This window comes from Poecilia mexicana, unplaced genomic scaffold, assembly GCF_051168715.1.
Source record: "Poecilia mexicana isolate PSO_F unplaced genomic scaffold, ASM5116871v1 scaffold_5, whole genome shotgun sequence".
Taxonomy (NCBI): domain Eukaryota; kingdom Metazoa; phylum Chordata; class Actinopteri; order Cyprinodontiformes; family Poeciliidae; genus Poecilia; species Poecilia mexicana.
In genome coordinates this window covers 19,600,443-19,888,800 of record NW_028263374.1, presented here as the reverse complement: position 1 = coordinate 19,888,800, position 288,358 = coordinate 19,600,443, and the positions used below count along the sequence as shown (strand labels likewise).

The 288,358-nt window shown below is 38.7% G+C and overlaps 10 protein-coding genes and 2 long non-coding RNA genes across 18 annotated transcripts; 7 read left to right on the top strand and 5 right to left on the bottom strand.

Moving 5' to 3' along the window:
- Positions 1-897: 897 nt before the first annotated feature.
- pparg (peroxisome proliferator-activated receptor gamma) lies at positions 898-44,627 on the top strand. Of its 3 annotated transcripts, none has more exons than XM_014997023.2 (9): positions 898-1,043; positions 25,909-26,202; positions 26,336-26,502; positions 32,198-32,336; positions 37,064-37,263; positions 38,984-39,092; positions 40,143-40,330; positions 41,569-41,812; positions 43,364-44,627. In XM_014997023.2, the coding sequence occupies exons 2-9, from the start codon at positions 25,911-25,913 to the stop codon at positions 43,609-43,611; spliced, it is 1,587 nt and encodes a 528-aa protein (XP_014852509.2). In that variant the 5' UTR covers positions 898-1,043; positions 25,909-25,910; the 3' UTR covers positions 43,612-44,627. The 3 variants fall into 3 exon arrangements, with proteins under 3 accessions (XP_014852509.2, XP_014852508.2, XP_014852511.2); XM_014997022.2 differs by lacking the exon at positions 898-1,043 and adding an exon at positions 1,400-1,594; XM_014997025.2 differs by lacking the exon at positions 898-1,043 and adding an exon at positions 16,030-18,188.
- LOC106923767 (uncharacterized) lies at positions 26,087-28,435 on the bottom strand. The gene is made up of 3 exons (XR_001419486.2): positions 28,356-28,435; positions 26,363-26,508; positions 26,087-26,176 (listed from the first exon to the last, which is right to left on the bottom strand). It is a non-coding gene; the product is annotated as an uncharacterized LOC106923767 (long non-coding RNA).
- An 8,194-nt stretch (positions 44,628-52,821) lies between the features above and the next one.
- terf2ip (telomeric repeat binding factor 2, interacting protein) lies at positions 52,822-59,221 on the top strand. 2 transcript variants are annotated; one of them, XM_014997026.2, is made up of 9 exons: positions 52,822-53,257; positions 54,622-54,859; positions 54,994-55,139; positions 55,699-55,934; positions 56,769-56,858; positions 56,986-57,622; positions 57,732-57,832; positions 57,939-58,400; positions 58,480-59,221. In XM_014997026.2, the coding sequence occupies exons 2-9, from the start codon at positions 54,633-54,635 to the stop codon at positions 58,699-58,701; spliced, it is 2,121 nt and encodes a 706-aa protein (XP_014852512.2). In that variant the 5' UTR covers positions 52,822-53,257; positions 54,622-54,632; the 3' UTR covers positions 58,702-59,221. The 2 variants fall into 2 exon arrangements, with proteins under 2 accessions (XP_014852512.2, XP_087861838.1); XM_088005712.1 differs by lacking the exon at positions 52,822-53,257 and adding an exon at positions 53,811-54,103.
- A 135-nt stretch (positions 59,222-59,356) lies between these two features.
- On the bottom strand, positions 59,357-87,820 carry iffo2b (intermediate filament family orphan 2b). The gene is made up of 8 exons (XM_014997031.2): positions 86,989-87,820; positions 68,102-68,162; positions 66,851-66,946; positions 65,401-65,571; positions 64,192-64,337; positions 63,628-63,799; positions 63,388-63,486; positions 59,357-63,039 (listed from the first exon to the last, which is right to left on the bottom strand). The coding sequence occupies exons 1-8, from the start codon at positions 87,453-87,455 to the stop codon at positions 62,806-62,808; spliced, it is 1,446 nt and encodes a 481-aa protein (XP_014852517.2). The 5' UTR covers positions 87,456-87,820; the 3' UTR covers positions 59,357-62,805.
- On the top strand, positions 87,612-88,685 carry LOC148159697 (uncharacterized). Its single transcript, XR_015762873.1, has 2 exons — positions 87,612-87,729; positions 87,808-88,685. It is a non-coding gene; the product is annotated as an uncharacterized LOC148159697 (long non-coding RNA).
- A 1,820-nt stretch (positions 88,686-90,505) lies between these two features.
- On the top strand, positions 90,506-92,790 carry mrto4 (MRT4 homolog, ribosome maturation factor). The gene is made up of 8 exons (XM_014997034.2): positions 90,506-90,585; positions 90,811-90,869; positions 90,960-91,063; positions 91,694-91,775; positions 91,862-91,929; positions 92,016-92,167; positions 92,392-92,468; positions 92,554-92,790. The coding sequence occupies exons 1-8, from the start codon at positions 90,558-90,560 to the stop codon at positions 92,695-92,697; spliced, it is 714 nt and encodes a 237-aa protein (XP_014852520.1). The 5' UTR covers positions 90,506-90,557; the 3' UTR covers positions 92,698-92,790.
- On the bottom strand, positions 92,738-97,252 carry akr7a3 (aldo-keto reductase family 7, member A3 (aflatoxin aldehyde reductase)). Its single transcript, XM_014997033.2, has 7 exons — positions 96,757-97,252; positions 95,730-95,917; positions 95,460-95,564; positions 94,858-94,954; positions 94,143-94,242; positions 93,922-94,051; positions 92,738-93,220 (listed from the first exon to the last, which is right to left on the bottom strand). The coding sequence occupies exons 1-7, from the start codon at positions 97,049-97,051 to the stop codon at positions 93,059-93,061; spliced, it is 1,077 nt and encodes a 358-aa protein (XP_014852519.2). The 5' UTR covers positions 97,052-97,252; the 3' UTR covers positions 92,738-93,058.
- Positions 97,253-101,489: 4,237 nt separating this feature from the next.
- LOC148159696 (EGF-like and EMI domain-containing protein 1) lies at positions 101,490-128,669 on the top strand. The gene is made up of 4 exons (XM_088005711.1): positions 101,490-101,618; positions 102,727-102,836; positions 111,032-111,136; positions 128,320-128,669. Exons 1-4 carry the CDS (start codon positions 101,497-101,499, stop codon positions 128,349-128,351), a joined length of 369 nt encoding a protein of 122 aa, XP_087861837.1. The 5' UTR covers positions 101,490-101,496; the 3' UTR covers positions 128,352-128,669.
- A 4,744-nt stretch (positions 128,670-133,413) lies between these two features.
- On the top strand, positions 133,414-151,591 carry megf6b (multiple EGF-like-domains 6b). The gene is made up of 22 exons (XM_088005985.1): positions 133,414-133,576; positions 137,026-137,148; positions 138,242-138,367; positions 138,966-139,088; positions 139,536-139,658; positions 139,755-139,892; positions 141,015-141,137; positions 141,280-141,402; positions 143,545-143,715; positions 144,211-144,342; positions 144,446-144,574; positions 145,515-145,643; positions 145,796-145,930; positions 147,301-147,435; positions 147,530-147,655; positions 147,737-147,868; positions 148,207-148,335; positions 148,407-148,538; positions 149,007-149,135; positions 149,214-149,342; positions 151,051-151,179; positions 151,269-151,591. Exons 1-22 carry the CDS (start codon positions 133,414-133,416, stop codon positions 151,403-151,405), a joined length of 2,916 nt encoding a protein of 971 aa, XP_087862111.1. The 3' UTR covers positions 151,406-151,591.
- A 460-nt stretch (positions 151,592-152,051) lies between these two features.
- On the top strand, positions 152,052-163,792 carry LOC148159695 (uncharacterized). The gene is made up of 12 exons (XM_088005710.1): positions 152,052-152,682; positions 152,820-152,948; positions 154,455-154,583; positions 154,760-154,891; positions 154,967-155,095; positions 155,786-155,914; positions 156,059-156,187; positions 156,314-156,442; positions 156,952-157,080; positions 157,161-157,289; positions 162,642-162,770; positions 163,020-163,792. Exons 3-12 carry the CDS (start codon positions 154,487-154,489, stop codon positions 163,079-163,081), a joined length of 1,194 nt encoding a protein of 397 aa, XP_087861836.1. The 5' UTR covers positions 152,052-152,682; positions 152,820-152,948; positions 154,455-154,486; the 3' UTR covers positions 163,082-163,792.
- A 659-nt stretch (positions 163,793-164,451) lies between these two features.
- Positions 164,452-260,140, bottom strand: kcnab2a (potassium voltage-gated channel subfamily A regulatory beta subunit 2a). Of its 4 annotated transcripts, none has more exons than XM_088005708.1 (15): positions 259,902-260,140; positions 224,598-224,761; positions 184,792-184,835; positions 183,562-183,599; positions 183,220-183,299; positions 178,277-178,321; positions 177,738-177,782; positions 177,045-177,088; positions 176,760-176,846; positions 175,206-175,291; positions 174,977-175,097; positions 173,683-173,777; positions 172,618-172,738; positions 170,103-170,191; positions 164,452-168,682 (listed from the first exon to the last, which is right to left on the bottom strand). In XM_088005708.1, exons 2-15 carry the CDS (start codon positions 224,672-224,674, stop codon positions 168,593-168,595), a joined length of 1,062 nt encoding a protein of 353 aa, XP_087861834.1. In that variant the 5' UTR covers positions 224,675-224,761; positions 259,902-260,140; the 3' UTR covers positions 164,452-168,592. The 4 variants fall into 4 exon arrangements, 3 of the variants coding, with proteins under 3 accessions (XP_087861834.1, XP_087861835.1, XP_014852524.2); XM_088005709.1 differs by lacking the exon at positions 259,902-260,140 and adding an exon at positions 250,753-251,319; XM_014997038.2 differs by lacking the exons at positions 224,598-224,761; positions 259,902-260,140 and having other exon boundaries at positions 184,792-186,127.
- Positions 260,141-260,230: 90 nt separating this feature from the next.
- On the bottom strand, positions 260,231-266,980 carry park7 (parkinson protein 7). Its single transcript, XM_014975639.2, has 6 exons — positions 266,776-266,980; positions 265,645-265,746; positions 264,039-264,098; positions 263,054-263,123; positions 261,470-261,556; positions 260,231-260,616 (listed from the first exon to the last, which is right to left on the bottom strand). The coding sequence occupies exons 1-6, from the start codon at positions 266,863-266,865 to the stop codon at positions 260,456-260,458; spliced, it is 570 nt and encodes a 189-aa protein (XP_014831125.1). The 5' UTR covers positions 266,866-266,980; the 3' UTR covers positions 260,231-260,455.
- Positions 266,981-288,358: the final 21,378 nt, after the last annotated feature.

The following is a 288,358-nucleotide window of genomic DNA, read 5'->3' as shown; positions in this document are numbered from 1 at the left end:
AAATTGAGGATGTATGACCAGTGAGTCTGCTGTTTGGTTGTTGAACATGAGGTTCATTAAATAAAGGTTGATCTGAACTGTGATCGAGGAAAAATGATCATTCAAATGGTCTGAAATGCATCTCTGTGGAACTTTTCCAGAGGTCAGTATTAGTTAATTATCTTCATTAATTATGGGATATAATTATTAAGTAGATCAACAATAAAAAAAAATAAGCATTACTATTACTAAAATAATTTTGTAAGGTAATTAGCATTTAAATGTATCCAGAAATATTTTGTAGATTTTGCCTAATTTCTTTTGCTGTTTCAGAGCTTTTGACCTTAGATGCTCTTTACTAAAAGTGTTAGGCTACATACCCAGTTAAACTGAGTGCAGATTGTTACCTCGATTTTTTTAATGTAAATTCTATAGTTTGTTTTTCACATTGAACCCAGAACTTGAGAATTTAAACTTTGTTCCACTCAAAAATAAAGCGACAAAATGAACTGTTGTAAGTCTACTGATGCTTTAAAAAAATCTATTTAGTCAACTTGGTGTTAACAGCAAGTGTAACTATAAAAAAAAGTTTCATGAAGAAAATTGCGAATTACAATATATATAAAAAAAAACTTAATTAAATATCCAACAGTGAAATGACATTGTGTTTCCAGAAAATTAGGAGCCTTACATAAAACAGAAAAACAACTCCGAAAAATTGGTCTCTACATTACCAGTTTACGTTGATAAAATCCGTTTTAGCAGTTAGTTAAATAAGTCGGAGTTGCGGAGGGTAACTCGATGCCTCTGGATCCCAACAGACTACTCTGATCGGAGGGAGGAGAGAGAGAGGAAGGCGCACACCGACCGCAGCAGCAGCAGCAGCAGCATGAGCAAATAGGCAAGCGGTCCAGACCACCTTCTGCGCCGCCGCGCTTCTGTGCCTCTGTCCGCTCCTGGGCTCCGGAGTTTCATAGCTAATATAGAGCCGAGGAAAACCCCCGATCCAGCTTCGGCAACAGCGAGCCCGTCGTGTCTCCTCTGCGGTTCAGCGCGCTGATCAGGTCAGTCACCTTCGGCTCGGTTCAGAGTGTATGCTGGAGCTGTGAGTGTTGTGGCTGCACACTAGGTGATAAAACGCAAAAACCATCTGAAAACGTCAGCCGTATTCATAATGTCTGCGTGATAGTTTTAAAGAGTATTATGCTCTGAAATTTAATGTTTGATACAATTATTTTTCTCGTGATAGTTAACAAACAAAATAGTCATTATTTTTAGGTCACTCTAGAGGAATACAAATGTTAGGAACGATTTAACCCTAAATCCCTTTTTGTTGCACGCTCCTGTATAACAAACCACTTATTCTGACATTTATTAGACTGACCTGATGCAGCTAAGAGTGAAGGGTGGACACTTTTTGCAGTGCAACAAGTCTCCTAGCGGCGTGCAAATTGGGGGTGGTGATAGTAAGGAGGTGCGGCTAAAGCACTGACAACAGGCACACACTCAGGTGTCGGTCCAGAGTGTGTCTCTTGGCCACAGTGCGAGTCTGAGTTTGACATGCAAACTCCAGGCAGAGATTTTCACCATCTAAGTGGTCACAACTTCTCTTCAGGTGAGTGCAGTTAATATTTGGTTATTCTCGCTTCCTGTCTGAACTCTGCAGAGCTAAGCACATTTTTGTTTTTCTTAAATCAGGACATGTGCAAGTAAAAGAGATTTATGCTATATGCCTCACATCGTTATCATTTGTTTTTTTTTATCTACTGTGTCATGTGAGGAATTTGTACAGCATGATGAACATTCAGGGACTTCTGCTATCTGACCAGCCGCAAATATGACAGCTGTGACTCAGCAATAAGGCTCAGAGTCAGCCACGGATGTTTTGTTTTTTTTTTTCTTTCTTTTTATCCTTGGGGATTAGTACTCACCAGATGGTTTTAACTGTTAAATGCACACCTCTTATCTCACAGTATGCTGTTCAATTTTTTTTTCCAGCTGAAACCAATTTCCGCTCAGCTAAAGGCCTGATTTATTTTTTGATTTATTTTGATATATTTTATTTCTCAAAGCCAACGTAAAGAAATCACAAGATCACCCCTAGCAATATCTCTATATCTATGTTAATTATTTTTTTTTATCTAGATTTCTTAATCAGTTAAAAAAAGTTAATATAAGTATTTGCAGTTGGGTGCAGAGGCTCAATATTGTGATATGTTTCTGTATTGATGCATTTCGTGAATATGAAGAAATGAAACATAAAATATTTCAGTAATTGACTGCCTGATCACAGAACTGAGTATTATTACCTTTATAAAACTAGCCAATTTCAATGTCTGGCCAATTGATTGGTGCATCTTACATTATAACCATCTAATATTTATCCCACTTGAGGAGACGTCCCATTAGAATGCCAAACAACGTTTCCCTTTCTGATTGTTATTCACGTCTAATGGCAGTAAAAATTACAATTAGAGGCTAATAAATATAATATATCTGTTGTTCAGTATAACAAATATTGTGACAACAATAATATTTAAATTATTATTACAATGTCCGTGTAAACTCAAATAAAATAAAGCATAATTTCTAAATTTGGAGCAAAATATCCCTGTGTAATAAGTAAACGTAATGGTGTAACAGAAATGTGATCAATCTACTTTATCGTCCGTATTTGTAGAATTAAAGACTAATTCTTGTGTATTTCCTGTGAACTTGTATTTGTGGATTTCCACCAAGCAAGCGCAATGTTTAATATTTGCCATTTTTCACACCACAATATGTAAATAAAGATATATTTACTATAAATTTTTCACAGTATTCCAGTGCAGCATGAATAGTAGCAATCAGATATATGAACAGCTGCTAGATGTATAAGGTAGACATTGTTATATTTTGATTCTCTGGAAATCAAGAACACATTTATAATCAAATCAGGTTTTCACAGATAAAAATCATAGTAATGGAGTGACGCTGTGCTGGCAGAAGTTCATCAGAGGTTAAAGTGTCGTTACTAATGTAATAGGTTGAGAAGAGAAAACCCATGATAAACTTGTGGTTGAAAAATTGGAGAAGTTCCACTTCCTTGCTTCCATAGAACATTACATTAAATTGACATTTTGCTTAGCTTTCATTTAAGTTTGGTAACAAATTGTTTTGCAAGCATTTTTTTTTTTTAAAGAAATATCAGAAGTTTTTGTGTGCAAAGTCTGGAAGTGTGGCTACAATCCAGATGTGTCAGAAAGCTTTAATCAGCTCCTCCAAGAACTTTATCTCGGGCTAGCTTCTCTCATAATCTTTGCATGAGCGCCATGAAGTCTGACTACAGGTTGGATGCAGGTGCTGAAGCAACACCACGGCCTCATTTATTCACTTATCAAGTTATATCATTCTTTAAGCTGGGAGGTGTGTTCATGTGGGCGTCAGAGGCCGCGTATGCGAACAGCAAAGACAGATTTGGACTTTGTTCTATTGTCATAAATGAAGGAGTGCCTTACGACGCCGTATATTGTTTTTGTTGCCTCACGTGCTTAAAGCCGATTTTTCATCTTTATGGGTAACAAATTGTCAGACAGATTAAATCTCTGTCGAGGTAGGTGAGGCCACATTGGCATTCTGTGTTGGTGGGAAAATGTATTCTTTTTGTGATTCGTAGGAAGTGGCATAAATCTTGCATTTGAGAAGAGGTGGAAAAAAACTACTACAGTCTACGGCAGTCTAAACATCGACTTCTGCAAGAACATCCAGACAAAAACCAACACCTCCAAATCAACCCACAGATGATTAACCAATTAAATTAATCACAATCTTATTAATAAACAAAAAACAAGCTGAATTACATTTTATGAGATAACAGTGATGCTTTAAGGTCATCATTGTTTTTTTTTGTTTTAAATAAGTGTAATTATTAACTTCAAGGCCAATCGTTTCAACATCTCCTGTATACACACGGCAACATTTTGGCCTCAAAATGAGATTTCTATTGACATCAAACAATGTTTTGGAAACCAAAAGGTTGTTTGTAAACAGAAAATTCAAGCTGTACTAGTTAATCTTTTATTCCTGCATATCGCCCAATATCCTCCACTCTGCTGTGGAATCGAGATTTGTCGCAGAGTGATGTTGTGATTATATCAATTTTATAAAAGTCGTCATTTTTAAACGGTCGTCTTATTTTGCATCAGTCCACGCAAGTGTGTCTTTGACTCAGGAGCTGTGCAGGCTTGCTCGTGTTCGAAGGGCTTTGTTTTCTCTTAATAAAGCACAAACAGAGTCTACTACGTCTCTCCACTCGGTGCTTTGATCACAACATCTGCCATCTGAGACGTGACTCATGTTCAGGAGAGCTTCAAAGCAAATGATCAGTTTGCACCTTTTCGCACCTTGCATTGAAAGCAATTTACATTTTTACCAGCTACAACTGCAGTTATCGCTTTCTTTTTACTGTCAGACCTGTAGCATAACTGTGATGTGTGAACTTCGAGCAACGCGCGTTAACTGGTTGGCTTGTCTGATGAGTTCTCTAAGCATCGAACTTCTTTGACTTGTGAATGTGAAAATTAGGTCGGAGCAAGACGTTTCTATCGTTTCGTTGGACTGAATTTTGATCTCCCTGTAGCTTCTTTGTTTATAAGAATAATCATACAATGTTTTACTAGTTTATGAAGCTGTCACACAGATTGTCTTTGTCGTGGTAAATGCATTATAGTAAATGTTTCTTTTTATGTTATCCTGCTCTGTTTATTATCTTCAAAAAAGTTAATTGTTTAAACATTTTTTTTTGTTGCTGCAGGATCATCTAAACGCGACAGTTTGTTTTTCCTGTCAAGCTGCTGCGGTAATGTCACTGTGGTCTCTGACCTTGGTAATTACTGTGCGAGAACAATGATGTCAGAATGAAAGACACAATAGTATAGTTTATGCTAAAAAAGCATAGATGGGTATTACCAGGAATTGTGATTTACAGTCCCCGAGTCAGGAAATTGCATAAGTGAGCTTAAAGACGGGAGCGCCTCTAGAAAAGTTTCACACAAGTGGCCAAATATTGAGGTGGCACAGCAAAACAAAGAATTACAAGGCTTTAAATTTAGGTTCGTAGATTAGCAAATGAGTGATGGATTTAAAGGTTGGATTGGTCGAATGTGCAAAAATAACATTGGTATAAATGAATAAATTAATATAAATATATACATAAACTGAACTCAAAAATAAGCATGTCATTTTCTCTTTTTAAATTCAAATGCTGAAAACAAAATGCATATAAACCCCAGTCAACACTAAGAGATATTAAATATATATATATATATATATATATATATATATATATATATATATATATATATATATATATATATATATATATTAGCACCACCCATCACACCACTAGACCTGAGTTTAGCTAAATTAAAAAAGTTACATTTAGTTAAAAAAAAAAAAAAGACTGCTGAAATTAATAAAAAAAAATAAATGAATGAAAACCTTTGTGGTGTTTATTTACAGACTCAATATCTAAATATTTTAAAAATACAGCATTGACGCTCACTTTGCATCACGGCAACGGTGGAGCAGCTTGCAGGAACTATTTTACATCGAGCTTTTTTCATCCTGACTTTATTTCCAATAAGCTTTAAAGGTGAGCTGTAAAATGAAAAGGTTTGTGCAAAAAGAAAACAAACAAAAAAAAACAAGGTCAATCAGTTTTAAAAGAATCTTTAGTCCAAGACTTTTTCCGTCATATTCATAATTTTTTGGAAATTGAATGTAGTTAATATTGATTTTGAAAAACTTGCACAATCAACTCCTTCCCTTATCGATGCCATTTCTTAAAAGAAAAACTTTGAATGAAATTGCTATGTTTTATGTAGCAATAACACGCCTACGGATAGGCGTGATAGACGGTGAACTATTGCTATTAAGAAATACTAAAGCTGAATACAAAGACTCTGACATTTCAACCGCCCACCTTGGAAATCCCACCTCAACGGAAAACTGGTTGGACCTGTCAGCGTATTGAAAAGTGTCCGCATTAGTTGGTATTAAGACATTAGCAACAGATCCTTCGGTTTTGTGAGATTTGGGATTATTTCCTTGTTCATTTCATGTAATTGTCATCCATATTGAGATCACAGTTGCTTATTAATTTGACACTGTAGCAGAATTATTAACAATAAAATATAAGCATTTGCACTGTTTAATCTTATAGAATTTTTTTATTATATAATAAAGTTGTATTTATATCTATATGAAAGAAAAATATATCGCAATAAATTATTGGGTAACACTTTATTTGAAGGGGGTTGAATAAGACTGACATGACACTTTCATAAACATGACATAACACCTGTCATGAACATGAATTAATATTTATGACTGTTGTCATAAAGCGTCATTTGGTAAATTATGACACTTTTAATACAAAGTTGACATTATTCAAAATGTCTTTGTTATGACAACTTGACATTAACCAAGAAATCATTACTGTTTAAACTTTACCTTTAATAACATAAAGTTACCTGATTTTTAAAGTGCAATCAGTAATACTTTTATAACAAATTTATATCAGTAATGATTTCTTGATTAATGTCAAGTTGTCATAACAAAGACATTTTGAATAATGTCAACTTTGTATTAAAAGTGTCATAATTTACCAAATGACGCTTTATGACAACAGTCATAAATATTCATGAAGGCTCATTCATGTTCATGACAGGTGTTATGTCATGTTTATGACAGTGTCATGACAGTCTTAGTCACCCCCCTTCAAATAAAATGTTACCAATTATTGTAATCTAAAGCCACCCAGATCACCTGCAGGATGTTAAGTTTGTATGATTTGTTCAGTATTGATTAGTGATTATTTTTCACTCCGGTAGACAGCTGATAGCTCGCTGAAGACCAACCGTTTTGTTTTGGTTCACATGCAAAGATTTAAAAATTGTCGGCTAATTTTCAAAACCTTAGAGACCACACACAGGAGGATAAAAAAATCTTTTGTACAGCAGGTTTGGTCAGACAGTGTGTGGTGTCGAGCCACACGACAGGAGAAAGACACCACACACACACACACACACACACACACACACACACACACACACACTGACTTCACTCACCAACATTCTGATGTCAGACGGGAAATTTTGCAAAACCTCTCATGAACAAACCTAAGTTGGGGGTAAATAAACATGCCTGACTGGGAAGACGCAATGGTTGTGGTCTGTAGTTAACAGAGAATAAAACAAAAGCAGAGACGTCCCCGATGTCCACCGGTCTTTCTGGTGCGCCACGGCAGTTGTTTTGTGTTCTGTGTGTTTTGGATTCCTCTCTTGGGTTTCCGTCACTTTGCTCTCTGATTGGCGACGCGTCACATTCAACAAGCTCTGGAAACGCAACCAAAATTCACAATTTATTCTTCTCGCAACATCGCTAGTCTGACAGTGATTCAAGGAGCTTTTAACGTACTCGTGTTTCCTCCTCATAAGTTAATTGTCACAAGTAATTTCTTTTTTACATTGAAAAGTAGCAAGGTCTCCACCGTAGATCGGGTTTTATCTGGGCCGAGTCTACAATGGCCAAATTATTCACCCACTAGCAAGTCCAGTCTTTTTGTCAATGCACTTTAACACAGATATTGGTCAACCAATAGGACTATGGTTGACCAATATTCCTATTCAACTTTGCCCTAATTTCCCTTTTAGAATTATGTGGGAGTAAACAGCAGCTCCTTATGTCAGTTTCCTGGTCTCTTTTGGGAACTCACTAGTGACTCATACTCATTGCTTGTGGGTTTTGCTGTTGGTTCACTGGATGTGGCATCACCTGAGGCAACGGTAGTTCAAGTGTTGCTGGAAATGATGTAAGATGACAGTAATCCACCCCCTCAAATCAAACGTTGGATAATTAATGTAAAATGTCAAGCGATCATGGTGGCGAAACAGGAACAAGGTTTTCCAAATGACCGCGCTCTCTCTGGAAAACGTGTTGTCTTTTTATAGCTCGCTACGCATGTTGTCATCACCAGCAAGCTGGGTGGGATCCAACATCACCCAACTTAACTTTAACAATTACCAAATATTTTTAAGTTTAAAAAAAACAAAAAAAACAAGAAAGTGTGATGTTATATAAAGTATTTCACAATGTATTAAGGTATATTTTGGTTTCAGGTTCTAAGGTGTAAAAAATGCTTTTAAAAGGTCATTTGCAAAAAGAAGAAATATGCCTTTACTCTTCACTCCATTTGTTTAAACACTATCTGAGAATTTTTTTTTGTCGCTTTAAAAACAAAACATTTTTAAAAACTTGATCTATCTTGACACCAATAACTGGCTAACCTGCAGAGTCACACTAAAGTTCACTTGTCAGGCTCCTGATCTTATTAAACAAATCAGAGAACCGCAGAAAAGAACCAATTTTCTGCATACTACCGGAAATTTATGGTATAAATATATGTGGCTGGTTTCGTGCATTCGGTTTTGTTTAGATGATTCTCCGCTGGGCCTCTGGGTTTCAGGGGTTTTGCCAGACACTGTTGATTTGAAAGCTAGCACAACTTTCAACACACCCACCTGCGTATCCTTACGCTTTGCATAAGTGTGTCTGCGGAGCAATATCAAAATAATTTCAATATTGCTTTTCTCCAGTACTCAAAAGTAGTTTTGATCCATTTTACTATTTTGAAATACTGGTGTAATAGTGCTGTGACATCTGAGCTGCACATTGTTTTCATTGCTGAGTGTAGTTTTCAGAAACGATCAACGAGGTTGTTCTTTTTCTGTCACTGTTCTTACTTGAGTTAGCAGATTAACAGAAAGTTAACAGATTAAAAGCTATTCGTCTTTCCAAAAACATTCGCAAAAAGCGGTTATGTTGAAGCCAGTGCACACATAAATGTGATATACTATATATTCTACTATGGTGATTGACAGTATGAAATATTTTTCTTGAATTATCCGCAAATTGTCTCAAACAGCAGAAAACAATATTTAGATAAATTACATTGCGATGTTGTATTTATAAAGTATTGTGTTTTTAAACCGAACACCATTACCTTGCGACTCTTATTTCTTCCTTCAGCGAGGGGAGAAAGACTTTGTGCTGATTACAGAAAAGGTCAGCAGGGAGTTCAAAGTTAGGGTAACTCCTAAATCTTCCCCACAAGTAAATAGACAATTCCAAAATCTGTTTCCTGTATGCACACCTTTCCTGGCACTTAATTTCAAAGTATGTTCAGTAAATCAGAAAGACGTCATGTGTTGCTTTTGTTATTGTCCTGTAAAACAGCGGCAGAAGGCAGCACACTCCCGTCTTTTCCTCTTTGCTTCGAGTAACAGGGCATGACCCTTCCCCCTGTTGCACCGCTCTCCTTCCCTACCGTTTTGCCCTCCTCTATATGTGTCAAAACACAGATTTATCTAGCCAGGATAACAGCGTAGTTACTGTAGTGCTGTGGACAGCTGTATACACAGGAAAACTTCTTCATTCTCTCTGTTATCCTGTTTCACTTTTGCTTCATCCTTCTTTTTTTTTTTGACATGTGCCCTGTTAACTGTGCAACACCTCTGAAATGTGAATGTTAGTATGTCTGTGACTGTGTTTGCATGTGTGTGTGTGTGTGTGTGTGTGTGTGTGTGTTTGTGAGGCCTTGAAGCATGCACCACTCCTTCCCCTTATCCAGTGAGGAAGCGCTACAGTCTCAAGGGACTCATCATCCATTAACTCATAAGTATTTGAGGGAATTAGGTGAAGGTTCGTGTCCTCAGATAGTTGTGGAAATTGAGATTCCCAGAAAGTAGCCAGTGATGCAGACCTTAGCGCTAAAGACATCTCTGCTTTAACGGTGCCAGCTCGCTCCGATTCCATGAGACAAACATCAAGGAGTTTCGGAAAAAAAAAAAGAGAGAGAGAGAGAGAGAGAAGAGCTTTTCATCTCATGTGTTTACAAAACACCACGTCTGCATAAACATCAACACCAAAAGCATTTGCAGCAACTGGAAATGTTTTCCATTCTGAAGTCATACGAAGGAGAAAGCAGTGGTGGACTTTTCATCTGGGTAACGACGGAAACTAAAAAAAAATCTTGTGTCCCTGCGACAACAATGATGCCGTATTTTGAAACAGTAGTGCAAATAAAAAAATAAAAATGTGGGTTTTTTTTCCCTTCACCAGATTTCCTCTTCTTTTGCTGCCATAGTTAGTCAAATATTAATATTTCAAATTATCAAACACATTTTACTATCAGATAAGATAAAGAGTTCATGTCAGATGATTATGGTTTTTAGTAAGCTACAAAATAAATCCAAACTAACTTAAAAAAAGTAACCACCCTGTAAATCCAATACCTGGTTTAATAAGTGAGTATTTCACCTCGCTGTTGAGGAATTTATTTTGCTGAATTGTTTGCATTCAGCCACACTATAGGGTTACGTGGCAGTAATGGCATGTTTATGGACAGGCCGTTGCATAAAAATTGGATTTAAGTTCAGACTTTGTCTAGACCACTTTAAAACCATATATATATATATATATATATATATATATATATATATATATATATATATATATATATATATATATATAATTTTTAGAGGTGGGGGACTACATTTTATTGGCCCCCACCTGTAAAATGTGGGGGACTGTATGCACATTTTACAATCCCCCACTGTAAAATGTGTAAAATGAAAAAAACCTGTAAAATGCAGGTGGAGAACTGGTGTAGTCTGTATCATTCTAATGCTGCAGTACCAACGCTTAAAGTCACAAACTAATGGCTAGATCTTCTTCAGGGATTTTCAAACAGAGAGGAGAATTAGTGGTTCTGTAAATTTCATCAAGTTGTCTGATCCTAAAGCGATAAAGTGAGCCCAGATCTTCACTCTAGTGTATGAGTGATGCTTTAAGCGGCGTGTTAGTTTTACATCAGTCGTTTAGTCATTTTGGTCAGTAGAGGTTTTAGCCTTTAAACTCAAACCATGGATGCCAAGTTTTGCCTTGTCAATTTTTTTTATAGTTGAATCATGAACACTGACCTTAATTGAGGCAAGTCAGGGCTGCTGAGTTTTAGATGCTGTTTTGGGTTCTTATGTGATCTGCTCAATGGGTCGTCAATGAGTCTTCTGACTAAATTTGGTAGACCAGGCACTCCTGGGAAGGTTCTCCACTGTTCCACATTTTCTTCATTTGTTGGTAAAGTCCTAAACCCTTAAAAAAATAAAAAATATCTTTATAATCACTTCCAGATAAAATGTTTTGTGTTCTCACATTTTTAGCATATATATGTTAAAACTTTTGCGGCATATTTAGCTTTTTGTGTAACTCACATTAGCAGTGAAATAAAACATATTCCTGAGGATTCTGCACTCTGATATTTTTGTACATTGACAGATCATGCACAATACATTTGCTCAGTGGTTTACCACTTATTAAGATCCTACAAACATCCTTACAATTTTTTTTAACATATATAAATACCTTGTTTGATCACTCTTTTAGAGAATGAATATGTTCTGTTCACTGTCAGTCACATGGTACTGTCATGTTAAAGTTTCAAGGTTGTCAACTGTGTGGGGCCCTGGCTTTGCATGACACTATTTAGAGCAGGGGTCCTAGAAAGTCACGTTCAAAGGTTCAAATATGACTTCTAGATAAGATTAGATATCAGGAACTACTGGTGATCAGAAACGATATTTCATTGAATTCCCTTACGAATTTGAAGCAAACAAATATATATATATATATATATATATATATATATATATATATATTGTTTTTTCTTTTTGCTATGTATGTAGGCATAAACTTGAATCTTGAATTTAATTTCATTAGTAACTGATTGTTGTTAAATGAAATTGACAAATTACTGTAAGTACTCTTTAAATGTCCTATTAACAGAAATAACAGTTCCCTAAAGATAAGGAGTGGACGTTGTCCAGAGTGACTTTCCATTCGGTCCAGATAATGTTCGTGACTTTGAGAGTCACAGGTTTTGAGGTCCTGTTATGTAAGGGGTTATTATGACACACTACAGCTTCCACCATATCACAGACTGTGTGCATGTTTCTTTTCATGTACTCTTGCAGTTTCATGTTAATTTGCTCTCGCCTGGCTGATATTTGCATGTAGGTCAGCCATTCTTACCCCTACTTTTAATGTTTTAGGGTTACTGAGCTAAAGAATGATCTGAGGGGAAAAAGCAGATCACCTCATGTGTCATTATTGCACAAAAATAACTGAAATATATAAGTTAAAACAGTAAATAGGGCAACATGTTGATCATCCATTAACGAGGCTGATGGTTACCTGTGCAGAATTTAAAGATTTGTCAGATTACATACATTAGATTGAGGGACTAGGGATGAAAACTGGCCTTCATGACTAATTCTGGCAGATTCTTTTATGTCCATTGTCTCTTCTAAAAATAAATAAACAATAACAATTAATGGATAGCTGGAAGCCTCAGGAGTTAGAATCTCTCATAGTTGTCATCTTTGATTGTTTGTCCAAGCAAAATGTGTGCAAAATTTGATTACAGCATTTCAAATGTCAGGCAGTTTTGAGATGTAATTTATCTGTTTTTGCAGTGTGATCTGTTTGCTTTGTTCACTTGAAAGATCAACACTTTTCTGATTATGAACATGGATGAAAACCAAAACATGTTGAAATATGAATTCTGAGTCACTAGGATTAGCCTGACTCATCTCAATTTCATGCAATGCACTTGAAATGTAAAGGTTTGCTTACGAAGACAAACACTGTCTACGGGCAGATTGGAAAAACAACTGTAGTGTTTAGTCTGATCAGTCATCTTTGGCTGTTGTTCCCCTCACCTGAGACTTTCTTTTTTTTTTTTTTTAAGTCAGTTTCAACTTGCACATGTGGTTTATTCTGCTACTGTACCGTACATGTTTTCAAATGGTAGAAAAAAGTGGCAGATTCGCCAGGATGTGAGCAGTCACGTTGTGTGAGTTTTTATAGCTCAGGGCTTTTATAGCTAAGTGACAAAATGAGAAGTCATCTGGTCGTAGCAACTACATTTGCAAGTGAAAATGCAACATTTCAGTTTCTGGATTTCATCGCAGTTTTTTTATCTAAGCACCAACACATATTTATTTTAGTAGCTTTAATTTTGACTTCATGTTATGGTTTAGTTGTAGTTTGCATTCTCTTCAGTTGGGTCTGCATTGCTGTGAGGCCTCGTTGTTGGTGCATTTGGCCTGGTCTGGTAATTGAAAGTCAAAACATCTGTTATGTGAGACCATTTAAAATATCTATCAAGGTTTTACCCTCTTTTTTTTTTTTTTTTTTTTTTTTACAAAGTATCATTTTGAGTCGATATTTCATCATTCCAGAAAAGTTAGAAGACCAAATGTCATATTTGATTAACCCTTTTTGACCTTAATTTTGAATCTCCACCTGGATATTTTTGCTTATTTTAATTGCACGCAGTTCTTTAAATGTCCTGGGAATAAATATATTTTCATAACAACTGGAAATGTAAATATCTAGTAAGTTATTTTCCCAATTTACCCTCTATTAAAAGAGTGCCCCTCAGACTTCACTCCCTGCTACGGCGGAGGTAAAATTATCGTAATTATCCGATACTGGCTAGAAAGCGCAACGTCTCCCCTTTCAGAAACCTTTGGGATTTTTTTAGATCTTGCAAAGTGTGGTGGAATTACAGTACTGCAAATTTGGCTGGATCACAGGCGCTCTGTTCGGTCTGGAAGGGTTAATGTTTTAGCAAAAAGTCTATTTTTCTCTACACAATCCTTTTTGTGTGGAAATGTATGCTTTCTAACTTTTTGCACACTGTTTCATCAAGTAAATTTAATCCAAATTCAAAGAAAAAAAAAAGTTTGATATTACCGTACAGTAGAAAGAAACACCTGCCTGTTGCAAAGAAAAACAGATGAATAAATGACAATGTGCAAAGTGACACAATGCAAAACTGACAAACTGAACTTAATAGTGGATTTGTATTGCTTATTGGCATCTGAGACCAAATTCAAATATAAAAACAACAAGTCACTGTGATTAGTTTAACTCCACAGACTTTTTCGTCACATTAGCCCTCCTGCAGTCGTTAGAAGGGTTGAGTGAAGAAGGGCGTTAACATTTTACCCTGTGCGCAGTCCTGGCAGGATCGCACTGATTGAGGTTTGTTTGTTTTTTTTCTTTGCAATGTCGGGAACTAACGGACTGACGGGATACCCTCATCACTTCCTTGTTGTCTAACTGTAATATCTGCCTCACTTGAAGGATTAGAAAGACAATATCTACCAGAAAATCTAGTTATCCAACCTGAACCTGATTTTGCACGAGGAAACTTTAAGTCACCCCATATAGCATGTTATAACATGTAAACCATTTTACCTCCGGTGTCATCTAAGGTTTCTGGAAGAGACAAAACTTTACATGACACTGGATGTTGTTTTTAAGTAAGTCAAAACAGTTACTTCGGAAGTCGGGTTTGATGAGCTCATTGATCGACCAGAATCACGTTTTTACAAAATCAAGACAGAAATACATCAATCAACTTGGGACAAGTTCTGCGAATTAGCTGTTGCTATTGCACCATGATGCAAACATGGGACTGCTGTTTTATTCAGTTTGTCTATGTCGCTGTGTGTCTGTCCCTATCAAATAAGCTTTATAATAATCATATTTATTTCTGTCTGCTCTTTTAAATACAGCACTTATCCTGTTTCATATTTGGTTTTTGTTACAGTTTTTTTTTTTTACTTAGAAAAACTGTAATATTCTCAAATTTACTGACTTGTTTTATGCACAATGCATGACATTTCTAATAAAAAAAGAAGTAAAACATGCATGCATGATAAATTATTGCTATTAAATTCAGTACTTTATAACAAATATTTTTAATAAATGTGGCATAAACCAATAAAAAACAACTTTACTTACCATAGTGTTTCTACTTCTACACTCCTTTCATGTGAATTATTTTACAAATAGGTTATTCCTTTATTTATTTTCAAACAGATCCATTCCTGTCACATGAATATTTAAAAAAAAAAATTTCTTGAACCCATCCATGTCAAATGACTTTGTTCTTCTGTCTTTATTGCTAAGGACACTGATGTGGCTCGGTTTGTCATTAGACATAGTTATATACAAATGGCTCTTAATCACTTTAAGATATAAAGCTTCTCTCATGTGCTGCTGTCTAATGTTAAACAGAAACTGTAATGTGTAAGAAAGAGAAAAATTTCGACTATCAAATCTACTATTGTGGCTTTGGGAATACTCAAGGCAGGAATGCTGTTTGTACCAGTGGCTGTCAAAGCATCTTTCCTTGTCGCCTTGCAGGAAAAACTTTCTTCTGAGGCTGAGATGGAAACAGCTGCAATAAACCCCGAAAGAGCAGAAATTTGCACAAAATTGATATATTTACTATTTATACAAATAATATTCATTGCATGGGTGATCAGTACAATATATCATAAACACTGATTAAAAATAACTACCTTACCTGTTTATATGTAGAAAAGATGAGACGCAGGTGGTGCCGTGTGCCACCAGCATCAGGTATTGATAAAACCGCAGAATCATTCTCCTCACTAGACAGATGGCCTGACAATTATGACATTTATATATGTTGCCTTTTGTAAATTAATAGGCTACACCTTGCCTGCATACACCGGTTTTATCAATTGTTGACAAACTTAATAATAAGTCAAGCTTTGAGTGAGACAGACTGGTAAATGACAGAATTTCATTTGCCCCGATGAGCAGATAAGGGTTTGGATTCTGTTGACTGCTCCAGTGAAATTGATTTTCCTCCTACTCTAAAATGGCATCACGCTGGGAAAAAAAAGGTTGTTTTGAATCAACTTTTTAAAAAATCACTTTTTTTAGCTAATTGTATTAGATTTTTTTTCATGCTATAGTTCTGATTTCAGAATTATTCAAATCAGAATTATAGCTGTAGAAAAGCTAATAAAATTAGTTGTAACAGATCAGAGTATTTTTTTTAAAAAATTGGTTCAAAGAAACCTTTCTTCAGGGCAGTAAACATTTTGCTTTTGAAATGATTTTTGCATTTCTCTCACACTAATATTTTTGTTAAATTGTGTATATCTGAACTCTGGGACAAACAAACAAATTTAGTTTGTCTTAGACAGAGAAAAACTATGTAAGCATGACTTACCATGCTATTTAGAGCGTGGTAAGTCATGCTCGACTGTTCTTTACCACTACTACTGTCCTTCGAAAGCTGACTAGACTAACCTTTTTCACCGCTGCTGCTGACTCAATATGGCTGACTGTGACAGTTCGTTTCTAGAAGAAGCTTTCAACATCCTTTAGGGTTTTTTTTTTTGTTTGTTTTTTGTTAATTGTCCCTGGGGAAATAACAGTAATATATCTTAAGTGCATAACAATGGCTTTAGTTCTTAAAAGGCTCATTCTTATCTCAGTATCAATATTCAACATAACATTGGCAATGAGAGTAGAAAGTTGTTGGGTTTTTTTTCAGTTAGTTAAAATGTAAAAATAAGTTGTATATTTTATGTGGTGGTTTTTTATATATTCTACTTTTAAAAGCGTTAATTATAACTCCAATTATTTTCTTTTTTTTACATTTTGTAAGTGCCATCATTCTCAGCACTACAGATGTGTATTTTTTGTTGTAATGAACACACTTTATTACAATCTACCATTGCAAATATATCATGTATCACATCTGTATGTGTTTCATATCATAAATCAGTGATTTCCATAATAAGTGCAGGTATCTGTAAACATTAGTTTCTGTCAGTATTCCAGGAATGATAAATAGGCTAGACAGGTGAAGGTTGAGAGATCGATAAAACAAATAAAGAAACTTTGCTGTAATACATTTAGCCTTCCTGTTATCTGCTGAAGTTTCAGTCAATGTTTAAGAAGCTGCCTGTATGAGCAGCATTTGTGCCTCGGTGAAAAATAGAGTTTTCTTTATAGTAGTTTATTACACCTTTTGTGTTTTTCCTCTCACTTCATTTTTAAACTTCTCACTGATATCGGAGATAGCAAACTGAGTCTTTTTCCCACCACAACTTTTAGACAGAAGACTGCTGCTGCTGACTGCTTATCTGTGGTGCAGTCACACAGCCAAAAAAAAAAAATACAAGGTCAGGAGAGAAATGTATCATTTTTGTCCACCAGACGATTTTTTGTGCATTCCTACTTTAAGTTGTGTGAAGTTTTTCTTTTTTTTTTTAAGAAAAGAAAACGGAAGACGGAAGGAAGAGTCATTTTTTCTGTCTTTTCAACTGGATTTTCCTCAGCAGGTTTCATATTTTGTAGACATCACATTCCTTGTTGCTTTCGGGGAAAAATAAACCTTCTACTTGGCAGCAATGTGAAAGACTACGCTGCCTTCTGTCAGCTAAATCTGCAAAAGCAATATCTATTATATTATGAGGGCACAATAAGGGTCAAAGCATGTTTAAAGTGAAGGTGCTACTGCTGGAGTTCTGTTGGGACTTGTTGCCATGTAGGAGTTTTGGCATTTTGCACAGCTCACACAGTGAGCACAAAGTTTCTGGCAGCAGTTTTAGACATTTAAAAACTTTGACATTTGTGTGATAAAGTAACATTTATGCTTGTGCAAGTCCAATGAAAAAGCTATGTTTCAGTGTTTTCAGATGTTACATGAGGAAGAAAAAGGGAATGCGTCACCACTGTCACATTGCCTCTTAGTGACTGAGAGAGGAGGGAGAGAAGGGCAGCCAAAGAAGCATGATGAGGTTGTCAGAGTGAAGAAACAGGAAATCATCTGCATCTGATGTCTGCCACCTCATACACACACACACACACACACACACACACACGTGCACACATATACAAAACAATGGTCAGAAAAATTATTTTTGGACTGTACCACATGTAATACAAGCCTCTACCAATTCAACAATGTATGGTGTAGAAATAAAAAAAATAAAAATCAGTCAAGGATCAGACATGACACACTCTCAAACGCACACAACACACACGCACGCTCAGACCACATGATCGTTCGCTGTCTGAACTTTTGCTGAGCCCAGACTCTGTCAGAGAAAGATGTGTGTGTAGTTCCCTTTCTAATGGTCATCACTTCCTGAGGAAAAACATGACCACACGCACACAGAAGCGCACACGCAGACTGTCGTTCTGACACTGTCACTTAGACGTTCAGCAGTGAGGCTGAAACAGAAAAGTCACGGAAGCGGGAGAAAGGGGTGAGTGGACCAACCAGAACCCTGTGTGTTTATGAGTTTGTGTGCACGTTCTTTTTCACAACTGTTTCTGGTGTTAAAAAGATTCCTGCAATTAATGTATTTGTTTATAATGTCTGGCCGGCGGATTTGCGCTTTATTTCAGCTGAGACAAGATACTATCCTCATGAGGAAATGTTACCTTCTTATATAAAATTGATTGGTGACCATGAAAAGTTTACAAATAGTCTTAAAAAATCTATACTACATATTTAAATAATGTTAAATTTAATAGATGCTTTGATTGCATGTGGATAATGACGACTGTTACTATTTGCTTTTAATATTCTTTGAAATTGTTGTGGTTATTGACTTGTACTTGTGTTTTTGGTTTAGATTTGTGTGTTTTAGGTTTTCTACTTTTTGTTTTTTTTGTAATATACTTGTAATACTGTGCGTATGGTGTGCAGGCCAGGAAAAATAGTCTGTTATTATAGGGCCTAATGAAGATCGTTGAATAAACTATTTTAAACTGGACAAATTGGGGTTCATCTACTTTTTAAACATTTGTATAGCTTCTCATACACAGAGTGTCTCTTTCCAGGTTTATTTTAGCACAAGACTAAAATGATTTTTGGTATTATCAGTGAGCCCCGATCACCTGCTGACATAGAAAGCGGGTGATAGTATTAATACTTTATATATATATATATATATATATATATATATATATATATATATATATATATATATATATAACCGAACTGAAGAGGAGGAAACATGTTTAAATTGGTCATGTGAGACTTATGGGTCGAGATCTAATTTACTCATTCACTAAAATGTAGGATCACCGGGCAAAGAAAAAAATCATTGGGTACTTAAACAAAAGAGTATGAATTTATTTTTAGTTTTAAGTATTGACTAATGACATAAATTATACAAAAAAAAAAAACACTCAGAACTACCCAATCAAACTGCTTTTTGTTCTCTCATTGTAAAGTCCAGAAAGTCAAACTGGTATCACGTTCTGCACAGAAACTACTTTAAGTGACTTTAGTGGGTATTTATTCTATGTTTTTGCTCACATCTATTTAGAAAAATAACAGTATTGCAACACCAACAATCACTACATTTTTTGACCATTTCTTGCCATCACTTCTAAGGTAGATATGAAAATGTTGCCATAAAATGTAAAAACTATAAAATCCAGCCTATTAACTAGCATTAATGAACAGATGCGCTGAAAAGAATAAAGCTAGTTAATCAAAACAAAACCCTACCATATATTCTGCTAGTGATAAGGCAGATCCTTTACAAGATGGATTTGATTTTAGGTTTATCTAAAGTTGAAATGAGGAGATTTGACTGACAAAATCAAATAGAAATCAGAGACAGGTTGTCTGGCAGACGAACGTTGCGGTTTCTATCCTCCCACAATGCCAAGCTTTGACGGCTCCATATGAGTAAGTTTGGTACCAACGAACCAGGTGGGTTTTCAGACTCGGTCTAGACTTTCGGTCTTGTCAAGAGGGCAGTCCAGACCTCCACTTGACACTTGGTTTTCCAATACTCTCCTACTTGATCATTCATGTGTAGAAGGGGGAAGGCCCTTTCTGGTGAATCTGCCTCTAGTGGCTTCACACCAGCAGAATAAAAAAAAGTGCCAGTTTCCTGAAGAGTAACACAGACTTTTTGGTTATTTTTTATGTTTTTACCCTCCGGTGACACAAAAAAACACTTGACTTCAAAAACTAGGCGGCTTAGTCAGACAAACCGCAAAAAGAAATGTCTTACTGCACATGATGTTTCCAGAGTCCCACATATTCTTAACATGGGACTCATCAGGCAAAAATCAAGCTCTCTAATCTTTTCAAAGAAAATGTGGGGACTGCGAAGCAGACGAGCAGGCGGGCATATCTTTGTTTTAGTCACTGACTCTGAACCACATGCTGTTTTACATGAAGAGGTCAGGAAGTCACAGAACTCGGGCTGAGCGTTGCCTCTCTCGCTTTCATTCCCTGCCACACACACAGTCACACACAAATGAAAAACTTTCAAGAATAAACACCTTTGACAACATATGGTTTACTCGTTAAGGAAGAAAAGAGAAAAAAGCGTCCTCTCGTCAAGAGGTGTAATATTTTGCAACTTGTCACTGCTTTAATAACCTTGTGAAGACAGGTGTAGCTCTGAGCTAAATTTAACAAATATTTCATTTGACTGTAGTTAGCCTTCCTTTTTTTTCACCTTTGTTTTGCTTCTGTAGTTTTTAATATCATGTGAAGAGATATTTCCATATATTTCAAAGTGATTGATTGTGGTTGATAATAGCTGTTTAGTCCTCTCCCTGAAACAAGGTGGGTAGTTTTTTGTTCAAACAGAGCAAATAAAAGTGCAAAGGCCTTGAATGTGGCGGAGCAGGTTTTCCCTTTTGTCTCCCACATATTACAATAAGCCGGGCTGCTTTATGTCTTAGCATCTCTGCCGTTCAAAACTCACTTTGATAAGTGTAGTGTAGCTTGAAATAATCTCTGCCACTAATGATTGTGGTAGAAGGGTTTTAAACGGTTCTGTTGCTTCTTTACTGTTATTTTGGGGCTTATTCAACAAAATTCAACATTTACGTTGCATAACTTTCAAACAATCACCACTTTTCAGGGCTCCCAGATTGAATGTGTCTTTTAATATAAATATTTACATTTCCTCCTCCGTTATTCTTTTTCTATTGCACCTCATGCTGAGATGTTGGTGAAAAAGCTCAACTTTTTCACTCCTTGGACAGATCTTTAAGTTCAAGGAGAGACTTGTTGTTGCTACAGTTTTGTCTGTTCTGGATTATGGTGTTGTGCTTTATATCCACACTTATTCCCAAACCTAAATACTTTGGAGACAGTTTATCATAGGACTCTGAGATTTATTTGGAAACATTGCTGTTTGTTATGTGCATTGTTGGATGATCTCTCTTCGGTACAGAAGTTTCAAATGACTGTTTAGATCCGTAGAACTTCATATCAGAAAACAAAAAAAACAAAAACAGTCTTGGGTCCCAGGATGTCCTTTTGTACCTAAAGTTGGTACGGATTATGGAAATAGACAGTTGAAACCGTTTACCAAATGTGTATGTTTTCAAAAAGCTTGTCTATAAGAAGGGGGTGAAACATTTGAGTGACAAATTAAATGATTTTCAAATTAAGATAAATAATAAAGTTCACAAAAAACAATCATGAGATAAATAAGGACTCCAGCCACAGCGCCTGATAAGTGTTCACCTTGAACATTTCACATGTCATCAATTATAACCAGAATTATTTGGGAGGGTTTAACATAACACAGCAAAATAGCTGTAACTCATTTATATGGGATGCATTTCATTTGGGATTGATTGGTTTTAGGTCTGGACTTTGACTGGGCCTTTCCAACATATACTCCTAAGTGAAATGGATGTTGTCACTTCAAAGTCTCACAGCAAGTTTAGAGAGTTCAGTCAGGGTTGTGTTAGCGTTGCACACTCACATAGTGTGTCATGAGGGACAAAAACCTTAAAAGTTGTTTTCATTTGACCAGAGCTTTATACAAAATGTGGGTTTTGTATAAGGCCCATGTTTGTGGACTGATAGTCTTTTTGACAGGGTCTTTCATCTTGAGCTGTTAATCTTTGTATCTCCTCCTGAGTTACCATTAGCCTCTTGGCTTTTTCCTGTCAAATTTGATTTCTTGGTTTTGGTATTATGCTGATCTTTGACCAACTCTTTCCCTTCCATAAATGTTAAGGATGCCTTGATGACTGTAAAGATAATGTTGTAATCTTAAAACTGATCTAGTCTGCTTGGAAGGACGTTGGGACTGCTCTACCCTCAAATTGGGGATATTGAGCACGTTGAATTGTCTTGGCCAGAAATCCCAGGTGTTCCTCGAGGACAAATGAGTCTGTTGAATGTGACATGTAGCCAATCAGAAAGTAAGGTAAGGAAAAAACTGAGAAGCAACCCAAATACAGAAGACAAAACAACTGCCATGGTGCACCAGAAATAGAAGGATGGTGGACTTTGCAGACCTCTTTTTGTTTTGTTTTTTCTCTGTTATAAAGAGAAAAACTATCATATGACTGTCTTTGTCATATGGATATACACAACACACTGTAGGATCAAACTTGTTATTGTCTCTAAGGTTTTGAAAATCCACCAACAATTTTTTATTGTTGCCGTGTGAACAAACCATTAGAAGTTCAGAGTTTAGGGTATGGTTTTATTACCTAACCCTCCTTTGAACTTCTCCACAATTGTTTCCTTTATCTCCGACGTGTATGCTGGGTTCCTTGGTCTTCACAGCCGAAGCCAAACCTTTGAGGCCTTCGCAGAACAGCTGAGCTGTGCTCATACCGAGAACTATTTACATAGCAGACTCTACTAATTTTATAAATGCTAAAGTTATGTATTCCTATGTTTCATTTATACGTGTATTTGCACAAGTTACTATTACTCAGTGCTGGTCTTTTATAAACCAGAATAAAATACATTGGACATTTTAGTTTTAGCATTATGAAATGTAAAAAACAATTGGAAAGATTTGAACTGTTTTGAAAGGGACTATGCAGTCTGTTGAGTAATTTTATCCTGCTCCTTTGTGTCTGACCATTTTGGAAAAAGCCATATCTGTTGTGAAGAAATCTGAGCATCTTGAACATTACATTGGTTTTGCAACTTTGTTCCTTAGGGATGATTTCACATATTTCCCTTGATTTCACCTCTTTTTTCCAAAGTGGTTGCATTCCAGCTGTGTTGACAGTGGCACAGTCTCTCTTAAACAACTTGAAGAACAGCTTGTGTCTGCAAATTATTTACCTTAACTACTTCAGTAATTCTTTACAGTAAGAAAACCTGCGTTCTCCTTTTAAATATCTTTCTTGGAAAACTCACCCTTTAAGACAAACACAGAGTGAAAGGAGCTTGTGGCTGCCAGACTTGCTTGGCCTTTTTGGGTTTAAACACTATTAGTGTGTCACGACTGAAGTGCCAAATAATAGAAAGCATTTATCCAAACTGTACGTCTACCTCGAAGTCAAGCCTTGACACGTGGAAACCGAGAAGCGGCAGGAGACACCACTGCAGCTCCTGCACACGTGCTGACATGAACACACCTCTACTAAGGCAACACAAACCAAACACCCCTTACTAATAATTTGTCACCTTTTATCTAGCCTGACAACTTGTTTTCCTACACAATACTCATAGATTCAAACTTGAAAAGATTTTGCATGGCACTGTTTCGATGCACAACCTCCGAAGAGAAGTTTGAGCCCGAACTTGTTTTCACCCTCAGTTACGACATAATTGAAAAAGTTTTGTTTCACTGCAGTCGCCTTCCTTTTTCTTTTCCCATGTTGTGCTGAACACAGAGCATGAATTTCCTCAGATGAGAGTTTTCTTAAGAGTCTCCAGAGTGCAGTTCAAATCCTTAAATCCTTCCACCAGCCCAGGGACTTGCTTTCTGTCACCCATTGCTTTATCTCTCTTGCCTTTTGCCTCTGGAGCTCCTCTCTTTCCCACTGGATTTCTTTCTCCATCTAATAACTCGATGCCAAGCAGAGCACAAGTCACTCTCTTCAACAGTCTCTTCCTCAGTCTATTTTAATTCTGCATCAGCTGGCAACTCTCCAGCAAAAGGAAAAATAACCAGGTTTCTTCGGGGTATTAATAGTCATCAGTTTCACACACTTATGCACATACCATTCCTCTGCTTGTAGTCGAACAATACCTCAGCCCATGTGAATTTTAAGTGGACCCCACTGATTTTTTGCTGCCACATTCAAAACAAGTGAAAAGGAAACAATATGTGTTTGAGAGAAGAGGATGTTTGTTCCACAGGGTTGTTTTGCCAAGTATCTTTGGAGCCAGTGGAAGTCATTATCATACCGGGTGCTACTGTGCCATCTGAGCCTACTATTTTTGTTGTGTCCTGTTGCATAATTAGCATTCTTTGCTTTGTTTTCGTTCCAAATCAGTATCTGAATGGTTGATTGGGGGTTATTTTGAGAATCTGTACAGGTTATAAAGGTTACATTCACTGAACAGAGCTATGGATCCATTGATTATTTGTGAAAGTTGCTGATCTCTTTTCTGTTTTTTTTTATTTATTCGAAATAAAATCAGTGACTTTGTAAATAATTTTACAAAGTTTATTGCACTTTACCTTAAATAAAAACATTACATATAAGTATTCAAACACATATGGGATATTCTTGTGGCCCTTTTACAACAAATTATTTAATAAAAAAGAAAACATTCATTTTGTATTTCTAGTCATGTTTTTGTTAATTTTCTTTTGCATGAATTGCATAAAAACGCAAAGGAAAAAACACTTTTTAATGCATTTGTATTGATAAACATTAGTAAATTCTTGGTTTTTGGTTATTCAGGAACCACAGTTGTATTTGTATTTCCTCTAATTCATGTAAAACACTTTTAATCGCCTTGTTGCTGAAAATGTGCTATATAAATAAAATTACCTTACGGCACCACAGTCAAGGGCCTTAAGGACCATATGCAGCTCCAGAGTCAGTTTGAAGAACATAAGTCAATTATGTACATCCAAATAAAAATTGGAAAAAGGTTGCAAGGTTATGAATGCATTTGTCATACACTATACATTAGATCATGGAAGAACAAAACTTTATTGCTAATCAAATCCGTTATTAACATTTGACTGAAAATATTTTTTTTATCTAGCTGATATTTTGTATTTGGCCTGTGCTTGATTTAATGGTGCTTTACTTGCTGAGAGGATGACGAGAGCAAAAATCCCAATCTCCCAACATGCTGTAAATTGTTGCATTACACCACAGCCTTGGGCAAACTTACCCTCGGGGCGTAAAGCTTTCTATTTGGTTTGCTTTCATGTGGACGCTAGTACCCTCTGATGGTTGGTTGGACTTTGATAATCTCGGCTGACTTTTTTTCCGCCAATGTCTGTCCATTTTGGATGAAAACACCTTCAATGATCTGTGCCAACAAAAACAAATCTAGCTAAGTTGTAACTATGGTGAGCAGACCAGTGGTAATGAAAAGGGATGCTGATAAATTTAGTTATCTACTAGTTCTGAATCTAAATAAAGATAATAAATAGATACAGATGTTTACTAAGTACCTCCCATTTTTCACAGTGAAGGTATTCAGAAAATGAGAATATAGTAAGAAAAATTCTTAAGTCTTAATAAGTCCGTAGATGTTTTAGCGCTCAAAAAAGGCAGTTATTTTTTTGTGCCTTATATCAAGTCATGTATCCTTGGCCTCCTTTCCGTGTCCTTTAGTTGGGCAATCGCACCACTAGGCACCCAAACAGCATGAGAGGAAGACAGTGTTTTGAGCAGAGGAGACGTTCCTCAGTGCCAGAGTTCGTCTTGTTCTCCCCGTGACACAGTCTGCCTCCCTGTTTGCATGATAACAGACATACTTCAAGAGCAAGCGGGAGGACTGTGGGTACTCCTCATGGTGTTTGCATGGGAGTGTGCATGCACGCCCTAATGTTTTGAACTTTTCCGAGGAGACATTTTTAATGATTAACCTTCAGCAGAATTCTGTATGTGGACTTGTAGTTTACAGGCATGCTTAATCTTCTTCTTTGCTTCAGATTTCCACTGTCTTTATTCAACAGTTGTGTTTTAGAAAAGCCACAAACACTCACGTAATCAGGAGTAGTTTGTGTTGCATCTTTTAATGCTTTCTTATCTCTTCTGTTTGCGCCACAGACATGGTGGACACCCAGCAGCTCCTAGCGTGGCCGGTCGGTTTCAGCCTGAGCACAGTGGACCTGCCAGAGCTGGACGACAGCCCCCACTACCTCGACATGAAACATTTGTCCACGTCAGACTATGCCTCCGTTTCCTCCTCCTCCATCCCTTCCTCCTTGTCTCCCCCGCTTGTATCCTCCATCTCATCTGCCGGCTTGGCCTACGACATCAGTCCTCCGCTCAGTGAAGAACACCTGACGAACATGGACTACACAAACATGCACAGCTACAGGACAGAGATGGAGACGCACAGTAAGTTCAGCTTAATTTGCTCCGATTAAAAATTTTGTAGATTCGAAGAGTAGAATAGAAAGCTACTGCTGGTTGAAGCAACTAAATGATCAATAGTCATAAATTTGAAATGTGTTTTTTTTTCCTCTTTTAGACCCAATTAAGATGGAACCAGAGTCACCTCCACAGTACTCTGACAACCCTTTGTTCTCCAAGTTCCCAGACGATGCATCAGCTTCAGCGTTGAACATCGAGTGTCGCGTGTGCGGAGACAAAGCCTCGGGGTTTCACTATGGGGTCCATGCCTGTGAGGGCTGCAAGGTAGGCCTGAAAAGATACAGTAAATGGCAGGTATATTAATTAATCAAAGGTGTCTCTTTGAATAAAGATTTTTCTCAATAAATAAAAGAAAAAAATCATTGGCAGGGTAATTTAATTCAAAATGTGAATTAAATTCACAGACATAGCGATCCATTTTAATCAGATAAGTCTGGCACAAACTGATGAAAACTCAACTCATTTTGATTATCAGAAAAGTAGAGCATAACTCGGCACGAATAAAAACACTGATTCTATTTTATGGCCTATAGAAACCTGGAGGAGACCGCTGACTTGACAGTTCTCAGATAGTCAATGAGGGTAGCCATAAAAAACAATATTGCTAAAGAAGTTGCTGTTCACAGAGTTGTATTCAGGTATGTTTACACGAGATGAGAGTCACCAGAACCAGCAGCGTAGATGAGCTGAAGGCCACTATTATAGCTACCTTGGTTTCCTTCAAACCTCAGCAGAACCACTGGCTGATCGTCTCTGTGTCACTGACGCAGTAATTCATGCAAAAGGAACCCCGAGCAAGTACTGAGTGTTCATACTGTACAGTGCATGGATATGCTGTTCAGTAGGGGGATGATTTCTTATTGACAGTGTTCTAAAGGCTTTCTGTAACATTCAAATTTTTTAAAAATATAATTTTGGGTTTCAAAATAAACTGAAATGCATAACACTGTCTACATACGAGTATATTATTCCAAGGATGTGATCATTTTTTGAGATACACATGCCTTGTTATCTTCAATAATGAATTTAAGGGACTTTCTTTTCTTTAAAGAATCAGTTCAAGACCCCATAAAATATAAACTATTAGTATAAAATGACAGAAACTAAAATTATATATCCAGAAATTAGCAATGGACAAACACCACCTGAAATGATCCAAAAATTAATCAGCACTGACTCTTTGTAGTGGGTTTCCTGTCTCATGGTGCTCTACAGTTTCATAATCGCTTCTCTTCTGTCATGCAACTCTTTTCTATAACATGAGTGTTTTTTTTTTTTACTGAGAAAGAAATTCAGTTGTTGAATATTCCAGGTATGAAGTGTATCTGTACTAATATTTATAGCCATGATTGTGGTTAATTTTTTTATCAGTAAAATTCCAGGTAAGCATGTTTGAAGAATTTGGAATTGGCTTGTTGGGAAATACGTGGAAGTGCTGGTTGCATCCAACAGGAGCAGCTGGCAATAAAGTTGGTTAATGTAGCACGTCCTGCTGTGGGCTTCCTCCAGAGATTAATCTTAAAGCAGAGTGATAAACAGCATTGATAGGTTTGAAGGTGAATTATGCTTATCATGAATGACATAACCAGTCGAGAAACGAGAAAACTGATTCTAAAGATTATTTCTATCTTTCTTAAGTGAAAAACTTTACATGTTTCTAATAGGAAACCTCTAGTTAGTACCTAAGTTTCAATAACAAAGCATGCAAGTTGTTTCATGTCATTGTTACCAGCAGCATGATTTCGAATTGCAGGATCTATCAGTTCTTCCAAGTTGTCCAGGTCCTAATGCAATAAAGCAGCACCAGACTGTCACATGACCATCACCATGGTTAACTTTAGCTATGGCCTTCTGTTTAAAATGCAGCTAGTTTTATATTGAATGTAACAGACCGACACTTTTCAAAGAGTTAAACCACTGTCTTAATAGTTCAGGAAATATTTCGCCATATGTATGGGGAATTTTAAGATGAAATTTGGGCCTTAATGTTCTTTAGTCAGCAGTGATTTGGCCTTCAAACTCCCCCTTTGCAATAGATATCATTTTTCCAAGTCTTTGTTTTTCTGTAATTATGAACACCAATCTTAGCGGAGACGGGTAAGACCTGAATTACTTACTTTTTTCCAAAGTTCATTTCCTGACCTCCTGTGTGAGTCAGCAGTGAAACACTCGGAGTAGTTCTGGTAGGCCTTACTCTTCTGGAAAGGTTCTCCACTATTAAATATTTTCTTCCTTTTTACAGAATTGCTCTCACTTTTCTTTGCTGGGGTTCATATAAGAGCATGATGTGTTGCTTCTCAGGATCTTTTAGTCTACTTGCTTTAATCAGAGTGGTTCTACTTAAGTGATTTCTTGATTCTACAAGCCTGTCTGTAATCAGGGCTAATTTGTCTGGTTAAATTTAATTCAGCCTGTGTTTAATCACTGTTAATTCATGATTTAGTAAGGGGAGGGGGAGGCATATTTACACATAGAGCCAGTTTGTTTTGGATAGCTTATTTTCCATACTTTAATAAATCCTCTCTGTAACTCTGAAGTCAATTCAAGTCCACACCAGCAAACAAATTATTTATTGCTTGTTTCAAAAGGTAATGCCTCGGTTGAGAAAAAAAAAAAAAAAAAAAAAAACCCTGACAGTCAGAAAACCTCAGAATACTGCCAGGAAATGTTAACCAGTGTCACAGTTGTTGTCTCTGATTCTCTAAGCTGCTTCTGTGCTGGTCGCTTCCTTTTTCTGTGTCACCGTGTTATCTGCCATATGTCGGTGGAATAAATAATTGTATTATGCCCAGAGAGAAGTGGGCATTTTTCTATCTTTCTGATGTCTGTCACTCTAACCACAAGCCCCATGCATTTTTCCACTCAACACCGGCATCTGCCTCTGCGTACAACGAGCCAGCCCTTCAACTTTCTGTCGGTGTGTCTGTCTGTGCTGTCTGTAAGGAGTATAAATAACTGATAGAGTGTGGGTGAAGTGTCAGACATATTTCCATTTTCTTTGAAATATTTTGACATTATAGGAAGCTGAACTATAAATTGTGACACTATGTTCCAAGCATAAATGAGAAGGATTTTCAGTTTCAGCAGTAGTACTTGGTACTCACCTTATACTTTGGTTCCAAGAAGGTTTCACAGGTTTAAAGTGAAACTTACATGAAAGGCATGTAAGAGTGTACTAAAATCTATATGTACCTGTGAGCTAATTTTTATTTATTTTTTTTAATCCATCTTTACAAAAATCCCTTTTTATTGCTACACACCAATATATATTTCTTGTTCCTTGCTAAATGTCAGGATTTACTTTAAGGCAGAAAAATGTAAATCCCACAAAAGCAAAGCCATTAAGTCATCTAATATTAAGACAAAATACAAATTTTGACTAACAACATGAGAACGTTATTCATTTTTGTTTTAAATGGTGTTGTACTTTAACATTTAGTACAACAAACTGTTGTACTACAAATCCACTGCTTGCTCCGATTGATTTGAATGAAACTTTAAGGCGTTTGGTCGGTGTGTGGTACAGGTCATCATTATCAGCTACAAATTAAATTGGGATGTGTTTTAACATTAAAATAAAAATGATATATTTTAGTATGTATAAGTCAACAATTTGTATGTAAAAATGACATATCCAAACAATCAACTCAGCTACTTCTGTCAGTCGGAACGTCTTTGAGGGGGTTCCCTTCTTCAAAGATGGTCTTGAGCATCAGTCAGAGTGAGCAACAAAGACCCCACATCCTGTTTAATCTAAACACCTGCGTTTTCAAACAAACAACCAAGTTTCAACTAAGAACTCATTGTTTTAAAAACCATTTAATGGAGTTAGATTAACACTATCTGAAGGGGCTACTGAAAGAGCAGTCCACAGATGTCAAAACCTCATGTGGTTTAGATAAGTCTTATACTGTACTTTTGGCATGTGGGTTTTATGAAAGATGTTCTTTGTGAATTATTGTTATCTCTACATCTCCCCACATCAGCCATTGTTTGTGCGAGTGATGCCCTGTAGGAGGATTATGCTGTGATGCACTGAGTTGCAAAGACGTTGCTACTTTGAAACGTTGTGCCGTTACGTTTCACATTCTGGACAATTTTTAGAGGTTAAGCTCCCTTTTCATTTTTTTTGGATCTCATTCTTCAATCTCAAATAGTCTTTCTGTTTAATAACATTTGGAAAGCTTTGTTTTTTCACCAATCATTTTTTTGTTGGGCTCACTTTAACATTTAACAGTTTCTTCACCATTAACCCTTTTGCTTGATATTTGGCATTCCTATTATAATATATACATATTTTTTTAAATACTTAAAAGTTTGTGTTTTGTTAAGCTTCATAATACACAATGTACTCTGAGCTCGACAGACTTTGATTTTGATTTTTGTAGAAGCAAAAGATAAATAAATTTAGAGAGCAAACACGTTTTTGCTCCCCTATTTCTCCCTGCAGTCTCACAGTCAGACACATTTCCACTTAATTTGCATTATTTTTTTTAAACTACCCAGCAAAAAATAAAAATGACAAATACATTTTCAATTTTAATCCCACTGTCATGTCAATCATCTCTTCAGTCAGTTTACTGCCATGAAGGCGAAAGGTAACATCAACAGAATTTGTATCAGTGTTATAGCTGCACTTTTATCACTGCCACATTTATCACTCACCTTAAATCAGATAAAATACAGTAGAAAACCTTTTGCAGTATTGCAGGTGTGGGCTGAAAGCAGTTTAGGCCAGTTGATAATCTACAACAGAGTCACTTCTGCTCAGCGACATGCATTACCTGTTGATTATTGAAACAGTGTTTTACAACAATGCAATCTCTTTCTATTGGTGTAATTAGATTAGAACCAACAGAACAAAAATTTCAAAAAGGTTTTACGGAGGTTCAAACTCAGGATGTCTGCCACTGAGGAAAGACAGCCATGCTGCCAAATTAGACCAATTTGTCTCATGAGCTGTTCGATGAATATTTCATATCTGTGAGACACATATTAATCAACAGAAAACCGTATTTCTTTCTTCTGGTAGGATTTTTTTAGGCCCTCTGGGATTGAATGCTGTGATGTGGGGGTGGAGGATTGCTTAATACATTTCAATAACCAGGCGCCTATGTTTGCATTTGCTCGTTTTTGACACTGTTAGTTCTGTGGCTGCACAAGGGGGTTTGTGTCTTTCTGTCACTCCATCATGTCATAACTTTCTGGCCTGAATGAAAGTGAGTTACAGCAGTTATTGTTCTGCTGAAGTCTCAGGGGACACTCACCAGAAGAAGGGGGTCAGCCAAGCAGGCAATCCCTTAATTGTTTCAAAATAGAAAACATTCTTTATTGAGGCGGAGGCTTGACCCCCTTTAACTTCCTCCTTCTCTAAATAACCTGCGATTAAACAAGGAACATCTGGATCGTGGTGTAGATGTCAAAACGGACAAGCATTCCCAAAGAACTCAGCAGGGAGTTTCTAAACGCACATCACATTTTCAGTGCAGCTTTAAGGTTTTGTTGGGTTTATTGTTGATCCTACTCGACTTATCTGTTTGCTGAGTTCATATTAAGGAAACAAAAACTGTCTTCAGAATATGTTTGGCAATGTGTGTGCATTGGGAGTTTGACCGTGGCAGGAAACTTAATTGCTGAGATAAGAGCAGATCTTATGACTTTTCTGGTTCTAAGGTTAAACGTATAAAAGTACACCTTGGAATACAGTCTACTCTTTTTTTTACATAAAATTGTGGGCATTAAGATTTATTTTCCATCAGATCAAACAATAAAAGCATGTGTTTACTTTACATTGATGTATCTCAAGTTTAAACATGGTGTCAGAAAAGCTGACATTTTGGCTTGAGAAACAATATTTTTTTTACCTTTCTTATTGATAAATTTACTGCACTTTGGTCCTACAAGTTAACAAAGCGTGTCCACTGGATTTGCATTGACTGTCCTTTTTTTCGCCTCACAGGGTTTCTTCAGACGCACAATCAGGCTAAAGCTGGTGTACGATCACTGTGATCTCCACTGTCGCATTCACAAGAAGTCACGCAACAAATGTCAATACTGCCGTTTCCAGAAGTGCCTCAACGTTGGGATGTCACACAACGGTAAGATTGGGATATCTGTGCTTTTTTATTCTTAACTCTATCCGTTCATGGAAGAATAATGGTGCATGAAAGGAAAAGCTGAGTGCAAACTCTCTGTTTTCATAGGATTTGAAAGTAGCAACAGGTTCTGCTAATCAAATGCACTCAGTGCGCTGATTATCAGCAAGTGTCACCGTCTCTATAAAAGGAGAAGTTTGGGCAGTTTGCTGGTTCATAGTTTACAGGTGTGTAACAACATAATCTCAGAGAAGAAATATATCAGCAGTGATCTTAGAGAAGCAATTATAGCTGCTAATAATCAATCTGGAAAGGGCAAGAAGGCAATGTCCAAACAAATTGCAGTCCATCATTCTAAAGAGATTATTATGAAATATAAAGTAGAGATAAAGTATGAAGTAGAGATTATTATAAAATAGTAAATGTTTCTGCTAAAACATTTAGGAGAGAAACCAAATCTTCCCAGGAGTGAAGATACCAGCAAATTCACCCCAGCTTAGGCCGTTCAATAGGGCCCAAACTGAGCCATGCAACAGTAGCAGGCAACATGATATCAAACATAGCAGCTAATCTACAACACAATTATGGAAAGTAATTCTGAGAATTTGCAATTTAAAGCATGGACTGGGTCAAAATCCGGGTGGTCACCCTGTTGAAATATTGTGGTAGCATCTTAACAAAATGGTGCACAAACACATTTCCACAAAGATGGAAAGAAACTGAAGCAAAGTTTTGCAGAAGTAAAGGGCAAAATTCCTCCGCAGTAATAAGAGACTGAAGTCATACAGAAAATGGCAACTTTAAATTATTTCTGCTAACAATGGCTCTAAGGAACCAAACCCAGTTATGTGTTGACTGTAAAAAAAATTAACTTTTAGGTCGAAAAAGTCAGATCTTTGTTGATGTTGTGGTCTAGAAAGTGTCTCTACACAACTCCTCTTGCCCCAGATGCCCCCCTGAGAACAGAGTGCACACTGTTGGCCACACTGCTGCACATTTTAGTCTTCAAGGTCGGTAGCTTGTCACCCCACTGCCCTATATCTTGCCACTAGCTTCTTCTGTGGTCTCGGGTTTTCATCGCAGACTTTGCATCATGTCTTAGTTCGCGTTGCTGGTTCCGTGTACCTGATACCTTTTAAAGGTGATCAAAAATGAGGCTGTGGTCAACACCTAACTCCAAATACCTACCAGTGTGTTAAATTTTTCCTTTCTGGGTTTTCATGACCAAGTGGCAAGACTTTTTAAATAAACACAGGTAAGTCTCTTGAGGTGCCTGGTGCAGCTTTTATATTCGTGCTGCTTCAGCTGCAAATATGTGCTCCAGATTGTCATCACCTTCCTGGGGAGTTGTTTGTTTAAGGAAATCTCCCTGACACTCTATTTGTAAAAACAATGATGATGTGTCGAGAATGTAGGCAGAAAAGAGTGAACTGGTCCCTCTTTATCGGTGGTCGGTCTTAGTCTCCAGAAGAAAAGTTAAAGTGTCTTTAAGTATCAGATCATTCTGAAAGGAGCTCAAAATAGTGAGCAAAAATGAAATCTCATCTGAGAATTATTTTCTACAAAAACTGTAACAAGCATGTTCTGTATAGCCCAAAATCCTATTCTAACTTGTTCAATGAAGCATAGTAAATCCGCTCTGGCCATCTTGAGCGTTTTGATTGTTTAATGCATGTTATCTTTTTAGGTAAAAAAAAATAAAAGCCAAGCCGTGCATGCTTAATTTAACACAAGCTTATCAACAAGTTCACCAAAATCCTGATTATTCTTTCTGCTTCTTTCTGTTAACACATTTAGTTTTATTTTAACTACGTGAAATTATTGTTACAAAACTTGGATCCACAGCAAAAATGCAACGTGAAAACAGGGCTGAACGGTGTAATCTCGTCCCTCACCCACCACTGTTTAGTTGCTGCTTTTTATTTCAGAAGCCATTGTTGGTCACTGAGGCTTGACTGACTCCACCTCCTCACGTGTGTTTGGTGACTGTATGAGCTCACTCGGGTGTGCTCGAGTGTCATTTCCCCAATTCTCTTGTCCATTTTGTCGCACCTGTTAGGGTGGGCCAACCTCAACCGCTTGACTCTTTAACCTCTGGTGAGATCTAAGGATTATTAGCAACTCGTTTTACTATGAAACGACGACAACCTTTTGTAAACCTACCAGAGCAATACCTCATACTTTAGTTAAACCGCCTGTACACATTTGCACACCCTGCTGAATGTCTTGCATGCAGAATACATGAGCGTGCATGAAATCCCCTCTTAACTGTAGCTTGAGTTGTATGCATTCTTAAAGTCATGAAAGTTTCAAGAGTGAAAAAGTGAAATCCAGCCAGGCTTTTAATTAATTCTGAGAGTCCTTTGGTTTTGTATTTTTACTATAATTCAAAGAATGGAAGTAAAAATTTGACCTCTGCTGGCAGCTACAGGTGAGACGTGTTCACAAATGAACATTTATTGCTGCTCAACATAGCGTTGCAGATGCTGGTGAACTATGAACTCTATTAAAATGAGAATAATTACTCATTGACTAAAGACAAAATCATCAAATGTGAATGTTTTCATCCCATTCAAAAGTTTCTTTTATTCCTCTCCTGCTTTGTAAATAGTAAATGAGTTTTATTTACATGGTACCTTCAACATATATGCAATTCACAAAGAGAAAATATAAAATAAACATGATTAAAATAATAAATTATAAACTAAATGATGGAAATCATCAAAAGCCAATAATCTTTAATATTTAAAAGAACTTAAGGAAATCGCCTTTGAATTAGCATGGCTTTAGCTGCTCTTAAAATGAGTCCAGACAAACAACTCTTGTTCTAGAAAGAAGATAGAACAGTCAGGAAAAATTAAGCCCCTCAAGTTTTATATCTGCTCCCTCAGACTATGCGGGGATTTTGGTTTGACGACATTTTGAGCTTGACGCCTTCACTCAGTAGAAAGGAGCTTCATCCTCAAAGTGTCAATCAGGATTGTTTTTAATGAATTCTAAAAGGAATTTTGTTTGTGCAAGATATTGTTTTTCTCATGATCTATTCTTCCTGTTCCATGGAAGTGACTTTTTGAGAAAAAAAATGTCAGGCATTTACTGTAACAAACGTCAGGTGTCAAATGAAGCACTCATGGTTTCAGGATTTAACAGAAAACCTGCCAGACATTCTTCTATCACACCTTAATTACTTTGTTTGTTTTCATCCTACCAGTTGCTAGCACGTTTCTCTCTGCTTTTGTTCATATCCTCCGCGCATTACTTAACAACATATCAGCAGCTTTGAAAATGTGCCACAGCGTTGGCGTTTGTTTTATCAATGATTGACATCTCTGAGCCTGTAGTTTCAACTGGTTTCTCCAGTATGCTGTGTCACTGTCTCAGGCTCGTTGCACAGAGAGACGCAAGTCCGCTTTGGTTTCATGTTGATTTGCCCAAGGTGGGCATCAACCACACACTCGGCGTTTCACAATTGCATAAAGCTGCAGCAGAATGGTTCATGTCTAAATTGAGCCGAGGGATAATTAATGATTTCCAACTTTAATGGAACGTCTCGACTTTCTCACGGCATGGCATTAAATTTCACCTCCTTCTGATTAGGCTTTATGAAAAGTAAAACATCTTTTTAAACTTAAAAAAAAAAAACATTAACATAAATTTATACTACTGTTATTGTTGTTGAAGTTATTGTTGTTGTGACATTATAGATAATGGGGCATTTTTAATGGCTAATTCTGCAGACTCACCCATGATACAAAAGCTGGTTATCCGCAAAATAGGACTTATTTTGTGAATGAAACTCAATCAGGGCTCCTTTGTTCAGCTGTTTTGGTTTTAAATGTCGGTTGTAATGCCACCTGCAGTGGCAGAAGGAAAGGGGAGGGGAAATAAGATTAGATAAGTGTAGGTCTTTCAGTGAACTGTTTAAACCTAATCACCAATGCATTATCAAGGTGCAGAACATGTTGAAATGCATCACAAGACACACCTCATAAAAACTCAGCAGGATCATTTATCATGTGCTTTTAAACAGTCGATCTATCCCTTCTCTGGCATAGACAGTGAAACTTATTTATAGAAAATGTCTGAGCAGTTACCTCAGTCTGCTAACTCATGTCTGGATGCAGCCTGATAGTAATCACACATTGGTTTTCCTGTTTCTAGGTTTAATTAAATGCGTTGACATCAGGTCTGTTGTTATGTTTTGAAACTGGACAAGATTAGTTTTAACAGACAATCGATCCAGCAGTGCTCTTCCAACAAACCCATCAAACAAACCTGAACAGATCTGAGCAACAACACACTTGGATATTTATTTAGGAATCTAAGAACAGAAGCCAAATTTAAAGGAGAAGGCTTTTTAAAGTAAAGTTTCTGTGTTTCTGTATTTCTTAAATGGAAGAAATGAAATAAGGTCAGTATAGCATTTTTAGCACAAATGCAGTTCATTTCTGAATCATTTCAGACAGTTTTTTTTTTTTAAATCTGAAAGCACTGTTAGCACTTACTGAAAAAAATACAAATTTCAGTCTGCTAACAAAGGTAGGGGATCTGCAGCTTAAATGCAGAGTGCTCTTTTCGTATTCACTTTTTGCAGATATTTGCATTTGCACTCTCATAACTTGGATATTTCTTTCTATTTTCCTTTCAAATAAAATAGTGGACAGAGTGTTTAATGTTCTGAATACTTGTTTTCTACATGCGCTAACATACATTTCTGCTTTCTTTCCCAGCCATTCGTTTTGGCCGAATGCCTCAGGCGGAGAAGGAGAAGCTGTTGGCTGAGTTCTCGTCTGACATGGAGCACATGCACCCGGAGGCTGCAGATCTAAGGGCTCTGGCCCGGCATCTGTACGAAGCCTATCTGAAGTATTTCCCCCTTACCAAAGCCAAGGCCAGGGCAATCCTTTCTGGGAAGACGGGAGAAAAAGTGGTAAGAACGGCTGGCCGATTTCCGTTCTACTTTTATCTATCCGTAACATCAGTCACATTAAGACACCACTGCCAATTTGACAGCTTTATGAAATATGTAAAAAGAACAAACATGATGGAGAATAAATCTTTATTAGCTTCATTACCAAGTTCTGTCAAAAGTCTTTAAGTTATGAACTACTTGTATTTTTAAGTTTACGTCCAGTCGTTGTGCATTCCTGCTCTGTTCTAATCTGAGCTGCTGAACCAGTTTCTGTCACGTCTGCTCTGCCTTCTGGCAATTGTTGCACAAAATAAAAATGTGAAATTCTGCATTTAAAAACTTTGAATTAAGGAAATGTTCAACTTTCCAAGGTGCACATGCAAACATATCAAGCATTATTTTTGTTGTGTCACAATACCGCATTCATATGGACACTTTGCAGGGTTTTGTTGTTGTTTTGACAGGGGATGTGGTTCAACTGGTTTCTACATGCTCTGGCTGTCATAAAATCTCTGACAGGTGGTTGGACTGGGAAACAAACAGGTTTTTTTTTTTTGTTTTTTACTGTATGCCATGACAGTTTTAATGCTGACAATTTAATTTACTGAAACATTTATAAAATGGCACATCAAAATGTAAGAAATTTGTCAAAAAAATAATCTCAGATTTTATCTTTTTTATTTCTTACATTTTCTTCAGTTGTTTGTTATTTCTGGCACCTCATTGTCCAACATATGGTTGGTTGCCATATACTACTATTTGCAGCAACTCTAAGATTTTCTTCTGCTGGTAAATTCTGATGTCCTCAAGGTTGCTCGGCATCTTTTTGTTCAGCTTGTTATGACTGTTCGCCTCAGCCATAGCCGCCAAATGACACTGGCTCAGCATTTTGTTTGAAGCACGCCTTGCTCATTTACGAAATCATTGCGTACCTCCTAAAACAAATTATTAGTAAATGATTTTAGCTTTTGTGGAATATTTACATTTTTTTTAGCATCCAAGGTTGAGATATTAGTTGCTGTTTGATAATGTTTTTCTGCAGTAAGGAAACAAAGAGGGATTTTTTTCGGTGTTTCTTTTTTTTTTTTTTTTTTTGTAGAAAACCACAAAAGTAGACAGTATGAGAGGGTGGCTCAACATATCCGTGATAAGGTCATGCTGACGGCTAAGGATGGCTACCTCTTACCAGACAATTGTGTGTTTTGTTGAATCGCTTTCATTAGAACAATGATTGAATCCACCAAAAAATATATTAATATTAAAAAACATCAATGCAGGACTACAGGACTACTAAAATAAGAGACAAGAAAAAAGCTAAATTTCCTTTATCTAAATGTGTTTTGGTTCTGTTTAAATGACAAATGTGATATTTTTGCTTTTTTCATTTTGTTCAGGATTTCAGATTGCAATGATTATATTTACTTCCATGTGTGAAGTTATGAAAAACAAAAAAAATGACAAAGGGAACAGGAAAGCACAAGTCAGCAGAGAACACAGTTGAAGTGGTGTTGTTGCATCTGGAACATTACTGTTGTATCCCCTGATTCACCTGCTTTATGTCTCCAGGCTGAACATTATTAGGTTTTACATAACCACTGCAAACTGAAAGTAAAACATTGAACTGCTTTTAGTGAATGAAAACAGGTGGAATGCTCTTACAATTACAAAAATCTTCTGTGTGTGTGTGTGTGTGTGTGTGTGTGTGCGTGTGTGTGTGCGTGTGTGTGTGTGTGTGCAGCCTTTCATCATTCATGACATGAAGTCTCTAATAGAAGGGGAGCAGTTCATCAACTGTAGGCAGATTCCATCCCGGGAGCAACAGCAGATGTCCACCGTTACAGCTGGAGGTCAGTAAAGCCACAATCTAGATTTTTAGATGGTTGAATAAAAGTACAATTTTATATATATATATATATATATATATATATATATATATATATATATATATATATATATATATATATATATATATATATATATATATATATATATATATATATATATATATATATATATTAGTTTTGTAATTTAGAAAATATTTCTTTGGATTGAGTTTATTGTCTGCAAGCAATTTTAGTGAATCACAAGAACTTTTCTTATAAACATTAACTCTTTGCATTCAACAAGTCACATATTTCTTAAATATTTTGAGTTTAAAGTTAAATTTGAACGAGCTCTTTCAAGTCTTTTTCATGTTTATATTTAACTACCTAAAGCCTAAATAAATGCTTCATTGACTCGCAGCTAAGAATAGGCGTGGAAACCATAAGCTCATTTTCACATTGGTTAGAAAAGACAAGAGATCCAAAGATAGTCAGCTTTACAAACACAACAATAAAGAAACTAAAATTAGGCAGATTTTTGCCCTACATTAATGCCTACTATTATTCATAGACCAGGTAAATAAAGATTTTAAGTTGTTTTTAGTCACCCATGATGTTTGATTCTGATAGGAAATCACCCAAGAATGCCTCTAAAAGTAAAATAAAACAATTTATTTCAATTACCAATGGACAAATATTTATTTATTGACCATTTTTCTGTATGTTTCTACTGGTGTTGTAATGACTTAGCTCTGATATTGACCTTCAAGTTTTTTATTTTGACGGGTTTCCATGCCATCACCCTAATCTCCACAGATTATCTATTAGGCTCAAATCTGGATTTAAACTGGGCCAGTCCAAAATCTTGATAGTCATTATCAAACGAAAGATTTTGTTAGGAATAAAAGTTTATTTTAAATCTTCAAATTTGCCAGTAGTATTAATAATGTTGGGTGTACTTCATGCACTGTTATACATCTGAGACAAAGTCTGCTAGTTCTGGTTAATTTCTTAGTCATAGGATTGTGTTCTAGAGCTTTTTCAGATTTGTATTCCATATCCTCACGGTTTCAGGAATCCCAGGAGCCCACTCAGGGTCAGATTATGGAGCTCTGGGAACGGGAATCAACGGACTGACACCTGATGGGGCAGAGCTACGTTTCTTCAAAAGCTGTCAGTCACGCTCTGCAGAAGCAGTAAGAGAAGTGACAGAATTTGCAAAGAGCATTCCAGGATTCATCGATCTGGATCTCAATGATCAAGTAAGAGAAAAAAAACCTTTGGGTAAACTGGATGTTTTTGAGTTTTGGGTCATGTTATAATGTTATTCCTTTATCAGAAACATAACTTCCAATGAGCAGAACAGTTATAAATGGCATAATGGAGTGTTGGAAAGAGCAGGAGCTACTTAAAGAGACAGAATCTCAATTTAAATTTTTATAACAACTGAAGGTAACACTTGATTGTGCACTATGTGCATGGAAAATACATACCACCCCTTTAAGAGCCATTTTTGAGAGTCAAAAAAAAAACAAATAAAGTACAGAGTAGGAGAGCATGGAGCAAGCTGTACCACAGGGTTATTGTAACAAAGACCTCTTACATATTTGCTGAGGGTGGAGTGATGAGAGATCCAGAACCAAAAACCAAACAGTAAATGAAGGAATAAATGTAAAAAAATTGGGACAATACACACCCTCTTCGGGGTCTTTGAGGGTGCATGGGAGTTTGCTGGGATGAAAATCATCACCTCTAGTGTATAGTCTTGAGTCAGAAAAGGGTAAAGTGCCTTTTCAAGATGTCAGAGAAGACATCCTGCACAAGTTGAGGAGTTCAAGTGTCTAAGGTTCTCATTCAAGAATGAGGAAAAAACAGAGAGGAAGAGGGGAATTGGTGTGGTGGCAGCAGTGACGCGAGTACTTTACTGGCCCTTCGTGGTGAAGAGAGAGGCTGAGTCTGGTCACATGCGCTGGTTAGAAAGAACGAGATTACAGATACAAGTGTTTACAAGTGTGCATGAATCCCTTATCAATAGGGTGAAAAGTTCAGTCATGTAACGGGCACATCCCACTGGGAGGAGACTCAGAGAAATTATACAAATGTGATCACACACAATGCAGATAAAAAGCAATAATTACTACTAATCCCTGTATTGTCAAAGCACAACTCATGGTCAAAGGGTGGATAAGTGGATCTCTCTACTACAAGTGGATTCGTATTGAATGAAACACTTTATTGAATTAAAGCTTTTCAAATTACACCTTGGTTGATTAAACTGCTGCCAGTTTCAGCAACACTGTTAAAAATTCTGAAGGTTGCTGACGTTGAGAGTTTCTTTGTGAGAAATACGATTAAGATGTAGAAACTAATAAAAAGAATACTCTATTAGTCTATGGCTTCCATTAAAAAAAATCTATGATTTTGTTGCATCCTATACATGTTTTCAAATATCTCACCCATCTTCAGAGCTTCCTTTTAACCAGTAGATATTTTTGTCCAGGTGACGTTGCTGAAATACGGAGTGATTGAAGTTTTGATCATCATGATGTCGCCTCTGATGAACAAGGATGGCACCCTGATCTCCTACGGACAGATCTTCATGACGCGGGAGTTCCTCAAGAGTCTCAGGAAACCTTTCTGTCAGATGATGGAGCCAAAGTTTGAGTTCGGAGTCAAGTTCAACACGCTGGAGCTGGACGACAGCGACATGGCGCTGTTTTTGGCTGTTATTATCCTCAGTGGGGGTGAGTGTTCACTATTTGTCAGGGAATGTTATTATCTAATAGGATGTCTAATGATTTTTTTTTAAGTTGTGCAATTTTAGGGGGTTTTTTAGGGGGTTTTTTTGAGTCTGATGCAAATCGCGGAAGCAGGGGGCAATTTCTAAACTTGCTGCGCCCAAAACAAAACTATAAATCATCACACCACTGCCATTAAAACCACTAAAGCCAAATCTCTTTTACACCAAAGCGAAGCAAACCACTTCCTGTTAAAACAATATGTTTCAAAATTGTATGTAATACCCCAATTCATTTATTTCATCTCTATGCAAAAATGTCTTAAATGTAATATTTATCTTCCATTTACTGCCAGTGAAAATGTTTCTTTTTATTGAAAAAAAAGACGTTATGTCCACACAAAGACCTCAGGTATCTCCTGTCCACATCTTATCATCCGTTAGTGATAAACATGTTATCGTTGGACAGCCTTAACCCGTTTATTGAGGTACTTTTACCTTTCTTTTACTTTTAAAGGTAAAAGAATGTGTTTCAAGCCAGAATAAATAAAACACTGCATCACAAGAGTCAGGGATCAATAACTGCAAAAGTTGCACTTGTGATGAGGGAGAAACGTCAAGAGAGGTGAGGTTTCAGAGACGACCACAGGAGTGAACAACAATCACGCAGCTCCCACTTGTGCACGTTTCTGTACTAGCTGTGAAGATTTAGAGTAAAAGGAAAAGTATTGGTGGGAAAAGGCGTGAAACTTTTGGTCTTCCATCCTCACACTTATGAGTTGAGTTTCTTAGAAGCAAACATCAGGAAGTCAAAGCGTTTTACTCATGTGTAATTAGGCAATCTCTCATATCTGAACAGAGCCTTATGAGTTTGTCCAGTCTTGCTGATTATTATTGCAGATCTACTTGATAAAAGCCTGACTTTGAACATTATTAAGATTAAAATCCAACAATGAGCTAATTATTAACTTAAATGACTGATTATGGCTTAATAAGCAGATTTTTGTACAAAACAGAAAACCATCTCGCTAATAAGAACTGATTTCACTACATTTAGGACTCCATGTTTTATGTCTTCAATTCAGTTTATCTATATTGTGCCAACTCACAACACTCCACCTTAATTCACTTTACAAAAAAAAACAAAAAAAAAAAAAACAATTCAATCCAATCATACATACAATCCAATTTATCCGACTTATCAACAATGCAGCCAAGTTCAAATTGGTTAAAATTTTCTCTACCTAAGGAAACACAGCAAGGTGCATTAAATCATAAATTGGCAGCTAAATAGCCTAACTATGCAGAGCATTACACCATGGGATGCTTAAAATGTATTACCTCATATCCTAACCCTGCTTTAACTTTCCCTACAACATTTTTTCTAACCTGTCTGGTGTGTCCCTTGGTCTTTGTGAGGTTTTTTATGAATTAATGTTCTCCAAGAAACTTCTGAGACTTTCACATTACATAGGGATGAAATTACATGGAGGTGAACTCCATGTGTGAGGTCTGTTACTAATTGATCCCCTGTGTCTCTGCGCCCCGTCCCGTCCAGACCGGCCCGGCCTGCTGAACGTGAAGCCCATCGAGCAGCTTCAGGAGACGGTGCTCCATTCGCTGGAGCTGCAACTGAAGCTCAGCCATCCAGACTCCCTGCAGCTGTTTGCCAAGCTGCTCCAGAAGATGACGGACCTGCGTCAGATAGTCACTGACCACGTGCACCTCATCGAGCTGCTGAAGCAGACCGAGGTGGATATGCTCCTACACCCTTTGCTGCAAGAGATCATGAAGGACTTGTACTAGAGCTCAAAAGGAAAAGAGGACAAGCGCTGCAATGTGAAGAAAAACCGAGACGGTTAAATCATGAATTGAAATTAATCATTTAGCAGAAGGTGGAGAAGAACAGGAAGAGAAAATCAAGAAAAGAAATGAATTTTTTTTTTTATCTGTTTCTAGACAGTCTCAATGTGATTAATGTGTGGCGCACAGTCATTTGTCTACCACAGAGCCCGAACATTTCATTACGGGCTGTCTGCCAACTTCAGTACGAAACTACCACCTTTTGCAGCAAAGTGCCGATGACTAACAGAAAGAGAGGGAACCGTCATTTGGCAAACTTGACGCAAAAATTCTTCATGCTTCATCACTGTTAAAGCTTCACGTGCCTTAAAGGGAAACATTTTTCACGCCTTGCCGCATACAGCACTTGTCGTGCGGCTTGTTTCTTCACAGCCATCCACAGAGATCAGCAGTGCACGTACATACATCAGTCTCTCTGCGAACACGCACAAACGCATGAACGCTCACACGCGTAAAATTGCGCACAGTCGTTTTCTGTTTTGGCATCAGGGTGAAGGTGCTATCTCATTTTAATCAGCTGCATCCAAAAACAGAAATCAGATTAGTGCTTATAACTTATTCTGGTCCTGCACACCGCTTAGAAACTGTGAGAAAGTAAGTGTGAGCTAACAGAGGGCACACAGCAGGAATGTTGTTGGCTTTAAAATACGCCTTAATGATCGAATGTTTAGCTTTTTTAAAAAAAGATCCAATGTTGTTCTTAAGCATATTGTACATATTCAATGTATAATATATGTAATCTCTCTTTTTGTTTCCATTTGTATGAAATTCTTAAACCAAACTTGCTTTTGAGCCTTTAGATTCAGCAACTTGGTTGAGTTCTAATTTTTCAATGTGAAATTATTTTGTATCTATTTCAGTCCATTTTTTTGTGCAGGCAAAAAGACTGGATTCTTACCTACTAGGGAGATAAAGAGTGAGAAATTACCTGTAAATAAAATATTTTCTAACTTTTTTTACTTGGAGTCTGTTTCTTGCTTAAGGACAATCAACAGTGCATCAACGCTGTTTTCAACTATCTATAACCATCACTTTAGTATAATAAAGCTGGAAGATGAATATCTGGCCCGATCTCAAGTCTTTTGCGGTCACATTTGAACAATGTTTTTTTCTTTTCTTTTGCATTTAACGTCTGTACAAAGGCAAGAAAGTGTGCATCAGAATATTTGGCTCAGGTCATTGCAGTTCAAACTATTTCCAAATATCTTCCTTGGAGGCATTGCTCAGACACTTTCAAATCTAGTTTTACAGTCATGACATCAGCTGTCTTCCTTGCCTATTACCAAATACTTCTAAACACACACACACATGCACACGCACACACACACACACACACCCCCGCTGCTGCCATTGCAACATCTGAACTATGCTAGGCCGGAAGACCGGAGTCTGTGGGCTCTAATTTCATGTGCAGGAAGGGAAGTTGGTTTACTTTATGAAGGTTGTGTTTTTTAGATTTAATGCTTTCTTCTGGTTAGAGCTTAAAGCTTTTTCATGCCATTTTGTACTTTTCACAGCTTAGAGAGTTTGGGTAGAATAGCTTACAGGAGAGATAGCGTGCAAAGCAGAGGTCAGAGTAACATTCAAACTCCGGACATTAAACTTTAACCCAGCGAGACACCGGGTCACTTTCATAAACTTTCATTTGCACAAAGCTTCCTCAGCTGTCTGGTCAGGTTGTCATTGCATGTTGTTTTTCTGACTCATGCCAGGTGCTTGATGTCAGGGAAGTCAGCCAGGACTCTCAATTCCTATTTATGTCAAGTTCAATCTGAACTACATTAGACAATTCCCTCGGTGTACAGTACCGAAGCTCTTAAAAATATGTATATATCTCTAATCAATCAATGTTTCTTTTTTCTCTTGTATTGCATTGGTCTGTATTTCCAAACCTGGTCCTCATGCACTCCTGCCCCGCATGTTTTAGATGTGTCTCTGTTCAGGCACATCCGATTCAAATAATTGCATGACAGCCACCAAATGCTCCAGAAGCCATTCATTCAAGCCAGTTATTTGAAAGTAAAGAAACACCTGGGGCACTTGAGAATCAGGTTAGAGAACCACTGATATAGGCCTAGTGGTGCGTTCACACCAAACGCATTTTGCTAGGAGCGATTTGAAGCATTTTTCACGTTTAATCGCGTCAAGCGAGTCCAACAAATAGGCCGACAACTGAAAAGAACTTCTCAAGCTATTTTGACATGTCTGTTGTGCCCTCGACGCGCCTCCACATAGACTTGAATTTAAACCAGAAGTGCGAAGCGAGGTTGGTGTCGAGCAAAATGTCAAGCGACATGCGTCGAACCTGAAGCGTCGGACGTGTTTTTGACATGCATGACGTGTTTGGTGTGAACGCACCGTAGCACTGAGTCATGTAGATCATAAACAGTTTGGATTCTGGTGAACTTGTTAAAATTCTGTTGTGTTTGACGAGAATATTTGAAGTTAGTTAAACTTGTTTTGTGTCCTGTGGGCGACTGTTGATCAGTGGATACGGTAATTGTGTTGCAATCTGGAGGTTTTATTCAAGCTTCCTGCTTCGTGTTACATGTTGATGCTCCCCTCAACAAAACACTGAATGCATGAATGTGGGTGTGATTGAATGTGGATAGTATAATTAAAAGTTTGAAAGAAATTCAATTCATTATTAATTTGCACCACGTTTCCTCTTGCTCACAGCTTTCAAGCTCATTCTGCTTATTCAACGTGTCATGGGCAAAAGTTTCCCCAATAACTTTTATTTTACTTTCTCCAGCATTGAAATTAAATATTACTGAATAGAAAAAGATGTCTTTCATTCATTTTCTAGACAGTTAACCAGGACAACCATTCAGAAATGTGTTAATACTGTTTTAGTCTTATTTTTTTTATATTTATGTTGCAAAAACCTCCAAGAAGTTTTTCCATGTTTTGGTATGTTGCTGCTGAGGTCAGTGGCTTTAAAGGAGTATTTTCTCTTGAAGCAACTTAACATAAAACCTAGCATGAGAACTGTTAAGGTAAGCCAAAATGTACAACTGTGTTGCCAGAAAACCTGAGAAACATTTAAAAAAGGTTCAAGAAAAGTTGTTTGAATGGTTCAAAAAAGAGAATTGTTAGATTGCTGTGAGTTTGGAGAAACAGAAAATAGCACTCCAACGTATTTATTCAAATTAAAACTGTGAGTTAATTTTTGGTTAGTTTAGCTGTACAGTTTGGGAACATGTTTTATTGACTTTTTGATCAAGAACTCATCAGCAAAACAAGATAGTTTTGTTTGTTTTTTTCCCCCCAAGGACGAAAAACATTCATAGGAACCCTCAAAAAAGTCCTAATTGAACTTCTACTGAACCGATAAACAGCTACACCAGTTTTCAAACAAAAATGTAAAAAAAACAGTAACTGTATAACGTGTATGTCATAAAATAAAATGTAATAAACTCAAAATGAGACCAATAGATGTTTCATAAAATTTACATGAGAACTTAGACTTGAGGAACACTTGCATGTAATTTGTAATCACAAAATGATACAAAGTATTTCCACAATAACCTGGCCATTGCCTTCCTGTGCAGTTTCACTTGAAAAAACATTCTCATTTACAGCACAGTCTGGGCTTTCTCCCTTTGACTTGAATTGTCTCCGGCAGATTTCTACAGGGTCAGACAGTGAACAGAAGGAGAAGTTGTGAAGTGTGATGTTTATTTCCAGAATTGTAGTCTGCTTGTAGTTTTAGCAAAGACAGAGGAGAAACTAAAACGAAGCTGTTCAGTCCGTGTTGGTCAAGCTTAAAATATTGAATTAACATTAACAGCCGCTTCGTTCAGATTAGCACTTATCTCTTTGCAGTGGAAGATGTATGTTTACAGCACAGGCAATTTCCAGCAAGCTTCTTAGCATACTTCCACATTACATATGCCACAAAACACGTCACCAATCGGATAAAATGAAAAACCTAAACATATTCCATACCTCTAGGAAGCAATTGTTTCTCAACAGCCGAGAGCCGAGACCCTCTGTAGGAAGCAAATAGCTTAGGACAAGGGGCTTGTTTTTACCCGACTAGTTCCACAATGGCAGGTAGAGGATTTCAACCAATTTTGCGCATCAATAGAGAATCCTATCTGCTTTCCCAGTCTATTAATCAGTACTGAACATCATGATTACCATGTCAAATCCAAAGAAATTCACTCACTGCATTAGAATGTGCCACTTGTCCCTGTAAATTAATGTCTGGATAAGATATATTTGTATAATAAGACAAAAAGAAGAAAACTTGATCCTGATTAAGGGAAGTCACATGTTACTTTTCATAAAATCCTAATTGTTTTCTTTTTAGTGAGGGAGGAACAAGTTAAATTACAGTATGTTTCTTGGACTTTTCCCTCAGCGAGAATACAAAAATATTTCCATTAAAAATGCGAACCAGTATTTGTATTATTTAAAAAGAAAATAAAAAGAGAAATACTCTTTTAACCTTTTGTGAAAATAAATCATCCCTGGCCTCCTCAACCAGTGTTGATGTTTCCCAGGTTTTAATAGGAACATATCTATCTGTCCAGGATGAGTAAGTGAGCTGTTAGCAGGGGAAACTCAGCTGAACTGTTGGGAGAAGATCCTGTAGGACGTGAGAAACAGAAGGAAGGAGAAGTTTGGTTCTAAAAATAAGTCTTTGTATTGGCACAGTACAGTGGGGGGTTTCTGGCTCAGAGCTGGAGAATCTCCGTGGACGGCGGACGGTGACGGTAATTAACTGTGTTATTTATTTAATGTTGAGTCAGCATATCCTCATTTTGTTGGATCCAGTCTCTGCTGACTGAGCTCTGCCAAGATTCCTGCACAGATCCACTAAATAATATTCAGAAAGCATATTTCTGTTGACCAGACTAAGCTACGTCCAAAGAAAGCCTGTGTGATTTGTACAAGGAAGCTTTGTTTTTGTTTAAGATCCTTAAGAAATGCCAGTTTTTTTGTTTGTTTGTTTCTTTTATTATATGTTTTTGAGTATAAGAGACCTTTTACTCAAACCTTTGCCAGGTTTAAAATACATAATATCTGTTTCCTTATTCAGGCTTCAATATTTAATATTGAAGTGATACATCTGGCAGTGTGCTAATGAAAATATATTTGAAGATGTTAATTCATCAAATCTGATACTTGTATAGAAAACTCCCCACGAATTTATGTTAAGGTGTTAAACTCAAGAACTGATTTAAAATACTGCTTTATATGCGTCAAGTGTTTGATACATTACTTTCAAAAATTCAGTTTTACATAACCACCATACTTACAAGTGGAACAAAATAAGGCACGGATTGAGTGACTCATATGCACTTAAGCAAACTTTGCCTTTACAAGATCAAAATAACAGCTCAGTGACAGAAGTGGCTCTAACTATGATAGCTATCGTTGGATTCTCATTCACCTCCTTGGGGTAGGGCAACCTTTTCCGGTCTGTTATTGAGCAGAGACTCCAGCACTCTCTAGAATTTGGCTCTCATGAAAGAGCCTTTTCACTTTTAATTTTTTTCACATGAGCTGTACAGGGAAACAATATTGTTCCGGTAAATCAAGAATAACAAGGAAAAGCAGCACCATTATTCCACAGAAAATTGGGTTGCATCCGGTAGGACTTGCCTGTGCAAAATAAAAATGTTTAATTGTTTACCACATGCAACATTTTGAAGGAAAAAAAAGTGCTTTATGTTTTAATCGTTGCTTTCATAGATACTGGGATATTAGTATGTTCTCTTTTTTTTGTTCCAAACAGGTCTTCCATGTTTATGAATGATGACGTCAGAATCATAGTTTAAATTTACAGTCTGACATCAGTGACTAATCTTTTGTGCTGCAGCAAAATTATTCAGCTCAATGTATGTGACAATGTTTTGAAATTCCTAGACATGTGCAAGTCATGCCCTCAGGTAAAGCTGGAGTCAAATGCATTTCCATTCACTTTCTAATTGCAAGACACAGTTTCCTGAGGACACTGTCGTGGGTGCTTCCTGATTTCATTCATTGATCTAACAAGATTACTGAAGTTAATTCCTTAAAATATTCCAAATCTGATCAGTCATCTGGACCATTGATCTGAAAAAAGTTTCTGTTCTTTAGGAACCCTAACCCTAACCCTACAGTAAATCTGCTCTAACTGTTGTTGGCTTTCCCACCGACATGCATCATGTTAATCCGTGACCAGAAATTAGATGGCAAGATGACGTGAAAATTCGTAGGAAGCCAAACGACGGCACGTAGAACATGTAGAACATGTAGAACATGTAGAACATGTAGAACATTGTGTTTAACTGCCATGCTGCAGCCAAGAAAAAATGTTTGACACGTCACGTACAATGCAGTTCGTCAGGTACATTTCTCCCAACATGTTGCTTCACCACTAATTAAGTGAACGAAAGTGAGAAATATGTCATTTATAGTTTGTTCTTAAGTAGTTTCAACTGTGTCACGTCAACACTTTATCTAGTACTAAAGGCTTGGAGAGTCTAATATCATAACATCTAATATCTACAGCTTAGCTATTTTTACCTATTTCTTGAGATTTGTGGAAAATTGAGAGAAAAATAATTCTTTGAAGATTTTTCAAAAGTTAGTGATATAGAGAGTAAATTAACTAGAGTTCTACTAACTGACATCATCTATTGAAGATTCTTCATATAGAAAAAAATAATAATGAAAAACTTTTTTTATGCATAAACAGTATATATAAATGCTTCACTGTTCATGTAAATGATACAACACCTCCCTCTGCTGACACTCACTTTCAAGGCTCACAACAGAAGGAGTGTCCTGACCTTAACCAAACTGTCAGCTGTGTCAACTCCGCAGCTGCTGATCCTGTGGGAGATTAATGTTCACTCTTATCTGTACAGACGACCTAAACGTCGTTGGGATATTGGCTCAGGAATGGGTTGATTGTTTCAGGTCACAGATAGATTAAAATCAGCATGAAGAAATAAATATCTGCCCATTCATTTACTTGTTACAGATTGTGGGTAAACACGTCTTGATGCGGTGGAGTGGCTGTTGTATTGTTGCAGCTGGTTGGGCTGCTGAGAGAGAAGAGCAGTGGAGGCCAGAAACAATAATGCAGTGGACATGCAAGACTGAGAGGGAGGGAAGGTCAGGGGAACCGACCAACGCGATTCATTCCCATAACCTCGACATTTTCCTCACAAAGCGAAAGTAATATTTTGACTGTTTAGCACACTGCTTCGTAAGACTGGAAGATTGATCATGATACTGTTTATGTTAAAATGTTGTTTATTGACAGACTGGACCAGCAGCTAGAAGAATTAGTTTTCAAATTCATTTAGAGTTCATTTTCTTTTGCTTTAAAAATAAAAACAAAGGAAAAAGATGATTTTGACCCCTCTATTTTTGATATAAACAATGTTCTTAGTTCAGACTGACCTGTAAATAAGTTGTATTTTATTTTTCTACATGTGAGCTCTATTTATTATCTTCTTTCTCTTGTTCCTTTCTTTTTCTTTCTTTTTATATAATCATCTTATAAGATGGAGATGCACAGTGACACTGCCTTGCACCAAGAAGGACCTTGGTTCAAATTCTGACCTGGGGTCAGTTTGCATGGAGTTTGTCACATAAAAATGATCATAACATCATCAGCTACTACTGGGATCAAAGTATAAATCAAGCCCTGATTTACATATTTACATTACTATCTACAAATATAGGTAATGAGCTGAAATAACAAAAATATGGAGACTACCAAACTAGCTATTTTCACTATGAAAATGTTTTCACCTAATGTGGTTACTAATATGAAAGAATTACCAGGGAAGGGCCTTAATTTTTTTTTCTTCTAACACTTTTCACAGCAGCCATTACACAGGATTTCGCTCACCTGGAGTTATTGAGCTATATCTTTCTCTCACTCTTTGGATAGGACTCTCTCAACAACTAGAGAGGATGTCAGTCTGACTCCTTGTCTCTTTTTAAAGACGTTTCAGTCCATTGTCCTCACAAGTATAAAGTTAGATTTAATATTGATACATTTCTATAAAAAAAATACTAAACGTAAAATCTCATAAAACCAAACAAAAAAATCCTTTACTTTTATTTTTCTGCTCTGCACTGAGACAACGAAAAGGAAAGTTTTAGAAAGCTTAGCAAGTTTGTAAAACTGGAAGAAAAAAGGGGAAATGCACAATCAGAGGTCAAAGTTTTCCACTATGCTGCAGAAAAACCATGTGCATGTCATCAGATTGTTACAGCTTTAGTCTCCACAAACCAAAAATTACTCATGTCCCCACAACACTGACACTGGCTGGACTTAATCACATGAGATTCTATAAAAAGAGAACTGTGTTTGTGTTTTACACATCAGGTTTGGTTTTAAGCAACTGAAATGTGTTTATAATGAGGTGTTGAAATCAGTGGGGCAGTAATTCATCTCAGATAAAGCCTCTGGGGTCTGATCAGAAGGAGTGTCTCACACTGAACTAACAGAGTTCCTATTTTTTTTGTTCCAGAGGTGTCATTTTTCTTAGATGGAGCAAGTTTGCACCTAATTTGGATCATTTTTCTCTCCGGGTGGTTAACATGAATTCTCTAGAACTGTATTCTCTAGTCTGATGCATATTTATTTATCATTTACGCTCTCTGAAAAAATAAACTTTTTTGATGAAAGGGCTCCAATCTCAGCCAACGTGTAGCAATAAATCCTATAGACCCTTTATAATACTTATTTTCATTACATCTCTTAAAGGGCAGTGTTATGTAAAATTGACTTTTTTTGAGTTTTACATCATGTTACAATGTTAATTCCTCATAAAAACAATGTTGACATGATTCCTTCATGCATGTTTGAGAAATCCTTTAATCTTTCAAGACAACAATTCAGCTGTGCAAAACCCGTGGGTGGACCTAGCGCTGCCTTCTAGAATCAGCTCCTTCTTGGAGTTGCAGCTTCTAAGCTTCCGCCTCACAGAGCAGCTCTTCCCATGACTCCTTCACTCAGCTCCTTCAGACTAGCCAGTAGCAGTTATTGGTGGAACTGCACATCTGCTGAGTTCATTAGACAAGCTACTTTTCAGTGCAACACTGGTAAAAACATTGTTAAACGGTAAATACAGGAGCAATGTTGTGATAACTTCCTGAAAGCGGAGTTTTAGAAAGAGCAGGAGCTTTAAAAGAGACAGAGGACCAATTTCAAGGAGTCAAATTTATTTTAAGTTATAATTGATATAAAGCATTTTTATTTTTATTTTATAACAACTGAAGGTAACACAGATACTTGATTGTACTATAAAATGGCGCCATGTGGCCGGAAAATAAATTACTGCCCCATAATTACCTAACTTTATTTTTTCCACAACTTTCCCAAATATAATCAATGACGGATTTATTTATTTATTTATTTATTTATTTATTTATTTATTTATTTATTTATTTATTTATTTATTTATTTATTTATTTATTTATTTATTATCACATTTTAGTGTAATATAAATACAAACACTAGGGGCGGTAAGTTGTCGCTACTTTGTTGAAGTTCACCGAAAAAGAAAATAAACCGGAAGTAGGCTTTGTTTTGGTTTTATTCGGGGCGGGAAAGGCAACAAATTACATGGTAAGTTCGTACTGGAGTTGGTTTTAACTTAAAAAGTGTTTTCATGTACTGTTGACAACATGTAACAGTCGCTATATAAACTCGGTAACAGTTTGTATTCGGGTTACGTCAAGCACCAAGTAATTAGCCAGATTTAGCTGATGGTTGTTAACCGAAAACATTATCTACTGTGAACGCTTCAAACAAAACACGCTTCTGTCGCTTTTCTGTTTTCCTTGTGCTTTAAACGTGGATCGGCAAACAGCTGAGGAAGCTGATAAGCAGCTGTATTGTGCGCAGATTTAATATTTAGCAGGTGTTTAAACGGAAACGCATACAGAACCTCGGTTATGTGAAAACTGTATGTGAGCCTGAATTTGAAGTAGAAATAGAAATTAATTGTATTTTGTTTGTTTTTATTTTCATGTGTTCATATGTGTGTTGATTACAGTGCGATAATCTAAACTAATGCGTTATATATGCTTAAATTACGTAGTGACTTCTGTTAAAACAATAATGTCCCACTTGTTTGTTGCACGAGTTCCTCTATGGTTGTGTTGAATTTGTCCATGAAATCATTTTAGGCTGGTTTAAGGTCGATGTCTTTTTTTATACAGAAAATATTTTTATCAAATACACTAAAGTTATTGTCTAGCAAAGTATTTTGTGTTTAGCCAGTTTAAACTGAATTCAGATTATTTTTTACAGTGAATTTAAATGTTGTATCTCATTATCTAAGGGTCTTCAAAACGTTGTTGTATATGCTGAAGGTTGTCGGCAGGAAGCATCTGTAGCAGTCTGTCTGAAGAAGATCTCTTTCGACTGACAGCCCTTCTAATATGGAACTTGAAGATTTTTATTTTAAATGTGAGACACATTTATTGTGAAGATCACTAAAATCTGGAACTGTAATTTGGAAAATCACTGATGTTTATTGAAGGATATGTTTCCCTCAGCTTGAGTTCACATTTCCTGTTTTAAAGGGTTTTCAACTCTTTGCTTGTTGGGTACAAGAGAAATTAAAAAATGAAGAAAAGCTTTTGTGGATCTGTGGCAATTTTTTTTTTACTACTACTGCTTATGCTTGTATTAACAAAGTTCATATGCAAAACTAATATCTTGTTAATTTGTCCCCTGGTCTTAATGGAGAAAGAGAATCATAACTATCTCTCATCTGTTTATTTGAAATGTGAGATTGTTAGAAAAAAATAGATTAAAAATTAGAAATTTGAGAGCATAACTTGCACACATTATATTTTTGTTAAAGTCATATAGAAAAAATCATTTTTGCTAAAATATTTATGGTAAAAATGTGTCGGGAGCGGTAGCTACTTCAATTTGTTACTAACAGCATTTTTTAAATAAATTTTAATTTATTTCTCCAGGTTTCTTAAAAATGTCATCCAGACAGAAAGATCCAGCCCAGTCTATCTCTCCAGTCCTATTCCTGACTGTGGAGGGTGAACCCATGTCCTTCTTCCTGCGACCCGGTCCTCACAAACGGAAGCTACAGCCGCTCATCACAGCTGGAGGAGGGACGTTATGTAGAGTCCAGGTGCCTGGAGCCATCCTGCTGATTGATCCTGAGGAAAACAGCTCTGTTCTTGAATCCGATGCTCATCGGTGGGTGTTGGACTGTTGACATTACATATATAGTACAGTCAGTAAACAGTATGGAAGGACTTTTGTGGCTTTAAAGGAGAGTGATATGGTACATTTTTCTTATTTGTGTCACTGGTATTTATTTTTATTTTCAGGTATGTTTCCACCCAGTATATTCATGACTGCATTAAGAAGGAGGAGCAGCTGGATTTAGATGATTATAGACTGAATCCAAAAGCAATCCAGAGATCCTCTTCAAAATTAAACAACAGTGGGGGAAGCCGTGCTGGACTGTTAGGAGGTACAACAACAACACTTAACTATGGACTTTTTTTCATGAGGCTTTAGCTTCCCATCTGAAAGATTTTTCAGATTGAAATCTGTGATTCAGACTAGAAGTACTATAGTCTGAATCTCATTAGCTTATTGTCCCATGCCACACTGTTTCCCAGTTATCCATTTTCCACCATTTATATAATAAAAAAAAAACATTGTCAAAACAATTATACCCTATTTCCTACCTGCATAATCAAAATAAGAATATCATACTGTAAGATGGGCCAGCTACATTAGTAGTGCTAATCTCCAGGAAAAATATTTGCAACATACATAGTGAAATTCTTGCACAAGCTCTTAATTGTATGGCATCCAAGATCACTTCAGACAAATTCAGCAAATTCTTTTACCCCATCAACTCACTCAAACTAGGTGTGTACAAGATTCTAAATGAATACATTTTAAATCAACAAAAATGTCTCATTCTATTAGGTTAAACAGATTTTTATGTTTAGTTACTTTCTAAAATGATTTAGTTGTATCATGTTTTTTATTTATAATCCCCCTCTCTTAAATTTCATTAGGCAGAATTGCCTACACCCCTGAGGAGGATGCTGCCATTCTGAATTTCATCAGCAAGCGTAAGTCAGAGACTGGGGGCAACCGGCTTTGGCAGGAGATGGAGAAGCAGCGGGTGACCAGTCACAGCTGGCAGTCTATGAAGTCCAGATTCAAAGACCAGCTATCAAAGAACCAGTCTGCATCTGCAGAGGTGGAAACCAAGGAAGACAGCAACAAGCTGCCTGAGAACAAAACTGAGGTAATTACAGTGAAAAGTTGCATTAAAAGTCCATTAAAAATGCTAACTTTGCGTTCAATTATCATAATTTACAAAATTATGCAAAGTTGGCACTTTTAATGGACTTTTAATGCAACTTTTAGAGCAACTTTGCATTAAAAGTGTCATTATTTACCAAATGACACTTCTTGACAGCTGTCATAAACATTCATAAAGACTTATTTATGTTCATGACAGGTGTTATGTCATGTTTATGAGTGTCATGTCAGTCTTATGCACACCCTTTCAAATAAAGTGTTACCGAAAAATGTGTAGCTATTCAGCTGTACACATGGATTTTAACTATTGGCAACACAAACATTGGATGGAAATCTGAGTTGATGTAAAATGGAGTTTTTTGAAAATGAAGAGAGAAATGAGATAATTAAACTAGCCTGGCCCTTAGTGAAAAAAACAACTTTCCCTGAAATCTAGAATCAGGTTGTGTGTCCTGTGGCGTCAACAATAGTCATTAAACATTCCTGATTATTTCCAGTGAGTGTTTTAGATCTGCTAAGGCGGTTGACTCGCCTTTGCAGAATTGTCTCAATTCAGCCACATTGAAGGGCTTTCTAAGGATAAACATAATGTTTTAAATAATGCTGGAGTACTTCAGTTGGATTCTAGACTTCGACTAGGCCACTCAAAGTTCTGTTGATATTTATTTGATCTTAAAGCAAGACAAGAAGGCAAAAACAGAATAAATCTGTCAGAGCGCAAATGTATTTACCCCATAGTGTAGCTTTGTGTCAATAAACAAATCCAGCTGTGGGCTATTTTTAGATTATAAGTAGCTGTTCATATTTCTGCTTTCAGGCAAAGCTCAATCAGGAATCTAATGCTGAAAAATCTCCCTGTGAAGCAACTGCTGATCCTGCTCATTCAGCAGAATCAGATCTGACACAGGTACTGCTGCATGGGCAATCAGAACCTTGTTTAGACATTTCATGTCATGATTTGAAGACATGTCTTTATGTGATTAGCACATTGAGTTCAAAGCAAACCAAAGGAACTGTATTTCCTGTCCCTACAGATTGATGTCCAGTCAATACCAGCAGCAGTCACACCTGAACAGGTAGAAACTCCGATAACGATAACAGCCTCTGTTACCGTGGAAGAGAGCAACACATCAGAGGAACAACCAAATATAAACATTCAACCGGAGAGTTTTGAAGGTGAAACGTCTCGCTGTTGTCAAACTGAGGAACAGGCAGAGAACCAAGCCAGCACAGAGACAACAGAACCAGAAAAAGATGAACCTCTTACGCCTGCTTCCCCACGAAAACAGAATTTATCAAAAAACTCCCCTGCAGATCAGCTCAAACTCTCAACTATAACGAGTTCACCTCACAGAGCAAAGCAAAAGCTGGAGGCATCCCCGGTGCAGGAGGAACCACAGCGTCGATTAACGCGCAGGCAGCTGGAACTGGAGGCAGCATCTTCATCCCCTGAGCCGTACGGGAAGAAACTGAGATCAGCCTCCAGCGCGGCTGAGCGGTCCACAGCATCCCCACCAAACTGGAAAAAAACTAAAACTCCCATGAAGTTAACTATCCAAGTAGCAGAAGAGCCGCCTCATAAGAAAGCCAGAGGGAAGAAAACTGCAGCAGAGGTGGAGAGTCGGGTGGAGCATAGCAGCAGCGATGCTGAAACTAAAACTGTGCAGCCAGGTTGGACATGAATATATGATGGTTTGGTGAATGTAGAGTGTATTTCATCTCTTACTTTGCCTTTAGGATATTCTGTTTTGATAAGAAATCTGTTTTTTTGTTTTTCCAGATGAAGCCAGTTCAGCCCCGCAGAAAGCAGAAAAGAAAAAAGAGAAAAGGCAGCTGGGAATTCTTGAAATGGCAACAAAGGAGTTTGAAGATGATTTTGAAGTAGGATATATATGTCTGCATGTATGCATGTGTATAAGCACCATTAAAAGTACAATTGGCATTCCAAACATTCTAATAAATTTAAATACTTCTGGTTTTTTTATAGTCTGATGAAAATGAAGGTCCAGATCTCCTAAACAATGCTGAAACTACAGCTGAAACTACAGCTGAAACTACAGCTTCATCAGCAGACGCTCCACAGCCTTCAGACTCGTCTGCAGATCCACCGGGTGCTCAGCCCAACTCTGAAGCTGAACCCAGCACACAGGGGGCCGGACCACAGACTCAGAGCTCAAGCAGCAACTGCATCCCGAACACCGACACCCCCGATGCCGGGTCCGTCCAGCTGCCTGTTTCAGAGCTCATCAGCTCCCCTTCAAAGGCCCACCTGTTCATATTTGACAGCGAATCTCAGGTAGATGACTCTCAATCTGTGGTTGGCGAGGGCTCAGCAGCTCCACATCACCCTCAGCGCTCAGAGGACAAAGACGCAGCGTTTTCTTTAACTCAGACGGAGTTGGAAGAGGACAAGCAGCGAATCAGGGAGCTGATGGCCCAGACCAACCAGGTCAGCGTCGCAGGTTTTCACCTCCAGCCCTGCGCTGTTGCAAAAATTCAGTTTTAATTGAATTTGTTTGTCTTTCCAGGACCTGGTCAGTGTGACCAAAGCTTTGCTAAAGACCAGCGGAGACTTCGCTGCTGCCTCTGATTTGCTTTTGAACCCCTCATCTGTTTCTGAGCCATTTTGGAGTCGCAGTGATGACAGTTTGTTGCTTTCAGCCGATCCTGTCGGCCGTCGGAAGCTGCAGGAAAAATACGGGGAGGAGAATGTGGCCAAGAGGATTGTGTTTCTTGAAGTGAAAGGATAAAGACAGCATGGGATAACAAGATTGACGGTCTGGGCTGCTGAGATTTTGTGCTTGATTTAAAATTTAAACCAAGATTAACTATTAAAACAGGGATTGGAAAGATTTTATACATTACAACTAGTGTGTATAAATTTGGAGGTGATCCTTGTTTTGTTTTAAGAATAATATTTTTGATGCATTTTAGCATGAAAAGATGTCATTGAATTTGTTTTTAATGTTTTATTCATTAAATTCCCTAATAAATATGACGGTACCATTTAATAAGTTAGAATTTGTTTAATGTTATAACATAACAGGCAAACCAACTTTCTTCTGGACCTGTTCATGATGCTGTTTGTTCAATAATGCTCTGAACACCTGAAGCCTCTATTGAACACCTGGATTTATACTGAGTTTAAATTACCTTCAACTGGACAATATTTATTCATTGGTTGACCTCTGAAGATAATTTCTTTCATCTTTTTAAGGGTATAGTAATAGAAATACATCAAATTTGAAAAAATAAATGCATAAATTGAAATATCCCTGTATTATTTCCCTCTTTTTCATCATTATTTCCGATTAGGATCTAATTGATTTTCTGGTCTTATTCTTTAAATTGAAGAACGACAATTAGAAAAAAAACAGTTAAAAAAAAAAAAACACCATCAGATCATTTTTTTAACCAATCCACCGCTTTATTTAACTTTACCCCAATACTAACTGAGTACATTCATCATTTTGAAACTAAGACTGCCCAACACCCACATCAGTACACCGTATAAATAGTTTCAACAAAAATATTACAAATGATAAACTTACAAATGTAAGAGAAAAGAGTATGGAATATAAATAAATATAGACAAAAAGCCAATTAAACTGAAGATGTTACCTGCGAGGCAAAATAAACATCAAGACTGGAACCTGATAGAGTTCAGCAGCTTTTATCCAAATGTTGCTGCAGCTTGGACCTCCCAGTTACATTCATGGAACTGAAACAGCAAATATGTTTGCAAGCGAACATAAACTGTTAACCAAAGCATCCCCAAACTTTATGAATAAAAACTCCTTGTATAAAACCCCTTTTTTTTTTTTTAATATGAAACATTCACATCCAGCAAATGTACATACGCGTTGTTGGTGGTAAGCTTGAAAACTCGTTCAGTAAAGCAAAACTCACACCGAGGTTTTCAGCGGATAACCAAACGTCATGAGTCCCTGTGTTTTTAACAGCTACATTATTTTAAGGTCTTTAAAGGCTTCCAATCAAGCTACATTCAACAAATAAAAGAGTCGCTACGGCTTTTTTTGAACTAAAACGAGGGAAACCTGCTTTAAGTGGTGGCAAAGTGGAGATGTTTTACCTGACATCCAGTAGTTTACAGGAGATACGGATGTTGGGGGGTGGGGGGGGAACCCTGTGTGGTTGGCATGTGCACTGAGACTGAGTCTGCGCAACTTTCCAGAGTCAGAATCATTTCATCACGTTGCTGTACATGATTGCTTTGGTTGGCTGGTTAGTGTGATGATCAGATGAGCGAGAAAAATCTCAGACCTGCCGTTCGCGGATGCTGCGGCCATACAGTATTAAATAATGGTATCACACAGTCCAGTAGAAAAAACAGAATGACTCTTTGTTACTCATCAGGCTGGTTTCATATCGTCTGAAGACAACAGCGAGGCTGTTTTTTTCACTGTTTTCATGTGTTAATTTTGTATTGTTGTGTGTTAGTAATTGAGAAATAATTGCAACAAATATGTTTAAGTTATTAAAAGCTTAACATAGTTACACAGTCTAATGGTTAACACATTGGTTAAAGAACATACACCTTTCGCCACAAGTAGTTTCGTAACAAATATGACAGACAGTACGCAGTCTGTATTGCAGCTTTTTAGCTCAAAATATATATTAGAAAAGACACATAACTTCTTTTCTGCACATCAGCATGCTTCAGAATATTCTGCCCCCGAAAACTTCAAGATAGAAGTATCACTTAATCTTGGATCCAGTAAATCACACTCAAAATCTAAAATGAACAGATGATTCAAACAAACAAAAAAAAAAACATTCATTCTCTCTCCATCCATTGATTAGTTTCTGTGCTGAATTATTTCCTCAATCTGCAGCAAAATGAGTTAGCATAAACACAAAAGGCCTCCGGGGTATATACGATCACATGCTGGCAGAGCTCATGTACAGACCGATGTTTCTAGCCCTGTTCTAAAAAGAAAACGAAGCACTAACGAAGCCCTCCTGCAGACTGCTGTCCAGAACAGCAGGATATGAACAGCAATCACCTAAAGTAAAACGGCTGAAATGTATTTTATTTAGCTTAATGTGAAATATGCCCTTTGGTTTAGCATGAAAAGCTGAAAGGAGTTGTTTACCATTAATGATTTAGGTTCTTACAATCCAACTCCTCTGTCTTTCTCGTTTTCAAGCAACTAAGTGTTGACTTGTGCAAATTCACGGCACAACACGGGTGGCTTTTCCTTAACGAAGCACATCTGAATCAGAGCAGAGCGCTGCCTACTTCAGCAGCAAGCAACACCTGGCCTTACTCTGCCTTGCATAAGTAGTCGTACTTTCAAACTTTGTTCAGATTTTGTCAAAATACAGTCACCAACATCAATGTGTTTTATTGGGGTTTCATGTGATAAGCTAAAACAAAGTAGTTAAGTAGCAGTGAAATGAAAATGACGCTTGGTTTGCCAGTTATGAGAAAAATACAAATCTGAAGAGTTAAGGGTTTCAACTCCCTACACTCTTAATAAAATCTTTATTTTAGATTATAAAGTACAGATACTGTTAGAATGGCGGAGCTCTGTTCAGTCAATTATTCTCAAATGAATGGAGTATGATGCAACCACCAGATCTATGGTAACTCTAAGCAGCTGCAGAGAGACACAAACTTGGACAGATCAATTATTGGTTTTTCTCATTTGTGTACTCCACAAATCTGGCATTTATAGAAGATCAGATGAAAATGTAAGTTTTGTTTCTTAGGGGGGATATGAGCAATTGTAGTGTGGGAAACTACCACTATGAAAACATCTTCTATGCTCATGCTTCTGCACAGAAGCTGTTGAAAAAACATGTTAGAGGCTGAAGAACACTTGAGACTAGAGCAACAACCCTAGACATTGATGTCTATAGATACTCTCTGTGCAATCGTACCCAGTTTGTATTGTACCTCACTATTATGGGCCTCCTGTGTTAGTCTATCACATAAAATCCCAATGAAACAATAACATTTTTGGTTGGAGTGAGGCAAAACATAAAGAACCTCGAAGGTTATGAACACTTTAGCAAAGCAGCGTACTGTAGTATTTTAGGGGCTCTGTTCCAGTTGACGCCCCCAACAAAGACAATACAACAACAAAAATACCTGCTTTCCTTAAAAGAGGCAAATGGCTGTAAGAGAAGCTAAAACGGGTGACAGCCAGTCCAAAACAGAATAAGGCTCGCTAAGTTGCATAGAAATTCAGTAGTGCACCGGTGCATTTACAAAAAAGGCTGTGCTCCTTTCCTCTGTCGACTTTGGCAAGTCTGTAGAGTTCCCTCAGAAACAAGCAGAACTTCAACACCATTTGTCTCCTCTTTTCTTTGTCTTCCTGACAGAAGACAATAAAACTCCAAAACTTTAATTTGGACTCTCAATGCCACACCTGTGTCCCGATCACACAAAAACAAGGGGGTATTTCAGTCAGGGGGAACAAAACGTTTCTCAATCTAAGAGATGTATAGTAATCATTTTGGTGAATGGAGGAGTACAATATGTACTGTATTTAATTCCTTTAGAAAAAAAGGATCTTAACTGGATAGAAAATACTTTTCAGCTTGTTTAAAATATTTTTTTTTCTCCTCTGCAAAATGATTTGAAGCCCTGGAATCAGCAGCGAGAAAGAGAGCACAGCTTGGTGTCTGCATTTACGAAGCAAAGACACCCCCCACCAACACTTTCCAAACAGCAAAAACAGTATAAAAGCACCAGTTCAGAGCCTGCACCATGTTAAGCTTGTTCCACCTCCAGTCAGGATGACATTTTGCTCATATTTAAACTCCAATGATTAATTGAGATTAATCTCCAACAGGAGATGGAACAAATCCCAGCTGTGCAGCCATCAACTGAGCGGGACTTCGGCCTCTGCATCCTTATCCGAGATCTCGTCCTGGATCTCGTCTGTGTTCCCTGAGTCGCTGCTGGCCACCGAGCTGAAAGAAGGAGAGTTTCTGCCGCCTTTAATCATCCGCCGACAGGTCTCCATCTGCACGTCGAGGCCCCTTTTCATGCTGCACATCTCCATGTACTCATGCAGATGTCGGTTCATGTCGCTCTTTGCAGTGGCCAGCTCCATCTGAAGCAATATCGACACGATTAGGAGTTCAGATAATCAATTGAAACTCTACAGCAGACGTTGGAGGACGTTATTAAGTCTACACCGTCAGAGGTAAAAGCTGCGTTTTGTGTTGAAGTAACATTTTTGGATGAGAATACATCGTAACACTGATCAACGTCTGAGCTAAGTGTGGGATATATTTGGTCATGAAGTGCAAATTTATCTAAATCCAAATGAAAAGCAAGTGCTCGAGCTAGGATGGTAAAACTATTATCTGCATCAACGAACCTCCAACATTTTTTCTTTTCTAATGCACACAGGAACCACTTTTTCTTTCACTACAAAATCATATTCATATCAGTGTACCTCAATCTGTCCGATGGTCTCCTGGTACTCCTTCTCCCTGCTCTTAAATAGGGTCTCTGTTTCATCAATGAGGCTGCCAAGACTTCCATCCTGGGAATCCTTAGAGAGCACAGACATAACCCTCATTCATCATGCATGAGTTCGCGTCTTACGCTGCATCCATAGCGTTAATGCATGCCCTGACTTGCAGAAGTCAGATTTTTTATTTATTTTTTTTTTAATCATTCAGACTGAACTTACGGGATCAGCCGCTTCGGCGCTGCCTTCGCCGGGGCAGGCGGCCGCGCAGGTCGTTGCAGCGATGGTGCACGGCATGTTGTAGTTTGTGAAATCCTCCCAGAGCAAGAGGGTGTCCTCGTTTTCCTCCCAGGTCAGACTGTCGCAGTCGTCGTCGATTTCGAACGTCTCGCGCCTGGCAACAAACGAGTTATCTGAACAATGTCTGTGTGGGACAGAGACCGGAAAGGAAAAGGAAAGCATAGAAAGGTGTAACAGCCAGCAGGTTCAGCAAAGGTCGAAGGCAAAGAGCTAAATTAAAATGTCACAGATAAGACGAAGTTCAAAGAGAAGAATAGCAGTAAGGGAAGCAGCCACTGTAGCTCATCAGTTAATTGCCAATACAAAAAAAGCACATGAATGCCAACATAAAAGGCTACAGCTCTGCTAAGACAGCATGCAGCCCATTGGTTGCAATATTTTAAATCAACAGCAGAGGGAGATGAAAGAACACACACTCACACGATGTCCAGAAAGTCATTTGGATTTGGTGTGTGGTTGTTTATTAGGGAGGGAGATGTCACTCACAGCTGGTTGAGCATGCGTTTCATCTCGTCAGTGATGTTGAGCGATCCAGGAACCTCCTCAGAAGTGCTTGGCTCAGCGTCCATCTCCGAGTTCTCCTCGTCGGAGATGGTCTTACGTTCCTTTCTCCTGCAGCACGCTGCAGCACCCTACAGAACACGCAAACACACAAAATGGGCTTTAACAGATGAACATTGACATTGTTTAAACTATATTATTATAATTTTTAAAGAAGACCTTCTTTCTACTTGACTGCAGCCCTCAGTTGGCCTAAAACAACGGTTTAAACAATTAACCCATTGAGTTCCTTTCATTTTTTTTTGTCCCGCTTCTGTTCCGAAGACACAAAAACGACTCATATATGTACTTTGTTGCATTTTTTACAAGTGAGATGACTGACCACAATCTCCACTGTACATTATTAATTTTACATTTTTTTAACCCCATTATTACCAGTTTTAATAATTATAATTTGTTCTGTTTGGAGAAAACACTGAAAATGTAATATTTTTCATCCCTAGTTTGTAAACTTTGAATCCGATCAGTTTTTATTTTTTGCAAAAGGTGCGAGAAATTGCAGGCAGAAAACTGCTTTTCAGTTCTTTCCATACATGACGAATACTCTAATCATGTGTTTTCTCAATTTTTAAGCATTTTAATGCAAAGTTTAGCCAGCTAAGTATGTGTTATCGAAGTCCAAAACAGTCAGCGTTGATTCAGATACATTTTTAGCTTTTGAGCAGAATAGATACAATTTATTTGAACATAAATATATGCAAATTGATTGTAGGTCTACAGTGCAGCACATGAAAAAAAAAATAGAATGGAAGATTTCAACACCAGGAAATGAAAAAAACTAAAATAAAACTGAAATTTTGATGAGCAGAGATTACTTTAGCTTAAAAGGTATAGGGTATTTCAATATTCACCAAACTGACAAACTTTTATGCCATTTATTTTATCCAAAAAAAAAAAAAACACATTCAGACAGTTTTGAGTACATTAGTGAGCATGCACGCCTGCACCTCTCAGAGAGGTCAGTAAGTGCAGAATCAGCTTGAGGTATAAGGATCAGTTGCAACATTATGAGCGACTGGCAGCTCTGGTTTCATTTGAGCTGAATGTTTCCTCTGCAGAAGAATTCTATTTTTTTTCTTTTTGCTGCATTTGCTGTCAGCTTTTCTCACAGAACACAATCACACGGAGACTCGCCTTCTCTGGGAGCGACCTGGCGGGGCTGACGTTGAACATTTTCGACATGTCCTCCGAGTTGCGTTGCTGAGCCACGTCGCACAGCTTGGCTGTGATGTCAATACGCCTGCAGATGTCCATGTCCACCCGCCTGGCTTTCTCCTGGATCTTTGAGTCCAGGTCAGTCATTTCCTGCAAAAGGGTGGAGAGCATTTAGATGACAAGTGCAACATTTTTCTTTATACTTGTTTGACATTTTCTGGATGTATTAGACCTCCACTACATGATGCTGGATGTGGGGACAGGATGGGAGCATTCCAGCTCTTATTTTTAAAGGGTATTCACACCATTTACGCAGGAAATGTAGCTTCTTCTGAGTGATAGTTGGGCGTTTAAATGTTTGACAGGAAAAATAATTAACATTTAACTATTACATTTACTCTTTTATTTACCAATTCTGCAACTTCATTGAGGGTTTGTAATAAAGAAATAATGGATTCTTTTGAAAAAGGCACACATCAGCGTGAGTTTGTCGTAGCTGTCAATATTGATTTTTATTTCTGAAATATTGTTTTTGACATTTCGGAAAACTTGTGGTTAACGGATCAACACTGGAAGCTCGTCATCCTATTAATCCAAAAAACTTTCAGTGTTGCACAGTGATAATCGTTTTATTATTTTTAAAAAACCCAGCAATGTTTCAATAAATTCTTCCTAAAAAGTAGAAAACCATTAGATTTTAGGAGCAGACATCAAGCTGTAAAGGACAAACTCTGTTCTAATGCAGCCAATGTCGAATCACCAAAGTCAAAGTCACATCAACCACATACACACACGCACACACACACAAACACACTGACTAATTTCTAAAACACATTAAATAATCTAGCCCTCCTAGACAATCTTATGGCACTTACCAGTCTCTGCATTCACACATCAGGGATGAAGTAAAGAACAAAAAATAACATGGAAATTTAACAGAAAGCAAATGGCAATGTAAAGATAAGCAACATAAACAATAGAGATTTTCCAAAAATAACACAGCCTGGCTGTTTATTTGTGACCAAACAGCAGCTGTGAATGCTGTAGTGTGTTTTAACTGTACAATCGCACCAGGGCAGGCACACCTGTTTGGAAACAATACAGACTGGCAGGGGACAGGACGTGCTATAGATCTAAAGCCTCTCTTCAGTTCAACGAATGCTTATCTTAGGGGTTTTATGGCAATTCACATTTTCATGTTTCCAAATAAGGAAGGAAGGAAGGAAGGAAGGAAGGAAGGGTGTGTGTTACTATTCAAACCAATAAAAATGAGAACACTATTCTGATAATTCAGAAAACAGTTGTAAATGCTACTGTAATCAGTGCTTTGAGTTGAATGGCTACCACAGGTCTTTATGTATGAAAGGGAAGCTTTGTAACACTTAAGGGAAAGACGGTGACATCATCATAGCAGTGAGTAAATACTTACGTCGCTCATCAGGCTCTTGAAAACCACGAGTTCAGCCTTCAGTCTGTCCACCTTCTCGGTCAGCTCATCCTGGATCTCTGACGACTCCTGGGCGCTCTACATGGACGACACCAGAAGGAATTCAATACAAGGGGAAATATATATTTTGAGATATAAGACTTCAAAATAGTTGTAACTCGTGCTAAAATACATCTAGATTAGCTTGGCCATGATGAAGCTTTAATTTAGTTTAAAAAAAAAGTTAAATCAACTTTAAAAGTAGTTAACTTTATAACCCAGGGATAAAGTGTTACATGGTGATGTTCTCACAAGTTTACTGGCAGATAAACCTCTCTCTTGTCTTTTAAGTAATTATGTGGATACAACTAGCATCTGGTTAATGGAAATTTGGGTCAAACTTTCATGGAGTCTTTCAAAGGAACACAGGATGTACTTTGTTTTTCGCATTCCTGTATATAAGCAGCAAGGTTACGTGCCAAATTAAAGAAATTCTGCAAACATTCTGCACAGCCTCAAATTTAGCCTTTCTATAATTTCAAATCAAACAGGCATCTGAGTTTTAAGACATTCGTTAAATGAATACAGTTAAATATTGTTTAGCAAATGCCCGGTTATGCTCCTGTTTTTAGTTAGCACACTGATTCCTCTGGCTCTGCTCCCTGAACGAGAAATGGCCGTTTGCGCTGACTTTACTTCAAACCGATTCCCTCTACGTTTTTACATTGACGTGTCAGTGTGCACTGCAAGGTTAAAACCCTCAGGGGGCTTCGGCAGTCCACCTCTCTACCTGGCGTTTTGCTGATGCAGACCATAAGACAAACATGCGTGCAGCCACAGATCGATTGGTGCAGAAGCAGAAAAGGGAGATGATGCCAAAAAGATGAATGACTATTACCAGCTGGGTCGGCTCTTTGTGTTGTGTTACAGCTTTAAGGTGATACACTTTAAGTTCATTCCGCTTTGCATCTACTTCCTTTTTCCTGCTCCGAGCGGCAGCATACTGGCAGGTTGCTGGTGGTGTTTAACGTTTCTATCTCCTGTGCATCTCGGCCAGCAGCCTCTTCTGATGGCTTTGTAATGAGGTTACTCTGATCGGACACATGCTGCTGGCTTATCCTGCGCCATGTAGCCTCAGTTTCCCTATTCTGAGGCTGCTTGTTTTCCTATAATCTTATAATGGTGGAAAGATGTCAAATATCTGTTTGTGTGTGTGTGATCACAGAACATATTTCAATGTTTATGCTTCCAAACCTGCTGTAGGGATTCCACAGTGGATTCCAGCTGCTCTCGCTTGGATAGCTCCTCCTCCCATCTGCAACACACAGCACAGAAAACAGAGGTGGGTCACTTTTACTGCCGGATCCAGTCCCCCAGAGGCCCAACGTATGGCTTAATGGTACTTTTGCGGAATAACACTCCCGTCTCTGATTACAAAGCGCCCCTGACAGTGTGGCATCACACCCACTGCCCCCTCTGTTTCCACGCTTTTGTCCTCTTCCTCCTTTGTTGCCTTCGCTGGTTCAATAAAAACTCAAAAGGATGAATGGAAAGCTGGTCTTTCCTCAAACACAACAAACATTGCTCATGAATACTGCTGGGACTCTTGGGTGACTGGAGGGTGGAGTGTTTCTGCTGCAGCCTGAATTCCTTCATGCTAACACGCTCCATTTGTTCATCATCACGTCTGAGGAGTGGGAGATATGCGTCCCGTTTGCATCTGTTAAATTCCATCAGAGCGACTAAGATTTGTGCAAATTAAATTGACATAGACATGTACTTATTCATTACAGTATAATGGATGATTGCATTATAATTTTACCCAACTGTAACTTACATCTTCAGTTACAGGCTCAGAAATTTTATGAGAAAATACACTTAAAGAAGAAAGATGCTGGTGTCCGTGTGAGATTTAGGCTAAATGGTGATTATAAGGAGATCATCTAGTGGTAAAGTACTTAGGACGTTTTAAGTTAGAAAAGATTTTTGCTTTCCAAAAAAGACTTTGGAGGGTCAAGTCTTTAGTTCATGTTGGGCTCCATAACGAACCCCTACAAAAGTAATCATTCTCGTTTCACCATAAGTAAATTTAGAGGAACATCAGAGTATTAATATTCTGGATTCGAGTGAGGTTTAAAACCTTCTAAGATGATGTTATAGATCTGGGGATTGTTGTGAAATAAAAATCAAATCAAGAGAAGGACCTTTTATTCAGAAAATGTTCAGAAAAGTCAGTTTTATTATACTTTTAAAAGTAGCACACTGCATGCCAATATTTGACCTTGACAAAGGGGTTAAATGTTTTCAAAATAAAGTGCCATAGGTGCCGTGAAACCTTTATGATGTTTTTTCACTTTCTTGTAAAGTTAGATCTTCTGGTCTCGGTGCATTATGCAACACCATTGCAATATATCAAAGAGCTCATGTGCTTTGTATTCTTAGACTGCAATGAATTTTTACTATACAGAATAGCGTTTTATTGTGCTAAAATAGGCCTTAAATGTTGCACAGTTTAAGGCCTGTGGCATGAAATGAGTCCCTATCACCTCTCAACACAGTTTTCAAGTTTCCCTTGACTTCACTTTGAACACATCACTAATACTGACAGTAAGTAACTTTTATTCTTCTCCCCGAACAGTATCCAAACCTAAGAGTGCATTATCAGCAGTACAAACTGGAAAAAGATTGGATTTTTGAATTTCCAAACGACCTATTGTCTAATTATGGTCACCACCTGATTTCTTGTAAAGACCAAGTCTAAGTGTACATGATGGTGAAGCTAATGTCAATCATGTCTCTTATTTTGTGATTCCAGTTTCATATATGGAAACATACAACTGCAAGATGATGCCAGATTAAATTATATCACCTGTGAAAAAAAGGCCTGAGAGTCTGGCAATGGCGGCCATACTGCAGAAACATGTTATCAAAACACCAACAGCTTTTTAGATGAATAAAATCTGACAGTTGAAAATATCTGGTTATTTCATTTTGTCTTTCTTTAACTTACAAATAAACTGACTGAAATTAAATAATACTTTCACAACAGAGGCCAGTGCGAGGCCGTTATCAGGACTGTTGACTGATAACTGCATGAACTGATCTGCTCCTACAACAGACCCTTGAGGTACACCATTAAAAATAGGAAATGAAACCATCTGGCTTTGTTTACTGTGACAAAGATAATTAAAAGCCAACATATTTGTTGTTTATCATCAAATGTTCACTTAAAATTCGTGGTGTGAGGTGGTTATTATGGCATGTTTGCCATAATGATTTTTTGGTATAATGAAAACATTATGCCAATGTTCTCATTGGTATAATAGGATAGGATTCTTTTGCAGGAAAAACATAAATTTTTCTAACTGAGCTCCTGGCAATCAGTCCACAAGTGGGGAAAACATTCAACCAATGCTAATAATAAAGCACCAGAGCCTCCAATTAGCTGTAAGCTATAGTTAAATATGGAGTTCTGGTTTTCCCCTCTTGCTGTCCCTCTTGTCATATTGCTCCTCTTGACCACAGCAGCTGTACTTAAACAAAATTAGCAGCCAATTTCATTGTCTTGCTGTGTGCATTGCACACAAACCCCAGAGGGCTTAGCCTTCTGTATGGGGCATGGCCCCAATACACACTCATCTTGTGAGATATGAGACAGAAACAAAGCTGAGTCAAAAAGGCTTCCCGACAGAGTGCAGAGTTCAGAATGAAGGAAAAACTCATTATAGCGTGTGAAGTGAAAACACCGTATCAGAGCGCCATGTGAGGATGAGTCATTCTGCGCCATATTGAGGGGGATTAGAATAAAAATGGAGTTTCTGAGTGTGAGAGTTTAAAAAGACAAGGTGAGGCAGTGTACATGGCACAACTTATATGTTTACTACATGAGAGAGAGAGATTACATAGCATTACTTGCCCACAGCCTTTGCCATGGAGAAGCAAAAATATAGCCTGAAGGTGGAACATGTGTCACTAGAAATCCACTTTCCCAACAAAGCTCAGCTTTGTTTTCATTCAGAAGCCACTGAATGTGCTCTGCCTAATTAGAAAGAAGTACTCCTTAGCAGGCCGAGCCAGATCCCTCCAGATTGAAAGCCCTGTTCTAAACAAAATGCTGGCAGTGGTGCACTCGGTCAGTCTGCCGCAGACCTCCGGCTGAGGTCACCGGAGTTCACAGCTGCACCACAATCTCCACAGACGCATGCTTGTCACAGCATTTTCATCACTTGTGTTGTCACTTCCTTTGGCCTCTGCCACGGCCTTTTCAGTACTCACCCGAACTGGAGGTGATAACGGTACAATGCAATTAAACGCCCATCAGGAGGGAAACTTAATATGTGCGTCAAAGCTATTTATATTAACTGTCAAATGTATTAGAGTCTGCTTTGTTATTAAAGTGGCAGCTTTTTCCATGTTATTTAGAGTGGACAGTTAATAAAGCCCTAAAAGACAACCACCAGGCATGTCTAAGCATTAAAATAAAACGGTTTTCTCTGTGAGACATCTTCCTGTACCTTTGGCGTGACTGAGTCAAAACGCAAACACCAGGAGTCTCCTTACAAGGACAAAAACAGTGGGAGGGTTGGAGTCTGTGTCAGCTCAAAGACGTTTGTTTACTGCCAAACAAATTCTTTCAGATGTCTCCCAAAAGTAAATCAAAATCTAACGTGCAATGTTGTGAAAAAGTATTTCATTCACTTGTATATTTCTACTGTTTTCACTTATTTGTTTCTTTTCAACGTTTCTCTGTTAAACTTTAATTTCAAAGAAATATAACCCGAGTAAATGCAAAGTGCTGCTTTCAAATTATGACTTAAGTTCTTAAGGGGAAAAATCTTTCCAAACCCACATGGCCTAATATGAAAGCAAGTAATTGTGCCATAAATAGAGTTTAGATCTGGCCTAAAAAATCCAACCCGGTTCACTCCAAGCCAATAGACATTATGTCAGAGCCCAATCTGACTTACTAATTAACTCTAATTAGAGGCCCGAGCCCAAAGTAAACTCGTTTAAAATGCTTCCAGACTTCTGATTTTGAACTCTGCTAGCTTGGTCGTGTAACTTCTTTCCATTTTAAGCTTTTGTTTGACATCTTCCAGCTTTATTTTGTTGCTTGTTGTCTCTGCAGGTGAGTCAAGCGCAAATCTTCTGAAATGTGTGATTGATAGGAGCGGAATAAGGCAGGGCACCATGTGCATTAGTTGTACTGCACTTGTCACAGTCTAATTAACTTCTCTGACTGACTTTCTTTCTTCAACGGGGTACACTGCCTACTGCTCTTTATATTGTGCATTCTCGTTTAGTTTTCTCTGTGTTGTATATATTATAGGCTTAATAAAAACCCATCACAGAAGATCAACCCAACCATCAAGCATATGATTTTAACCCGACTGGCCAAAATTTTGGGTTGGGTTGTGGTCAGGCTCACTATCTATCTAAGCTCTACCCTTAAACCCAATAACATTTTGTGTCACCTTCAGCAGAATTGTTTTGGGTAAGTGGCAGTAGGTTTTTTTTTTTCCATTCCTGTTAAATAATTTTGGCTCACTCTTCTTTGCAGAATTATTTTTGATTTAGTCACATTAGAGGGTTTTTAAGCATGAATTGCCTATTTACGATCACGCCACAGCATCTCAGATGAATTTAGGTCTGGAGTTTGACTAGGTCGACCCAAAATCTTCATTTTGTCTCATGTTTTTTCTTTAAATCATTCATAGGTGGACTTCTGTGCACAGAAGTGCACAAAACAAAAAGTATCTACAAACATGCAACACTTCTACATCCGCGCTGAGGGAATAGTCTGAACACAGTCAATCCTGCTGAGCAAAGCCCAGTTTACTCAGATTGAAACTGAATTGTTTTGTCTTCTTAAAGCTGCAGTATGTAACTTTCTTTTTTTTTTTTTTTCTTTTTTTTCATATTTATCGGTACTGTCACCGTGTTGTGATGGCATTGTGTGAGACAATACCATCACAACACGGTGCATCAAGTGCCTTTCTGGCAGGGAAAGGCACTTGAGGTCAAGGTCATTTTCAATCATTTCTCCAACATGGTTGTCAAGATCGTGAAGCAGCAAGCCAGCCCCAGATCATCACAAAATGCTGCTCTTCTGACATGCTGTTATTTCTTGCCAGATGTAACAGAATGAACACCTACTAAAACGTGTCATTTTTGTGTCTAAAAATGTTTTAATTAAATTGAAAAATTAAATCACAAGTTGAACATTTATTTCTGTATTTGCTGTGGTTATATTGTTCTGACTTAACCATTTCAGTGTGATAAAAAGCAAAAACAGAAGATATCTGCAAGGTGACTAATACTTCTTCACAGCACCATAACTATGGTCTCACAGAAAGGCCTGGAGCTGCAGAAACCCGTGAAGTAATTTTGTTTCATTTTTCGCATCAGCTAGATAAAAAAAATAAATAAGTAAATAACAAAGACTGTTAAATATTTGGGAGTCATTGCACATGTTTTCAAGTATCTAATCTAATTCTCCATCTGGAATATTATACTTGTATGTAATTACAAGCCTGTTGCAAGTGCTTGAGACCCAACAGATAATTTCTCATATTTTTTTTTATCTGTTTAACAATAATGTTCCTCCCACTCCTTCCACTTTGGAGTGTGTCTGGGAGTTATGTTTGCACGCGAGCTGCCTGAGTTTTCCCATCGCTGCGCTGGAGGACCCACTTCAGCTCCAACACATCCTGTTAACATCCAAATTTGATAATCTTCTCCAGCTTGATTCTTTTTGGTCACCCTGTTGACCCTTTGTGGCATGCATGCTGATTTAATGATAACCTGTGATTCTTTTTCTTTCTGATGAAGCCAACAAACTAATAATTTTGAAGATCAAATATTTGTGAGTTGCTGGAATTCCAAAGGGTGGATAGTTATCTTATGCAACACACAGTAAATACCTAAAAGGCCCTGAGGAAAACACTGAGGTGTGGCTTTGTGTAATACTCCAAGGCCTATGTGGCTCATTGCAAATCAAATCTGCAGCCAGACAACACCCTGTTTAAATTATATGAAGCTGTGGAAAGTGTGAGTCTATGAATCAGATGTCAAATTAAAGGTTGAAACAAGGATCCTTTGTGTTAAGACAAGACTAAACCACTGCTGGCCCTCAGGCAATTATTTTAGCCCTGTTTAATTTAAAGTTTATTGTTTCAATTCTCGACTATTGGACATTTATGTTTACATTCGACACACTAAATTTGTAAAGGTAAAATAAGTCATTCTTGACCAAATATATCCATATGTGTGTTCATTTTGATGAGTAGGGTTTTCTTCCATAAATATTGAGTTTTTATGGTGTTCTTTCAACAACAACTTCCATGCCAATGACCAGATTTGTGAAAAATAGCTATGAGCTATGAATCTCTGGAGGCAAAAGATCAGTCACTCCAATTTATTTATTTATTGTGAAACATATTTGTATGAAAAATTAAAGCCATGAATCCCATTCAGTTTCACATAAAATCATACTGTACCTTCTTTTATAGCATATAATCACAATATGCTTTTCTTCTCATATATTTATGTTGAAAATTGGTCTACAATTAATGTAAAACCAGAAATAAACATATTTTCTCTCTCTCTCTACCACTTTAGACAACTAAAAATACATTTAGATTTTATTAGGACTATGGCAATCACTTCATCAGATTGCAAGCATTAGTGGAACAGGAAATTAAAAATGGGTGTGGCTGCATGCTGGACAAATACTTTACAAAGTTTATGTGGCCTGTATGAAATGATGTCATAGACAGCTTTGATAAATGCACAGAAAACATGTGATTTCTCTCAGGGAACTCCATAGGCGTGTCTGTAACGTCTTCTCGCTGACAGCAGCGGTTCAGTGACTTTAGCTTTCTATGTGGAGCTTTCAGGAAACGTACATCCGCTGCACAGAGACGTAAAATAGTGAACAAATTATTCTTCCCCTGAGCAGACCCACAGTAGGTCATCGATTGACTGTCAGGATCCTGCAATCTATAGCCTTCCCCCTGACTCCTCAGAGACACATGTGTAGCACGCTAATGAAGCAGTCATGTGAAATGGATCAGACGAGTATGTGAAGCAGCTCAGGAGCCTACCGTCTGGCTGCTCAGGGGCCTCTGCCAAGGAGACAAAATATCAAGGTCAAATCTCATTTCATTTCTCTGCTCTGCCTCCCTGAATGGTACTGATAAATACTCCCAACTCGACCACACACCATAATCCTTTGTCGCCACGTCTTCCGCCCATTGAAGGCAGCATTTGATATTCAAGCTGATGAATTCCTGACTCACTCAGTCACCTAAACGGTGCACAGAGGATGATAATTCACTGCTGGATGATTCTTCTGCTCTATGCCCTGCGAGGACAGACAGTTTTAAATATAACCCCCATAAAGCAGAAATGACACAGACATAATAACAGCAGGAGTTTTGGTGTTGCTATGTGACAGCAACATGTTGCCTCTAAGATGTCTGGCAGCTGTCACTGTTCGGCTGAAGGCTACAATTTGTAAAAAAAAAAAAAAAAAAAAAAAAAGACAGCCTGGTTTCCCCTTGTGATATATCACAGGTCATATTTCAATACATACACTGACTGATTATGAAAGGTTGAATGAGGTGAATTTAGATCCACGATGGAAAACGTTTATGAGAACCTTTGTTCCCACCAACGGAAAAATCCAACCTCTATTCTTCAAGCCTTCCTCTGAGTTCATCGGGACTTTTTAAATAAAATTTATGGCCCCATTACTTGTACGGTACAGCAGTTAGACAAGTGACAGATAAAAGATTTCTCCTTTTTAATTGATGTCGGGTTTTGCAACTGATCTTCCAATGAGTCACACTTTTGCTTTCTCTGATGCTTCGGTATAACATGTACGTACATGCCAGGTCAAAGTAAAACACACAACTCTTAATGTTCTTGATGGTTATATCATCCGGCCATCAAAAGGTTGGATGATATAATATATTTCTTATGTAATACACCATAATATGGAAAATTAGTATATTATTGTTTAGTGGAAGGGAAGAGAGTTTTTTTTTTATTATTGCCAAAAGTCTGTGTTGTGTACTTGAAGTCAGCCCATTATTTAGTCTTATGCTCATAAAACCATTGTGGCAGCTAACTGCTTAAACGGAGCCAAGTATAGAGAAATCCTCAGTGCAAAAGACTTGATATTAGAGAAGAGCTTCACCTTCCACCAGGACCACCACCCTGAACATACAGTCAGTGCTATAGCAACGGTAAAGCTCAATAGATTTAGATCAGTGCATGTACATGTGTTAGAATAGCCTAGTCAAAGCCCATATCCAATTGTATCTAAGCTTGAGTGGGCAGAAATGTTAGTATCAAGATGTGCAGAGTTGACAGAGAGACACCCCCAGGGATTGACTTGCATCTATTTGCAGGGAGAGGTGCTTTTACTACTCAGGTTGTATGCTACAAAGGCATGGCACATTTCTAGGAAATGAGAAAGCCATGTTTCCTTTTCTTTTCCCATTACAGCTACGCATATATTTGGGTTGGTCTGTCTCTTGAAATGACAATAAAAGACATTAAAGTGTGAAAAGGTTGTTTTATACTTTTTTGTTCTTTAATTTGTCTTTTACTCTTACTGTTTATTCAATGTCACATGCTGTTTTTATTTTGTTTTTTAATTATGTAAAGCACCTTGAAATGCCTTGCTGCTGAAATGTGCTACAAATAAAATTTGATTGATTTGATTGACTAAATTTTATATGCTTATTGGGTCCAGTCTTGTGACCCATGATACGTGGTGAAAGGAAGAATTGGATTCAGCCTTCTAATGAAAATGAAAACAAATTATTTTTCAATTTATTGTTAGATATAAAACAAATATATTTCACCTCAAATATGAATATATAACTCAAAATAAATAGCTGAGTTGGATTACGGCTGTATCTAGACAATTGCCTGTGTGATAAAAAAATGTTTTACGATTATGTAACATTTTCAATAGGGTAATAAAACTAACCTGAGATTACTGTGGACAGTATCTCCCAGTCATTTTAAATTAAGTAATTTATTTTTACAAATGTGGCATTCAGGTATGTCCTAAAACATACTTAAAGACGTGTTCACAGGCGCATGGTTTAACACATAAAGCTTCCATAAGCTTTGTTTGTGTCAGAGGATCTCAAGTCATCACATACCCTAAGCTGCTTTAAATCCTGACTCTATGAAAAGACTTCTCATGAATTTCCAGATAATAAGAGCTAAAAATACAGGTTCAGGCAAAACACCAGCACAGAGTGCATCACAACAAGCCACAGTTCATTTAGACTGGATGCAAATAAGGCTTCTGGCGTTCTTTGGAAAGCTGCGAAACCATGAAGAAGCATTTAATAATCAGATGGTTTGGTTGAACACCAGCAGATTCTCACTTCGCACGAACGGCCTGAGAGTGTTGCAACACGTTTAACTCCTATAGGTCTTGAAACATTACCAAACTGATTTTTTTCTTAAAAACAAAGGTGTGCTGATGGGTGTGTGAACGAGTTGTTATTGTTTTCACCGCAAGGATGAATTATTGCTCAGCTCGCACAGCCACCCCAATCCAGCTTTATTTTTTCTGGCCTGGGGGTTGATTAGCTAGAATCTCTTTCAAAGAAGCGACAAACATTTAAGTGCTTCCAAGTAATTACAGGCAGTTTAAACTATTAGATTCGACCTGGGAGTGGTGTCAGAAATTCAGATAATTACATTTGACTGTTAGTGAAGGCAGTTATTCCTCCAACTGCAAGGACATGCCAGAGTCAAAGCACCCTAACCTAATTGTTTTTTTAGTTATGATAGCTTGCAGTTACATGTTTTGTGGGAATACCTGACAGAGTTTCTGTCAACAGGAGTTGCATAATGAAATCAGAAAGTAAGACTTAACAGGATCAGTTTTTAATGCAACTTGTTCATTCTAGGCTGCTGTTTTTCTCCCATATGTCTGTTTAGCTGCTTGGACGTGGGGGACAGATTTTTTTCTTTTCTCCATCCAACACATCCCACCACTGCACTATTGAGTTGTGATGTCCACACTTTTGTAATTTATCCCAACCCGTGTTACAGAACAAGCATAATAGCTTTCAGTTTCTGGCTGACATGAGTCACACAATCCAGCTAACTTGGTGTCCTAAAAATCCCACCAAGTGGAACTTTGATGTTCAGGTTTCTGTGATTGGAAAAGGAGCACAGACAACAAGCTGCAAGCCTGGGCCACATCTGGGAGTGACACTTCACTATAATATAAAGGAGGATAAAAGGATGTTCGCTGCTGGCACGGATCCTCTCTGGTCAGGGTGTGTGCAGTGAAGCTATCTGACACATAATAGAGCCAATAGATATAACTACCACAATAAGTACTTTCAGGTGACTTTCATGTACACACACCTGTATCTTCATGTCTTAATAGAGCAAGTGCAACTGAATGGAAGGTCACTAAGGGTCAAATCCAGAGATGAGACGGTTTCATTCAGGGAATACAGAATAAAATGTTACGCATCTCAAGGCATGAATAGCAGCTTTTTTGGAGAACTTTTATCAATGAGTTCTTGTTTAATTGTCTGGTTTGCTAATTGTCTTTATGTTCAAAGACTGTGAACTGAATACATTCATATTTATTAATTATTTAAATACTGAAATCCTTATAACCTTTAGAGTGGCACCAATGAAGCATCTGATGAGTCAGTCAACTCTCCCTTAACCCCCCCCTGATTGGTGACAGGTTGGTCAAATAGGTATATTTAATGAAAGGAGACAATAAATGCAGCTTAGATATACTGCAGTTTTCTAAAAATATATATATCTATATATTTTTAAACATCACGAGTGCCAAGGTTAGAGGCAAAAAAAAAAAAAACATAACACTCATTTGTAATAAATACTTTATTTTGTTTGTTGATCACTGTTTTTAGAAGCTTTTATTTAGTAATCCATGATATTAAAACTTGCATATTCTTCCCATATCTCTAAAATAGGAGAGAGAACAGAACGCGGCATTCAAGGCAGGCAGTTGGACATTGATTTTCATGAACCAGAAAATGGCTACAAGAAAAACTGTTGCTCTCCTAAACCTGCCCATATTTACAGTTCAATCAATATTTCTGAAACAGTGTGAAGGAAATATTTGCCACAGACAGTTTATGAATTAAATCTGTTGCAACCTCAAAATTGGTAAATAGCTTCAAGGAAAGACTCGCCCAGTTGGTTGCATTTTAAGTCGAGTCAGATTTAACACCACTGTCAAGTCTCTCACATGCCACCTTCCCACCAGCACAAGTGCAACATTATATATGACCCTTGTAATGTGCATGTGATGGTGTGTTCAGTCCATGAGCCCGAGGTGCCTGGAAAACAGGCTTTTCCTCTGCTATAACAAGACTTTGAAAAACAGAGGCTATTGAGTGTGCATGCTGGATCAGCACACACAGGTCCTGAGAATGGGGGCAAGAGCTTCAAAGAGAGGATATACCTTTATTTAACAAAAGGTATTTGTTAAATTAGCAAATGTCTGCAATTAGAAAGACGCTAATGGGTTTTACTAACTTTCCTTACAAAGGCTGCAAGATTCACAATAAAAACCTCTTGTAGTATTTTTTCACTTCATAAGACAAGTGCCTTTCTGGACTTTTAAATATGGCAGCCAGCCATTGCTCCCAGTTGTATCAATACCCATGAATAATCAACCGCAGGTGCATAGCAGCAACTCCAAACATGGCAGGCGGAGTGAACTGAGAGGAAAACGGGAACAGAGGAGAAAATCCCAACAGATTGCATTTCCTTTCATTTGTTTTTCCCCAGAGATGTTAAAGTTGCTAACTTTTTCTAGGTTGCGCTCCTTCTGTAAAGTAACAGAACCGTCCCTTGATGCCTCAAAAACACATCTTTATATAATCTTTTTAGTCTTCTTTAAACTATCGGTGGCTCCCCGACCACTACGGATGGATTTAACTAATAAAATGTTGTTTGTAAATTTAAATAGTTTCCATGTTTTCCCCAGCTCTGACCAGCTTCCTTGTCCCTGCTGAGCAACCCCACCGCCCACAGCGTGATACTGCCACCACCATGTTAAACACTGGGGTTGGTTAATTCAGGGTTATGTGGATTGTTAGCTTGTTGTTGCCTCAGTAGCATTTTGAGAAATCAATAGCAAGAAAATCAGGGATGAAGTGATAGACAAGATACAAAAACTGTGAGACTATCACAACTAATACAATCAAAACACTCATCAGAAGAAGTATTTATACTACTCAATGCACTATTTGTAGTTAATAATACAGCATTGTTAAATTGTTTGAAGTGGAAAAGAGGATTAGGTGTGTTTGTAATGAAGAAATGTGTGCTTAGATCTCCTTCCTAATCTACAGAATAAGCTCAAATTCCCTCAAGGTTCCCTGTGGATTATGATTAATATGGGACTCATAAAGTGGGAGGGGGAACTCATGTTTGTGGTAATAAAGAAAAGATCACATACTGCAGCCGTGGTTAATTTTTTTATGGTACAGGTATAAGAACAGGTTTACTTTTTTAATAGATCCACCGAGAACTGTAAATATGTGTGAATATGATGATAGCATCAAAACGAACTCTGAATCCGTGTGATGAACAAGCCCTTTCTGTATAAACACAGCAGCTACAGGAGCAAAGCAGCACAAAACAACAAAACAAAACACACGGTCTCATCTGGAGCTCTCTGTCCCAGAGAACTGAGCTCCGATTCTTTCCGTCCCGCCATATTTCAGCAGCGGGAAGACGTACGCTTCAAGAGGCCCCATGTTGAATGCTGCAGCTGCATGCCAGGGCGCCATGCAGGCCTGGATGGATGTCGGTGCCTCGGTGCTAGGTGACGGCTTAGAGAAAATCCCTGTCCTGAATAGACGGCCTGGCTTATAAGAAGGGCAGCAAGGAAAGAGAAAGGCTGAACTGCATGTTTCTCTTCATCAGGGGACATAATATTTCTTGTCCAAAAATCTTGAGAACTGTTCACCTAAATTTATGTACACTTCTGTCCTTCTATTTAGAGAAACCTAAATGTTGTTGTGAAAGAAGAAACTCTGCTGATAAAGACATGAACCAGGATCAAAACCCGTAAAAACTGGCTTCGCTGAAATCTTATTGCATTGATCCAAAACACACACACACACACACACACACACACACACACACACACACACACACACACACACACTAAATTCAGCTGTATGTGAATTATTCATGCAGGAAGCAAAGGCCTGCAGACAGTTCTAGTTTGCTTTGTGTCCTGTAAGCTGCAGGCGGCGATCCAGCAGCACAACAGATTTTACAACCTTAAAAGCAGCAGAAGTCGGAACCCTCGCAGGTTTCTGTAATGTATAAAATATGACCATGGTGACATTATTAAATTTAATCTTTTTCTACATTGCAACGTGACAAATGTCACATGCAATATAACCGAAAAAGATCTGTTTGTAGGGGGAAAAAAGCGCAATAACCTGGTTGCATAGATTTTCACACCCTTACACTTTATTTAAGAAGCTTTTCATTCTATTTGAGCATTCATTATTATTTTGGTAGGAGTCTATCACATTATGATTTGCTAATACCTGCTCTCTTCGGGTGAGCTCAGAGTTTTAACTTCCATTTCAAACATTTTATTTTCCTAACATGAAATCCCTCTTTTGTCGATTTGGATGGATGCTTGAATCTGCTATAGAACTGAAAAATGAAATTAATCTCCAGGTTTGTAGAAGAACTGTCAAAACGGTCTAGCGTTAAAAAAAAGTAACCCCAGATCATGATGCTGCCGCCACCATGTTTCACTGTGGGACGTTTGTTCTTTCAGTAATGCTCCTTTAGAATTATCGCCCTAGGATGTGAGTTTGGTTTCATCTGACCATAACACACTCTCCCACAAGGTTCTAGCGCAGGGAGGGTGTCACTCAGGAGATTTTATTCAGGACCGGATTTTTTCTTCAGAAGAAAAGCCTTCTGCTTCAAAACCTTACTACTTATCCCGGACTTATGGCGAACACAGGGAACTGTTGTCACATGCAGAACACACCCAGCCTCTGTTATAAAGTACGGCAGCTCCTTTAGTTTTCCTGTTGGTTTCATGGCAGCCTCCCTGAACAGTTTCTACCTTGTCTTTTCAAAAACTGTACAAACATTTCCAGTTTTTGTAACGTCCATGTTGTCCCACATTTCCACTGTGCAAAGGAATATAAATCCTCATATGAACTTGTCTGTATTGCTCTCCTGACTGACACTTTATGGTGACTCTTAGTACCGTCTCGATGGGGTCAGCAAAAGGATGCAGCTGAACTTTACTTACAGTTACTTATATTGAATTTAGCTGGCAGACAGAGTTAGTTTAAGGATTTGACACTTATGTGTACACTGTTGAAAGGATTTATCATGGTATCATTTTCATACCATTATGAAAATCTAACAGGGGTGTACAGACTTTGAGAGCCACTTTATGTGTGTGTCTATCAGTAAACCTGATAGGTGCGTCCCACGCCTCTGTTCATCCGAAATTTATGCAAAAATGTACCACAAACTGTACACCATGCAGGGTGTATTCTTAGAACTGACCTAAGCTACCACTATCTACATCCATTCGGGCCTTTATTACATGCAAACTCGCCCTCTTTTTGTCTATATCTGTCTTCCAGTTCAGTGATCTACATAAAACGGTCCGAAACTCCTCTGTGCAAAAAATAAAACATGCAAACTCTAAACAAATCTGCGAATGAAGACAACTGTCCGCAAGAGCTTTTATCTGTTCCCCGTCTGCAGAGTGCTATCAGCTGTCAGACATGTTCATCAGCGCCAGCCGAAGTTTTGAAAGCCTTTTAAACACAATGCAGGCAATTACTTCCGAGCCTCACCGACCCAAGTGGTAAAGTTCATGTCGATGCCAGACCGTAGAATAAGGCAATAGATGAAGATGAAAAGTCCCAAGAAAGTGACCTTATTTATCCTCCTTTTCGCAGTTGTTTGTCAATGACAGAGTCGGTAAACCAAGTGTCCAGACACTGTGGCACTAAGGAGGCATGCAAAGTACCTCATGTTACATCTCATATAAGCAAAACATTACTGCACATACAAGCTGCTGTAAAAGTATGAATCCTTGTCTTGCCCATCATCTAAATGCTAACTAACTTTCAAAGAGTTTGGAAAGATAAAATAGCCCAAAAGCAAGATAAAATCCTCCAGTAAAATACTTCCGCCTCAACTCTCCTCTTTGTGGAGGGAAGGGAATGAAAGAAACACTGTTCTGAGGTTAAAAAGCGGATGGATTAGTTAAGGATGTGGGCAAACCTCTTAACGAAAGATTAAAGAGCTTTCTTTTATCCAGAAATACATCCTGTACACCTGGAGCAACAATAATCCCTCGGATCTGAAAACAGATTTGGCATATTTACTCATATTAGCGGCAGCTAATTGTAAGAAACAAAAAGCAAACACTATGCAGTAACACACATTTCTTCTACATATTACATGCCCAGCCTCAAAACTGCAAGTAATAAAATCCTTTTGGTTGTGTTAAATGCATTCTGCAAAAAGACTGAAGTGAAATTCTCCAAGGGTTCTCTAGTCTGTCCAAGCTGTATTGTAGGCTAGAAATAAAATTAAAGGCAGCAAAGGTGAAGACTCAGCACAGTTGATGGACTTTAAAATCAGATGCAAATAGACTGACAGATAATACACACCACCTATCAGAGTGAACGTGCCCATAAGCAGCTTTGTGGTTGTTCACATTAAACTGTTTCACTTTAATGTCACTCAAAGAACAGCTTAACTTGTAATTTAACACATGGAGTAAAAGCTTGTCTTTGTCCCCATGACATTTGCAGATCTAGCAGTTTTCTGTTTCAATTTAAAAAAGCCTTTTAAACGTCTTAATTCTCTCCACGGGTTACATAAACGAGTTATGAATTAAGGCATGACTGCAGCTGGCCATCGACCTTTTTGTGTGCGTCCGAACTTGTAATACTTTGATAAATCAACAGCGCTGCACCGGAGCACAGAGTTGGATGGGTTGGAGACCCTCTGGGAGCGAGGATGCCTTACAAAGCAGTCTGCATGTGGCACAGGGAGAATCAGAGGGCTAGGTGGGCTGATGGAGGGTGGAGTGAAGGAGTGACTGAACACAAAGAGCGCAGAACAGAGAGAGCACAGCAAGACAAAGCTGAGGGACTGAATCCTGAAACGTGACTGTAGTAAAGAGGATTTAGTCTGGGAGAGAGAAACAAAACAACCGGGAGGTGAGCACAGTGATGCAATTACTGAGCTTAGCGCAGGGAGGGGATTGATTACAATGTTTATCACTCCAGAAAAAGAACCAAAGAATGTGTGTTGTTTCTCACTTTTCCACATGAAAAAGAATTCAAGAATACTTTGTCATAAAAATTGATTCAAATAAAACTAATCCTCTGGAAAAGATATTTTACCTCATAATGTTGAGGGAATTTAAATTTAGATGCTTAAATGTAAAGCAGGGCAGCATCGTATCTGATAAATAAAACCCTGATTAGTTCAATTGGAAAGCTTTAATAATCTGTCAAGTCAAAAGCTTCTATTTCTGACTGACGGGAGGCAAATTTAGGATTTCAGGCAGGATGTTTTCTATTTGGATGCTTTCCCAGCTACTGTGGGTCATCTCCTCAAGCCGAAATGCACAAAAAAGGATATGCTAGTGTTACAGGGGAGGAGTGGGGGGGATATTCGGTTTCCCAGCAGAGTAGGAGAGCACACATGCTCAGGGCGACTGAGTCAGTGGCTGTCAGGGAAGTCAGTGGTCGTCAGAGTCGACCTCACCAAGCAGACAGGGGCTTGTAAAAATGCCTCTCTGCTTGAGTCATGATGCTGAACAGAAGCCGGAGCTTCTTGGCAACGGCTTCCTCCAGCAGTCTGCCTGCCGGTGGTGACGTCGGCCAGGACGGGGAGGCTGTGGTGAGTCTTCGAGGAAACAACAGTTCATATGACTCCCCAACTGAGCCATGCAAAGGAATTTCCTCCGGCTTTCACATCCTTTATATGGAGCAGCTCAAACGTAATTATGTCTGCCATCTCTTCACTGCAATTACAGAGGAGCTTTGTCCACGTCCGTCCAACCAAACGTCAACTCAGAAAACACTTCTGTCAACTGGTGTCCTTTTCTTTTCCTTTTTATTGTTTTTTAATGCTTTCAAGAAGCTGGATTCTAGTTATTAGTAGTTTTCAGACTAGTAGAAAACTTTAATGTATTTTTAAAAACATGTTTTTTTCAGCCAGTTCTTGTATCTGTCCAGGACTCACGTGGAAAAGGGTGGGAAGATAAAAGAATGAGGCTCATTGAGACAAATGCTACATCAGGCCCAACTAAGCCATAAAACATTAGTGGAAGTCATAACAGGCCACAAAGTACAATAAGCAATATGTTGACCAATTAGCAACATAGCCTATCTTAATGAGTAATAACTTCTGAGATCACCAAGTTCACAGAGGAATCTCTGCTAACATGAGTCACCTGAATGTCTTCATCACCAGACCATAGAAAGATCTCTACAAATCATGTCAAACCATATAATCTGCAGCAGATGAGCAGCTCCTGAAAGTCAAGCTGGATTGTTATGGACCAGTAACTTTGTCAAAGCACACCAACGCTCTTAAATAGCTAAAATTGTCCATTGTGTCATTCCTACTTCTAACTTGGAAGCCAAAAAGTGCTGGAGTGTCTGTTTTCTCTGTGTGTATGAACCAAAGAGCAGCACAGTGTTGTGCCCACCCACGCAGTCGCAAGTCTTTATCGGTCAGAAGACAGAATCGAGGCTCCTACACTTTTCCCTCACCTACAATAAAAATAAATTCAGCCATTTGGAAACAATTTTGGTCAGGAAAAACATTGGGTAGAAAATAAAGGACTGCCACCCGTCATTCTTTTGAAGGTAATGTTGTTTTAAAACTTCAGTTGTCAAGCTACAAGCTACAAGCTACAAGCCACAAGCTACAAGCAACATGCGTGTTAAGAAGACGACTGCAGGCTGGCTCAAGCAGATTAATTAACCTGCCAGTATCAGCCTATAAAACTCCCAGTGTTACGTTACAGTGAGCATAACAACAAAAGGTACAACATTTCACACAACAAATGCTTCAACTCTTACCTTTAGCATTTATCTGTTCTGTCTATGTACATTTATAGATGACATTATTATGAGTCAGTTAATACATTATTTGAGAAGCAGTCAAAAATAAATATTCTGTTTTCAATAAAGCACATTTTAAATTTTTAAATGTTAAAAATATTTTAGTTGCACTCCTCATCCTCTTCAGGACAAGCTGACAACCATAAGCTGCAAATAAATCTCTGGAAATCACCTTGCTCTGTCGTTCATGCTCTCTTAACACTGCTTCTTTTCACAGATTCAACTAAAGAAACAAGAACAAATGGTGTCATTGTGAAAGGCTATTATATTTTTCAGGAAGCTATTTAAATTTGTACATTTTCTAAGTCCTCCTTTATGTGTAAACACAACTCTGGTTCATGCATTGTGCTTTTAGGACCAATTTGTTTCTGAATGATTAATAGCTTAAAGCCAAACGGCTTAGCAAACAGCAAAACATCCCCTTGAAAATGCTCAAGCATTAGAATGAAATAAGTTATGAACGAAAAACCTGGATTGTCTGGATTTAAGCTTAAGATTGACTTATTCAGATGAACAGACTGACAGGCAATGTCTTAAAGCAACTTTGAGCCAAACCTTTCCTACACGGCTTAGCAACACAGCCAGGTGTTGTGGGATCCAGACTGGGTCAAGAGGCCACAAAGCAGCCTGGTCTGACCTAGAGTAGATTGAGGTTGCTGCCGCTGCTGGTTGGTGTTTGGCTTAGTTCAGAAAGCCAGAGTCACCCTGAGTCAGAGCAGTCATTCAGGGCCAAATGAGGACCATGAGAAAAGTGCAGGAGAGTGCAATTGTGAGCCAGATTTGGGCCAGTGTGTCGCTCTGAAGTCCATTCAAATAGGAACAATGTTTTAATAGGTTTTAATCTAAGAAAAAAAAAATCTGGGGTAAAATGAAGAAGCTATAAGTCTGACTCTGACAACCACATAAATAACATAAAGCAAAGACCCAATAAAGAAAATAAAGATGACTACTCACTTTCTCTTGTACTCGTCTCTTTCTCGCTTCACTTTGGCCAGCACGTTGTACAGAGCCCTCACTTCTGGGGTGATGGTGTCGATCTGCACCCCGACTCCGTCCGGGTGCGTCCACGTCACCCCGGGGCCGTGCAGGGTCTCGAAGCGCTCTCCTTGCCTCCGGATGTGGGTGAAACTCCAAATGGTACCCGGCAGCCTGGACTCGGGACCGTCCGTCTGCACGGCGACCTCCCGGCCGAACGGGTGTCGGCACTGCGGCCGCTGCAGAGCTTGCTGCAGCTGGCTCTCCAGCAGCTTGTTCCTCCGCTCCAACTCGTGGACTTTGGCGAGGAAGCACCGGAAGCGCAGGTTGAGGGTTTTCAGCACATGGATGTTGGAGCCCAGGTCGTTCCGCAGGGCGCTGGTCACCGCGCCGGAGCCGCTGCAGACCGGACCGGCGGGAGGTTCGCAAAAAAACAGGGAACTCATGATGAAAAATAACTAAAAAGTAATAACCTAGCAATGGATTTCTATGGTTTGACTGCAACAAAATAACCTGTTGTTAGCTATGTCTGCATTTTCCTTCTAATCCCCACTCCCACTGGACGTTTTCTCCTCACAATGCAGATGCTGAGAGCACGAAAGATGGGGGGACCATCACTGTCACCGCTGGAAGACTCTAACATGGGCTCCTGCAGCAAACACCAACCCCAAAAAGTCCTTTAGGAGCCACAGAGGGCTTCATCTCCTGACGGAACCGAAGGTTTGACGCAGACCGAAATAATAAGCCCCAGCCGCACTCCTCGTCACCCTCATGTTTCTTGTCTCCGTCTTTGTCCAGATCTGCTGATGCTGCCGGCCGACTGAGGAGGAGCCTTCTGTCCTTATCATCCCCCGGTTCACCGCGGCTCTATCCAGTCTCCATGCGGCGCGGAGGGGCAGGATGCAGCGCCGCAGAGCCCGGCCTCTCCGTGGATCATGTTGCAAAGTGCTAAACTCGGCACTATCACCTTATCAGCCCCTCCCACGTCCCTCCCCGAGCCTCTCACTCTGTCTCCATGACGAGACTCAGCCAAGGCTTATAGCTGGACGTCACTAAGGCCGTTTCATTTTGATTTGTTACACATTTTATGTTCAGCACATGTATTTCAGAAGTAATTCCAAGTCTGATTGCTTCTCATTACAAAAAAGTAAAACATTAAAAATAATTTAAAATCATATATTCATTCTAAAATGTGCTGTATGGTTATAATAAATGTAATAAATTGTTTTCTACATCCAAAGAAAGCAATAGCCCACAAAGATTATTATTATTTTTTATATTCCAATATTTTGTCCCATAATTGCATTCAAAGCCAAATCTGGGATGGAGAAGATAATTTTTATCCATCAAAGGTCACCATATGAACAAATACTAATATTTGCCATGTCAGTTGCATTAAATACAGTTTTATTAATAGTAGGATCCAGAATACCTTTCAATCCCGTGGTTCCCATAAAACTGACTGTTTTGAACTAGACTGAGCTGCGGTGCATGTGACTGGATTTGGCATTTAATCTGATCACAATAATAGGATTCAACGGGATTGCACTGAATTTACATGCAATGCGCAGAACTCGATATTGTATATTGGAATATGAATTAAATCAGTTTATTTTGACTATTAAGTGCTTTGTATCACTATGGTTTTCTTTTGAGAATAAACTCTACTGATCTCACTTTGCAACTCTCTTTGGTTGCATTATTAAATATCCTGTGGAAAATATAATAAAAGCATGCAACTTTGACAAAATAATGGAAATTTATATTAAGAAGCAATGAGTTTTCAAGGTGATGGCATCAATATATAAATTCAAAATAAAATACATTCACAAATGAGACTTTCCCTATTTCCCTATCATCTTATTTGTAAATGGACTTCCCTATTGTCTCGATATTTGTGAGCAGCTTCCCTGTTCCTGTTGAAGAAGAGTTTCCACACAGGAAGCTTTTCTTCAACAGGAACAGGGAAGCTTCCACACATGGACGTTCTTCTTCACCTCCTCTTCATAATAATGTAAATTATTCAAAATAATATACATTTAAAAATTAGACATTGCCTATCATTTTATGCCACCATTATGTTTCATGCCACCATTATGTTTCACCATTTGGATATTGTGGTTAGAGTGATGTTCATAATCTATTAATATTGATTTGAAGCACGTGAAAAATGTGATTTGACTTTATTATACTGAGAGTACAGGTGGATGCATCTGGATTGGGCTGAATTTGAATGAGCTGCACTGTGCTGGAGTGTGTGTGTATTTGCAAAAGTTGAATCCTTCAATTTTTGCTGTGTAGTTCCACTTCACAACTATTTCTGACTCATACTTCACTTTTTAAAATATATGTATGTTAGACGTAGATTCATCCAACTTCCATTTCTGTGTTGTCCCCACAATATAACACCACCACCATTATGTTCCACATGTAGCTCTTTGCATGTAGACCAAAAAAAAAAATAGCCAAAGCTGTAATTGTGCTTAACTTACACTAGCACATTTATTAAGTTTTTTTTTTTTATTGTCTTCTAATTCTGGTAACTATGCATAACATTTGTTGATCTATAATATCAATCCCAATAATGTCCCAAGATCTATTTGTCCAATTTAGAGAGTAAGAAACATTTATTTATTTCACTTAATATATATGTAAACACACACATACACCCACCCACACAAAAGTCCATTAATATTATTCAAAATATAAATGGAGTGTGATTTTCCAGTTGTTTAATTGTTATGCATTTTTTGATAATTACCAACTTTCCTATGCCTAATGTCTCCGTCATTAGGAGACATTACTGAAATACTGTATTTCTTTCCGTTTACCTCACAGTTTCATTTATCTTTCTTTTAAACGCTAATTTGTACAGTGATTTTTACTGGTACTGATTTTTATACTTTTTGAGTGTGGATAAATACAAAACTGAGAAAAATCATAAATCTACACAAGTGTTATTTTAATATGAAAATTACATCGATACAGATTGTTTTTTTCCACACAGCCATTTTTTGTCATAGATAAATAAATTATAAATAATCATAATCATAACAATTATAATCATTTATAATCATAAATTATTTAATAATAAATCTAAATGTATGTTTGTAGCTTGTATTAAATAATGCCACAGTACAAACTGTCTCCGAGCAATGGATTTGAGTAATTATGTTGTACACATCAAAAGACACCCACAAATAAAAAGTTAGTCCCAAAGTACACAATGTAGAACTAAGTTATTTGATAATGAACGTAATATTTTACACTTGCACCCTGATGATAGTGCCTCTCTTGTATCACACGGACTAGGTAAAACTCTTTCAAAAATAATCAGGGAAAATAACATATATAGCATAAATATTCTAGAATACTTTTTTTATTTTAAGTTTGTAAAATTAGAATATAAATTTACTCGTTTAAATACCCTAAAAATGCGTTTTAAGAAGTGAAGCTGTGGTATTTTTAGTCAGGCGCCAAATGGCCAGCCTTTCCAAACAGAAACATTTAGGGTCCATTTGCTTCACGTGTTCTGCTGTTCTGCCACCATGCCGAAGTCAAAGAGGGACAAGAAAAGTAAGGAAAACACATTTTATATGAAGATATTGTTTAAATAGCTGTAGTCGGTTTGTTTTTTAAACATATTACTGATATGTAAGATTAATTACCGCTGAGATTATGCGCCCTGAAGCGGGATAACCTAGCTTCTTAACATCTTCACGCAGCATGGTGGTACTGCAGCTGATACAGATGTAAAATCGGTTTAAAAGCTGATCTATTTCTCGTATTTTCCTCCATCAGTCTCATTAACAAAAACTGTCAAGAAGGGGCTGGAATCCAAACAGAAGTTAATCGAGGAGGTGGGTATTTTTCAAAACCACAAATGTTATTCTCGGGTATTAGCTTCTCCTCTATGTTAAATAAATCGTCTCTTGGTCCTTTTTCTTTAGCTACGGAAATGTGTGGACACCTATAGAAACTTGTTCATATTCTCTGTGGAAAATATGAGGAATAACAAGTTGAAAGACATCAGGACAGCATGGAAACATAGCAGGTAATAATGACACATATGACGGACGGACTTTACAAATTCAAGCAACAAAGTTTAGCATGCTGTGTAAAAATGCTCTCTGATCAGCTTTAGTCTGACATTTTAAAGATCTCTTTATTAACATTTCTTCAGAATTTACGTTTTGTTTTATGGAATTAAGCAGCTTTTCATCCATTATTTGTTTTTGCCCCAAAATTCACAGTAATATCTTCTTATGTAAGTCAGTTAATTCAAACCTTTAACATGTGCTTGAGATGCTTAGAAATGCCAAAACTTAGCATGTTTTTTCAGTTTTAAAGGTGCTTGAAATTTGAATAAAGTGTTTGGAACTATTGTACATAAAAATTCACTTAAGAATTTACTTTAAATTTGTTTTGTTTGGTACTATATTAATCTGCTTGCTCGTTGAAACAATGAAAAATATCAGAAATAGCAGTTTGACATAAAACAAGGTGATTATCAAAGAACTTTTAGCTGAAATCGGAACATGCAGTTAATTAGCTTAAGTGTATTGCATCTATATTGCATAACTTGGCATATAACAAACGTGATTGGTAATAATTGTTGCTACTGCCACAGACTTTTTTACGTTTATTAAAATTTAACCTGACAGCTTTTCTTGGTTTGTGTCAGATTCTTCTTTGGCAAAAATAAAGTGATGATTGTTGCTTTGGGAAAAGGACAAACGGATGAATACAAAGATAATTTGCACAAGGTAAGAATGAATGGCTTTACAGCTATTAATGCAATATTATTTTGACTCCTGCAGAGAATTAAACCCATTATGACTCCCTTGCTTAGGTCAGCAAGTATTTGCGTGGAGAGGTGGGAGTACTTTTCACTAACAAAACAAAGGATGAAGTACAAGAGTAAGTATGAGTCTCCTGAAGTCTTCATTGTTCCAGTTCTCTACAATCTGCTCATAGGATGGCTGCACGTTGGGCTTTGCTTGCAGATATTTTAACCATTTCAAAGAGACGGACTACGCTCGCGCAGGCAACCAGGCACAGATGGACGTAACGCTGGAAGAAGGTCCTCTTGAACAGTTTCCTCACTCAATGGAGCCTCAACTGAGGCAGCTGGGACTTCCCACTGCTTTAAAGAAAGGTGAGAACATGAACAGCGGGGTAAACTTGGGGCAAAAGGCAATAAAAAAATCTTCACATCTTTACTAGATGTGTCAATAACAGTGGAAGACCTTATAGGTCGGCTAATTTATAGTACATTTGTATTGTTGGTAGGCCAATGAACTTGGCACATTCATTCAAAGAGTTTCTGAAAACAGTACTTTCATGGACATATTTAATGCCAGTTTTTAATCTTTTTCACAGGAGTGGTAACGCTGCTCAAAGCCTACGATGTCTGTAAAGAAGGAGATGTTCTGACTCCTGAACAAGCTCGGCTTCTGGTGAGGTTTTTGACTTCAGGTGAATCTGAAACCTTTTCTTTTTTTCATAAGCTAAAACGGTTTTATCTTCCTCTTGTGTTCACAGAAACTGTTTGCCATCGAGATGGCAGAATTTAAAGTGCAGATCAAGTGTATGTGGAACTCGGAGACAGGCGAGTTTGAGAGTTTGGCTGGTGAGGAAGAGCCTGTGGAGGAAAAGGAAGATGATGATGAGGATGATGCAGAATAAAACTTCTGCAAAGATGGCTAACATTTAAAAGCAGATGGACTTATTTGGAAATTTATCACACTTTTTTATTATAAAATTACTTCAAAACAGGAACTTGTGGTTTGCTGAATTTAATGTTTGTACAGAGTTGTTCAGTAAACACTGGACTGGTATCAAATCTTGCCAATTTGTGAAAATGTTTTTCACATTTATACAGCAAAGTGTTTTTACATCAACAGATTTGTAGTTGATTAGGTTAAAAAACATGAACTTAAACTGATCTTTAGATTATTAAACCAGAATAAAAACATGGTTTTAATCAGTTTTCAATAAAAAAAAAATCATTTTATTGGTATAGGCAAGCTATTTGGTGCAAGTCTCTTCATCTGAAGTAGTTGGGACACTCATGGGCTACAAGGTCCCAGGCCTCCTTGAAGGCTTGGACCACTGTCTGGTCCAGAGGACCTTCCTCAGCTGCAGCCAGGTTCTGCTGAAGTTGCTCCATGTTTGACATTCCAATGATGACTCCGTCTCCAAGATCACCCTGGATACAGTGTTCAGAGAGAGCAGTCAGAGTAGTTTGGGTTTGTAGCAAAGCAAGGCTGCATACAGTCATGACAAGAGTTGTAACTTAGAGAATCAGCAGACATATTTTAGACAACTTTGTAAGTATAAACACCAGTTCACTTTAAATCTTGCCAAGAATTTCTACAGAACCTGCAAAAAACAGAACGAAAGAGGCGGACTGAAAATTGGCCAGTCTTAGAAGGTGAAATGATTAATAAAACAATGGATGGATAAATGGACACTATTTTAGAGAGTTCTATAGAGAATAACATTTGAAAGTACAAATCTTTCCATTATTATCTAAAAATTACTTCATACAGGCTGCATAGGACTCTGGTTTAGGGGGCAGATGTAAAACAGTGACATCTAGTGGTAGATTTCAAACAACCTGAATTTTTTGCCTTAAAATCTGATCTGTTGCAACAAATCAGATCTGGAGCTTAGGTTTCCCTTTTTCCTGCTTTTTCTTACAGTAAAGACTTTATCGCTGGAGTATCTGAGCCGTCTGATGATTGAAATAATATTTAAACCACAATTATATACTTAGCTGTCAAGTTTTAAAAACTGGAACTTATGGAATACGAAATGCATATACCACTGTGTTTACCAATCTTGTATAAGATAAAAACCATAATTTAGAAACCTATGTTGCAGTTGGTGTCCAAACTTGATATGTACCTTCAGTTGGGAGTGGTGGTACATCCAGCGCATAGCAGCAGAAGTCATGGTGGGTTTCTCAGAGCCGTACGCGCTCTCTAATGCCTTCAGAACCAACTCTATAGCCTGGAAATGGCTCAGCTTCCAGTATCTTAAACAGAGAACGGCAACTCTCATGGATGCAGATTACCACGGTTTTACATTAACATGCAATAGCAGGACATTAGTTGCTGGTCTTTCACCTGTCTCTGTATGCTGCTGCCCAGTTGTTGCCAAAGAATCGGCCAGAAGGCTGAGAGCCATCTTTGTCCTCATAGTGGTACTTCCCCGTCAGGAGACCGCCTGAAGACGAGGAGCCACATCAGCACTCAGACATGTCCAGGTGACAACAAAAATACAGAAAATGTCCTATATCAGTAAATTCCTAGATGTTTGCAATTTACTTGTGTCCAGAACTTCAGTAAATCTAGAAATATGCCAAAATGAAATGTCACAATGTTTTTAATATAGAAAATATGCACATGAAATTATTAGGTGATTCAAAAGTTGGATAAATTACACTGAAACAGATGTTTCAGTGTAAAAACATTGAAACACCCGTTTTCTTTTTGCAAACAAAATAAGGTTTCAAAGATCAGAAATTGTGCTTTAAATACAAAAACTCAATCTAGAGTTGACATGCTTAAATGTTCATGATTTTTAATGTAGCTCAAAGTTAGTCCAGAACCCCACAATGTTTCAGTTTCATAATTTGTGGAATTTCAGTGGAATATAAATGTTTTATATTCAAATGGTAAGAGTGCAATAGCTTTTTTCTTTTTTTTTTAAATCTAGAAATTGGAGTCTGGAAAAGTAGTTTTTAAACATTAAACTTGCAGGAATTCTTTGAAGAAGAGGGAAAATTTTAACTTTTTACATTCTTCAACTATTAATAAGATTAATCACAGAAGAAAGTACCTGCGAGAGGATTGTATGCATAAAACTTCATTCCATAGTATCTCAGGCATGGTAGCAGTTCTGTCTCCACCTGTCTTGTTGTAGCATTGTACATCCCCTGAGAAGTTGTGAGTTACAGTCACCAAACAAGCAACAAGCAGGTGGAATACTAAACTAGAAAAGGTTTCACTACTTTTTCTAGAGTTAGACGAGAATTTTGAATGACTACACTGTTTTATTGGGTTCTCATGTGATAGGAAGTAGCACATAGTTGCTAAATAGAAGGACAATTTTTTTGACAAAAATCCTAAGAATTCAGCTTGTCTTTTGGTTCAGCTCACTTTATTATGAAATCCTAGAATAAAATCCAGGTCAAGGAACTACCTTACCACTATGAAAGTTCCTTTTGATTTTTCATTTATTCACAGTCTTTAACTGACCACATCTTCAGATTTCTGTTCCTAACATTCAGCAAATTTGAGAAACATAACACATATTTGTGATTGGGGATAATTTTGGTGAAATAACTATATTCAAATCTTTCCTTACCTACAGATTCCTTAATTACTTGCTCAAAACTTACTTTGTTTTACAGCTGTTTAGGAATAAAAATGCTGAAATACCTGATAAACAGTGGGAATAATCCAGCTGTTGTGTTTGCAGATGCACGCAATTTCAGCAACTTCCCAAGACGCGTAGTTTGACAGTCCAAGCTCTTTGAATTTACCCTGTTGGTGATCATTTTTTATATTAAATCACACTTTAATGTTCTCTAAAATAAAATAAGAAAACAGCATCTAAAGTTTAAAGAAGCATCTTGTGAAGTGTTGCATTTGCACACCAAGCTATTACATAATTTTCAACTAAACACTGAAGTTCCCAAGTAAGCTCACCTCTTTGTGGAGCTCATTGCAAGCCCTGAGAGTTTCCACGATGGGGTTTTGATGATCAGGAGCATGAAGGTAAAAGAGGTCCACGCAGTCAGTCTTCAGTCTCTTCAGGGAGGTTTCAAGCTGTGAGCGGATGCTCTCCGGCTTCAGGGTTTTCCCATCCCACGGGTTTGCCTTGGTTGCTATGCTTACTGTGGGAAAATGAAATCATTTCTAGACTGAAATGTTATTTAATTATCTCAACACACTTCCAACATCGCATGATGATATAGACAACATAAGCTAGCTTGCTTATGTTAGTTATTAACCAAGATTGGTGCCAACATGCTTCTTTAGTTTGATCCTTTTGACTCAATGGGATTCACTGGACTGTCAAGGTCTCCATGACGGTCTCTCTTCACAGATAACTGAATTTGTCTCTTTTGAGGTTTGTGGTGATTCGATGTATGGTTAATGTTTGGTGCAATTAAGTAGCAACAAACATTCCTGTAACCACCTTTTGATACAGAGGGATGATGGCATCACATTTTCTTTAAAAGTAACCATGAGTGACAAAAGGAGGCATTTTAAGCATCCTAACCTTTAAAGCAAAAATTCAGCTATTCTATTTCAGTCAGAATAACTGAGAGGCTCCAGCTGCCATGCACTGTCAACTTAGTGAACTTAAGTAAACTTTAAACTTCACAGACTGAACAAGGCTAGAGGTTAAACAATGAACTCTGACCTTAGGGTCAACTAAGTGAGCACCTTTCATAGAATATGTTGCTGCCATCTTGTGGTCAAAAATAAAAACTGCAATTTTTTTCTGCAAACGTAAATAAAATAAAATAAAATAAAAATAAACAATTAAACTTTCACACTATACGTTTTACCTCTGAATGAGTACTTGACAAAATCCAGCATGCTGTATTCGTCGAACAGTGCTGGGAAAACTTACGAACCAACAACTTATTTTCTCACTCCAGGGGGAACTCTCTAGTTTCATTAGTTAAAAACTCAGTTTGAGCAGCTGTGGATGCTTTCAGTTCACCTGTTTTGGGAAGGTCCATGCCTCCTATGATGGCCTCCGACTTCCCATCCACGTACATGAAGGCTGTGTCCACATGCTTGTGCCCCCTGTCCAGAAAAGCCTTCACCATCTCCCGGCTCAGCTCGGCGTCCGCTCGTCCCCCGAACGCCATGGTTCCCAGTAAAGTAACTGGCCTTTTAACTGGGGACGAAGACATGTTTCTGCAGGATGCAAGCTGAGGCAAGTGTACGAGGACGGTTTTTATGTTGTTGGTGTGTCTGACTGTGCAGAGTCCGCCTCTTATTACCCACACCATGCTACAGTACAGCAGCTAGCGTGTGACTAAGGGCAAAGGTTGGATAAAAAGGGAGCGTCTTAAAGTTATTTAGTCCGTACAAAACGCAAAATATTCCGTGTGAGATTTTACCACCTGGCTACATCAAGGTTACAACTAAAGCGGAGCAAGGTTCATTTTATGACCACTTCCTGTGGTATAGACTCATGTAAATATTTGTTCGGCTCTCCCTTTTATCTGTGGTGGTCGCAGCGTTTAGATGTAGTTCATATTTTTGAACACAGGGCGGCAGCAAATCATCATCCAAACAAGGCGGCTCTTATCAGTTTAATCACTATAAAATAAATATTCTTAAAAAATGTTAAATAAAATTTGTATTTAAACTTTTAGATATACATGATACAATCCTAGGATGTTATTACAATACATTACCTAATTCATACATGCATATGCAGCTCAACTATGACAGCTCTGATATATAAAGAAATATGATTTATAGATAATAAAAACTTTTTTGTTGTTTCTCAAAGAATCTGAATATTGTAAAATACATCTATAAAAATTTAGATGTAAATGTTAGACTATTGCATCAATGTGCCATGGCTGCATGTATCTGTGATGCTTTTGCACCTTTTCATACAACATGTTTTCTGTCTACTAAACTTTCCATTAACATGCCTGAATATAGCATGCCTGAATATAGCATTCAGTCTCTGGTCAGCCTCTTTAGTATTGACCTTTTGTGGGCTATCCTTCTGGTGGGATGTCAATGACTTTCTGCTGAACATGTGTGAAGTCAGTAGTCATCTCCATGCTTGGGATTTTCAGTCTGATACTGATTTACTTAGATGTGCTGTATCCTGAAATAATTAGCCTTTTATTTGCAAGTTTGAGCCACGTGGGTCATGTGTGACTCATATCTTATTTGTCTATTTAAATTTTAAGCATTAATTTCTTGTTTGGCGACGGGTCGACCCTGATTCTTGTCTGGCAGAAGTAGTTCCAGAAATGAAAATAAACAAGTCCACCTGATTGTCATTAGTCTAGTTCAACTAACTGAAGCACATGTCTGAGATGAGCTGATATGTCTGGAAGCTAATTAAAACAGCATGCTGTGGTAAAGCACAGCATGCTGATTTAATGCTGCTCTGACCCGGGACTCTTCCGGGTCATGAACACATATGAGGGCAATGCAGACTTTGTTTGGAGAACAGCGGTGCTCAGATGGGGCTCCTGAACCTTTGGCTGCTCCATCAGCAGAGCGACCGCTTCAGACGCTTCCCTGCTGCAGCCGAATACATCCTCTCCTGCTTTGGGGTAATAGCAGCAGCATCCCACCCAACCAACCTGCTCGCCTTTATTTCAGAGGTTGTGCCAGTGCGCGCAACAACAACATTCTTGGTTAGTTTTACGCGCACAATATACGAGTGCTTTTTTAATTTTTTTTTTTTAACTAACTTCCCCGATGAGCAGGAAATATATGTTTTAAAATGAAGCAAAAAATCATACTGTAATAACTTCTCATTTTGCTTCCAATTACATCCTCAGTCTCCCACATGCGCGCTTCACCGGTGGCTTTCAGAAAGTTTGAATAAAATGTGGCTCTCACCGCCCTCTCCCAACAGCCCACCACACCTCAGCCATCACTACCAACTCAATGGGTGGAAAGTGCACAACCAGCCTGTGGGAGGTTTTTGTCCCTCATTTCCACATCTGCAGAGACGAGTCGTTGGCTCGAGCTGCAGTTTTCCAGTTTGTGCCAAACACCGGCCGCGAGAAGGAGGAGGACACACTTTGATGACTCATGGATTTCCTGCACGGACGAACATTTACGCACAGTTGAAGTTTTTCTAACTGGATATTTTTCATACATTAATGGGGCTCTTTTGGGTAATTTGAAGACCATGAAATATGTTTTTGAGTGAGATGTGAATTGTTTTTACATCTTAAGCTAAAAAAAAGAAACCCACGAAGAAGAAAATGGACATCTTCATTTTTTCTTTTTATTTAATATTTATTAAAGAGGCTCAATCACTCAGTTACGCTATTGCAAGCAATCTCCAACCTCACATGTGAGTAAATGGTGGTTTTATTTACATAACACGATGTTTTATTCGTCTCCAACAAAGTTAAGTAGTTAAGCAGATTAACCTAATTGCTTAAAATATTGTTGAGTTTGGAGGATAGGTTCACCTACCTGTTGCAAAACAGCAATAAAAGGTCCGTGTCTGTTTTAGTAACTAGATTTATGTCCACAAACTATTTGTAAGAAAGCATTTTTCTTTTTTTTTCTTTGTTTGTTTGTCTTAAAAATACTAAATTCTAAATTGAAATTCAAGCCTTTTTAATTTGGTCGTAAATGAATGATCATAAATTTTATTTGGTTTGATTTTACTTCTAAATATACTGAGGCATAAAATGACATAAACTAGCAAAGAGAAATTAGCTCATTTGAACATATTCAGACAAATTACCTGTCAGTGTTTCACCTCGTGATGTCACTGGCCATAAATGGTGAGAATCGGACTCCCACACCATAAGATATGCGGAAAGAAAAACAATACTTATCTTTCTGAGAGGTGAACAGAAGAATCAGCGCCTCCTACAGTCATTATGCAGAAGTCAGAATTATTAGCTTGTCAGAAAAATATTTTATAACATTATCGCTATAGTGGCACAGACTAGCTTATTATTTTAAACGTGAAAAGAAAAAAATAATTCTACAGAATTTCTTTCTTATTGAAAAAAAAATGTTTCAGTTTACAAAATTGCATTTTAAACCAAAAATCAAATAATGAAACTAACATTTAAGTTCTTTGGAGCTCTTTCATCTACCAACCTGTGCTATTTGCATGCATTTCCTCTTTAATATTTATGACTTACAGTATTCACACCACAATCTTCATGCAATCTAAAACTAGAATCGGTTTATTTTTAAGAGCGTCAAATAAAGGCAGTCTGTTGTAACAGGTAGTTTCAACCACATAATAATAAACACGTGCTTCAGTTATGGCAGAACAATAAGATTTTTCATTATGGTTTCATATATGCAGCTGCAGGTGATGGTGATTATGTTGCCTTTGAGATGAACAGCTGGTTGCTATCTCTGGATTCCTGTTGTTCTCCAAACATGCCAGTCCTTCTAGCTTCATGTAGAGGTTTTTTTTTTCTTTTTCTTTTTTTTTTTTTTTAATAGAGTTTTAAAGATCACATTTCAGTTTTTTATGACTGAACTACCCTTACAGCTGATCCAGACAGGCCATGTGTTGGAAAAATGCAACATCAAACTAGAAGGCTCACTGGAAGGAGAATATGTTGCCTAACTTATCTGTCTGATGATGATATTTAGCCTCACAACCACAAGTAAAAACATCTAGGTATTACATTAATCAATGCAACAGACTGACATAAACTGATGCATAATAGTGAAACCAAAAGTTAAGATAAAGTTGCAGTAAAACAAATTTAAATCAATAAAAGAAATCTAAAAATTGTGGTGTTTAAATCATATTCAGCTCTGCTGAAATGTGTATTGCTGCTATTACAGCTGCAACATGTTAGAGGAAATTCTTTGCTAGCTTTGTCAAATTTAGCAACTTAAGTGTTTGCCCATTCTTCTTTTTTCAGTCAAATTAATTGAAACGCATCTCTGGAGCTCAATTTTTATTTTTTGACACGACTGGATTTATGTCAGATCTTTGACTGGGCCATTCTGAGACAAGAATGTGTATTGATCTAACCCATCCACTGTTGGCCTGAATATGTTTTCTGTTGCTTGTCAAAATCAGCCCCAATAGCCATTGTTTCATTGTTGTTTTGCCTCTATTACTTAATAAAAATTGCCCTTTGCTTAGCTTCATCCATCTTTGTATCAATTTCAACAGCTTCCCTGCTCCTGTGGAGAAAAAGCTTCTTCTCAGGACGTTGTTGACACTTCCACCATATTTCATGTTTGAAAAGGTGTTTTCGGTTACCAGACACTTTATTTCGCATCCACAAGTTAAATTTCAGTCTCCCCTTATTAGAATACCTTCTTCATTAGGGGTTGAATATAAAAGCAAGTCACACAGCTCAGATTTATTTGTAAAAATAAAAATAATAATTTTATTCCCCCTTCACAATTATGCACTCGGTGTTGTATTACGTAAAATCTAATTATGGTTGTAGGGAAAAACTCTGGGCTTTGCTCTTCGGAGACCTTCCGAATAAGGAATTCCCCTTAAGCCTTCAAAAGAATTCCAAGAGATCCGACTGAACGCAGGTAATTACTTCCCAGGCATCACTCTATCAACAATTGGAAACATGCCTGACACGAGCCTTGCCCGTCTATCTTTTCTCGCAACCCTTCCTGAAGCGTTCATAAATTTACTCTCGCTGATGTCTGTACATCTGAGGAAACACAACAGGGCCACCTTGACGTGTTGAGCATTTTCTCTGCTGTTTTTCATTCCAGGCCCAACGTGTGCATGGAGAGGGAGGTGACGCTGGTTGCCCAGAGGCAGCCATGTGTGCAGGCCTTCACACGAATGGTTAAAGTGTGGAAGCAAGGCTGCGCGGGGCAGCTGTGGTGCATGGGATACGAGCGGAGGTGAGTAATGCAGCTCATTTGCAGAGTTTCTCCTCCTCCCTTTCATCACTCAGATGCTTTTAGTCTGCTTTTAAACACTCCCATCATCTCCTGCAGGGGATGTCGTGTATTACAGACAGAGCCCTGGCAGGAGAGAAACATTCATTCATGAGCTTTGCATGGTCACGTGATTCATGCTACTAGAATATTTTATCCAGGAGGTCTTGGTGTTTAAGCCAAAACAGGATGACATGTGGCTTCCTGATTTCCTTCTTCCGCTTTGACCCTGCTGTAAAGTGAAGTGCAAGATGAATGCTGCCTCTTCAGAGGCTCTACCTGCTACTTAACTCTCCTGTCTTTGCTGCTTGCATTCCTTTAAGTGTGAGCATTTCCTTCTGAGGTTTAGCTGGGTTCCCCCTGATCCATTTCTCGGCATTATTTACCTCTTCCACAAAGTCAAAAGCTCCTTTGATGGCAGCCAAGGCAACAATTAGGCGCTGTAAACTAAATGTATAATGTGAGCAAAGCAATGAGAGGGTCGCCAAAGTACAGGGACAGCCTCCATCCACGACTACCTTAACATTAAAAGCCTGGGAAGTCTTGGTTTACTTCACACGTGTGCTTCAAAGATCCGGTTTTCTATTGAGAGATCTCACAGAACATTGTGGATTATGATTAAAACTTGACAGTCGTTGGAAAAATTTCACTCATTTTAATGTGTACTTCGTTAGTACACATAAATATCAACAGTAGGGGAAAATATGTATAAAGCATATAATTTTTCTCAGGAAATATATATTTGACTGGCATTCAATTAGAAATCATTGCTATAATGGTGCATTTCTGAATTAATAAGTTATGTTTCTAATATTATGTTAAGTGTGTCAGTCAGTTTCTTTATTTCCTGTGTCTTTCACCTAATTACACATAATTGTAGCCCAATTTCTTTTTTGTTGTAGGTGTAAATTGCTATTGACATATGATGTGAACTTCATGTTAGTAAATGCTGACATAAGAAAATGCTAAACAGAAGTTTGCATTTTCAGTATCAGTATTTTTACCAGCTTGTTTTTTTTTGTTGAACATTTTTGTATAAAAGTTTGTAACTGAATATTTCTCATGTTTACAGGACGGCGTATTACACAGCATATCGGCAGGTTTACAAACAGGATTACCAAACGGTACACAAATGCTGTCCTGGATGGTCTCAGCTTAACGGGGAGGCAGGCTGTCTCTATCGTAAGTATCAACACAGACTGCTTCTGCCTTGCATTTCTAAATGATTTAACAATTCATAATCTCAACATTAATAGAGATCTTTTGAGCAAAAAATGTCTGCCAAACGTCAGAGTCACTTTGCCCATGCAGACTGCAGAGCAGATGTTAACAGTTAATGGCACAGACTTCTTGAGTTGTAGCACTCTACCTCATTTCACATGCTGGAATGAAATATCTAATTGTTGACAGAGTTTAGGTGTTGACATAAGTTAGATTAGTCTTGTGGGGTCTAGTTCTCTATTAATAAGGAAGGAAACACAGCTCAGTCCTGTCATGGCACCTTTAGTTTACAATGGAAAAAGCTGGATTTACAAGTGTAATCACTACTTAACCAAATGAGCAATTAATTCATTAGCAAAGTTACTTATGCTTAGTGGTCACATAGGAGAATGATGAGCAAAACAAAGTTTTATCAACTCAAGTTATCCTGTCTTTCCACCAAAAAAATAAAAGTCCCGGTAATTCCAATTACCAACCAATAAACAGGAAAAAATTTAAATTGTCTACCCGTAAAGAAATAAAATTAATGTTCAAAAACCAGAATAGTTTTCTAACCTTTTAGCTTTAGAGATCACTTCAATAATTGTTTTTTTTTTTTCCAATAAAAATACAGATCATTTAATGTAGCAGTTCAGTCAGTCAGCTCGGTCAACGTATACGTTAGTTGTCGATTTTGAAATTGTTAATGATCACTCAGACATGCGATATCTGAGTGAGCGCCGGCTCACTCAGATATCGGCAGTACAAAAAACCCCAGCTTGCATGTAGAGCATTAACCAACCATGCAGGTATATGGGCGTCAGTATAAGACCCTGCAATTACTTCTTTCTCAGTGTAAACTGCATTAGCATTTAATGAACCATAAACTCCCACAAATAAAGAACTTAATAGCAGAAATGGTTCAGACATTATTTCACCATTCATTTCACATAGCTATAGAGCTACACATCATACTGTTTTTTTTTTCTTTCTTTTTTGTTTTTTGTTCAACTAAAACTGAGCAACGTTAGCTCTGGCCTAGGCAGCCATTCACCTTAAATAAGTAGCTGAAATGAAACAACAGACTCACAAGAGAAATCCCAGAACAAAACATTGTCCAGTTCAGCATAAACTGATTTTTTTTCATAGCACTTATGACGAGTAATTCCAATTAAAAAAAATTAAAAAAAAACTTTTCTACTTCTGCTGAAATGTGCTGCTTCTACGTTGGCTGCCATTTCTTCTCTGACAGACACGGGAGACTTGTGGGACTAGCGCCCTCTACAGGACATTTAAAAAACTAACAAAATGACTTAAAACGTACAGACAGCAGCCTAGTTTATGGGGGTTACACAAGTGTGGTGTGTAAAGCTGTAGTTTTACTGTATCTTTCATATGTTAAGGTGTTAAATGGCTGCGTATGACTGCAACTAACATTTATATGGGGGTAAATCTCAAATACAAAAATGCAAACTGGTTATACGGTTACATAAAACATTTGGAAAATATAACATAATTACAGAAATATATGAGTCTTTTTTATCCGTACTTGCAGTGCTGGAAAATACTTAAATTTCAGACTGTGTTGAAACCCTGATTGCAGCTCTGGGAATTATTTCTGGTGGTCACACTTCAGCTTCCAGCAGCTCCTCTCCTTATGTACAAGCTTTGTTTCACACTGCCGAAACATAGAAGGCTCTTTTGATGGGACTTTATAACCAGTGATCCAGATCGGACAGCCCGCATACCATGAACCGACTCTTGGCAAAGCTTTCCTGTAAACAGTTTATCCCATGGCTTATAGGCATACAGGAAACTTCTCATGATTTTGATCTTGTGTCTGCAACTGACTTGTGGTTTATTACTAGCCGTACACTCCCTGAACAGGCAAGCCACTCATTGGGGTATCTCTCTATGGGGAGGTTGATGGGCTTGGAAGTTGGAAAAAATTCTCCTGGATTTTTCTGTCATCATACATCCTATTATTCTCTCTATCAATGGGCTCTTTGTTTCTGAGGAGAAAGTTATGGTATTAAATTATACAGTGAAGCAACGGCTTGGTCTCCAAAGAGTCTGGTTTGTTTTAAAACACTCTAATAGAAATGCCTTAAAGAGACATTCCTCCCTGCTGCTCATTGCCTATACTTAAACTAGACAATGCCTGCTCTCTTCAGTGTAAGGCATGGCTTTTATCTCAGTAACCAAAGATGGTGGCAGCACTTTCAGATAGGATGAACTAATCACCCTTTTCTCTGAGCCATTGAACCTGGATAAAAGGAGGCTCACACCATAGGCCTCCCACTCCTGCACACTTTGCTACGTGCTATCCATACTGTTCCTCAGTCAGCACAATACAATCAGTGTGGCTGTTTTTCAGCAGGACCTCCAGGATCCAAAAGGAGGAAAATCCGTTTCGCAAAATGTACAGCTTTAGCAAATCCTCTGTAAACGCCCAAATGGGAGGAATGGGATGCTTTTTGTTGACAGTGATTTAAAGTCTGGTACTTTAAAAACTTCTTTTTTTCTGTTGTCTTTCTTTAATTTATGTATGTGGGTGTGTGTTACCAAAATAATAGGGCTAAGGTAATTAAGATGATGAGGACTGCTTATTTAGGGAAAAATAAAGGTGTGACCATCAACCCTCTCAGGTCACTTTTTACATAAAGTGAACAGTACTTGTAAAAAAAAAATCTTACTTTTAATGACATTACACTCACAAAGGTTAACGAATGTTTTTGAATTTTGTGTGATAAACCAACATGAAGTGATGTATTATTGTGAAGTGAAAGTAGCTCATAATTTGCACATCTACAGATGGCAGTACATCTATTCTTCTTTGAAAATTTTTTTTCTGTCCATCAGATTGGAACATCTTTGAAGATTAACTTTGAATTAAAGAGAATCATCCTCACAGCATTATCCACCTCTTACTGTTGGGATTGTGCGTTCATGGGGATATGAGCCGAAACTTGTCATGCCTTTTTAAAAATTGATGCTTTTCTTTTTGCCGCTCAACAGTTTTTTGGGGTACCAGCATAAAGGTTTGGAGACTCTCCCACCTGAGCTGTGGATCTCAGCAGCTCCTCCAGAGTTACTGTGGGCCTCTTGGCTCCTTCTGTATTTAATGGTCTCCTTGCCCAGCCTATCAGTTTAAGTGAACAGCTGATGTTCTCCAGAAAGCCTCTCAAGCCTTCTTAGCACAGATTTGCGGGAAGGTTAACGTGTGTACAGATGCCCTCCGCTTACTATTTATTTGACTTTAAAAGCCAGTTGATGCCACCCGATTTTGCTAAGTGGTGTTGGAGTAAAGAGGGGTAAATAGAAATTACCCCTCTTTATCATATTTATCAGAATTTCATGTGGAAAAATCCTAAGTGTGTAATGTTCCTATCAGTTCACAAATCTTTTCTGGTCAGTCACATAAAATCCCAATGAACACTTTGAAGTGTTTTATTATGGTGCGATAAAATGTGAAGTTCAGGCAATATGACTACTTGTGCAAGGCAGCATACATATAAATTGTTTTTTTTATTCTTGTTTTATGTTAAATCCACAAGTTGCAAAGAAGCCAATGCCGTCTTACAGTCTGTGGTCTCAGTTGTTGTGAGGCTGGACATTTTTGGAAACCAGTTTTAATTAGTCACACATTTAAAGAAGGGATATACCACAGCATAGCAAACATCTGGCTGCTTTCTTGCTTCATTCATTTAATTTGTCCTTCTCCTCCATCTTGTAGTTTCAGGCCACTTTCATTTCACCACAAAAGTTTTGTTTTTTTCCACTTGCACGTGTTCAGAGTTCTGGAGCTGTTTGCAAATATCTTTAGATTATTTTCCAGGTTCTGATATAAAGTGCTACTGAAGTTTTAAAACTGGACATCCCATCTTGTAATTCTTTTTTTTAAACACAAAGTCCAGTGTGTGGTCAGAATGCAGTGTCGGAAGTTACAATAGAGGAGTCCTTTCTGTGTTTTTGAAAGAACTCCAATTTGCTCACTGTCTTGTTTTTCTCCAGGTTAAGGGCCCTTGACTTTGTGATAGAGACTTCCTCCACTTAGGCAATTTAAGGGCCAATCAATCAGCCAGTTAAACCTCTTTTTTCTTAGCATGCAGTCAAGGGATGGTTGAGGATGGCCAGGGCACTGAAAGCAAGCAGTCACGCTGATTGAATGAAACAATAAGCTTTGTGACGGAGGCTTAGGGGCACAGACAATGGCTTCTCCAGTTTTGTCATCCTCGTTAAGCACTGAAAAGGAACCAACCTTTTGTGATAAGACTGGCAAAGGTAGCTACATATGAAATGGGCCCAGGAGCCAGAAAAGGAGGAAGTGGTCCTCTCTGTATCCATGGGTGGTCTTTTTGTCTGTCTCCATGCAAGTATGGAAACAATTTGAATATAATCAGAGAAACTGACCAATAGCACTAGACCCTAAATAAGACAGCATGCAACATACATTACTCAATATTTCATGTGCTGTAATGAGTAATTTGTAGTGTTTTTGTCTCCATTTCTCACAGCTAAGCCGCTGTCAAATGTGACTTTTTAGAGCATCTTGGAATCCACTCAGAAGTATTATCAGTGGGAGGAGCCTGTCTATCAAATAAAAAGGATTCAATAATCTGTAAAGAAAGTATGCGGCCTGAAGCATCAGGACATTGTTAGCTAGTTCCAGTTGTGGATGAATGTTGTTTTATTGAGGTAATGAAGGCAAAGAAGGCTGGTTGTATGCAAAAGATGCCTGATATGTCTATCAAAATCATGGTTCAATTTCTTTTATCAATAGACTATTGATCACATTTAGAAGACGACTACATTCATCCACAGTTACCAAAGAGGAAAAGTGCCTGCAAGATGTAGAGTGTGTTACTTTAAAGACTGTTGTTAGATTTGGGGTTTACTGATTAAGGCACCAAGCTGAGCCCTTCCTGCAGGTTTTTGTACCTGTGAGCTGTCCTGAATGTCTTCTCCTGTAGGGTCACACTTAGAGGCGTTGAGCGAACGACCTCTGCTCCACTGTTTCTCTTCCTTTTGTGGATGCTGCTAATCCACTCAAAGGAGGTGTCTTTGTAACACAGCGTCCACGGGAACAGACGAGAGTGGGTTTTATGGTATGTTGCATCCCACATTAAGGATTTGTTTCAGTGAAGATTAGGCAGCAGATGGGGCTTGGTTAGGGGTGGGCTGCCCAAAAATGCCCTGGTTAGCTGCCAACACGCTCTTGTGTCTTGAGTGGGGGAACTCGCATTCCCCTGGTTGTCGCTTTGTCATGCTGCCTGCAGTGACTCTGAGAGACTTCTGACCTTTTACTGTGGAGCTGCGTATTTTTTTTTTCACTTAAAGCTTTTTAGGAATGTCTCATTAGTTTGATCTCTCACAGCTGGGAGTAGCATTGTTCTAAAATATTTGGATCATGTTGAAACTACGTAAGTTAACCTGACCGCTCGGGGGCTCTTATTTCGTCTTGTCTATCATCGATTACTTTCACACTATTAAAATTCCCCCACATTGTATAATCGGTGGAAAACTAAACTAATAAATTAGTTACTTTTATAGCTGCTTAGTCCTGGAGGAATGGAAATGATCAGGGATGGATTTGCAATGTGATTAAGTTGTTGCTCCCGATGGAGTCAGGTTTATGTTAACAAATGTGACAAAAAATACATTTTATTGAGGATTTTTGTTTGAAATTATGTTTTAAAATGACTGTTAAAGACACTGAAAACAAATCAATCTTGTTTGGATTTAGGGTTTATAGAGCCGTGCAATAATATAAAATGTTGAACTTTTTCATATTTTCCTAAAACCTGTATGGATTTAATTAGGAACTTATCCTAATAAAATATACTTGCACACAGTGGTTCATAATTTTCCAATGGAAGAGAGAAACCTGTGTTTATCAGTTTTCAATGTGATCTGATCGTGTTCAAAATTCTGCTCAACTGGCAATAAAATATTAGTCTCATGTCATGTAACTTTTTCTGTAGATGCTTATTCCACATTTGGACAGATCAGTGGACACATTGAGTCTTCTGCAATCAGGATGTAGCCTGAAGGGGTTGATTAAATAACAAGTTTTTATTCTGTCTGTGAAAAACGAAGCGCAAACTAATGTCACTGAGTTTATTCAAAGAGAACTTAGAAACCTGATGCCTTCCCTCAGACCATACAAGGCCAGTAAAATGGGATTAGAACAGGCAGTGCCCAGTAAAATGATTACCCATCCTGCATCTGATTAGAGTTCATGAACAGAAATACATCTGGCAGGTGAGGGTTATTTCAGGTGACTTTCTACCAACTCTGTAAGTATCATCAAAGAACGGATTTCCATCCTCGCTCCCAATAAATAAATTGACTTTGCCACTTCTTTCCTATAAATATTCACAGGTGGGAACAGCAAGGATGGGATGGAAGAGATGCAACATAAATCCTCCCTATCTATGGAAGCAGACTCAATAACAAATGTATTATGCAAACAGGCTGTCATGTCTAATGGAGTTATAAAGATTTATGAAATGGGAAAGTATAAGACCCCTGAGGAAAAGTCACATAGAGCCTCTCAGCCCTGATCTGCCTTAGATTCTTTAAATTTCCCATTTAAACCAACATGGACAACCCTTGGAGATTTATGGAGACAGGTTCCCTTGTTCCATGAGACGGATGGATGAGCTGTACGAACCCTGCAGCAGTAAGAGTTTTACCATGTAACTCACTCAGTCACGGTTGTAGTTCACCAGTCATTGTGGTGAAGACTGATTACACTGATTTGTAACAAACGACAAGAACGTGGTAATAAATGTAGGCATTTGGGGATTTATTTGAACCACTCCTAGTTTCACAGTGGAGTCATAGTACAATGTCTTTAATTATTCTTAAAAACAAGAAAGTTTGAAACTACTGAGAAGTTTTTAGATCCAAGTCAAAATTATGCATATATTCTCAAATGCCCGAGCTAATATTTGTTTGAATCACCCTGAAGTTCCAGACAATCCGAACACTTTTTGTAGACATAAACTAGCTTCAGACATAATTCTGGCTTTTTATTTGACCCATCATCAGAAATACTGGACTTCCTTCAAATTGGCTGGTTTCTTTGGACAGACTGTTTTTAAACAAAGTCCAGAATTTTTTGAGACATAAATCAAAAGGTTGAAGTCTGGGCCATGCCAGAGCCTTAGTGTCTGGTATATCCATTCTAGAGTCAGCTCCCTTGTGCATTTCAGATCATTCCACATTATTCTACCCACATTATGCAGTCCACCAGCACCTCTGGCAGTGAAACACACCCTCAACATGATGCTACCACCATCATGCTACCTCCATGGTTCAGGTTTCAAAGGATCACTTTGCTTCCTCAAAACATGCTTCTTGCCATTCCGACTAAATCAGAGGCATAAAGCTTTTCTCCAGAAGGCATTTTGCTTGTCAATGTGGGCAGCTGAACATTTCAGAGGTGCTTAAATGACAGTTTTAGAGCAGGTGCTACTCTCCCACCCATGCAGTCTTTGGTTATATAAAACCTGACTGAGCACAGCAACACCGGTGTTCTTGCAGTTTCCAGTTCATGGCTGGCTTGAACCTTGGAGGTTTTCTAGACTGTCCATGAACGTCTAACCATTTCCTTTTATCTGAAAGTGACAGCTTGGATCAAATTGGTAGAGGTGCATGTTTTAACAAGACAACAATTCATGTATAATTTCACATATTGACAATTTGTGGGCCATGTTTAAAATGAATAAACTCAGCTTAATCTTAACTACAGATTTATTTAGTTTTTTAAAGGATATTTATTTATATATATTTTAACAATGTATGCATGTTTTTGACCTTGGCTGAATAAAGAAGACAACAACTGTAAGCAGGTTTTAAGCTGTTACAGTCAATCCTGTCTAAATCTGATCGTTTTAAATGTTAACAAACCTCTTAGTGTGGCAGAGGTCTGCTTTTACCATAAAAGCCAAGAGGTGAATTCTTTCTACATTGCTTAGTGTGAACAGAAAAGAGTCCAAGTTTCTTCTAAGACAGGAATTAACAGGCTGATAAGTCTCTGTTAGAAAGCGGTCAGCGTTTGAAGGCGCAGATGTCGGCGTCTCATGAAAACAGCCAGGTGTCTTCGCTTCACTCAAGCATTTCTCTCTCCTCTCCTCTTGCGCCTCGTCTGTCCACACGGGCTCACGCAGCGATGTGCAGCTATGGAGTCTGCTTCAATGGGGGCCAGTGTCGGGAAGGACCCAACCAACTCTGTGAATGTCCTGCAGGATTCAATGGGCCAAGCTGTCAATATGGTAAGTAGACATTCATATTCAGAACTCATGCTGCCTCTTTATTTTGTAGTTTATAACCACACACTTCAGAGTATTTTGTGACAGACCAACTCGAAGTTGCAGAGAAGCAGAATTTTTAGAACTTTAGAGCGCTCTGGTTATCCATTGTCCACAATAGAAAGTGTATGGGACAAAACATGATCAGCTGATACGACAGATTGGCATCAAGAGCTTTAACCAGAGAAGCATTCAAGAGCTCCTTGATAACCCTGGAGGAGCTGCAGACATCCACAGCTCAGGTGGGAGAATCTGTTGAGAGAACTATTGATTCACTCCACTCCACAGGGTGCAAAAAGAAAGTCATTTTTGAAAGCGGGCCATAAGATAAGTTTTCTAAAAGCAATTCAGGAAGCATAGTAAGTATAAAAATAAAGTTGTTCATGCTTTCATTTTAGTAGGGAGAAAGAGTTGATGAGAACTAATAGGACTAGCAAAGGCAATTGTTAAAAGATTGTGCTCCAGTTGTCATGATATCTGTTGTGTGTGATGACAAAAAGGCTATTTTAGAGTCTAGAGATGGCATCATGAAATTAAGCATGCTGCCAGACCTATAATAATCTCTGGTGCTCAAGAGCTGCTATCCTGCAACCTTGGAAAGGCCCAGCCAAAGTCCAGTATCCAATTGAAAACTTGTGGTCAAACTTGAAAGTTAATTCTAAAATGTGTTATCTATACACTCTAAGTTTAAACTTCTTTGCAAAGGGGAATGAGAGTTCTGTGTTCAGTCTCATATTCATGTACAGTCTCCTACAAATGTAATTCCATTATTGACTCTGATGGCCTGAATATATAGAGACCACCCACTTTCTGACTGTAAGTAAAAAATAAAAAGTGTAAAAACAATGTAAGATTTTTTTTGTTTCTTCCACTCAGCAATTATGTTGGTCTCACATAAAATATATATATATTTTATTGACGCTTGTGATTATTCAGATGTTTGTGGGTATGAGTGTTTACTTTTTAATATTAACTCTAATGATTGAAAAAAGTAGTTAACATTCTTGGGTCTCATGAAAACTTTTCAGAGTGATCAACAGACATTATCTGCATCTGAAATCATGATCCTTAGCAGCTACTGGATTGTTTAGGTGTTGAAAGGAATCTTCCCATCAGCAGTTGGCTTGCCCACCAGAAAAACAAGCATTTTATCAGCAACTCCATTGTTGCGCTTACACAGCTGAAGTTAAACAGTGGAAGATTTTGCTGTTTTTCAGATAACTCCACACGACAGGAAATTCCTTGTAGTGTCAACTTTCTTTCTATTTTTTTTAAGCAGAAATATGCAGATGAGCCTCAAAGTAGACAGTGGAACATCACAGTATTGGAGGAACGTAAAGACTCTTTTTGTTGAAATGCTATATGATGACTATGAACTCTGTCGTCCTAATTCACCAACTTTATCAGCTGTGATTCCTCTCCCCCTCCCTGGTAATACCTATTACATAGCTTAAATGAAAGACTTAATAGTTAGCAGAGGATTTGTGGAAATACACACTACTGATCTCACCATCATCTTTAAGAGCATTTTCTTCACACACAATGTATTTTCAGTACAGAATGATGCTGCTGTTCATGGGCCTAAATTTTAACCTTTTATTTATTTTTTTTGCAACCCCTAGCTCTAATGGTTAATTTTCCTGATTACAACTGTTAAATACAGTATAGTGTACTAAAAAGTCTTGGGGCTGTCAACTGAAACAAGTAGAAAAAGATTCAATGTGTTCCAATTACAATTCTTGTGTGATACATCTTTCATTTTGCTCATAATTGTGAATGCATTTAGTATCAAATTATTCTCAACAGTTGCAAAATGTTTACACAAAAACACACAATTGCATCTTTGCTCACTTGTACAGAAACATTTCTGACTTGCAATAGTGCTGGGAGAAACTAAGTACATCATTGTACTTTATGATTCAATCACTTGCAAAGCTATACATAGCAGCAATAACTTTAAATGGTATTTTTCTTTGAGTCTCTCAAGTTGTTGTGGAGAAACTTTGGTCCATTCAGTTTATTGTGGTTTCCATACATTCATCTCTGCACAGTTCTTTCAAGGGTGGCCAACCACAGCATTCAAATCAGGTCAGCTCTGGATTTTAACTGTTATTGCAAACGTTTGATTCTTTTGTTTCTCATCTATTCTGATGTAGGAATCGTTGCTCTGTTTATTGCCTTCTTTCAGATGGGGACGTTTTGTCCAGTGGATGGACATTTAAAAGGTTCCACAGAGAGAGGAAATGTCCCTGTTCTCATTGTGAAAATGTGCTGTAGCTCCAGTTTTTGTCATTTTCTTTTAAGGATTGCACGCTTCAAATACTGGGAAGAGTTGCTTCTAAGATATTTGCTGATGTCTCTTCTTGTTGATAATGGGTTAACATTGTGGAAACACACAGGACCATGACTATCCAAACCAACAAACTCCTAAAACTCCTATTTTATCAGAGGTTGTCACCTTCCCAGATTGATTTAATCACAAACAATCATTTTGCATCTGCTGGCAGGTACTTTACCTCTTAAAAGCTATAAAAGCAGCAAGCCTGCACTTTGTTTTTCCTGGGATTGTTCTGATAGGAAGACAGAAAGTTGGTGTAGTGCTGAAATCTGGGACTCAGTTTCCTGGTTTTTGATGTTAAACCAGCAGCTCTTTGTAAAGTAATGAAAGGTCAATTATTTTGATTCCAATCTGCCTTTCGCCCGAGTTGAGTGATATCCACGCAGCCATCTTGACTCCCGTCCTTCCTGCAAACATAGTTCTTCTACAGTCTGATATATCAATGATGGTGCCCTTAATGTTGATCAGTGCAAAGGAGCCCCCGCACCTTGATCCTTTCAGTACTGGAACCTTTTATTGCCCTCTGATTAGCACCAGACGATGCTAGTGGAGCGGCAACACTTGTGACAAGAGTTCAGTCTTCGTAAAAATAAACCACAGCTGCTGCTTTTTTTGGCTCCTCGTGTGCCAAATGCAGGTCATAGTAAAGGGTTATTAGGATGAGGCTAAGAGATGCAGGTAGTGTGTGAAATAACTGTTTGTTTTCATATGTCCTGAATCGAATTTGCGGTCCAGTATTCATGAAGATCAATTTTGCGGTCACAGACGTCTAATTTTACTGCTACTTTTACATTCTGAAGTTCTGTGGTTCAATCACTTTGGCAGGCGTACAGATGTTAGCATTCTCATCGTCCCCTGACGCCAGTTTATTACAGTTGCATTCTCTGTGCTTTACACAACTGTCAGTCCCTCCTTGTTCATCTGCTGTCATGGTTATGTAAAACCTGAAGCCGCAGTGGCTGAGCACGAATGTTTGCAGTCAAACATTCACTCATCACTTAAGCACTTAAGGCGTTCTCTGAAGCATTCCTCCCCCGTCGCATGTAGTGATATCCCATCGCAGCCCATTTGATGTGGTTAGTCCATGTTCGAGCATAACAGCTGGGGTGTGTTTACGCCAGTCAAAGGGGTTAATTAGTCTCCTGCACACAATGGTTGTCTGAAACCCCCATGTGTTTTGCTTTCTTCCAGCAATGCGCTGCAATGATGCATAAGACAATAATTACTTTTTTCTTTTTTTTTTCAATTGTTGTGCCTTAACTCTGTAGCACAGAGTCTGACTTTTTTATTTCACGCAATAAATCCCATAATTCATGAAGATTTTTTGAGGATAAACCATCTTTGGTCATAGAGTTCAAGGTTAGCTTAGTGTTAGCTACACACTAACTTTTATAATTTTGCTACGATTTTTAAAATTTTTGAAATTTGAGAGTTTTACAACTTGTCTAGAAAGCTGAGCTGCTTACGATTAGCTGAGGGCAGCATTAACCATCAGAAGTTTGTGAGATCCTCAAACTAGATGGTCACCGGCAGCCTGAGGCAGGATGTATCCACGCTTTCATGTTGAGGCCAAATTCTGACCCTGCCATCTCAATGTTGCACCTGAAATTGATTTTCACTGGGCCATCTGTTTTTTCAATTGGTTAGTGTTCTGCCACAGTAGCCAATCTGCTTCAAGGTTCAATTGGCATTGCAGTCAGGCCTTTTATTCCACATATGTTGAGTGGATATTTGAGCTGTTGTTTCGTTTCTATCATTTTAAATCACTCTACCCATTCTTCCCTGACATCAAGGCCTTTTCTACACCAAACTGCTGCTTACCCAACATATCCTCTTTTTTGTACCGTACTCTAAGTGTTTGTGAATCCCAGTAGAGCACAGTTTTTTTTAATTTTTTTATCTACATTAGCCCATCTGGGGCTTAAAATCATGCCACATTCACTTACTTAAATCCTCCTAATCCCTATTGTAGTGATCTTTTTGAACTTCGAAATGTCTAAATGATTCACTCATTTCCTTTTATTGCTTAACCAGTTGAACAGGTGTACCTAAAAGAGTGGCCAGTAAGTGTTTAACAGAATTGCAGAATGATCTGTCACCAAGGCACTGTTTATGTTGGCGCACCTGCCAAGATATTCATCCGGAGCACAGAAACACTGCAAACCCTGTGTTGGGCAGAGCTCTTTACAGAAACTTATTTTTCTTTCCCTCTCATACTGATAAGATTTTTTTTATTTTCAAAAGAGACAATGGTGTTTCTTCCTCTAAACTGTAGCCGAAGCTGAAGGTAGAGGACAAATGATCTTATATTTAGTGAAAATCTGCAGATTATCACAAAGCCTATGAAACATCCTTTTGCTGACATGGTGTTTGTTTCAGAGCAGCGTGGTTTGATTTGCTCAGCTTCTAGGCTGCATCCTGAAGTGATCCAAGGGAATCGTGCAAGGCTTCCTGGGTCAGGAAGTAGTTTGATCTTTAATGTGCTGACCGATAGTCTGTGGGGAATTACGTGTTAAATTCCACAGCAATGTCAATTTGGTCTTTACACTGAAGGTGGTTTTCCAATGTTCTGCAATCCAGCCATGTTAAAACAGGCCTTGGAGGTTCTGGGTGCTGTAGGATGATCTTAATCTGGTGTGTAAGTGACTTGAGCAGACAAAGAAAGCACTCCCTCTGCCTTATTACGCACATTCTTATTCCAGATGTTTATTCTCACATGCAAGTGGCTTAAAGAAGACAAATATAGACTACATTCACCTGAAAAAAGAAATAGGAACAATACTAAAGTCGATCATAATTTTCTATACAACGAATGAATTGTGCTTTTCAGGTTTGACTTTAATAACTTGTTGCATTTTTATCTTTGCCTCTTTATTGCTGGTCGGAAAGTTGGATGAGTCAAAGAAACTGGGCTGAATTTATTTGCACATAACCTTTGATATTCATAGGCTTAAATCAAAAATAATCTTGATTTAAAGAGTGAATAAAAAACTTAGTTCTGCAACTTTGCACTTTAATCGACATGTAAATAATCTACATTTTTGGCTGTTATAAAAAAAAAAGAGCTCCAAGAAAAAAAATCATCCTTCATAAAGTTCCTGACTTCCAACTCTTGAATCAGATGAATGAGATGGAGACAAGTTTGCATGAGGAACTTCAGTCAAGACTTATTTCAAATTCAGCTTTTTTATTTGCATCTTCAAATAGTTTACTGACACTGCAATTACTTAAGGTTCAGTTAGTGAGGATCCTTCATTAGATTATTAGTTCAGAAACCTTTTGAAACCTTTTCTGCAAAAGCAGATGTAGTAAATGTATGTGAAGAACTTCCAACACCTCTCACCAATTATTTCTGTTGGCTTACTACATCTTGACACACAATTGTATCTCTGATTGGTTTAGGTAACTATAGTGGAGGGCAGTAATTTTGAATTTAACTAAACCTGCAGGGTTTTGATGACTTGATGTGTCGGCATCTATCAGACGACTGCAGAGTTTTACATGAAGTTTGGATCTGTATGTTTAAAACTAACAATTGTTAACCCCTCTTTCTTTTCTTCTGTGCTAACATTGAAACAGAGCAAAGATTTTAAATATTATTTTTTTTTTTTAATTTAGCAGATGTTGAAGTTTCATGACTTAAACACATTTGCACCAAACAGCTTTGTTTCCACGTGTGACCTGATTGTTGGCTCATCAAACTGACTGAATGGTGGGAGAGAGCAACAGCAACACAGATGGTAACTCTGTCACGTCTTGAAGGTCGCAGGTTCACGTAGGTCATGTTGTGAAAGAGAAAAGCGAACATCCTATACAATATGCTGAAACCATTTCACACGTCCCTCAGGCTATTTTTGAACTCTATCTTTAATTTTGTTTGAAATAAAACATGTACAAACAGTATGCTGATATAGCAAAGTCATTAGACTTCCTCTTTCTGCACTTTTATCACATTAGATTCACAAATCTCAATGTATTATTAGGATTTCATTTGATATAGCAGCACGAAGTAGCTCGGAATTGTGAGTGGAGGCGAAAAGGTTACTAGTTTGCTAAATAAACAAAAATATGAAAAGTATGGTATGAATTTGTTTTTTGTCTTCAGCTTTCATTGAAATTACAGCTCCATGCCTCTTGATGTATGATGCCACTTAGTTTGGAATCTAGAGTCATCTCTTTCCAAACATTTTGTAATTTATCTTCTAAAAATGGCAGAAGCTCATTCAGATTGGACAGAGAACATTTCTAAAGAGTTTATTTTAAGCATTGAGAGAGATTCTTCATTGTCTTAATGTCTGGACTTTGGGTCAGTTGGAGACATTAACACATTTGATCTCAGTGGCAGTACATTTGGGTTTTCAATCCGTTTGCAGTTTCTTTGGGTTTTCTGTAATGATTGCCCATTCATTTATACATATTACTACAAGCCTGTTAACTGATTATAAAACCTTTACAAGTAATTGATTGTAATGGATTTCATGAAAGGGTATGAGAGAAAAATGGAGCAGTACACAAATACCAAATGCTTTTGGTATGTTTTTTACTTTTTTTTTTACTTGTAAAAATGCATTTTATATTTAATCTCAAGACAATACAGTAGTGACTTTGTAACTTAAAAAATGGGGGAAGAAAAGTGGGATATGAATGCTTCTGCAAGCCAAAATAAACTTGCCAGAGGATGGTGTTAGTCATTGTTTACTTTCACAAGTTTTGAGGTTTTTACACGTGTCACTTGGTCAAAGTTTCCTGGAATATCAATCCTAATTTTTGTTCCGTTTTCTCAATCAGTCGCTCATCAGAAGTAAATATTCTGAGCAGCTACAACACCAGGCTCATAACTCACATGAATATGTCACTTTATTTAGTGCAAGCCTGAAGGACAGTAAAACCATGACATTCTGAGGTAGCAGGGAAACCCAGCTGCAGCACTTTGTCATCCGTGGCTGGTGTGTTCATCCTTCTCTGACAGGTCAGACACTGCTGAACATCAGGTTCCTATTACTACCGCATTTTTTTATATGCTCATAATTTAGCTATAAAGTAGTTAATGCCTTGTAATAGGATTGTAAATGTCCACAGCATGTTGAGCCTTATGCAGATGATCATTTCCAGGTTTGCTTCATGATGGCTTTAACAGGCTGTAGCTAAAAAACAGCTGGTTAAAGGTGAAAGTCTGCTTTTTCACTTTACAAAGAAAAGCAAAGGAACCACATAAATATAAGGGGAGGAAAATAAAAAACAGTCTCTTTGAGCAACATTTTCATGGCCAATATCCCCCTTGAAATAAATTACTTCAAAGTGATGTTGGTCACAGTAAAAAAAAAAATTTTTGTCTTCATTTAAAGCTTAAATCTTGTTCTTTGAGGACTGTTATCATGCAGGCACAGTGTCGCTCCCCAATAAGCTGAAACAAGTGAGACTCCAAACATGAAGGCTCTGCAGAGCACACCCGGAGGAGCCAGCTCAGGTTTTCTCACACATTCTTCACTTTGTGGTCCAAAACTTTCGTCTCGTTTTCTTTATTTCTTTACACCCTCATCATTTCATTTTTTCTAATCCTTTTACTTAAACCTCAAAAATGAAAGAAAAAAACAACACCATTTTGCTCAAAGGCAGAACTTAATGACTTTATTTTTAGTCAGGACAAAATGGTTCGATAGTCTGAAAGGGTAATGGGGTTTTTTTTGCGGGGGGGAAAAAGCTACTTGCTCAAAAATGTTGTGTATGTTGGACACGTTTACCTGCCATATTTGTTCCACTTTGTGTTATTTAAAGAGGAAACCACTGAGGATTACATTATGTACTGAAGTGAACATGTATGTGTACAAACTGATTTACATCCCCAAAGCTTTTATCACTTTGATAAACCTCAGTGTTGATGCACCAACGCAAAGTAGTGTGGAACACAAAGAAAAGGATGCAGCGTGTTTACAAATGGGATTCATACATCTGAAGGTGAGACATTTGCTTTTAGCTTCTGATTAAGTACTTTGTTGAACCACCTCTAGCTGCAATACTGTCTGAAGTGTCTGGCTGCATCTACAGTGTTTTTCTTGCTCTATCCATCTTCCCATCAACTCTGGCAAGATCTCCTTTCCCTGCTGAATAAAATTATTCCCACAGTATGATGCTGCCACCACCATGATTAAATTAAATGAAGGGAATTGGTTGCATAAGATCTCCAAGGAAACCAAAAATGTATGCACATCACACTTTTAAATACATTAGATTATGTATTTTTTGTTGGTCTTTCGTTTACAAAAGGAAAGTTACAATTTCCTGATGTAACTGGAACAGTTCAGAACAAGTCAGACAACATGAGTGTAAGGCGCTGTTAAAAATATAAAATAAGAACAATATATGTTGAAAATGTGATGACTAATACTCCATCATTTTTGCCATAATACTGAGGTGGACAATAATTCACCATGTTTACATTGGGTTCACATATTCAATCACAATCTCAAATTAAAACCCAGCTCTGTTATTTCTCTGAGGTAATTAGGTTAAGTCATGAGAGAGCGGCTCCGAGCCTTTGAAGGAAACGCGTCTCTAATTAGAAGGCATGCGTTCCCAACACAGGGTGGGGTATACGTCCCTGCCCTGCTACCTGCCACTGCATCCTGCACAGCACCCTAATCTCTCATAATTGTGCTGACTCTGCATGCCATCCCACCCTTCCCCCCTCACCCCATCATATTAGGCTCTTTACAGCATTCCTGATGAAAGGTCTGTCCTGGTCACAGTGGGGGTAAAAGGTCATCGCCTCTGCGTAAATCAGAAGTGACACAAGTTTGCAAAATACACTTGGAGGAACAATCAGTTTGGTTTGGTATGAGGTTTCATAGCCCAGAACTGCTCCGAATTTTCTCTATCGTGCTGCACATAAGACAAATTTCAATGCATGTGGATCTTATTTCCTTTGCTACTGTTTTTCTTATCAGCTTCTTCTATTGCCACCCATTTGTGTTTACACTCTGGCTATTAGTCCTCAGCTGTGATTTATTCATTTTTCAGTACGAACTAAATTCTTTATTCCACCTCAATAACAGGACAAATGCATAAAATGTTACTTACCACGATAAACTGAACTGGTTCCTAATAGATGTGCAGTAAAACTTTGAAATGGAATCAATTGTTTCGCAAACTGAAGTTAAGATTGTGAGTGTTTCCTTGTGTATCATAAAATGTGTGGGAAAAGTTCACACTGATTATTGTACTTATGTCAATTTACACTTCAGATGTTTGCTTAGCTTTGATGAATAAATAATTAAATACATCACATAAATTGTAGCTTTTAATGCTTGAACTTTAAGTTTGGAAAATGAAGATCCTGGGAGGTGGAGCGGCTCACATGAACGACCTCATGGTTTTTAATTGGGTGAATTGAGGAGGGGGGACCAACAGAAAAAAAACAAAAAAAAAACAAGTATATCCAATAAAATAAAATATATTGTAAGCTTTAATTAAAACTGAAACATGTTTGTCTCTGTGGCTTTTCCTCAACCCATCTGGTGTTTAGAAATTGTAGTCTGAGCATTAGTCAGGAAACATAAAAAATGTAGAAAATCAGGCACAAATCAGAGACTAGAGCATAAAAAAGTATGTTTCCATATTTTTTTTTTCATTTGAATGGTTTGAGACCAGATCATTTATATATTAAAGTAACTTGTCAAACTTCCCCACAACGGTTGTAAAACTCCCTAATAGTACATCATGTCATGGTCGGTTTTTCTGCTATGTTGCTGTAATTTTGCCTTAGCGAAGCTTCCACATGCACATGGTTTTGACATCATGAAAGACATAAAGCAAATGATCTCAGTTGTTCTGAGATTATTTGCATCAGCACTTGTCCATATTGATCGTCTATTTCAAGGCAAATTGTCATAAAACATATGAAATACAGTTTGAGGCGTTCCATTAAGATGCTTTGGAAATTATTAATCCCTCAGAAATGCTACATCACTTCTGTTAAAAAGACAAACTCATAATGACCCCAGTTGACCTCTAACAATGTCATTATTCTAGTCAGCAAACGAAGAAAGTCTTATTGTACTGTTTTTTTTGTGTGTGTGTGTAATAAAAAGCAGATAGATGGGAAATATTTGAATAGCAATACAAACAGAGTTGTACCAGTCAAAGTTCTTAAAGTAATTATTGCCATTGTTTGCTTCAGGCTTTGCCATCAACAGCTGCATTTATTATGGGTTATGGGGATTATTAGTCACATTGTGACTCAAACTTGTAAGGTTGAATCCTCTCCGACGTTGAATGCTTCAGAAATGTTAAAGTATTTTTCTGTCATTGATGTAACGCGTATTATTTCCGTCTGATCCGTTTTATTCTGGTGGCTCTTATCACGTTTTTAACATAACTGCACACAAAGCAGAATTAGCTGCTTTCCTTCTTTAGTGCACTTATTGAAAACATTGACTGGAAACACATCTAACAATTAAAGTATTTACTTTCCATCATGACTGGAGGAACCTGCCTCCTGCAGCCCTGATTATTATAAATGATTGTGGTTCCACTGAAACTTTGAAATGCTTGCGTCAGCAGGTTTTTGTCTTGCATCTCGCGGCTGAATTTGATTTTACACTAATTTAAACTACATGGCATATAACCAGTTTAACCAGCTAATATTTAATGACAGGTTCAAAGTATCCACACAAAGCCTTTCTTTGGAAACCTTAGTAATTCTTGGCCAACCTTGTGTATATTTTACAGCTGTTCCTTCCAATTTCGACCAACTGTGGGAAGACGTCACGCTTGTGTATGTTATGCAATAGTCTGTCTTAGTTTATTCCCTCAGTACAACTTTACCATGACATTATGTGATGTATCCTCCCCACAGGGTGACTTTTGTGTGTTGCATATCTCACAAATGCAGCTGAGAGGCAGACAGGCTGGAATCACAGCAAGTAATTTTTGGATTCCTGCGGCGTCTCCACGTGATTTTGCAGGTGTTAAAGCCCTGGGTCAAAGCTGGGAAAGACATGCCCCAACAGGGAGCGCACAGAGCACACGCTAGGGGTCAGAAGGGCAAATGCCCGGGGTCCTTGAGGTGTTTCTTACTCATGTTCATTGGTGTCAAACTCAAAATATCATCAGAAGCTGCTACTTCTTTTTTTTTTTTAGGATTATTGTCTGCAAAAGGAAAAGAAAATTACTGGGAGAAACAAGAAGGTCCTGGTCGTCTTAGTTTTTTTTTTTTGTTTTCACTGTATAGACAAAACAACAAAACAGTTGTAATTTCTTTTTTTTACCAATTCCCTAAAGTGACCTGCTAATAGGGAACCATCATGACTCATTGTGATTCCAGCTGCAGCTTGGATTGACAGCGCTGTAATATTTATGCTTAGCTATAGCACACACACATGTGTAGTGTGAAACGGCTTGCTCCCAATGAATGTAGCATCTAAATCAAACAAGCTGTACATGAGCACACACGTTTGCAGACAAAACCTCTAAAGTTTTCAATGCAGGGACAAGAAATGGATAATCAAAACAGGGATTAGCGGACTTTAGGTTCAACCAGAGCATAATAATCTCTAAACAAACTCAAAACGCAGGAATTTAGTTTATTTGATATCACTTGCAATACTTGTGAGGTTTAACATGAACAAATAATGGAAGTGGAGGTTAAAAGGTAATGTGCTGCTTACAGATTGCTATAATTTATATCAATAGTCCAGAGTCAGATGGCCTCTTTGTGGCCGGTTAAATGTTTATGTGCTTCCTGTCTCTGGTTTATTGCTCAAACTCACCTCAATGACTGTGCAGTACATGGAAAACAACACAATTCATTTCAGTTAAACTATCAAAACTATCTATTGCAAATTTAATATAGATTTTTAGGTGCACTGCTGGTGCTTTGAGCTGTTTTTCTTCAGGGTGGAATCATAATCCAAAAGATATCTTCAACCCTCCCGCGGTTCATTTAGGCCCCACAAATATTTTTTACTGTGTGCAGACCGGTGGGGGCGCACTGCCCCCTCCCCTGTGTGAGCTTTTACAAGGTTTTTATTTCTGTGTGGTTTTGGAAACTGATGGTCTGACGGGACATTCCCTCCCCCTCTTTGACCGTGACATTTGTGCTACAAGACCACAGGAGGGTTACAGAAATTCACTCAGAGTTTTTATGCACCTAAGGACGCATATGCTTCAAATTTTTACATAGACCACAAGTGAGATTTTAAATCCACAAACTTTTGTTGCAATAAATGAAATCTTAGTTTATTTATAACTTGGTATTGAATTATTTCCCTTGGCAGTACTGGTTGAGCTCCTTTAAAGAGTTCCATTTCTTGTCAAACTTTTAAACGTAAGGTCCATAAATCCAATCGTGATCCAGAGGCTTAATGACTACCTCCTTTATCTTTTCCCACATTGGTTTTGGGACATTTCTTTCTTTCTCGGTTGGTGCCCTCTCGGTTCATGTTGATGTTGAAGTGACTTGAGTCCAATTACATCCTAAGCAGTTTCATTTCAACTGAGTGCGACACTTTTGCCAAATGAGTGATCCTGTGGCACAGTTGAAGGATAACGATCCCAAGCACAATGACACTGACATTTGAATAGATACAGAAGGCTAATTTGGAGTTTCTGGAAAAACCGCAGAACGCTGGGTTTGTGGCAGGAAACCAGTGATTTAAATAAGCTCCACCTTTTCTGGTAAGACTGGTAAAATATCCAGTAAAAGTTGAATCACATGCTTGTTGTTGTGTACTTTCTCTGCAACCCGGTAAGGATATAAATTCATATTTTAGTCTCTTTGTAAATTAATTAGGAGCCTGTGTGCATTAGGACAGATTCCCAGTATATTCACAGTTGTGCACTAAATTGCGGTATAGCCTTTGCACCCTGGAAAAGGAAAAAGTCTAAATTCACCAATAAAAGCAGAAATGTTTTTACAGAACTATGCACTTTTTGATGGCTTTAGATGGATTGAGCTTTGTTTTCTGTAACATTAGCTCTATATTCCAGCCTTTCGATTTGAAAACCTGGATTATAGCACTACATGTCATAACCATGACGGAACCACACACCACCTGTTAGTGTGGTTAGTCTTTTATCATTAATGGGATGTTTTAACCTTTCTGTTTCCTGGCAAACTTTTCCATCTTTGAACTCACATTTTATCTTAACAAGTCGTCTGCCATGTTTGCCACAATTACAGCTCTTACTACTGGCATCCAATAACAGTGGAAATTGAAAGGTTGGAAATTAAAGGATACCACTTAAATCTCTGGCATAATTCAAAGCGGTAAACCAGAGGGGGAAAATGTTGTGCCATTGCACGCACTCCAAAACTTATGTTGTGTACTGACGGGAAATTATTACAGCTCTGCAGCTGCGTTTCACTAACGCCATGAATTAGAGTGGAGCAGAAACACTTGGTATCAAATTCATAATGCATATCGTCACCTTGCCAAAATAAAAATTATGACCCAAGTCATTTTTTGCCAAAAGTGGATTTACTTTTTGCCTTAATTATCATTTGGCTGAATGAGATGGTGATTTTTTTTTTCCTTTTAGCCTAAATCACTTTTGACAAAAAAAAATAAAAATGACTTGGGCTATTATTTTAGGAAGGTGACGAGATGCAGCTGCACATCTGGGCTGTGGCACTGAATTAACAGCAGGGGGCAGTGTTGAACTTAAACTGATTATTTACAGTAGAAAAACTGAAATTAAAAGCATGCAGTTTGAGTGTTTTCATATTGGTGACCTTTATGCTTTTGACGCTATGATAGACAAATATTTGGATTTGTCCAAATATTTGGATAAATATTTGGACAAATCTAAATATTTGTCCAAATATTTGGACAAGTATTTGGACAAATCCAAATATTTGTTGATTATGCAGTAAGAAACTGCATAATCAACTTTTATGCAGTTTCTTACTTGGCATGGACAAGGCCAATAGGTGAACAGACATTAAATTGAAAAAGCGACATGTTACTAACGTGCAGAAATAATTCACAGAACGTTGTGCATGGGGGTTTCTCTTAAATGTGACACCATGTGAAATGTACACAGACTTCTAGGGTTCATAGCCATTTCTTTTACGTGGTAGATAAGCTTTGTCCATCTACTTGCTGTTTGTCAGATGGGTGAAAAGGTTTTGCCTGAGGTCAAAGGAGAAGGATGGGTTTTCTGCTGGAGGGTGTGAAGTTAATTGTCAGCTTTAGCTCATAAATGGTTCAGTAACATGTTTTAGATCACGTTTCACTAGTAAGGACACGTTTGGGTCAACAGAAGTGAAATCCTCCCCGAGCTCTTCACTGAACGAAACCTCTGGACTCAAATGCGTCTGCTGGAAACGATACGTCGTCCTTGCCTTTATAGCACCTGGTAAATGAAAGCAGCTGGGTGACTGAAATATAAGCAGGAATGGACCTTAGAAAAGCACATTACTGCATTGCTACACCAGCAGGTTTCTAAATCAGGCTCCTAAAATGAATCAGGTTGATTCTCTAAGCATCACCTGAACTCCTGATCCTTGATCGACTCCCGTAATTTTTCCTGTTCATGACGTCCCTGGGATAATATCAGAGATCTGGTGGTTTTCTTTGGCCTGGCGAGCCTGTCATGATCTGCTGAGACATTAGGCATGTCCTCCTGGGAGCAGTGCTGGTTATCCTTATCAAAGGAAGTCACACAATACAGCAGAGGAATGTAAACCTCGATGTCTGCAGCAGCTGAACTTGGGGGCAAAAAACATGAAAGTTTTTATTTCAGCGTTGGATATTTTTTATTCTTCAGCAGGGTATTTGGGGACGCATTGTCTGAACATACGTGTTTTCGCCCAGTTTTACAGATGTTTTATTTTAGATTTTTCCTGGAAGAGAAGACAGCGGTTCAGTTTGGCTGTTAATATAATAACTTTGTTGCTGAAAAGTACACAAAAAGACCATCTTCAGAATATAGATCTCTTGGAATAGCCATCACAGTTTGTAATAAAAATTATATCAGTTGTATGTAGCACTTGAATTCAGTCACTTTTTTTGTAAAATTGAAAAAAACACCTATATTTACCTCATATCCAAATTAGCAAGTTGTAATTTATAAATTAAAAGTTGGACTTGGATCTAAATATTTATTATATTAAACAACATTTCCCTATAAGAACACGTTCGGCTCTGATGGACTTTTCTTCCTACATTTTCAAAATATAAATAAATCTCACTAAATAAAATGAGTTTACATTATGTAAAGTAGTTATTTTGACTGTCTTTGGAACTGCATAAAATTATCCTGGATCACAAAATATGGTTAAGTCTATGTTCACCAAATCAGGAAATCTCCATCTGGAAAAACATAACTAAATGTTTCTGTCTTGCCCTGCAGCATAGTGCTTCTGTCATAGCAAAGCATTGTGTTCTTTAAATTTTTTCACATCATGTCATGTTACATCTACAAACTTCAATGTGTTTTATTGATCTTTAGAGTGATGGTCCAGCAAAACGAAATGGATACTCGTGAAGAAGAAAGAATTGGATGAATGAAAGATAAACCTCTTTTGAAGACACTGACATGTTTCATTCATTCTCTGTATTTTAGCTCCATCTGTCCTCCGATTTACTCTGATTTCCACCTCCTGCCACATCCATGTTTTCAATGAGTAAGGAGTGATTGATGTGGGGCTTTTGGTTTTCTGTTACACACAAGGTTTTGTATGTTGGTCCAAAATGTTCCGTGTGTTCTTGACTCTGTTTGTTGAATTATGATCCTTAACAAACCTCTGAGGGTTCACAAAATAGTTAAGATTAAATAGATTAAATTAGATACAGATGGACTTTATTATGTAACTGAAATTGCTTGACAGATATGCACTAAAATGTTTTATCTCTCATAAAATCCCACTGAATCCCAATGAAACGTTGGTGGTTACGTGGGAAAATCTGGAAAGGTTAAAAGGAAATATGGTTATTTTGTCAAAGACAATTTAAAATGTTAGGACTGTGTAACATTAAAGTCAATATGAAATCTACTTTTTGAGGGATTATTTCCACTGAGAAAACACATTTTTGTTCTTTTCAATATTTGCCTTTTTTTGCAACTAGATACTTAATGACAATAAGGTTTTGAGTTATTTGTAGTTCATAGAATTTAAAAAAAAAGTTAATTTTACTTAAATCCAAACCAAACAATCACTGAATTGGAGAAAATAAAAGACTCCAGACAGGCATTGTTCACCTGCTGTGTTTCCAAAGATCCGCATCATGGTTTTCTGTGACTCATTCTGTGGTTTAATCTTGACCTTTGGCCTTTGACTGTGACTTGGAGCATAAATCTGGATTGCATGCAGACCATGTAGCCCCAGGCATCTGACCCCTCTGGAGGGTGTGCCTTCAGGGTCTCGGGTCAATGAGAAGAAACTCATAAGAGAAGCAGATCTTCTCTTACTCAAAGTAACGTTCTTACACCTTGTGTCTCTGGTTAAAGGCTGTCCAGGTGATACTGATGGACGGGTTAGCGTGATATATGTGGGACTGAAAAGAAAAACTGGACAGATATTCATGTCTCAGAGAAATTAAGTACATTTAAAATGTAATCAAAAAGAATGGGTTATGGGTAAAGTTTAAACTTAAAAAATAACTATATATATCTATGTATGTGTGTATGCGTGTGTTCAAGTGGTTTTTGTTTAAATATTTTATGTTTACCCAAGACAAACATCCTACACACAAAGGACATGAATAAATAAATAACAGGAGGAAAAATAAAGAATAGGTTTAAAAATAAAAACAGCTCAAAACATAATCAATAGAGATGGCAATTTCTTTTTATTCTTATCGTACAGATTCTCCTGTGTCCTCTCTTCTCGACCCATGACACTCTGACATTCCTACTTGCTTATTGGGCAGAAAGAGGCTGGGAACCGTGACCCTGGGGCGACCTGGGCTTCAGCTGCCACACAGGCGTGAGACCTGCAGGGGAACCGAAAAGACGAAACGACATGTTCAACCCAGAACCTTAAACTCTCACGGTCCAGTCACAGACTTTGGGTCACATTGAGAGTCATAACTGTTTCGTTCCTGCTTTCTTCTGGTTGTTTGTGTGTAACATCTGTTACATCAACTCTTATGCCCCCATCAGGCATCTCTCTCTTGTGTCTTATCTGCAAAGGAATAAAATCATGTTCCCATCTAGTTGCACTGTCATTCATTGTTTGGTTTATTGTATAATATGTTTTGAAGGTGGTCTTATCCGAGAGACCCAGTGTGTCTCTTGGGATTGGTAACAGAAACAGTGCTACTTTTTCGGTGTGGTTTCCAGATGCCCTAAAATGAAAGGGAAAGTAAAACATATAGTGTTATTTAGTAAAGGTAGGTCATTTCTTGAGGGGAGGAACTTTCTTTGCACCTTAATTCTCTCTCTGTGCTTTGATTGGCCTTTATGATCACAAAGAAGAGCTTGAAAGTCAATTTGTGCCACTTAAATGTTCTTCTTTCTTTTAATTCGTTTTTCAAATGTCAGGACAGGATTCAATCTTTAAAATCACGAGAGCAACAATTTATGAAAAAAAAAATCCTAATGTGACCAACTACAAAGCATAATCTCTTCTGCTGAAAACCCAGAGGTACAAAATAAAATGTCAATTCAGGGAAATGTGAGTCTGGTTTAACAATCTATTAGATAATTACAAGTTTTATGCTCAATTTCCGCATCTCCCTATTCAGCAGAATCTCTGTAGCTCCAATTATGGTCTGCTATTCAGTCAGCACATGTATTTAATAGAGGCCATTATGTGTTGCTTGGGATTTGGAAAGAAGGACTTTATCTGGTTTGGTTGATTAAAGGTTTGAAGGCATGTTCAGCCGTGGGAAATGAAATAGGGCATAGCTTTTTTCAAACTTTTTATTTTAAATCAAGATCGAAGAAGGTGGAAAGAGTCTTGTTGTCACACATATCTTTTGTCATCCTTTAATCCTAACTGTACATATTTTTACTTTATAATAATTGCACATGTGTCCTGTTCATTTTTCCTGGAAGCTGGTTCTATGGAAATACTTTGAGAAGGAGCACAGAGTCTTCTGGAAACATGGCGTTTAAATCTACAGTGCATCTTTTAAACATTTAAAGGGAAATTGGTTAACTAACTACAGTTATGCAGCACTTTACTGGTCTGAATGACTTCACTACAACACACACAGACACAACAATTACAAATCACTGTACATAAAGGGCTTTGAGGTGTTACTTTGACACACAGGAGAACCAAACTCACAACCTGGAAGCTGGTTTGAGTGCATCGCACAGGATCTGAATGAAACACATTAAAGTTTTTCACTGTAACTGATCAAAATGTGAAAAATCGAAGGGATGGATGTGCTAATTGTAAGTTAGGTTTGTGTGCATGAACATTTGTTGGATTCATTTTGCCTTGTTTTTCTTCTCTGCAGACGTGAACGAATGTGAGGAAACCAACGGAGGCTGCGAGGCTCTTTGCTGTAACACCATAGGAAGCTTTTACTGCAGGTGTCCCTCTGGACAGAAGCTGAACGAAGATGGCAAAACATGTGAAGGTTTGTTGTGTTTTCATTTGTGTCACTCCAACATTTTATACATTTTACTCTTAATGTGCTCAGACACACAAAAAAAATTGTTTTCTTAGAAAAATAGTTATACTTTAGTTATTGTCTATAGTTGCCATTTTCTAACCAGATATCCTGAGATGCTGGTAAAAGGCAACATGTCACCTGACTTATATAACATTTAACTAAGCTGTTCATCTTCTTGGCCTCTGGGATGATATTGGATGCATTTTTACATTGTTTGTGCATAAAGGTGTTTTTTTTTAAAAATGTTTTATAATTATATTTGATACTTGTTCAATATGGACTGGTTTAAGATCCTTGCAATATGATCACTTTGAGTAAAAATACCAAGAAAAGAAATTTGACTTCTGTTGCTAAAAAAAAAAAACTTAACATTTTGACTTTTTGATCAGAGTAAAGGAAAAATATAGAACAATAACTCGAACATCAGCTCACAACTACCATTCTTTCCAGAGGTGTACTTATTTCTACGTCTTAGCTGATGTTTCTGGAGAACCTCAGTGTGATACATTTATGCAGAATAAAGGTTTCTCTGTGCAGCAGCCAAACTCAGAGGAGGGTAAGGCTGTCTGCCGGGGGAACCCACAGAGAGATTTGATCCAGGACACGGTTATTTAGAGAGCTGATGTGAACGTTGTCACAGCTGGCTTTCATAGCCATCTGCCCTATACCACTGCTGCAAACAGCTACCCGCAGCATTAATGTCCTAATTGTCTGTAATTGGTAGAAATATTAACAGTGGTAGCAAAACGCTGGCTGGAAGCCTTGGATGTTGTACATGTTTAGGTTTAAGGCTATGTGTTTGTTGCTGCGTCTGCAGAAAATGATTCCCTTTCCACTTACATGGAGAGTTTTAGACCAAATGATTTGCTCTTTGGAGAAGACACAAAACAAGGCCACTCAGACTTCAATGTGGAGTCTTATGATATTGGCAGACAGAAGCATTTGATCAGTGAAGAAATTTTGTTCCCTGTAATAAAAAAAAAAAAATACATGCTTGATTTTTTTACAGTTTGATCCTCATCTGAAGCCCTCAGGCACATTCCTTTTTAGGAGTGATTTTCTGGGACTCGGAGGATGCCAATCAAAATAGAAGAGCCCGGCAGTAACAGCTGTTACGCTGCCGGTGGAGTAGCAGCATCAACAGCATGCTGTCATGTCAAACCGAGTTTACAACCGAGGCATTTTACAAGCCTGAAGCTCTGCCAACCTCTGGCAGGTGTCAAAATAATGAGCAACGAAAACCAACATGGTTGCTCCTTTCATTTCTTAGGTCAGGGCATTTACTTTGAGGGTTGTCCTTTTTGTTGGCAGACGAATTCGTTGTTGAGCTTAGGTGACTGTGTTTTGCACCAGCCAGTGGTGTTCATGAGCGTTCACGTTTTGGACATGTGAACAAAACAATGCTTTGAAAATCATGAACTTAAACTGAACGCAGCCTTAGGACGAAACTTTTGTTGATATATGCAGAAATATTTGCAATATTTCCCATCAAAAGCAAGAATTTGGTGACCAGTGTATGTGTGTGTGTGTGTATGTGTGTGTGTGTTTGTGCGTGTGCGTGTGTGTGTGTGTGTGTGCGTGTGTGTGTGCGTGTGTGTGTGTGTGTGTGCGTGAGTGTGTGCGTGCATCCTGGTGCACACAGAACAGCTCATTTTGTCACAGACATATCTATGTTTGTAAACACCTGTTAAACTTAACAGTATAGACAATATAACATTGTATCGATGAAAATAGATGAAGCTGAGCTGTTTCTGCTCCCCTGTTTCGTTGTCACAGTGCAGAGCCTGCTTCAGGCAGGCGGTGACACCAGCTCGGATTTTGTAGGTTCCTTTAGAGACGAGCAGAGGAATGAAGCGGCAGCTTAATGCATTCTGTCGCTCGTAAATTATCTTCCACCGTCGTAAAGGTACTGCTAAAATAACGGCACAAATGTGTCTTCGGTTTACATGTTGGAATTTTGCCAAATTAAGATGCTTGTTTTTGTCTATGTGAGGAAAGAAAACAAGAGGTGTAATACCAGAAGAAGCTGGCAAAGGCAGTCATTAGGTTGACATTTGCCTTCAGAAACTCCTCAGTTTTCCTCAGCAGGGATTTAAGGTGTTTGAAATATCCCTTCAACTTTTTGTTCCGTATTTACATGGCAGCATCGTTTAGTTGTTGTCTGAACTACCGCGATCCAAATCTCCTGTTCCACCACATTCCAAAAATGCTCCTTTGGGTTGAGGTCTTGTGACTTTGGAGGTCATTGCAGTACAATGAATTTGTTGTCATGTTCAGAACAGCTGGAGATGATTTGGACTTTTGTGAAGATGCTCACATGGTCGTAAAGAGCCTAAAAGAGGGGCAGGAAAATGTCTCCTGCATCATGACATCACCAGCCTGAACCGTTGATCTAAGCAGGATGGATCCATTATTTTGTGTTGCATAAGTTGCATGAATGAGAATTGGTCCTTAGTCGGACTTTTCATTTGAAAATCAGTCGAATCACCAGAAACTCTAAAATATTTCTGAGAAGAGGTTTTAAATTTGTGTTACTGAAAATGCATAAAGTCATTGTATCCTGCCGAGTTTTCTGCTGGACATTTATCTAAAAGTCATTTCTCTTAAGACTGTGAAAGTGATGCGGACAATAAGAATGCTTTTTACGCTTTTATAGGTAGTATTAAGTGCTGAAGTGGAATGTATGTGCTGGCAAAAGATGAAAAGGTCTGGTGCTAAGCTCCTGAGCACACATTTTTTTTCTTGCAAGGCTCATTCCTTTCTCAGATGTTTGGATTAAAAGCATTGAATTTGACTTTTGGCACTTATCAAATTTGGCATTACTTTAGTGGCATTTTTTTTTTTTTAAATCTACATCCATTTCAAAGGACTGGACGACAGCACATCCTTTAGTCTGCTCGCATTCTTTGCTCTATTGCTATTTGCCCCAATAAATCCTGTCTTTGAATTACACGGGGTTCTTTGAAGAAAAGGTAAAATACAGAGGTCTTTAATGAAATGTTATAAATCAGCAAGAGAACAAATCAATCACTGCAAGATGGTAGAATAGAAAGATAATTTATTGAGGGTTCGAGCAGAACAATGCAGAGAGGACGTTTGGAGCAAAAGGGGCATGTGAGGACCGGAGAGAAAGAGAGAGGAGGACCTACAACATGGTGGATTCTGCTTTGTCAGATGGGAGGGTGAAACAGAGAAGGAGATGGAGGCAGAGCAAAATAAGAGGTAGTCAGCATGGGATGTCAGTCCAGGACTCTTCATTGAGTAACTAAAAAGTAGGTGCTGGATGGTTAAGTTTCTCTTCTGAAGGCTTTGTAACAAGGTTGACTCCAGTTATGGCTTTGGCATCAGGATGGTGGATTTTCTCCCTGGTGCTCATTGAAGCAACGGCATCTCTGGCTGCAAACTACCCGTATGTTTACTACAGAAGAATCTGTCACAGGCCTCACTGTTACCACGGCTATCATGGCTACAACACTGGCTACTTGCCTGCTGCAGGTAAGTGGTTCTTAATACAAAAAGTAGGTATAGCAATGTAAAGTTAGTGTTGTTGGGTTTTTTTTTTAGCTTTGGGGTTATTTTTCTCTGATCAGAGATTAGTGCACCTGCAGACATCAGCTATATGTTATTACAAATGCTTTAAAAAGCAAGAAAAAGGAGGAGACTACCCTGTGCATGTTGTAGACCGTTATCCTGTTTGACTCGTCTGGATTTGGCACAATAGTTTGAGGATAACTGTGCATTGTAAAGCCTTTTTTTATTTTTATTGTTACCGGTTTGCTGATAAATCCTTTTCTTATATGTCATGTTTGGAGTTAAGTCAAGACATTGCAGAAATAGCGGCTGTGCACAATAAACACGTCGGCTTTCCTAAACTAATGTGAAATATCTCTCCTGTGAGACGACATTGTGCCGTGTTCAGAGCGTCCATGCAGCCGGCATTAAAGCCAGCGGCTGCTGAGGCTTTGGCTCCGGTCCGCTGAGGATCGTGTTCTGGATGTGGAAACTTGCTGGAGGGGATCTGCTGACTGACTGTGAGACTGCAGCCGACAGCAACTAAGCTCTCATTACAGGAAAAACCAAAAGACTGCATGCTCCATTGACGGAAAAATGCATGGATGGCTCGTGCCAGCTTTCCTGGATGAAGTGAAACTCGGACTTGGCAGCAGAGACCCCAAGAGGAAGAAAGTTTAGGAGCTTGCTTCTGCTCCAAATGCTATATTTGAAGATACTGTTGGACATTACTGGGAAACGGGTTTAGCCAGAGGTTTTACAGGAGCTGCTATGCAAGTAAATGGAGAAATAGTTAGGATTGTACGCTTACTATTTTTGCTATTCTTGATCTAATAACAAAAGCAGAACCTTTACAAAATTCCCTGCAGATATTTTACTTTAGTATTTGACATGATAAGGTTGATAAACGGTGGACCTTGTAAAGACATGATTTATGTGCAAATAACTCTTACCACACTGGTGCAAAGTGACACAAATAGGATGCAGATTGTCCAGATGCATCGCTGCATTCATCCAGCAGATCATGAAGTTCTTTACATGGCAAGTTTTTTTTTCTCTGTGTGTTACAAATGGTCTCCTACATTTATGACTTCCCAAAGGGCTGCAAAAATTATTACTTTCACCCCCATATTCCATATTTTCACCCAGTGCAAGAATTTACACTGTGCTAAAGAGTGAAGAAAAAAACCTTAGTGGTGAGTCCAGACAGCCTCTGCAGGGGAGGCTCCAGAAGGTTTTGATACAGGGCAGAAATATCACTTAAACCTGGATGCATAAATACAGTGGATGTCTGCCTAATTATGGTTCAGTTTCCATAACATCACCCATTTTGGGATTTTTCTGTGGAATTTAACTCCAAAAAAAACAAAAAAAAAAAACATACCTATTTGCAGATTTTTCTCGTAGAGCATAAAAGAAGATACAGAATGGGCCACTGACGGCTGTTTTCAAATCTCCAGCCAGTAGCCAATCCAGGAGCGCCATTTATTTTCCTTGGTGCTAATTGTGCTGAACCCACAAGTGTATTGATCGACATTAAAGCACATTTGTTAGGGATGCATGATTTATCGGTCATAACATCAGGATTGGTCAATGTTAGTTTTTTTATTGTTATTTTTTACAGTATCATTCTGATAAGTGAAACTGGATTATATTAACAACTGATGTTTATTTCCATATCTTTTGTGTTTCTGGTATATGTTTGTTATATGTTATATTAAAGGTGGTTTCCCCCTCACATTCCCTTTTTTATCAGATTTTCTCTATCAGATCACATCTAGTGCATTCTGCTTTGCAAAATCTCCTCTGGAGTTGAATGTAAAAATAAACAAAACCCATAAAAGAACCTTTATATTTACATTTTTGACCTTACATCTACCTATATCTATAGCACCTCTGTCGCTGTGTTGTAAAAATCACCCTTTTGACTTCAGTTTTGAAAGTCTGCTTTAGTAGAGATAATCGCCAAAGAGGAAGTCATCCTGTATCATCCTATCCTTATTTTATATTTTCAGTCTTTTCAGTGAAGAAGAGAAGAAAAGCGCCTGTTGTCCAAGGGACTCACCACTATTCCCTACCAATCCTGCAAAACATTTTTAAAATTATTAAATATGTTAGACTGTAGAGCTCATAATTTGTAGTAAAGGTATAATAAAACATGTACATTGGATTTTTAAGTCACTGAATGCCTGCTTCAGTGAGTGTTTGTGACACAGCAGGTCCAAAAGATGATGAAAAGTACTGACTGCATGTCGCTGTTTGTTAAAGGTAATTTATTACTAATTTCTTTGGTCATGTTTTCAGGGAACAGTCTTCTGAAATTAAGATTCTCTCTGCAGAACCTCATTTCATCAAATGATGTCATGTGTTTGTGTGTGAAATGTGTCCCTGGGGAGTCTGATTGTGTATTTTGTCTGGTTGGATAAATGTCATAAATATACAGTTTGTTTTATCTTCACTGTTCGCTGTAATTTTGACAGCATGGAATTAAAAACGTGCGGTTTGTGGTGAAGCAAACTTTCTGCTGCAGGGACAGCAGTCGTCCTGCTCTTCAAACTTTCAGATCAGATCTCTTTTCTCACACATCTCAGTGAATTCTTGAAATAGTTTTCTGATGAAAAAACCTGGCTGAGGTCAACATTATTCTGAACCAAACACCTCACACTCGGGCTCCTAAATAGTGTTTTATGATGTGTTAGCTTGTCTTACAGACCTCAGCCACAGCCAAACAGTTTTCCTTCCTTTTTTATATGAGTCACTTGTTGCAGTCTGAAATATTTTCATTATATCTACTCCAATAGTTTAGTCAGTGTTGGAAAGAATAGGTGACTAATGTCCTAATCATTCCGATCTCGGCTGCTAGAAACTCAAATGGAGACGGGCTTCATATATCATTTCAGATCTCACGGGGGGGGTTCTGCTCATGAAATTGATCAATCTTTGACCCCTGAAACCAATGCCGCCCAGATACATGGTTTGTTTGATTAGAAATCAGTTCACATGCGAAGGCTGTTCTATTTTCCGCACCACAATATTTTCAGATGGAGAGTCCGCCTCTTCTGTTTGTTTATTCCCAGAGCAGTCGGCTGAGAGGAATGTTTTGGTTTTGAATCTTCTGGCTCAAGTTTCCATATGCTTCTTCACTCGGGGGGGTTCTGAAGAGCTGCAGGAATTTAAATGTGCTTTTAAATGTTCAGTAGTTGTTTCCACATGGAGGTAAATGTTTGTCTGAGCTGCAGTAGGCTTGTAAAATACTTCCCCCCTCCATTCTCATCCATCCTCTCCTCTCAGCTGGAGGTGCATCTTTGTCCTAAAGCCTGACTTATTAAGACACTCTCACACTTTAGCAGTTCATTTGGGATTTCTTTTCTCGTAATGAGGAGTTTTACTGAAATTGTTCATGTCCGTTCTTCCTGTCTGGATCTTCTGTTCAGATATAGATGAATGCCAGGTCCATAACGGAGGCTGCCAGCACAGATGTATTAACACCAGAGGCTCATACTATTGTGAATGCCACCCTGGCTCCAGGCTCCATGTGGACAGTCGCACCTGCCTCAGTGAGTAGATTTGGAAACATTCACTGCTGTCGACATGTGGGATTAACGGACATATGGGTGCATTTTGAACCATTCTGGTGCAACACATTGATAAAATTACTGATGGTGCTAATTAAAAATATGTAATGGGAAAAAAAAAGTAACAATAAAACAGCTTTTTCTAACAGAATTAACTCTTGGAGAGATTTCAGTGTTGGTTCAAATGCATTTGTTGGTCATTTTATTTAAGTTTGCCATGGGCATTTAACCCTCAATGCTGCAGGTGACCACTTTGGAGCAAAAACCTAGATGTTCATTTAATCATTGGAAGGAAAGTATGCAGAAATGAAGGAAGTTCAGAGTTGTATACAGAGTTTTATAAACCTGGTGCTGGCTTCAGTGTGCTTCCTGTTTGACATTTAGATTTGAAATCATTCTCTGTGAAGTCATTTATCTTACTACACAGATATGTTAGCAAGAACCCAACCATTCATGAAAGGCTCTTCACTGACGGATGTTGAGTGAAGAAATAAAATATTACAACCTTTACAACAGAGTCCTGATGGAATGATTGTAGATGCAGCTCATTTGTGTTTATACTAATAAACTAGGTTTTTTATTCCGCTGTTCATTCCAGATAGTTTGAGTTCATGAAAGCACAAAAGCAGAGACTCTGTGCTCACATCGACTCTCTCATCTGCCCGGTGAACTTCAGATGTTTCCCACACACTTAGCTTGTAGCTGCATAATATTTAATCTGGAAAACGCTGTGCGGTTTGACATGCACTCAGGATGGATTGGTCTTGACTCCAGTCTCTCGGTATGAATAACACAGCCTTTGAGTTCTTCTACTAGTTATTTTCCACTAAATGATTCAGACCCATCTGTTACTTCAAAGAGGATAAATGTAGGTTGGGAAGAAGTGGGATCAAATTGAACCGAACCTCATTAGTGGATGAGTAAGCCATCCACTGTGGATGCCAATCGCTCAGGTGTCTCTGAGTTTTAACTTTTTATTGTGATGAGCTTTTAGTTTGAAAGGGTCCAGAAGTTAGAGATTTCACTTCAGATTTATTCCTGCAAGTTGCCTAATTTTCTGTTTTCACATTTTCAGCCGTGTACTCATGCGCTGTCCGCAATGGAGGATGCGAGCACTACTGTCTGCAGCAGTCGGCTTCACATTTTCGCTGCCGCTGCAAGCCAAATTACGTGTTGGCAGAGGATGGCAAGCACTGTAAACGTAAGTGACCACGCTGAACATATATAAAACATGCACAACCTCAACACACAAAACAAAAAAGAAAATAATTGGACTGTTCCCAACTGATGAAAGGTGAGCTTCTAAACATAATGTTAAAAACACCTTCACTCATTCTGCTGGTAGCTGTAATTTTATCTCAGGAAGACTAATATTGAATACCATTCTGTGTCTTACTGAGTTACATTTATTGTTTGTTTGTTTTTTCTTCATAATAATTGTTTTCATATCCAATGCTTGTTTTGATCACCTCAGTCTCAAAGGCTTCACAGTCAAGTATGGTCTTCCAAATGTAGGAAATTATACATAAATTTCCATCTGCTAAATGACGAGCTTTTAGATGCCTTTTCTTTGTGATTGTTGGCTTCCTTTAATTATTCAGAGGTGAATGCTCTGATCATACTAGTAAGACGGGCTGCCACAAGTTAATTTCTACAGAGGGAGCCCAATGAAGAAGAACTCAATTCAAAGCTATGCACGTGTTGGGCATTAACATTTAGAAAAAAACAAGTTTTATAGATCTCTGCTGTAAAATAATGGAGACTGTGATGGTGAGGAAGGCATGCTTTTTGCTCTCCAGTGCAGAATCCTTGTGCAGATCAGAATGGAGGCTGCATGCATGAGTGTCGAGTTGATGGAGGAAAGCCTATCTGTGATTGCAAACGTGGCTACCTGCTGGCTGAAGATGGGAAAACCTGTGAAGGTATAGTTTCAAATTCATTTTCTTAGTAATGTGTGGAGTGGAAGTTCAATGTTAGGTGAAGTAAAAGTACTTTAAAATTCCATCTGAAGTCATTTTATGGATATTTAAGGCTTTCACTCTCTGAGCCAAACTTTCAAATAGCTGCTGGATCAACTCTGTTTGAAGATTGTTTTAAGAAATAAAATGTATTTGGAACATTTTGCAAAAGTAAGACATAGAAAGTATAGTCATAAACGTAAAAACTATAAACTATAAATGAAAATAAGACATCTGATCCTGCAGCTGTGTGTGTGGTTAGGATCTGCTGAAGCTGTGAAGGTTATATTGTTTTTAGGCCTATAAAAAGCATTCGATTCACAAGCGGCACATTCAAAGTGTCACTGAGCTTGTGCAGACCATGTGCAATCCGTCCCACAGTTCATAATGCTTAAACACGTCCTTCCTCAGATATCGACGAGTGTAAAACAGAGGAAACCAACTGTGCACATGGCTGCCGCAACACGCTGGGCTCCTACGCTTGCGTTTGCAACACCGCCTATGAGCTGGGATCTGATGGGAAGCAGTGTTACAGTCAGTCTGAATATCATCGCGCATGTTAAACTTTGAACTCGTCTGATTGAGCCCCATTCCTCCTGACGGACCGTCTGACCTCACTGTGAATGTTAGGAATTGAGATGGAGATTGTGAACAGCTGTGAGAGCAACAACGGTGGATGTTCTCATCGCTGCCAGCATTCGACCAGCGGGCCCGTGTGCACCTGTAACCATGGTTACCGGCTCAACGATGACCTGAAAACCTGTGTTGGTATGAGACTGCAATGCGCTCAAACTGATGTGAACCACCTGAGTATACGTTAGCCGATTGCATGATCAGCATCAGCATACATAGACTGTAGTACTTTGTTGCTTATATGATGTCGGTACCGGAATGTTTTCTATTTCTGTTTTCCAAATACTTGCAGCCACTCCGCAAAGAATTGGATAAAATTTCAGGCTCCAAGAAGTGCAAAGCTAGTGCAGGCTTACTCCAAGAAAACTTTAATTTCAGCAAAATGTAGCTTTACAAAGTCTTTACAAACGCTCAACACCCTTTGTATCTTTGTTCTGCCACTCCACAACTATGCATCACATTATGTTGGTTTGTCACATAAGTTCCAGATATATGGCAAGACAAAATGTGAAAAGGAACATGAATATTTTTGCCATATTTTAGTTTTCTAACCCAAATTCACTTCACTTTTACCCGTCTGCACAATGTTTAACGAATTTACATATGTTTTGTGTCGTTTTTACATCTGCAAACATAAATTGGAGTTATAAAGGCTCCCTGATCAAACTAGCTGTCTGCAACAGTACTGAAGAGTTATAACTCATTTATTATTAGTAAATCTTGTAATGTGGAGTTCTATCTTCCAAAATGTTCATAAAGTCCAAGAGCCATCAGTATAAATACTTTCCAACAAGAACTGAACTCTGTTGAACTTTCATGTATGCTCATAAAATTAGATTCACAAGACTTTACACAAAGTTATCACATTTGATTACTGTAGCAGCATTATTAGCTCAGTCGACACTACAACTTTGCCAAATACACATAAAAACAGAGGGGAGAAAATGCCATTAACTGCATTAAATATTTGTTTTAATGTGCTCATAAAATCTTCACGCACTTTAAGAATTTGTAGAGTTCATGGTAAATTGTATTTGTGTTTAGGAGGTGGAACATTATTGAAGTTTGGTGAGCGTTTATCATAACCGAAAAATAAAGAGCAGAGGTTTAGCTCTAAATATATATATTTTAGTTGTAACTTGGCTGCAATTGGTTGCTAAATCAGCACACTTTATATTTTCTCATAAAAGGTTTCTATCAGAAAGCAGTAAAGCATATTTTGTGTGTGTGTGTTTTCCTGCTTGTTGTGTTTGTCAGATGTTGATGAGTGTGGAGAACAGAGCTCCTGTTGTGAGCAGGACTGCACCAACTACCCCGGGGGTTATGAATGCTACTGCTCAGCAGGACACAGACTCAATGCAGATGGATGTAGCTGTGACGGTATGTTTTGCTCCCAGGTAAAACATGGCTGACTCTGCTAATTTATTTCAGATTCTGCGGGTTTGTTATTTCGTTGTTGTTCTAACTTTACCTTGAGATGTAGCAAAAGCTGTTGACCTTTTGCCGTGTCTGTGTTGTTCAGATGTGGACGAGTGTCTGGCTGCTAATGGCGGCTGTGATCACACATGCCAGAATATCGCCGGCTCCTTCCAGTGCTTCTGTCGCCGGGGTTTCCAGCTGGACGAGGACAGGCGCTCCTGCATCCGTGAGTTTCAGCCATGTCGTTTCATTTCATTCTTAGCGATAAGTAGTTCCAAATTCACTTCCTACAGGCTAAAAGTGAATTAAATTTTGTTCAGTTCACCACCTGTTCTTAACTAAGTTCATCTTCAAAAAAACACAAAGTAGTTTCCCTTTAGCCATAAGTTTTTTCTGTGTAATACATTTAAAAAATAATAATTATCCACAAATTAGCATACAGATTATTGCATCATGTTGCATTTGCAACCTGGTCTTTGCCACATTAACATCAGCAAACATGGAAATACCTAGCACTCTAAAAATATTTGGCAACACTTTATTTGAAGGGGGGTGAATAAGACTGTCATGACACTGTCATAAACATGACAACACATGTCATGAACATGAATGAGCCTTCATGAATATTTATGACTGTTGTCATAAAGCGTCATTCGGTAAATTATGACACTTTTAATACAAAGTTGACATTATTCAAAATGTCTTTGTTATGAGAACTTGACATTAACCAATAAATCATTACTGATATAAATTTGTTATAAAAGAATTAATGATTGCACTTTAAAAATTAGGTAACTTTATGTTATTAAAGATAAAGTTTAAACAGTAATGATTTCTTGGTTAATGTCAAGTTGTCATAACAAAGACATTTTGAATAATGTCAACTTTGTATTAAAAGTGTCATAATTTACCAAATGACGCTTTATGACAACAGTCATAAATATTCATGAAGGCTTATTCATGTTCATGACAGGTGTTATGTCATGTTTATGACAGTGTCATGTCAGTCTTATTCAACCCCCTTCAAATAAAGTGTTACCAAATATTTAAAGGTTTTAATGTGGAAAAAAAAAGAATCTGTTTTGGCTTCAGGATGTTGTCAGCTTTTCCCCCCCACATTAAAACCTTTATGTTTGGACTGCTGGTTATTTCCATCTTCTGTAGGTATTCATAACCCATAAAAAATTTTTCACATCTCTTTTTTGGCATTTGAGTTGTGAGCACTACTTTTCTCCTCATGTTTAATTCACCTCCTTTTTCTCTATAGTTTCAATTGCAAAACAATCTATTAAGACCACATTTTTACTTTGTGTCGACTTTCAAACCACTGTGAAATTTTGGCACATAAACATTTGGAGTGCACTTGTAATAAGAACACGTTGTCCAATACTTTCTAAACCCAGGATGCCAATTTTTTTGGAGTTTGTCCAGAGTATTTAAACCTGTTAGACCCTTTTTTTTCTTATCGGAAAAGCTCTAGCTTATTCCAGCCTCGACGGAGATCATCTGTGAGCGATAAATTCATGTCTTGCTATAAATTATGACAAAATGTAAAAAGGTTCAAAGGGTAAAAATGCTTTAGCTGAGTCACTGTAAAATCCTGATTCTTTAAAAACATGTCGGCTGTCAAAATCTTTACTCATCTAACAGAGGTGAATCTTGATGCCTTGATTTAAGATTTTAGTGCCTTGCACATGGAGCATGTCTACTTATGACAGGAAGAATCTGGAATTGAATTCATAACTTTCAGATTTCAAGTCTGCTACTCAGTCACCCAATAAATGCTGTTGTCAAAATTAAGAATTTTACATTTATGCCATTTTTGTTCCTATTAAAAACAGACTTTCAAAGAGGCATAAATAATTTTAGTTTTAACTGTATGCTTTAATCACCATAGCTACAATACTATTAGAAATTGCAAATACAAGTTTTGTGCATTTTTTTGTTTTTACGAGGTCTAATATTACAAAGTCTCCCTTACTAATGAATGGCAGAGAAGTTTTCAGAGTTGAAGACGCTTTGATTCACTTTAACCTGTTAGGAATCTTATATGGCCTCATTTTACCTTTTAAAATGTTCTCTTTTTTTTCTTGATAAAATGTTAAAAATATCTAAATCCCAGTGACATTTCAGTGTACACTTACTGAAATGATGCTTTGTGTAATTTGATGGTGTGAAAAGCATGCTGATTACTTCCTAAACATTTGTAGAAACTGGTTATATAACTGTGTATATATTAGTGTGTATATAAACAACTACTTAAGAATTTAAATCGAGTTATTCATATCGAAATAAGTAGGATTTGAGTTATGAAGCAGTATGCTCCATCCACGCCACATTTGTGAGTTTTTCTCTTGCTCCATTGCAGCTCTCGAAGGTGCAGTTGAGTCCCTCTCCAGCGGAGGCGCCATCGAGCTGTCCCTCATTCATCCCCAGCTCACCTTGCTCCGCGACTACGACCAACCCCTGGAGCGTTACGACGACTACGAAGATGACGATGGGGAGCTCAGGGCCGAGAGCAGCCTGGCCGAGAAATTTGGTGAGTTTTCTCCCTCTGCCATTATTAACTCATTTTCATTAACATGAAACCTGCATCTGATTACCAGGCCTCTGTGAAGTGTTTAGACTGACTCTTTCAGAGGAAGACCACACGGGGAGTGTTAATTATCTCAGTTCATGCTTCCAGACGACCAGGAAACTACCAGGCAGGAATGCTGCGGCTTATCTGGCACAGTAGCTAATTTAACCAGGGAACCAGAGATATTTTTTCAGCTGTGCATATCTGATGAACATTCTAAATAACAATGTAATTAAAACTGGAAACAAGTGGGACACACTTTACTGTCTGATTTCGGTGTATATCATAACATAATGTTACAATTTCTGTGCCATTCTTTGTCTATTTGATTTGGAGTCGTGGACTGTCTCATTTGCTGGAGCAGCAGTGTTAGAAAAAGTCCAAAACAGGCAGATAAAACAGTGTTTCTGCTTGACTGGTCATGGTTGCAGCTGTTGGTAATTATTCTGTTTTCAGTGTGCCTGGACGACACCTTCGGCAGCGACTGCAGCCTGACCTGTGATGACTGCACTAATGGGGGAATATGCAACATTTGGAAAAACGGCTGCGACTGTCCGGATGGATGGACGGGAATCATCTGCAATCAGAGTGAGGGCTGACCAGAGACACACTCATCACCTGCATGTCGCTGTGATTGCAAATGTTCCCTCCTGTTAGTAATCTAAACTGTTGAAAAATGTCAACCTTGCAGCCTGTCCTGCGGGGCATTTTGGAAAAAACTGCTCGTTTTCCTGCAAGTGTAAAAACGGAGCCAGCTGCGATTCGGTCAGCGGGAGCTGCCGCTGCCCTCCTGGTGTGACTGGAGATTTGTGTCAGGACGGTGAGAAACCTTTATTTTTTATGGTTTTGTTCTTACCATAAAACATTAAATTGCCGAAACATAATTCATAGAGCTATTTTAAATACAGTGCCTTGAAAAAGCATTCATACACCTTGAACTTTCTAACATGTTGACACGAGAACCACCAAATTCAATGGATTTTATTTGGATTTTATGTGCTAGACCAACACAAAATAGGGGAATGATATATGATTAATAGTTTCCTTCTAGATATGAAAACTGCATCATGCATCATGCATTTGAATTCAGTTTTCTTGAGTTTTGTAGAATTGCTGCTCCCTGCAGTCGCAGCTGGAAGTCGTTTAGGATGTTTACCAGCTCTGGACATCTGGAGGCTGAAGTTTTTACCTCTTATTTGTAAAATAATTCAAGCTCAGTCAGTCTGAATGGAGAGTGTCTGTGAGAAGTCAGTCTAAATTATTGCCTCAGATTTGTAATTAGACTTAGTTCTGTGCTTTGAGTAGGCCATTGTATCGCCTGAATATGCTTCAGATCCATTTCATTGTATCCCTGGTGAAATGTTCAACAAACTTTATGTTTAGGGTTGATTTCCTGCTGGAAAGTGAACCTCTGTCTTCTTTCGTGACCTTTCTGCAGTGTTCCTTGGTCTTCATGACCCTAATGTTTTCTAAGAATCCTTTGAGATCTAGATTAAACTACACACAAGTGGACTATTTATTATTTAGATTCATTTTTTTAAGTTAATTGCTTGCACTGTATTTTATTTAGGAGCATCAGAGTAAAGGACTGAATATAAATACATAAAAAATGTGTTTTCCACTTCAGTTATGTTGCAGTTTATGTTGGTCCCTCATTTAAAAATTCTAACAAAACACACTGAAGTTTGTGGTTTTTAAGAGGGCAAGATGTGAAAAGGTTTTTCAGTGATTTAATAATGTGGCATGTCTTCTGTCTCCAGGTTGTCCTAAAGGTTTCTATGGGAAGCAGTGCAACAAGAAGTGCAACTGTGCTAACAACGGCCGCTGCCACCGAACCTATGGAGCCTGTCTGTGTGAAGCCGGACTGTATGGACGCTTCTGTCACCTTCGTAAGACTCCTAAAACACTAACCTCCCACGTTGAAATGTTCATTTCCTGAGCCTTGCATTTCTATTTCAGAGTAAAAAGTCATATTTCCATACCTTGTAACACAAAATTGTTAATTTCAAATGTAAATGTTTTCCTAAATCTTAATTTCTAGCATGTCCTAGGTGGACCTTTGGAGCTGGCTGCTCTCAGGAGTGTCAGTGTGACCAGAAAAAGACGAAGGACTGTCATCGCCACCACGGCACCTGTATCTGCAAACCTGGTTACCACGGCAGCACCTGCAATGAAAGTGAGAAACATGCTAACTGTGTCAGTTTTTGAGAGCCTGTCCCTTTTTTATGTCACTACATTAAAATATATTTTTATGAAAAACAAACAAGAAAGTCACAATAACAAAACAGAGAGTTAATGCTTTCACAGATAAAAGAAAAATACTTCAAAACTAACCAGTTGTCTACGCACAATCTTTTCTCCCCATTTTTTGCTGTGAAATATGAAATTCACACAAATGCTGTTTATAAACATCTGATTTTATACATCTGTTTTTAGTTTCAGGGCTTAAATAACATATAGATCTCCATATATGCAACCACTGGCTAAGGCTTTGGTGTTTATGTTTCTTGGAGCGTATTCAGATTACAACCATATAGATAATTATTGCATAAAGTCCAGACTCCCTGCTTTAATTTAAAGGTATTCACATGCAAATTAGTGGAAGGGTTTAGTAATTACAGCTTTTTCACTTTTTACGTTTACTTTAAAACAAACAAACAAAAGAAAAAACAAACTAACATAAATGGACAATTGGCCTGAGTGGTATTTGCTGATTCCAGGCTTGACTAGAATGATTTTGTAGTGACTGAACAAATGGAGATGTGCATAAAATCATTATTTATTTATTTTTTTCAAACTGTGATTACCTTGAAGAAAACATGCTATCATCATCACTTTCCATCAGAAGTGCTTCACAAGCAACAATATCACTGCTAATGAAATTTCGCTCAAAGTGAGGCTTGGAAACACATAAGAAACTCCAGTAAATGTTCCTAGTGATGATTTAAATAAGAGAGACTTTTGGACTCTTGCCTGGCCTCAGGCAGGACGACAATGTGTGAGTTCTACCCGTTGCCAGGCCCGCTCACAATTTGCCATAAAAAACGGATGGGATCAATTCATTGTCCAAGAACAACTTGGACCAACTATCCAGGAGCAGGTTAGTGGTTGAACGGAGCTTTCTCCTCTTAAATGGAGCAGAAAGTTGACAATGAAGTAGCTCAGAGATTTTCAGCCCATGGCCAGAAACCTGTTCATAGCTTAGTGAGAAACCTGTGATTGACCCACTAGCTGCTGTCAGAACGGCCCACCATCAATCAGGATTTGGCCCAGAAGTTCATGTCCTGCATTTGAATTGCTCAGGTGTTTAAAAAAAGAACAAGCTGATGCTTTCCGTAAACTTGATGGGTTTCATAATGAAGACCTTCAAAACCTACTCAACTCACAGCATTTCGGCATCCAGACATGAAGACGGTTCGCTGAATTTGATACTAACAAAGTGTAATGATCACAGTGTAATAAGGGAAGAAGAGGAGGGTAATTTTCAGCTCTGACAACTTTGTGTTTTACGCGATGAGTGAAGTGTGTGCTCTGTTTTGTGTCCAGGCTGTAAAACTGGTACTTTTGGACTCGGCTGTGAGCAGAAGTGCGCCTGTCCACCTGGAGCGTCCTGTGATCATGTGACTGGAGCGTGCCAACGAAAATGCCCCGCTGGGCGTCATGGGGAGAAATGTGAGCAAGGTAGAGACAAAGACATAGAACTGTAATTCTCATCCTGAATTGGAAAAAGGTCCATCCTGTGTGTGTGTGTGTGTGTGTGTGTGTTGTGTATCAGAGTGTCCAGAGGGGATGTTTGGACCTGGCTGCATCCAGCCGTGTAACTGCACCGGTGCGCCATGTGACAAGGAGACAGGACAATGCTACTGTCAAACTGGGACGCATGGAGAGCACTGTGAGAACTGTGAGTGAGCATGCATGGGTGTAAGTGTGGATGCAACACAAGGACGCAGTTTTCCACAATAAGATCATTTTTCCTCCTCAGTGTGTCCGGAGGGTTTCTGGGGCCCCGGCTGCAGGGAAACCTGCCCCGCTTGTGAGAACGGGGGTGCCTGTGATAAACACAACGGGTCCTGCAGCTGCCCGCCTGGATACATGGGAACACTCTGCCAAACCTGTGAGTTACAGCAGCAGGCCTTTTGGGGAAGGTGTCCATAGCAACGTGCATTAAGCAGTCCACTAGATGAGAAGGATGGCAGGGGTGTGGAATAGTGAGGTGGCGCTGTTTGGATGTGAAATGAAGGAGCTGGAAGACAGATGGGATCATTTTTCTTTAAGGTCATTAGCTAAAAATCCTCCAGCCGCCTCAGAGGTTTTCCTGAGTGGATTTCAACCACGAGCTGGCTCTTAAAGCCACCTTTATGGGAACTTGGTGCTTCACAGGCAGTCATCTGGAGTTGGTTATAGAAAAGTCATTTTGATCTTGATATATTAATATATTTTTTTCCCATGTAGCTTGCCCAAGTGGACGTTTTGGTCTGAGATGCCAGATGAAATGTGTGTGTGAGAACAATGCTCGCTGTGACCCAGAGACTGGACAGTGTACCTGCGCTCCTGGATGGACTGGACACGACTGCAGAAAAGGTAAAGGCCCCAAAGAGCCGAGCTGTAGGCATTTAAAACTCTTCTGATGACTCATGCATTCTTTGTTGCAGTTTGTGATGCAGGGTACTGGGGCACCGGCTGTGCAGAAACATGTGACTGCAGAAATGGAGACGGAAGCTGCGACGCTGTGACGGGCCGGTGTAGCTGTGAAGCAGGATTCACTGGACCGAGCTGCCAGCAGAGTATGCTTCTATGTGCTGACATCCAACAGTATTTACTGAACTTCTTTACCTGTTTCATATGTTGTCATATTGCAGCCTCAAACTTTTGTGTATGCTATTGGACTTTTATGTGATAAACACACACATGACTGTAAAATGAAAGGGGGATAGACAGCTCTGGGAAAAATGAAGAGCCCACTGCACTGAACCCCATTGAAAACCTCCTGGTTTTTCCACCAAATATTGATTTCTGAAGTCTTACTGAGTTAAAACATTAGTGTTGTTGTTTCTAAATCAATATGAACTTGTTTCCTTTGCATTATTTGAGGTCTGAAAGCTCTGCATCTTTTGCGTTATTTTGACAGTTTCTCATTTTCTGGAAATAAATAGTGCATTTTTGCTTGGCATTTCGGATACAGTCAGTAGTTCATAGAATAAAAGAACAATGTCCATTTTACTCCTGTCTTCTTGTGTTTGCGTTACCCTCAGAGTGCCCTGCAGGTCTGTTTGGTCTGAGTTGTCGTCGCGTCTGTCAGTGTGAAAATGAAGCGCAGTGCGACCATGTGAGCGGCGCTTGCACGTGTCAGGTGGGATGGACGGGTTCCTTCTGCGAAAAGCGTAAGAGAAACCCCGTGAACCCAGACTCGCTCACTTTAACAATGCGATGTGGTTTTGTAAGAGAGGTCTGTATTTCAGCGTGTCCTCCGGGTTTCTACGGTCTGGACTGCCAGGAGAAGTGTTTCTGTCAGAACGGTGGGAGTTGCGATCACATCAGTGGCGTTTGTTCCTGTCCTGCAGGCTGGATCGGCCCATTCTGCAATCTGAGTGAGTGACGGTGCAGGTGTTGAGTCCTCAGAGGGCGACGGTATGTCAGGATTGTTCAGGTTTCTTAATGATAACAGGGAGTGGTTTCTCTCCGCTATTGCCATGTGCTTTATGGGCACGAGGGATTGCTCCAAAGTCAACGACTTGATATAATCAACTGGACTTCCTCAACTGGATATCTTTGTACTATCTTGAATTATATGATCAGCAGATTCTGACTGACTGCAGTTTTTATCAGTTCAGTTGCTTTGGACCAGGGGTCCCCAAACTACGGCCCGCGGGCCGGATCCGGCCCGCCACGTCATTTGGTCCGGCCCCCTGAACAATGCCGGATCCGGCCCGCCTGCTCATACCAGAGAGCATTCAGTGTTTTTTTTCATATATTGTATTTTCTGGTTTATATGTGGATTTTTCTTCAACCACCAGGGGGCTTTTGAGCAAATGTGAAACTTACTTTCCCTCAATGACTCGTCAGTCACCGTTTCACTCACGGTTTTTTCCATTTGCATTCTGGGTAAAAATATATCTAAAAGCGCGAATGTGTCGTCGTCGTCGTTCCCCCCCCCCCCGCTCGACAGTTTCAAATACAGAACAACCAACCAACACCACCCCCCCCCACCCCCCGTCGACACAAGAATTTCTTAGTTTTTTTTACTGCAAAAACCGGCCCCCGACCACAGAAAGGAACAGCTATGTGGCCCTCGCAGGAAAAAGTTTGGGGACCCCTGCTTTGGACTGTCTGTCCACACAACTGGACACATTTCTGTTTAAAACATCAGGTTTTGTGATGTTAAAAAAATACCTTGGATATGTCACAAACTGACATATCCTGTTTAACTCTGTGTAACCTCATATTGTTTAAAAGAAAAAAAAAAAGCAATGTAAGAAATAAAAATCTGTAATTACTTTCTTGCATAATTTTTCACACACTTGAGTTTCAAGTCAGTCATCTCGTTCTATATAATTATGAACTTGATTAGTCAAGTAAGATCATTTTAACATTTGCATCTTCAAGCTGAAGCCCCAGTTTGCGCAAAATGTAACAGTCAGGAGAAGGGAACATCAAAATCCATGGATGAATTTAGGAAAAGTTCTGAATCTGTGGACCAAAAAACCTTCAGTTTTCTGCTAGAAATCTGTGGATTTGGAGGAATTTTATTTTTCATGTATTCAAAAATTAGCTATATCGGAGGAGAATTATGCTTTTCCTTACAAACTGAGAGATATAAAGAAGTTTTTAAAGGGCGAATGGGCAAATTTAAAATGTGGCTTTCTGAATAAATCTGGTAAAGGGTAAATGTCACATAAATGAAAAAAAATGTTGAAATGATTTTCCTGGTTTTGTTTATTTGCATACCAAACACACTTATATTTTACCAGAACTGTGCAGACTCACTGTTCTGAATCTGACTACATGATTCAGATTCAGTGTAATTCTAATTCAGTGTAATCCAATCGGATTACACTGCGATGAACTGGACTGGTTTGAACTGAATTAGAAAATTTTCGGACTTAAACTGGAGACAAAAAATAAAAAAAGACCCGGTTGGTTTCAGATATTTGGGAAAGTCCAGTTCAACATGAGAAAGTACCATCTTGGTGTTCCCCATGCTGAGGCCTGTATTACTTTCCAAATGTTGGAATTTTCACTTTTCATGATCAGAGTTCATCTGGAGGTAACGATATTGTTTTCTCCGTCTCCTGGCAGCGTGCCTGGCTGGTTTCTATGGGCCGGGATGTAACCGAACCTGTGGCTGTCGCAACGGCGGCATCTGCCACCCAGCCGGTGGCCAGTGCTCATGTATGCCCGGCTGGACCGGACCCAACTGCACGGAAGGTGAGCTTGTGCCGTCGATGGAAGCGATCATCCACAATATAGGTGAAGAAGAGGTCACGCCAGAGAGTTTGTGTCTGATTTTCTCCCAGAATGCCCGGCTGGGTTTTATGGGGCAGACTGTCAGCAGGTCTGCTTGTGCCAGAATGGAGCCACCTGCAACAAAACCGATGGAAAATGTTCATGTCCAGCTGGATGGACGGGTACGGCCTGCGAACTGGGTAGGTAGCACTTCACCACATTAAAATGCAAGACGAAATGAGGATTAACTCTACATAATTTTCTATTTCTGGAATCAGTGATCCCTAACGACAACATCCCGCGCAGGCTGATATCTGCAGGAATATGGAAAACACTTATATTACAGGAAAATCTAGTGAGGTTTAGCCAGTTTATGTAAACTATTTTATTTGAAGTTTGACAAAGTAAATATTACCCTCCATAATGGTTGACAACCCTGATAAAAAAATAGATGCATTTTTAATGAAGATAAAACCATTTCCCACTGAGAAGTTTAAAAAAGTATATATATCAAAGGATATTTATTCAATAGAAGAAACGTCTGGTTAAGAAATAAATGTTTTTTACAACTTGGGTTGTACAGTTATATTCATATTTAATATTTAACCATATTTAAAAAGTTAATTTACGTCTTGAATTTAATTAAAGTGTCTAGGAATCTTCATTGCTAACAAATGACTTCCTGTTTCCTGAGAGTATAAATGTGACACATTTTTCGGTGCTCTTCAAAATGGGAAAGACAGGAAAAAATGCCATTCCAGTGAGACAGCCTGGGATGCTTATAGAAGCATCCCTGTTCTGGGGACTGGAGTTTCAAACACCTGGAAAGGATTCCTGTTTGCTCAAGTCATAATGATGGCGGGAGAGAAACGAAGAAAAACATCAGAGACCCTGAAGAAAACATTCAACGTGATGCTTTGGGGTTCATTTCTTTCTTTCTTTTTTTATTTCACTCTTCTTTAAAGTTTAATTTGTGGCCTGAGCTCATTTATTTCTGCTTGAAGTCTGGTTATTTGCTGGCAGCGAGTGTGTTTCTGTGTCGACCCGGTGATGACATTCTGGCTACTTCTTCCTCTGAGCTCTCCTTCACACTCTATCCTCCCTCTGTGACTGTTACAACCTCTCGGTGTCGGGCTGTGCCAGGACCCCCCTCCTCCTCCTCCTGCTGCACAGGAAACCTCTAATCTTGTCGCAGGAATGTCTCCAAACTCTGTGCCCTGTGAGGTTCAATTAGAAAGACTTGGAAGGGGTGAAAAAAAAAGGCGTGTTGCACTGCTAATCAGACGGTGTTTCTGTGAAATGTCTCACGCCCTCATGTCTCTGTCTGTCTGTGCGTGTGGCTGTGTGTGGACACAGAGTGCACGGCGGGCCGTTTCGGGGCCGACTGCCAGCAGCGGTGTCAATGTGAGAACGGCGGCGTGTGCGACAGCCAGGCAGGCCGGTGCAGCTGCAGCGCCGGCTGGGTCGGAGAGCGCTGTGAGAAAGGTGGGTCACTCAGGCTGAACGGCAGAAACGATGACCTCATGTGAAGCGCAGCAGCGTGGAGAAACTAAGTTCACATGACGCCGATTCTGCGTGTTTTTGTTAATCATAACATGTAAATCTCACCTTCCTGTGAGCAGCGTGTGAAGCAGGCCTGTACGGGGCTGGCTGCACTGAGCGCTGCCGCTGTGCGCACGCGGTTTCCTGTCATCACGTGACCGGGGAGTGCCGATGTTCTCCAGGCTGGAGGGGAAAGCTCTGTGACAAAGGTACTAATGTTGGAGTTTAAAGAGATAAAGGCCCGATTTCAAGGCAACAAATTTTGTAGTCAAATTTCTTTTAACTCATATTTGTTATTATCATTTTCACACCAACTGAAGTTATGGTTCGTTGTGCTATAGATACCACTATGTGATTGGAAAACACATAACACTGAGGATCTGCACAGAAACAAATACCATAAAATCTTTATGAATTGAAGCAATGCTGTAAAAATTAACTGGCCTGAATTTCACCACAGCAACGTCAGAAACTGAAAACACACTACTTCAAGTTATTGCTGCTTTGGGCGGCTCTGCAGGCCATTACATCAATGCCTGTGCATAAATTCTCCTCTCACTGTATTGACAGGTATGGCTATCTGCTCTGTTCTGTCAGGTTTGAGTTACAGGTGAGAAAATATCCGACAAATCTCAGAGCTACAGAAATGAAAAAATTTAAAAAACTAAAACAAAAACTTATCATTAAATTTAGATTAAAACTAAATTCATGATATTTGGAAACCACAATAAACAAGAAAAAATAATGCAATCAAAATAACTATTGACAGTGTTGATTTAGAACGAATTCATGAGGTCAAATTTTTGGGTGTCATGTTGGATGATAAATTTAGCTGGAAACCACAGACCTGCCAAGTGGAATCAAAACTAGCCAAAAGTGTTGCTGTCTTCAGGGGGAAAGAAGCGTTCTGGACTACAAATCTTTATTTTGGATAATGCTCTCATTACCACATCTTATATGTACTTAATACAAAAAAATAAAAATAAAAAAATCAATTTGAATACTGCATAAAGGGGAATATTGGAAATATACAACCCCATTGTTTTTTTTGTTTTAAAGTACTCAAATTCTGGAACCTTGTAAAATTTAAAACTGTACAATTGATGTTAAAAGTAAGAAATCATCAACTTCCACACAATATGTAAAACTTGTTTTGAGACAGAGAGGAGGGTTATAATTTAAGAGGAGAAGGAAATTTAAAAAAAAGTATTAGAACAACCAAAAGAGTTTTTGTGTTTCAGTGTGTGGGGTAGATTTATGGAATGGATTAAATGATGAGTTTAAACAAAGTACAACAGCTTAAAAAACTGTTTCAGAAGGAGCTTACTGGGAAATATGCTATTGATAATATTAAAAAGTTGTAAGTAATTATACATTTAAGGATGAGAATGTGAGATTTAAGTGTCAAACAACATGGGAATAATTTAAGAGTTAATCTGGAGCGAGTATGAGAGGGGCAGGAAATCATAAGATCTCGTATCTTCTACCTGATCCTTTTCGAATAAATAATGCAAAATCTCAATAGGCATGATTGTTAGCTTTATTTTTTTCTTGTTTTTACTTTTTGTGTGTTTGAAATAAATAAATAAATAACTCTGGGAAGAAGAATTACATCTGCATGTAAAGTCTACCCGAAAGCTGGGAAGAGTATTTGGTTCAGATTTCCTTTAGATTTCAAGCTGTGCTTTTGTTCTTACTCTCTCCTTTTCCTGCAGCATGTTTGCCCGGTACATTCGGTGAAGGCTGCATGCAGCGCTGCAGCTGCGCACAGGAAACTTCCTGCCACCACATCTCTGGAGAGTGCGGCTGTCCTCCTGGATTTACCGGCAACGGCTGTGAACAGAGTGAGTCCTGCAGCAGTAATTTGTGTCTCCTGAATCTCCTGCTGCTTTCCTAAGCTTAGAATAAGAAGCAGCTTCTTCTTCTTCTGTGTTGTGTTACTAACTTCATCACCAGTTCAGGGAAAGCAGGAAGCAAAAACCATCGGCTCACAGAAGACAAGTGAACCTCTCCCTGTCAGCTTGTATTCCAGGATTGTTTGGGCCAAACTGTAACCAGGTCTGTCAGTGCTCAGAGACGAACCAGCTCTGCCACCCGGTGTCTGGATCCTGTTACTGCGCCCCAGGTTTCCATGGCTCCAAATGTGACCAAAGTAGGAGAAGCAATGAGCTTAAGGAAACAGAGAGTTACATTATCCAGGTTCTAACCGGGTTGAGTGTGTTTTCAGGCTGTGAAGAGGGTCGTTATGGTCCCGACTGTCAGAAAGAGTGTCGGTGTGAAAACGGAGGAAGGTGTGTTCCTTCAACTGGAAGCTGTGAATGTCCAGCTGGGTTCATCGGCCCGAGCTGCAACATCAGTGAGTTCATACCAAACCTTAATGAGGCACTAGTTAAAATACAAGTATTCATACTTTCATAAAATCTTGTTCTGCTGCTGTCTGGCCCAGGGCTCTCTTGAATGAGATTTTTAATCTCAATTAGTTTTTTCCTGGTTAAATTAGGGCTAAAAAAAAAGAAAGAAATTAAACACCCCTTAAGTTTTTTTTCACATTTTGTCATAATACCTCCACAAACACCAACGCAATAATGATTTGTTTTTATTGGGGACACTCCTCTGATCTGAAGGCCTCAAGTGCAATAGAAATTTATTTTTGGTTAATGTTGCTTTTAGCCTTCACTCTGACTTGACTTGTCACCTTTGATCTTATCTTAATTGTGCGGTGGAAATGGTTTTTATCCCCAACAGAAACTTTTCTCATAAGAATCAGAAAAGTGTGATTTGCATGTGTGTTCAACCCACAAAATAAAGTCCAGTGAAAATCATAAGAGTTCTCATTAGTCAACATTTGTGTAATTTCATTTTAGCAAACTCTGTAAACATGGGAGACGATGCTCTGATTGGATGAGACGAAACACTGAGCTTTCTGACCCACATGCAAAAAGCTATACATGTTGAAAAGTAGCATATAAGATCAGCTGAACACGCAACTCCCACTGGGAAACATGGAGCTGAGTACATAAATAACCGTGTGTTTGTCTGGTGACAGCGTGTCCAGTCGGGCGCTATGGCGTCGACTGCAACCGTTTGGCTGTGTGTGGAGACGGAGCCCAGAACGACCCCGTCACAGGTCGATGTGTGTGCATCCCTGGACGCAGAGGAGAGGACTGTGGACAAAGTGAGCTGATACATTTCTGTCTCATTATATCTGACTCACGGGTTTTCCCTTGTTGCATTTGTCTTCTGCCTTTTTCATCATCTTCCTCTCCACCTCTATGGATCCTTCCTTCAGTATAATTTGAGTGTGTGTGTTTGGCCTCAGGCTGCCCTCCCGGCTGGTTTGGGGGAGATTGCACTCAGCGCTGTAACTGCAGTAACGGAGGGTTGTGCGACTCTGCGACGGGCAACTGCACCTGCGGTCTGGGCTGGACTGGGGAACGCTGCGACATCGGTAGCGGATTTTATGACCGCTTCCGTTCAGTAATAGATAAGAAATGCATGCGGAGAGCGCCGAGTCTTAATGCTGCACAGTGTGAAGTCATGGGGCTGATATTTTGTCCCGTTTGTCTTGTGCCAGAGTGTCCCGTGGGCCGATTCGGTGCAAACTGTCAGCTGAAATGTAGCTGTCAAAATAACGGCTCTTGTGACAAAGTGACGGGAACGTGTCGGTGCGGATCGGGCTACTATGGACATCTGTGTGAACACGGTGAGAACCGAACAGACAGGCACACATAAAGAAGGGTGAAAATGTCCTGAGGGATAAATCTGATGGGGTTTTTTTTATTTTTTATTTTTAGCTGCAAATCCCTTTCAGAACGGTGATTTAAATCTCCTGTTTCTTTCCATAAACCTTTGTGTTCCACATCACTGTGAGGAAAAGGCCTCCACTGTGTAGACTACAGTGAGTCGCATGTTTCCACACGCTGACGTGTGCTTTGATTAAAATAAACATGGACTCTTCTACTGCAACATCCTGCTGCTGTAGTCACTTTTCAGGCATGTTTTATTCAACTCTATGTTCATTTGCTGAACCTTAGGGTTCAGGTTCTAAAAACAGTCGGTAAACACTGACTGATTCCAGCAACCTAAAGTTGATCAGACTTCAACAAAACCTGCACAGATTCATATAAGTTTGAAATATCAACCAAAGCAAGTGCATGTGTGCTCAGGGCAAACTCCATCAAGCTGATATCTTTTGATTGTCCTCCCCTTCAGTCTGCCCTCCTGGTTTCCACGGTCCGCTGTGTCAGCTGCAGTGTGACTGCATGAACGGCGCCACCTGTCACCCCGTGTCGGGCCACTGCATCTGTCCTCCAGGACATCATGGAGCCCGCTGCCACAGAGGTCGGTCAAAGCTGTTTGTTCACACCGAATAGTGGGAATAATTTTAGTCTTTGAATCACATCCTTAACTTCGTTCTCAAGTGTGTGAGCTGGGGAGGTACGGTCAAGGCTGCGTCCGGGTGTGTGACTGCGAAGACGGCTCCCCGTGCGATCCTGTAACCGGAAGATGCATCTGTCCCTCCGGGAAGACAGGCGCCAGATGTGATATTGGTAATCTTTAGTTCTTTATCCACACATTACCTCCGAAAACGGGAAATAAAAAAAGAAACATGCACTTGCTTTCATAACATCAGATAATCTTGCTTTGGGCTCAGAGAATCTCATGCTGGATGCGGTTTTAATTGGATTATGCAAGAAACTAGGAGACTTGAGTTCATTTCAAAAACAGGTGAAAACGTTGAGCTTAAAAAGCTGAGACTTCCGGATCTCAACCTACTTTTAACCAACAGGATGAAATGAAATATAACATTTTGTCTATTTTATTTTTATGAAACAGCATGATTCATGATAATTAGCTACTTTTAAACAAACATGGAGATGTCTGAGGTCTAAACGTGTGACACATTTCTTTTTACTCGAAGTGGGAAAAACAAAGCCAATACATTTCACAACAACTCAAGTGCAGAACTGACAGGAAGTCTTCAGAAGTCCGTCCAACTACAACACACTCACTTTCTTATTCTTGCACCAAACGAAGAGAAAGATTTGCCCAGATGGTGAATCAAGAGAAAACAGGAGGGACAACATGAAGGTTAAAGTTCTGGGAGAGACTTTGTACTTGTGAACTGTATTGACCTTTAATATTCTCCTGCTATGGTTGTTGGACATGCTGACGTCATCACGTCAGCATGCATAGATGGCAGTCTGACAATGAACTACAGCTGGAATTGTTGATGGGAAGCAATCCTGACAGCTTGAGTTGTTGCATCTGAAGGCTGATGCAGAGACGCGAGGTATTTCTCTGTTCGCATAAATTTAAGTGTGGAAAATAAAAATAAAGATGACTAATCTTTAGTTTTAACGATGATTCTCAATTAAAGATGCTGTGCTTATTTAATATGTACAGAATTTTTATTACTGAAAGTAACATAGATACGTAATTATGCAATAAAATGGCATAATGTGCCTGGAAAATACATAATACTGCCCTATAACTGATTATTTTTATTATTGTTATTTTCAATAATGTTATTAAAATTGCTTAAGTATCTTTTTTTTCCCAAGGTCAGAAACCTAAGTTAAATCTTTTAAAAGAAAAATTTAATGTGAGGGTGAAACTCAGTAACACCACTTTGCGTGTAAAGGCTGGTCCTAGAAATTGGTAAAAATGCTTAGAGAAGGTTTGACTTGCATTGGACCCTTAACCTGACCAGCCTGCTGTTAGCCTTTACATCACATGTGTCAAACTCAAGGCCCGCGGGCCATATGTGGCCCGCCCCAGCATTTTATAGGCCGATGATTGAGTTAAAATAGGTTTTGAGCACGAATTGACTACAAACTACATCTCCCATAATGCATTCCGATTACCAGCCAACATTACGGCTTCTCGCCACTAGAGAGCAGCAGAGTCACCTCAAGCTGCTGATTGATTTTCCCAGCGAATAAAACTGAGACATGGACAAGCTAACATCAAAACGTCCAAGAAAAGAAAAATCGATTTACAAGTAAGACTGTGAATGAAGATGTGTGTGAGTTGGTGTCAGGGCGGCAGGTCGCGCTAGACTTTTTTTGTTATGCGTTATCTTGACCGACAACATAAAAAAAAAATCGGTCATGTACTATTTTTATCCGTGAAATTACAATCATATTAACATCGGCTATTTAGTCGCATTGTATGCGGTTTAGTTAATATTCACCGTGAATCCATATCCCATCACAGATTAAGCAGATAAATGCATCTACATTTTTCTCGTAGTGACAAAAACCACCCCAATAACTTTTAATAAATTAAATAAAGCGACTTCACTTAAATTAGCATCACTTCACCCGCTGGGGTCTGAACGTACTTCCTCCTGGTTCCCATCTGCAGAAAAATCTGTGCTAATTCATCAGTCAGTTTGATCTGTCTGATCCAAACAGATCAACTGAACTCTGAGTATTTTACCCTGCGCGCTCTGTTATGGAGACTTGAATTTAAGGCGCCATTTCAACCAAAGGTTTGTAATGTGCTTCCTAACCATTTTTTATTTGTAAGTATTGATTTTATTTTTTAGCCATGTCTCTGTAGAACCATTTGTCTCTGCTAATGACATCTTCAATACATTTTTTTATCCCAGACTTAGTTTATGGACTGAACAGACAGAAACAGTTACCATTATACAGTTTGAATGGTTGATTTTATTTTTGAACCATTTTTTATTTCAAAGTGTTGATTTTATTTTTGAACCCTTATTTATTGTAAAGTGTTGTTTGTATTTTTGAAACCTTCTTTATTTTGAAGTGTTGATTGTCTGAAAGACCTTACACACATGAGTTGCCCCATATGGGGTTTGAACCGATGACCTCAGCATTACCAGCAAGCACGGTGCTCTAACCTGCTGAGCTAACTCACCTACCTTACAAACTGTTGAGTTTCCATGGATTTAAGAAGAACTTACATGATCTTATCACAATGAAGATTTGATAAAAGTGCTTATATTCTAATGTTTTTCAATACAACATACATAATATTTTATTTTTAAGTGTAGATTTTATTTTTGAACCATTATTTATTTTGAAGTATTGATTTTATTTTTGAAACCTTATTTATTTTGAAGTGTTGATTTTATTTTTGAACCCTTATTTATTGTAAAGTGTAGATTTTATTTTTGAACCCTTATTTATATGTAAAGTGTAGATTTTATTTTTGAAACCTTATTTATTTTGAAGTGTTGATTTTATTTTTGAACCATTTTTTATTTCAAAGTGTTGATTTTATTTTTGAACCCTTATTTATTGTAAAGTGTTGTTTGTATTTTTGAAACCTTCTTTATTTTGAAGGGTTGATTGTCTGAAAGACCTTACACACATGAATTGCCCCATACGGGGTTTGAACCGATGACCTCAGCATTACCAGCAAGCACGGTGCTCTAACCTGCTGAGCTAACTCACCTACCTTACAAACTGTTGAGTTTCCATGGATTTAAGAAGAACTTACATGATCTTACCACAATGAAGATTTGATAAAAGTGCTTATATTCTAATGTTTTTCAATACAACATACATAATATTTTATTTTTAAGTGTAGATTTTATTTTTGAACCATTTTTTATTGTGAAGTGTTGTTTGTATTTTTGAAACCTTCTTTATTTTGAAGTGTTGATTGTCTGAAAGACCTTACACACATGAATTGCCCCATACGAGGTTTGAACCGATGACCTCAACATTACCAGCACGGTGCTCTAACCTGCTGAGCTAACTCACCTACCTTACAAACTGTTGAGTTTCCATGGATTTAAGAAGAACTTACATGATCTTACCACAATGAAGATTTGATAAAAGTGCTTATATTCTAATGTTTTTCAATACAACATACATAATATTTTATTTTTAAGTGTAGATTTTATTTTTGAACCATTATTTATTTTGAAGTGTTGATTTTATTTTTGAAACCTTATTTATTTTGAAGTGTTGATTTTATTTTTGAACCCTTGTTTATTGTAAAGTGTAGATTTTATTTTTGAACCCTTATTTATATGTAAAGTGTAGATTTTATTTTTGAAACCTTATTTATTTTGAAGTGTTGATTTTATTTTTGAACCCTTATTTATTGTAAAGTGTAGATTTTATTTTTGAACCCTTATTTAATTTGAAGTATTGATTGTCTGAAAGACCTTACACATGAATTGCCCCATATGGGGTTTGAACCGATGACCTCAGCATTACCAGCACGGTGCTCTAGCCTCCTGAGCTAACTCACCTACCTTACAAACTGTTGAGTTTCCATGGATTTAAGAAGAACTTACATGATCTTACCACAATGAAGATTTGATAAAAGTGCTTATATTCTAATGTTTTTCAATACAACATACATAATATTTTATTTTCCAGAGATTTTGTATTAAGTGTTGATTTTATTTTTGAACCATTATTTATTTTGAAGTGTTGATATTATTTTTGAACCATTTTTAATTTTAATGTGTTAATTGTATTTTTGAACCATTTTTTATTTGTAAGTATTGATTTTATTTTATAACCATTTAGCCAAGTCTCTGTAGAACCATTTGTCTCTGCTAATGACATCTTCAATACAATTTTTTGACCCCAGGCTTAGTTTATGGACTATAATGTGAAATTAGGCACAAGTCTGACAGTTTGTTCACCAAGTTACTGTGCTCTCTGAGAGGATCTGTAAATATTTGACATTGTTCCATGCCCATCATTGACGTTAGTCTCTAACAAAATGTGGATCATCTACCAGGAACACTGCAAAGAGCTGAGTTTCTGTAGTGTAGTGGTTATCATGTTTGCTTTACACGCAAAAGGTCTCTGGTTGGTTCGAAACCAGACAGAAACAGATTTTGCATGTTCTATTCATCACAGGTGTTTACTAAAGGTCAACAAGGGTTCTGTGGTGTCATGGTCTGTACTCAGAATCCAGGCATCTGAGTGCAAGCCTCAGTTGAAATTTTCATGTTGCATCTCACATCATCAACTTTGGAACCTCAAACTGAATCAAAGCAGAGAAGTTCAGTTCCTGTAGTATAGTGGTTATCATGTTTGCTTTACACGCAAAAGGTTTCTGGTTCGAAACCAAACAGATTTGGCATGTTCTATTCATCACAGGTGTTTACTATAGGTCAACAAGGGCTCTGTGGTGTCATGGTCTGTACTCTGAATCCAGGCATGTGAGTGCAAGCCTCAGTTGAAATTTTCATGTTGCATCTCACATCAACTTTGGAACCTCAAACTGAAACAAAGCAGAGAAGTTCAGTTCCTGTAGTGTAGTGGTTATCATGTTTGCTTTACACTCAAAAGGTCTTTGGTTCAAAACCAGACAGAAACTGTTTTTGTAGGTTATACATCTCTTGGGGTGCAGTGAGACAACAAGAGCCTTCCTCTTTCGTGATGGTTCCTTTGCCAATCAACTTCAATGTAGGCTTCTTTGAAATCGAAGCTACTTTACTTCAATTACCAATTGGCAGTTCTATGGCGTAATGCACTTGTGGCCCCCGAGCATTTTATAGGCCATGGAAACTCAAATGTAATATTTAAAACTTCAATACATAAAATCAGTTATTTAACAATATGAGGTGGTGTTTAATTTATTTTTAACATTGTATTTTTATACATTTATGCTAGGGGTGCCCAAGTCTAGTTTTCCAGAGCTACCATCTGCAACTTTAGATGCATTTCTTCTCTAACACACCTGGACCATTGACTCATAATAAACCTCTGCAGAACTGAATGAGGGAAGTCAACCTTTTATCTGCGGTGTGTTTTAGCAGGGATGCACTCCTGATTTGTACCGTCAATGTGGCCCATTGAGGGTGGCCAATATGCTGAAGTGGCCCTCGGTGAAATTGAGTTTGACACCCCTGGTTTACATGCACCGATCTGGTTCCTGTGTGGGTTCTGTTTCAGACTGCAGAGGTGATCGTTATGGGCCCGACTGCGCAGAGACCTGCGAGTGTAAGAATGGGGCGCAGTGCGACCGACGCAACGGCCGCTGTCTCTGTGTCCACAGCTGGATCGGACTTTCCTGTCAGGAAGGTACGCCACTGACCAACACTCACACTCTAGGCAGACAGCAGGTGAGTCAGAAGCAAAGCATGTACCCCTGCTGACTTGGTGAAATCAGAGTAGATGAGCAGAGTTGGGTGCTGACAGTGTTCAGGCTCCATCTGCGTGGAGCAGAAGTGCAGACACTGCACCTAAAATTGCTGTGGTTTCTTTTGTTTTGATCAGAAGCGAGTGCCGGACTCACAGCTCCTGTTTTTGTGCCCTTCCCCACACACTCAGGTGGACCCCCACTCTACAGCTATGGAAGCAGCAGAGCGGACTCGCAGCACAACTCATTATAACAGCTCCACGGAGCTGGAAAACTGAAACTGGGACAGACGGACGATGAAATGAAAAAGTCTGACAAGATGCAGCAGCAGCAGCAGCAGCCAGAGACTCTCTGAAGAGAAGTGCAGCTGAAAACAAGGTTGCATCCTGGATCTGTGGAATAACGGTGACAATATTTCCCCAAGCAGATTGCAGCGTCAGGACATTGTTGCCTTCAGTGGGCTTCCAGTGATGTCTTTTAACATAAGTTTTCACAGGTACTGTACATCAACCTTCCCAGAACTCAATGAACGTGGGGCAGAAGTTTTTAGTAAAACAGCAGTATTTATACACCCCAGACTTTTTCCACATTCTGTCACTTTATTACCACAAGCCATAGATTTATGCAATAGATCAATACAATACGGTGTTCATTTGTGTTCAGTCTGAGTTAATACTCTAACTCGGGGTGGGATGTGTTAAAGTATTAATGTTCAGCTGTAATTAAAACATGTCTTGCTGCAGTTACAGCTGCAAGTCAGCTTTGCACATAGACACAAACCCTGATTTGTTGGAGCGAGAACATCTATGAAGATCAGTTTTCAAGTGCTGACAGTTTCTAAATTGATTTTAGATCTGGAGTTTGACTAGGCCATTCTAACACATGAATATGCTTTGATCAAAACTGGTCTTGTTTGAAGGTGAGCCTGCACACATTTCTCATCTAAAAGAGGAACTTCAACAAATTCAAATGTTGGTAATTAATCAGCAAATTAGGAAAAAAATATATGGATAATTGGAAATAACTCATACCACTAGATGGCAGCGATATGCTTCAAATACCAGTTTTTGTTTATGCGGAAAATGCAACGATCAGCAGAAGTGGGATTTCTACATCTGGGCTCCATTAACAGCAACAGTCTACCAGAGACTAAACCTCTCCATAAATTCACTGCTGACCTGCCTGCTGTGTTCCTCCTTCTCTCATAATACTATAATAAATATCTAAAGCCTTCACAGGACAGCTTATGCTAAATTACAGAAGTTGACTCAATTTATTAGATTACTTCTAAAAGCAACTTGTTGCACTGCAATTCATTTAGAGTTGCAGTATATTGAAACTTGTGGTTGTAATCTGACAAAATGTGGAAACGTTAGATATGAATACTTTTGCAAGGCCCTTTACGTACCTCAGTCAAATAATGTGATACTCCAGTTCACTAAACGTTGGACGTCTGAGTTCTTTCTATTTGAGTGACATTAAATGAAGCAGCATTCACGGTCAAATCTGACAAACTTTGCTCTTTATTCTAACAGATTTTGTGTATAAATGGTTTTGTATTTATATCTTATATGGTTGTTTTTACAGCTGAACAAGGTGAGAAATAAAGACGCACACTCAGGGTTGGTTTCCCATTCTTCTCTTTTTATCATTACTTCGTTTAAAGATCAAAGCTGTACATCCTGTCTAAGTTTCAGATTCAAGCACAGTGCAGATAGCAACGCCTGCGAAAAAGAAAAAACTCTAAATAAAAAGAGAAAAAGGCAGAGGTGATCACAACCAGAAGTATGTACACAAAAGTCAGTATGTACAGAAGGTACCAGGCTCCCACTGGATCGTCTTCAGAGTGAATTCGGTACAATGCTGCACTGGAGCATTCCTCAAAATGCCCACGCAACACAAATTCTTTGTTTTGGTCTTTTTTTTTTTTGTTTGTTTGTTTTTTAAACTCCATACAATACTGACAGCATAATGCAGCATGACGGAAAATAAAAATAACAGCTCTTATAACTTTCTCTATGGCATTAAAGGCTAAAACATAAAAATATATTCTCTGTTTGACCTAAGCTCCGTCCATTCGTGGATCTTTTACAAACTGTCAGAACAGGAAACATGATCAAACTAGGAACACTTAAAGCATTCATTTTCCCTGCACAGATGAGGATACCACACACACAGGCACACACACTCACACACTCACAGGCCTCAAACATGAAGTTATTATGACAATGTCCAGTTAGGAGTAACGGCGATGGGCCATTAAGATGCACAGCGTTGCAGTTCAAAGGAAAACAAACAATAATTGAGACGCGTTTATTTTAGTTCTTGGCAAAAGAAGATGGACACCACTGTGACCTCCAGTCTCTGAAAATGATGCTAAACTGAGGAAACTACTGGATTATATTAACTAGAAAAAAAACCCAATTTATGCTCATTTAGAGGAGAGGATTTGATAAGTGCATCAATGTGGCTCCTTCCATAAATAAGATCAGAAAATTAATCTGAAATTTGTGTTTTCACTCTAACTCAATGCAAAAAAAAAAAAAAAAAAAAAAATCCAAAAAACGTCATCACAAAGAATCAGGGAGTCCTGAGGCAAAATAATATTTTCTTCTTACTGACTCTGCTCAGAAAAGTGCAAACCAGACCAGTGACCTCCAGGAGTTTGCTTGCTGCAGGAAAATGTACAAACTCGACACTTTCATTATTTATTTCTTACTAAAGAGTTGCACACCTAGAGGTTAGTTGGCTCCATTGAAGTAAACCATCAGAACTGCAAGAATTATCTGCATAAGCCCTTTAGTTTCTACTGGTTTGTTCTGAGAACTGTAAACGTCGCAGCCCCTCCCTACAGCCCTCAGCCTCACATTAAACTGCGAGTTTCCCCGTTTTATAGAGTTTGGTTTTGATCCGCTCCGGTGTGTTAAATGGCTCCGAATCAATTCATCCCTCTGCGCATTTGTGCAGTAAAACTTTATTAAGTCCTGCTTGTAAATAATTTTATTTAACTATGTGTGAACTTTGGATTATGATTCTGATCTGCGTTTGGGCAACTTGACAACTTCTGATCAAACATCTGGTAATATTTTATTGCTCTGTCTCAGCAGGGAGCTACATTCAGAACACGCTCACCCCCTTTAACTCTGTTCTGAGAATAAACGCAGAAAATATTGACATCTTTTGGTAAAGATCTGAGGTTCTGCAGATTGACTTATTTTTATGAACCTTAGTTTCTGAGAGTAGAACCCTGAAAAAAGGATGTTTTTACATTTTATTACACGACCCAGCCTTGTATAATATTACATTTACCTTGAACAATAGCCTCAGACTTCAGGTAGTGTTTTTAGCGCTCTCTTATTCTGTGGATGAAACAGACTGATGAGTTAATTAAGGAGCTTAAATGATGCTGGCAGGTAAATTTCTGCTTCTGTGATAAACCAGCTGTTCTCTCCTGGGATCTGGTCTTTATGCTGGGCTAAGCTGACGGTCAAGTTTGGCAGAAAATATTAAAGTGGTGTCAGTCTCACTTTTCAGCAAGAAGGAAAATAAATGTTTTCTTTTTTTTTAATTTCCTGAAATGTCACATTTTCCCTTTTAAAGTCTCAGACTTTTTCTCCGCTCCCTGCAGATGAAAACATCAAGACACAGGAACTCCACAGATAAATCAACTTAATATTCTTTTTTTTGTTGTGTTTTTTTTTTCCAGAGAAAACAGCGTCGGCTTTTGCCTGTTTTATTTACTCAGACAGAAAATACGACAAATTGGACTAAAACGTGGATCAATTATTACAGCAGGCTAAAGAGCAGGGCTGATGATTTGTCCCCTGCTACCACACACACACACACACACACACACACACACACACACACCTTAAATCAGTTTACTAAACACTCAAAGAAAAAAATAAGTTACATCTCATCCACTCTGATTATCCCTTCAATTGTATCTGAGAAGCTCTAACATCTCTATGATTATCGCTAATGTGAAAGTGTTTTTTTTTTTTTTTTTTATCTGCACTGTTTGTTGTTTTATTTTATTTTTTTTGTAGTTTTCTGTTAACAGTTTATGAGCTGCAAAGATTTATGTACACGATTTTCTAAGCTGGGAAGCGTCATCTTGTTCCTCCCCGTTGGCAGAAGTGTCACATGCGATCTGCTTGTGCTTCAGTCGCGGTAAGAGAGCACCCAAAGGACAAACGGCGATGACATCTGCACCGAGTCTGTGCGGTCGGGTCGTCTGCTGCTTTAACCGAACCGTACCGACCCGGAAGCACCGAGACGCACTACTTAACGCATTCTGCATATGAAGGGCGTATTGATAACCACTTTAAGAGTTTGGTCAGGTAGAGATAAATATGAAGTAGAGTCCATCCCATAAATAGGTATACTGAGCCGGACAGCACATGCTTAAAGAAGTAAAGAAGTGTGTCAGCTAAAAAGAGATGAAGAAGATCTTTGGCTCGAGCCATGCTAAAAAGAAAACAAAAAAACAAACAAAAAAAACAAAACAATGAAATAAACACTAAAGACTATTTGTTGCAACCTCCCAAACACCAACGCACACATGAAACCACCTTCTTCGTTCCCTGAGCTGCTGCCGCCCACTGATTAACTGGACACGTGCCTCCTTCCTCCCACTCCCTCCAGTCAAGCCTTAGCTGGGGACACAGTGGGTGGGGGTGTGGGGGGGTGGGCAGCCAGCCAAAGCGGAGGGCCGCCTACCTACGCTGAAGCCCGAAGCACAGTACGATGGAACTGGAAATATAAGGCAAATACTTGAACAGAACTTGACCAAAGACAGGTTTTGGTGAGACGTGATCGCTCCCTGTGCAGCCTCTAAGACAGGGCCGGGGGGAGGGTACGCGGGGGGGGGGGGGGAACACAGTGATGCAGACGAGTGCAGCTCCTGTTGGAGAGCAGGAGCTTCGATGCGTCAGGTTGGACGAGAGCGTACCGTCAGTGGAAAAACGGAGGAAGAGGAGAGGCGACGTGAATCTATAGTGCAATGGTTGTGACATAAGACTGCTAATACCCATGCTCTCTCTTCTTTAAATCGACCCCCCCAACAGTGTTACTGACAGTACTAAAGTGCTGATTGTTGAAGCCCTCAAGGGGGCTGCTGACGTCGACAACAGAGAAACTTTGACGGACTTTTACAGTACACACGTGTTTGTAAACAGAACGTCTCCGGAACAAATGCATGGCTATGGTATATGTGCAACAGCAATTCTCATATATCCATATATATGTGTATATATATATATATATATATATATATATATATATATATATATATATATATATATATATATATATATATATATATATATATATATATTTTAGTTGCATTCAGTTTTAGAAAAAGATTAAAAAAAAAAAAATCTGGCTGCCAAGCAAGCGTGTGCTTATTTATTTAATTTTTTTTAAAAAGATGTTTTTCCTTAATTTTCTCTATGAGTTTAAAGTACGTTCAGCTGAATAGGATGTATAACTGATTTACTTATGAGCGCATATTCCTAACCTCTCTTACTGTTCTGTTTTTCTCCATTAATCCCGTCCCGTTCCGTAGAGGTGACTCGATTTATTCCCACTTTTTCTTATCTCTGTAACTCTAAATGAGGTGCCCTGCGTGGCCGTGGTGAGGCCAGACTCATGCGCCAGGGTCTCACTCAGTAAAAGCTCAAGCAAACAGAGGATCAGGCAAAGGTGGGGCGCTGCGGCTGCAGGCCGGGTGCAGCCCTGCCGGGCGGGGCCGTCGGGCCCGTTAGGAGCGGTAGTCCTTTTTACTGTACGGCTTGTTCCCCAGGATGCTGTCCACCTCGTGGGTGATGGACGACGACAACTTTGGAAGAACCTGTGAACACACACAAACATGACGCTGAATTCATAGCCGCTGTTACAAAAACGGAGAAAAAAAAAAGCAACTTATTTTACCGGATCTGCTTATTATTTGTGCTGTAAAACATTTACCGAGTTTTATGTCAGATTTCTGACCTGTTAATACTGATTTGGCAGATTCCTCTTTAAACAGTAACACATAGGAAGATATAAGATCATTATGCAGAATATTAGAGGTTTTCCAGGCACATCCAACTGAGAGACCAAATTGAGATTCAACCTGCCAGATACAGAAATCTCTTTTAATTAGCAAACTGAATAAAGTCCAGGTTTGTCTTGGGAAATAAAGTTTCCATCTAAAAAGCTTCTTGCAATTCAATTAATTAACTGGGGTATACAGACATAAAACGGGCTGTTTGCTGAAAGAAAAGCATAATGAGACCAAAACTGCCCTACAAATATATACATTTTGCATTTAAGATTAAAGAAAATCTTTGTAAATATTTTATAGTCATTTTAAAAGTAGTTTTTTAGCTGCATATGCATACTTGATTGCAACAAACGATCAAGTGTACGCTAAAGGAATGTTATTGCATTTTAGGAAATAAAATCCTTTTCTTACTTAAATAGGTAATTGAATTATTTATTTGTCTTTTGACGTATTGTGACACTGCATAAAAAAGGCTGAAACGGTTAAAGGAAAAATCTGCAGAACCGATTAATTGTTGGCGTAACTGATAATTACTAAAACAATCGTTAAAACTATGAACATAATACATTGAAAGTGTAGAAATTAAGTGGAAACTATATTTCTCTGGACTTCTTAAAGGAAAACTAATTTACATGTGAGACTGTGTTCTAATTCAGGGTCTCGGATAAAAAGGTCTGGCAAGAAGAAAACTGCAAACCCCTCGGGAAATGTGAGGGTAACATTTTGAAGCCGAAATATCAAATGCACACAGTGGGAGCGGATTTAGTGTGCACAAGCGTAAACACAGTCAGGAGTGAAGGCAAAGCATCAAACTGGAGGAGACGGTGTGTGTGGGGGGGAGGGGCGATGCTCTTCACTGTGGGCCAGGAATAATGTGAAGTGAGAACCCAAAGCCCCCACCAGTATGCGAACCCCATTAAAAGAGCGAGCCTTATCAGCAGAGAAAGAAGTGGCCGTGAGCTCGTCTCCAATCCCCTCGGCAAATGATACTGGGCTGACCTTATTAACGCGGTACAGTAAAGCAAGAGAGCGTGCAGCGGTGAGCTGCCCAGGAGGACAAGCTGCACTCGGGAGCGGAAGAGCTGCCGCTCCGCGCCGGAAGGCACGAATATGAATCCGATTAGATGGCCTCCCCGTCCCATTCTTTTGAAGAGGGGAAACTTTTAATGCGCTCCGCAGGAGCAGAAAAGAGGGGAAGACAAAGAGGAAGGTTCAGCGGCCTCACCTGGATCGCTCCTATGTTCTCCATCAGCTGGTCGGTGTTGGACGCCCCTAAAAGGACAGAGCTCACCCCCTCGTTCCGTAGGCACCACGCTGCAGGAGACCAGCAAACACTGATGACGTCCCCACCACCTCACACACACACACACACACACGCAGGGCCACATCCATGACTCACACACACAAACATATGCTGCACAACATGACACCATTTCACATAGTGAATCTATAATTGATCTACAGCAAAACTGGGTAAAACATTAAATCACACACAGTTTTAAATAGATGTACATTAACTTTCTTCATTTTCCTTGATTGTACATAAAAGAGTATCTCATACCTCGGTTGTCTGTCCTGCAGAATCACTCAGAGCGACTTGGATACGTGTGTTGTGTAGCGAATGACACAGAGGCGTTGCCGAGTCTCAATAACACTAAATAAGTTACCCAAACCTGGGAAAAGCATGGTCCTGATTGAAAAAGTAATCAAGCTGTAATAACCTGCCACCTTAAGACGACACTACCGATATCACATCTGCACTTAATAACCTGCAGAAACTGCCTACATACGTTTGTGAGGTTTCTGCACCTCCACAATCAGTTTCAGTATTGATCCAGAGCAGCGCTCTGCATGTTTCTCAGGTCGTGTTGACGCGAGAGCAAATCACTCATAAAACATTTGCAGATCTTTTGCTGATCACTGCGAGTTCATCACACAGAGCCTCTGGAGCCAGAATTTGTTTTGAATGATTTGCACCGCAATGTAATATCACATCATGAGGGGAACAACTTTTTCTTCCCTTTTCTCTGCCTCCTGCCTGTCCTCGCCAAGAGAGTTTCATTACCTTAGTAAAAAGTGCTGCCAGCCTAATATTGGGCATGATGAGGTCGCAGCCTTGGCGACAGGCTAGCAAGGCCGCAGTCGCACGGACTCAGGCCACATACTGTGGATTAGCTGCTGCCACCAGGCTCCTCCAGGACCCAGATATGTTGCCGTTGAAACAACGAACCACAACAATCCCACCACAGGAATGTTGAAAGAGCTCAATCAGCCTGGGAACTCTCACACATCTTTAAGACTCTGCAGAGAACATTTACATTTGGCAGATGGTTTTTCTTTATGCGGTGGTGCAATGTGGCATGAAGACGGTCCTATTTGCTGAGCTAGAATTTATGGTGTGCATCTTTAAATTGGTATTTATGACAGTTTGTGTGATTTGTGGGTCTTTAAAGTTGGATGCTGTACACAAAAACATTAACGCGACACTAAACATGACACAGGAGGTTCATCTGGAGTAAAACTAGATCTTCTCTTTTTTATATATTTGCTTTTTCATTTGTATCTAAGGTTGTGCGTCTCTGCTTTAAAGAAACAGCTACATTTACACTTCAGCAAAAAAGAAAAACTGCAAACCGATCTAAAAGCAAGGCTGTGCAAAGCATTTTTTTGAGGATTTCATCAGCGAACGCTGCTGAGAACAAGCAGGAAACCTGACATTCTGCGATCATTCTGAACAAATCGACACAAAAATACCACACTCCTGCTTGGTGTGCTGTTATAATTGGTAGCTGTATTATGCAATACAACTGAATGCTTCTGCAATTCAGGAAGCTGTAGTTGTAAGCAGATTACAGCACAAAGGGAGGCAAAATGTTGCTGTAAAAATAGTGGGATTACGATTCAACACAATTCCTCCGCCAAACTGGAAATACAACCCAGAAAACGGGAACAGTTGAAGCTTTTTCCTCTGGATTTGTCACGAGTGCACGATGCCTGGCGGCAGGGAAAAGACCAACAACTTAGCTCAACTTCATCCACTTGTCACATTCACTCTCTAAATCCTGAATTTAACACCTGCTTCGCCAACACAGCCTCAAGCTAAAGGCAGAATGGTATCAATCACAGTTTTAATTCAACGCTGGAGTGAAAAGGACTCCACAGTACGCATAAATCTGCTGTGCTGCCTTCAGAAGCCCAGAAAGGAGTTATGGGAATTGGCTGTCGACTAATGGGGCGTGAAACTTGATTTATGACAGTATTTTACAGTGAGGGTGAAGAAACGGCAGCGATCTAATCTGAGATTGCAGACTGAGTCTCGGATTTATTCACCTCATAGCTAACGTTTGACGGTGGGGTTTCTGGCTCTGCTGCCAGCAGCGACTAGATATCTGTCACCTGCGGATTAATTCCAGGGATCCTGTTTTGATGCAGAGACTCGAAGCTGTTAAATGCATGAGACAACCTCAGATTACTCCATGTGTTTGCATGCCATGTGTCGACACTCACGGCGTCTCCGCTCTTATTAAAGGAATGAGTCAGAGGCATGTTTACTGTGTGTTTACGTCCCTCGCATTCAAGATCCTACGCTGCGAGGCTTTCACACCGAGACAGACACACACGTGACAACACGACAGAGAACTCAGACAGCTGCGAGAGCGCCGCTGACCCCGGGCCCGTCCGAGGCCGAGGGACGGACAGACAGACAGAAAGAGAGAGAGCGGCAGAGTGTATCTGCGTACCGATTGCGAGTTGGGGCAGTGTGCAGCCCAGCCGCTCCGCGATTGCCTGCAGCTCTTTCAACTTCGCCTGCTGACGCCGGCCCTCCTCGCTCAAGATCTTGTCCTTCAACCACTGGTAGCCCTGTTGAAAACATAGCACACCTGCTCAAAAACACGGCCCCGTTCACATCGTCGTGTCAGCAGGGCCCGTTTTTAAACACGTGACTCTGTCTTCAGCTGTCAGAGCCTCAGCCGGGGGAAGAAAAGCTGCTCCTGCTCACATTCTGCTTGGTTTTTTTTGTTGTTGTTGTTTTTTTTAGATCATCACAAAGCTATGGAAATCCTGTCCTGATTATTGTACTAAAAGTATGAAACAGCTCCACTTAGCTGAGGTGCAAAACGTCTCAAAACAAGGGATGCTACCGGTCACACAGCGAGCCAGAGACACACAACATCTACAGGCAACACTGAGCCAAACAGGAAGCAGGAACTGCACAACACCAACACAAAGGGTCTGCTTCATGAACCACTGTGTGCTACACAATCCACAACACACAAAACATGCCACTTCACCACAGAGGGACACAACAGTGTGAAAGATCAGGGGTTAGTACAAACGGTTTTTCCTGAATGCTCATTTCACAGATGGAGATAAATCCTGACTTCTCCCCTCATAAAAACTACTTTTAAAAAAACGTTAGAGAAAAACGTGTCTTCTGCTTTAAAAAAAAAATTAACTCATTCAGGTGTGGTTAGAGTCAGATTAAAGCTATTTTCAACGTGAATATGTCATATATATCATGTGCATTTAAATGAACTGGGCCGGAGTCGGCTCGCTGACAGACGGCGCCGTAGAGGTGCATGGCGTGAACACGGCACTGAAAACACGCACACACACACACACACACACACACACACACACACACACACACACACACACACACACACACAGGTACACAGTATGCAGAGCTACAGAACCTGAAAGAGACAGAGGCACAATGAAACAAACGAGCCGCAACCAGTGGGGGAGGGGCGACACAGAGCAGTGAGAGTGGGCACAGACGAACGGAGAGGTGCCGGGTCTACCTTCAGAGACGCCCGAGAGTACGGAGGCACCCTGCCGTCGTATTTCCCTGAGATGATCCCACAGGCCAGCGGAGACCAGGTCATGGCGCCCACACCTAAAACAGGAGCAGTTCTCATTTGTATAGGACCAAATTACATCAATGTGAGAAGACGTTAAAAATTGTACTTTAAGAAGTACAAATCAAACACAGAAAAAATTGCAACAGTTTTTAGTTTTGCCAACACATTCTGCCACAACTGGAACTTTGAGAACATCCGTAAACGTGCTGTGGCCTGATATGAAAACACATGCGACACCTCTGCAGTAGCTGAACTTCACAGCTTGTATCTCAGTAATGTGTGTTGGCTTTAGAGAGTCTCAAGGTACAGCAATATTTTTTAAAAGTCTGACATTGTTTTAAACTTTTTCTAGGGTCATGTGTTTTCCTTGTCTAACGGGGCGATGGACAATGTTGCTTCGTTGTCTTCACACAGCTCATCCTGCTTTCGCCTCCATCCCCCATCCAAATGGTGACGCTGCAGTTGGCCAGCAGAGTCTCTTCAGTGTTGGAAAGTCGGTAGGATGCGACTCTCCCGTGCGACACTGTGCTGAATCATTTGAGACGTAAAGGTTTGCGATTTGCTACCAGATTATTGAGAGAGGGAGGGGTAAACGTTTGTGCCACTATATACATATGGTGTAATTCCTGTAAAAGAAAATGAGAAAGTTTGCACTTTCCATGCACTGTGTGATTTCTCCCTTTGCAGAGATCTTTTATAAAACTGTCAAGGACTGTGAGGCTGCATCTTTATTACTATGAACATAAAGACGAACATTTCTCCCCCTTCTCCAGCCTTTCACTGCGTTCTGTCAGTCAGATGTACAAATGCATCACACTATTGGCTTTTGCTTCAGAGAAAAGGAAGGACAAATAACTTCCCAGTATCATTTCATAACAAATTCACCACAGTACGACACATAAATGCATCACCAGAAAGGCTAAGCTGTTTTTGTATAAAAATCTAAATTGTGTGATCAACATGATTTTGAATTAGTTATTTTAGTTTAAGACTTAAAAAAGTCGCATTTTGGTTTCAGAACAAAAACTGAAACCAGCTGTAATTATTCTTACATTACATCTTTGAACCTGTTCTGCTCGTATCTGCTCAGGCTGAACTGAGTGGAAGATAGTGGAAACGACTGCATGTGTTCAATATGAAGCAAATGATAATAAATAGACAGTGCGTGCACCCAATTTACCATTGCAAAAAAAATCAATACTTCATCTAGAGCGAGAAATGCGTCAGTGCTCACCTATCTTATGGAAAAGCTCAGGCAGCTGCACCTCCACTTTCTCCCTCTGGAACATGTGGTACTCTGCCTGCTCGCATATAGGAGGAATCTGGTTAAACTGCCGCGCCACGGAGTACGCCTCCTAAAGGGAAAACAACAAATAGACCAAATCATACCGAGGTAATAAAATGAGGAAAATGACGTGATGCATAATTCTCCTTCGTGTTGATCTGTTTTTCTGTCATCTCACCATTATCTCCATTGGGCTCCAGCGGGATGTTCCCCAGTACATGGCCATACCTTGGTTTATCACATGGGTCATTGCTCTTACAGTTTCTGCAGAGACACGTACACAAACACCATGAGCTCCCCATGTTGTGCTCCACGATGCAACGTAAACATCCTTGACTTTTAATCTTAAAAAAAAAAACAAAAAAAAAACGCACACGTTTGTTATCATTTGCAATCCAAATATCCCAGACAATTCAGGAGGGAGGTGGAGAAGCTGATTATGTTAATTAGAAGCCGGAGAATCCTGATGAGCGTGACATCTGTTCTTAACAAGACAAGACTGGAATGACGTTCACGTTAATATTTACAAGGATCTGCTTTAAATTTGAAGCGTGCAACATGAAACGGGAGCCAAGTGACATGAATAGGAGATGACAGCCATACGTTCACCAGTTCAGATTTTTAATCGTGCACAAAGTGGGCTGACACACAGGATGGAAGCTTGGTATTTTAAGCACGGAGGGTTAAAAATACGCCTCCCTTTAACGTGCACGGTGAATATTAAAGAAATTTATCTCGACGCATTGTGTCCCTGCATTACTATATTTTATTTAAAGGTCGGAATTTCCGCTTGGAGTCGGAGCTGACGCGTGCCAAATGAAATCTCCCTTCGCCCGGCTCTAATTTCCGTCTCTTCGTTGGCTGGGGTGACAGTTTGTTTTGTGTGTGAGGCTGCAGAGCAAAACATGAAACGGGTTAGATAACAATCGGGCTTCCCAGACAAGAGCACAAGCGCAGGAGTGTAATAAAAAAAAGAAAAAAAGATTGCATCAACCCCTCAGTAATCCCGCATCCATCTATTAAGTTTACGGATGCCCTGCTCCTGAGAAATCGGCCCTTTTTATCATCCTTAGGCTTAGGAACGTTTTTCTGAGGTGAAAGAGGAGCCGTTAAAACCTCCTTTTTCACCCTGCTTACCCGCTCAGCTACTGCCAAAATAAAAGTACACCAGATGGTTTACCCACTGCAAACTCATGAGTAACCTTGAAGCTATCCATATGAAGAAGTCGTCGCAAGGCAGATGGGCAACAAAAATAAATAAATATTTTAAAAAGTAAAACTATTTTTCAGAAATAAGACAGAGAGAGAAGATCCCAGACACAGCGAAGCATCAAGCCGAAGGCAGAAAGATGACCTCAGGCTCAACTTTAACCCTGGGAGGAACTGCTACCGCTGCAGCAGATGGACGCTGGGCGTCCAGCTGAGCCCACACACAGTTAGCAACTCTGCCATTTAAAGGTCTCCAGCATCAGCATCTATCATCATTCCGACTGTGGAGGTGGAAGCACCCGGACCACAGGAGGCGTTTAAAAATAGACGTTTCAGTTACAGGAGGATTGTACATCCAAGTCCTCACACTGCAGTAGTCATAGAGACGAACAGGAGGCTGTTTTTAATACATACATACATATATATATATATATATATATATGTATATATGTGTGTGTAATATAAAAAACGGAAAAGAAAACCCAAAATAAAGTTATAAATCCAACGAGACAAACAGAATTACCTTCCATAGGTGTGTTGGGGTCGGGTCTGTTGGCGAAAACCACATCCACGTAGTCTAGCTGCAGTCTTTCTAAAGAAGCTTTTAAACCTGAAAATAAACCCCACAGTAAGTCTCTGTCTGCTCCCACATCTACAATGTTCAAGTGCATGAGCAATAACAGGGAGGATATTCTCAGCTTAACTCGGTTATTGTTCCAAATGCAGCTTTGATTCCCTCAACCTGAAGCTGCTAATTAGGAAGTTATTCATCGTTTTTAATCCGGTGACACGCTGCAACGATGCTTACCTTCTATAATGTGTTTTCGAGATAAACCCCTTTCAGTCTCGGCTCTGCAAAAAAACACGAGAAGAAAAACTTTGTTTTAACAAAGTTATTGGGCGTTTCTGCCACTTGCTGCCTGCTGGTTAACGCAAAAAATCTGCCGGTTCAACTCCTGAGACGTTTAGAAGAAATAATCAACCAGTGAACATGCGCTAGTTAAGCTTGTGTTAACTCATAGGGAGCAAAATGGAGAAAAATGTGAAGTATTCTGTGCATACTTTTTAAAAAAATATTAGGCAACACACTATTTTTCTTAGAAACTCAATATATCACTGGGTGTAATAAATATCTTTGAGTTTCCTTTTTTAAATTGACTTACTTAAATCAATATACTTTTCAGTGACATTCAACAAATCAAATTTTGTCAGATATTTTTGCAACTGCAATGAATCAAGATTCAGTATTCTATTATTTTCTTTATGTTTTAAATAAAGCCAATCAGATCGTTCTCGTTTTTCCTGACATTATCGTACAGCGAGAATCTCCTGGTGCTGACAGGACATCATTTGATCCTTTGTGAAATATGAGAGACGTTTTCAGCTTTACTGAAAAGAACCTGACAACAGATGACACATGATCCCATTACCGGCACCGGGTGAGTCAGGAGAAATTACACAGGGAGATAGTTTTTCACTCGGCATCCAGATAAAAACTTACTTTCCGCCCCAGAAGATCTTCGTTGTTATCACCAGACTGGAGCGTCTAAAGATGGAGAATGACAGCACATCTGTTAGAACAGCTGCCACACCGACTCGCTGAGAACAGAAAGACGATAACTAGCACAGCGGAGGAATGTGTTTAACCCACACAAGACACAGGTCTGATATTGCAGCACACACTATAATAGATGGCTTAGACACATCCTTAGGAGAATAATGCGTCCGTACTTTATTACTATTATTTGTTGCACTGACGTGTGCAGGAGTAGACCTCCATCTCACTCAACCTACAAACGCTAATCCCAGATCGACAAGAAGTTAATCCATTATTCAGCCTCATTGAGAAGGAACACTCGAGTCAAGGCCCGTGTTAATCTTGTGTTTTGTGGACTGAGACCTTGCTGTTCCGGATCACAACACACACATTACACAACCTCCTATTATGTTAGAGAAAAGAGATGATACAAGATATGCCGGCGGGCTGCGGCAGAAATAAAAAAAAAAAACACCAGAGTCGATTAAAGGTGTGCCTCGTACCTCCATCCTTTCTTCTTTATGATGTTCCCGAGAACCACCTCTGCCCTGCGAAGCGGACGGAGACAAGCAGATTAGATAAAAGATAGTGCTGCGATGATGGGAGTGTTACGGTTGGATTTCTGGATTAAAAAGGAAGCAGTCTGGCTCTGAGTGCACACAATAAGAGGGGAGGCGTTGGTTCTAAGGAACACCTGTTTAGGATTTGATGGTGTGAATCAGCAGGCAGGTCAGAGTCGGCGGGGTCGGAGCCACCGCTACGTGGCTCATTAGCAGCTGAAGGGGTGCTAATGAGCCACATTATGATCAACATGGGGCTCATTAGGGCCGGGCAGAGAGCGCTCTCTGGGATGTCTCTGCGGTCCTCTCGCTCTGACAAACAATGAGACCCCACCTGGCTGCTCCGTTTGATACAAAAAGACTTTTGGACACCGAGGTGAACAGAGACAACGGAGGTTGGAAGCAGTGACCAGTATCTGTTAGCGTCAAACACCCAGAGCAGAGAGACGCTCTGACAGGCGGCCGAGGCAAAAGTTTAGACGAGCTTCAACACAAAAAATGAGATCAGCCCCGGGTTTGATCAGTTTTGTTTCATGACGATGGATACATACAGACAGAAACCTGCATTTTTGCACGTTTTTTTTTTTTTTTTTTAAATGTTGCACAAATGGGCCAGAATACTATGATCCCTGCTTCTCCAGTTATAGCACAGAAGGTAAAGAGCAACAGAGGAGTTAAAAGTGATCAGCGTCCTGCAAAACAGTGACTACATGTGAATGAAAAGTGCCTCAGAGCTGGATTATATCTGCTTCTTATCGGAGCGGCTGTGGCTCCAGTAAAAGCAATCAGAAAGTTGTGGGTTCGATCCCGCCTTCCTTCCTGACCACATGTCAATATGCATGTCAGGCGTTAGTTACTCTGTTCATCAGTATTCTGTGTTTGGGGTCTAATTACCCAGCCCAGGGTTTATTGTTCTACTTCTATGAAGCAGCTGATTTTATTGATGCTGCTTAATGGATTTTACCCATGTGGAGATGTTTATGCTTTAAACTTCCCAGATACTTTGAAACAAACATTTAAATCGTAACAATAGCATGGCAGGATAAAAACAAGACATTCTAAATAGATGTGGCTTTCTTAGTCAGTCAACATTGTAACAAACATTGTAAGTTGAACTCTGCTTCTCTTTTGTTTGTCTGAGTTGGTTTCTTTCTATCGCTCCCGTGCGTGAGTGCTTTTTTATTATTCAAACAATTACTTCTTTGTTGATTACTTATTTAAGATATAAAACATTTAAAACATTCTCCTGCCTGCTCCAGTGGTTATGCCGGATTCTCCCGGCGCATCCAAACATCATCAACCCGACCTCTGCTTTAGCTGTGCTGCTGCTTCACATCCAGCCTGCTGGAGCCACATATTTTCAGGAAAAAAAGAAAAAAAAAATCCAGAAATCCTGCCTGTGTGAGCTTACAGTAACAGTGCGTGTCTCCCACGCGTACCTGGAGGGTTGCCCTGGTGTAAAGTGAGTGATTTGAGCGCCCAAACATAAGGTGCAGTTTTGCCTTGAGCATGCTGGCTTTCTACAACCGGCCGTTAATTAGTTTTTTTTTATGCTGCAGAACCGATGCTGTGACTGATAGAGGGAGCCATGATATAATGCTGCGTGTTTCATGGATGAATAAGACTGTATTGCTTTGAGATTTCCCCATAATTGTGCAGCCGACTCGTCACCCGTTTTGCACGTCAGCCATCTTCGGTGCATTCAGCAGGAAAGAAGCCACAAAAGAGAACGCTGCTCTGAACATTTCTTTCAGACTTTTAAATACTCAGACCATGTGTGTGTTTGCTGATAACTGCAGCAATAATGTTTAGTTGCACATGTTTATCTTTTTTTCCTCTTCTTCTGAAAAAGCGGGGCCTTTGCATTGGTACAGAAAAGCTAGTCAGTTATGGCAATAAACAAATAAATACAAGAACTCATCCAACTTTCCAGCTTTATCATAAACAAATTCATTCCAAATTGTGGTTTTAAAGTGATAAAATGTAAAAAATATATATACATATTATATATATATATATATATACATACACACACACACACACACACGCACACACACCCCTACACATCGACACTGCATATGTCTATGTGATGTGATTCTTGTTTTCTAAAGCTACAATAAGCAGCCTAATGTCAAGCTAGTCTGCACATGCTACAGTACAGTATCAACATTAAAGCAGCTGACTCTGCAGCCAACTCATCCTCCGGCTTCACGTGAAAGCCTTTTCCACACTCATGTGCAAAGTGTGTTCAACTCTTTAGCGTGCGTGTGTATGTGTGCATCATGTAAGCTCCTCGGTGCTGCCAGGATTAACACCTGTGCAACAAATACTGAGCTGCTGTCACACAAACGCTCTCACATGCCAGATTTGTCTCCGTGTTTAAACTGCAGGTTGTTTTGCAGATCAAAGACAGAGGAGGGACTGCGGCTGTGTCAAAGATCAGCTTTGTGCTCGTTTTCCTGGTTCTGACATAAAACAACACGGAGAGGTGACGTGCATCAGCCGCAAAGGACTTAGGGGAAAAAAGGGATTGATGTTTCAGTGGTTGTCCTTATTTCTAATCCTAAATATTCTGCTGATGCATCTTTCAAAAACAGAGCAGATCGCAACAAATATTCTCAGGGGATTAAAAACGGACATGTTGCAGTTAATCAGATGTGCTGTTTGCCAAGGATAATCCCTTAGATTATTTCAAAGCCTCCGAGTCACTACAAAGCCAAATTAATCCATAATGGAATTCAAAACACATCAGACCTGAGGCAGAGAGAGGCAAGAGGGGTCAAAATATCATCACCGCTCGTCTTCTAAACCCAGAATTACTTTTATTTCATACAAAAAATAGAGACCCATTAGTGGGTTCTGGAGGCTAAACAAGTGTATTTAACCCAAAAAATATTTTAAAGCTGGTAAGAAAAGCAGTTAGTGGCGCTAACTGCTAACTCAATATTCAAGGAGAGGGTGAACTAAATAATTAAGATGCAATAAAACATCAGAAAAACAAACATAATGTGACAGAAATAGAGCAGTTATGTTTTATTAAATATGTTCAGAGTCTTTTTGCTTGTTAGAATTTTTAATCTCTCCGATGATGGTAAAGTTTTTAACCATGTGATTTACACGAGCTGCACTTTTTGGGAATTTCTGCCGCCTGAGTGAAAAAAAAACTGAACATAACAGAAGAGAGATGAGTTGAGTTGAGCATCCAGCCTTGAATGCATGAAGACGGGTCATTAAGGGTGCGCCGACATCCTATTGGCTGGAGCTTTACATGCTGCTATGACATACATAAGGCCAGATTACTTCACATAAACCTGTACTTGTCCTTTGACACCAACACAATGAAATGATTGGCTTGGCTGTTCTCCTAAACCAGGTGAAAATGTACCGGAGACGAAACCAAAAGGCTCATGGTACGTCTGGAAAAGCTGCAGAGATGAACAGCTCAGGTGGGGTAACATTTTGACAGGACAGTTGTAGCACCAATCTGGCCTTGCTATGGGAGAGAGGCAAAATCACTGTTAAAAGAAAGTCACACCAGGTTGTTTTTGCCTCAAGCCATATAGTGGACAGCAAACATGTGGAAGGAGGTGCAGGACGAATGAGCAAAAATATACCAAACGCCGCCTGGCAGCTGTGATTGCAGCAAACGGCAGCTGCACCGAATGCTGACGCAGGGCTGAATACAGTTGTACACACAGATCTGCACTTACTCCTTTTGAAAATATCCTTACACTTCACAATTACACACTGCTTTTTAACACAGACAATTCTGGAAGAATAGATTGAAGTTTGTTATTCAACTAAATTTTCAAGGTGAAAATTTAGTTGAAAATACTTTTTACATAAAATTCAATGCAATTCTATCATAAAACCCAGGCTTTGTCCAGCTTTAAATGATCTATTTCCAGCTTTGAAAATAATCCAGCACAGAGGCCCTAATGTAAGCAATTTAGCTCGGATTTTTAATCCAAAAGCAGGTTCAAAGTATTTATGTATACAAGGCTATGTCATGATTTCATTTCTGGATAAGTGCAAATATGGACAATTTATGAATAATTAAAGTGCAGTCAGTGGTTCTTATCACCTCTGGTTCATGGATTTTCCCTGTTTTTTTCCGTTCTGCCAGTGAAAATAAAACCTGCACATTAACAATCAGGTCACATTATTATTTAAAAAAAAGACCAAGACCTCCAAAAGAGGTTGAGATTTTGTAAAATTGCCGGGTTTCACTGCAGACAAAAATGTACTAAGGTTTGAAGGTCAGATAACTAGTGCCTAATGTTCCAATTTTATTTCTTGATTGCCATAAAAAAAATAACATTTTGTCCTTCAACAGACTTTTCTTAAATAAAAAAAAAAAATCTTACCAGTTTTTTCAAAGCCCAACTGAAGTGAAAGCAGAGTATTTTTTTTAAATCCTAAAAAGTTTAAAAACTACTTCTCTGGAATGATTACAGCTTGCAAAATTGCACCTGTTCTCGTTTTTTCTTTCCTGGTTCGTTTTTATGATAAAATAGTGTGCACATTTGTTTAACTAAAAAGCCTGGCAGGAACATCTAATCATAACTGACTACTCGAGAAGCAAGCGCAGATGTATTTTAGGTGTGAACCGGTCGTCGCTCTGACCTGTAATCAGAGCATGTTTTTAGCAGGAGGCACGGACAGAATATTTATGAACTGCAGAGAGGGAGACAGATTGTGTTCGTGCAATGATAAAGCATGCTTTTTATTACTGCAGCACAAATTAAGTGCATCATTTCTTCATGACTCACACCTGACATGAACAGTGAGCCAGTAAAGTATCTGTACTTTGAGGATTCACAACCTATCAGCAACTAGAAGCGTGGCAATGTTTGCCGTCACAGCGATACAGGATATATACTCACTTCCCAGCAGCGTAGACCTCCGCTGTGTCAAACAGATTGATGCCGTTTTCATAGGCCAGAGTCATCAGCTGCTCTGCCATCTGTTGATGAAACAAGGGGTACGAAACAGACAGGGGGGGCCACGATGAGCTGATGTGCAGCAGTACAGCCTCTTAATTATTCATCTGCCTTCCCAAGACTAAAGATGGCTACAGTGTCATTTGATAAGGTGAATTATTTAGCTGTCGGCAGCGGATTTACAGTAAGGAGGAGGTAAAACTGGGTTTGCTGAGCATTCTGGGAAAGGAAACTTCACTGTGAATGTTTTTAAGCTCAAGCTTTCACGGATCCATCTGCTCTCACCTCATCTGTTATCTGTCCACCGAATGTCACCCATGTTCCTGCAGAGGGTGACAAGGAGGCAGGGCCACGTCATGAACACACACTAAAGGATAGGTAAGAAGTGGCGGCATATATTCTAAACATATGAACGTATTCTACGAGAAACAAGTTCAAACCCCAAAAAGTTTCCGAAGTAGCAATAAAACCGATAAGACTTTTTAAAGTAGTTGCAGTAATTCAGGTTTTGTTATATACAATCATCATGCACAGAGAGATATACTGAAAACATTTATTTATTTAGTATTTTTAATACAGGAATGTTTTGTTTTAACTAAGTAAAGGTCTAACCCTAACTCTGCTGACTTAACAGTCGACCAGAAGACAGTCGACTAGCCCCTTTCATCTGAAAGGTAGAGCCACCGAAGTTCAAATCTGCTGGTTCACACAGTGAGGTAAGCCAAGGATATTACAGGAAAATTCAGTGGAAAGAACATTTCTGTTCAAAACAAGTGCATTAGCAGCAGGAAAAAAATGCAACCTTGAATTAAATGTGAAGAGATTAGTAGAGTATGTTGCAGCTGGAGTCGGTGCTTCCCGCTATGGATACTGTTGCGATACTAATAAATAATTAATGCTCATGGAAACTGTCACGATTCTTGTGTTGAGCCATTCGTGAACAACACAAAATGTCAAAGGAATTACATTTCTTCTTTTAGCAGCCTGGGCTCCATTAATACCTCTGTAATGCCACAGGCTTTGTGCCTCAATGTTACAGTAATTCATAGAACCGAGAATGAGGGTGTTTTGCAGATGGATGCTAATATGTCTCTTGAAATCTTTTTTTGTTTTTTCTCAAATTGGTTTTATGTAATATGTAAATTTTCGGAGAAGCCCTTTGGATTTTTTTTTATTTTTATTTTTTAGCTGTGAGAGACAATCACACCAAATATAGATGGTTTTTACGCAAGTCTGTGCATAATGATTCTACATAATATGTGCATTTCGATTCTTGAATTGAGTTACTGATATGAATAAACTTTTTGAGGAATTTCTTTGTCATTACAATGCCATGAGCTAAAATAGCACATAATGTAAAATGTCAGCCTAAAAATGTTCAAAGTTTGAGCAAATTATTCACTTTCTGAAGTAGCAGTGGTGCCTTCTTATTTTTAAAAGGTAATGTAAAAATAAAGCAGAAAGGTTATTTGCTTTGCACATAAATCTGCTTTCCAGATTGTGTCATGATCTCACCTAATCCAAGGCAGGAGACCCGCAGGCCAGACTTTCCAAGGTTTCTGTCAAAACAGAGAAATAAATTTACATTAATGTTGAGCTGAGGTGGCAGTGATTTGTGAAGGTTTTGTACTCGAAAGGCAGCTTCAAGGAGCACAGTAAATCTTTTTTTTTTTTTTTTTTTGTTCACAGTGACTGGGTAGTACATACTGTAGGTAAGCAAGTACGGCAAGAAAATAAATTTTCCTATATGCCTCTGCAGTCGTTGGTTTTTATTGCAGTTGGGGCTTGCAGTCGCAGAAGTTAGGGGGAAAAAAAAACAAAACAAAAACAGAACGCCGTATGGATTTGGAATGAGCGTGCATCTTCTGCAGCACTGACAAATGGATGAGGAAAAAGGCAATGTGCGACTCATCACTGACAATACGTGTGTATGTGTGTCGCTGTGTGAAATGTCAAGGAAAGTCAGAGGGACAGGGAGGGGGAATGGCTCTTAAGCAGGCCCACCAAGACATCCAGAGAAATTTCCCTCAGCCTCCCTGTGACTAAAATCCCCTTCAGCAATGAGCAACTTTGACTGCTCAAAACAACTTCTGAAAGCCGCTGTATCTGAGCCAATCAAAGCCCGGACCAACCCTTCTGGTGACATTCACAGCTTGGATTCTTCCAAGCCTTTAAAGATCCCTCTGATATATTTTGCTCCCTGTTAACATGCAGGATGTTAAGAGTTATGACAGAGCAGAAGCAAACTCTCTTTTAAACTGATTTAGACAGGACCCAAACTCTATATCCACATCTGATATATATATAAAAAAAAAAGATCCCAAAGGTGCTGAGAATAAAATATGAAGTATGTTACTCTTGCTTAACAGTGAATAAATAGATAAATAAATAAATGAAAAAATGTGCCATGAGGGATGATGTAACAGTGCAGGAGTGAAAGTTGGTATGTGGGATGATAACTAAAATAATCTGTTCAAGGCTGGCTGTATATCGCAGAGTAGAGAGCGAGACAGAAGTGTGAGCATGTGAATCAGTGCAGATGTTTGGGTTTGAGGATGCTGAACCGTCACTCTGGTTTCATTTCAAAATCTCAACAGCGTCACGACAAGAGGCTTGAATTCAGGCTGCAAATAAACCAAAACCAGGAAAGAAAATGTTAAAGATTCTACATTTACTGTCACTTTCCAAAGCGACCATTGAAGTGATGACTGGACAAGTACCGAAAAAATTAAAAGGAGATATCTTTTATCTGTGGCAAATCTCCATCAGTAGTTTGGCAAACACCTGCCCTCTCATACTTTAAAAGTTCCTTTGAACAATAAGCCAGTGTTGTTACGGTGTGCTAAACGGAAACCTCCCCGACATGTGCATGTCATGGTGCGGCATCATCCCTTGTCTTGCATGACATGACGACACTTTCTGCACCAGACTGCCTTCCCATCTCCAACATGGCAGGTCAATAACTGGTTAAACCAGGTCCAGAATCTAAACATTTTGAGAATATTTAAGTGTTGAAGTTACAAAGTGCTTACAATAGAGAAAAGCAGCTATTTCTTCACTCAGAGCACAAGAAATACATGTCTGTGAATGAATGTATGTATTGTTTGGAGTATTTTGAGATTGTAAATATTAGCATTTAAATGTCGATGGTGATAATAGGATTTTATTACTGATAAATGCATATTTATATTATACTTATATGTATGCATATTCACTGAAATAATGGCATGGAAGCTAATACATAGCATCACAACTATTAAGGTAGTATGAGTAAAGTAATTTACAGATGGTGAGCTGCGAGTGAGCAGCTGGCAGGAGGAGGATGGATTCCTCAGCAGAAAGCCAGACAAATTCACTCATGTCTTATACTTGGGTCACTGTATGCAGAGTAGAACAAAAAAAATGAATAATATTCTGCACAATAAGCACATTTTCTAACATAATATTTAGAAGGTATATCCTATATTTTCTATTCAATCTAAGCATCAAATCAAAATACATAAATGACAGTTTTAACAGTTATAAACGCAACAATAAATGTGTTGAATTATTTTCTGATAAGAACAAATATTAAAATACAAACTATTAGTTTTACAATTTGCGATATATATTTTTTTTTTACGTTTTGAAAATCAGATTCTGGCACATTCACTCGGCAAACATCCATAAGCAGCTTTATGCAGCAGGTTTTATTTTGAATTTTTAAATAAAACTCAGGTGGAAGTTTGTACAAGGAAGATTTGTTTTGCTATTCCCTTATTTCAAGTTGAATTCAAAACTACCACTCCAATGAAACATCATGGAACCCTTCACATAAACACATTTGCCTGAAAAGAAATGCAGATCAATTGAAATCAGGAGGTCAGCAGCCAGAATAAACCAGAACTGGGCATTGCTCATTGCTCATTTCTTGGAACTAATCAGTGGCAGCTGATTCACAAGCCGGGTGACTGGATGAAGTGCACAAAGTTTTAAAAAAAAATAAAGAACTCATCCCAGACAATCTAATAAAGACACCAGGATGCACAGTTCTGCCCTTGCAATTACTCCCATTTAAGGATGTCCTTTCATGGGTGCATTGTTCTCTTGGACATTTGATTGGGACGGTCTTGGTTACTGCTTTGTACTGCAGCAGTGGCCCTTTGCTATGGTGGGGTCAGGTTCCAGCTGAGGCTCAGCAGAGAGGAGCCCTCACAGTAAAGTCGTCCCTCTGACAGCCTTCTCAATACGAAGGGAGTAACTGCTGTACACTAGTACAAAAGTTAAGTACTTCCAAATTTTTACATCTTACACAGTTTTATCGTTTTTTGTTGTTTTCTTTTTTAAATCACTCTTCATTAAGGCAATACTGGCTTGTAAATGGGTACTTAATAATTTAGTAAACATAAGGTTGTTTATTTGAAGCAGAATTGTACAAAACAGGAAACTTACTAAGAGGTGTTTGAAATGAGCAGATCTGAAATTAAAACTTAACATCTCAAGACACAATGAATGAAATAAAGTGATGAAAGTTTAAATTATATATGCAACTTAATATCTCATGAATGGTTCGTGCATATCCATTTAGTTGTGAATTCAGACCTTGGCTCAAACGCAGGTAGCAAGCGGAGCAGGAGTTTGCCAGGCTGCAGAGTGTGCTCTCCACCTTACTTTCTCTAGTTGGTTTGGACAACGATATGGAGCTAATTCGCATCTGTTGTTGGTTCACAGCTAAGATGGACACACTCAGTGATTAAAAAAAGCTAATTCACAACTATGCATAAACCCTATTAATGATAACTTGATCAATCGGTTACCTGCCAAATCAAAATGTAATAACTCCAATAGATCAGCTAATCTGGTCTATTGTTCTACAGAAAAAACAGATCAGCTCAAAAACAGCTGACAATTTAATTAATACTACCGACCTGAAAGTTTATCAAGTAATAATAAAAAAAATAAAATAAAATAAAATTAAAAAAATATATTTTTCTTGGAGTATTTTCAGTCCCTTAAATCTTCTCCACAGATGAGAAGCATTGCAGATCTTAGATTAATATCACTCTTACTATTCATACACCCTGACTGCACAGATGAGACGTGTGATGCCTCAAGTGGCCAAAGACAGCCGAAGCATTTCTACGAAAGGAAAATGTGATGGGGGCCATTTTCATTAGATCTTGGATCTATTTCACTACTGGGATAAACGCATTCAGTCACTAAGAGATTAATTGGTCCGTGACTTTATAAGCACAATATTCCTGAGTGAATTATTGAATACTTTTCAGCTCCCATTACTTTAGTGATAATCTCAGCCCACTACTGCACTTCAGAGCAATCGTTTGTATGAAGTGATGACTGCATATTTATATCAAGCATGGATTTGCAGCTCTACAAATGAAAGTGTGCTCTAGTGAGAGCTAAAGGCCACAAGTCGTGCAGCTGTAGTCTTACAGAGGATGTGTGGATGCCGGGATGAAAAACGAGCAAACGTTAACGAAGCCAGAACACGTGGAGGGATAAGTTCACCAATAACCAACTGAAGTATGAATAAAACCTCGTCTGTGGCCCTAACCTACAAAGGTAACCCTCTTTTTAAATGAGTTTTATTCAATTCGGATTAATGCAACAGAGAGAAGAAAAGACAACTAAAACATTTTGGTGACATCAGAAAATTGTCTTCTCACAAGGATAATTACAACTAGACACAATTAGCTGTGAATACATTAAAATGTTAAAATGTCATTGTTGTTTGCTTCTGTTTTTAAATGAAAAGCAATCTTCAGCTTTCCACCTTGAGGCTTTAATCGCATCTCTCTGTTGGGTGACCTTCTTTTGTAGCTGCGGACAAAAAGACTTTGTTCTCCGTCAGATCAAAGCCCAATATGGATTTGTAAGTGTCAGATTTGACTGGACGAGAATGAATAAGGAGATTCTTTCCAGAGTTGAATTGAGGAGAATAATTTTACATTTTTGGAAATATGCTAATCCTCCTTTGAATGGAGACTTAGATTGATACCTCTCTGCGTCGGTGCGCCGTAGAGGAAGCTGTTGAAAAGGAAAGAAAATAGATTTGCAACCCATTAAATAACTAACTGTAAGACATTTGACTGTATGCTTCGAAAGTGAAGAAAATACCAGTTTTATTCTTCAGTGAGAAACTTGGACAGTTTCATGTTTTTAAACAGGTGTTGGAAAGTATTTGCTGCATGAGTAGTCAGCGTGTTATCAGCAGCAGGCAGTAGTCAGAGCGCTGTCGGTTCGGAAAATGAGGAAAAATCCAAGTTGGGGAAGAAAGCACCACCAGGAACGGCAGCAACAGGATAACTTATGTATCACACAACCTCCACAGTTACAGAAAGGTTAGACCAATTCAGAGCTTTTAGCACATTGTCAGAAAAGGGCTCAGTTTGTCACCACTTTGTTCTCTGAAGAAAGTGTTGCTACGTGTCACTGGTTGCATGCTGGGTTCGAAGCGTGTCTCGCCACTGATCAGTTGTAGCTGAAATTTCACATGATCTACTCCCCAAATAATAAAAGTTGGAAAAAGACTTCAGAAAAAAAATAAATAAATAATCAGCCCACTGATCGATCGTTCTGTGTACAGTTTTTTTTTTTATTTGTTTATTTTTCAAAGTGTCCGTAGATTACATTTGGTGTCAGCTGGTGCTATTGAAACAAAGCTGATTTGATGAGATGTCAAATGTGATTTAATTTGGTGGAAATAAACAGCTTCATATCAATAGAAGCCACAAAGAGACTGGCATTAAAGCATTTTACTACAGCTGTCAGTGACAGTTTGAATTATGTTTTTTTTTTTCCTCATTAGCAGATTGAAGATTTAGACATTTTTTTTTTACTTTTTTTTAAAGAGACACTGTTTGTTTTGACTGGGAATCTTTTACTGTATGTTGCAGAGTAACAAAACAGGAATCCCCAAGTGTGACAAATTTGCTGTTTTGATACACAATACTGTAGATAGTTGTTTTGATAAATACAGAATTATTTATGCCAATAAATCTGCGTTTATTGCCATAAATATAAATTAACGGTCTTTACAGATTGCACTTCTGCTGCAGGTCCTGAATCTAGTCCCTGTTTGTTATATCTCTGTTATTTGTAAACTATTTTTTTTGTGTTTGAGTTCTAATTAATCAAATTCAAAGCACTCTGAAAATCAGATAAAATAAAAATACAAAGTCTAAATATATAAATGTCAGAGATTTGCATATATAACATTTTAACTGTATACGTCAAATGCACCTCTAGCATGTCAGAAAATTCAATATTGCTCCTCTAAGTCAAACCTAGTATTATAAACTCAACACCTGATTAGTGATTCATGTTTGGCTGCGCTACTGATGGCACCCTTCCTCCTTGATGAGGGAACCTCTGGATGAGAGTTTATGATTCACTCAGACATTAATACAGACCAGGGCTGTATTTGAGCAGGGCTGTAATTGCTCAGATAAATGTTCAGGTACGATTAGAACTTACTTTATTTGTAATTATCACATAAAATGGCGCCGTGTGCAAATAACCAAGGCATTTACAGGCAAGAAGAAGAAAAGAAGGTCAAAGTTTTTCTCTCGGTAATGCCCATTATACTGCCACTGTCTACATGTTTACTCTGGAAGCTGTTCTGCCATTGTGTGTTTGGCTGTTTGGCATTAAAGCTAAATTTAACAAATGTTGTCTAATTAGTAATTTAATTTAATATACAATGGAAAAGACAGCACTGGCTTTAGGTTTCTCAACAAAAAAAGGCACAACAATAAATAAAGCTTTCCTGATTGAAAACGCTTCCTGATTTAACTTTTTATTTTAATCTTTTCTGACAGGACATTGAATATATTGTAAACAAGTAATCTGAGAAGGATCCCTTGATTCAAGAAGCTGAAAAGGGAAACTCTTCCAGATTTTAGGTGTTTACGGACAGAAATAATTAAATTAAATCAATGAAGAGATGTTGACACATCTTTTAAAAAAACAAACCATTGGAGATGTTTTTCCAGAGAAGAAAAAGTTGCTGAAAAAATAATGAGCTGGACACCACCAGTTCAGATCAAACTGGTGCCATATGTCTAATTAAGAAAATGTTTTGGTTAAATATTTGCAACACACATGCCTGAGCATGATGTCGTGTCTTACTGAAGCTCTGCTGCTTTAGAGTAGTCTCATCTCAATTTGTTCTCATTTTTCCCCCTTCAATCGCTCCGTTGCACATTATGTAGAATCAGTCTGAGGATTTAGGTTTCCTCATAAACACATCAAAGTACTAATCTGTGACCGGTCAACGCATGCCAGATGAAGTTAATCTGTCATAATGTAAACAGACAGATGGCAAAAGAAGCAACTTTAACCTAAAGCATCCTGATGATATAGTTACAGAACAGGTGGATATAAATGAATTCACTTGAAGGTAACGAAATGGTCAGTTTGAGATGTTGACAAGATGCTTAGCCCTGAAAACATTTGCACTTACAAAGTATATTTTCCTTAAGTTTATTGTTTCATTTCGTTTATCTTAAGAGGTTCTTAGACTCACATTTCAGCTCTTTAAATCACTTTCTTCAGTAAGTTACCCGTCTTTCCAATTCTGCTTCAAATAAAGAACTTTATGTTGACCAGATTGTAAATAAATAATTTACAAGTCAATACTGCCTTTATAGAGAGTGATTTACAAATAAAGTTACACTGTAAACCTGCAATGTTAAGCGCAATGCCTGTTAAAAATTTAGGTTCTCCTGACTTTTGTGGTGATGTGCTTCATAAAAACAGTTGATTGAAGCAGCGCCACCAGTGCAAAACGGTATTCTGCAGGCCTGTTTCCTCCATGTCATGCTTCATTGATGCAGCAATTTATGCAAAGGGATTAATATGAAGTACATGAACATACAATTCAGTGGATCAAAATTTCTGTGTTTAAATCCCTTATTATTTGTTCTGATGCAAGGCTTTTATTTTCAAAGAAACTGATTATAGAGTATTTATTGACTGTATACCATAATTATCAAAATGAAACAAGCTCTTTTAATATACCCCCTGTGTGTGTACTGAATTTTAGTAAATGAGTTTCATTTCCTTGAATTCTTGAAATAAATCAACTTTGATTAAATTCTAATTCATTAAGAGGCACCTGTAATCTCACCAGATTTTCACCGAATCAAGAACTGGTGCCTTTTGACAGCAGAATTAATAAATGGAAGAAGCTATTTCTACAGCTTTAATGAAACTAACATGCAGAAAAACAGGGAGAGAGAGATAGAGAGAGAGGGAAAGCAACACACACATGCAAACAGAGGCTCTAATTAAACTTTATCAGTGAGGCGAAAAGAGAACAGCTGTCTTCTTCTTCTTCAGCATAAACACAAGTATCTCTCTCACATGCTTAAAGAAACAGAGGAAACATATTTCATCTTCCTCCTCCCAAAGCAAACAAATTCTCACCGTGCTCTGTGCAACACAAGCCTACGTTAGCTAGATTATTCGTCAGTTTCTCCCAACACCCCCAGAGAAAAGATGGCTGAGGCGTCCGCATTACAGATGGTACCTAGAAAATGTTTGTGACCTCAAGTCTCTGCTTTGAGTCTACAAACTAACCTCTCATAATCTGTAAGTGCGTTCTGTTGGACTTCCAGGGTCTGTTTGTGATTTATATCTGAATTGTGGGGGGTGGGGGGGGGGGGGGGGCAGTGGAAAACTGGCTCCCTGATGATGAGAGCCCTCAGAAAGCAGGAATGCATGTCCCAGCATGCACCCACACTCATGACGCCCCAAAGCTCACACGCCCACAGCTTCTGTCAGCAGAGCCTGAGCGATGAGCAATTATGCATTTGGGTAACAATAATAATAAAAAAGGCAATATTCTTAAAAAATCCCAAACAAAACACAAATGTGATCCAAACTGAGCTCCATCACCTCGTCTTCAGCTCTGCTATGGCAACCAGTAACATTAAAGATCCACAGCACTAATTAATAACCAAATGTGCAAAGTCCTTGTTTGTAAATCTGGTCACTTTTTCCTTCTTGTCGTTTCTGCCATCTGTTTTCTCAGGTGACTTCAAGGTGGACTGAACAACAATAACCACAGATAACTCATTTTTATTTATTTATTTATTTATTTATTTTGGCTTTGCTTTTAAAAAATGATAAACGCCAACTCTAAGCAGCACAGCGGTAAGATGTAAATGCCAGCCGCTTACACAAGCCCTCCAGAGGCCATCCACTGTTACTGGGGCTCAATGTCAACTCTGAAGGTAAAAGTGGACATCATGAGATGAGGAATCTTAAGGTGACTTACTAGTAGATTTACACCAGAAAAGGTGGTGAGTCAGCTATGACTTAGTTGGGCCTCCAGTAAGCAAGCGACTGCAACAGAGCAGAAGTGTTTTATAGCTGATGAAGTCTTTGCTGAAGAAATGAAAACCCTTGGGGAACAAGACTTTATTTTGCAGGATGCATAGACAAGTATTAGGGAAAGTCCATTTTGTAAAGTCCATTTTGCAATGGACTTTGGAGCCTGAAGGCTTAATTTTGCACCTATCAAATGTCGATTTAAAACTGTTGGGAGGGCGTTGTGTTCATAACTTTGAACACCATAGCTTCAAAATTATTTTTCTATATTCTGCTGCACGAAATTGTGGTTTTTAAGAACTCACTAAATAATTCATATATAGGTCACTTAGGGCTAAATTAAGTGTATTAATCTCTTATTGCATTAGAGTCAACAGGCAAAATGGGAATCAGAACTAATAATCTTTTACTTGTTTCAAAATGATCATAATGTTGCTAAGAGCAACAATGGGCGCTAACATGACCTGCTTCATTGGACCACTCCTGAGTTGCTGTCTCCTCCGGTTCTCACTTATTCAGTGATATAATTGAGTCACAATATTTTCATTCATGTGGGTAAAACACGCTATGTGTGAATATTATTGATGACACAGAGCGATAACTACTGTGGTTTTGAAATGGCTAATTAGCCATGTTCTATTAGCATCACATTGATCTCTATGTGTGTTTTCCTTCCAGTTTGGTTCATGGAGTTAAGTATTTCTGCAGGTCGATATCTCCTGAATTGCATGTTCAATTTACTGATAAACCAATGAGGGAGCTCAAAATGATCAAAAAGAGACGGAAACTTTAAGTGAATCCTCAAAGGGTTGTGATACCGTTTGCTCTGCTGCACTTGACTGTTCAGGTCATTCTCCATAACAGTGGAGGACCACTTCAGCCTGGTTGGGGGTCGCCACAGCAAGGTTGCAAGAAAGGTAACATAACATGCATCGTATGCAACAAATCACTGTCTACCTTGATCTGCATTTCAATGTTGCTATTTTCCTTAAAATGTAATGATTGTTACTGGTTTTCTCAATTATTGGCTGTATGGTACTCTTTTGTGACTTTGTATTTTATTTTTTTATTATTATGTAAAACACTGAACTGCTTTGACGATGAAATGTGCTATACAAATGAACTTGACTTGACTTAAAGATGGACAAGAAGCTGAGTACAGAGAGTTGATGGAACGCTTTGTCTCTTGGTGAGGAGAACAATCATGTCATATTAAAAGTGAACAAAACAAAAGAGGACTAAAGACTTTAAAAGACAGGGTTAGATCAAACACTATTTTCATCATGAAAAAAGAAGTGGAGGTGGTTGAGGTGTATAAATACCTCTGTGTTTGCTTGGACAACAGTGGAGGGACAGAGCAGGCTTTATGCAGGTCTTCTACAATATTTTTGAGAAGATTGTAACCCCTTCTGTCATCATCTGTTGGGTTAGCCGCTTCAGAGGCAGGGACTTTAAAAAGCTGAAAAACCTGATGAAGAAGGCTGGTTCTATTAGAGGGATGACTGTGGAACGTCTGGAGATGATGAAAAATTCTTAATAAAAATCAGTAAAATTATGGACAATCCTGAGCATCCTCTTCAAGAGACTGTTGTACAACAGCAGAGTGGTTTTTCAGTCAGAGGCTTCTTCAGAAATCCTCTACAGCGCATCCTTCCTGTCCACAATCATCACCATCTACAATAACTCTGCAAAGAACCTTGAATAATATGAGTTACAAAAACATTTAATTTTCCATTCGAAATTGATAAAGTATTGTTAAACTGCATTTAATTGTTGCTTCTTGTTTGTCTTTTGGGAGGTGAAGGAATCGGTCGGCCATGTTGTATTTGCTGGTCATGTAACAGTGATGCAATGCAGGATTGAGGATGTTTAACTAGGCAGAGAAAGGACGTGAGAGGTGTGGTCATTTTCCACATGTCAGAGGTGTGGTCAAAAAGGTGAAATCAGATAGATCATTGGTAAATAACAGTTAATGGCCATATCAGCAATGTTAATATTGAATACGAATTTCAGTGCAGATTCTGATATTGGTGCATCCCTAACATTTACCAATCAATGATGTGGGATTTGCAACGTGCATGTCGAGACATCCCAAATCTTTCTTGCACCAATGTTTCAGAATAAAGTGAAATATGAATATCAGCAGAACAGAAGGTAAGTGGCACCTGACCTCTAACACAAGCAGAATGAACACTTCCAACATACGGCCTTTCACCGAATATACCCTGGTGTCTTGTTTCCGTTCCCAGTTGTTAACCACAGCAGTTTGAGGTGAATCCTTCAAACTTTTGTCTGCACAAAGCACAAAAATGGCAGCCCAGCTGGAATTCAATACATGCTCCGGCTCTTGTAACTCAGCAGGACTTTGGAGATTTGCTGCATCTTAGCAAATAAAACTCTCCCCATCAGCAGGGTTTGGCTGACTGAACGAAGAGCTAATACCAGAATGAACTGCCTCACCTGCACTGCTCTCCCAATCTCACAGACATCCCCTGACAAAGGCTGCTTTACATAATCACAAGCCATTTAGTGTGCATCATTAATTCAGTCCAGAATGAAGGCATTTATTCATTCCTTGGAAGAGGATGACGATTCACAGTCAAGCTTGGTGATTTTACCCAGTCGTATCAGTCAGATGCAGAGTTCCATTTAAAAATGGCTGGCAGGCCAATAAAGCTGCCGCGATCCCTCCGTGCCGTGAAAAGACGTTCACTTTGATGATTTTGGTGGCCTTGCCGAGTAAGGTCACTCCCAAACTAACCTGAAATCAAACTCGGAGATGCAGACGGGTCAAACTCGAGGCTGCCATTCAAGGAGAAGGCGAGGATTTTATGCAAATGAGTCTGATTTGAATTTCACAGCGATTGTGCAGAGGGGGATAATCAGGGAAAGTTTTTGGCGGGTGGATAATACAGCTTTACTGTATTCTTTTGGGGCACGGTTTTAAAACCACAAACCTCTTCAGCTGTCTAAATAGAGAAATGAGAAATTCCTTCTCCTTTTAGCAAAGAGAGGCGGGGAAAATCCTAAAGATGAAAAGAGAAATGGACGGCCATGTTAAAGGGCTTGCAAGCTTCAACTCCGAGAGGCACGCTTGAGAGATTCACAGTGACACGAGCACAGATCACTTCATCCCACTGTACTTCCTCTTGGGCATTGTGAATACACCAGCAATCTCCCCTTCCGTTTCCTTTTCCTTCCCGTTTCTTCCAAACAAAACCCCAGACTTTATGCCCTGCCCTCTGCACAGGAACGTTTGGGGCTTCCCGCCGCATCATGGCGCGCATTTCCTTTGGTTTACATCACATACGAGTTTACAAGAACACGTCCAGTCGTGTACTTTGTAACACACTGCGAAAGCACAAGAACACAAAAAGCCGCTGGCCCCTGAGCTGCAAATGATTTTTCTCATTCAATATCATTAGGCTCAATGATGACAGAGAGACAACACGAGGAGGTTGCCGCCAGCAAATTACATGCGGAAGGCTGTGATGTGGCTGCAGACAGTAGCGCCGGAGATGGGTCATACGGTTCAACAAATCAACCTCAAATCAACCATCACATTATTTTCACTGTGCTTAATACTTGGAGAGGCACAACTTGACACCAAACAGTAAAAGTTTTCAATTCCACACAAAAGCCCCATCCACATATTTCTGGTAAAAGAACCGATTGAGTTTGTTGGTGTCTAATTCAAAGAATTGTTGTACAGCTTGACACACAAAACCAAGTATCAGTACAGCATACGTGACCCTGTCGGACCTTTTGGCAGTGCATACAAATTGCATGTTGACTAGAATCTGACAATTTTCAGCTTGATTTGCTCGTACCGTCAACCTGCCAGTCGGAAAAGTTGATCTTTTTTCAGTCAGTGAAATCAGTGCTTCCAGGTTACTGCGACAACACTGGAGGGTAGATGCTGTTACTGAGTGAAGAAAACTCAAATTTAGCTATTCTCAGTATCGGTGATTAAATTGAAACTAGATAAAGCACAAAGACAAAGAAGATATAAAATATTTCTATAATATGTTGAGACATGTTTGCACTTTATTCAGAGAGAGCAAGACTTTTAGCACATAAAAGAAAGGTTCTGGTCCTAGCTACATTAATCACTAAAAAAACATGCTGACGAAAAGGGTTGGGTCATATATTGCAAGTCATACAATTTTAATTCAAGAAATGCTTAGTTTGCAATATATATTACATATACACCTGAATACTTGAAGACTCAGGCACTCAGGTTTTCTTTGCCAGTGATATATTTAGTGTAGCTTGTTTATCAGGCAACAGACAATGTTTTTAGAGGGGCTTCAACAAAACCTGGTAAAATTTTTCTCAAACAGATGCTGTAGAGATGAAAATAACACATTTCCTTTTTTCCCCCCAGAAGCTGGATAAACTGCTGACTATCTGGGTTCTGTGTTTGCAATGAGCCCAACGCAGAAACACATCACCACTGTTCGGTTGGGCATTTGTCACAGGTCATATTGTCACCAATGTTTCCACATATTGCATGTTTTGCTAAACATGGGGAGCCTTGCTAAAGACAGTTTACAATCTCAATTTTACAATCTTCTAAATTCATGTTGTATAGTGATATCTCTCCTACAGCGTTGCCAGATTATGCCTGCTCCAATACCCCTAGTTACTAATGTGGCTAATACATTTTCTCAGAGTTGATAGAGTAAAATTGGAATTGGCTAAAATCAGTCTAACCACATCACATTTTTACAATATCTGCAGATTAGAAATGAGCCACATAATTAATCTTTGCAACTAGTCTTTTTTTTTAATCAAAAGAGTAACAATAAACTATTGGCAATGAGAATTTTACTTTGATTGCACTTTATCAAAGCATTCTGGTAACGTATTTCATTTATCAGACATTAGATTGAATGGAAGGAAACACAAAGGACAACAGATGATTACAAAACAAGAAAGAAATTAGAAGCAAAAAGTGCTGCAACGCTGACGCACAGTATTAGTGGCCAGCTTGTTACAAACCACAGTGTACTTTAACACAGAGCCCTCGATCATTAGCTCTCTGCCACTGCTCTGTCTGACACGCACTACTCAGAGCTTTAAGTGTGCATTTGAAGAGATCTTCATTCTTATTCATCTCTTCCTCATGCAGCATTCGCGTAATAGCCGAGCTCATTTAAATAATTCACCATGCAAATGTGAGGCATTTGCAAATTTGATAGAAAATGCATGTGTGCAATAAATATTTGCCAAAATAGCTAAATTATTAACTGTTAAATTAAATTCTGTCATTCTTCCTTTCGCTGATGCTTCATGTTGACTAAAAGGGCTTAGAAACTGTCAGAACTAAAATAAAAACCTCGTCAAAATGGAGTCAACAGAACTGCAAAAATACTAGAACTGCACCAATCTGGCTTTTTCTTTTTGGCCAATACTGATTTTCTTTTCTGTCTTTCACTTGAACTGATTTGGTAATTCTGAATTTGGACTTTTTCTATTACTTCAAAGCATGTCATGTACAAAAAAGAATAATTTGTGTTAAAGGTTACTTTGCTAGGTGGGGGCAGAAACAGAAAATGAAGGAATCAAAAGCTTAAGCATCAACGCATATGTCCCACGACACAATCAAATTCTTATTAAGCTCGAAACAAGTGGAGAAGCAAGCAGTACTTTCTGATATTTTTCAATAAATATAAATAGTTATTTTTCCCATCTTTTCTTGTGGGTTGTTGCAGAAAAAGCTCTTAAGGGAGTTTTTAGTTTTAATGCTTTAATGTATTGGAAGGATAAATCTCATCTGTGCTCCAAATGATTATTTTAATAAATTGGAGCACATTGACCGCCTGAAGGGTGAGATCTATAAATATATTGCAGATATAGCATATATATAAAAGCAAATCATTGGGGAATATCCCAGGAGCGGTGTTTAATAAAACGGATGTAATGGAGTCGATTCTAAACGTGAAAAATGTCCTAAAAATCTGAGAATTTTCAATCATAAATATTGATTTATAGATATGAATGGGCCACAAAATAGGTTTGTTTTTTGAGCACTTAAAAGTTGGTTAATGACAACTAAGATCAAATTTAATGTACACGGCTGAATTTACAAAGTGCATCATTGTAAGGGACAAAAGAAAAATAATTAAGGTAAAATCTTTTCTGGGAATGTTACTTTGTTATCCCCTGCGGTCATTTTCAGATAGACGTTACAATTTTGACAATACGGCTCATAAAGATTAACGTAAGCGGCAAACTGAAAAATACAACAGATCCAAAATATCAAAGAAATGTGGCTGTGGAACGTCTTCAGACATGCCTACCTATACTTCATGCCAGTCTTCACACTTTGCTCGCTGGAGGAGGGCACACTCTGAACTGAGAGTTGCCCGAGACTGCGAGCCACCATCGCCACCGCTCTGAACTTGCTGCGGGTTCCTGTGCTGGGGCTGTTGGCGTTCTGACGGTTCAGCCGGTCCTCTGTGTTGCGGCTCACCCCCCCACGGTGATCTGTGCACACTAATGACACCTGCATCCTGGCTTCTGGCTGAATTAAGGTCTTTTCTGATTAAATTCTTCTCTGAATAAAAACAGAAAAAAGCTCCCCCGAGGCAGAGAGTGTGAGGACCCTCCCCAGAACGTGTACTAATTGAGTCTGAAGGATGCTCCAAATCGAGGCTAATGCTGCGAGACTGTCAGTAATCCCTCCACGGTTTTTTTTGCTCGCAAAGAGTGACGGATCACTGATCAGGTGGAAATCCTGTCCGAGAAAGTCCAAACCCCTGGACTACATTGTTGCTTTTTCCTCTGAGCTGGGGTCAAGCAAAACTGCAATCACTGAGTTAGAGACATGAAGTCCAACTAAATGCGAAAAACAAAAATCAAAAGCGTTAAACTGTACATAATGAGCATAGAATTGTGTTCTTTTTGATTCATTCAATCGTCCTTCTGTTTAATGTGAAGATGAAGGAAAACTGTCGTAGTCCTGCAGCTTTCTCTAAAAGGAAAACAAACCAAAAAAAAAACAAAACCCTCTTGTAGCCAAGCCTTAAGAGTGGCAACGACTAGATCCACACAAAGAGATGGAGTGAATAAAACACGCCACACAGTTCCAGCAGCAGGTTTTCATCTCCAAGTCCACCTTTACAGCCGCGCTGACTGATGAAAATTCTTCTGACTACAGTTGCATGTCAGTGAAAAAAAAAAAAAAGAAGTAAAAAATAAGAACGGGGAAGGATTCATTTCCCAGCTTTTACTGTTGCCTGGATTAAACTTACATCTGTGTGCCTTGTGCTCAGCATAAAACGGCACGGAGCGCGCAGGCGAGGGATGGGAGGAGAGATGGAGGGCGCGGGGGAGGGAATACGGTGGGAGGGCTACGAGGATGAATATTCAGAGAGCCACAGCAGCGTGAGAGCACGGCACTGAAGTCCTGCGTGTTTACAGCTCCTCTCACAGAAGAGGTAGTGCATTTCTGCGCCCGTCTTTGTCCATCTGTTGCCCTGCAGTCAGTTCTCGTTCGGTTTATTGTGTCTGGAGAGAAAGACGGAGACTGAGTGCTTCAGTGGTCGGGACTTTGCAGTGGCGCTTGGCCCCAGAGAAGGGGACTCTCACATGGGTTTGTCCAATGGCCCGTGAAACAAATATTACGCAACTTTTGTTTGTGACAAAATGAAGGCAGGGGGATGAGTCTGAGATTATGCTGCTCTCTTTACGGGGTCTAAAACAAATTTCATGCGTTGACATGTTCCGTTTGATCATAAAATGAATAATTAGGGTGAAAAAAAGAAAAATTAAGTCATCTTGTATGAATAGGACAACAGATGAGTCTCACTAACAGTAATCTAATACTAGAGCTTATCTAATCTGGCCAGCTAGTCTGCCAAGGAGATAATTAAAAGTGATGCCATCAGGAGCAGACATGTACAGTTTAGTGAGCTCCATCAAAGGGGAGGTTGCCACCTATTGTTGAAGCTACGACCTTTTGTTTCCTGGACTTAAATAGAACCCTGAGGGGGGAGAGGCAGTTTAATTGAAGTGAAATAGGATTTCTGTCAGACGTAGTGTGGAAAAGCAGCCTGGCGGCTCGGATTCCCTCAAAAGATCTTTTTGCAAAGCTGACCAAAAGGAAAAGCTCTTGTTTTCACTATGATTCATTATGGTGGAAATTTCTACAAAAGGTGAAACTGTGCCACAAACATATAACATTACATTGTTAAATAATTTGCCATCTAAGTAATAATTAGAAAAACATAAACCGAGCCGAGCATTACAAACGTAACGCTAAACTGACACTTAGAACAAACTTCAGCATCTATATGCAGAAAAGGAGTTGCAGCATTTCTCCTTGCAGGCGATTTACAAGCACATATCTGTGTGTGCCGGGCGCGTTATTGATGAGAGTGTGCCTCTGCCTCCACGTAAACTGAAGACACATGCTAACGACATCAAAACTCATCGATTAAGCTGAGCGGTTTCTGCATTCCCTGGTTCTGTTATTGCGTGGGAGCCTGCTGCAGGCAGGGAACGACGGTGTGAGTTTGCAGGCGGCTACAGCAGAGATAAGATGTGTCGTTTGATTAATATGAGTGACAATTTTGTCGGCTGATGTGCTTAAACAGAAATAGAACGTGTAGTGGTTTGAACTCAGTTAAAGCAACGAAAGGAGAGATACAAAACCATGTAAATGGTCTAGAAACAAACAGCTTGCAAACTCTACATGATGATCAAGTCAAGCTCAAACTCCTTTACTAATCAATTTACTAATAGATGCATGAAGTCATGACTTCTATACATTTTCAGCATATCTTATGGAAATAAATTATGAATGAGCAAAAACCAGTTCAACATTTCTATGAACACGAATTAGTTCCGGTTTAACCTGTGTGAGTTGAACTTAGAAACAGTTTTGTTAAGGGTTAAATTCCACAGCAATGACTTTAATACAGTTTTAGTAATTATCTCGTGATTTTAGAACAGAGCTTTTGGGCTTAATGTACAAATAGAAGCATGTTTGGAAATTAGCAGTTGCAGAAGGAAAACATGGAAGGAATCAATAGTCATCTTTGCAGAGTCACGTCTCTTACTTTTAGGCACTTGGAGGAACCAATTTGGAGGCACTCGCTGAAACATCCGTGTCATTTCATTCAGGTCTACCCAATACATTTACCACTGATGCCGTGGAAAACTGATCCTTCAATTTACGCTTCTCTGCTGTGGAGCCCCCAAAGAGTCGTGACTTGGGATAAGTGCAAAGAAGTTGGCGGGGCCAGAAAGAAGAGCAAAGGCTGCAGAGATGGAGCGTAAGCCCTGTGATGTCCACCGCACTCGTAACAAGCCTGACAAAAAGCACACTCTAAGATGTGGAAATAAGTCAATGTCTAAACATCTAATAAAGGTAAGTATGTTTGAAAAGTATGAGGGCCGTTTTAATGATACACATTAGGGCTGAATCATTTTCTTCCTCCATCTCATTTATACTTGCAGAGACAATGTGGTTTTATTCGTCTCCGCTAGATATTCTGCAGATTTATTGACGGGCACTCAAATCGATTCAAGCAAACATTATGAAACAGTCAAGTAATCCATCAGCTAAATGAACAAACTTTTATAACACATGGCTCTCTTTGGTATTTTGTACAGCTGATTTGTTCCCGCAGCTGCACTGCAAATCAACATTTACCGGTCCAGAAAAAATGATTAATGAACTGCAGGACACCACATGCAACTAGGCTTTGTAATTAATAAATACAAAAGAAGCTATTAACAGATTATGAAGCACATGCCAACAGAGTGCAGGGGGAAAAAATGCTCATCCCAATGCACAAACTAGAAACATAAAGAGAAAAGATCATCACTGAATGATGCCATGATTTCTTCTCTTGAAGAAAAACTACATTTCAAGTTTACAAGATTCCTGTGAAAAAATCTGGTAAAAAAAAAAAAAATCTGAAAATTTCTTAAACTCTTTTTCTTTGACAGAAATAAAATACTTTGTCCAGGATAAATTGCCAGTCTGTTCAGTCTTTCATCTAAGACTATTTCCTTTCTTTAGGTCCCTTCAAAACATCCATCTAGAAATATTAGAAACAACAACTAGACAAAACAAACTCATATTCCAGAATGGTGACGTTCCAGGATCTAAAAAAAATCAGATGTTTATATGTTTATATACTTTGTGTTTATGGCTGCTATGTCAAAGTCTTTCTTATATGATTATTGTTCTTTTCGACATCGAAAAACTGATCATATATTTTCCTTTTGGTTAAGAAAACCTCAAACTCTTCATAAAGTCTTACATTTTAATCAACTTCATTGTTATTTTGAAAGAATACTTCCTTTTCCTAAAACTTTTTCTTTTAATAGAATCGATATTAACAGAAAGAGAAAATAGTGTAATAATTTGTGGAATAACTCAAGTTGTTTGTCCTTGTTTATTTCGTCTTTGATGCCATTATTCTGTAACAGCTTTTCATTTTTCTCAAAACCTTTCACTTTCAAAAACATACTACAGAGTCAAGGCCACGTTTCCTTACAACCAGCCCAGAATTGAAGTCCATTTTTACAAATGCTTACTTTTATTATCCTCTCCGTTCTTCAGCCAACGCTGTAGCAGGGATTTATTTTCTCAGCAGTTTTATTGAACAAATGCTGGCCTAAGCTTCAAGCCGCTTTGTGCTCGTTCTTTAAAATACATCACTGAACGTCCAGAATTAATTTCCTTTCACTGTTTGTCATGGGATAAATCAATCGTAACGGATGCTGAACCAGAAATAGGAATCAATCAAATGCTGCTATCAAATCTTTAATTTGTGATATTGTGCTCAGAAGGTGACACGTGCTGCTCTACAGTCAATAAAACACTGTTTTATTTTTCATAAACACCCCATCCTGTTAGGTCCAATAAATAACCTCATTAGCTGGTTAGTAAATCATCTCCCACCTATGAGCCAGGATCATTGTCTCTTCTCTGATCAAATGTCTGGCATCTAGTTATCTAAAAATCTTCTGATCCTCTAAAATCCCTCAGAGTTTTCTGTCAGGGTGAGTGTTGAGGCCTGGTAGGATTTGATTCTATCTGTGGGGGGCTGAGATGAGAGAAAAACAGAAGATTTGCAGCAAAACCTTTTCCTTGCTCAGATCTGAAGTTGAGTAAAATCAATCATAATCAAAAGTACTCTTTTTGGGCGCTTACAGACCAACACAAAGATGAAAAACACGAACAGAAAGTGAATAAATAAATAAAAAGCACTGCAGTTTTTGATAAACTTTCCTTATTCCCCCCGCTGAAGACAAAAAGGTGCAAAGTTTCTGAACATCTAGTCACTACTAAAGTCTAAAGTATTGTTTTTGCTCTGTTTCTCCTTGTAGGACCGGTCAGGAAAAGGCTCAACCCATCAATGATACCGAGCCGTAATGAGGCCCCGGGAGTTGTTCTGGTTGTACGGGACTTTCAGCTCGATACAAGTGACCTCTGCCACACCGCCTACATACTGCAGCTTGGAAACACATCGGAGGAGAGGAGAAGACTGCTGCTTTAATCAAAGGCTCCTGAGAGACTCTGCTGCGCACAGAACTACTGCTAGGTACCGTCACGAAAACTCATCCTCCACCACAGCTGCAGTATTAGCTCCTAAAATAGGAGTTCAATATAGAGAGCCTGAGCACAATCCAAACAATGTCCTGACTTTTAAATTTGACGTTCATTAACAGACTGAGTATGTGCCAAAAAGACAGTCTCAGTACCTCATTCTAGTCACATAAACTGGCCTCCAAGGGAGCTGCAGGCTAACACTGCCTGAGCTAACGACGGCTACATTTCCTCCACAGGGAGGGACAGTAATGTGAGGTGAGGGAAGTTCTCACAATACTGTAGTTTCTGATGGCATTTTTCTCCACAGTCATCCTCAGATCGATCCAAAAACTTCTTTCAGAGATCGTTCTCCTTAGGTCATTTCAAAAATATGCATTTTGTTAAAAAAAATTTAAAAAAAGAAATGTCCTGTTTGGTGTAATTGTTTTATTTTGATGAGGTCTTAGACTCACTGGAAGGTCCAGCATCAAAACCAGACATATTTGACAAAAAATATAGCTCAATTAGAAAAAGAAACCCACAGTATGAAGCTGCCACTACCGCGTTTGACTGTAGGTATGGTGCTCTTTTACAGACGCTATTGCTATTTTTGTGCCAAACATAAGTTTTGAAAATGTGGGAATTTAAGGAGATTTTAGCCAACCTTTGATATTTTCAGCTAAAGAAAAACATTCTTTCTTGTGACTCTTTTCTTTATTACAGACAAAAGGGGGAAGAAAAAGAAACAGTAGATTATTGCCACGCTTAGAAAGCAATAAGATCTTGTCAGAAATTCCTGTCATGTTTAATCATTGTGTCATGGTACATACAGTAGCATAGATGTTTTTGCACCCTTCTCCTGACTGTTATGTTGGTAAAAGTATATTATTTTGATCCACTGCAAACAAGCAAATACCATTAGGCACCAGTTCATTACATAATATTAAGATTTACAATAAAAGATTGCAAGTTAGAGTACAATAAGTCTGAATAGTGAAACTGGACTAAAGAGGACTTCAGTAGAGGATTAAAATAATCAGGATATGTCAGAATAGTTTGAAGTTTAATTGAGTTTTACAAGATTTTTAATACAAAAAAGGGGATTTCTCTATATCACAACAACGTGGCTTTTTAACAGACTTCTTATATTTGCCTTACTTTTGATAATTAATTCACATAAACAGCTTCCTTGAAATGTAACTAGACCTCCTCCTTGGTACAAATTTAACTGTGAACCACAAATAATGGCCACAGATGCATCATATATAACTGTCAACCAGCTGTAAAATAGTTATTTAGATACCATTTACTGAGTTGGGCTCACCAGCATTTGAGTAACTCGCTTAAAAAATAGCATGCTTGAGATGCTGCAGTGGCGTTCAGGCAGAGGAGGGTGTGGATGCATGAGTGGGTGAAGGAGCTTAACTGAGTTAATGGAAAGAGATTTGAGGTCAGACAGACTGACGGTGTTGATCGACAGACGGGGTAATGTTTGTTTTTATGCATCTGCAGGCTCCATCTAAGCAGTCCTTCGTGCTGACAGCACCATCACTCACGAGAATCTAATTATTGCAGGACAAAAATACATGTTTTATTTGTCCGTTTATATTTTTTTATTAAAATCCAGAAACCTTAAAATGTTTTGTTATTGACCATACATTTCAAAGTTTCAATGGTAATGTGTCAAAATGTCCCCGTTAGCCTGTCTGGTATTCAGTGGATTGTAATAAAACTTAGAAATAGGTAACAAAGCCTCAAAGCTTCTGAGACACCGACAGATTTCGGATCAATTTCATATAAACTAATTCATGTAGTTTTTAATGTTTGTCTTCTTGGTGTTTGCTTGAGAATTATTTGTGGTAGTTTACTGGTAGTACATAGATCATAATTGCATTGTTGTTTTGTTTCCTTAAATTGAACATGCGAATGTGTTTAAGATTTCAAATCTCAAAAAAAAAAAAAAAAACATCCTAAATCTCTTCATTATTCATTTAACATTTAATAGAAATTGCTTCCTGGAAATGAAAATGAGTCATTCTTAAATTAGATTTTTTGTCAGCAGTGATGAGACCGATTTATGAATGCTAATAAAACTCAGCTGAGGCTAATATTGCCGCAGCGTCAACCAATACAACCGTAGTAATTGTAATCTGGAGGAGCTGGATTGAGGTTTAAATAATCCCATAAATGTTGAAAATTCAGTGCAGCTCTTTAATTACTCTGGGAATTCCTGCGGAAACAGTAGTGGGGAGAGTCTCAGGTCACATCTGTTGAGAGCGAGCGTTGCAACTCTTAACTCTCCAGTGAGCATGACAGATTCCCTGCAGACAGCAGGGCTCAGGAGGAGTGGGCTCTTCAGATGTCCCCGCTGACGCATCCAGCGGAGCAAGAGAGCTGAGGCAATCAAATACGAGGAGAATAGGAAACCCCTAACCTTATGTAATAAGATCCTGATGAGGGTTTCTGTGTCGAGATTAGAAAATTCCTTCATTTTAGATATGAAATTACAGGGACTTTTGCATAAGCAACACTATCTACAGAGTGGTGAAGTACAGAAATAAATTTGTACTTTTGGATCGTGATTTGAACAACAAAGTGTGCTTAAATCACACGGGCCTGGTTTGCACGGCCGCAGGGTGCACACTCACTAATCTGAAGAGGAAGAAAAAGGAAGAATGAGAGGAGGAGAAAGAATAATGTGTCCTGTTCAAAGCAAACTCTCCCGCCTGCCTGTGTGCATTTGTCAAAGCCAAGGGAAACGTTCGCACAGAGTTTCTCTGCAAGGCACAAGTGTTTCCCATCACACGGAGCACCGCAGCGGAAAGACGAGGCGACCCAATATGCCGTGACCAGAAATGTGGGAATCAAACTTTATACAAATAATATTTACACCAATAAACTCACACAGGATATTTTGCATTGCAGTGACTTATTTAATCTATGCTCACGTGGGTTAAACTGATTCTATCACACAAAAGGTTCTGATTTACTCAGAGTTGCCAAATGATCTCGTCTGGCAGAGCACAGAAACAAGGCAGCTGCAACTTGGCTGCATAGACGTGACTAAATCAGTTTCTCAACAGTATGCAAGGAGAAAAAACCTTGACAAAAGGCACAATAAAAATAAACATTCCTTACAGGTTTATTAGACACAATCACTGACACAATTCGAAATAGTCCCGGGTTTTTATCACAACAGCACCTGTGTTAAAATGAAGACCCAGTTTAGCTGCAATTCTGGAAGACCGGTCGACTGTGAAACTGAAAATAATTTCCCTCTGCATTAAATGTGCAGCACCCACAAAACCACAGAAAACTCTGAAAAGCCTCAGAGGGATTTCTTCGCTGGAACGGCTTCGGACTTGTAGATAAGAAACGCTTCAGTTAAGTACAATTTAACTGCACAGCCTCAGAAACACATGTGTAACATTTAAGTTCTGGATCTATTGTAGCTTAGAGGACATTTAACACTAATGCAGCATATTAAGTACAATAGAAAGCTCATTTAGTATGGTAAAAGAGTAAGTTTTGAACATAATAATGCTCAGAGTGATTTTTTTTAGCATCTACAAGGCTTCTGGAAACAAATAAGGCAGACGCTGCAGCCTCTTTCAGACATGCTTTCCATTATTTAGAAGGCAACAGCACATGTTGGGCTGATGCAAGCAGACTCAATCAGACCCAGAAACATTTAGTCATTCCTTTAAAACTTGTTGGAAAATAAAAAAAAAATAAAAAGATCAGACGAGCTGCGCACAGGATTTAATATGGTTTCAGATCGTTAAAGCCAAATTACAAACACAAAAGTAAAATTCTCAGCGAAACGTACAAGAGAAAAATGCAGAACAGCTGCAGGATGTTCATCTTCCTGTTCCTGATCAATAAGTTTAGCATCTTCCACCACTGAGGATCTCAAGAGCCCGATATGTAAGGCGTACCATCACGGCCGCAAAATCAGATTAGGTAAAGAGTAAAGGACTTTTGAAATGTCTGCTATGAATAGCAAACGGAGCACAGAGATTCCCTCGGATATTTCTAGGCCTTTTTGTATAAAAGAGTACAGCAAAATAAAATAAAAAATGTCTAAAACTTTCGAGTGCCATTAATATTAAGTTCTGAAAAAGGGCTTTAACAAGAAGCCACAATTATAAAACACAAAATTAGGAAATATATTTCAAGATGTTCCGTTACCTTTATTAACAATCTGTTTGTATCAGCAATGGAAAAGTGCAGCTGATACAGTCCCTATGGAAGTACTGTCACATAGGGTTTGTCACATTACAACCACAAACATCAGTTTATTTCATTCATCAAAATGTCTGAAAGACACTAATTACAGGATGAACATATGTATAGTGCATACATAACTGTATGTACTGCATAAGTGACGGATGGTTTTCCAATGGTTTTATCTGAAAAGTGTGGTGTACATTTGGGCTTAGCGTCTTCCCTTTGATAAAGTCCAGAGTAATAACTGTTATAATAAGCCACTATGTCGGCAGATTTAGTCCATCTGTGCATCAATAAAACTTAGTATAAACAGCAGCTCTTTTGTGAGAGGTTTGTTAGAGATCTTTACTGAACAAACATTTGATGAAGTTCAGCCAAACACAGAGCAATCGTGGAAGAAAACCTGTTAAAGGTTCCAAAAAAACATGAATGTGTGTCAAAGTTCATCTTCCAACAAGCCACCTTTAAGCATGCAACCGGAGCTACAATGAGATGATTTAGACCAAATGTTCACAGGAACTCTCTTTCCACCAAAAAGAAGCACTGCAAAGTGTGTAATGTAGGAAAAAGTGAAAAAGTAAAAAGGCATCCATATGTTTTTGCAAAGCAGAGTGCCATTACAATGGAAGGGTTGTTTTGTGAAGAACCAAAAACTGCCCAAGTCACTTCAGGTGAGAACTATTTTTTTATTCAGGCTTCGAACAAAAATTCCATCTATGAATTAGTTATAACTTTAGAGACTTTAGACTTTTAAGAGGCTGCAGGAACTGAAGCAATCACAAATCACTGCTATGCCACTCTCATCTGATCCGAGGCAGATGGAATATATATCTACATACAAGTTCAAATCAAACATCTTTAAATAAATAACACTCCAGTAATAATTTAAGTTAAAAATTTTGGATATTAACTTAAGCTGCCTAATAAGACTGTTTACATGGAAATGCAACAAGCTGAATTGTGTAATCTCTGGCATTTCCACCTCTCGTGCCCACGCTACGGTTCTGACTAGAACATTTTGACAAGCTGTCAGACCAGGCCAATCAGAGTCAGCTCTAAGAGCAACTGGAGACGTCACCACTGAAACACCAAATCTATTTCACTCCAGACCCCTTAGCGTCACCATCAGATGACTGTGCTGGGCTCATCGGAGATCCAGGGTGTGGAGGCAGATAACTTGTGGATGTACAGGTTGAGCTACAGAGGCCTTGCGCAAAACAAAAGTATTGTGATTTCCTTGGTTAGAGGATCCCTCAGGTTTGAACGGGTTAACATGCAGCCCCGTTCGGCTGTATCCAGCTGCAGCTGGAGATACGAGCTGGCTGCTAAATTTAGCTCACAAGTCGGGGATTGCCTGCAGAGCAACGTCACAGAAGCCCAGAAAGAAATACATTCTACAGACCTACTAATAATAATAACGTCAAGCGTCTCGAAGCATAAAAAACAGAAAAGTAATAATATTTGAATGATACTCCAAAGCAACGGCACATAGTTTAACTGCAGTAGCCTTTCCACACAATCCCATTTTATGATCGGTTGTATTTCAAACAGCTTTACTCATTTCCTGTCCTGCTTTCAATAAAAAGCTGCGCTCATGTGGAAAAAAAAAAAAAGAAAGCAGTAATTTGACAGAATTGTGTGTAGTGTAGGAGTGCAAAGACTGATGCTCTCAATGACTGCATTATATCATTAAAAGCAGTGGGAGGCACTTGGATAATTTACTCCTGGATGTTTAACTGCTTTAGTGGAGCAGTTGCGCCACCCAGTGGAAAAGATCAGTTAATGCATCCTTACAGGCAAATCTTTCAGTGTAGGGTTGGTAAAAAAAAAGGTACTAAGATATTTTGACTGTAGAATACCTTGAATGAAGAAAAATTCTGACAGTATAAGTAGGATTATAAAAACTTATATTTGATTATGCAGGTGGCAAGCTAAAAAAATTGTTTATGTAAATGGGAGTGGTGTGAAAAAGTATTTGCTTCCTTACAGATTTGTTTTCTGTGTTGCGTGTTCCATCTTGAATGTTTCTGATCATAAAACAAAGTTTGACATCAGACAAGTAAAACTGCATGAAGTCAGAAGGATGTTTTCATTTAATAAAGAAAAAAGCAATCAAAAGACCAACCCATAAATATCATTTTTATTTTATTGATTGTTCTTTTATGTGATTTGGACTTCGAGTCTGCAATAACCAGCTATCCATCCACCCATCAAGAATAAATCACCATCCTTCTTTAATCCTTATTTAATCCAGACCTGATTGATGCCCGACTTGTAGAATAAAGAAATTACCTAAATATAACCTGTGTGACATCATGAAGTATCTCAAGAAGTAACACATAACGTGCCAATGTCAAACACCTCAAGAACAGATAAGAAACATTTACTGACATCTATCAGTCTGGGTTATTATAACTAAAGGTTTGGCACTGCAGTGAACCACAGTGAGAAGTGGAGAAAACACGGAGCGATGATGAACCTTTCCAGGAGTGTTCAACATCAGTCACAATTCATTCACAATTCAGAACGTCACAAATAATCCTGGAGCAAAATCTAAAGCCTTGGAGGTCACATGTGCTTCAGTTAAGGTCAGACTTGTGAAGCAAAAGTGGAACTTTTCGAAAGGTGTGTATCCATTTATATGTTGTGTAAAACTAACAAAATAAATAAAATGAAAACTGTCAGTTATGCTACTGGATAGGGATTCAAAAGTACAAAAGTAATTTCATCTCCCAACTTACATTCAATTAAGATGCATTGTCATTGTATGTAAAGTTTTGAATAAACGCATCCTAAAGCCTTGCTGGTCAGCATCCATCTAAATGCTGGTAACTCCCACCGTTTGTCATTCTTCAACTTTTTGCAGATCTGAACAAAGCTGTGTTGGAGTTCAACACAAGCAAGGTTATGTCAGCCTTGTTGGTTCATATTCTGTCACACCTTTTCCACCATCCCCACAAGTCAAACCCATTACTGAAAAAGACCAGAACTAGAGTGAAGTCTGAAAACTACAGAAGTAAACTGGACGTATTTATTGCCATATTCACTCTGATGAGTATGATCAAAATATCACACGAGTTGCCTCACTGATTGATGTACACTTTATGAAGTTCTATTAAAATCCACAACTCAGAGTCTGATCTCAGACAAGCAAAAAGCCAGCTATGAGAAACACATAGCAGCTGTATATGTTGGATAACGACAAACGTTATGCAAAAACTGTTGACACGATCAGTGATATTTGACCAGTAAAATTTTTTTCTGACTTCAAAATACGATGTTTCAAGTCAGGCTCATATTTCTGCATGAATATCTTGACATTAGACATCTGAAAAGCATTAACTTATGTGCTTTGACAACAAACACTGGTAAATTTTGACCCGCAACCTTTTGTCTGTAACTTTCTACCCCCCTCAGCTACTCTCATTAAAAAGAGTTTGACCTCTGACCTAAATGGATGTCATTACTACATCCATTAGCATTAAGTCATTCTATACTGCCTCAGTCCTCCTAATAGAGCAGGAGACACAAAGCTTCCCGTCTCGCTGAACTCAAGTCGGCTCCTTTACCTCCTTGAAATGTATTGCTATTCCCAGGAAGTTGAAATATAATGGACGCATAGTACAGTAATAGTAAAACAATTACAGAAGGTTGAAATGGGTTTGAATAAAAACTGCTCATCCTGTCTAATGTAACATCAATAAACTTAGAATGTCATTTCTATTCTTTGCTAAACAAACCAGGAGCCTCTAAAAAATAAAGCCTCTGCATTTTTCTCAAGGCAGATGCATTTGTGGAGATATTTGTGCTAAAATATGTGCATGCGGAGCCATTAGTGACCATAAAACAACACACTTCAGCCTGTACATGTTTGAAACTGTGGTTAAAGTAAATGGAAGTGAGCCTCTCTTCCTGACCACACAGCTGAAATAATGATGAGGCTGAGTCAGAGGTGCCATGTACTTGCTGACCAGGTTGCAGTCCTAATTACAGAAGCGAGGATGATTGCAGTACAAGGCATCCTGGCAAGAGGTCCTCTCTCAGATCAGCTGACTGGTAAGAGATACTCTTGAGTTCATTAAACACAACAGAAACTAACAAAATCCAAAAACGATTATGCAGAGACTTTGGAAAGTTTCTAAGCTGAGCAGAAAACTGCTCATTGGCCAGCGAGTGGACTTTACACAGCTGGAAGATAACTACAGGCTCCTACATGAGACGCGTCCTGCAGGCGACAGCAACACTGAGTAAGAGCTGCCAACTGTTCCAGTTTTCTAGTCGCTGGTCTGAGTGAAAAGCAACAGCAGCTGAGCCTTTGTGTGGTGGAAACTATCCATGTCCACAACAATAACAACATCAGTTAAACAGGCCAGACATCAGCCAACACAGCAGATGCTCTGCCTGATGCTCAGTCAGATCAACAGCCCAGGTAAAAAAAAAAAAAGAAAAAAAGAAAACAGCTTCTTTACCATCTTGATATCAGTATTTTAAATCATGCCCATACAATAGCTTATAAATATTAGAAATAAAAGTAGGGGAAGAAAGAAATAGAAACTTACAAATTAAAGTTTTACACCACTCTGAACTTGGCATTCAGAAACTTTTGAAGTGTTTCTACTGCAATACTTTAGACAGCATAATAAAGTTTATGTTGAAAACATTAAAGATTAGTTATTGGAGTCTTGCATACATGCAGGTTACATATCCAGTGTTATACTTAAGTTTTTAACATAAGTCATTTTTTCTGGTTATACAGTGCAAGATAAGGCAGAACGTCTATGATGGAGAATATCAGATTATTAAATAAGCATTTAGCATTTGATCTTTTAAGTAAAATTAAGATTGATTAACTAAATAAAATTTTTTTTAGACCATTATAAAATAATAAAAAAAGAAAAAAAACTATCTATAGTTGGTCTCATCCATCAAAAAGAACAGAAAATTAATTTGCGATAAGCCATAACACAAAACTATGGCAAGAAATGATTAGATATGCCTTCAACATATAATAACTACAAGTTTAGAAATTATTCAAATTAAAAGGATAATAATTACTAATCGGTCATTAAAAAAATAATTTACAATAGTCTGTATAATAAAAATGTAATTTATATATTTATTTACATTTTTCTGAAAATGGTCACATATACAAATATTTATTGAGTTGTGGAACTTTTGACCTTCTTTAAAAATGTGAATTATAATACAGTATATATGATTGAAATACTGTCATTTTCATAGAACTAAAGGGGATAAATGTTTGCCAATCTCTGAATATTGGGTGGTAAAGCACAGATCAACAAAGAAGAAAGACTATGTGATGAAGGGGAGAAGAAGAATTTACGGGGCCAGGTAAATCCTTACGGAGCGGTCTGTCCTTCCCATGCAGTTGAGCAAATATGCCACCGACCTAGATGATGAAAATAAAACCTGGGTAACGGTACCTCTGCATGAGAGCGGTCTGATCAGAGGAAACAGCACAGCTAAGGTGATATTACCAAGAATAACTTGATGAATAAACAGTTATTTCAGCTTCAGTTCAAAAATAATAACTGGAATATAAATCAACAAGTCTGAGTTGAATGGGGGGAAATATCCCCAGAGTCACACTAAAAACTGCCCACACCTGTTCAGGAGACGCCCTCAGGCTGAGATCTCTTCAGCCCATAACCCCCGTGTCCCGGTCCCGATCCACGGAGCACCTAGAGCCCGGTCCCACTCTGTCTCTCTCTTACCTGTACTTCATGCCTGTCTGAAAAGACACACACTCCTCCAGCGCTAAGCCATTCATCTTCAGAAAGTCTTCCATGTTCTTAATCTGAGCGGCGATCCTCTGCTCCCGCAGCCTCTGCAGCTCCACCTGGTCGGTGGGCCGGGACGGCGGCTGGTTGAGCCCCTGGTCCGAGTGGTAGCGGTTGATCCCGCTCCGGATGCTCTCGCTGTAGGACATAGACAACATCTTGCCGCTGCCGCTGCTGCTGCTCTTCCGAACACCGCTGCTTGGCGCTGGCGGTTTGGGGATCTGAGGATTTTCAGGAGGACAATGACTGGACTTGAGCTTGATGGGGACCCCTCGGGGGCCACCAGCATACCCTCCTGAAAACATGCTCCCTCCTCCTCTTTCTCCACTTTGTTGGGATGCTGGGTTGACCCGTGCAGCAAAAAGTAAAGTAGTGACACGGATGAAGCGAGGAGCTGGCAGGGGACAGTCACCTCCTTAAATAGCACCTGCTCCCATGTAAAAAAAAAAAAAGAAAAAAAAAAAGCTCTCCTGCTTGGGGCAGCACACGGCCATGCATCCTGTAATCAGAGTCGCGCAACAAAGCCCAGCAACACCCTCCCCTTACAGGTACGCATTGGCAGGGTTACACTGAGAGGGAGCATCCAGGTGACCGACTTGCTGGTGATTAAAGAGTAGGACGAAAAAAGGACACATGCTGACTGCAAAGGAGCGACATTCAAACATGCACCGGGCAAAATGAGGGCCACATTCCTGCTATCGTTTCTGATTTTGGAGCAAAGTTATAAAATTCTTCAAGAATGCACAATGATGGGGTTTAAGAGGTCTCCACGCACCGAAACAACATCGATCGGTGCGCCAAACAAACAGGTGTATAAAGAAAAAAAAAAAGCAGTCCAAAAAGTAAATGTATTTCAGTCTTTTCAATTAAAAAATTCCACTATTTCTGCCAACTTTGATGATTATGGTTTAAAGCTAATGAGCAACCAAAAATTTTGTTTCTCAGAAAATTTTACAACATCAAACCAATAAAATTAGCCATGTTATGTTATGGTGTCACAATCACACTGGCTCACGCTGACAGTCACTCACACCCTGTACAAACAAGGTAATACACAAAAGGGAGCTGATAAAGAAGATGTAGTTCACAGATCTGTATCCAAGCATAGAGTTTAGTGGAAGGAAAAACTATGGCAGAAAAGAAGCATACAAGCAGCAGGAATGTGAAGAGCCATGAGACAAAGGCAACAGCTGTCATTGCGTGAAGCAACTCCTGAACTAGAGATAACATCAGAAGTGTCTTACCTAGGATAAGAAGAAAAAATGGCCGGATTGTTGAGCGGTAATTCAAAATCATTTATTTAGACGAAAGTAAATTCTGCACTTCACTTGAAAGTCAGGGTCTGAGCATCTGGAGGGAGAGTGAAGAAGTACAGAATCCAAACTGCTCAAAGTCCAGTGTGAACTTTCCACAGGCGGAGATAATTTGGGGAGTCGAGTCATCTGCTGCCGGTGGTCCTCTGAGTTTTATCAAGTCTACAGTCGGCACTGCTGTCAACCAGGACATTTCAGGGCTCTTCCTGCTTCTCTCTGCTGGCAAGTTTTTATGAAGATGCTGATTTCATTTCTCAGCAGAACTTGGCATCCGCAGGACCCAAACCTGTTTTATTGACCGTGGTATCACTGCGCATGGTACAATGAGCTGACCTGTCCTGAACCTCACTGGGAATAGAGGAGGACTTGTCAGGAGGAGCAGAGGAGAGACACTGGAGGCAACGATGCAAACGGCCTCTATTAAAGCAACCTTCATCTCTGCAGAGCTACACGATTGTCACCTTCTTCACTAGGAGTTATTTTTATTGGTCTAATGTCATACTCATATTTTCTCAGAAGAGTAATTTTTGATTTTCATTAAGTGTAAAGTCATAACCATCAAAATGACACAAAATCAACCACTGTGTGTGTAACAAACCAACATAATCTACCTTGTTAAAGCCATTTCCCTGATTCCCTCCATAATTCGCCTCTACAAACAGTATTTTCCTGAAGTCAATCAACAGAGGGCAGCACTGCATTTGCTTCACAATAAATAAAAGAAAGCAACTTAATACCAAATCCACCAGAAAGCACTGACAAGAAAACCTCTGCTGCAGTAGAGGTGGGGTATCATAATGAACAACAACAGCACAGTCATGCACTATTATTATGTATGATGATACATATAACGATGTACTGTCAGAAAACATTCAAATATACAGCATGTAAATGATACGAAATGTTTTGTTTCTTCAAATTATACTAAAGAGTAATATGCTTTTAATTAAGTGATATATTTTCAATTTAAACAAAAACCGACTTAAAAACATGCAAACGTCCTTTTTGTTACATATTCTGCAAGATAATCGCTATAATAGAAACAAATAATCTAAACTAGGGCTGTTGTAAACGAATATTTTAGTAATCGAGTAATCTATCGATTATTCTTACGATTAATCGAGTAATCGGATAAAAAAAAATTATAAAATGAAATATTGGTAAATCTGGCATAATACCGGTGTTACTATCAGATATCAATATCAGTCCAATTTTTCATATTTGAGCATCCCTAACAGTTGCTTTTTTGTAGTTTAGAAAACTAACCTGTAACAATAATAGCTCACTTTCTAAGTTAACCAGAAGAAAAGTTATAGAAAAATCTGAAATTATATTGAATTTAATAACAAAGAGGCAGGCTCATAAATATGCTTATAAAAAATGTCTACAATCCAGCTTTTAGTTTATGTATTCATCTTCAGTGAGTTTAATAGATTAATTAAACTCACCTTGCCACCTAACCTGTCACGCTTTGGGTTTGAAAATACGGGAAATGCCGCCTGGAGTGGGAGGAGAGGGCGAATGAAGAACGTAAGATGGGTGGAGGGGAGGAAATAGACCAGCGGACTGACGAACCGTTAGACCGGGGGACGAACACGGGGGAAGCAATACGGGATATTTACGACACCTTCACTGGTCACACTCAGAAACTCATCTACCAGCCATGTACGATGCGCTCCGCCACCCGTTTCTTCAGACCGGGATATGAAATTTATTGTGCGGTTCGTCGGTAAAGCTACATTTACACGGTAAGCATCAGCTACTCAGCCGCCCGCCCTGTTCAGTCTATCCGCTCACCTCAGCGCTCTTCCCGCCGTTCGCTTTCAACCAGCAGCCCCGGAGGAGAAATGCTGCCGTACTCCAGGCATTCCCCCAGTCATTTTAAGGATGCTTATTGGTTCCCCAAAAACGATAAAAAGTCGGGCATTATCATCAATCAATAAAATCCCCACGGGCCAATCTTGAAGATTGGACTTTATGCCGCTGAGACTTAGCTTTTGTCAACAACTCAGAGGCGGAAGTGAGAGCTCCGCGCAACGCAAATGAAGTCCCGGCCGGAACACGGTGCGCTAACTAATAAAACATAAATTAACGAAGCTTCGAGGCAGGTAAATTTTCCTCGAGGAATTTTAGTAATCGAGGTACTCGAATCATTCGAGGAATCGTTTCAGCCCTAATCTAAACCTACTAGGGACAACAGTCAGATTTTAATAACTAGTCAGAAATTTAAGGTTATAATGAACAACATCTTCTTAATTCTTAACTTCAAACTAAACTGCAGTGCTGGTTTGAAATGTACAGCGTCTTAAACTCCAGACTATATTGATCCTTTAAATGCCTGCTAACAAAACATGCTAAATGGAAAGCACTTTCTCTGCATTGAGGCAATGATCTCACATAGCCCCAGTGAGGCTGAATGCAAAAATCCTGTTTAAAACTAAGATTTTAGTGTTTAAAACATAGAATTAAGTTCCTGATTAGTCATTAAGCGTGCCATTTAAACTGGCAAGAAAAACAATGCTGCAGTTTTTAAGCATCCAACAACAGATCAAATGTTTGTCTCGTCGCTGACAGTATCCTGATATCACAAAGTCCGTCTCTGGTCAGTAAATTTCTCCATTTTTTTTTTTTTCTTGATAAACTGGTTTTGCATGAATCAAGCAGAAGGTGTCAAATCAGGAGACTTCAGGCTTGGCTGCATGCAGGCCACACGCACAGGAAATAACTTCGCACACAAAAGCAGATGAGCGAACGATCGCACTCGACACATTGGCAGAGCGCAACCCTTCCCTCAAACTCACCCGGTTTCTTGAAGGCCGGCTCATGAGCGAGGCTGTCGGGTGTCAGTTTGCCTTTATAAACTCAGACTGCAGACAGGCATGAAGCAGGTCCACCCAAACTGGGAGTGTCTTACTAGGAAACGTCTAAACCAATTAGTGATTCACAGAGTGCTTCCCTCCCCACTGCCGGGGCCATACTCTACCACCAGCACAGACACCTCTCCTCCTCCTCCTCCTCTCCCTCCTCCATCACCTCCCTGTGAGATCTCATGCAAGGAATCCATTTGTGGCGTTTAGTGGTCCGCCTTGTTTCTGCCGACCGCAGCAAATAATATCAGCCCTGAATTATTCACTAAAGCTTTTTGCACTAAAAGCCTCTGATTGTTGTTCCACAGGAAAGAATGGAGGGAGCTGGACAGTAATGACTTGGTGGTGCAGTGTGCATATAGGGAGCACAAACACACAGACTCATGCAAACACAGACAGCATGTATACAGATATAGACAAACCACCAGACCGAGAAGCAAAGAATGATGTAAACCACACATGTTGAGATTGATATTAAGATTACAGCATGCTGTGATATTATAAGAATCCCACACAGAAGTAAGTTCACCAGCAGTACCTGTTTTAGTTTAAGGATATTCATAAAACTAGTGCAGTACAGTGATACTTTAGGGGTGTCTGGATTCATTTCTATTCATAAAGTAAAACAGATGTGTTTTAATCAGAAATATTAATTTAACCGAATTTATTAAGATATTATAGGAAGGTCAGAATATGTGAAAGCTGATTAGAAGTGTCTTTAATTTTGTTATTGGAGCAAAAATAAATACAATGAAATTTAAACTGATATTTTTATTTTCAGTGCTCTTTATACCTAGTTTTGCATAATTTCTTGAAAAAAAAACAAACTACATTCATGTTTGGTGTCAGATTTTCAGCTGTGGAATAATTGAATACTTTGAAAATGTGGACCAGTAAGACGACCGCTGTGTGCCGCTTCATCACCAAGAACAAATCACTCACACAGGAGTGTAATACCAAACAAGCAGAGAGTTCAGGGGACTCTGGAGGTGCAGCAGGTCTGACAACTTTTTTGTTTTATTAAAATATTACATGCCGAAATCTATGGACGAGCAAGTAAAACGTAAAATAAAAAGAGTGGAAGGGGGCATCCAACTATGTTTTGTCACCCATGATACCAAGGTCATTAAAGTCAAAGTTTCACTTCCTGAAATAAGTGAAAAAAATAAAAATAAATTTAAAAATACTGATTTTTTTTCCCAACACATTGCATTTTCCTCCATCTACTCTTCCTCGTCATCTCACCAACCCTGCACATCTTGTCTCGATCCATACGGTTCTAAGGTGTCAAGAGATGAGACCTGCACAAATGTTGAATCACAATCAGCTTTTCAATGTCAATGTGAGCAATATCACAAGCACAAATGAGACTCGGTTGAACTATCTTGTAAGGTCACTGTTATTGGGTGGAGATGTTATGATGATTAAAGAAAAGAGGAAGAATAAGAAAAGTTGAGGGTTAATCACAGACGATATGGTCATTGGATATGATGTGATGGTTTCACAGTTCGATGTTTTCCTGAAATGGTTCAGCCCTAATGTCTGAACCGTAAACAAAGACAGGCATTAAAATGTTCACAGAAATCAGCACAATGATCAAGCAGAACGTGAAATCCGACAACTTGCGGTGTATATTTGAGCAGTAAAAAGTGTTTTTTGTTTGTTTATTTTAACCAGTACAGAGCTGAAGCGACTCTCTCAATATATATGATAGTGAGCTCATTACCAGCACAGACACCTACTCATGGGTTTTTATAACCGGATCAGCAGAATGGGAACTGGATATTAGGACTATAAAACATGATCCTCGCTCTTAAGCAACCACAGGGCTGGCCATCTACATCCTGACAAGAAGAGGATTATTTTCCTCAGAAAGAATCAAGATTTAGCTTCTGGTTTCAGGGAGAAAAAGAAACATCAGATCCAACTCCCAAGAGGTCTGGAAATGATGACAGAAGAATATGAATATTTGCTTAGATGTATCAAAAAATGTCTATAAGGCATTTCAGGAGAAGATGAGAGCATCCATCACATGTAGGCAATTGACAAGTGGATTAGTGGGCGTCTCAAGTGTCATGACCGAAGGAAAGAAAATAAAAACAGAAGGAAAAAAAAATCCATCCAAACGCAGACATTTATTGTTTATTTAAAGGTTCCATGGGCAACCATGTAACAAAATCTATATTTGCAACTATCAGGTTTATGCTGGATGTGCAATGGCAGCTAAATAGTAGATGGCGAGAGGTTATCTGTGCTGCAGGAGATGGATGAGCATGGTTTTAAATGACAGAACAGCAAGTATTAGACACATCAGCAAGGTTAGTACAGTAAAATAAAACATAAAAGACCACAGAAATGTTGCAAACAAAGACATAAATAAACAATTCACAAACACACAGATCACACAAAATAAATTCTGAACTCAGAGTAAAGCAGCGTTGTCAATGCCGTCACAAAGAACACAGTGATGGTCAGATACAGAGACAGATGTGGTACCTGTAGAACTGCAGCTGTCGTTTGGGGCTCCCATAACGAGCGCTGAAGACGTCAAGGAAAAAGAGGAAAGAGTAAAGACTTCATTAATATAGAAAGGAAAGAAACAGTGTTAGTGGCGCACACACAGAGGTGAAGTGGAATCAGAACATTTAGCCGCATACGGTGCTGGAAGTGGAAGCAGGAGGAAACGCATATAGCACGTTCTGAAACATTTTGGTTTCCAGCAGCACATCCCGTCAGATGACACCAAAGCAGATTTTATGTCCCGCAAGGACAAGTCACTATTTGACTCTGACAGTATCAAAAGTTAGCAAAACATCACGGCTCCACAGGACGGTGGTACTAAACTAAATATTTAAACCAAAAATGCAGATGCATTAACTTTTGCCAGTAGTGTTAAAATACAGTCATGTATTGTTATATAGATTTTTATGAAAGGTTGTGAAATTCTTACACTTAAATACCTTTATTAAATATACCAGCTTTTAGAGCGATGAAAGTCGCGCAAAACGTCAAAAACAAAAAAGCAACATTATTCCAACCGCTCCTCAGATAGAATTAAGCAATATTTTTTTTTATCATTTATTGTTCTTTGATTGATTTCAAATATGATTTTACTTAGGTGATATGTTTACAGGCAAATGTCAGAACATTATGCTATCAATACTAAATTCCACGATTTTAATGGAACGTACATACTGTGCAGAATAGTTTACTGTTTTGTTTTCTGTTTCTTTGCAGAGAAACAAAAGTATAATTTATCTTTTTTATAAGTGACGAAAAATTAAAGTCACTCTGGAACGTTCTCTCGTTAAAAGGACTGAACTGTGGGCATGAGGGAAAGTTTTTTGCCTTTTGTGAAATGGCATGTTTTATAAGCACTGGTATTTATTGTAATCAGAAAACACCCCACGACTAGTTTTACATGATCTAACAGTGTTGAAAATCATTTTGCACTAATTTTAAAAAAGTGTCAGATCAAGCTTCTTTTGCCATTAAGTTAAGATTTCAAGCTTGGTGTCCAAAAACTAAGATAAGATATTTCAATCAGTATATTTTATTGAACACAGTTAATTACTATAAATGTTTCTTTTATACCCATTCACTGCAAAAAATTTTAATCCAACGGCAACAATGGAAACATTTCTTTTTCAGTCAAAATGTAAAAGTCAGCATTACTTTTCACCACATAAACAGCCGACTTGGTTCAAGAATGTTCCAAGGTCAACATTATTTGACCAAACTTGTTCCAAGGTCAAAACAAGTTTGGTACTGAATCTAGACTGTTCTAAAAATGTTCCTTCATTTAGATCTAATTAACTTTAAGATCAACTTAAAATGTCTTACACCAATTAAAAAAAGCTAAACAGAGACACAAATCACAATCAAATAATCTACCACAAGCAAAGAGACAACTAAAGAGACAACTATAAAAAGATGTAAAACTGACAAATGTTTTATACTTTGAAATTAAAATAAGAAAATAAAAGTAAATTTAGCACAGAATCTGTATAAACAGATGATGCTGAGAATGAAAAAAAAGTCACATATTCGACCTAAATCAGCAGGAAGCCAAAGCAAAAATAGTACATTTCTGCTCCTTCATAGATTTTTTTATACCAAAAACAGAAACAATAACAAAACAAAAAAAAACTGTTCTGCAGCAAAAAGACAAACTGAGATACAAAGAACAGACAATGCAGACGAAAACCAGAATGGAATTGCACACTATTACAAACCAACAATGTTTATAAAAAGACATTTACTCAGACACTTTGACCAACCTTATTATGCATCATTAAATGCCATATTCCAGTGATAACTTTAAAAAGTCTGGTCAATCGTTTAGTTAGAATAATGTTGCAACCCGAGTCATTTTTGTGCCGTCACTGAATGGTGTATGAGGCAGTAAGGAGGGTAGATGGCATGCAGTTATATGCTAGTATGTCTGACAGGGGATACATCTTGCAGTAAACCTTTCAGTAAAACTTAATAAGGCTGGTGAGCTGAAATAGTTTGAGCCAATAAAATTACACAAACACATTACACAAACCTATTAAAATTGGGGATCTAATACCTGCCTGGTGTTTTTATGAATCATAAAATGCAATATTCTTAATATTATGGATAATATGAAGAAAAGCAATGAAGATTTTGAGAAAAAAAAAAAGACATTATTGTCTTTGAATATTAAGCAGATGAGTCTCTAGCACCCCATGCTGGTGATTTAGCAAAATGCAGGGAATGTGAACTTCACCATGGTGATGTGGAAGAGAAATGATACATTGATCTCCAAGTGTTTTAAACAGAAGTTTGAAAAATGTGACACGTTTCCATTCAAACCCATTTATTCTTATACGCCTAAATGAAATCTAGTGTAGCCATCTGTAGTTTGTTTATAAATTGGCAAAAAGTGGAAAAAGTTCAAAACAAGTAAGAGCAACACATAGCAGGACACAACAACTAACATATATAGGAAAATGTTGAACTACATGAAACAAAATTTGCTTTGTAACATTTCAGCTATTCTATTTTCCTTCCTAAAAATAGTTCTGCAAATATCTGGATTATTTTCTATTCCATCAGCCCTGTGCACTATATGTAGGTTTAATAAGAGTTTACTCTATTCCCTAAAAAAAAAGCCTTTTAATTGCAATATCCTCCATTTGAGAAGCTCTCTCTAAGCCGATCGAAATAAGTCAGATGTAAGCATGCACCAGCTCACCTGTAGATCATGCCAGGTGAGCCTGTCTGTCGGAGGGAGAGGCGGGCCGGAGAGTCTGTTGTCGATTCAGGATACATGGAGGCAGGTGGGAGGGGGTGAGGCCAGCCTGCCGGGGGTGGTGTGTTTTCACAGAGACCTCAGGGTACACTCGATCACTGATCACTCTGTAAGGAAAACAAAGAAAACACTTGAGTGTGACTCTGTTTTTAATAGCAGACTAAAAGTTCAACAGAAGAAAACTCAATGTGGAATATTTACAACTTAATGAAAGAACACTGCGACAGATGAACTGTTTGGTTGGTCAGATCAGGAATTCAAAAGTTTCACCAAAGGGCTTTTTTTTCTTGTATCACTGTATCATGCAGGTATTTTCCTGAAGTTATTACTTTGTTGAATGAGTAGAAATGCAAAAAAAAAATCTACTTGTATGCATTAATTGTTGGATTAATATTTTATGCCATCTATTCAACTCTAGTTTGCTAAAGTTGCATTTGTCCAGCTAGATGGACTTTCATTGTCATTTTTATTCCCAATCAAGTTTTAAGTGAGCAAGATGCTAAAGCTTATGGGCGGTGGTGGGACATTATGATGAAGGAAAAGAAAGAGTTCAGAGGAAAATCAGGGTTGATTACAATTCCTATTATCAACGTCGTCACTGAAAAATCTAACATTAACAATAAATTGTCCTGTTTTCTTAGTAAAATGTTCCTAAAGAAGATAAAGTAGACAGAGAAAAAAAATCATCATTTTTTTTTTTTTTTTTTGCCAGATTTCACTCCCGATTCCCAATCAGGGAAAATCTGTGTCAGTCTCCACTAGTTGTGGTCAATCTGTAGGGAGTGAAAATCTGGTAGTGTGAGAGTTGGTGAAGCCTGGAAGAGAACCGACCTGAACTCAGTCACAGTCAAACAAACGTGTCTGAATTTTCCGAGGCAGATCTGGACGCACTCGGATAGTGTGAACTGACCAACTGTAGATGCATGTTGCCGAGGGCCAATGAGTAAGAGAGGCTGGGAAACGGCATCAAAATCATCATTTTTCCTGTATTTGTTACCATCAACACTATGGAAATAATGCACATTTATTTATCATCGTGTCTTCATATTTATTTGCACACATTACTGTCTTTAGATTTTTAGATTAAAGCCAGCATTGAGAGTTATATTCATGCCTCTCAGCATGAATATAACAAAGAACTTTGATACTAACCTTATACAAAACTCCAACATATGTGGAAAATTTCTTTATGGACTTCAATGAACTTCTATCTCTCATATGCATTGACTACGATTGTTTGATAATTGTCGGTGATTTCAACATTCATGTTGACAACCCCCAAGACCGAGGGGCAAAAAAGCTATTTGATATATTAGAGAGTTTTGGTTTAACACAACATGTCAAACAAGCAACACACACTCATGGACACACACTGGACCTGGTTATCAGTAAGGGTGTGAATATTTCCAATGTCTCTGTAACTGATGTCGCCCTGTCGGACCACTTTGCTGTTATCTTTGAATGTTCTTTATCCATTAACCCACTTGGAGAAACAGCTACTATCACAAAACGTACTTTCACAGAAAACACAGCAGAAACATTTAATCAAATCTACTCTGCTTCCTCGCCCTTAAACTATAATAACGTAGATAAGTTGGTAGATGATTTTCAGTGCAAACTTTCAGATATCATTGATTACATTGCACCCATTAAAGTGAAGGTTGTGTCTGGTAGGAAGAAATCTCCATGGAGAAATGCACAAACAGTTCTGTCTGCAAGACAACTCTGCCGTAGAGCCGAACGGAAATGGCGTAAAACTCAACTACACGTTTATTATGACATCTACAAGGAAAGACTACGTAACTATCACACAACACTAAAACTTGCAAGAGAGGCTTTCTTTGCAGATGTCATAAACAAAAACACTAACAACGCCCGAGCTTTATTTGCTACTGTTGACAGGCTCACAAATCCTCCTGTGATGCTGCCACCTGAACTTCAATCTAATGCCGCCTGCAACAAGTTTTCCAGTTTCTTTTCAGAGAAAATTCAAAAGATCAGAGGATTAATCTGCACATCCACTCCAAAGCCAGTACCAATGCTGTGCCCAAACAAAACAAAGGCAGTAAAAATGACCCAATTTCAACTACTTCATTATAAAACCCTAGAAGAAATTATAAGTCAATTAAGCTCCAGTTCCTGCTGTCTGGATGTCCTACCCACACATTTCTTTAAGAAAGTCCTGCCTGTCGTTGCTAATGATCTGCTCCATATAGTAAACACATCGTTGTCTTCAGGTGTTTTCCCCCAGACTTTGAAAACAGCAGTTATCAAACCACTGATAAAAAAGAACAATCTAGACAAATCACTACTGCAGAATTACAGGCCGATCTCCAACCTCCCATTCATCAGCAAAGTTATTGAAAAAGCAGTTTTTAAACAATTAAATAACTTCTTAACAATAATGAATCGCTTTGACTCCTTCCAGTCTGGTTTTCGTGCTCACCACAGCACGGAGACGGCCCTTGTAAAAGTGTTCAATGACATCCATATAAACACAGACTGTGGGAGAACCACAGTGCTGGTTCTGTTGGACCTCAGTGCAGCTTTCGACACTGTTGACCATGACATTTTACTGAATCGACTGGAGAGTTGGGTCGGACTCTCTGGTCCAGTGCTCAACTGGTTTGAATCTTACATAAAGAACAGGAATTTCTTTGTTTCAATTGGAAACTTCTCATCAGAGAGGTCAAAGGTCACATGTGGGGTACCCCAAGGCTCAATCCTAGGACCCCTTCTTTTCAATATTTATATGCTCCCGCTGGCTCAGGTTATAGCAGGAAATAGGATTAGCTACCATAACTATGCGGATGATACACAGCTCTACATCACGATGTCACCAGGTGACTCTGAACCCATCCAATCACTGAACAGATGCTTAGATCAGATAAATGTGTGGATGGGCCAAAACTTTCTCCAGCTGAACAGAAACAAAACTGAAGTTATTATCTTTGGACCGAAAGAAGAGCGAACTAGAGTCAATGCTCAGCTTCAGTTATTACAACTGAAAACCAGTGATCAGGCCCGAAACCTGGGAGTAGTGATGGACTCTGACCTGAACCTCCAGAGCCACATAAAGACAGTCACAAAGTCGGCCTTCTATCACCTGAAGAACATCTCCAGGATTAGAGGACTAATGTCTCAGCAGGATCTAGAGAAACTCATCCATGCATTTATCTTTAGCCGTATTGATTACTGCAACAGCATCTTCACAGGTCTGACTAATAAATCAATCAAACAGCTGCAGCTGATCCAGAACGCTGCTGCTCGCGTTCTCACTAGAACCAGGAAGATAGAGCACATAACACCAGTTCTAAAGTCCCTACACTGGCTCCCTGTAGCTCAAAGAATAGACTTTAAAATACTGTTGTTAGTTTATAAATCACTGAACGGTTTAGCACCACAATACATTAAAGATCTGTTATTGCTGTACCAACCGTCTAGACCCCTCAGATCTTCTGGTTCTGGTCTGCTCTGCATCCCCAGAACCAGAACCAAACGAGGAGAAGCAGCATTCAGTTTCTATGCACCATGGATTTGGAACAAACTTCCAGAAAACTGTAAAACAGCTGAAACACTGGGTGCCTTTAAATCTCAACTTAAAACCCACCTGTTTACAGTTGCTTATGGCAATTGATGCCTTCTATGTATTTGCGAGTGACTGGGAGTCATTGCGCGTATATAAAACCCTGTAAATTCTAGACTAACAGGTAACCAATTAATGCACAAAATCCGCGTAGGACAGCGAAAGTCCTAGCGCAAAATTTTCGCGAAACAGGCGGACGGAGCCTGGTGCTGCAAGGCTGGAGGCCTTGTCCTGTTAGGCTGTGATTTTATCTTTTCTTTTTATCTTTTTATTACTTCTTTTTCTTTCTCACTGTTTAAAATTATGTAAAGCACTTTGAAATGCCTTGCTGCTGAAATGTGCTATACAAATAAAATTTGATTGATTGATTGAAAGAATACAGTCACCACCATCCAAATCAGATTCACATGTCAGTTGAGACTTAACATACTTTAAAATATGTCTCATTCATTTCATGGGGAAGTGTAACAAAAGAACAGCCTATCCCGTCTCCTGGTGAGTAGCTTTTATTAGCGTCACCTATTGATATGTTTGTTTGCTCAAACTGTTGCTTTCCCAAGAATTTCTGTGGCATTTTGATGCGTTCATTTGGCTTTAGTTTAGTCTGAAACATCCCACAGTCCCTCAGTAGGCAAAGTTAGTTACAGTAAGTGTGTGAATCCCAGTCTTTCAGTCAGGAAACAAAAACCAGGGTGTCAGTGTGTCCCTAGCTTAAGTGAACAGCAGTTAGCACACCAAAGATATCCACAATACTTTAAAGAATCTGCAAATCGGCACAATACGTACGGTCTATACAGACTGACCAGCGAACAATCTACAATTCTGATTATCATCATCAAATTACATTCTTTAAAAACAGGAGTAGTAGTAAAAAGAAAGTCTTTAGCCACAGAAGGTTTAACCTTTTTTTTTTTACCATTAACATATGATCAACTCAACCCGAACCTCTAAGATACATTTGATAATGGCAAACTCATTTAAGAGAAAATAAAGGAGTCTAAAAAAGTAAATAAACCCTTATTTGAATCCACGTAGCAGTAAACCAGTTGACCAGGCCTTGATGCATCCGGTGCATAGGGTCACAAAGGTCAGCAGTTTAGGATGTTTCACGTCAAGCAAAACAAATCATTTTATGACTTCACATCACATGTTGCTTGCTTTTCTTTTAAAAACTACAGCGAAACAGCCACGTTAAGAGAGGAAGAAAAAAAAAAAAGCATAGGAAACAGTTTCACTGCTGCCCAACTCCACCACTAGATGGAGTCATGTTGTCACTTTGAGTCTGCAGACCTGAGCTGAATGACTAAACCATCAGCCCAATTCAATCTTTCAAGTTTTCCACAGCTGAAGGGGTAACATGTATTAAATAAATTCCAGCAAAGGACATAAAAAGGAGGTAATCACATCAAAATATAATACACATTACTGGCAAAAGGCAAGGTGAAGACGAAACTCCATGCCCAATCACAAGCCAAAGACTTGAGTTCTTACTTGAACAACAAAGGTAGCTAATCGCTGTCCCTGTACGTGCTCACTACAGCAAAACACAACTGATCTACTGCTAAGAGCAACCCTATTCCATGAATAATTCAACATGTCTTCCCAAGAAACAGGCCATCGTTGTAGCATGGTCTCTAAAAGAAGCCAGGCTATGGTCGGTTGGGGAGTAAGGTATGCACATGTGCAATTAAAGGAAATTTAATCAAAATCTCATGAAAAACGTTTACAGTGAATATCATTAGAGCTGAGGAGGAAAAGCAGAACTGTGGATGCTCTAACCCAGTTTACCGCAATCAGTAAAATAAAACCTCACAAAGCTGTGTACTCGGGACATCATGCTACTCTACTTCCCCACCGGCTGCAAGTCATGACAACTGAGATTGCAACGATAACATGAAGGTGACTTTCTCCTCGCATCAATTTCCCAGACAGGGAATGTGTGTCCCATGTTCCCAAGGACACGTTTATCACTCCGCGCCCACTCACTTCAATCATGGCCCAATAGATCACAGGTCATCACTGATCATATTGATAATAATGGCATGACCCTGATGGGCAGGAACAGATTTACAAGCAAAGCAAAATCCAAGTGAATTATCTCACTCTGACCAAGATCAAATTCAAATGTCTACATTTAATTTGTACACTTAATATATAAAAGCTTATTTAAAAGTGAGCCAATGAAGATCGCCAATGTTTATTTTTCATTCTGTTCGGGACTGCAGTTCAAACAGCTGAACAGTATGGTAGTATATTGTCAAAGTTGTGTTTGTTGTTTTCCCCCAAAGATCAGAATTTATATTAAAACATGAAGAGCTGTGTATGTGGAAAAAAAAAAAAGTTTTTTTGGTTTGTCTAGTAGTAGTAGAAATAATAAATGTCATTTTTCTTTTGCAATAGCAGAGAACTTGTTCCGTTTTACACAGATTGAGTTAGATCAAGTAATATAGTTTTGTGTAAAATATTCATGCACCATAAAACTAGGATATTTTTTTACACATCAGCTGGCATGCTAATCTCATACAAGCCAGAGAGATAGTACTATTGTCTGTAGGCCTAAAAACACAGAAGAATTCAGAGATTTTTAAAGCGTTTGTGAATTTACCTGACTTTAATTCATTCATGTGACAACAGATCTGGATTTTTCCAAATGTTGTTTCTCCATGTACTATGACGCCCACAGGGAAGAAAAGACTGTAATGGCTGCTGGAGCTCACTTAACCTGAGCTCAGCACAGCATACATACACCTGTTATTAAAAATTATATTGATTCAAAGAAAAGAACTTAATTTATGAACTTATAGATTTTTTTTTTTTTAGGTTTTAATTTTTGTTGCCTCACTCTCTGGTTTTTTAAATCGATAATTTATCCACTGGCACTATAACCTGATAAACTGAATTATAGGTCAATATCCAAAGAAATGCAAAATATGTGTTTGTTTTCTAAAACTTTTCTAACTTTTGAAATGTTACATTTTATGAGAAACAATGCGCAAGCTTTGCAAAACAGAAGAACAAAATATTAGTTGCCTGTTGTTTTAGCTTATTTACATACCTCACAAAAAAGTACATTATGGACACCAGCCTCTACACTTTATAGCAATGCAGCAATCTTACAGAGATGCCTGTAGAGAACTGCGGTTGGTGAGGATGCTGCTGCTGACTGCAGCAATGCGGTACACTACAGACACATCCTGGCTCAAGTTAGAGGGCTCAAATTTACTGCGCTAATGGGCAAAGGTGCACTTTGCAGATTAAAACTGCAGACAGAGCAAGAAAGCAGAGAAAAAGGGCTGATATTGTCAAACGATGCCCTATTATCTATGTGTCACGTCAATTTTTCTTTAAAGAGAAGCAGAGCAAAACACAAACAGTTTGGGGGATTTATAATTGCCAAACTTGATCAATGGGCAGCATGATGAAATTTGCCTAAATAGTTTATTATTGTAAACCAAAATATGAAATTTCTAACTCTTGTTATTTTAGATAAACAGATGGTATCTGTCAGCAAAACTTCAATAATAGAACAGATATAACATCTATATGGCTTTTCAATTCTAGGTTTCATGCCCATAATAAATTCAGCCTGCTGGGTGGAGTCTCACTGCAGCAGATGCCCACATTTCACAAAGATGATAGTGCTAAAGGTCACAGAGAGTGCTGGAAACATAATGACTGAGGCGAAAGAGCAGAGCAGATGAAATAAAAGCAGATTTTGAACGATAATCCCAATCGCAAAATACAACAATAACGTCACAGTCTCATTTTTTAGGTTTGCAGAAAACCAGATAGAGTAAATTTAAAGACAACACACCCAGATTCATGTGCTTTTTCATGCAATATTTTTCATCATTTCAAAATGGTAATGATCCATTTCCTAAGCCGGGTTTTTCCATTTTAGGGTTAGCGCCTATCACAGCAGTCATTGGGCAACAGGTTGGATATTCTGTGCACAGGGAAACAGTTCATCACAGGACCCTATCCAAATTTATTTAAAGCCAAATAAATTTTTTCAAAGCTCTTCAACAAGATGTGTGAATCATCTTTCCCCATCTTCAGAAAAAAATAAGCATTGTGTCTGAAACGACAAAACCAAATTTCTGACTTGATTCTGCAATGACGTAGATCACAGGTGTCAAACTCCAGTCCTGGAGGGCCACTGCCCTGCAACTTTTAGATGTGCCTCTGCTGCACCACACCTGAATAGAATAATTAGGTCATTAGCAAGGCTCTGGAGAACTTTATCTACACAAGAAGGTGGTAATTAAGCCATTTCATTCCAGTGTTTTGTAGCTGTGGCACATCTAAAAACTGCAGGACAATGGCCCTTGAGGACTGAAGTTTGACACCCCTGACGTTGACGATTATGGTATCAGCTGATGACCGGAATTGATTTATTTTTTATTTTTTTAGCCTGAAAGGCCCTTAAGGGTCATGAGCCAGTTGGAAATGCTAAAATCTGATCCTTTTTTTGGATTAGTAAGGGTCTCGTATGTAAGTGTTACCAAGTCTTGTCCACTGCAATACTTTGTAGTGGAGAAGTCATTACAGCAGCAAGAAGGGTCAGAAAGATTAACTTTGGTGACTTTTCCAGGTATAAGGATGTCAGTGACAAGATGTCAATTCGGAGCTGCATCACTGATTTGGTTTTGTTGAACTGGCAAAGGAGCGAAATTACAGGAAATGCCCGATTTGGCTGGCAGCCTTTTACTATATGCAGAGTTAAGGTAATGGCCTATAATGGGGAACACACACAGATTATGGCTTAAAGTCAGTAACAGGCTTCTTTCACATTAAAATACAGAAATCAAATTCCATATTTTTGCAAAATGCATAGGAACCTTTTAATTTTAACTTTAACTATGCAAATGAAGATGATCACCACTGAAAGATACTAAAGACAGTTTTGAATGTGACATCCAAATTGTTTAGCTTTGGTTTTAAATGTCTAGTTCATTTTTCTTGGTAAATATGGCGAAAAACAAATGGTGAGAGAAGGTGGTCTGAGAGGAAAAGAGATTTGGTACCGGTTATGGTAGACATTTACCTTCATAACTTCACTTAAGCTCGTCTCTCACACCTTCTATACAAAATGCAAAATTGAGTCACAAAAGGTTGCTCGCCATGCTTTCCATCCACAAATCCACCTACACCCTACCTGACTGAATTCCCTCTTGAGACAGGGCTTACGTGAGCAAGCCAGGCAGGCAGGCAATACTGGCCTGGAAAGCAGAGCACGGTGTTGTGTATATGTTGGCAGCTGCAGAAAACACACACAGATCCGAGCAGATGGCTGTGGAAGAGAAAGACGGGCTAACAGAAGACAACTGCCGGGGATATCCTACATGAGAGATCAGTCAGAGAGAGAGCGAGAGAGAGAGACTCCAACGTAAACCCGTTTTCAGTGAGGCTGCAAAGATGATTCAAATGGAATCCCCTTATCATCTAAAGTGACATCCAAAGGATGAAAGTCAAACCCGTGTAAAGATGGAAAGCCACGCAAGGGCATCGAGTTTTTTTTTTTTACTCCCTCCCCTTTCATCAGACAGACAGTTTGTGATTTCTGAAATGGCCTCCTCCCTGTTAAGCTGCGGAGGTCCTTGATTACAGAACCGATCCAGGTCACTGGCTGCCAACTGAGTGGGAAAAAAATAACAGCAATTTGCATAAATAAAACCTATTTATAAAAACAAACTTCTGATACAAATCCCCACACCCCTCTGGTTGAAAGACGTTAAAAGCACAACTGAGAGCTGAGCTGTCAGGAGTCATTAAACTCTCTGACAGCTGCTGTGGTTGAACACGCAGACATCTGCGACATCTCATTGTCAAACTTTAAGCCAAGCTCATCATAAGCTGCAGAGACTGGACCCACATAGATTAGGGCTCAACTCTAAATGTAGGGCTTTATACAGGGCAGTTTATAATGCTTAGGATCCTAATTATATGAAAGCTCATTTTTGATCCTATTCAAGTTGTGTGTGTGTTTTTTTTTTTGTTTTTTTTTGCCAAATTCGTTAATAGTTTTTTGGTTGCGCACTTAAAAATATCACAGGAGCTTCATTCTTAGTTACAATTGTTTCATGTGGGTCTTAAAGGATAAATAAGTATCCCCAAAACAGTCAGTGAGTATGATATATTTATGTTTATAAATGGTGATTTATAAATACTTGATTTCAAACTGTTCAAAATTAGGACCCAATAACATCAGGAAAACATGATGTAATAATATTGGTGAATGCAGCAATAAACACATGACATGTCATTAAATTAATGCCAATTAAAAACTGTTGATGTCTGTCTGGAATGAATATTCAACATTACTGAGTAGAATGATTTTCAGATATGGGATATGACAGCAGGAGACATTACCTGGTGTCAATCTTACCGTAAATTAAAGCTACAATTTACAAAAGTCCTTCGTCTTCCTCTTTGATCAAAAAGGCAAATGTTCTGTTTGGAGAATTTTTACCTATGAGGTTAACAAACAGAAAACGCAAAAGGATGATCGTTAGCTTTCATCCAAACTGTGAAACATACTGTTGGCTAAAAAGCAGGGTAACTCAAAAACATTAGGCGACATACTTTGAAGATCAACAGTTTTACACTGATGAAGACATGGGTATTCTTGTTATACTGTTACCGATTAGATTTGCCTGATATATATTTTAAATAACACTTTACTTTCATATTGTCAAAGACAATTTCAGGTTTTAAATCTTTAAATTATTTTAACAACTTGTCATCAATTATTGACTGAACCGAGTCATGGCATCTCAGTGTAACAAATAAGATTTACATCACTGACAGACAGTTGACAGTCTGTGGCAACTGCGTAATGACATTCATGACGATATGGACCAAAATTAGAGGTGTGCCGATCGATCGGCCACCGATCATAATCGGCCGATTTCCGTGAAAAGTGTATCGGTGATCGCCGATCACGGTCTCTTGTTGCCGATCACACAAACCGATCACCTGCACCTCATTTCACAGCTTGCCTGTGCAGCTGGTCTCCTCTTTCCTTCACACTGCGCAAACACGCAGCAACAAATCCTAAGCGATGTGGAACTATAAAGCACTGAGTGAATGGGGAAGTTTGCGTGTTGCGGCGGGAAATTGAAGCACGTCAAAATGCATTAACACGACGAATCTAATATGGCATAAAAACAAAGCCATACTTGACGAAGTTTGGCTACATCGAGGCTCACTGCAGTAAAAAAAGACATATGGAGGATCAGATAGCAGGTAAAGCAGCGCACAGCTACAAACACTCACCCGGATTAGCATGACGGTCAGAAAGCTAAACAAATAACCCGCAAAATTATTTAAGTCTTCGAGCTGCGATGTAAGACGCTGGTTCTGATCTCCTGTTGAACCGCTGCTACGCTACAGGTAGTAATATTTCACAGACGGAGCTTCGCTTCTGCTCCACCTGGTAGTGACTCTCACACCGAACCTCTGCTTAAAGCGGCAGCATCTAACTTAAAAAAAATAAATTTTACATATGTATTAAAACTTTAGTTGTCCTAACATGAGACAGATGATCTCTAAAAAAATAATCGATCTCCTCCCTGATCTGCATAATTACTCCGCTCAGTCAGAATCAGCCACTCAGAACTAGCAGTAATCAGCTAGCCGCCATGCTATCAGGAAGTTTTCATTCAGTAACTTGTTTATTGTAATGGAACCTGTATTTGCCTTTGAATGTAAAGTTTTATACTTGAATTTTTTGGCAATGTTGAGAGGATTTATTTTGACTCTTTGCATTATTTAGCCTCTTCAGAGCCTTCATATGTTTTCAGTCTGTTAAAGATAGTATTACTGATAGCAGTACAATTTGCACAATGCCTGTTTTGATTTTTTTCTTGAAAAAAGTTATTAAAAACAAGTTTTTGTCTAAATTAAGGTGAATTCATGGTTCCTTTTTCCACATAATGTAACCGGTAGTGCTTATGATTAAAAAAATAATAATTATGTGATCGGTATCAGTATCGGCAGGAAAAAACCTGATCGGCACATCTCTAACCAAAATGTCTGAGGAATGTTTCTGACACCTTGTTAAATGTACATTATGAAGAGTTAAGTTAGCTCTGAAGCCAAATGGAGATCTGACCCGGTACTAACAAAGTGTACCTAATAAAGCAGTCTGCTTGGATGAATCAGGACTTTGAACGTCAATCTTGACACCTGTTTGCTACTCAGCTAATTTGGAGTCTATCCCTGTTTTATGAGTACAAAACACAGTGCAACTGACATGGTAATAAATTAGGTTAACAGGCTGCTTTTAAAAAGTTGCTAGGGGTCCGCACACCAACTTGGGACTGTGAAGCTGAAGAGAAGCGTTTGTTTGCACTGCAGGAAGAGAACAGGCTGCGGTGAACAAGGAGCACAGAGACGTACACTGCAGTAGAAATCCGAAACCATTTTTGTGTCCATCAATGTGCTCCCACCACATCTGAGTGGAAAATCCCGAGAATCAAAAACGAAGAAAGTGCAATAACAGGAAGGGTTTTCATCTGATGCTGCCTTCACAGTGACTTGCTTAGTGTCTCTGAAGTGGAAGTATCAAAACAGGATTTAATTAGGTCAAATTATAGTGTCAGACTGGTGTTTTTAGCATGTACTCACAGCAGTAGAAATAGCTTGACTGGACAGTCGGACACAGAGCCCACATGCACTTTCAGACAGCAAAATGCTTAAACTGGGCATCCTTGTCTCTGCTAGACATGGAAGACTTTTTTTAAATTGCAACATGAAAAAAAAAAAAAACCTCTAAGGTCATTTTATCAACACACTCGAGGTCCTGTCCTCATAGTCTGCTCTGTATTTTTAGTAATCCTTATTCAAGTAAAACTTATCAGTGATTTCCACATCACTGCGTCTGAAATGACACGAACACCAGCAGGCTGTACAGAGGAGTTCAATATTTAGTTCTGCACAGATGAGCAGGAAGAATTAGGGTGATCACAAAAGCAGGGACATGGACAGACTCCATGATAGCAGTTTCAGCTTATAGCTCAAATACAATACCTGCATGAACAAAACTGAGGAAATCCAAAAGTGTGTCAGGTTATAAATATTCTGAGGGGTGGAAGCTGTGTTCAATTCTAAATTACCCTTACCTGTGGCATCTGTCTACTATCCTGGCTTGCCAAAGTGTTTATACCTCTTTAACTATTCTCTGATTTGTTCTCTTAGAACCACAAATCAACCTGTGGAGATTTTTTTTTGTGATAGATCAGCGCAAAGAAGCAAATTATGAATTTACTACTTTGGAATGGAAGAAAAAATGTTCATATATATTATTTTTTTCATCTACCACCATATGGCTACCCCTGCAAAGTAGCCAACACAGGCTAACAGTAACTCTGGAGGAGCTGCTGAGATCCACAGTTCAGGTCCACAAATCTATTCAAATGATGACTATTAGACTAGATTCACACTGAAGGCCTCAATCCTCAATTCAGATTTTTTGTGATTTTTTTTTTGTGCCGTCATTCATATTTTCCAAATATACACAACTTGCATGTGTTATCCAATGTGAACTGCAAACAACATAAAAGGGTCCCAGATGCGTAGTAGAGGACGCGATAACGTCACACGTAGGAAAAACGCTCAGTGTTTGCGGAAGTAAACATGAGTGGCAATGAAGAAGCATATCTTGGTATTTTAAAGTTGTTGCCCCGCAAATTGATAATTTAATCCTCATTATCGTCCGCCATAGTTGTTGTTTTTCTTTCTGCCTCTGCGTATCAGAATTGCAACGTTTGTTGAGTAAGAATGACATAACGGTTGGATGAAAGCGAAATGGCCGTACAGTTCGCATTCATGTATCTGATATGTGTCAGAGTTAGGACCACATATCCAATTGGCCGGAGTCGCATTTGTAAATATCCGATCTGTGTTGTTCAGACTGCCATGAAAAGATCAGATGCAAGTTGCATAAAGGCAAAAATAAATAAATAAATACAATTTGGGTCACTTCAGGCTGCAGTGTGAACATAGTGTTAGTGTTGCAATCCACAAATCTGGCCTTTTGGAGAAGAGTGGCAGGAAGAAAGTCACAAGAACTCCTGTTTGCAGTTTGTCACAAGCCATGTAAGGACAAACATGCAACATTTTGGAAGATGTTAAGGACAGATTAAACCACAGCTATACGTTTTAAACAAAATAAAAATCAGGTGGCAGAAAACAAACTTTACAAATCACACTGAGCAAAGAGCAATATAATCGCACAGGAAATTATCTTGAATAATATTTCAACATATCGGTGTCAGAAAAGTAAAAATAGGCCAATACTAATAACCATTGCTATGTGACAGTGATAGTGAGGCAGCGCAGGATTGTGGGTGTTTAATTGAAGCAGAGAAACAATATGAGCAGCAGTGTGGCCATGTTTTCACAGTATCGAAAGGTTAGGGAAATATGTATAACATCGGTAAATATCGGTTATCGACCATAGTTGCAATAATTAATAGCAGATAGCGATACCAAATTTTCACATTAGTGCATCTCTAAAAAATTGTTAAAGCATATTTGACTGTTTATCTGAATGCAACGCAATGACTGAACACTGACAGACATAAATTACACCCAACGTAAGGAGCACACAACAGATCCAAGTGCTCAGAGGAAGAAGGCTTCTTGAGTTACATTACCACTAACAAGGGATTTATGACCCAGAAACTAAACAAGCCTTCCTTAAATTAAAAAAAAGAAATCACAAAGAAAAGACCTCATCTGAAAAAAACTAAAGTACAACTGTTGAGGATGTTACTGAAAAATAACTGCAATGAGCATAAACAGAGACATCAAAGTTGATGGTGTTTTTTAAGTTGCTCTCTGGAGAAGCCTATAAAGAGTTCCCAACTCATCAAAGGCTTGCAGGTTTCTAATAGAACAATTACAATGGTCATTAAAAACAATTGTTCAATTATTCACCGCATTTTCTTTAATACTTCATCTTCACACATACAGCGCTTCATATGCAGCAAGTACTTCCAACTTTTTTACTTTATATACAGGTTTGTTTTTCTCTGAAAGACCAGACTAAATAACTCTCCTTAACGAAGCAAACTGTCCCTCTTTTGGATGCTATTTTCTAACCGGTGAGGAAAATGGAGCGAATACGGTCCAGAGTTTCCATTAAAAACCAGCAACAACTGCAGGAAGTGGTTGGCGGCTCTTTGAACAGATTCTGAGTGGCCCCAGGAGGCGCAGGCCAGGAGTGAGAACCAAGTAAAACACATTTTTCAGAGAGAAAAAGAGAGCAGGAAATGCTCTGACAGTCTAAGGCTTGGATAAGAAAGATGCAGAATCATCTTCACAGAGGTGAAGATCTACTTCCTTAAAGGAGCAACCCGCACACCCATTGTATACATTAGGAATATTTTCCTATCCTTTTGATGCTATGATAAACCAGCCACACCGCTGACACCCCACCGTCCTGCATTCTGTTAAATGCCCAAACAGATGCTGCATGGCCAACTCACATGCTCAATGCTTTGCTTTAACAGTAACACCATTTACCAATGGTCAGAAGTTTGGTAGTGACCACTTCTAGATACTTCGTAGTAACTATGATCTTGATAGAAACATTTGTTTTAATTCTAATGTCTGCATCTGGGCTTTTTTCTTATTTTTTACATTCACTGTTGCATGCATGCTTAACCTAAAACATGTTTATTTTGTCATTTTTGATTAAACTGTTTTTTAAACTGTTTACTGAAATACTGCTTCAGTCAAACTGTGTAAGGAGATTCAGAGAGTAGAACAGCTGCTATAGTTGTGTCTGATAGACGATCTGCTGACCGGACTTCTGCAATTTGTTAAAGAACTACATGTCTGCAAGTTATATTACCGAAATGAAGCTTGTTTTCTCAATCACAAATTACTCATTCCATTGGGTAAACTCTTTCCCAATGGTAAGAGCTTGCCCAATCTCTTTAAGCCTACGTTCTCCGAGGGCATTTATTGCAGCTGAGTTGTTTCACGTCCCCATTCTGTTCGACGTCACAGCAATGCACTGATTTTTACTCGAGCCAGACAAAATACCACGTACACAAAAACACAAAAAAACAGATTGCTAAATAGTCAGTTGTGCCGTTTGGGGATGAGCATGAAGGACCTTCAAACCAACAAAACGTGACTGAAGAATTGCGGTTCTTGCACTAACAGACACTTCAAACTTCTGTAGATGAGCTTTCACACATTACGAGTCCTGCTGTTAACGTGACTGAGCACTGCACAGGAAGGAAACCCCTCCTCCATCCCCCATGAACTGTGATATTGAGGAGCTTCTGTTCAGCATTATGAAGAGCCCAGAATGGGGAACATGCTCTTGCTTTGGGCCTGAAGTGTCACTCAAAACCTCATTCTGTGGTCTACTCCGGTAACAATTGCCAAACCATCTTACTTCACATGTGCCTGGGGGCTTTTGTGTTTGATGATTTATTAATGTGTGAATGAGTAAGTAAGTAATAAAGCATATAAATACTAACTATGAATGTTCGTATTAAATGTCCTCAGTTTAAATTCTAAATTCTTTAATGTGCTTGAATTAACTGCGCTTAGTAAACATGATATCTGATGCATTTTACCCTACAATATCAGAGATTGAGTACAAAAAAAGTTTCATTTATTCCTCAAGCATTTGTTTTCCTGGATCATCAAAATTTGCATGGAAAAGAAAAACACAAAATGAGAGCATTTCCCACCTAAGCCAAGGTCTTCATCTAACTTTGAAAACAAAACTAATTTTCTCCATCCACTTTGATGACATCTCCTCCATGCTGTTAATGTATCACAGTGATGTGCTGAGGCATTGTCACAAACAAATTACACACATAGTATAACCACCCACTCACTAGCACTCCTCACTCACAGAGTCCATGATACTTTGTACACTCAGTCCTGTAATACTGACAAGGACAATCTGTACAGTCAGTCACACACAGAAGAAATTGTACATTTTACAATGTATTTAAGAAACAATTGTTTACTCCACATTTTAAAAGTTTTGGTGGATTGTTAAAGCAGCGAAAGCAAGAGATACATTAACAAAATAGTCGTATAAGGCTGCTATTGCTTCATTTGACATAGCCAAATATTTTTAGCACTTATTCTTTCTTGCAGGTGAACTAATTTTTTTTTTCTTTCTATGGTGATTTTTTTTATTGTAATGGATTTCAAAAGAATCAGCTATATGGCATCTGACAAAACCTGTGATCGCTGCCCCGTAACTTTCAACAAATCATTCTGATATAATTTCAATTAATATTTCCAAGCTTAACCTCATGAAGTTTGAAAAAATATTGAAGAGTCATATTAATGCTCTAAATTATACACATCAATGATAAAACATCAACTCCTCTTTGAATACTATATACCTGATGTTTATTTAGGAGGGCTTAATAGCAACAAAAATGGACACCATCTCAGTCTACTACATTAAACACAAAAGCAAAGGAATAATAAGACAGACGGAGACAATGAGACAAATGCAAAGAAAAACACAATACTAAAAGTAAAGGTCTATACCAAGCAAAAGAGGGCAATAACCTACATTTAAAATGCATTAGCTTAGCACACCATCATACTCAGGCACGACAGACACTGAATTTTAAGAGATTATCACTAAATATACCTAGAGGAGACCTGGGCACCTAGTGAGAATAAACAAAAGTCTTTATTTTGCAAACATCAAAGTAACTCCTAGTGTACCATCTGAGATAACTTTCTGAAATGTGCATAATAAAATGCTAAATTGACAGGAGATGGTGGGCCAGGTTATACACATGCAGGTGAGGATGCATAGATCTGATGCTGAAATGGGGCCACAGCTTGTATTGTGGAGGCCGTCTGCACCGTCATGACCTCCTCTGACCATCAAAGTAATGCAGGATTCTCATGCATATCAGCATTTACCCCACATGCTTTCAGCCCTTTGATGTCATACATTGGTGCAGATCTGAGTCTCATAAAAGGCTTGGCAAGACCAGTTCCCAAACACAGAGACCACCTGAGGACACTGCAGTTTTATAGGAACATACTGCTCCCTGTTCTGGCTGCAGAGCAGAGGCATTATTCACTGCTGCTTCAGAGAGTGCTGTAGTCCTGGGTTAAAAAAAAAAGAGTTACTCTATATGCAAAATGCTAATTTTTCTGGGTCGTATGGAAACACTGAATAGCTTTAGATCGGTCTCTGAGTGCCTACACAGGGACTGCAGAATAAAAACACAGGAAATGGAGAAAAAAAAAAAAAAAACTTTAACATAAAGCTGGAAAAACTTAATGGACATATAGTGCCCACACACTGTCTGGATCCATCCAGGTACGCTTACACATCAAAGCAATCCATGTTTCTGTAGGAAGACAGGATGACGTCTGAAACTGCTGTTTATCTGTGTCGTGCTTTTTCTAAACAAACACTCATATCCGGCTAAATAAACAGACCATGGTCCGTGCACGGTCAAGCAGAAACTTATTGCCCGATTTCCCGAAGCATAAAGGTTTAACATCATCCATTTTATCCAGGTCTACATATATGCTTTTAGCTAGCCCACTGTCCGTGTCGCATTCAATAATTGTTGAAGTTCAAAATGTTGGTTCACCAAGTCCTCCAGGCAAAAGCGGCAAAGCTCCAAGGAGAGCGGGCTTCAGTGTTTAATAAAATAGTAGCTCTTGTTTTGATCCTGTGTGTCAGTGCAATGTGTCCAGGTGTTATGGTGAATCAATGTGCCATCTGTACTGTTACATTAAACTGTGATGCTAACAGCTTCCATAAAGATGTGAGAAGAAAAAAAACAGCAAACACCGAATCTGCAATCTGCCCAGGGTTTGTTGTTACTATTTTATTTTATTAAAGCTGCACTTGATGCAAGCACAAAAGTGTGACCATGGCCCACAACAAGCAACTACGATTTCTCTTCATTCAGAAGAAATCTGCCTGGAAATATAAACACATTTTGTCTTATCTACTAGCGAAGGTTTTATGGATTTTTTTTTCTGTGCAGCTCCTGAACTGATGTGGTCACCAAGCAAAAACCAGCAAAAACAGTTAATAAGTGGCATTTTTCATATCCATCAAAGTCCCGGCAGAATTGTAACCATTTATACCTCATCATTTAATATCCACCTTTTTATTAAAAGGTCGTGCTGGGAGCACAACCTTTTTCATGGTTGTGCTGCCGGTGAATAGTTTATGTTAGTAACTCCTAACCTACAGTTGCAGCAAAGTGACTTATTTTGGTATATAGTGAGCTGTATTTTTTGAAGGAAATGGTTAGCAGTTTACTTTTTTTTCCCCTGATTATAATCAGAAACCTGCAGACATCCTCTTAAAGCTCTAACATCTCTAAGGAAGCCTACTTGTTCCACTATTTGCAGCCACACTGTTGATCAAAGTTTAACCAGAAGCTTCAGACTGAGCCACTGGTTAAGGTGGTTTATTCCTGTGATCAGTGGATTATTTCCCATCCATTACCAACCGATGAGGAATTGAGATGAAGTGTAAAGCAAAGACAGAAGGTCTCGCGCAAATGAGTTTGTATAAGGAAAAAGTAAAATACTCTTACAAAAACAAGATGTATTTTTCTAAGTTGAAGAAATACAATAAATTCATTTATTTTCTAATGTAAATAAAACATACATGTCTTGTACAAATCTAGTTTACATATTTGAGCTTTTTTATAATTTATTAATGCTAAAAGGCTAAAAGGAGAAGATAATAGATCAAAGACCTGCTAATGATCCACAATACATATCTAAAATGTGTACGTGCCCAAGTGTCTCCAGTGGACTGTGGCTCTGTCTCCCACAGTGCTCTCCATCTGTCTCTTAACCTGCTTTAGGTGCCTCTTGCACAACACTTTCCAAATGGTGCATTTAGTACCTTAGGTTCCAAAAGATTACCTTTTTGTTTGTTTTATTTGCTACAATAAAAGTTTTCGAACACCAAAGAAAATGTATACATCTCATAAAACAACATATTTGTTCACTGAAATAATTTAGTGATAACCATTATCGTTCTGAATGTGCAAAACCATAATGGTTCTTAGCCAATATCATATGTTTCATATGAACTTCAACTTTTTCCTTTTAAAACATTAAGTGTATAAGAGTTGAACGTTAATTGATGCAATGCAAAGTCTGTGCTTATCAGCTGCACAACATATTTCACAATGTCGATTTATGCTGTATCAATATCACAAAGAACTGCAGAAAATATTATCTGACAATTATCATGCTGGTAATAGAATTGCTAATGCTTGTTGTTTAATACTGCAGGCAATTAAAGTTTCTCTTTTTTCGGAGAAGTAAGATAATCTGTCTTAATCTATCAAAAACACAGTGAAGGTAAGTACTTGTTATCGCCACATTTGCTCACGTTATTACATGCTTTCTTAATGCTATCCAGGTATACTGTATACGTTTAGCTCAAATGGTTTTCACCATTTATAAAACATGGAAGGAAATAAGAAATTAACACAAATAAAATGGTATCAATAAAATGCAGAATACTGTAGAATTTGTTTATATGAGGAAATGTTCTAATCAATAGAGGGTTTCTCTAAATTAGAATATTTGGGGAAATCATTCAACACGACGGCATCTGAAGCAAAGAGCTAAATTATGTCATGGAAGGAGAAATTTGCTTTCTGTAGCTCATGTTTTTACAAAATGAACTGAAACTAGAAGCAAAAAGTGCATGTATTTTAGTGGATGTCTAATGTAAAAGTCATCATTTATGAATAAGTCATGATAAGACACAATTACATCAATGTAGATTATGTAAATGAAAAAGTGAATTTAGCATTACTAATTTTGCAAGGATTTTATTTTATATATATATATATATTTTTTACTCTACTTGGAAACACATAATTCATTTTACAAATAACATATGTTTATAAATGACTGAGATATACATTTTATATTACAGATAAAATATAGAAATGTACTAAAATACACATTAGCCAAATTATCAAGACAGTCTTTAAATAATAAAAGGCAGAATTCAGTAAAACAACAAGAATGTGAAATTCAAAACTATAAATGGATTCAGTACATCTAAGCTAAAGAAGGGGAAAAAAAGCTAAAGAAGCTAAAAGAATGCAAACAATAAATCAGTGTGAAGGTCACATTCCAAGTTGCTTTAGCAGGTACACTGCATCACAAACTGATGACGTTGTCTTCCTCAGCAAAATAAGGTGCTGCTTCATATCCCTCTTCTCTCAGAGGCAGCTGTTGAAGACATTTTGTTCTTTGAAAGACTTGTTTTAAATTTAAAGAAGAAGAATCCTAAACACTTGCATTTAAATAAAGACCAATTTTCTTATAGGGCAGAAAGACTTCAGGAAAATTGTTGTTGAATATTGTGATTGATAAAGTGTAATTAACCCACATTTTCTTCACGTTTCTCCTTACCACCAACATAATATCCCAACCCCTCTTTCTTAACTTAATGATCTTGTCCAATAAAAACATCTAGCTAATTTAAGGTACATTCTGATCAGTCAGATTAGGAGTGAATGCGTATTGTCATGGATCTTTATCTCTTAGGTGTCTGTTTTGATCTTGTCTTATTATGTTATACATTTAATGCCTGTTCATGTTTTTAAAAGCAAAAATTGTGAAAAAATGTTGTTGTTTTTTTTAAATGGTCGACTTAGACATGCATATTTCTCATTGTGTCATCTTGTGATAACAAATTAGGCAAAACATATTTTGTAAACATGAGAAAACTAAAGTTGTAAGTGATTGTTTTATTCTTATCAAAACATACATGGCAGTTTTTCTTAGCTTATTTTATTTTTTGCTGTTTGATTTTATTATTTTCTAGAAATTCAAAAAGAAGCACGGATATATGGGTTGGTTTCTTTCAATTAGTAAAAGGATAATTAGTAAAACTTTGCTCTATAAAGAAAAATTAAAATACTAACAACTAAGTAATTAACTTCTCGGATGGCTTGACTTTTTCATGTTTTTTTTTCTTTTCTGCATTTTTAAATCAAGCGGTTTATTTTTCCCTCTTGCCTTTATCTGAGAAGTGTGTGCCAAGTGAGACAGCCGTCTGTATTACAACTCATACACAGAAGGACTGCCAGGTCTCCAACTGAGGGACAGCCTTTCAGTTTTGAGTTATTAGATTTTGTTTGCAATAGAATAAAGGGATTCACCAAACTGTGCCAGATCTTACGACAGAAAAACCAATGGGCTGCAAAGCCATCAAGCATTCCCCTAATGTTTCCGCCTATATCTGAAAGAGTTCAAAGTACTATGCAAAGTCTAACTAAAGCTTACACATACTAAGGTAAAATTTGTTATTCACAAAAACTAACATACTGTAGAATGAATCAGTGGAATAATTTGTACAGGGAATAGGAGTCCTGGAGGTTTTCTACAGTAACCTGCAAGAAGACATACAATCATAAAGTCCCACCATTCAAGTTTGAGACAACCCAGTCACAAATATTTACCCCAAACACCAACATGACCCCAATAACTCAGCTATCACCAACAGTGCAATGTCTCATAAGTCACAGGCACATGTCAACCCCAACAGTCAGCGCCAAGCCATTACTCACACATGCTACTCTGTTGCTGTAATTCACCAGGGCTGTCTGCACTCAGCTGCTGTGCATCATGATTAATGTAGCTTTGTCTTTGCAGTTTAACACCTTTATCACATTTGACAATCATAAGTTACTTAAGCCAATTGGAAAAACTGCACTGTATTTCATGGTGGCAACTGAAGTTGTTCAAGATTGAATTTAAAGGGAAAGCTAAACGGGATAAAAAGCCTTTTTCTTTCTCAGCACAAAGCACATAATGAATTTAGATTGTAGGTATGAAAATGTGTGTTGTGTGCTTGGAATAGTGTCTATGCTATAAAGACAGCCATAAATCTATATAAAATAAAATTCTGGAAAAAAAAAAAAAAAAGAGAGAGATCACATAAGGCAAACCTTATCTTGTGACCATCTTGTGAACAGAAAGCTATTTTTATTTGCAAACCAAATCAATACCATCCGGTGTCAAAATTAATAAAAGTATAATGTATTTAGACAATGGAATTGAGAAGTGGTGCAAGGAAAAAAAAGTGCAACGTGTTTAAATTGATGTACAATGTGTTAGCCGACGAAGGCAAAAACAGGCATGCCACATTTTGCAGAACCAAAGGTTTTTTTTTTATACAGTTTTGCAACAAGATTCAAAAACGATAAAAATGACTCACTGAACTGTTCTCATAAAGGTCAACTACCAACTTAGATGGATATTTGCTTTTCCACAAATAAGAATAACTTTTAAGGAAGGCCTTGAGGATCAACACTGACAGTTTACAACAGCCTTAACACAGACATGAGAATAATGACTATAATTTTCTACAGCTGCACTTATGGTGTACTTTAGTGATTAACTAAGAAATGTGTAGTGCTGAAAGGCTTCCCTGCGTACAATCCTAAACCAAACCAAAAAAATTTTAACTTGAGTTTCACAGTCAAAGTTAACATGTACAAGAATACAATTTGCTAAATGCAAAAACATCTCTGCTTGATTCATAGATAAGTTTAAATGCTCTCTCACTGACATCATAAAAAGCTAACTTGTTTCCCAATAGACAAACATCACTCTTATAGAACTGAGTGCAGTAAGCTGTAAAATCCTCCAAAAAGAGGACTTTTGCAAGCCATTAGAAATGCACTGGTCAATAATTTATCACCTTGGATATGGAGTTATTTTATGATTAAACTTTAACTGACAAAGAATCCCAATCTGGAACAATGTTAAAGTAATTCCAATCAATGCTAGCATATGTTTTGAGCTCACCAGATTTAAAGTGCATTAAGTGTCACATGGTCTATATTAGTATTTTGATTAATTACAACTAGATTTACTTGCGCCTCTGATGTACATGACCCAATATTAAGAGGTTAACCTGGCAGCATCAGATATTTGGTCCCATCAGGAGTTTCTCAACAAGGAGTTTTAACATGATTCCCGAACACAAGGCTATTGTTGCTTAAAAAGTAACCATAATGTTTGTCAGTGTGGCAGCTAAAACACACATGGACTTAGTTGTTTCTCAAGGTATATCTGACTCACACAGACAAGTACAATCTTCAATAAACTGTCGTCTTGCACCTGCTGACCATGCTTTCATTCTGAGTAATAGGGGTAAGCTAATGTTAGCATGATTACTCTCGCTTTTGATATGAATATTTAATGTCTTGTTTCACATCATATTCCAAAACACTTTCAGTTACTTGTGTGAAAACAAACTTACAAAGCCAGCTATGCCCCTGCTTTACAAACCTTTAGCTGTGCTTTGACTGCTGTAAAATTGATTGACAAATGTTTCAGCTGCTCTCTGAGAAGTTACGACAACATCGCACTGAGACGCAGATACAGCAGTCAATGAAGTTTCTGGATCACAGTATCAAGGATCAGAACAGGAGATCTTTGCTATCAATAAGTCATAATAGAAAGTACAGTTGTGTCTGCCGATTAAGTTGGGTGACTTAATTTTTACAACAAACCAAAATCTCCATTTTGTGCCTGTAACTCTGTGATAAAGCAGGTTTCAGTGCTATTGTGACTTCAATTCACTTCTCAAAGGGTTTACTTGTATTTTGCACAGTAAAACCATAACAATACCACAAGTACATTCATACTAGCTTAAGTTTTGAAGACAATCATTATCGATGTCGTCATCCGTTTCAGCCCCAGCTTAAAGTTAGCATCCATCAAGGCTTGATGGATGCTACAGTCATATTCTGGCTCAAGCATATAACGGTGACTTTTTTGTAGTCAGAACACTCCCTGCACAAAAACTCTATTCCTCAAGTAAAAGGGTGCCGATAGGAGAAAACTGCAACTACACCGAAATCTGTTAAAAGTAGCTCATGCAACAGAGGGATTACTACCCGAAACAAACCAACCGGACACTCAGATCTTTCCTGTATAGGGGTCTCTCAATTGTTCAAAAGGAAATCTACCTCTGGCCATTTACTTTAAAGAAAGCAGCACTAACGTAGGACATTTTGAGTGAAACTCACTTGAAGCTGCAATCTGCAATCTCATGTTAGGAAGGCTTTTAGTGCATTCCTATGTCTATGTCCAAGTCTATAAATGAGACCTTAAAAAAATCATGTCAATCTAATGTCACACTCTAATTTGAATAAATAATTAACCAATCTGTCTTTATTTGTTTCATGCAATAGGTCCATTTAACAGTTTCTGGTGACAAAAAAAGAAGCAGGAGTTCTACTGTTTGTACTGTTTGCGGCGCCCCCCAGGGGCCGCAGCCCCAGGCACCCCGTCTTCACTGTTGGCTGTACTGAAACAAAATTTAGTTGTGCTTCTGCACAATAACAATGAAAGCATTCCGATTCTTCTGGTTCTGGTAGTAAAAAATTCTGGGTGCGGAGGGATCAAATAAAAAGATCGCAGCATCCTGACTAAGAGAACTTTAAACCCAAGGACACACAGACTGCAGACATTTCAAGGGAAACCCATCCATTTTCTGCAGTACACGTGCAGCTGCCCAACATGAGGACACAAACTCTTTTTTTTTTTTTTTTTTTTTTTTGTGCTTGTTACAAAGCACTCAACAGCTTACTGCACCAAACTAAACCCCTGCAGCATACCTCTCCTGTGCTTTCTTCTTGGACCGGAGCCCATGGGCAGGCAGGCACACATCGCCGTACGGGAGAACGCACACACCTACACACATGTACGAACACACACGATAACACAGCCTACAACAAACACCCACACTCAAACACGCGGTTAACGTGTTCGGCCGGGCACAGGTGACTGTCACAAGCTCTGGGAAACGCAGGAAAATGTTGCTTCAGGGTGTTGCCCGCTGTGGCAACTGCAACAGATGAAACTGCAGCAGCAGCAGGACAGGAAAGGTAAGTTAAAACAGAACCAAACGTTAAATAAATGTCTCTATGCATGTTTAAGCAAAAGCACATCCTTCAAACTTTAGTTATAAATGACAGCTTTTTCTCCTCTTATAGAATAAGTCAAAGTAAAAAAATTTAAAAAAAAAAAAAAGCAAGGACCATAAGACACTCGTACACATGAGACAAACTGAAAAAGTCAGGAAAGAGAAAGAGTGAAATACATGCCTGCATAATAAGGTATGCAGAGAAGGTTTTCAATGCAGCAGCTGCAGCGGCAGCAGCAGTGTTAACCGCATCAACAGCAGCTCTCAGACGGTCAGAGAGATCTGGAGAGGCTGATGCACTACCTCGCTAGCATACTGCATGACAATGTTAAACGCCGCTGCATGCAGAAGGTATGGCACTTGTTTCCCAGTAGGATCAGACAAGCGCAATCATCCCGACTCGCACTAACAGAACAAAGTGAGGAGAGAGGAAAAGAGAGGGGAGAGCGTGAAGAGAGAGAACGATACCAGAGACATGTAGATTCACGCCTAGCGATGATACCGTTTCAGAACCCCCTACAAAAAAAAAAAATAAAAAAATACACACCCACCTCAGTCTGAAGCCGATTGCTGACGCAGTGACCAGAAGGGAGGGATGGATGCAGAGCAGCAGCCAAAATCCAAGATAAAGAGCAGGAAAGCAGAGAGCAGAGGAGAGGGATGCGAGAGTGGAGACTGCGAGATCCACTGTGAACAAGATTATGCGCGAGAACAGCATGTATGTCTGACACGAGACCATGAGGCAGAACGAAAGTGCAAATAGAGGGGAAAAGAGAAGAGAAAGACTATAGGCGATGAATAGAAGTGACAGAAGAAACGTGCAAGCTTGGAGTCACTGAGCAGAGCAGATGAGAAAGGAAATGCCCCTCCCCTCTCTCAGCCACACACCTCCTCATACACTTTCAGCATGTGAGTAAGCATGCATTCAGTCAGCCAGAGTCCCTGTAAATAGTTCTGCAACAATTTGTAGTGTCTTACAAAAAAAGACATTCATGACCCTTTGAATGTTTAGCACATTTTGTTCCATTACAACCAAAAACTTTATGCATTTTATTGGAATTTTATGTAATGGACCAACAAGAAGTAGTACACAAGTGTAAAGTGAAAAGAAAAATGATACAAGGTTTTTATACCAGTTTACAAATAAAAATCTGAAAAGACTGACGTGTTTGTACTCAGCGACCCTCGAGTCTGAAACCCTTAAATAAAATCCAGTGAGAATCATCATTATGCGGCAGACGCAAGACACACCAAACCTACCAAGACGTGCTGACCTGTTGACCATGGAGAAGCACCATTCAGCTTCTATGCACCACAACTCTGGAAGAAACTTCCAGAAAACTGCAAAGATGCTGAAACACTGAGCTCCTTTAAATTAAGGCTAAAATTGAACCTGTTAAAAGTTGCCTTTGACTAGGAGTAAGTGATCGACATGTCTGATGTATTTTACTTGATGATGTTGACAATGACATTTGACAAATTGAAAGTTTATTGCCTGTTTCATAATTGGTTACTGTATTATGCGTGTATTAGCACTTTGACCAGCATTGTTGCGATACAAATAAACTTGACCTAACATGACTGGCCAGGCAAGGGTAGCATTAATCAAAGCAGCAGCCAAGAGACCCCTGGTAGAAAGCTGTAAAAAATAAACCTGTTTGCAGTTTTCACAAGTTATGTAGGGGACACAGCTGAAACGTGGAAGAGGATTCTCTGGTAAGATGAGAACCAACATGCAAAATGCTGCATGTGCTCGTCACCCTGAACACTGGTGGTGTCAGAATCATGCTGGGGAATGTTTCTGTTTAGCAGGGACAGGGAAGCTGATCTGAGTTGATGGGAAATTTGTTTGGGTTGAAAAATAGAGCAGTTCTGGAGGAAAACCTGTTTGAAGCTGTGAAATACTCTAGACTGAGGCAAAGGTTCCCCTGTCAGAAGTACTGATGTAAACATGGTTATTAGATCAAAGCACATTTCATTTGTTAGAATGGCTCAGTCAAAGTCCAAGAGCAAATCCAATTGAGATTCTGTGGTAAGACGTGTAACCTGCTGCTCATTATTTTCATCCTCATCATTTTCATCAGATGTAGCTTAATCTATTTGACCATTCAGACTGGATAAAAAGCTGTAGTTATACGTGATAATTTGCTTGAAGATTTCTGTCTTTTACAGAAAAGTTCATTCTTATCCCTCATTGTCATTCTCTCCTTCTTAATGATGTAAAGCTTCACATCATTAAGAATGGCAATCATATTAAATCCTATTAAAATACATTGTAACATGGCAAAATATGGAAAAAGTGAATACTTTTGCAAAGTTCTGTAAATTCAATAAACAACATTAATGTCAGATTTAGTTTGATGTCGTCATCTCAGTTTTAGGAATCTGGATATGTTGTACTGCTCAAAATGATTATAGGTCAGAGAAGAGAGGGTTGCATATGTTTTAGAAGCTCCAAGAAATAAAAGTTAATATAGTGTATCACATAAAAGGGAAGAAACACAAGCACACATACCTGTATGCTGAAAAGCCTTTACCACAAAATCCACCTCAGATATCTTAAACCTTCATGACAGCCCACTCACAACCTCATGGAGACATCCAGAGAGACAATTACTTCTCCATGGGAATCAATACATGGATATGATATAAACTTCTGAACATCAAATCCGATTACTGTGCGACATGGTTTGAATTTTAAAGGCCGTATTAACGACTGCAGCTTCTGAGAAGCTGGCCCCACCCAGCAAACAGTATTTGCAAATGATGCAAGCACAAATCGATCAGTTATAAAACCACGGCACTCAAACAGCTGATAGAGGTTTAACTTAATGTTATTGCTGTTTAAACAACATTTATGAAACAGACTGCCAGAGTATTTCTAAAAGGATAGCATGGGTGCAGGAGCTAATCGTTAACCTTAGAATTAACAGAATGTTGATGGTCTGAGGTTTTGTTTTCCCCTCTCACCTTACTGCAAAGTTTACCTGACACGAAAAAATCTCTGGAACTGCCTTGCAGTCCTCTCACGATGCCGTCTGACTGGGAAGATTTTTTTCTTCTGGTGTTGAGTTTGAGGCAGACGTAATTGAATGCTCCATTCCATTTGTTACATTAAGAGTGGAAAATCACCTGCCACCTACTGATGACGCCACAACACACAGAGAATTTCTCTAAATCCATATGCATCTGAAAAAACTTTTAGCAACAGGGCATGGTTTGCCATTGATATTATGGAGTGCATAAATTTGTCACATTAATTCACACATGGACCAAATATAAATGAACAAAACTAAGTAACGCAAGAGGAAGTATTTTCAAAAAAAAAAAAGTCCTCCAAATCGTCTAATCTAGAACTTCACGATGATGTTGGACTGTCCAGTCTTTTTGCTCCTTGTCCAGCCTTCATACAGTGCCATTTGGAAGTTTAAAAACACTATCAGTGACAAAAATATTGTGTTAATTTTGGCTTTTGCTGCATTTCAACCATTTTTTTTCTGGATGAAATGGTTTCTACCATTTATTTCTTCAATTTCTAAGTGTCACTGATTCTGCAAACACAACTAGCCCACCCACAGCTGAAGTTCATTTATCAGTTCTGCCTCGTCGCACTGCAGCACAACATGCCCGATGCATGTATATAGATTGAAGTGATACGCATAAAAAGAAGCAGGTTTTACCTCCATAAAACCTAAAGTTGGCACACAGCAGTGTTTGTGTTCAAGCTCATGAACCGCAGTAGTGCTGCCACTGAAGAAGAACTCTTCAGCTTGCAGTTCTGTCAGGAAAATGGAGACAAACTTCCTGTAGTGCCTGCCAGTTATAAAAACAATGACAAGGTTCTTTGGGATGTGTCAATGACAAACTTTGGCGTCAGCAACTTTTTATAGTCAATCTTAATAACTGCAGCCCTACCAGGCAAATGAAGCTGCTGGAATGTCCCCGTCCGCAACCCTACCGAGCATTTCTGGACTCGGTTCATGTCAGCAAAACAACTGGCTTAGACGAGCACTACCACTTCTCAGGATTCTAATATGCAACCAAAACTGACCAGAAATTTTTAGATAGAAAGTGTATCATTTCTCTGCAACCTGCTAAGAGGCATTTAACTAAGTATTAGCAGTATATATTTGAACCTGTGTGTATAATTCAGGAAGGTTTTGTATTTAAATCAAATCTGTCGTCCCAATTCTTATTTTTAAAAGTGAACCAAAGTTGTTTGCTTTTTGTACCATTCCACTTTGGAAAAAGAATTATTCCAATGAGTCATAGAAAACCCAAAACAAATAAATCTTCCATATGAAGAGCATTGGTAAACTTCTAACCATCACTGTATGTTGTGTGTGACTAAATCAAATGTTTGTCAGACAAATGCATAAGGAAAAGGCTGATGCACCTGTGATTGGACCAGGTGCTTGCAATCCTGCTATGTTTTAAACCAGCTCAGCCATTTAGGAAACACTCAGACCATCATTTTCTGCAGCTATATAAAGAAAAAGCTTATAAAGCTCTGACGACTTAATAAGCAGAGGAGAAAAAAGTGATGTCACCAGAAGAAAAATGACATTCACCCATTTCTCTAGTACTTTTCCACTCGGTAAAAATCTGTCGTTTAATGCATTCCCTGTGAAGCTGCTTATGATTTTCTTTTTTAATGACACTGGCCATTCAGATTCATTGTTAAACTCTTAGGTTAAACACCAAATGTTCAACAAGACAAGTAATTTTCACATCTTGGAAGACACAGAGATAGGTTTTCACCTTTAGCTTCACTCTTCTTGTTAACACAGAGTCACGATTCCTTTTTTAGCTCCTGACCCAGTAAATAAGACAGCCAAGAAAGGTATTCACAGACGCTGTCAACACATTTCAGGGACTACACTAGTTGGAGTTTTGACATCCACAAAAATAAAGTGTTTACCCTGGTGTCTGTTTTATGCGACAGGTAATGCCGTCATGTGTGCATCCACAGAACGTGTATTTTTATTGAAGACAAAATGTATGAATGATCCAGCTTTAAACCGGTCATTAATACAATGTTGGCAGTTTGACAACAATTTATTTCCAACAGTGGATGTGAAAATAAGCCAGCATCATGAGCTTTACCAGTTTTAGGTCTTTTTGCATGTTTTGTACTTCAATTTGTGTCTCTGGCTCTAAAGTATGCCAAAGCAATTTAACAAAACCACCCAGCCATTTTTTGGCAATAAGTCAATGTATTTTTGGTATCTGGAAAATGAGCCATTTTAAAAACCTTAGAATGTAACGTCACTAGTCAGACAGCACTGTCCCCCACCTAGCAACCAAGGCGAAGATCAGCCTGTCACCTAGCAAGCCAAGTGGAGCTTCGGGACATTTGGTTGCATAACAGCTGCTGGAAAAGAGTTTTGTTGAATTGCCATGCAGAGACCACTTCTTGTTGGTTGTGCAGGATGCTCTACTTCTGCTTTTCACAGTTGTATAAGTGCACATCTGTTTGCAGCCTTTTTTACATGCAAGAGTAAATGCTGATTTGGTGGGGCGTGACCAGCAGCTTATTTGGTTTTAAAGTGACCCAAAATGGCTTGTTCTGAAAGCAGCTCAAAATAGGCTAAATTGAGCAGACACTACAAAACCTTTGTCACAATACCGTACAGTGATTTGGAAGGAGCACTATTAACAAGAATCTGCTTTATTGTATCTTAACTTGATTTGCTACAATTGTGACTGAAATAAAGCAACAATAACTTGAAGCACAATAAAACTAATAGATTATATTAAATCAGAAACACATTCTGATCAGGACCCTTTCTTGAAACCTGAAACAGACTAAAGTAAAAATCATTCTTATGGAAAACAGAGCTGTTGCAAAACAAAGCAATAAGTTAACATGGACTAACTACCATTGCTGTGGCCAACAGTAAAAGATAAGACTTCCTATGTCTACCAAAATTGAGTAAAACAAAGAAGTCTGGAAATTGACACCTGCATCACTAAGTTGGACGATGCCACAAATCTGTAAGTGTTCTCTTGCTTATCCTTTTGAGTAACAGGACAGCTTACCAATTACCCAATCTCTACGAGTTTGACGTTTAAGTGCAGTGTTTACTTTTTGGTCTACAAATTGTTACAAACATACTGGTAGACCTAGAGAAGATTCATTCAGTTACAAAGCTACTGTGGTTCCAATATGTCAAATGACCTATAATGTCAATACCATTCCAAAAGCAAGAGCCAAGTCAGTTAATGTGTTGCTTATGATGTAACGCATGTTACTGCATGATAAAACTCCAACTGCTTGTAAAAAAAAAAAAAAAAACAACAAAGAAAAAAACAAAACAAGTGAGCCGTTTCTGTTTTTATTGCAGACAGGCCATTGTGAGTAAGGGATCTAATCAGGAGATGCAAAACACAGCAGTCTAATTGCATCATTAGCTAAACCACTGACTCAGTCGGAGACTATAGCCTCACCCCTCCCCCAACCCACCGTCTTCTGCCCCATCCAGAAATAGGGAGCCAGGCCTCCAGCTCTTTACTGTACAGCTGCTCAAGCAGAATAATTCTAGCATGTTATGTGCAACAGCGCAAAATGTTAACGTTCCAGAAATATCCAAATGAAAAAAAAAGAAAAGAAAAAAATAAAATAAAACGCACATTAATGAGCCTGTGCTATATGTTGTCATCAAGATGGTTGTCAAGAAAGTCATTTTTATGCTCACACTGTATCCTAGATTATCTTGAGCTTGGATACATAATGTAATGATGTTTCCACAACATGTAAGGCATGGTCCTGTCTAAAGTGACTAAGCTCAGCTAGCCTGAACTTTCCAGATTGTAGCCAGGGGTATTCATCACACACAGGTGCACCTTCGTAGTTTTGACATCATGTGATTTTAACAAGAGCAACCTCTCTTGATGCACTGAAATTGGTAAAGCAACCAGTCTTTTTTTAGACTTACTGCTGTTCTGGTAGTAAAAGCCGGTAAAAGAACCAACTGACTTGCTTTCTAATTTGAATGACCCCTGCTTTCTGCAGGTCAGTTTAGCATGCCTCGAGAGAAGCGCTTCCTATCTGAACAGAGCCAGCCCAGGTCTGCTCAGGGCTTGAAGAACAATTCGATCTGGGGCCTCACTTCCACTTCAATCCATCACAAAGCACCAAAAATTTCTCTTTTAAATTGTCCGAGACTCGTTTGTTTTTAAATGTGCCTTAATCATCCCTATAAAGTTTTATGCCAACAATTAAACTGGGGTAATCACATAAAGTGCATGTGCTTGATCTACAGATGTTTCAAATTACTTATTACACAAACCTCTGTTAAATAAGGTGAAAAGGTTGGACAAACCAGTTAAATTTATTCTGCTCTAGCATATACTGACCATTTAGTGGTTTCTGCATGCATGTGACTCCAGCACAGAGAAACAGAAATTCTTTAAAAAATTATTAGTAATGTTATATCATGACCCAGATGAAAACATTTCCTTGAAAGGCCTCCGATTAGCGAGGTCATATACTGAACCTTTTTTTCCTCTTCAACAAATGCAAAAACACAAACAACAGTTGTCTTATACAGTTTAGAAACATTTAAACCAGAATCATATCTGACACACTTTTATGCAACTTAATAAAATCTGGCAAATGTTAAGGACATGTTTTGAAGCATAATTGTTATTTCTTAATTTTCAGTTTAAGTCAAAACTACCAACTCTACTGCAGTATTTTTTTTTTCTACTGTGCTTTTTGTCAGAGAGAAAAAAAGATCTGAATTGTTCAAAGCCAATTTTTCCAAAAGAAATCAGCATCGGACAGAAAAAATCTCATCAGTGCATCTCTACTGTTGACATGACAATCAAGCGTATTTACTGCCAAGTGATTATAGTTAATACTTTGTCAGCTCTTTGAAATACAAAGTTTGTTTTTTAATCGTCTTTAATGCTCATTCTTTAGGCTCATTCTGATGTTACAGAATGTGATAAGACATTTCATAGTGTGTAGCGTCTCAGCCTGAGTTCAGTGTTTGGTTGGTTTTATTATCCCATGTAAACTGCATTCAATCTCCTTGCCAATAATATATTTGGTGAGTTGGTCATATTGACTTTACTATCAATATGCACAAAGTACTGTTTGGAATGCAATAATGATTTGTTAAAGTCAGTAAGCTAAAGATTACGTCAAGCAAATGAGAATCCCAAATGAGAAAAAGTGAGGAACTTGAGGATTTACAATCCACAAGTTTGTAAATCTTGTATATTATATTAATCTAAATTATGAATACATGATGAGCCATGTCATGCACTGATCTTGGTCCACTGTTTATGTCATTTTTCAATAGGACTTGAAAAATCCTATTTTTCTCTAATATGACATGTATAAATGCCAAGCATTGTACCACAGTGGTTGATGAGTCTGCAAACTGACATGATCTAAACACCATTAAAAATGCATAGTAGGGGTCTCAAACTCCAGTCCACAAAGCTGCTGTCTTGAAAATTTAGACACATCTCTGGTCATACACACCTTAATCAAGAAGCTAAATTTCCTCCTTATCATGCAGCCAAGCTCTGCTAATTAAGTCGTACCTGAGAAATGTGTGTTGAGGAAGACACAGATCACTTTTTTCAGTTTTCTGGAAAGCTAAAATTTAGGGTTTCTTTAGTAGTCAGCCATATTAATCAAAAATAACCAAAAAGAAACATTTTAACATGTTCATTTGTGTGTTTTGAATCCATTTATGAGTTACACTTGTGCTGCACAGAGGGCCCAAAGTAGCAGCTAGGTTTGCTTACACCTTGAGACGGCTCTGTGTCTGAGCTCGGTAATAGAGATCTTTCCCCTGCAAGTGCAGCACGCGGTGTACCAGAAGAGAACTTGCAGTTTATTCACTGCCTATGTAAAGAGATAGAAGTGAAAATAACACCTTTGATTATTCTTGTTGAGGGTGCAAAAGTAAATGTCAAGGCAGCAGCTTGACAACCTCCATCACTGACATCTCTTTACATCAGGTTATGTTGGAAAATGCTTCTGTTAGTTTTAGAATGATACTCTTTCCTGTTAGAATAGGGTTTTTTTTTTCCCATCTCAAGAAATATGACTGAGCTTCCTGTGTCACACAGAGACGTCTCAGCCTGCATAGCACAGCACTTCTAACCTGGCCTCTGCCGCACCGCATTAGCGACAGCGATCATAGAGCCCAGCCTCACTCTGCAGCTACAGCATCTGCTGAGGATGGAGAGCTTCTGGAACTGACGGCTCCACGTCGCCTCACATCTGCAGAGCGCCGTCTCAGTGTGTTGAAGATATGACGTCCCGCCGCTTCGTGCGTTCAGCGGGTAACGCATCTCTCAACTGTGAGCGTGTACTGGAAACAGACGTCGCTCGACCGTTACTCTCCCCGGGCTATGAAGCCAATCAAATTTGGCCTGGACTGCAGCGAACTTGATGCGGTCCACTCAGAACAATGAGCGAGCTAATCAGTGGCTAATACAGCAACCCGAGTACGGTAATGATGTTAAAACCTGTCCGGGTCGCTGAGGGGCGAGGAGGAACGTCCTGATCTCGTCTACATTTCGACACCATTCGCTGTAACTTACCGTCACAAACGCTGCGTTCACAATAAATCTCGGATTTGAACATGACTGAACTCATATGTGGCGTTTATAGGAGTCGAAATAACCCGAATAACACATGCGAGTCATAGAGGAAAAACACCGTTCTGCCTACCTTTGACAGAATCCTGCTCTTCCTTCTCGGCTGGGGTGAAGACCCTCTGAATTTTGTTGCTCTTACACAGCCACCATGCGCTGCGTCTAAGCCCCGCCCTCTCGCTCTAAGCGGAGTCCTATTGGCCCGTTAAAACACAACTGCAGACGAGACAAAGCTCTTCATTGGCTAAGGACAGCTGCCAGTCTTTTTGGATTCCTCTTCCCGCGTCCCGAATAGCGTTCCTTCATGCGTTACATTATACAGCCTATATTTAGGCGTTAAAAACAAGCAAGTAAAAACAAGTCAAAGTGACCTCCACCAGCAACACACCACAAGGCAAGACAAACTGAGCCTTCACACCTACACTTTTAATGACTGCACAATGGAAGCTGTCAAGACAAAGAGGAAGCTATTTAGGCAACGAACCAAACAGAGGAAATTTATGTGGAAGCCATTTGTGGTAATTATGCAGTGATAATTTCCCTTTTATTTGCAGAAATAATGCTGTGCAATAGAGATAGCCAGATGTTTAGGTGTCACAGTTTCTCCAGAGTGGTGAGGGAACATTAGAGTCAGTCTTTCATCATGAGAGGAGCCTTGACTTGAGCTGCAACCTCAGCCCCCATAAGTTCCTCTACGATCGTCAGGGCAAACTCAAAACTGGTTCCTGGCCCACGGCTGGTGATGTAATGCCCATCTTTCTGCACTCGAGCTTCTGAATATTTATAGTGATCTAAAAAAGACAGAACAATACCATTAGGATGGCACGGTGTGAGCTTGGAGACACAGCTCAGATTCACAAACATAAAACCTGCCATTGTTTCACCGCACTTAGTATGTATGTTCCGTCAAATGACTGCATCTTCCCTCAACTCAGTGCTGTTTCTCTGCTCTGTTCACAACTGCAGTGACATGATTCTTTACAAGCAATCAAAGAGCTGGTACAGCACCATCTGCTGTCCTTTACAGATACGTACAATTCCAGCTGCAGTCAACCTTTTGATGCCTTCAACCACAAACCTCAATATAATTTTTTTGAGATTTTGTGTTGTGACATAAAGAGGTTCATGGCTTCAGTGGAAGAACAATGAAACATGGTTTTCTACACCAAACAGAATCTGGGAGTGGTTTACATCAAAGCTCATGCATACATATTTAGAAAAGTCCAGACAAAAATTTAATCGAGAATCAACTGCAAAACTTGAAAATTGATGTCCAAAGCTGCCATGCATGCAATCTGACAGAGCTTGAGCTATTTTTACCAAAATGAATGCTCAAAACAAAAACAAAAAAAATGGTAATAATCAAACTAGATGTGAAAAGCTAGTAGAGCCATACAAAAAACGACATGGAGCTGTTAATGAGAGAGCATCCCTTCAGGGGCGGCAGATACAAAAGCACAGTTTTGAAATATTATTTGTAAAAAAACAGTCTACTTTATAATGATGGAATATTTTGTTCACATAAAACACATATATAATACACTAAAATATTTTGTTGTAAAATGAACAATGTGAACATTTTTAAAGGGGAATCAAAACTTTTGAGGGGTACCGCAAACTAATCAAGGTCAACAATGTTTTTACCTCCAACCATCATCTTCTCCTTCATGCCTGGATGTGTGGTGACTGTGCTGCCGTAACCGATGCCATGAGCCAGAAGAGCGGTCGGACCTGAAGAAGAGCCAAGCTTGTTCATGTGTGTTTAAAAGCTTTTAGACTCGTACACAAAAAAGAATATAGAAATAACCAACTTTATCAGTTTTAGAAAATCTTTTTATATATTCTGGTTAATAAGAAATGAATGACTCAATATCTGATTACGGCGTGTCCTGAAGGTGTCCTCAACCTTTGCATTGTTTCTAAGAATACACTCGCACAGTATACAGTTTCAGCTCCTCTCCAAAGACTCTGCAGCACTCTGGAAAGGGAGGGAAATAAAAAGGAGAGGCCGAGGACGCTGACTTCTGCTGCATTAACTTTGGTAATGCCCTAGCGCTGCTGTGAGCTCATCCAAAAACTGTTAATAAATAGAAAGTTATTGATCACGGTGCTTTGGCTGCCTTCCCGTGCTGTCTCAAGATTACACTTTCCCCACTGGCAGAGCAGCAGACTGCCAGTTGAAGCCAAGCTACTCCTGTTACGAGTCCCCACCCGGAGGACGCCAGTCTGGGTACAGAAACTAACGGCATGGCAGATGCAGAGAAACATTAATTTACTTTCTGATGAATGGGAGATACGCACAGTGAGTCATTTCAATTGAAGCTCTTTTTCCGCTCCTTGAGTCAAGGAAAAAAACCTGAAGTTCATCTCATGATGCACCCTCTCCCTGTTTCATTAAGGCGTGTATTCCTGAGAAGATTCCAGTCATATTTAGGACACCCTTCAATCCACTTTCCCGCACTGGTTCACTGTCCCTGTTTGAGACATCTTTCCTGCATCCTGTCTCTGCCCTGGAAGGCTGTCAGATAAAATCTAAGTGCTTGTGGGTCTGTTCAGGGACACCAGCATATGCGAAACCTTTCACTTGTGTGCCACGAAGGGCAGGGGAGGTTCGCCAGTGACCACAAGCTAATGAAGTGTGACATTAGGGGACAGAGATAGTTTATGAAAAAGCCCCTAATTTCAGATCCAGAACAATAAGTCCCAGGTTTATCTTTGGTTCCTGTCTGTCTGTAGGGGAAACAGCTGTCTCATCAGCTGTGCTGCTTTCGGTTGAATCCAAGAAGATAGGATGTCTCTGTTAACTTCTGTGGCATTGCAAGCCTCTCCCATCATATCGCCTCAATGTCTTTTACAGATGTTACTCCATGCTTTCAGGCAGAAGCCATCTTAAGTACAGGAGACTTTCTGTTCTGTCTCCTACTATTTCATCTTAGTGTCATATGTTCAAAAACAGGACATTGTCAAGGACAAGTCACAGAAACGGATAGACTTGCAGTGTTGCAATTTCACAAAACAAAACCCAGTAAATTATGTCGGTAGTATAGAAAAAGTACAAAATACAATCTTAAGTGCAGCACATTTTATATTTTGAGTCGTCTTTGTTTTACATTTGTTAGATTTTATAAGCTTGCACCTCCCTTTTATAATGCTTTGACTTAAATCATTTTTAAAATTAAAGAGGTTAGCCCAGTATAATTAAGATTTGTTTGTTTTCATATGCTGTACCTGCACAGATGGCTGCAATCAGGCCTTTTCTGCCATCTTGGTCCTTTAACACCTCCTTCACAGCAGGAGACTGTAGAAAAAAAAAGAAGAAAACAGATGCACAGTGAGTCATTTGCAGACCATGTGATGGTACTGTGTATATGCTGACTATATTATATTAACACACAGTGGCAGTATGTTAAACACATGCAACAGCATTTCTCTGAAAATACAGCATGCACAATCACAGATTTATATATAGTCTAACATTTCCATAAATACATTTACTGTAAATATACAATTTTATCATTTCAACAGACTTACATTTTTTACTGTGTTTCAGCATTTTTGCAGTTGACTTGGACTTTGTTCTACATTAAAGGAGCATAAAAACTGAACCACTGGATGCAGAGTAGGATTGGAACAGCCAGATGCTCCGACTTGTTCATAAGACTTTACTAGGTTGCAGCTTGTACAGGATAATGTAGAGACTAAACATGTGGATGAGTGATCCACATGTTTAGTTGTGAGAAGCTACAAAGCGTTCATGGAAATCAGGTTGCAACAGTTCTTAAGAGAGGAGAAAAGTGTATCTGGGTACAAATAAGCACAAAGCAGCCAGCTGAGATCGTCCTTTGTCACATCTGAAGCTCTTGAGAATTGGGTGTGTTTGCTTTGCTGCTCATCTCTAATAATTAAATCATGTCTCCAGTGAATTATTATAGCAAAATCAATCTCCTCCCCCTCAGAAACAGATTAAATTTGAGTCAATAGCAGAAAATTAAATCTAAAAAAGCAGTTTATGGAGTAAGCGTATTAAGATATTTGTCATTTTAGTCTTGCTATTGTTCCCAATTTCCATTTTTACTTTAACAAATAAACTCATCTGAACTTTTACCATAGGTGCCCGAAGAGTTTCTCTCTGCTTAATTTAAATTCCCACTGCACTCATCGTGGAGGTGGAGGAACGAACAAATGAACAAAGCGTCGCGTGTAATTTTCTCACCTCTGCCAGATTCTTGGCTCCTGGCATTCCTCCTGGCAGAAGCACCACATCATAAGGGCCCTGAAAAACCAAACCAGATAAAGTTTCACAGCAAGATCAGCAGCCATCACCCAGCATACCAGTTAACACCTCTCACTGAAAGTCAGGACATTAATCACACATAGGCATATTGCTATAGGAGTTTATTCATAGTACATCACAAAACAAATGAATGGGAAAAATCCTGCAGATTCCAGGCCTGTAAATGGAAATGGAAGACCTAAATAAAATACCGTGAGAGGGTTTCTTGTATTACAGTGGCTTACAAACATATTCATACCCCTTGAGCTTTTTCATATTTTGTCACATTAAAACTACATTGTTGTCTGTGGCTGAGGTGACAAAATGTGAAAAAGTTCAAGGTGACTAACTCAGATTTTCTGTGATAGATCAACACAACATGGCATATAATTGTGAAGAGGAAGAAAAATAAATGGCTATAAAACAATTTTACAATATGAAAAGTGTGCAGTGTATTTATATTCTCCCTCCTTAGTCTAAATAGTCTAAAATACAATCCATTTTAGCTGATAGATTTCAAAAGCTGTTCAGTTTGTTTAAGGGAAATTTTAACCGGATTGGATGAAGTTGTCAAGTCTTGCCACCAATCCTCATCTGGAACAGGGCTCGGGCATTTTAATACGTCTTGATTTAAACTCTTTCAGCGTAACTTTGATTATACATTTAGTGCTGTCAACCTCATGAAAAGTGACCCTCTGTTGCAGTCTCAAGTCTAACTCGTTTTATTTCAACTCCATCCATCTTCTCATGAACTCTGACCAGCATTTCTGTCACGGCTAAAAAAAAATGCAGCCCACAGCATGATGGTGTCATCACCCAGTTTCACTATGGGCTGTGTTTAGGGCTAAGTGAAATGTTGACTTTCAACACACACCACATGTGTATGTGGGCCAAAGTGTGGACCTTTTGTCAGACGGCAATCAAGACTACTCATGGCCTCCTAACGATGGCTTTCTTCCTACTACTATCAAATAAAGGCCAGAGTTGTGGGCTGAATGACAAACAGTTGTCTCACCTGAGCTCTAGATCTCTGCAGCTCCTCCAAAGTTATCAGAGAATAACCTTTTAATTAAGCCCAGCCTGTCAGTTTAGTTAGAAATCAGTATCATGTCAGATTTGCAGTTATTCTTTATCTTCGTGTTATGGATTGAACAGTGTGCTCTGTTAGAAGTTTGAAGCATAAACTTAAGTGCTCCACAAATTCATCCATGTCCTCTTTGCTGCGTTTCTTGGACTTTGTGATGCTGTTTCTTCACTGATGTTGTCCTTCACAGAACAGGTGAATTTTTACTCAAATTAAATTACACACAGCTGGACTGCAAGCAGGGGACTTTGGAAGGGAAATTTCTGCGCTGAATTTTATTTAGTTGTGTCAGAATGAAGTGAGCTCAATATAAATGCAAGCTAAAATTGTTCTCCTTCCACTTTACTAATGTGGACTGAAGGTTGCATTTGTAATGTGACAACATGTAAAATAGTTAAAGAGCTGCGAAATCTTCAGTAAGGCACTCACTGTGACTGCTTACTGGAGAACCAAAAGACTCACCTCTTTGCTGGCTTCCTCCAGACTGGCATCGGGACAGATTACAACACTTCTGCTGCACTCGACTGGATCTTTTCCTGTCAGACCCGCAACTGTCACTGTAATCTACAGATATGAACACATTATCATCAGACGAGGGCAGTAACTAGTTACATTTAATCAAATAACCTTTGAAAAAAAAAAAAACTTCAGAAGTACTTTTATTACACCATACTTTTTACTTTTACTGTAAGTAATGTGAGTAAATGAACATATTTTAACCAAAAAAGCACCAGACACAGATATACAATTTGTATAGAAGTGAGATATCTTGTTTGTACTCAAGCTTTGTTGTTATGCTATTTTCCATCTATTGCGCCATTTGGAGATTGAGAAAATCGAGTAAACACTAAATGTTGTCACTGCAAGTGCTTTAAACTGTTCTAACATCAATGTATGTATACACACTAGTTTTAAAAGTTTTCCATAGAAAAAAAAATGCTGGCTTCCAATGAAGACATAATATTATATCAAATATTAAATCAAATATTATAGGTTTATATTGCTATTATAATAGCAATATAATCTGAATAAAATCGGTCTTTTGCACCAGTAGTATGAGGGAAACACAATTTTAATTCTGCATATGTCTTGTTGAATATGTTAAAATAGTGCTACTGTTACATTAGTATTTGTGTGTGTGCGTGTGTGTGTGTAATTGGGTATTTTTGAGGTACGTACCCACCCGTCACTGGTGCAAATTATCACAATACGTCATCCTGACTTCACTGGTTTAAACAAACCTTTATTTTGAAAGGTTAATAAAGTTTAGAGGTTAATTGAGTTTGGACGTTGATATTTAACTTTGTCCCCGTTTGAACTCCCTGCAAAGGTTATGGGGACCGTCCACAGTTAGCCAACTTAGCTGACTAAACAAAAACACGCGAGTGATGAAATTGCGGATTTCAGCACTCATAACTTAATTGCTTGGGTATTTAGTTTTCTGTGACTTTTATTCATTATGACTGTGATTAACAGATATTAAAATGGTTATTTACAGCAGAAAATTCAACTTAGCGACACAGTAAGGTTGCCTGTTATTTCATGCTAGCAGGCTAACATGCTAACACATAGCATAAACTGTGCAGAACGAACCCCGGCTCTGCGCATGATGTCCACAGGAATCACAGTTTCCATCTCTTCTGCACCTTTAGACAGGATCACTAACGCTCTCTTTCCTGCCATGGTCAGCTTAATGTTTCGCTTCTGCAGAAGCAAAAACGCTTCAAACTTCAAGCAGCGTCGGGTGTGCTTCACGGTGAGAATATGACAGGAGGAAGGTTGCCAGACCGCATCTTTTTATCCCCCTGTCTGGACACTATTCCTCTTTCATTTCTTAAACCTGGAAGGCTTACATGTTCAATCTGTTTGGAACTTAGATTACATATAAAAATGTTGAAACTCCAAAATAAATATAAGAAATTCTCATTATGTTTATCTCTCAGATAACTACAGGACATTTAAAGTTCCAAGTAAACAGAAATCTGGAGTATTTTGCTTTGAATAATGACTTCATCCAATTGACATTTTAAATGTAGTTGTTCCAAACGCCATATATATATATTTTACCTGGTTTTGGGAACAATATCCACAACCTGACCTTAAATATTATAATTCAAAAATTAAATTACAATTAGGCAATGCACAATTTTGTCTAAGAGAATTAACAGATTTGTTTTAGTTGTAAGTTTCAACTATACTTTGCCTCAAAACGTATTGACGCCCCTTTAATTTTTTGACCTTTTTTGTAATGTTTCAACTTTATTGTATTTTACAGAGATTTTTTTGTAGTAGACCAAAAGTTTTGCATTATTATGAAGTAAGTATATGTAAAACACTTGTATGTGGCGGAAACAAAGCAACCATGTCTTAACCAAACATGGTGATGCCAGCATCACTATGAGCATCCCTTTCTTCCCCCTAGTGGTGGTCAGATTTGTTGGGAAGATGGAGTAATCCTAAAAGAAAACCTGAAAGAAGCTGCAGTCAAAGTCCAAACTTAAATACAGTCGAGAATCTGGGGCAAAGTTTTAACATTTTTGCAGACGTCCTCCATTCAATCTGAATGAGCTTGGTTTCTGAGACATAGTGCAAACGACTTGCATTTATAATTGTTTTTTGTAAAACTGGTTCTTCAAAACATCGACTGAAGGAAATTAGTACTTATGTGTATTAGAATGATAAAATTTTGTATTGTTAATAGGTTTAAAAACTGTATTTATGTGCTGTGTACTTCACAGTTATACATGTGTCACATTGTTCTAACACATTAAATCGTCTGAGAATAAATAAAGTTAAGATTTTAACATGACAAATGTAAAAGTGTTCAAGCTAGCTGTACAAACCCTATCCTTATCAAGACAATCTGGATTTGGGGGAATTAATCCAAGAAGTCGTTTTGGTATCTAAAATAAATAAACATAGAAACGTAATTGTGACATTTTTACAACTTGTCATCTTCACTGTCTTCTGTTTAACTTGTTTAACTGTCACTGTTTAACTTATTCTCAACATTGAAATCTTTCGCACATTAAAAAAAATAACCCAAACAAAATCAAATGTAATTTGACACACTAAATATATGAGAAATTGGAAATTGAACTACTTTTGGTTCTTGACCATGATGCATATCGGCATTTAATTAATGCACTATTTAACAGTATAAATAAGAGGCGTCTGTGACTACAATTACATTTTTGCGGTCTCATGTAATTCACTCTTTCCTCCAGCAGATGGAGGTATTAGCTAAGGCTTCCATGGAAAGGTTGAGCACAATTGAATGTATTTTAAAGAAACTTTCATTAAAGCGAACAGATGTCTTGAAGAAAACGTTCCTAAAGCAAACCTAAACGTGTCCTCCGTTTGCAGGTTTATTATAGATTATCGATCAGTAAATTAATCAATTAAGTGACTCTCAAAGACGATCATAAAAATCTGTTTGAGAACTTGTGCATCAGAGATTTTGAAGCTCATATCGCAGTGTAAGTCTTAGGGTCTCAAGCTCTAGTCTGCAGGCACACATCTCTTAAAGTGTGTATGTGTGTCTGTTTTCTGCTGCTGTGATTCATCATCATATTTGAAACAACAAAGTGTGGATTAGACAAAAGCGTGGGGGTTAGTGCCAGCAGGTTGTTTACTGCAACTCTCAGTGAATTCAAGAAGCAGTGAAGATTACCAGCGCATGTGGCTGGGGATGAACCGAAGCAGACCCACAAAGGCACTCCAACAAAATTCCACACAAGCACGTTAGACTCAGAATATGTCACCAAGTAGGAAAGGAACCATTACGCCATTATTTTATTTTTGCACAGTTTTATCTTATTAAAGTCTGTAAGTGATGCTTGAAAAATTATAAAATTATTTTTAAAAAAAAGATAAATGTGGAATTAGTTATCCACTTCCTTGATCTTGTTCTCAGTAACTAATACAAACGTCTAAAGTGTTGATTGTCAAAATAATCAAAACATACAAAAAGGAAAAGATGCAAATCTTTTTCTAATAAAGTTAATTTATCAGGGAGTGTGCAGTACCCTCTACTATAGTTAGCAACCCTGGGAATAATGCTTACAAAGAGTTTTGTATTATATTTTACAATACTTGCAATATTTTATATTGAAAATGTAGCATAGTTACCACTTTTTTGAAGGAATTTTTTTAAGTGAGTTTTGGAAATTTTGTTTTCAGGTCCCCTGACTGTTTGTGGAGGAAAAACAGCTGTCTTAAATGCCATGTTTTCTTGTCTTTCCTATTTTGAAGATAGTCTAAGAGAGACAAGCTTCTGTCTCTCTTAGACAGAGGTCGTTAGACCTCAGGAAAACAAAAAGATTACTTATTAGAAATGATTAGAAATCCTGACAAACTTTTAAATGCAGATAGTAGAAAGGCTTTAAAATGTTCCATTAGATCAACTGAAAGATTTGTTAGGGTTTTTAATAATTGTGAAGATTTTGTCAATAATGATTATTATTATTATTATTATTATATTGTTTTTTTTCTCCACTGAACTAATCTACTTTGATGATTTTGGGATTTTTTCGAAAATTTTCAATATGAAGTTATGCAACTGCAATAAAAGATAGATACATAATTGGGCTTTTCTTTGTCAAAGTGGTGTGTATTGCATGTTTTATTTTAACAAAGCTCAGTTGAGCCTGTGGAGTAAAACCATCCTCATCACCAAACTCCTTTGCACATTATTATTTCTGCTATGTTCCCACTTGCCTTCACAGTCAGGCCTTGTTCTCTGCTCTGTTTTATCGGGACCCTCACAGAGGCCTGAGTGAAAACCTGAAGGGTTTCTGGAGTCAAACCTCGGGGGAGGGAGACAAGAATACAAAAACATTTTTTTTTTCTGAGCAAAGAGAAAATCCTCAAACTGAAATGAGGGAATTCCACAAATTACTGATTGTCGCAAAGTAATCCTGTTACCATTGGATGTAATATGAAACGGTGTAAACATGGAAATAAACAGCTAATGTGGATGTAGCTTACAAGCAGAGGCTCTGTTCATTTGAGATATACAGCAGCAGCAGCAGAAAGCGCTACTTCAGATCATGACTGAGGAAGAGTGTCAGAAAAACTTGGAGCATTTCTACAGAAAATTTACTTTTACAAGCAAGAAAAAAAAACAGATTTTTTTTCTTTATTTACCCTTTTGCGTCATTTTACTTCAGCTCGTTTTTGTGCAGCCCTTTTCTAACCAGTTTCCTCCTCTCACTGATCTAATGGCAGTTTTCAAGTTAACATTTCTGCTCTAAGGAAACTGATGCATATTTAGGAGCAGTTTATCTTCCCATCTGTGCGCAGGCTTTTATCTCGCCTCTGCTTCACACACTGTAAGCCACCGAGTGCACCGAATGAGTGACAACCGTATAATCTTGATTGCATCTCGACGCTATTACCTTATGCTGCCAAGAGCTCAGGTGACAGCTGGGAGGGAAAAGGTGACATTGAATTTTTACGCACCTGTGCCTCCCTTCGCGCAGACACAAGATGGCGCCAGTTGAGAGAAGACAGAAAAACACATACAGAAGTTTTGAAATGTAAAGAGTTTTCAGATGTATGGGTCAGACATACATGAGAAAAAAAAACTAAACAAAACTGCAGAATGTCTCAGCATTCATTGAACAATATTTGTTAAATGCTTCAGAATATCCAAAATGAGATGCCTCCAAATCCAAGCCGTGACAAATTGTTTTCAGCCACAGCGGCTGTTTTATACATTAATGTGTTGTTTAGCTCATTGACTATGTGTAACAACATGGACCAGAATTGCCTCATAGTCATTTCAGGTTGCAGAGATCTGCCCCCCACCCCCCTTCCTCACCAAACCCGCAGTAAAACAGAAGGAGGAAGAGAGGGTGGCATTTATTTGAGGACTCTCCATTTTTCTTTCTTCTCCTCCTGCGTCTTGAGTATCAGTTCGTTTTGCTCTCAGCTTGCCTGCATTAGATGTCTTAATGCTGTACAGTGTGGCCTATCTTCAAACAGGAGCCCTGATCACACGTAGCCCTGCAGCGGTGCTTCAGCAGCCCCCACCTCCACACCCACCCCCTCAAGCCTCAGCCCCGGTCTGCTCCTCAGCACAGAGGGCAATAAAGACACAAGACGGATTAGTGTTGTGTGCCTAACAAAGTGGTTGCCAGAGAGTGAGAGGGCCGTGCCCATGGGCGCAACCACAAGCCCCTCTCTGTCGAGGTCCCCCCCCCTCCATCCGCCGCGCCTCGCCTCCCCCTGCTAGGGCATCCCTAAGGTCCGCGCTCTCTCAGGGAGCTCTGTGGATGTGTGATAGACTCTGAGTGGGTGAATTCATGTTGATGTTAAAGAGGCAAGAGGACGCAGACAGATAATCCGAAGCTTAAGCACCAGTGTAGTAACTAGTTTCCCCCTTAAACAAGGAAACATGTGTGCAAACCGTTAATTCAATCACATATTCATGCTGCTGACACTTTTTCCCTGTGAAGACTTTCCCAGTAAAAGTTCCAACTCCTGACAAGCAGTCTCTTAAAACAGTTTATCCCACACCTCCTGGTCCAAAACAAGTTTAACGCCACTGCTTCCTGTGTTGATTCAAGCCACTGCAAATCCAGAGGGAAAACCTGCTGAGCTCCGGCCGGCTGAAGGCCTTATGAATACCTCTCCCACCATAACCAGTGTGCTTATACAAATAGAACACCATATAATTGTACATGTGTGATAAACAGAGAGGCTGCGGTCTCTCTGGTGTTGTCACATTACATAGGAGTGTTGCATGTGCGTTTGCTGCGGAGGAGCCTGTGTGAAGGTGCAGGAACCCCTTTGGTTTGATAGAGAGCCGTGTACAGAATTGGACAGGTGAGGCAAGCAGCTGCTTCCCCCCTTTTTTCCCTTTAAAAACAAAACAAAAAAAAGAATAAAATCCCCACCGTGACAGATTGGGCCATGACTCTCACACATAACGGGGCCCCGCTTTTCACACGGTAGCTGTCTCAGGCCACGTTACACACGTCCCCTAGATGGTCCGTTTTTTTTTTTTTTTTACGTTGGGCAGTAATGAAATTTATGCCGGAGACTGGAGAATATGCAGACATGTGGTGCCGATTAATGCTCCCTTTCTCCCGCTTTCCGCCGGCAGCCTCGGCGGCGTATGGTGCGTTCCATCCTGTCTGCTGGGTTCTGGGTCCTCCTCTCTCCTCAAAGCTGCTCGCCTTTTACTTCTGTCACGCCAGCCAGTAGCGTGAACCGCTCCTCACTGAAGAAGGGCCAAGTTCTGTTAATACCTGGCTAAGTTTACATGTTCATTCACACTTGATTATAGGAGGGAAGCCCTGAGTTCCCAATCGCTTCAGCATGTCAGGACAAAGAAAAGCAAGGAGTATTCACAGCTTTGTAAAAGGTACTTATGTCTATTGAACAATTTCATAATTTGACACTTTTTAACCACAAACTTTAATGCATCATATTAGAACTGTGTGCTTGACCAACAAGTGTATAATTCTGAAGCAAAAGGTAAATGTTTTAAAAATACATTATTATAAATATACAGTCCAAGAGGTAAAGCATAGTGATGGCAGAATCATACTGTGGGAATGGGTTGTTCAGGGTGATGTATAGAGTTCGACAGAAAACAAATCTCCCAATTCAAACTAACTACATCATAACCCACAGTGAGACAAATAATGCTGTGGACATGGTGTGTTCAGGGTGACGCGTAGAGTTTCACTAAAAGGTAATTTTGCACATAGCCCTAAATACATCACTTGCATGGGAAGGCACGGTGGTGGCAGTGTCATGCTGTGAGGAAGAAAACTAACATTGCAACAATTGTATATTATCCAGACATAGAGTTGTGGCGAAGGCATGCAGGGACCTAGAAGCTGGTCAGATGTAATAAAAAGATGAATCTAACTATTTACAGGACAATTTTGTGGGGAAAAAAAAGCAGTTAGATGCTGGAAAAGACTTGACCCTGGGGCTGAGGTTCACCTAATGGCAGGACAACAACCCTAAACATACAGACTGATCTACAGCAGGATTGTTCAAATCATATCTAATCAGCCACACTTTTCAGATTTTTATTTGTATTTTTTATTGTATTTTTATTTTGTTGTATTTTTTATTTGAAAATTCTTTCCAATTCATAGCAATGTGCTTCTTCTGGTATATCGCACAAGGTGAATATGAAAAAACAAACAGATTGCATAAATACTTTTGAAAGATGCTGCAGTTGTACAGAAAGGATTCAGTATTTAAGGCAAGTGTTTCAGATGGTGTAACAGTTTGTGAGAGTAGCACAGCAGGGCGCAGGTTAGATGCAGTTTTCTTCTTAAAAGTGATTGTTGTTAAAAAAAAAAAATCTGACAATCACATTTATTATAGGAACTATCCATTAATTAAAGTTCAACAAATGTACCCTAAAGTCTGATTCAAATCTTGTTTTCTTCCTGACCAATGCTGTCAAACTTCTGCATTGTCTGAACAACAACAAACGGTGAGGCTTCCCTTTTTCATTCACTGCTTCTATAGCTGGATGGTCTCGCTCTCTCAGCTGAGTATCATGGTGTTAAAAAGGCATGCAGGTGTAGTCTATTTTTACCTATGTAAGCCTTTATAGATTAACACAGTTTACCAGTCCAGGCTCAGCTTTCTGCATACTACCCGAACTCTGAAATTAACTGGTTTTTACTCAGTTAATCCCCCACTTTTTATATATAAAAATACCTGCTACATTATCTGACTTAATGTCTGAGATGTTTCCAAACAATTTTGCATTAAAATTTCCTCTGGAATCAGTATGAAAACATTCCTATAAAAAGAAAAAAAAAGAAAAAGATGGATTCTTTATTGTTGTTGAGCGAGGTATTTGCTGCAAGGGGTGTAATTTTTCAGGGGGTTTTGGAAGAGACAAACCACCTATAAATAAATCCTAAGAGCTCTCAATTATGCAGTTTTTTTTTTCTCTCCCTCTCACCATTCCCACACGTTTGATTTCCACTTTAAAAGGAGAGCGATATATCCCTATGATTGGAAATGTTCAATGCACTTCTGGAAGTGGGTGCACTGTCCTGTGCAGATAAGGTTGCGAATGCGAGATCTGTCTTTCTGAAATAGAAGCCTGACAAACAGCGCTGTCTCTCCCAGACGCAGTGGGAGAGGAGTGGGCTCAGATGGAAGTCTTTGAGAACCGGCCTTTTTAATATTGGCGCCGCTGTAACATCAGTAAGGTGACATTTCGGCAGCACCATCAAGATCCAACAGTGGCCATGCTGCTTCGACAATCAATTATCCATGCATAACATCCCGGCAGTGTGTGCGACATGAATCAGTCCTGGACCAGGCTTCTCCTCTGCCTTGATTCTCAAGAAAAGAGGGACCTTTCATGCGACCCTTGAGAAAGAGAGAAATGCTCTGTGTGCTGATAAGGGAGCAAAGAGAGGGGCAGTTGAGGGGAATAAAAAATAAATAAATAACCGACAAATCAGGGCTGATATTTATTTGCATTATCTTAAAAGGAGCTCAAATTGGTTTCATTCCAGTAACTGAGAATTGTGATCCAGAGTGCAAAATGACTGGGTGCCAGTGTTACGACTGAACAGGCAGAAGACATTCTTTGTATTGTTGCCCACGGAGAAGGAAATACATTTCATAGCACATATTGCTCACATCGGGTTTTGAGACCAGTTTAGTTGATATATGGAGCTGTTATCAAGGCAGTAGGTGTGTGCAATTTACTCCCTCAAATAACTGACACTAATAACAACTTCTCTGCAGGATTTCCTCCCCCATCAGAATAGAAAGAGGTGCTCTTTTTCCCCCCCATCTACACCTGCTTACAGTAAAATGGGTAGGGTTGTGTGTTAAAAGTGAAAGTGGTAGGACATTATAAATTCCTCTGGATTTATTGTGTTAATGCTTTCTATTCCAGCTTGAAAACATATGAAATTGCATTGAAACTATGTGCATGATTGCAGTCACAATTACTACTTGAATGCAATATCGAATTGTCAGTTATGAATTAATGCTCTTCAGGCAAACTTACAGAGGGTAGTTAGAAACCATAGATAAAGACAAAAATAAGAGAAATTTGCAATTTCTAGCAAATATGTAAGTTCCATGTTTCCTAATATTATGCATCCATGCAAGAAAATGAGTGGCAGGAAACTCACACTGCACATCACCCTTAAAACACAATTTTCACAGTGAAGAATGGTGGTGGTGGCATCATGCTGTGGGGACGTTTTATGCTGCATAGACAAGGACGCTGCCGAGAGTTGAAATTGAATATTGAAACTTCAACTTTCCAGATTTTTGTCTTTCTAATGGATGCAAATCTAAATGTATTTTGCTAGTGCTTGATATGTTACCTCTTTAAATGAAATTTGAACAAGAATAGAGAAATTGGATCCCGAAGAATCTCCTATATTTATGTGAGAAAGTGACCACTGTGTCACTAGTTGAGATGTAAACCATCAAAAAAGTGATGAAGCCATACTGTCAGAAGACAACATCACATTTGTGTTGTTTCACGATTTGTGTTGGATTCACAAAAAAATGACAACCAGTGAAATGTTTCATAAATCTCCAGAATATTTTAGTTTAGTTTGATGTAAGTCTTAGTTTTGTACATTTTGAAGTAGGACTAAGTTAAGTAAGCCCAAAGCCCACAACAGTAGTAAAACAGTCTTCTGCCATACTGCTGAACTGAAAAGAATGTCACCAAGTTGTTTTGTAACTCAAATATTAACGAATATACTGTGATTTCCATTGGGCACTTTTAAGATAAATGTTTCATATTTATGTCTCCTGGATGTTTAAAGAACTGCAGAAGTTTTTTTTAATTCAAGTCTGAAGCCATTTGGAATTTTGAAATGGAAAATATTCACGGGACCTATTTTTGCATCCTTTTTGGTTACACTAACATGATCATTTACTGTTAAAAACAACAGAAATACTGCTTAACTTCACTTGCTAACCATGGATGTGAACAATACTTGTGCTGCCCCCCCGAGTCCATGCCTCCCTGCGCTGTCAGCCGTAGTGCCCATGAGAAAAACCACCCGTGTGTGGAGCGAAGTGGAAGACTGACCACTGACCACCCCTCTCTAAATGAAGTCAGTAGATCCAGTCTGGAGCATCAGCCTAAACCCTGAACCCAGAGGCTTCCTCTTGTGTTTGAGAAGCAGCACCATTCCTCCCCTCTCCCTCTCTCTTCCTCTTCCACCTTCATTTCCATCTGTATGCTATCGCTTGGCTGTCAGCGGCCGGATTGGCCTGTAGTTCGCAGGATGAAAGGCAGGAAGAGATCCTGTTGAGTGAATAATCTCGCCAGTTTACAGAAGTGGAGTGGATGTCAACTTGACACTCTGTGAGCAGCACACAGATTTCGGGATTCACTGGCAATCCCATAGTCCCTTTAAGTCTGGACGTGTGAATGTGAAATCAATGGTACATCCATACAACAGTTTGTTTGCTGGACCCCAGAAAAGCTTTGTTATGAAAATACGAGCCGTGCGTCTTTACCTTGTGGATTGGGGACACAGAAAATGGGGGCTATAAACATAAGATTTGAGTGTGAAAATCTGGAAACATTTATTTTTATAGCCAATAAAAGCTTTGCAGGATGCAAAAAAACCCACCCATTTACCAATTTAAAATCATAAACCCAGTTAGTGGTAATATGAAATCTCTCTTGTGGAAAATTCCTAATTATATTCTGAATGAATGGCTTGCCTTTAATTACTATACTCACCTGTGATGCTTTAAATCAAAAGTGTCACATCCTGCAGGTAAAGCTCACCGTTCGAGACATCTCCGTAGGTTCCTCCACACACCAGATGGCGTCACCATGACCTGCACCATGGGAGATATTCAAAAGGCTTCAAATGCATGTGCATCAGCGTGCACATGCAACATAGCCGTCTGTGTTGGCACTGCCATCGCCCGCTCCGCTGTTTATTTGATATGCAAAGGAGCGCCGTGGAGCGGCTCCACGGTCTTTGCTAAAGTACTTTACTCCTCACATAACCCAAAGTGGCAGCAGCAGCAACCAGGAAGAGCTCCAAGAGCGAGGTGGCTCCCTCTCGGTAATTTATAATGCATTTAACTCCCCTACCCTGTTGATTGTCTGCATTACCGAGAATCAAACATGAAGCAAAACAAATAAAAAAAATGCCACTTTTTATTCAGCTTCCACGCCATGAAAGAGCACAAGTCTTTTATTTTATTTTATTTTTTTATGTGTGTGTGTGCGATCCCGCTCATTCACACCGAGGCCTGCGTGGAACTAAAACAAGGGATTACGATGAAGCAAAATCACCTTTAAGGAGCTTGGAGAGAGAGAGAGAGAAAAAGAAAACATAAAAACAAAGTTGAGGCCAGAAATAAAAACCCTATTCAGGTTAGATTTGTGTAACAGAAGCCGTAGGGACCATGACCACACCCTTCATGCTGTCCTGCTGGTTGGACTGCCCATCACTCAGGGAGAAGCAGGGAGGGAGCAGAGGAGCACCATTATTATTAAATGTGCTCTGTGGAGGGCCTCCAGGTAGCTCCCAGGACCAGACACAGGCAGAGCGAGAGGGGGGTTGTTTAGCTTAAGTGTTTTTTATTAGACTAGATGGAGACCTAAACTCCGTAACAGAGCTTCAGTCCTTTCTCCCAGACAGGGGCCCTTTTCCCCCCTTTTCTCTCTAAACAGGCACAAATCAAAACAACGGCCCCTCGCAGACATGCCATAGTCTCTCTTTTTTTTTTTTTTTTCCGCTTGGCTCAGATTTCACTCTGTCAAAACACAATTACGCTGCAGTTTTCTTTAATAACCAATTCTCAGCCAATAAATGCTCAATTGTTATAGCTGGAAACAATGTGGCGCAGTTCGCTCGCTTGCGCATGAGCTTGCTGTAAAATTAATGACATACTTTGATAAGTTGCACAAACTCTGCTGCGGATGCCTTTTGTCTGTCTGCACCCCCAAAGCCAAAGCAAGAAAAATTTTGAGCGCCTCGGCCAAGTTTGCGTCTAGCTCCACCTCTGCTCCGTCGTTTTTATTTTTTTTTTACACAATGCTGCATATTAGAGCCAGCTGGCTTCATGACATAACTTCCTCCTGCAGTTGCAACGATTGGGTGACATGAACATGTGTAAGCCTGCTTTTACACTGCCCATCACTGACACTCAAACACCACAAACATCTGCTACCAACAAGGACAGTAAGCTGGAGGGGAGGAGACCGCCCTCTGAGGCCCCTCCTGTGATAACTGACAACCAAGACCAGTTGGCAGAAAAAGTCAAATTCTGACGAGAAGACAAAACAACGCTGAAAGAAACTACGACAAAATGTACGTTTTTTCGTCACAACCGCAAACTTCAATGTATTTTATTTGGTTTTCATGCGATTCACCTACAAAAGCGTAGTGCAAAATAGAGCGAGAAATGTGGTGTGCATTTCTATGCATACCCTCCAGAGTCGATACTCTGCAGAGCCTTTCACCTCAGTTGTAGCTGCAGGTTTTCGGAGATGCCCGCTTTTCACAGCAAGAAACAGAATTTTATTCTCTATTCTTCTTTTCAGAATAGCTCAATAGGAAAGCATCTCTGAACTTCAGTTTTCAAGTCTTACCATTGGATTGAGGCCTGGACTTTGACTGGACCACTGAAGATCCAAAACAATCCATTGTGGCTCTGACTGCATGTTCTGCTGATAGGTGAAACTCTGCTCCAGTTTCAATTTTTTTTTACAGGTTTTGCTCTAGAATTGCATTGCGTTTAGCTTCATATATCTTTATATCAACTAGAAACTCTCCTGGATGTGTTAAATTAAAGCATCCCCACAGAATGATGCTGCCACTACCATATTTCACTGCGAGAATGTATAGTTCATAGAAAGCTAACATTTTCAAAGATTTCTAAATTGGTTCCAGCCAACTGAAGCACCTGCTTTTACATCAACAGTACTTGTTAATTTCCACAATGTCTCTCTTGTTTCCTTTGTTCAGTGGAGCCCAAATTTACAAATAATAGTCGTCCAGTGAACAGGTTTTCCTGCTTCTCATCTGGATTTAAGTGTGAGCACAATATGTCCAAAACTTGCCATATTCTTTGATAATACAATCTTTCTTGTTCCTGCAGAAGAAAATCTTGCTCAAACTCCAAATAGGTTTTCTTATGTCTTTCTTTATATAACTTTAAATCAGTTTTAAACTTCTATACAACTTTATCTCTGACCTGTCTGGGTAATGTTCTCTCTTTATGTTGTGATTGACAGGATAGTTTGAATAATTAAATAGTATTTTAAGTGAGATTTTTACATTTTTTGTCAATAACAAAAGAAGTCCTTTAAGCTTGATGAAAATGTGGTGGTGGCAGCTAACTAGCTTAAAATTATCAGCGGTCTCCTGCGTACGTTTAGATAGTCAATATCTGCGAACATAATGCAATTTGATTTAAATAAAAGTCAGATAAAACAAATGGAATATGTATGATTAGCATTTAGCCTCCACAACGCAGAGAACCTGCTTATTTCCAAGAATCTCACAGTGACCAAACAAGTGTAACTATTACCAACAAGATCTTTACACAACCTCAGTTCTAAAAATGACTTTAAATTACTTACAAGTAGACTCTTTTGAGTAATTACAGAAATTCTCGTCTAGTTGCGCTTGGTTTTATTTAGACAGCTTTATTTAAAAGGGCCTGAATGCACATGTATGCAACAGTTTTTAGATTTTCATTTGTAAACGGATTCAATCAGGTATCGTTCGCCCCGCGGCTGTGCACTTCTGTGTTAAAGTTTAACTTAAAAATCCCACTAAGATGTGTTTGAAGTTGGAGGTTGTAATATGACAAAATTTAAAGTTCAAGACATGAACAATGTATCAAATCACTGTAAGTTGATGTGTTTTCTGGAGATGAAATGCTAAAATAAAATGTATGGGGAAACCCTTCTTTAACCTTACCTCATCTCAACTCAGTTCTGTCATCAACCCAGAATGAAAAAAAAAAAAAAAAAAAATAGAAAAGCTTTCCCCAGCTGGTTCGCCATTGCTCCCACTGCTGCAGTTAAACGAGTGGGAACCGCAGCCGACCCGACTGGGCACTGAGACTCAGAAAGGGGGGAGAAATAATTGTGCAGAGGGATGGATTCAGTTGAAAGATCCAGCTGTTAGGCCATGTGAACCCTGGGAAACTCTGATACTGTTTTAATGTAAGTGTGATCACCTCGCCAGCACATCGCTCTGACTTATAAAGCCTCCAGAAGAATGTAGGGAACAGGTGGAGGGAAAGTTTGGCAAAGGGTGAAAAAAGGCTGGATGCCAGGTCACTTATTGCTGCCAACAACATGCTGTACTTTGAACACTGCGCTTTTTTTTTTTTTTTGGCCTCCTGCCACAGAAAAAAAAAAAAATTTATGTCATTAATTTTCCCACAGCATGATTTTAAAATCTTTTTTCAGAAGTATCTTTTTTTTTTTGCTACCAGTTTTTGGTATGTTGCAGGTCACACTGTTATAGACAGAAGAACAGCAAACAGTAAAATCAATCATTTAGGCTTTAGGAAGTTTACATGAAGTCGTTTTTTCTTTTGGTGTCTTCATTTAGCAAAATTAGCATCTAGAAGCTAAGAATGCGTTAGTTTTTACAACATTTTCCAGGCTGACTTACCACAAACATGGCAGCAGCATCTGTTGAGTCCTCTGCTGACACCTGTTTAAAGTTAAGCGGCAGACAAACTTTTGTTTTCATGTGATACATAAAGATGAAGCATGAAATGAATCCATTCAATTTTCAGCTGAGGAACACAACTCAGATGGACTTTAACCAAATAGAGGTCCAACAGAAGGAGCGTTCCGTCTTCAGCATCTGGTCCAGTTTTATGTGTTTGAGCCAGAATATGGCTAGAATGATCTATAAGCCAGAATGGATGCTAATGTGGAGGCTAAAGCTGAAGCAAGCAGTGGTGATAAAATGATGATCGTCCTGAGAAATTAAACTTTTTTTGATATTTTTATTCATTCGTGAACATGTTCACAAACCATTAACACAACATTCTAATATAAAGTACAACAAACAATAAAAGTTGCATGTTGGCCTAATTTTTATTTTTCTACCTTCTGATGTTGGTTGAAGAAATGTTGGTAATATAAGTTTTACTGCAGGTGGAGAAAGAGTGACTGGTTTGACTGGGCTCCCGGACTTTTTTTTTAGGTCGTTATTGTGACTGGAAACATTTATTCTCAGTGAAGGATTTTGCACATTTGTTGTATTTAAAGAAAATAATCTAGTTTTCCAATTTTTTTAGGCTCAGTTGAACAAATTTATTCTTGGGTATGAAACGAGGTTTGGATCAATTTATTCTTAAACACCTGTTATTTTTAGTCACGTTTACTAAATAAAAAAAAGCAAAGTTGACTTTTCAGTAAAAGTCTCTAAGTAGGTGTGCTTCTATCTATTATAAATTTAATTTAATTTTCCACTGGAAGATAATAATGGTGGTAAAAATGTTACCCTGATTACAAATAAAAAGCTTGATAAATAAATAGTATAATTCTTGAACTGCAGTTGTGGGTCACTAAAAATCAGTCCTCGAACCACAAATGGCCCCAGGCCACACTTTGGCCGCACCTGCTTTGAAGATTCATAAAAAAGCATTTATACTACTAAAGTATTTTTAAAAATGGCAGAAGACAGATTTGGATCTGGTGTTCTTGGACTAACTGTCTGCGATTAACCAATTTGTTCTAAATGAAGGTAAGATATTAACCGTTTTTAACCCTTCAGCAGAATCTCACTCGAGAAATCCTGAACTATCCCTTTAATGTGGTGCAATGCGGGTGCAGACCGTACAGCGTCATGTGCGCTGACTTTTCTGTTTCTGTAATGTTTCACTGAACAAAACAAACAGCCGGCTCCTCCATCCAGCCTCATCCATAACCTCTGAAATAGGACTTTATGTTTCATACAAACGGCATCTCGGTTACATCAATAATCCTGCAAATGAAATCGATTTCCCCTCCCGCTCGTCCAATTCTGATCACAGCTGGGTTCCCCATATGGAGCATTAATGGGGTGGAGCACCCCGAGCCTGATCTAAAGCTGGAGAATTCTGGGCACACCACAACATCAAATCCCACTGTAATTACCTTCATGCAAACACAGGGGCCCTCTCCAAACACAATATGTGTTGAATAAATGGGATTTGTGTGCATTGTTTTTGGACGCTGGAATTGATCTTGAAAATTGTTTGGTGCAATTTAACAAGAAGCTTAAGAAAACTGAAGGGAGCTGACGCCGCTCCACACAGACGTCTCCATGAGACGCGTTCAGTGTGACAGCTCTACATTTTTGACAGCAATGACTCTCAATCAGAAAGCCATTGTGCTTTCTATAGACCCAGATGACATAGATTCTGGATCTTGACGGATGTCACTCACCGCTGTCTTTAAGGAGATATTCTCCAAATTGAAGATGAAACCATTTTCGGGGCCAAGCAGATTGCAAAGCAGCCGGTTCTCCTCAATTAGCTTACATATGTATTTCAGCTCAGTTTTGGCAGAGCAAATAAAATGCCATTTTGTCACTAGATTAAAGCATTTGCATTAAGGCCATTGTCTTAATTCCCCTAGGCAGCAGTGTTGGGAAATCACTGAGCATACACGGGGCCAGGCTGTATCCAGCCTCGCAGACGCTCCTATCCCATCATGCACAACCAAGCCTTCTCTCTCCAGCAGGTGGGGGTGGTCATGCACCACGCAACACGGTTATGGGTTTAAGTCTGAAATCTACATACTGAAATGACTTCAGCTCTCCAGCACAATGCCAAACTTGCTGGAAGTCTGATGAGTTTATTTCATCAATTCCAGAAGGAGGGTGGGAGGCGGACAGACGGAGAACCGGAGACCGACAGAGGGAGAGACGGGAGTCTATTTCTACATACAATAGCCTGTGTCCATCATCCTCGGAGCATGTGAGTGTGTGTATGCAGCTGTCCCCTACACTGCATACATACACAGATGATGTGTGAGTGAGTTTGATGTCTCTGCCCTCTGAGTAGCTCTGTGACTGCTGTCCGTCTGCTCCGGGGTCTCAGGTGTGTCTTATCTCTTCCTCTGCCTCTGGGAACTTTCAGCAGATATGCCAGTCAGCCTGAGCTGAACTGCTCTTGTAAATTACTCTCTAAACAGCCCTGCCCTGGATTCTGCATTCGGGGGAAAAATCAATTATTTGACCCCCCCCTTACATTTCACAGTCCATTTTCAGCATGCTGGGGCCAATTACACTCAGCAGAAAGACTACTCTTTATGTCATTCCAGCGATGACCTCCATCTTGCAGCTCCACACGGAGCACCGTTAATGCACCAACTACAAGCACTTGTGCCACGAAGGAGCGTGCTAATGCACTGGTTACCCACACTTTAGCCACAGCAAGAGCACAGACACAGGAGCAGAGAGGCTGCACGCAGGCAGCTGCGGCGCCTCTCGACTGGGATGTGATCATCCTGTGTCCAGCGCACCAAGCGAACGCCACTGACGGCTTGACAGCCCTAATGAAAGCTGATTACCAGGAGGCATCTATTAATTTGTCCTTAATCATGACAAAGAGAGTCTGTGGCTAACAGCTGTGAAATGGCAGCCGCCGCGCGGAAATGAGGCTCAGGGAAAGGCCGGGGACAAGGGGTTAGGGCCTGCACTGTCATTAACCGCCTGCCATTGTGTGCGCCCGCTCAGAGCTTAGCTACAGGTAACTCAATAAGATAACACTGAGCGCGCTTGGCCCTGCTCTTTGTGAAGAGCCACCGCTGTGAATCCTTGGCGGCTGTGCGGAGAATAGGAGGATATTGGTTTGCATGCTCCGAGCAGGAGTTCTTATGATCCAGGTGAGAGGCTGACAGTAACAGGTTTAAGCTCTGTTCCTTCATCTGCTGCAGGGTGCTGAGGGAAGGAGTCAATCACGGACTGAAGAGGCTGCTGAATAAGGAACTGAGCCGGCTTTTCAAGCACACAGTGCGACAAATGTATGCTCAGTGGAGCCCTGATTTTAGATCCTTTAAATGTAAAAGACATAAACGGCGAACCTGGCTTTCCCATTTGAAAGTAAAACAACCAGGGCCGACATATTTTACACCCCGGTGGCAAATCATAATGAAATGAGCATACTGGAATATGTAAGCAGGTGATTGTTGTTGCTTTGGGAGGTGATGCTGAAGGGAGGAAGACTGCGCAGGAGTCTGAATGGTCTGTGCAGGCCGAGTGCTAATGTGTTTTATGGGACCCTTGGGAAGCGTTGGGAGGAGGGATAATTACAGGGGTTGTCACAAGGTCTGCAATATAACAACACTACTAGACCTCTACAATTATCCATCACGAGGCTAATGATCTTTGACTTAGTGCTCAGTTTGTTTTGTGACTTTTAATGAACGATTCTCGAAGCATATGTTAGAGGCTGAAAACTAGTTGAGGAATTCATCTCAGTTAGATTTTTTCCGCTCTCTTCACGTCTCAGCAATAAACCCCTTTCTTTTGTGTGTGTGTGTGTGTGTGTGTGTGTGTGGGTGTGTGTTTAAAAGAATATTCTTCATTTTTTCATTTGAACCTAAAAAAATATTTTACATTTATTTCAGACAAAATAATCCACGCTATCAAAAAAATACAAAAACAAACAACCATCTGCTCTCACTCTCTTACTATTGAATTTCTTCATTCAAATGGGAAATACATTTATGCATATAGTTCCATAGTAAGGCATAAAAAGTTGGGATGTTGCAAACATTTGACTTGCAGATGTTCCTCTGAAAGCCTGAGGAAGATTCTCATCCTGAAAAGCCAAGGCAAGGCAGGCCTGTTTGTGTAGCTCATTTCAGAAAAAAGTCAATTCAAAGTTCTTTACATGATGAAAACATAAAACACCAAACCAATAAAAGCTATTATAGTACAGTAGGATAATAAAGAAGAACAAGCTGGAATTCAGATCAATTTTAACAACTGCTCAGTTAAAATGAATTTAATTCAACTCTAAATAAATTGGTTGATTAAAAGGTACTCAGTGTTTCAGCAGTTTTTCAGGTTTCTGGAAGTTTTTTCCAGATTAGTGCAGCACCAAAACTGAATGCTACTTCTCCATGTGTGGTTCTGGTCCTGGGGAGGCAGATTTACAGACGAGTAAAAGAATAGACTTTAACTCTTCTGGTTAAAGTCTATTCTTTTACTCGTCTGTAAATCATTCAGTGATTTACAGACGAGTAAAAGTATTTTAATGTCTATTCTCTGAGCTACAAGGAGTCAGCTGTAAAATATGCTATATTTATATCATCTGATAGATATAGTGATTATTTCACTAAAGCAAAGCAAGTAAAAAACATCAGTCTGTCAAAGCTAACATTTAAATTTTTAAGTAAAAATGACAGAATACCACACGTTCTCAAAACACAACATAAAAACTAAACTCACAAACAAAAGGGAAACATTACAAGCAGTGTCTGAAAGAGAACAAATTGAGTTAATTTTTAAAAATAATTGTGAAGTTTTGTCATGTTTTTCACCTTAATGCATTGTAAAAGAAAGGGACATAATTGAAAACACTTTTTCCAATCGGTATTCAGAGTTCGACTCCCCAGCTAAGTATTAGCTGTTCCCTTTAAAACTGTGATTATCCGAAATCTGCAGACATTCGTTCTAATTGTGACCCGATGACTGCAGGGTCTGGGTGTGACGTGACAAACAAGGCAGAACATTTGGTTTGGCTTCGTATGAATTAATCAGTGGAAATGGGCAGACATGTTGAGCAAACAGTCATGTGAAGATGCTGCTGAGACGCTGATGGAAGCTGAGATTCAATTAGATGTCAAGCTTCTAAAGACGCAACAAGTTTTTTCTGCACGGGACGACGACGACAAAACACAGCAGACTGACAGTCGCTCAGGTGCTTTCTGGAACAAAAATATGTATATATGAAAACAAAAATGTTCATCTTAGCAACTTAGTGGAACAGAAGATGATCATTCAGCAGGATAAAACACAGCTACAGACTGTCATTTATGATAATATTGCTGTTAATCCAAGGCTTTGGCACCTATATTTAATTATTTTTACACAAGCAAAGTTGCAAGTTTGCATTCACATGTAAAGTGACTTAAGTCAGAAAATGAGTGCATTCTTGATGAATATATGTATAAAAATTTAAATGTGAAATTCGAGGTTTCTGTATAAAGAGCTGGTTTGGGCTGCAATCTTTAGTCTGTTTGTTGTGTTGTTGTTTTTTTAAGTTTATTAAATCTTGTTTTATTTTATTTTGTTTGCAAGCTGCAAATAAAAACTGTGTTTCTGTAGTGGCAAGTTTTTTAAATAGTCATCTTGTTTGCATTGTGTAGTTATATACAAAGAAGGTAAGGAGATGGTGCACCACCACTGACCTTCTATAGATCAAAGATTAATCAATGGTTTGTACTGTAGATACAAAAATATTCAAAAAACATCAAAATGTGAAAAAGAATACATTATATGTTATATTGTGCTGATGACATATATTCGGGAGTCCTATCTGTATCAGTCTGCCTGTTGTTCCAACACTGGAACAAACAGGAAGATGCCAAAACACAGAAAGGAAAACAATCTTCAAAGTAAAAGCTGGTTTTTCAAAGTAAAAGCAGCTTATTTGGATTTTTTGTGTGAAATTAGCACTGCATGCATTTTTGCTTCAGATATTATGAAGTGGCTCTATGAATCAGTTCAAGTCTCCTACTTCTATTTCCATTGTTTCCTTGCTGTGCAAATATGAGGACAATTAAAAGGCTTTGACATAGTTTCAGCTTCAAATACAATGACGTTGGTTAAATTAGAGCTATTTTAGCCCCTCTTGGATTAGCTGTTTGCTTTAGCCTCAATGACCAACCAGGCTGGATTCAAACCAAATGAAGAGAACAAGGGAGTTGTCTACTGCAGGTAATATATATACTCATAACCTTTCAAACAAATGTTACTTCTAAAAATTTTAACAACCATTTTAAAAACGTTCATCTTTTTGTCATTTTACTCCTTATTCTTATTTTCAACAATTCAGATGTTGCTCTGACTTATTTAGCATGATCTCAATTCCGTCAGTGAACTTCGTGAAACAGTTGAAACTTTCAGATATAATCATTGAGATTACGTTAACATTTGCAGTATTAAATTGTGCATCAACTACATGTTGTTGTTTGAGCCTTAGAGGCTTCTTTTTCCTCCAGTCAAGTTTTGAAGCACAGACAAAGCCTCAGACTATCAGTGCATCCATGACATAAACTGAGACAGTCATAGAATTGGCTAATGGCTTATTGGCATTTAGTTTCAAGCGACTTTCACTTGGGGATGCTGGATAATGGTATGCAGCACGGCGAAGCCTTTCTGACTTTGTTGTCAGTTTGAGTTTGGGGCAGCAGGGACCTGAAGGACAGACACCCTATGTTTCATCATGCTGCGCCCCCTGGTTTCCACAAGAAGAGCCTCCTCTCCCCTCGCTAAGTTCGCCAAAGTCCAATTTTCGGCTAATGCGAAGGTCGCAACAGCAGGCTCAGAGGGCGTAGTAGGACATAATGGCTATGGGATTGTAAATATTGGTTTTAGAGAGACACAATTGGAGGGCAAGCGGAGGGAAATTTCCATAGAGTATATGTGCAGACGCCATTGGAGGCCTTGGTGCCGCGGAATAGATTTTCCATTCTGGTGTGTCACATTAGATTTTCGGAGGTGCTCAGTGGCAGGTACATGTCATTAGTAACACTTTAGCACAGTAATGAACCTTTTTATTTATCCGGTGCCTCTCTCATGAATGAATAAGGAGGCGCTCCCCGACTGTGCCCAGCCGTGAGAAGCAGACAGAAGAGGCAGAGAGCCTGCAGCACTGTGAAGTCGAAAAGGAGGGACGAGGAGCCCTGGGGAATGCTGAGCAGGGTTAAATGATCATTACGGTGACACTCACAGGCACGGACGCGCTGACACACACATGCTTCACGTATGCATCGGGGAACAAATGGGGTGCACAAACACACCAACACACACACGCATGCACGCTCCCCCACCTCCACTCCCTGGGGTCCTGATCTGACACTCTATTTACACACACATTTACTCCGTCTACTCCCTCCTTTATGAAGCTGACAGGTACTTAAGCGCTACATTACTCCGAGGAGCTCGAGCCTCATGGCGGTGTAACCAAACTGTCCATTCACTGA

Excerpts from the sequence above, each read along its gene's own strand:
- park7 (XM_014975639.2), bottom strand. The coding sequence starts at position 266,865 with ATGGCAGGAAAGAGAGCGTTAGTGATCCTGTCTAAAGGTGCAGAAGAG. Across the intron at positions 265,747-266,775 it reads ACATCATGCGCAGAGCCGGG|ATTACAGTGACAGTTGCGGG; the intron begins GTTCGTTCTGCA and ends TCATATCTGTAG. Across the intron at positions 263,124-264,038 it reads GAGCCAAGAATCTGGCAGAG|TCTCCTGCTGTGAAGGAGGT; the intron begins GTGAGAAAATTA and ends TTTTTTCTACAG.
- megf6b (XM_088005985.1), top strand. The coding sequence starts at position 133,414 with ATGGCTTTGGCATCAGGATGGTGGATTTTCTCCCTGGTGCTCATTGAA. Across the intron at positions 139,659-139,754 it reads TGATGGGAAGCAGTGTTACA|GAATTGAGATGGAGATTGTG; the intron begins GTCAGTCTGAAT and ends TGTGAATGTTAG. Across the intron at positions 148,539-149,006 it reads TGGACCGAGCTGCCAGCAGA|AGTGCCCTGCAGGTCTGTTT; the intron begins GTATGCTTCTAT and ends CGTTACCCTCAG.
- iffo2b (XM_014997031.2), bottom strand. The coding sequence starts at position 87,455 with ATGAGTTCCCTGTTTTTTTGCGAACCTCCCGCCGGTCCGGTCTGCAGC. Across the intron at positions 65,572-66,850 it reads TCAAGAGCCTGATGAGCGAC|GAAATGACTGACCTGGACTC; the intron begins GTAAGTATTTAC and ends ACCCTTTTGCAG. Across the intron at positions 63,040-63,387 it reads AGACCATCGGACAGATTGAG|ATGGAGCTGGCCACTGCAAA; the intron begins GTACACTGATAT and ends ATATTGCTTCAG.
- mrto4 (XM_014997034.2), top strand. The coding sequence starts at position 90,558 with ATGCCGAAGTCAAAGAGGGACAAGAAAA. Across the intron at positions 91,776-91,861 it reads ACAAAGATAATTTGCACAAG|GTCAGCAAGTATTTGCGTGG; the intron begins GTAAGAATGAAT and ends TCCCTTGCTTAG. Across the intron at positions 91,930-92,015 it reads ACAAAGGATGAAGTACAAGA|ATATTTTAACCATTTCAAAG; the intron begins GTAAGTATGAGT and ends CTTTGCTTGCAG.
- LOC148159695 (XM_088005710.1), top strand. The coding sequence starts at position 154,487 with ATGCAGCGCTGCAGCTGCGCACAGGAAACTTCCTGCCACCACATCTCT. Across the intron at positions 157,081-157,160 it reads TGGAGCCCGCTGCCACAGAG|TGTGTGAGCTGGGGAGGTAC; the intron begins GTCGGTCAAAGC and ends TTCGTTCTCAAG. Across the intron at positions 157,290-162,641 it reads AGGCGCCAGATGTGATATTG|ACTGCAGAGGTGATCGTTAT; the intron begins GTAATCTTTAGT and ends GTTCTGTTTCAG.
- terf2ip (XM_088005712.1), top strand. The coding sequence starts at position 54,076 with ATGGAACTTGAAGATTTTTATTTTAAAT. Across the intron at positions 54,104-54,621 it reads TGAAGATTTTTATTTTAAAT|GTTTCTTAAAAATGTCATCC; the intron begins GTGAGACACATT and ends TTATTTCTCCAG. Across the intron at positions 56,859-56,985 it reads CAGAATCAGATCTGACACAG|ATTGATGTCCAGTCAATACC; the intron begins GTACTGCTGCAT and ends CTGTCCCTACAG.
- kcnab2a (XM_014997038.2), bottom strand. The coding sequence starts at position 185,188 with ATGAGTCGCACATTGCCTTTTTCCTCATCCATTTGTCAGTGCTGCAGA. Across the intron at positions 178,322-183,219 it reads GAGGTCTACGCTGCTGGGAA|GGCAGAGGTGGTTCTCGGGA; the intron begins GTGAGTATATAT and ends TCCGCTTCGCAG. Across the intron at positions 175,098-175,205 it reads GGAGCCCAATGGAGATAATG|GAGGCGTACTCCGTGGCGCG; the intron begins GTGAGATGACAG and ends TTTTCCCTTTAG.
- pparg (XM_014997022.2), top strand. The coding sequence starts at position 1,540 with ATGCAAACTCCAGGCAGAGATTTTCACCATCTAAGTGGTCACAACTTC. Across the intron at positions 26,503-32,197 it reads ATGCCTGTGAGGGCTGCAAG|GGTTTCTTCAGACGCACAAT; the intron begins GTAGGCCTGAAA and ends TTCGCCTCACAG. Across the intron at positions 32,337-37,063 it reads CGTTGGGATGTCACACAACG|CCATTCGTTTTGGCCGAATG; the intron begins GTAAGATTGGGA and ends TTTCTTTCCCAG.
- LOC148159696 (XM_088005711.1), top strand. The coding sequence starts at position 101,497 with ATGGAGAGGGAGGTGACGCTGGTTGCCCAGAGGCAGCCATGTGTGCAG. Across the intron at positions 101,619-102,726 it reads TGCATGGGATACGAGCGGAG|GACGGCGTATTACACAGCAT; the intron begins GTGAGTAATGCA and ends TCATGTTTACAG. Across the intron at positions 102,837-111,031 it reads GGAGGCAGGCTGTCTCTATC|CGATGTGCAGCTATGGAGTC; the intron begins GTAAGTATCAAC and ends GGGCTCACGCAG.
- akr7a3 (XM_014997033.2), bottom strand. The coding sequence starts at position 97,051 with ATGGTGTGGGTAATAAGAGGCGGACTCTGCACAGTCAGACACACCAAC. Across the intron at positions 94,955-95,459 it reads TTATTCCCACTGTTTATCAG|GGGATGTACAATGCTACAAC; the intron begins GTATTTCAGCAT and ends ACAACTTCTCAG. Across the intron at positions 94,243-94,857 it reads TGCATACAATCCTCTCGCAG|GCGGTCTCCTGACGGGGAAG; the intron begins GTACTTTCTTCT and ends CCTCGTCTTCAG.